The 288,358-nt window shown below is 42.9% G+C and overlaps 1 protein-coding gene across 1 annotated transcript; it reads left to right on the top strand.

Moving 5' to 3' along the window:
* The first annotated feature begins 62,453 nt into the window (after positions 1-62,453).
* cadm1b (cell adhesion molecule 1b) lies at positions 62,454-241,590 on the top strand. The gene is made up of 10 exons (XM_060943469.1): positions 62,454-62,562; positions 68,279-68,425; positions 80,495-80,647; positions 81,664-81,801; positions 87,091-87,249; positions 92,615-92,711; positions 93,494-93,666; positions 128,211-128,270; positions 238,110-238,235; positions 241,465-241,590. Exons 1-10 carry the CDS (start codon positions 62,454-62,456, stop codon positions 241,581-241,583), a joined length of 1,281 nt encoding a protein of 426 aa, XP_060799452.1. The 3' UTR covers positions 241,584-241,590.
* Positions 241,591-288,358: the final 46,768 nt, after the last annotated feature.

The raw sequence follows: 288,358 nt of genomic DNA, 5'->3' as shown, positions 1-288,358 counted from the left end.
TTTTGCTAACAATCTGTTAGCAAAACAGTCGTGACATAATCTCTGACATAATTTATCACAATACCCATTTTATACCATCATTATTGCCCAGCCATATTCATATTAAAGTTTTGTGAATCACCCAACTGTTCGAATGGGTTTAGCTGACACTTAAATGTTCTCTAAATCCCAGCCAAATGGAGAGAAATAATGTGATCTTCTCGTAATAATGTGAGTTATTTTATTTTAAAGGACCGTGACGGTAAAAGCAGTACTTTTGCGATTTAGAGGGATGTTTGCTGCCTCCAAAAGTTCTTTGAACAGTGTTATCATTTTTACACTGGCTTTGTATTATACGTAGACTGCAATGACAGGAAGCCTTCAAGAGTATGAGGAAGTCTGTAAACTCCCCAAATGTAAGCGTTATTTTTGTTTTTGTTTATATACAGTTATGTGCAAGTCTTAGGTGCATGGAAAGAAATGCTGTCGACCGAAAATGGCTTAAAAAAATAATGAAGTGAAATGTTTCAACGTTTAAAAAAAAAAAAAACTATAAGCAGCAGTGAGCCATAATCAATGAAACAAAGTCAATATTTGGTGAGAGACGACCCTTTGTTTAAAAAAGAAAAAAATAGTAGTCTGAGGTCCAGCGAGTGCAGTTTTATGCGGAAATGAGCTGTAGGTTTTACTGAGCATCTTACAGAACCAGCCCCAGTTCTTCTGGACACTTTGACCGTCACACTCGCGTCTTCATTTTACACCAAAACCCAGCAGCCTTCAGTATGGTTTCTTTTTTAATCTGAAAAGTGCTCTCTTATGTTATACGCTGCTCAGATACAAACTTTTTTTTTCTGTAACATTTAATTTTGTGCTGGAAAAAAAAATGAACGTTTGGACTCTAAAATGTTTTTGTACTGACTTGATAATGCGGAAGTCATAAAACAGAAATCTGTAACAAAGTTTGTATGAAAAAAGGGGGGTCAAGACTTTTGCACAGTACAGTGTGTGTATACAGTGGGGCAAAAAAGTATTTAGTCAGTCACCAATTGTGCAAGTTCTCCCACTTAAAAAGATGAGAGAGGCCTGTAATTTTCATCATAGGTACACTTCAACTATGAGAGACAGAATGGGGGGAAAGAATCCAGGAAATCACATTGTAGGATTTTTAAAGAATTTATTTGCAAATTATGGTGGAAAATAAGTATTTGGTCAATAACAAAAGTTCATCTCAATACTTTGTTATATATCCTTTGGTGGTCAAACGTTTTCTGTAAGTCTTCACAAGGTTTTCACACACTGTTGCTGGTATTTTGGCCCATTCCTCCATGCAGATCTCCTCTAGAGCAGTGATGTTTTGGGGCTGTCGCTGGGCAACACGGACTTTCAACTCCCTCCAAAGATTTTCTATGGGGTTGAGATCTGGAGACTGGCTAGGCCACTCCAGGACCTTGAAATGCTTCTTACGAAGCCACTCCTTCGTTGCCCGGGTGGTGTGTTTGGGATCATTGTCATGCTGAAAGACCCAGCCACGTTTCATCTTCAATGCCCTTGCTGATGGAAGGAGGTTTTCACTCAAAATCTCACGATACATGGCCCCATTCATTCTTTCCTTTACACGGATCAGTCGTCCTGGTCCCTTTGCAGAAAAACAGCCCCAAAGCATGATGTTTCCGCCCCCATGCTTCACAGTAGGTATGGTGTTCTTTGGATGCAACTCAGCATTCTTTCTCCTCCAAACACGACAAGTTGAGTTTTTACCAAAAAGTTCTATTTTGGTTTCATCTGACCATATGACATTCTCCCAATCCTCTTCTGGATCATCCAAATGCTCTCTAGCAAACTTCAGACGGGCCTGGACATGTACTGGCTTAAGCAGGGGGACACGTCTGGCACTGCAGGATTTGAGTCCCTGGCAGCATAGTCTGTTACTGATGGTAGCCTTTGTTACTTTGGTCCCAGCTCTCTGCAGGTCATTCACTAGGTCCCCCCGTGTGGTTCTGGGATTTTTGCTCACTGTTCTTGTGATCATTTTGACCCCACGGGGTGAGATCTTGCGTGGAGCCCCAGATCGAGGGAGATTATCAGTGGTCTTGTATGTCTTCCATTTTCTAATAATTGCTCCCACAGTTGATTTCTTCACACCAAGCTGCTTACCTATTGCAGATTCAGTCTTCCCAGCCTGGTGCAGGTCTACAATTTTGTTTCTGGTGTCCTTTGACAGCTCTTTGGTCTCGGCCATAGTGGAGTTTGGAGTGTGACTGTTTGAGGTTGTGGACAGGTGTCTTTTATACTGATAACGAGTTCAAACAGGTGCCATTAATACAGGTAATGAGTGGAGGACAGAGGAGCCTCTTAAAGAAGAAGTTACAGGTCTGTGAGAGCCAGAAATCTTGCTTGTTTGTTTGTAGGTGACCAAATACTTATTTTACCGAGGAATTTACCAATTAATTCATTAAAAATCCTACAATGTGATTTCCTGGATTCTTTCCCCCCATTCTGTCTCTCATAGTTGAAGTGTACCTATGATGAAAATTACAGGCCTCTCTCATCTTTTTAAGTGGGAGAACTTGCACAATTGGTGGCTGACTAAATACTTTTTTGCCCTACTGTACATATATATATTTATTTTCTATCCACATTCACTGGATATGAGCAATCGTGCACTTTGTTTGGCTACTTGACTACTAGGATATGAGCTCATACCGTGAGTAGAGAAAAACAAAATGGCAGATATATCACTTTTTGTTATCAAGTATTTAAAAGAAACAGAAATAGCTATATAATTTTTTTTTTTTTTGCGGTCCGGGTTCCATCAAATCCTGCGCTCTGATTGGCTGGCGAGCGGGTCCGTATCCTACGGTACGGACCCCGGTTACGGACCTCTGGCGACTCAATCATTCACAGCAACAACAAACATAGTAGGAATTTTTGTCAACATTTATTTTCGCATTTCTCAGGAGAATAGCATTAATTTTACAGCATGGATAGCGATAACGACAGTGTTCACAGCGAAAGCGAGTTTTACTACCCTGAGGAAGAAGAAATAAAAGAAAACATTTCAGGAGAAAGCTAAAAACCTCTAACTGTTGCTAATGCCGAGCAAAAACATGGCTGAATCCTGAATGACTCAATTTTGTATAAATAGGGGACTACATAGGCAGCAAAATGTATTTTTTTTTTCCCTGCCATGGAAGTGCACTTGTATACCGAGGAGGAAGCCATTTGCATTACAGCCGTGAATGAGGATTCAAAATGGCGGCTCGGCTCAGTTTTCCCTTTCGGGTGCTCTCGTTAGCACTCTGTTAGAGTTTGGTAAAGAAAAAAATAAATATATTATTTACCAGCTTAACGTCGGTCCGTATGGTGAAATACAGTACCGTGACCTCGGCCTTGAATACTGACCTCGACCCAGAGGGCCTCGCTCAGTACTATCAAGACCTCGATCACGGTATTTCACGATATGGACCTCCCAGCTGATAAATAACATGTATATCTTTTTTTTCCACCCCCCAATATCTCCTGTTCTACACTCCAGCCCAGTCAGTAGCGGTAATGCACCTTTAAGTTGGTTTGCCAACTGCAAAAAAAAAGAAGAAAAGAAAATGGCAGCGCGTGTTGCTGAACCAACCGAGGACAAAATAAAAATTCTACTCGAAAATGAAAACCCCAAAAATACAAAAAAGCAACAAAATATGGAATAAAAGTATTTGATGTGAAGAACATACAGTACATCTTTTTTTTCAAGAATTATTATTATCGCATTTTTCACAAATTGCTGCTGTCATTTCTCCGGTTTGTTTTCACTCTTAGCGGAAATGATTTTGTCAGACGTTTTGTATAAAGTTTTTATTTATCGAATTTGCAAAAAAATCAAAATAAAAATGCTCTGTTTCTCAAAATCCAGTGAATGTGGGGAGAATAAAACAATTATTCCACTGAATCTCGTCATACATGGATTATAGCCAACTCGGTGCTACGCGCCTCGTCGGCTATCAGCTCATGTACGACTCGATTTCGTGGAATAACTGTTATATTCAGTATATAAACCATTGGTTAAACCAATGGAGCAGAACTGAAGTGAAAAATGAGCTCGGACAGTTTGTCATTAGATTTGAAGGTGTCAGAAAGGGAGCGTGAATGTGGACCACATGGTTAAGTGTTGCTTTGTGCGATTTTGGCTAAACATAGGGCAATAACTATCCTCTCATTTATCTTCAAAAGGATTGGCATTTAATTATGTGATAGCAGATGAGCCGTCTGTATACAGAATTATAAAAGACTGCTCATTTACATCAATTTTAAGTCCTAGATAAATCGTACTCCGAATGCAGGTAACTATCCTTTGACTAATTTAGTCTATGATGAGATTTTATCAGTTTATTATCATCGGTTATATATCTCCTCTCATATCTTTGAGCGCTTCTGTGCACATTCAGGAACAATATGCGACTCAAGCTGTGATGTTCAATTTATGAACCAAATGCAAATTTACTCAGATAACTGGGCTTTTTGTTGCCATGGCAACCTGTCAGGTCGCGAGTTGGCGTGCTGTAGGTGGACCTGTTGATCTCAGGGTCCCACTGCTTTAATGTCAAGGATTACCATCTGTCTGAAGAAAAAAAAAATGCATTTCTTGTCTGTTTGGTTCTGAAGAACATATTAATTAATCTGGCTGTTTTATATATTTTGGTATCTAGCATTAAACATTAAGGACCGTTAGAAGAGCAACGGATAGACACGTCGGCCTTACGTGCTGCTTTGTGTTACAAATGTAAATATTGGCAGTCGTTACTCAGACATGGATTGTGTATGGTGGTTGCTGGCTTTGGTCTGGACATTGAAGTATGGAATGCCATTATGGAAGTGGACCCCTCTTGAAAATGAGGGAAAATGATGAATCTAGGTGCCACAGTCCATCCTCACGTCTGACCGTTCGTTTGGTGCATTGTACTCAGTTTACTCAACCCTGTTCTAGCAATTACCCAGAGAATCGTCGGGCAAGTGGAACCTCCTGGCAATTTTGCTCGAAGATGCTGAGATCCCGTTCGATCCAGTCACCGGTTGGCAGCTGTACCACTGCAATGTGTAGCCACAGCCAACTCTCGGTTTTTCTTCCTTCCCCTGGCAGCACCCTGCAGAGACGGTAATTGCACTGAGCATGCTGAGGAAAGACAGTCTCATTTTTAAAAGTGATGGACACAAGCTACTTATCAGCTGCATTGTCATTTGCCTCCCTAGATGCCACCATTTATGAGATTACAAATGGATACTTGGCATCAAGTGCTGTCATGCCATGTGAACCTCTAAGGACATGTGATTTTAGCTTGAGCTCGGCCATCACAGCGTTCGACTTGATCTGACGCAATGATTGCAGGAATCATAACAAGCAAAAGCAATTTCCCTGAGTTCAAACCATAATGTACAAAGAATAATAAAAGTGCTCACATCACTCACGAGAGCTGAGAAATGTTTTAATGCTGTGATATTTATTGCTATATCACTGTCAGATTGTCATTCCATTATTCATTTTTTTCTACAATATAAAAATGTGTCACAGCTATTTTGCCATTTTTGCAGCCTTGGTTATTGGTCATGTCAAGTGGGGTTTTGGTGTCTTTCCCCTTTATAGCTTGTATACATTGTTGGAATAAATGTTTTTTCTCCAGGACCATGGTGCAAAACCTAACAGTATGCAAGACTCCATCCATCCATCCATCCATCCATCCATCCATCCATCCATCATCTGTTGCTGGGTTTCACGTGACGTCACATCCGCCTCATTAGTTATTCAAAACTTTAGCTGGTGGTCTACCAAAGCTCAGTTGACAAAGCGTTTGTACGGAGAAGGTTCATTGGTCGCATGAAAAATGCCTTACGCTTGCGTTGTTTTAGGTTGCTCGAATTGATCAAACCGTGAAACTGATAAAAGTTTCTTCAGGGTTCGCCTTGAACGCACACAGGATTTCACAAAAAGACGTTGAGAAAGGTGGCTTTTGAACCTCTCGCTGAAATCGAAGGGAGTCGAGTCGAAGCATGCTCGAGTTTGCAGTGATCACTTGGTGAAAGGTTTGTATTTCCCTCTCAGCTATGGCCTTAGGGTTTTCCAAGGACTTTTCTTGCTGTGTGTCGTTATTTTACGGTACTCTTTTTAGTCACTAAGCACTAAAGTCCCCGGCTGTTTCTTTGTTTACTCTTCACAAAGTCCATATGCATGAAGGTCGCGACAAAATTCTTCCCCAGCCGTACAGTTACAATGCGCCGTGATCACTTCTCCGTCTTGTTTAACTAAGATCCAGGTCTTTAAAGGGGTTTCTGATGATCTTTGTGAATGATTTAGCTGAGAGATAAGAGCCAACACAAGTGAGAATCAAGCCAACTGTTGTTTGTTTACACTTCAACTTGCAGCACTTCGTTGTAAAGACGTGAACGAAAAACTTAAAAAAAAAAAAACCACACACACGGGCAAAAACAATACAAGATTCATTCGGCAGCGACTTGATCCCGAGGTCCTTTACCCAGCCACGTACAAAAAAGTTGTAAGCCTCCATACTCTTCCACGCTTTCATCTGTTTTGCGGTGTAGAAGGACGTCTGCAACACCAGATAGTTCGAGATGTTGGGGAACTCGACTGAAGGGTAGTTTTCGAGATCGTATGACAAATCCTTCTTTCCCAGACTGTCAGGGTCGATTCCATTGCACAGAGCAATCTTCTGAATAGATCTAAAGCCAGCAGTGGCTTCTAGATTCCAAGCATACTCTGATACGTTATCGCTAGTTGTTTGCAGCCGTTTAGATCACCAGCTATTTCACTTCCGGTAAAACCGCTAAGAAAAGTCACATGACTGAAACCCAGCAATAGCGCTTATCCATCAGGGTGGCGGGGGAAGCTGGAGCCAATCCCAGCTGGCATTGGGTGAGAGGTGCGGTACACCCTGGGCAGGTCGCCAATCTATCACAGGGCTAACACAGAGATTAGCAACCATTCACACTCACATTCAATTTAGAGTCGCCAGTTGACCTAATCTGCATGTCTTTAGACTGTGGAAGGAAACCGGAGCACCTGGAGGAAACCCACACAGGGAGAACATGTGAACTCCACACAGAGAGGCCCCCGTCGGCCGCGAAGTTTGAATCTCTTGCTGTGAAGTGACAGTGCTAACCACTGTACAAGACTGCAGAAAGTGCAAATACACGACAGTGGGAGATGAGCGCAGAACGATAAATACACAGAACATGGGCTTGTGATGGTCTTCAAATACTATTTGCCGAAATACGTACATGTTAAATGTACGGTATTTTTGCTTATAATATAGCATGTCTGGGGCGGCACGGTGGTGTAGTGGTTAGCGCTGTCGCCTCACAGCAAGAAGGTCCGGGTTCGAGCCCCGTGGCCGGCGAGAGCCTTTCTGTGCGGAGTTTGCATGTTCTCCCCGTGTCCGTGTGGGTTTCCTCCGGGTGCTCCGGTTTCCCCCACAGTCCAAAGACATGCAGGTTAGGTTAACTGGTGACTCTAAATTGACCGTAGGTGTGAATGTGAGTGTGAATGGTTGTCTGTGTCTATGTGTCAGTCCTGTGATGACCTGGCGACTTGTCCAGGGTGTACCCCGTCTTTCGCCCATAGTCAGCTGGGATAGGCTCCAGCTTGCCTGCGACCCTGTAGAACAGGATAAAGCGGCTAGAGATAATGAGATGAGATGAGTATCCAGTGTCCGTGGTAATGGGCTACATCACATCACATCATTGAGCAGTTTCTTATAATAGCATTCACGCTTTTTTTTTTGGGGGGGGGGGGGGGGGGTTTGTCGTTTTTTTTTTTTTAATTCCTTATTTAGAACCTACTCCTTACATGTACTATACCTTATAGAATCTCTCAATCACTTCATACTGGGAACCAATCCAATAGCCAGGCTCTCTTTGGAGCATTTGTTGTTTTTTGATGAACAGGTCCCTGCAGTGTGACTCACTCCACTGACAGAAATGTGATTTTCCGGCTCCTCCTGTGGACATATCGAGGCAGACAAATACGTGTAGCATCTCAAGTCAGAGGGACAGAGCTATTAGTTATGATGTGACTTCCTTCACTTAACAAACGCCAGAACACGCTTGATAAAACAGCCTGTCTGTCAGGGGTAGTCTACCGGCAGCGGGTTCAACTAAGTTAGCTATCAGAGAAGGAATTTTAGGGAGAGTGTGACACATCAAAAGAACGAAATAGAAAACTAAAGAGTGATTTTGCAAGAGAGGAAGAGAGACATGGAAGTAAAACAAGGGAGAGGAAGACAAACAGCAAGAAGCAAATATCCCCAGGTGATATCCAAGCCTCTTGCTTTATTCTCCTCTCTCAGTGCCCATCAGGGATGAATTGCTTCAGAACGCAACGTGCGCAACAAATCCTGAGTTTTTCTTCGCAGTAAACTTCAAAATGAGACCATCAGACTAAGATGCAGGGATGAGAGTTTTCCGCTTTTCAGCGGATTTCCGCTTTTTCTGAGTAAAAATCAACCTTTTTATATTATGCCAAATCCGTTGAGTTTTTTTTTTTTCATTTATTGAGGGGGGTTGGGGTATGTTCCTTCGTGATACTCAAGCGTAATTCATTCCTACGACGATGTTACATGTTTACATTTTCGCCATCTTTAGTCTCGCTAAGTCTCGCGGTAGAATACGTGTTATCTACAATGTAATTGGCCAAAACATCGCTGGCGAGAGCATGATAGCCAATCATAACAGTTCTTACAAGAGTGTGGGAGAGAACAAAAGCCAATCATAACAGTTCTTACAAAAGTACCTACATTGTTCTGTTTTATCGAAACTTGCACATGTTCATCGTCGCTGCGCTTCAAAAATACGTTTCTCTTTCGTATCGGCTTTTTTACTCAAAATGCCGAATACAATTGACAAGCGAGACAACGCGAAGGTACGTGAAATCATCTCATCTCATCTCATTATCTGTAGCCGCTTTATCCTGTTCTACAGGGTCGCAGGCAAGCTGGAGCCTATCCCAGCTGACTACGGGCGAAAGGCGGGGTACACCCTGGACAAGTCGCCAGGTCATCACAGGGCTGACACATAGACACAGACAACCATTCACACTCACATTCACACCTACGCTCAATTTAGAGTCACCAGTTAACCTAACCTGCATGTCTTTGGACTGTGGGGGAAACCGGAGCACCCGGAGGAAACCCACGCGGACACGGGGAGAACATGCAAACTCCGCACAGAAAGGCCCTCGCCGGCCACGGGGCTCGAACCCGGACCTTCTTGCTGTGAGGCGACAGCGCTAACCACTACACCACCGTGCCGCCTACGTGAAATCAATGCTGGTATAAAAAACAGAGAGAGGACTGACAAGCTCTTGTCTTTGGCCAAAAAGCTGAAGAAGTCGTCGAAATGATCAAATGAAAATGAGAAGTGACTGTGAACTATAAATAACTGTATAAAGTGTACATAGACATTATCCCATAAACTTAGCATTCGTTTGATTTAATACATTGAACATGTATATGATAGTAAATTTGAATTAATGCTGACAGTTTTGAAAACTTAACTATTTCAAAAGACTTTTTGAAGAAATCATATGCAACTAATGAGGACATGGGGAGAAAAGGTCAGTCACGCTAAAATTGTATTTAATATATGAACATTTTGATAATTAATAAAACTTAAGTTTAATGTGAATTTAGTTTGTCGTTTTTGTTGATCATGAATTATAACCATACCCTTGAATGTAGAATGTGATTTTATCTTGAATTCAAACAATACTCCTATTGATTTGAAACATATTTTCATGTAAATATATAAAAAAGACAACAGATATATATATTTTTTTATCTACTACAGCTCAGATTGCAGGACAAGTGGTTTGTAAGGCCTTATTTTTCAAAATTTTCCGGGGGGGCATCTTGAAGCCCCCCCCACCCCGTTGGCTTCGGGCGCCATCTTGTTTTCTGCTTTTTTGATGACCACCCACTCTCATCCCTGTAAGATGTCAACAGCAGTCCATGGCCAAGGAGGAAATCCAGAGATGAAGGCTGGGATGTATGCAGATTGAACAGACTCCAGTGGAGGCAACGGTGAAAAGTGCAGCGATCAGAACAATCGGACCGAGTTGAAAACAGGGTGAAGGGTTGGAGGTTAAACCTTAGAGAAATGCCTGAAATGTCGCATTTGATTTGCCAAGAATGGAGAGAAATGGTCCGAAATTGTGTGACGCTAAGGACCAAAAAAAGAAAAGTAGGGATTTGTGCTTTGGCCTGTTTAAAATGCAATTCACCCAGCAATGTGTTAATGGCTTGATAAAGATTGCACTAAGAGTGAGTTGTTAGTGTTGCCTCGCACAGTAAACCCCACTGACACGAGTCAGGAGTGTAAATGTGCATAAATTAGAGGTTCGAGTTAATAGGCATGCCCTCGGTCAAAGCTTCTGTATGTTATCCACAGTGCCACAACAGCACTTGATTTCTGTTCCTAACCCTATTATACTACATACAACAGAGGATTAGGGGATATACCGTACTGTTGAGTAGTCAGTCAACATGGTATGCTGTCAAAGAATTGCCTAAGCAGGGACAACGGACACAAACGGGGGGCAGGCTGCTGACATGCCAGATAATGATCAAAGCATTCACTTCCTGTCATTTGTGCGGAGACCCTGTCATCTGGCTTCTGATCTTTAAGCTGAGTGCTTTCCTGCGCCCATCCCATATTATGGCACTGAAAATCTCTTTTCTTTTATCCCAGGCTTGGTGTGCTTTGATCGGTCATCATGGTCATCAATCAGTCAATCAATCAAATTTTATTTATATAGCCCTTTACAATAACCAAAAGGTACCCAAAGTGCTTTACATCAAAGCCATAAAACAGAACACCAAAACACATAACACAGGTTTTGACTGCGGAAGGTGCCGCCGTGCTGCAGGTTACCAAAAGCCTTTCAGAAGTACATGAAATAAAACAGACGAAACGAAGCACTCCTCAAAAACAAGACTCCCCTAGTCAGGATTGTACGCCAATCTAAAAAAGTAGGTCTTCAACTTTGATTTAAAAAGGCCGGGATCAATAGTGGTGCGAATGTCGGGGGGGAGATTGTTCCACAGTCTGGGAGCAGCGACAGCAAAAGAACGATCACCCCACTGTTTATATCTCGACCTTGGAACTTCTAACAGAAGCTGACCCGAAGAACGCAGGGCCCTACCATGATCACGGATAGTTAAAATCTCAGACAAGTAAGAGGGAGCCAGGCCATTGATGGCATTAAAAACCAACAACAGAAGTTTAAAATCGATTCTAAAACAGACTGGAAGCCAATGGAGTGACGACAACACAGGAGTGATGTGTTCACGTCTAGACGTGCTTGTTAAAAATCGGGCCGCAGCGTTCTGTACAAGTTGAAGACGTAAAATTGAAGACTGGCTGAGGCCAACATACAGGGCGTTACAGTAGTCCAGTCTCGAACTGGTGAATGCATGGATTGCCTTCTCGAGATCCTGCCGACTGAGAAACGGCTTCGCTTTGGCCAAGAGATGGAGCTGAAACAAGCTCGTTCTAACAACAGAACTAATCTGTTTATCAAATTTAAGCCCACTGTCAAACGTTACCCCAAGATTTTGTACAAATGGTTTAAAAAAGGGGGCCAGAGTACCAAAATTTGTTGTAAAAACATTTGACGTGGGTGACGTGCCAGATAAGATACATTCTGTTTTGCTGTCGTTCAAATGCAAAAAGTTCTGTGCCAGCCACTGCTTTACATCAGTCTTACAATCCAGTAACTTAGTAATCGCCGTATTTTCATTGGGTCTCATGGGCAAATATATCTGCAAATCATCAGCATAAAAATGAAAAGACAGATTGTGCTGCATCAGATGCATTGCTGTACATGTCGTACATTAAGCTGCATATGTAACGGAGAACAGAAATCCATTTATTATACGTGCCTTATCAACACAGGAGTGTAATCAGTTGAAGACGTGAACAAAGACTGTGTCCGAAATCGCTCCCTACTCACTATATAGTGAGGACGCCGTTTTGTAGTGCTGTCCGAAACCTTAGTGAGGATTATTGACGACCTACGGTATATAGTGCACTCAAAGTATCCCACAATGCATCACGAAAAGTAGCGTACAACCGATGGTCACTAATCAAAGCAGTATATTCCATCATGCGTTGCGGTCGCGCTGAAAGAAATCAAATTAAAAGTCTCAAATTTGATTGAATAAAAGGCAGCGGCAAAGAAGAAAGAAAGGCCTTGATTTAAAAGAACTGAAAGATGCAGCTACTTTGTATTGATTAATGTGGGAAATGCGCTCAGTATAATATGGATTTATCACAAAAATACATGCACGCGTTTTATTATTTTGAAAACCCACCAGCCGACTGATCTGGCACGTTTTAATTGTGCGACAGTAATGACATAAATAATGGCGCGACGGACTAGTGTCCGAAAGCGGGTTTTTTTTTTTTTTTCATTTTACCAGTGAACTCACTATATAGTCTTCTTTATAGTAATTCCCTATATAGGGAGTAGGGAGTATTGAACGATTGAGCGATTTCGGACACAGGGAAAGTCTGATTCTTGATGGGGAAAATGGCGGACCCTGGTCTGGATGTAGACCCAGTATATGAGCAAACTGAACCAAGTAGTCGAACAAAATAGTAGAACTAATAAACTTACGGTACAGGTGGTGCAGTGGTTCGTGCTGTTGCCTCACAGTACGAAGGTTCTGGGTTCGAACCTTGCGGCTGACTGGGTAGTGTCCCTGGGTAGTGCCTGTGTGGGTTTCCTCCAATTTCCTTCCAAAGTTGAACTGACTACTCAAAATTGCCTGTGAATGGTTGTTCATCTCTGGAACGCACACCTGCCCAGTGTGTGCCCTGCCTCTGGCCCAGAGTGAGCTGAGATTGGCTCCTGTGACCCTTATGGATAGGTAATGGATGAACATATAGTTGATTTAAAAACAAAAGGTCATACCCATAGGTCAGCAACTCTAAACATGGAACAGTCCAACCAGGAGCACTGTAGCAGGTACTCTGTTGTGGATAATCACATGCATTTACCGTATGTACCCTAAGGCAACTCATTGGACCAGAGACTAGCTACATGGCTAGAGACATTACATTAAAAAGGTGAGACTTTTCTATGGACTGACTAGTGAGCTGATGACGTGACTTGTTGGAAAAAAAAAATCGAAACAGAATGTTCAAATGTTAAAAGTCGTATCTGTTTCAAGTCCATGGCTCAAGTCAAAAGTGGTAACGTGAAACGTTCAAAACGCAACAACTTCAAATTGTCTTATTTAGTCGTGTTAGTTTCCAATCTGGACTGTCATCATTTGTAGTTGAATAGCCATGTTGCAGGGTGACACGGTGGTGCTCATAGGCATCCATGAAGCTTATTCCCAGTAAACATTTAACAGTTATTCCATGAAATCGAGTCGTACATGAGCTGATAGCCGACGAGGCGCGTAGCACTGAGTTGTCTATAATCCATGTACGACGAGATTGAGTGGAATACGCGTTTTATTCTATCCACATTCACTGGATTTTGAGAAACGGAGCATTTTTATTTTTTGCAAATGCAATAAATAAACGGGCGGCACGGTGGTGTAGTGGTTAGCGCTGTTGCCTCACAGCAAGAAGGTCCTGGGTTCGAGCCCCGCGGCCGGCAAGGGCCTTTCTGTGCGGAGTTTGCATGTTCTCCCCGTGTCCGCGTGGGTTTCCTCCGGGTGCTCCGGTTTCCCCCACAGTCCAAAGACATGCAGGTTAGGTTAACTGGTGACTCTAAATTGAGCGTAGGTGTGAATGTGAGTGTGAATGGTTGTCTATGTCTATGTGTCAGCCCTGTGATGACCTGGCGACTTGTCCAGGGTGTACCCCGCCTTTCGCCCGTAGTCAGCTGGGATAGGCTCCAGCTTGCCTGCGACCCTGTAGAAGGATAAAGCGGCTAGAGATAATGAGATGAGATGAAATATGTATTCTTACCATGGGGCGGCATGGTGGTGTAGTGGTTAGCACTGTTGCCTCACAGCAATAAGGTCCAGGGTTCGAGCCCAGCGGCTGACGAGGGCCTTTCTGTATGGAGTTTGCGTGTTTTCCCCGTTTCCTCCGGGTGCTCCGGTTTCCCCTACAGTCCAAAGACATGCAGGTTAGGCTAATTGGTGACTCTAAATTGACTGTAGGTGTGAATGGTTGTGTCAGCCCTGTGATGACCTGGCGACTTGTCCAGGGTGTACCCTGCCTCTCGCCAATAGTCAGCTGGGATAGGCTCCAGCTTGCCTGCGACCCTGTAGAACAGGATAAAGCGGCTACAGATAACGAGATGAGATATTCTTACCATGAAATACTTTCATTCCATATTTTGTTGCTTTTTTTTGAGGTTTTGTTTTCAAGTCGAGTTTTTATTTCTTCCTCGGTTGGTTCAGCAATACGCTCCGCCATTTTGTTTTTCTCTACTCACTGTATATGAGCTTATATCCTCATAGTAGACTAGCCAATCAGAGTGCGTGATTGCTCATATCCAGTGAATGCGGATGGAATCTCATCTCATCTCATTATCTCTAGCCGCTTTATCCTGTTCTACAGGGTCGCAGGCAAGCTGGAGCCTATCCCAGCTGACTACGGGCGAAAGGCGGGGTACACCCTGGACAAGTCGCCAGGTCGTCACAGGGCTGACACATAGACACAGACAACCATTCACACTCACATTCACACCTACGCTCAATTTAGAGTCACCAGTTACCCTAACCTGCATGTCTTTGGACTGTGGGGGAAACCGGAGCACCCGGAGGAAACCCACGCGGACACGGGGAGAACATGCAAACTCCGCACAGAAAGGCCCTCGCCGGCCGCGGGGCTCGAACCCGGACCTTCTTGCTGTGAGGCGACAGCGCTAACCACTACACCACCGTGCCGCCCCGCGGATGGAATCATGACAGATATTTGTTGTAATGAGATTGTTCTGACAGTTTTCTAATATGGTGTACATTTGATCATGACGCCTCCCGTTGTGATATGTAGGAGTCGGATAATTGTAATAATGTGACAGGTAAACATGCCATGCAGTGTCTTGAACCAGGCACTTAACATGTAGCAATAACACCAACATGAACCCCTGCTGTATTTACATAGCAAATGGCATGATGATGAAAAGACAGAGGTGCTTATATTTCCTCTCATGCTAGATTTCGTTTTGATTTTCATCTTTGCATATCCTACCTAACATGTTAGGAGGTTGGGGTCAGCCAAAAAAAGAGAGAGTTAAGGGCCTTGGTCAAGGGCTCAACAGTCACAGCTTGGCAATGCTGGGGCTTGAACCCCCAACCTTCTGAGCTGTAACCCTTAACCATTGAACCACACATTTTGATGGCTGTTGGCATGGTGAAGACTGACAGTGGGCTGATAAGGACGAAGGCTATTTCTCGTCTTCAGATGACAAGACAAGCATGATACATGAGCACCCTAGCTTTGGTGTCTTTCAACTCATAGTTACAACACAGTGGATCACAAGATGAGATGTCATGACCCTCTATCTGCCAGCAAGCATAACGCTTTTCTTCAGGAAAGCACAATCAGAGAGGCATTGTGTTTCTGTGCCAGAGGTAGTAATGGAGTCAGAAGAGTCAGCGAGAAGAGAAGCTACAGTTCTATACATTTGTAAATGGAAGGAAAAACAAATGATATGGACCACACACATCCAATCAATCAGGACAAAAGGGTGTCTCTACTTGATTGTTAGCCACAGTCTCTGTCAATTTAGAAAGCTGCCTCGCTTGTACTAGTATTTCGGCATTCAAGATGAGGGCTGTATGTGGTTTGGGGAAGGAAGCAAAAGGGTGTGCATATTTTGAACCCATCCATTATCGATGGAGCCTATTCCAGGCCATCCTTAAAAAAAAAATTCGTTTCCTGTCCACCGGGTGGGCAAAAAAAAATTCAGTCTGGAGGGAGGGATTTTTTTTTTTTTAATTTATTTTTTTTTTAATATATGGATGGATAAGAAATCGCAATGCTGTGTTTGCTTTTTCTTTCAGTACTTTTTTATTACAAAAGCAGACACATTTAATAATATGACAGTTAAATCAACTGAAACTTGTACAAAAACTTTAAGTTAGCATTTTAAATGCTGACTGCAACATTTGCAAAACTTTTACAAAGGTACTTAAAATGTCCGACACACGGACTTTCTGTAGTTCTAAATCGAGCGTTAGGCCGAGTTCGGATGAAATTACACTATTAAAATGATCACTGAATGATTTGTTTTTCTGAATCTTTACTATTTTGTTGTTCGCTAGAATACCATTTTGCGATTTCACACTTAAGCAAATGTTTGAAAACTCCGGATCGCCTTCCTTCATGGTGGCTGCCATTTTTTTGTGCCGCACGGCGCATGCACAGAGCTGATTCGACAGGGCTTTCCACAAGCGCCGGCCACACAATTAAGTCCAGCCGGCTACTTTAATGACTATTTTTGTAGCCCACAGGCTCTAAATATAAATTTTCGATTTTAATAAAATAAAATGTTTATCTAACGGACTGACAATAATGTCAAACTGAACCGTTGATCAAGGGAGAGTAACTCATCCGCGCCCCGACATGTGGTGTGCGCGCGCACTCGGCGCATGCTCAGCTGCGTGAATGTGTCATGCACCAAAAATAAGAGATTTACAAGCCAGGAACGCCTCATGATGCAATACACAAGAAAAGAAAGAAGATTTACTGCCATTTTACTTTGTATTTGAGTAAAGTGAATACCGTATTTTCTGGACTATAAGCCGCTACTTTTTTCCTAGGTTTTGAACCATGCGGCTTATACAAAGGTGCGGCTATTCTGTGGATTTTTCTTCCACCGCTAGGGGCGCTCTAACCGGAAGTAGAATCAAAAATAAGATAGACGAAAAATCAATGCAAAGAAGAATTAGCAGATCTTTAGCAGATAGAACACGCACGACAAATTACTAACTGGTAATTATTTTCAAATCCAGCGAAGATGATTAAAGTGACTTGTGGTTTCAAACACAGGAGAAATGAAGGTAAATAAATACCGGTTATTTTCTCTTGGTTCTGTTCCGTTTTAATCAGCAAAGTTGCTGCCGTGTTAAAAGGCACTGTTCGGAAAGAATCTGTTCAGGTACATACATGTACATTTACAGTACAAAATCGTTCTGTACATGCAGTAAATATCTAATTTTTCAACATGGATATCTGCGGCTTATAGCCCGGTGCGGCTTGTATATCTTTTTTTTATTTTTTTTAAAAAATAGAGCGGATGCGGCTTATATACAGGTGCGCTCTATAGTCCAGAAAATACGGTAAATAAATGGTCTGTGGAAAATACATTTAATCCTGGGAACTGCGTGCACAGGAGTTTTTGTGTTTACTCCCCGCCCCCCCCAGCTGGCTACTTATTTGTCATGGCTGGCCAGTATGAGCCTTAGTGGAAAGCCCTGGGAATGCGGAAATGTCAAGTTCGATTTTAGATTTACCAGCCCGAAAAAAATGTTGAAAAACCGGCGTTTAAAAAAAATTTTCACCCGCACAAACGGCACTCACCCAGCCGGTGGACCGGAAACAGAACATTTTTTAATAATGGCCCCAGCTGACGATGGGCGAGATACACCCTGGACAAGTCACCAGATAATCGCAGGGCTGACACAGAGAGACAAACAACCATTCACAGTCCGTTTACAGCCGCCAATTAGCCTAACCTGCATGTCTTTGGAGAAACCAGAGAACATGCAAACTCCACACAGAAAGGCCCCCCATCGACCACTGGGCTTGAACCCAGAACCTTCTTGCTGTGAGGTGACAGTGCTAGCCACTACACCACTGTGCTGCCTGCAGATTATGAATTTTGTATTTAAATCCGCTAGCTTCAGGGGCGGTTCGAAGACTGAGGTTAATGTTCCAAGTTGGTGTTGTCTGTCTGTCCGTCTGTCTGTTTGATGTTGTGCAGTGAAATTGGGAATTTTGTCCCAATGGTGTCTGTTGTGTTTCTTTTCTCCGTTAGTACGTATGAGATCTGTAAGGCGAGTAGGGCAGTGTAATGCCTGTGCAGATCTGTGACTTCAGAAGGAACTACAGTTTCAGGACACAAGGTTCCCTCGCATTATACAACTCTATGTGGACCTCTCTACAGTCATCTGTTTCACTGTGTCCCCAACCATGACATTTCTGAACACTAAATACCTCTTCAGGGACAAAAAAACAAAAAAACAACTCTACCCTAGCTACCTGAAGGCTGTATTCGGAGTTGATTTGTAGACCGGCGAGGCACGCATTGGTATTCAGATGTAGCTGTAGCTAAAGAGACGTACATTACTCAGACAGTTGTGTGGGGGCTGACCTGCTTGAGATGAAGACGGTATTAAAATTTATTCAGGTTTAGAAGGTTGCCTTTGCATTATAAACTTGTAGACTTATCACTATTATATTCATGTGTGCAAAGGACTAAACAGGTCTTTTGCTTCCTGGATTTGACATTTTTATTGTTACAGAAACTAAACTTGTGGCATGAATATTTACATTATTGCCCCCAGTCCATACTGTTAGAAGTGGCATCAAGCCAGTAATGATATTTATGCTGGACACTAGCAGTTTCAGCTGAAGGATTTTATTAAAACAGCATTTTTCTTTTCTAATTATAGTCTCTTGGTATTTCATAGTTGAGATTTGTTCTATCAGATGTTATTTTATTATGTAGGTGAGCTCAGAAAAATCTATATCCAGAGACGCAAAAAGGATAAATTATGGGCATGTAACGATATATCATGTGCTGATAAATTGCGATACAAATTCATGACGATTCAAATCGATGAAATAAAAAACAAACACCGATTATTATCAGGCTGCATAATCTCTTAGTTTTTCTTAGCCGCGATTGTGTTGTTTAGACAGTAGTAACGTGCAATAGCGGGAATGCCCACGACTTCACCGTCAGTGGAGGTAACACAGCTCTAATGCTGTGAAAACATAATCAACAGCTATAAAATGGGAAAGATCTGTTCTGTCATTGACTGTACAAACAGATTTGACAAGAAAGCGGAGCTCTCTTTTTACAGACTCCTTTTACAGCAAAAGAAAACAGAAGCAAATGCGGATAATTGAAATAAATATTCATAAATGTTTATTAAGAAATGGTCTATTTGTTATTAATTTTTAAAAGGAATAATTTAGCTAATAGGTGATTATATCTAACTCCAACCTTTACAAATGTGGGTAAATAATTATTTCTGGTGATCAAAAAAAAAAAATTAAATAAAAGTTGTTGTTGTTCTTAATTTAACAGAATGAATAAGTTGATAAACAGCAGAAAATAAATGTTGCATTTTTTGGTAATACTTTTTCTCTAATTATTATTATTATTATTATTATTATTATTATTATTATTATTATACTCCCTGCTCCGAAGGAGGGGGGGTATACTGGTTTATTTACTTCTGTCCGTCCGTCTGTATTTCCGTCTGCCCGAAACACCTTTTTTCTCAACTGACTGTATTTACGAAACATATAGCGTGGATTTACAAAATTTTCCGTACACTTTTCTCAGCAACTACAAATCACAACTGCTTGATATTTGGTACTGAGTTTCAGCTTGGGGTTCTATACCATGTACAACGTTTCCAAGTCTGTGGCACATCGAATTTCCTGTTTACCGACTGAATGTATTTACGAAACATATAGCATGGATTTTGACGCTATTTCAAGAAGCAAAATGCTATTTCACAATGACAGTTTACCAGGATGCTATTTGAAATCCCTGGGGAGAGACACTGCTCTTTACTTACTTCCATCCATGATCTGTAGCTGCTTTATCCTGTCCTACAGGATCGCAGGCAAGCTGGAGCCTATCCCAGCTGACTACGGGTGAAAGGCGGGGTACACCCTGGACAAGTCGCCAGGTCATCACAGGGCTGACACATAGACACAGACAACCATTCACACTCACATTCACACCTACGGTCAATTTAGAGTCACCAGTTAACCTAACCTGCATGTCTTTGGACTGTGGGGGAAACCGGAGCACCCGGAGGAAACCCACGTGGACACGGGGAGAACATGCAAACTCCGCACAGAAAGGCCCTCGCCGGCCACGGGGCTCGAACCCGGACCTTCTTGCTGTGAGGCGACAGCGCTAACCACTACACCACCGTGCCGCCCAGGACAAATCATATAAAGTAATAAATAACACTACGCTACAAAGAGACAAATCTCACCAAATTCATTATGAATCTGTTACTCTGTTCCATAAGAAAATCTTAACCTGACTTCTAAAAGCCCCTCTGATATTTAAGATTTTCATGGAAAGTGGGAAACTATTCCATAACATGATACCAGTGTAGAAAAAAGTGCGTGTGGCTGCATTATGGACTCGGGGCACTTTACAAGCGTGGACGCTGGCCCTAGTGTTATGATTATGCTGTGTATAAACCATTGTTATATGAGAGCATAATATCTGGGAGCATACCCAGTGCAAATCTAATATTCAAGTTCTGAAAATAATCTGCTGATTGCAAATGTATTATTATCTATAATAAAACTAATATATTAATTATCAATATTGAAACTTTTATTTGTAATGTATTTGTCAAAGATAAAGATTCCTGGTATGTGAAGTCTTTGAGGTCATCCTTTTCAGAGCTGGCTGTGTGGCGATGAGGTGATGAAAGAGAATAAGATATAGACAGGTGAGAAACGGTGCGTAGGTAGTATGTTACCTGAAGGTCTCGGTTTAAAATTCAGTGAGTGAAGGCTGCCGTGTGTCAATTACTGCACTATCCCATCCTGTGGAAATGGACATTCACGCTCAGAGCCGCGGGGGATTGCAAATGACAGTCTATTTTTATATGCATCACTGTAGTCCCATACTGTGCAGCATCACAGGATCCGCTCATGATTGGACTTGATAGACCTTGAATCAGGAGAGAACAAAACTACGCTCAGTCTCTGTCTCTGGTTAGCCTTCAATGTCATAGAGAATGTTTGAAATGTATTTTGTTTCTGTTATGTAACATTATGTGCAGGAGTTGTTTAACAGCTTTAGGTGTGATTAAGGGGCGGCACGGTGGTGTAGTGGTTAGCGCTGTCGCCTCACAGCAAGAAGGTTCTGGATTCGAGCCCGGTAGCTGATGGGGGGCCTTTCTGTGCGGAGTTTGCATGTTCTCCCCGTGTCCGCGTGGGTTTCCTCTGGGTGCTCCGGTTTCCCCCACAGTCCAAAGACATGCAGGTTAGGTTAACTGGTGACTCTAATGCCGCTTTTCCACTACAAACGCAGCTGAGTCGGGCTGAGCCGTGCCGTGCTGAGTCGGGCTGAGCGGGGCTGTTGGAGTTGCATTTCGACTACAACCGCGCTGAACCGTGCTGGCTGGAAGTGGGTGGACACATTGGGTGGAGTTAGCGAAAGTGGGTGGACGTCAGGTGATGTCGTTAAGCAGCGCAAACAGTGACATCAGTGAGCTTTTAAGCGGTAGTCTCACGACCCGAATAGTAAACAATAAACATGGAGGACATGGAGTCATTAGTGTTGCTGGTCTTGGTGCTGTGGCTTGTTGTCACCGACAACGCGAACAGATACTGGCAAGAGCGTATAGATGAGGCGAGGCGCATAAGGCTTCAGAAATTCTCGTAATTCGTAATTCTTCTCCTTCTGGGTTTGCGGTGTTTACAGATCCCAGCGTGCTCGCGGGGCGTGTGTGGGCATGTGAGGACACTCCTCCTCACCAATCAGTGCACAGGGGAGTGTCTGCTCACGCCCCCAACCTCACTCGGCTCGGTTTGGCTCGCTTCAGCCCTACTCCAAAACCGTGCGAGTTTTAGGGGCTAAGCAGGGCTGAAGCGAGCCGAGTCGTGCTGTTTTTGGTAGTCGAAACGCGAGCCGTGTCGGGCTGAAGTGAGCTGAAGCGAGCTGAAGTGAGCTGAAAAAGGGTAGTGGAAAAGGGCCATAAATTGACCGTAGGTGTGAATGTGAGTGTGAATGGTTGTCTGTGTCTATGTGTCAGCCCTGTGATGACCTGGCGACTTGTCCAGGGTGTACCCCGCCTTTCACCCGTAGTCAGCTGGGATAGGCTCCAGCTTGCCCGCAACCCTGCACAGGATAAATGGTTATGGATGGATGGTCTGATTAGGAGCTTAGAGGTGCAACACAGTGTTACAAATATTTACTTATGTATCTATACAGTAATTCTGGATTTAATCCAGAAGATAATATGGTCTCAACCAAAACCCTAAAGCTATGGTTTTGCAAGCACTGCAGAGCTGCTGGGGAAAAATATTGTTGACAAATTATAAAATTAGCAGTTTATTCCACTCTTAAATTTTAACACTTTCATTAATTTAATCATAATAATAATCTCTCAACCAATTTTTCAGCAAATTTTCCATCTGATGTGATCTTTCATCAATGTCTTTCCCAAATCAAACAACTGTTGTTTATTGGCGAAAAAAGCCACCTCATATTATTTTATCACACTGTATTTACAGTACTTTAGTTTTGGGCTGCATGGTGGTGTAGTGGTTAGCGCTGTCGCTTCACAGCAAGAAGGTCCGGGTTCGAGCCCCGTGGCCGGCGAGGGCCTTTCTGTGCGGAGTTTGCATGTTCTCCCCGTGTCCGCATGGGTTTCCTCCGGGTGCTCCGGTTTCCCCCACAGTCCAAAGACATGCAGGTTAGGTTAACTGGTGGCTCTAAATTGAGCGTAGGTGTGAATGTGAGTGTGAATGGTTGTCTGTGTCTATGTGTCAGCCCTGTGATGACCTGGCGACTTGTCCAGGGTGTACCCCGCCTTTCACCTGTAGTCAGCTGGGATAGGCTCCAGCTTGCCTGCGACCCTGTAGAACAGGATAAAGCGGCTAGAGATAATGAGACTTTAGTTTTGCAGTTTGTTCAGTTCCAGAAAGATCAGAGAAGTTCATTGGACACAATATCAGAATGTGCTACAGCGCTGGGTTGCAGTACTGCTGCTAGTCAAAATGGCGTCCTTTAAGCAGCACTTCATTATAAAGGCTATAAGGAGGTTAGTAAAGTGGTGTTTAGGTCAGGCAACTGCCAACAGGCAAGAAAAGAAAAGTACCCCTCCTATTCATATTCATATTTGCACACACAGTTTTGCACTCAAGTTTCCATCAATGAAGAGTTTATAACATCAACGAAAATGACTTCATGTTAAAACTGTTAATGTTATAGTCAGGCTGTCTGTTGTTGCCCAAATGAGGATGGGTTCCCTTTTGAGTCTGGTTCCTCTCGAGGTTTCTTCCTCATGTCGTCTGAGGGAGTTTTTCCTCAAGACCGTCGCCACAGGCTTGCTCATTGGGGATAGATTAGGGATAAAATTAGCTTATGTTTAAAGTCATTCAAATTCTGTAAAGCTGCTTTGCGACAGTGTCTATTGTTAAAAGCGCTATACAAATAAACTTGACTTGACAAAAGTAAGAACCTCCTGCTGATGTGATGTTTCTTTTTCATTTGAAAAAGACTCTCATCTCAGCGAGATGCCCATGTGAATCTTTCTGGCAAGAAAAGCTTTCAAAAAAAAATGTGCGTCTTATTTATATTTGTATTTATAAATGGATATCTGGATTTGTATTATCTGTTAAATCCAAGACTGTATTCGTATTTAGTTACAGTCCTTCGGTTACATTTTTCAGTATGCTCAGTATCAGTAATACTCACAGTACAGTAAGACTCTGGTTATGAAGCATGATGTTCCTGAAATATAGCTGTAGTACATACAAGTCAGAGAGCAGACAAATCTAAACACTTCAAGGCAAATATTTCACAAAACCATCAAGAGTAGGCATGTAACGACTCACCCAATTCATGATTTGATTCCGTTCACAATATTGGATTCACAATTCAATTTTCCTCTGATATTTAAAAAAAAATATTACCAAAAAACCCCACAACATGTATTTTCCCATCCATCCATCCATCCATCCATCCATCCATTATCTGTTGCTGCTTATCCTGTTCTACAGGGTCGCGGGCAAGCTGGATCCTATCCCAGCTGACTATGGGTGAAAGGCGGGGTACACCCTGGACAAGTCGCCAGGTCATCACAGGGCTGACACAGAGACAAACAACCATTCACACTCTCATTCACACCTACGGTCAGTTTAGTCACCAATTACCCTAACCTGCATGTCTTTGGGGGAAACCCATGCAGAGAACATGCAAACTCCACACAGAAAGGAAAGGCCCCTGTTGGCCACTGGGCTCGAACCCAGAACCGTGTTGCTGTGAGGTGACCGCGCTAACCACCGTGCCACCATTCTTTTTATTAAAATTGAAAAAAGTTAATAACAAATATGCCTTTTCTTAATAAACATATATGAAAACGTATCCTACCTCAACGTTTCTTCTCTTTTCTTTAGCTTTTGGCAGTCTGTAAAAAAGAGAGCTCTGATTTCTTGTTAAATCTATTTGTACACAACAGCGCTTTCGCATTACGTCTGTTTTTGTGTGTTTTCGCAGCATTAGAGCTGCTCTACTTCCACCTACGGCGAATTCACGTGCATTCCCGCTATTGTACATCATTGCTCCCTCTACTATCTAACCAGTGCAATTCCAGCTAGGAAAAACTAAGCGATTACACAGTCTGATTACAATCGTGATTCATTTTTTATTTCATCGATTCGAATTGTCATGAATTTGTATCGAGATGTATCATTACACGCCTCATCTAGAGCATGTTAGATCTAAGTTAATAAACGAGATCATTCATCCAATTTTTTTTCCCCCAACATGAAATCAGCACTTCATTAATATCTATCAGAAGATACACATTAATGAAGTGCTGATTTCATGTTGGGGGAAAAAAATTGGATGAATGATCTCGTTTATTAACTTGGATCTAACATGCTCTAGATTAGGCGTGTAATGATACATCTCGATACAAATTCATGACGATTCGAATAGTGACCAGAAGGGAGATATTCTGTCATAACGTGCATACAAACCAGGTTCTAAAAGTGTGTATTTCAGTAACACTGTTATTGCTAAGCCATACTTCTCAGTCACTCGCAGGGATGTGGGGCCAGATGGAGGTTAAATAGGAGCTGCTGTGCACCAGGCTTCTTGCCAGTCAAACGTGATTGCTATGAGGTGCAAATTAACAACAAATTAAACAGGTAATTAAACAGTCAATCAAGATGACATATTCTACTATGGAGCCAGGTAAAGCAGTGCCGGGGGTGAAACCGTGAAAAATGGACCGTATGATAAGCGTACAAGCCAATATTAAATCACAGTATATGCTTTTCAAAGCTGGTGATTATTAAATGATGTGTAACATTGCAGCCAGCCTTCAGTGGTTTATCAGAACAGCATAGAAACACCGTTCCTAAGATATTCCTATGATTTGTCCTGTCATGTTTGACCTTTAAAATGAAGTCTACTGTTAAAAAGCTTGAATTATTGCAGTGATTGGCCTCGTGACATCTTCGGCACTGGTGTAGCAGAGAATGAATAATAATATAGTAACTCGGATCTCTTTACCATGTTGTACTGTTGAAAATTACAAGTACATTTTTATACTCCTGAACAATGAGAAGACGTAACAGGCTCATAACACATCGTGGGTGACTCCCATATTGGTGAGAACATGTCGTTGTTGTTTAGTGACTCTGTCAGTAGTTATTCAAATCACAGGCTTGTATTAATGTCTTCGTTCTAATATGTTAATCTTTTCTGCATGAACAGCTCATTCACAAGGACTTTATATAGCAGATGCTCCATATAACATAAGGCTAATAATAAACTGAGTTTAAAAAGTGTTATTTAACAGCAAAAAATGTACAACCCCGATTCCAAAAAAGTTGGGACAAAGTACAAATTGTAAATAAAAATGGAATGCAATAATTTACAAATCTCAAAAACTGATATTGTATTCACAATAGAACATAGACAACATATCAAATGTCGAAAGTGAGACATTTTGAAATTTCATGCCAAATATTGGCTCATTTGAAATTTCATGACAGCAACACATCTCAAAAAAGTTGGGACAGGGGCAATAAGAGTCTGGAAAAGTTAAAGGTACAAAAAAGGAACAGCTGGAGGACCAAATTGCAACTCATTAGGTCAATTGGCAATAGGTCATTAACATGACTGGGTATAAAAAGAGCATCTTGGAGTGGCAGCGGCTCTCAGAAGTAAAGATGGGAAGAGGATCACCAATCCCCCTAATTCTGCGCCGACAAATAGTGGAGCAATATCAGAAAGGAGTTCGACAGTGTAAAATTGCAAAGAGTTTGAACATATCATCATCTACAGTGCATAATATCATCAAAAGATTCAGAGAATCTGGAAGAATCTCTGTGCGTAAGGGTCAAGGCCGGAAAACCATACTGGGTGCCCGTGATCTTCGGGCCCTTAGACGGCACTGCATCACATACAGGCATGCGTCTGTATTGGAAATCACAAAATGGGCTCAGGAATATTTCCAGAGAACATTATCTGTGAACACAATTTACCGTGCCATCCGCCGTTGCCAGCTAAAACTCTATAGTTCAAAGAAAAAGCCATAACTAAACATGATCCAGAAGCGCAGACGTCTTCTCTGGGCCAAGGCTCATTTAAAATGGACTGTGGCAAAGTGGAAAACTGTTCTGTGGTCAGACGAATCAAAATTTGAAGTTCTTTATGGAAATCAGGGACGCCGTGTCATTCGGACTAAAGAGGAGAAGGACGACCCAAGTTGTTATCAGCGCTCGGTTCAGAAGCCTGCATCTCTGATGGTATGGGGTTGCATTAGTGCGTGTGGCATGGGCAGCTTACACATCTGGAAAGACACCATCAATGCTGAAAGGTATATCCAGGTTCTAGAGCAACATATGCTCCCATCCAGACGATGTCTCTTTCAGGGAAGACCTTGCATTTTCCAACATGACAATGCCAAACCACATACTGCATCAATTACAGCATCATGGCTGCGTAGAAGAAGGGTCCGGGTACTGAACTGGCCAGCCTGCAGTCCAGATCTTTCACCCATAGAAAACATTTGGCGCATCATAAAACGGAAGATACGACAAAAAAGACCTAAGACAGTTGAGCAACTAGAATCCTACATTAGACAAGAATGGGTTAACATTCCTATCCCTAAACTTGAGCAACTTGTCTCCTCAGTCCCCAGACGTTTACAGACTGTTGTAAAGAGAAAAGGGGATGTCTCACAGTGGTAAACATGGCCTTGTCCCAACTTTTTTGAGATGTGTTGTTGTCATGAAATTTAAAATCACCTAATTTTTCTCTTTAAATGATACATTTTCTCAGTTTAAACATTTTGATATGTCATCTATGTTCTATTCTGAATAAAATATGGAATTTTGAAACTTCCACATCATTGCATTCCATTTTTATTTACAATTTGTACTTTGTCCCAACTTTTTTGGAATCGGGGTTGTACAAATGCTGATGCTTCTCCAGCTGTCTTGAGGACAGAGGACCTCGTGCCTTCCAGGATTTCAGTAACATGGCATGCTGTGACGTCTACAACAGTATATTCGGGCCATTGTAGGTTAAAAAAATACAGAGCCGATGGAGGGGGCGATATCCTGAAGAAAAAACAACAACCCTCGCATGTTCACGAGAAGAAGAAAAAAAAACCCACAGATATTCTCCGAGACAAAAATCATATTGTTGTCTGCAGTGTGTTTTGGCAAATGGAGTTGAAAATCTCTTGGCGCTTTATTCTTTTACTGTACATTACATGATCGCGTAGGAAAAGCTGCATTTCGTATAACTCTCGGCTCAGAGCAAGGGCCAAGGAACAATTGATTAGCTTTTGATGCAAATCCGGATATTTATGCGCATCCAGGATTTTTATTTTTTTTTTTGTCTGTTCCCAGTGTAACTCAAAAAGTAGTGAACGGATTTTGATGAAATTTGTTGTACAGGTTTAGTATAATCCTACGATAGGTTCGAGTGATTTGATTTTGATAATACTGTCTGTGGTTCGGTGGAGGTATACACTCTACCTTGTGTCCTTCTAGTTCAGCCTTGCAAAATGAAGAAATGTGGTTGTTCTTCTTTTCCCCATAACCAGCAAGGGTTGTAATGGCACCACTGATGACAGTTTAACAGTCCATCATTGGTGTGTTTTGGGCACTGAAACTTGGTGGAGCCCATCCCTGTCCAAGCTTGATCAATTGGCAATTTAGAGTCACCAGTTAACCTAACTGCATGTCTTTGGACTGTGGGGGAAACCAGAGCACCCGGAGGAAACCCACACGGACACGGGGAGAACATGGAAACTCCGCACTGAAAGGCCCTCGCTGGCCATGAGGCCTGAACCCAGAACCTTCTTGCTGTGAGGCAACAGTGCTAACCACTGTCCACGTGATCTTCGCAAGACTTCGAAACGTGAAGTGTCAGCCAGGTGTCAGTACTGTGTACTGTGCTGCTAATGTGGTTCCTTGAAAAAAAGAAAAGCACTTTTTTTTTTCAGATTTTGTTTTGTGTATTTTTTTTCCTCCAATGGCCGTACGACACCATCATAGGTGTCATCTCATCTCATCTCATTATCTCTAGCTGCTTTATCCTTCTACAGGGTCGCAGGCAAGCTGGAGCCTATCCCAGCTGACTATGGGCGAAAGGCGGGGTACACCCTGGACAAGTCGCCAGGTCATCACAGGGCTGACACATAGACACAGACAACCATTCACACTCACATTCACACCTACGCTCAATTTAGAGTCACCAGTTAACCTAACCTGCATGTCTTTGGACTGTGGGGGAAACCGGAGCACCCGGAGGAAACCCACGCAGACACGGGGAGAACATGCAAACTCCACACAGAAAGGCCCTCGCCGGCCCCGGGGCTCGAACCCAGGACCTTCTTGCTGTGAGGCGACAGCGCTAACCACTACACCACCGTGCCGCCCATCATAGGTGTCTTTTTTTTTTTTTTTTTTAAAGATATTTTTGGGGCTTTTTTCACCTTTATTGGATAGGACAGTGTAGAGACAGGAAATGAGCAGGAGAGAGAGATGGGGAGGTAAGGTATTAGGCAGAGACCCGTCCACCCGTAAATTTGACGGGTGATTGCCGATTTCAACGGGCAAGTATACACACAGACGGATACTGAAACGGACGATAATGCCGAAAATTTTCGCACATGAATACTCCCACATGTCGTCCGATAAATCCAGTTATGTTCCGCCCACACACGGACTGGCCATCGGGAGTAGCGGGAGTTTTCCCGGTGGGCTGGTGGTTCAGCGTTTGCCGGCGGAGAAAAAAAAAAAAAAAACAGTTGTGCGCTGGCCTTTAATATGATAAGCAATGTTAACAGTTTCTTTAACAAACTGTTAACATTGCTTATTACAGTTGCGCACTGGCCTTTAATATGATAAGCAATGTTAACAGTTTGTTAAAGAAACTGTTAACATTGCTTATCATATTAAAGGCCAGCGCGCAACTGTTTTTTTTTTTCTCCGCTGGCCCACACTGAACCACCGGCCCACTGGGAAAACTCCCGCTACTCCCGATGGCCAGTCCGTGTGTGGTTCCGCCATCATTTACAAATCGTAAGAAACACAGTTTAATACGAAAAATACTGAAAACTTGAAATGAAAAATCAGAATATTTCATCGTTTCCGCCATTTTGGCCCGCACTGAATCTTGTAACATGCGGACTGAATAAATCGCGAATTCTGATTGGTCGAAAATTGCCAAACACCCTGCGTTGTAGTTTCCTCTTTCTTGGCGGGAGAACCACATTTTTTTTTGCTGACTCACTCTTCTGGATCAAGATGAATCCCAACAAACGCCCCAAATTGAATGTGACAAAAACTGATTCGTTTTTCCACAAAAAGACAGAAAAGGTATGTGTGATACATTGATTAACAAGGGGGGTTCATTGGGGTATGGTAAAATAGAATACTGTTGGTTTTTTTTTTTTATTAAATACTGTAACTAGATCAAAAGATTATATACAATTCATTGTTGTTTATTTTCTTTTCACTTTTGTTACCAAATCAAACACCATACATACATCTGATACATTCAGGAGTGAAACTGAAAAAAATACAAAGTAAAAATATGCAATATTTCTGATCAAAAATTACACGCCATTTCACCCTGAAAATGTCCTAGAATGCAGGAAATGAAGTCTAAATTTCAAAAATTTTCTGGGGGGGCATGCCCCCAGACCCCCCTAGAGGGACTTCGCGCCTGCAGCGCTCGTCTTTGCACCTGCGGCGCTTATCAGGATTATATAAAATATTATTTTTGACTGGTAAATTTCTTTTTCTGCCTAATACCCTATGGGGAGGGATCGGGAAATGACCTCGGGTCGGAATCAAACCCGGGTCCCCAGATTTATGGTATGGCGCCTTATCCACCTGAGCCACGACACCCCCAGGTGTCTTATTAATATCAAGAAAGAGAAAAAAAAAGTAATTTTTAAACTTTTTTTTAACTTTATTTATCGAGGGTGGCATAAAATATCACATGATAATATACATATGACCCTCAAACAAAATAAATGAGAAACAGAAAAAGAAAACTATACATAACTACAATTAAAATAAATAAAAACTCATGCAAATTACAAAAGTTGGTTGATACGAATGCTCTTTAGCATTCCTCTAAAAGTGCTAAGTGATGAACATTCCTTAAAAGTAGCTGGGAGACTGTTCCAGAGTTTTGCTGCGCTGAAAATTACTGATCTTTGTCCAAAGGCTTTTTTAACTTTAGGTAAAATTAAATTTTTGCTTGAGCTATTCCTTGTATTTCTACTGTGGACAGTTCTGAATTGAACAAATTTATCACTGATGTATGTTGGTAATAAACCATTGATAGCTTTGAAAACAATCTTCACTTGCTTTATTTCTTAATTAACGTGGTATTCAATTGCGTTTTCGGTTTTAGTAACCTTATATCGTGACTCGTATTGGCAACTAATTGCAATGAAACATTATACTCATCGGCCTATTCGGTTTTTAGCCATGTTGAATTGTTTGGTCCACGGCAGGCGTCGCTTATCCACGTGATCTTCGCAAGACTTCGAAACGTGAAGTGTCAGCCAGGTGTCAGTGCCGCCATTTTGAAAACTGTTTTCCAGACGAAATGTTGCACAAAAATGAGTTTAAATAGCAATTACTGCCTACTTTTTCCAAACTTTCCTGATTGCTATCAAAACAAACAAAGAATTTTCCCCAACACCCAGTTATTTTTGTTTAGTGGACCAAAAGCTACTGAATTTGAATCGCAGACTTCCAATTTTATGAGTTTTTTTTTTAAAATAGAACAATTAATGAATTTATCTCCATGCGGCCGTAAATTCTCCGCTATTTTTTTCCTGCTTCACCATGACCTAATACAAGATACTACATCATGCATCACGTGGTGGGCTTTCCCCGTTCGCACAAGGCATTGTGGGATACAAATTTGAAACAGGAGAGAAAAATGGAGGACGTGAGCGTGCGAGTGAAACGTGAAAGAGCGACTACAGTAACGGAAAGTGAGAAGAAAAGACGTTATGTTCTATACGAAGGAAAGGAAACGCAGGACCAAACTAATAAATATCAGCGGTCAGCGAGCACCTCGGTGTGATCAGCTGTTCGTTTAGCGACAGAATGATGGAACTGTCAGCGCACGCTCAAAGGTAAACCTGTGCATGCGCACACACACACGGACTTCCTCTGTCTGCTTGACTGCACGAAGCGAGCGATTTCATGCACATTATTTGCTTTAATCCCCTCAAATTAAATAACTTCCCAGCCACAGAATGGCCTGATATTTTGTGAGATATTACAGACATAAACATATATCACAATGACCACATTTCAGACGGAACTAAATTTCACCGATTTTATGAAATTGAAAGGCCGTCTAGCTTTAAGTTAATAAAAAGAATAAAGAAAGATATAATAGAATATGGCGGCACAGTGGTGTAGTGGTTAGTGCTGTTGCCTCACAGCAAGAAGGTCCGGGTTCGAGCCCCGTGGCCGGCGAGGGCCTTTCTGTGCGGAGTTTGCATGTTCTCCCCGTGTCCGCGTGGGTTTCCTCCGGGTGCTCCGGTTTCCCCCACAGTCCAAAGACATGCAGGTTAGGTTAACTGGTGACTCTAAATTGACCGTAGGTGTGAATGTGAGTGTGAATGGTTGTCTGTGTCTATGTGTCAGCCCTGTGATGACCTGGCGACTTGTCCAGGGTGTACCCCGCCTTTCACCCGTAGTCAGGCTGTGTGACCCTACACAGGATAAATGGTTACGGATAATGGATGGATGGAGAATAGAATACGGACAGAGCTAAATAAGGACAACTGTTCACAAAAGAGAGCAACAAACAACAAATCCACTAGCGATGTACATAAACTAGCGGTGTAGAGCCGTATACAGTGAAGTGAGGTAGCTGAACGTTAACAATAATAGTGAGGATCGGGGGAGGACAGGGCAATGGCAGTACAGAAAAAAGGACAAGAATATATAGATATACGGTATACGCTGTGTGCAGTGTTCCACATGAGTCCAGTTTAACACAGCGCTGCAGATTTTGCTGTGCAAGTGTTAATGCACTCGTACGGTACACTCAATGCTTCAATGCCACACAGACATCTGCTAAATATTTTATCTTAACCATTTTCCGTGCTGATGATTGTTTTTTGTTTTTTTTTTCTTTTTCGGATTTTGAATGGCTTTGATTTTGTCTGTAGTAGTGAATGACATTTTCCGGTAATGACTGTACAGTTTGCTCTACAACTAGTATAACACCTTCACAAGGTTTATTAATGGCTGTTTGCTTTCGTCTGTTGATAAAGGGCAGTTGACTGTGCCATGATCTCCCGCCACGCTCTTTAAACGCAGTGAGATCACACGGGAAATATGCCAAATGATGAACCGTCGCTCATCCTTTTATTACAGAATTAGGCAGCCTGTAATACATCACTGGCAGCGGATGCAGTCGCACAAAATATTCCTAACTCGCAATGATTTAGAATCCACACAGGAGCCACTGTACAAACATTTAATATTTATCTACATCCGGCTCTGAGCCTACGAATAACGCGTGAGCCAAAATGTAGCAAGAGCCTCGGCCTGTATTTAGGAAGAAAATGTCATTCCGTCTGTGAAGGAAAGCTTTTTATTTGCTCGGCATGCTCTTTAAACAGTTTGTCATTGAACCTAAGGAGATTTAAGATCCCACCATGAAAGCAGCATGTTCTTTTTTCTCATAATGATTTTGTCTTTGGAGGCGCCACTTTCTTTTTTTTTTCCTCCTCACATATCCTTTCATGATGGGCGTTTAAAGCCCTCGTTAAGAGTAGGCGCTGAAGTAGCGTGAATAGCAACCCAATGCAAGTGGGTTCAAATTCTTCACCCCTTTCCTCCTTCTGCATGGCAGCCCAAGAGGAATCGAGGGGTCTTCAGGAAGCCCTGCTGTGCTCTGAGGTTCTTTGTGCGTTCTAAATGTGTACGTTGTATAAGGAACACAATCAGGCATTTTTGAAACGCATCACCAAGCAGGAGAAAATGCACTTTAGCCGAGCACGCTTTGTGTGTATGAATGCTAAATGATCCAGTGTGCCATTGCATCCGTTATCATTTGTTTCCCACGTTTACTGTTTTTACGTTTAGGCTTTATACGTTTCCATCACTGAGCACATTTGCGCTCGGCCCTCACACCCACGACTGATTTATGGCTATGATTTGACTGAGAGGAGGCAAGTAGGAAATTGAAAAAATGGCCGCCGCAGATTGGAAACTCGGTGTTGATTATAAACTGCGAGGCAAAACAAAAAAGGTGCACGGTCCTGTTTTTTAGCGCGCACGAAAAGCGCAGCAGGTGTTTCTGACAGGTGTCTGATTGCGGCTCGCTAGCAGACATTAAAATAGCAAACAAATTGAGGCGGCGTTTGTGCGGCGCTCGTGAATGGAATTGTGGCTCACAGATGCTGTTATATGATCACTGAACGCTGCGAGTGAATAGCGCAGGTGCTGTGCAGACACTGATAGCAAGACGCAGTGCTTCGAGGTGGTTACGAAAATCCTGACGAGCCTGGAACTTATTGTCTGAATGATTTCCCATCGAGGTGAAATAAGGTTAATGTCTCATTTAGTAGTAATGCCCGTGCTCATTAAAAAGTGCTTTAGAACCAGCTTATTACTCTTGAAGTCGCATTAAAAACACATTTGCAATAAATAAACAGATTTTTGTAAAGCGTACGAGTGTAGAATTATTTTTTTTTTATTGTTGAACAGTACGAGTAGTATCTGTGATTTGGTTTATCAGGCCAGGGCAGAGTGATGGATAAGATCACAGACAGCACTGAGTGCAACTTCAGCATCCTGAGTGCCATTGACCCTGCTGAGAGGATGACATATCCTGTCAACTCTCTTCATCCTGATGTCCTCATTATCCTCCTCTTCCTTCTCCTGTCCTGCTGATGTGCTTCCTGAGACAGGAACCTGAGCCTTCTGATTCTGAATAAGAGTGAGAAATGTGTCATCACTCTTTCTTGAGCATGTAGCACTGCATTATGGACAGAAGTGGAAAGTATTTAAGTAGCAGTACTTGACCTAATCGTATTTTGTACTTTATCTGAGTATAATTAAGCAACATCGTGTGGAGTTATACTGAATATCGGGACAGCTGTGATTCGGTCGCAGACACGAGGCCACAGGGTGAGCGCTGGAGCTCATCACAGCTGTGTCGATATTGAGTAGAACCACATGATTATGAGTGCGATGTTGCTTTAATACGACGACTCCGGCCAAATGTTTAATACACAGCCTGGCCAAATGTTCTGTTTATTTTTGCTCCACTAGCGGAAATAGGTCCCAAAGAAGCCACACTCACTTTATAGCATGTCGGCTATCTCTCTAGCTAGTTCAAACTGATTTCTACGTTCCCGTTAAAGGTGCTTCTGGTACAGCTGGTGTCTCTTCTTCCATTTCATATTTAATCTGACAAGCTTTCAGAGTTCATCTCATCTCATTATCTCTAGCCGCTTTATCCTTCTACAGGGTCACAGGCAAGCTGGAGCCTATCCCAGCTGACTACGGGCGAAAGGCGGGGTACACCCTGGACAAGTCGCCAGGTCATCACAGGGCTGACACATAGACACAGACAACCATTCACACTCACATTCACACCTACGGTCAATTTAGAGTCACCAGTTAACCTAACCTGCATGTCTTTGGACTGTGGGGGAAACCGGAGCACCCGGAGGAAACCCATGCGGACACGGGGAGAACATGCAAACTCCGCACAGAAAGGCCGTCGCCGGCCACGGGGCTCGAACCCGGACCTTCTTGCTGTGACGCGACAGTGCTAACCACTACACCACCGTGCCGCCGCTTTCAGAGTTCATAAGCTAAAAATCGCATTCCTGAACAGTGTCACTGATGATAGCACTAACATTACGGCTGCAGGAACGGTTTCTAACTAGGACGTGGAATTTTACATGGTGAACACAGACAAGTGGATTTCGATGAAATATCAGCTCTCTTGAAACAGCACTCGATAAATTAAATGAGCAGACCAGAATTAACTGTTTTATCATTAATACACTGCATCCCCGCTATATACAGTAGCGAACTCCTTGGGGGACGTCCAAATAGTTTGTTATACTGAAAAGTTTGTAATGCTGAAATGGACCCACATTCTCTTGATCACAAATTTCTCCTTCCGAGTCACTATCGCAGTTCATTGACTGAATTAAAGGATCATGAACGGAGGTGATGAGTTCTTCATCTGAGGTTACCAGTGTATCGTTGTCAATGTCCATTCGCTGACTCGCTATGTTTAATAAATCTTCACCATTCAGTTCATTCCTGTGTTGAAAATCACCAATGATGTCATTCATGTCATGCTACGGGGTGGGCGGGGCAGGGGGTATAAAAACGCCACTGGTACGCTTTATCTAGGTGTTGAGTTGAGCAGAATCAGCAGTCATTTCATCCTTTTATCGATCCTTTGATCACCGCCCTTGATAATTGTTTGTGATCGATGCCTAAGCAAGGCCCGTTAAGCGTTTCTTTTATGGCGTTAACGTGAATTGGTAATTTGACTGCAGGCTTGATTACTTATTGTTTGTCTCTAGTGGGAAGAGGAATGCATGACTCAGTGTAAGCAGATGAATGACTGATATAATTGCAGGAAGAGTGTTTATTTGCAAACAGGCAGGCAAACAGTTCAAAAACATAAGACAAAGGCAGCGTCATGAAACGGGCAATGATCATGTGAGGCACAAACAAAATAGATGAAAGGCAGAGTCCAAATACACAAAACAAAGTCAAAATCAGAAAGGCAATACGCAGATATAAGGCTTGGTAATGTGAGACAGTAAGTACAGCACATATACTTCGCCAAGTCTGTGTTTAGAGAGTCTTTATAAGTGTGCGCTGTGATTGCACTCTAATCCGGAACAGGTGCATGGCAATTAGTCCTAATGGCACTGCGCACACACTCGGAGCTCTAACATGTGTGGACGTGACACAGTGATTTTTTTTTTTGAAGACTCTGCCTCCTTGTCACTAAAGGCAGGGGACATAACTTAGTTTGTTATATGCGAAAGTTCGTAGTAAGAGTTCGTTATAGCAGGGTTGCAGTGTACTAAGCTAATTTTCCTGGGAAAACTTGTTTAACTGATAGCCTGAAATGTTATATACATGAATGATAACAGCTATAAACAGCCTCTCCGTCTCTTTCTTGAAGGTAATAATAAATGAAGTTGTGATGCTGCCAAGAAACCGCAAAGTTCAAACTCCTCAATCCTGAAGAGTTTACCACAGGGGAAAACTTGCTGACTGTTACAGAGCTTTGGTTCCTTCCGTAAATATCTCTTTACAGAAAGCTTCGCCATATAAGTAATTACTAGATTTATGTATAAATCTATTATTTTTAGATTGAAACTGGTTTATACTTTACGCATGCATGCATGTGCAAAAGCAAGAGAAATATGGTATGAGTCGCGTGAGTGATATCGGTGACGTACGTCTGGAGGATGACCTGCGATTTCCACGAGCACATCCGAGCCAAAAGGTCCCTGTCCATCTTATTCCCAAGTCAAACTGTAAATTGATTTCCTGCACAGCCAAGTTAAACAGAATGACGAGCTCTGTTAAAAATTTCCGCCATCTTTGTGATTGTTGTCATGAACTGCATCTCCAAATGACAACTCTGACCTTAGGTTCAAAAGTGTTTATTAATCAAAAAAAAAAAGCAGAAGACTGGTATGCAAAACAGGTTTAAAGGCGATGTGAATGGTTTATAAAAACTCAAATATGAAGGATGCGATTTTAGACACAGTGCTCATTTTAGTCAGCAGTCACTGTTTAGTCACGATGTCACGTGGTGCTGTATTATCCCGACTATTTACGTGCATTTGCATTGCACCACATGGACATGTAGCATTAACGTCTGAGGATATGCAAAAACAACACTCCAAACAACCACAGGAAATGCGAGGCAGCAATATGGCGTATGCATGTTTGTGGTTTAAAACAAGTCTAAAACAGGCTTCAGATCGTGTAGCGCATGTATGTGCTGTGTAAGTATGTACGATAGAAACAATAGCATATTAGAACAAGCTCATTTTATCTCATCTCATCTCATTATCTGTAGCCGCTTTATCCTGTTCTACGGGGTTGCAGGCAAGCTGGAGCCTATCCCAGCTGACTACGGGTGAAAGGCGGGGTACACCCTGGACAAGTCGCCAGGTCATCACAGGGCTGACACATAGACACAGACAACCATTCACACTCACATTCACACCTACGGTCAATTTAGAGTCACCAGTTAACCTAACCTGCATGTCTTTGGACTGTGGGGGAAACCGGAGCACCCGGAGGAAACCCACGCGGACACGGGGAGAACATGCAAACTCCGCACAGAAAGGCCCTCGCCAGCCACGGGGCTCGAACCCAGGACCTTCTTGCTGTGAGGCGACAGCGCTAACCACTGCACCACCGTGCAGTGGTTATTTTTATATATATAAAAAAAGTTTGTATATGAGTAGGTGTGTCAAAAGTTTGGACATACCAACTCATTCATAGTTTTTTTTTTTTTCTGTATTTTGACTATTTTCTACATCGTAGCACAATACTGAAGACATCAAAACTGTGAAATAATCAGTGGCGGCTCAGTTTTAGATCTACACAGTGCTGTAGTCGAGTCACTAAACCTCAAGTCCGAGTCCAGTCTTGAGTCCTCAGTGTTCGAGTCCAAGTCATTAAAGAAAATTTCAAGTCGTGTGCACTGTTGATCTGAGTCGAGTCCGAGAACAAGACTCCACCTGCACTATTTGACGGTGGCTGTTGCTGCGTTTATGTGAAAGTGTCTCTGCTGCTGTGTTGGACTAACGTTACTGCTCGACTGCCCCATTTTAGTTAACAGGCTACAGATAAACAGCTTGTTCATCGCTCAGCAAGCCCCACCCACTATCAACAGGGCAGATAACATGAGACAGGGTCAACACTAGCTAGTTCATCGCTCAGCAAGCCCTGCCCACTATCAACAGAGCAATGAACATAGCGTGTCACTTCCTTCTCTGGGTGTGGTCTTGCCAAATGATGATTGAAGTTCGAGGTCGTCCCCGTCGTCTCCTCGATAGTTCTTCTACATATGGAACACACAGCAGTGCATTTTTTCCCACTGCACGAGAAGTCTGTATAAGCAGACAGGACAATCCTAGCGGCGTCTCTCCAGGCATTTTAGCGCCGTTAACGTTAGTTTGTTCCTAAACATGACGTATGAACAGGTGAATGTGCATTCTCTTGCACAAAATTAATGTAGATATAAATATCTTATGCCAAATTATTATGGCATGTTACAAAAAATAAAGAAAAAATCCGAGTCCTCGTCTCCAATTTACGAGTCCGAATGCAGTTAATGCACGAGTCCGAGTCATCAGTGCTCAAGTCCAAGTCAAGTCACAAGTCCTTAAACCTAGGACACGAGTCAGACTCGAGTACTGCAAACCTGGGTCTACGTAATAAAAAGTTTCAATTATTTGTCATGAGCCAATTACACTGGGGAACAGTTTGAAAAAAAAATTTCTGTTGAGTTAGATTTTTATGCTAATTAAAACTAAGATTGGCATGCTGATTCCAAAATTGCAGTCATTTTTTTTTTTCTAGCACGTCAAGTTTTTTCTCCGCAGCTTACCCTCCAGATAAGCAAAACTCCACTGTAGTAAGACTATTTGAAGGTTATGGAAGAACGTTATCAGGGTAGATGGGATGTACATACCGTATGATGGCTGACTATTGTTGGAGCATCAAACGCGATAGTCCTCAAGTTGAACACTCCAGAAAGAGCTATAAACGTAAATTTTTACCTCAACTACTTGCATGGGCGGCACGGTGATGCAGTGGTTAGCACGGTCGCCTCACAGCAAGAAGGTCCGGGTTCGAGCCCTGTGGCTGGCGAGGGCCTTTCTGTGTGGAGTTTGCATGTTCTCCCCGTGTCCGCGTGGGTTTCCTCCGGGTGCTCCGGTTTCCCCCACAGTCCAAAGACATGCAGTCAGGTTGACGTGGGGCGGCCTTGGGCTGAGGTACCGAACCCCTGACTGCTCCCCGGGTGCTCTGGTGTGGCTGCCCAATGCTCTGCGTGCATTCACTGCTTCAGATGGGTTAAATGCAGAGGATGAATTTCACTGTGCTTGAAGTGTGCATGTGACAAATAAAGGTTTCTTCTTCTTCTTGCACACAATTATAATTACAGCAGCCATATCCTTTGTAAAAACGTAAGTGTTAAATAAACATTGCAGTCATTGCCTGTTTCTTTCATATTTCATTGTATGTCAATATTTGTAAATTTTTATAAAACAAGCACATAGCTGTTAAGTACAGTATTTTTCATATTTTTTTAAGAAAACGGGGATCCTATAGTTCAAAAACTTGACGTGATAAAGAAAAACTGAGATCAGTTTTGGATTCCGCACCCAAAAATTAGTTAAAAACAAGCTGTCAGACCTAACTCAACAAAAATTGTGTTCCCCAGTGTTATTTGTTGATTTGTTGTTATTTACAGGATATGTGAATTGTGCCATGTTCTACTCCGACTAGTAAACTTAAGCGTACACGTGATCTTAAGTGTTCTTTGATTTTCTCCTGCCTCTTGAATGCCCTGTCAAAGTTGGCCAAATCTCCAAAACCCAGTTTTGACCCAATAACCCATTCCTGGGATGGTCTCATTAAGAGGCATGGCCAACAGGACATTCTCTTGGTCAAAGCCCTCCGAGTTAGTTTATTTTGCCATACCAAGACAGCTGAAATGAGCGATTGTGTCTCGCTAATTTTTGAATTAAATCGGTCTCGGGCATTGATCTGCCCTGTTGTTTAATTCTGAGCCTCTCTTTGTAAGGAAGCGCGTCAAATGTCTTCTCCAAAATCAGGTCGACAACATTAGCAATCTGTGGTTGGTAGAAGAGAGCAACTGGACTTGCTTGAAAAGTCTTGAAGACGTTTCGCCTCTCGTCCGAAAGGCATCCTCAGTTCTGTCTGACTAATAGGGAGTATCCAGTATTTATCCTCTCATGGATCATCATAGAATCCGAATCAGAATGCTGATGGCTGCATTGTAGGTGGCTGATAAAAGATGTCATAGACACCCACCTCTGTTCAGTGATGGTCGTTCCAGATTGACAAAAATGAACGATCCTCTCTGGCTAAGATGTCTGCCAGTTTTCTGGAAGTCCTCTCATACTCCCGCACCAGTCGAAGGGATCTCATCCCAAGGTGCGTAGAAACATATCTGTGAAGATACTCAGTCGTCCAGGTACATAGTAATCTGTACATAGTCAAATACTTGCAGCCACACCCACCCTTGATTTAAAGGGTGGGTGTGTCAGTTGATTGAATAAGCCAAATCAGGGTGCTGCTGCATGGCTGGAATGAAAACCTGCAGCCACACGGCCCTTTATGGATCAGTTTGAACACCCCTGCTCTAAGACTACAAGCGAAGCCGAGTTTCCTGTAAAATGTGACAAAAAAGTATGTCTGTTAAATATGTATTGACACGACTTAACTCTTATTCCAAATCGACATTTTGTGCTGGAAAATGGTCGGCTTTACGGTTAGTTCGTTCAGCAGTTATTTCTCGCTGGTCGTCATAATCCGATCATGTGATTTTTCCCCAGAGAAGCCTGTGGAAGCACGACCCACTGAAAACCCACTGATCCGCAGAGTCTCTGTAGTTTAATGCCACTACGGGATCGGCTTTGATCTTAGTGCAGTAAAGCTAGCCAGTTATTGGACGATATGCTTTTAAAACGTAATTTCCGGACGCCACCGGGGGTCTGTGGAGAGTCGGCAACAGTAAGGCGGGACTGGACGCTGAGCTTCTGTATGATGACTGGAGGAACTCTCAAATCTCTTTTGAATGTCATGTGACTGACAGCATTTTAAAATTAAACGTCGCATCGATCAGAGGGATTCAAGCTCAGTCCGTGTGGTGTGTTAGGAAGTGAAGTCATCAGACTAGCTGCTGCTCATTCTCGTTCTTTGTCCTACCAATATACAGTTCCTATTTATATACTGTAAATAAAACTGTAAACAGAGTTTGTGAGTTTGTTACTTGCTTTTGTTTCGGTTCAGTAAAGGCTGTTTATTTTATGGGGAAATCCAGCCAGCTAGCTGTTAGCAGCGTGAAATGGCAAACATTGCTAATGTTTCTGTGAAGATACTCAGTCATCCAGGTACATAGTAATCTGTGGTTGGTAGAAGAGAGCAACTGGACTTGCTTGAAAAGTCTTGAAGACGTTTCGCCTCTCGTCCGAAAGGCATCCTCAGTTCTGTCTGTCTAATAGGGAGTATTAGACAGACAAAAAGTCTTAAAGACTTTTCAAGCAAGTCCAGTTGCTCTCTTCTACCAACCACAGATTACTATGTACCTGGATGACTGAGTATCTTCACAGATATGTTTCTACGCACCTTGGGATGAGATCCCTTCGACTGGTGCGGGAGTATGAGAGGACTTCCAGAAAACTGGCAGACATCTTAGCCAGAGAGGATCGTTCATTTTTGTCAACCTGGAATGACCATCACTGAACAGAGGTGGGTGTCTATGACATCTTTTATCAGCCACCTACAATGCAGCCATCAGCATTCTGATTCGGATTCTATGATGATCCATGAGAGGATAAATACCTGATACTCCCTATTAGTCAGACAGAACTGAGGATGCCTTTCGGACAAGAGGCGAAACGTCTTCAAGACTTTTCAAGCAAGTCCAGTTGCTCTCTTCTACCAACCACAGATTACTATGTACCTGGACGACTGAGTATCTTCACAGAAACATTAGCAATGTTTGCCATTTCACGCTGCTAACAGCTAGCTGGCTGGATTTCCCCTTAAAATAAACAGCCTTTACTGAACCGAAACAAAAGCAAGTAACAAACTCACAAACTCTGTTTACAGTTTTATTTACAGTATATAAATAGGAACTGTATATTGGTAGGACAAAGAACGAGAATGAGCAGCAGCTAGTCTGATGACTTCACTTCCTAACACACCACACGGACTGAGCTTGAATCCCTCTGATCGATGCGACGTTTAATTTTAAAATGCTGTCAGTCACATGACATTCAAAAGAGATTTGAGAGTTCCTCCAGTCATCATACAGAAGCTCAGCGTCCAGTCCCGCCTTACTGTCGCCGACTCTCCACAGACCCCCGGTGGCGTCTGGAAATTACGTTTTAAAAGCATATTGTCCAATAACTGGCTAGCTTTACTGCACTAAGATCAAAGCCAATCCCGTAGTGGCATTAAACTACAGAGACTCTGCGGATCAGTGGGTTTTCAGTGGGTCGTGCTTCCACAGGCTTCTCTGGGGAAAAATCACATGATCGGATTATGACGACCAGCGAGAAATAACTGCTGAACGAACTAACCGTAAAGCCGACCATTTTCCAGCACAAAATGTCGATTTGGAATAAGAGTTAAGTCGTGTCAATACATATTTAACAGACATACTTTTTTGTCACATTTTACAGGAAACTCGGCTTCGCTTGTAGTCTTAGAGCAGGGGTGTTCAAACTGATCCATAAAGGGCCGTGTGGCTGCAGGTTTTCATTCCAGCCATGCAGCAGCACCCTGATTTGGCTTATTCAATCAACTGACACACCCACCCTTTAAATCAAGGGTGGGTGTGGCTGCAAGTATTTGACTATGTGAAGACAGTTCAGTTGATTGAATGAGCCAAGTCAGGTGTGCTGCTGCATGGCTGGAATGAAAACCTGCAGCCACACGGCCCTTTATGGATCAGTTTGGACACCCCTGGTTTAGAGCAATCACCTCGAAAAACAAAATGTTTCATATTTTAGAGCCTTCAAAGTAGCCACCATTTACCTCGATGACGCTTTCCACACTATTGTCATTATCTTAGGTGGGGTTTACATTAGACCGTATCAGCGGATCATCAGATTAACGTTTTTAAAACGATTAGTGTGCACACAGCAACACCAATACACGATTTGTGTGCACACAGCAACACCAATACACGGATACGCTCGGCTCCGCAGGCATCCTGCGCTCCAAATCACTCCGCCCTGAACAGCGAGTGCCCTCTGGAGGGTGCGCACTCCGGCCCTGCGCAGCTCACAGAGCGCGCGAGTGAAGTGCACGAGCAGTGATTCGGGACTGAGCCGCTGTGTGTGAGATCCCAGCGCATATCACTTACCACTTGCAAGTGGAAGGATGGCAAGCCTAAAGACAATCATAACTACACAATGGGCAGTATTTGCATCAGTATTTGCAGTATTTTCATACTTTTATACTCTTTAATGAAAGGTGATACAAGGCGGAAGTCTGCGCCGTTTTTCAGCAGTCGCGTCACATGACCAACGCCAGCGAATCAGGAAGGTGGATGTCACAGTGACGTTGTCCAATGACGACGCCAGCTAGAGCTCAGCACAGCGTATCCGCGTATTCTGAATGTTTACACAGCACCGGACGAGACATGATCTGGATTGAATACGTGGACCCTGGCGGATTCCCGTTTCCCGGCGTTTCCAGGCGTTTTTAATGTAAACGGACAGTGCATCCGCGAAGAGAACGAGACAGATACGGTCTAATGTAAACTTGGCCTTAACCAGCTTCATGAGGTCGTCACCTGGAATGCTTTTCAATTAACAGATGTGTCTCGTCAAAAGTCAATGAGTGCAATTTCTTGCCTCCTTAATGCGTTTGAGATCAAACAGTAAATAATAAAAATACAGTAACTAGCCCTATTCCATCCACACCTGTAGTAATCCATATTACATCAAGAACCGCTCAGCTAAGTAAAGAGAAACGACATCCATCATTACTTTAAGACATGAAGTGTCTTTTAATGAATAAAAATAAAGAAAAATCATTGAACTAGAAGGTGTGTCCAAATATATATTTGACTGGTATATGTAGCCATATTTAAAACAGTATTTCAGATTCATACCAGTGTGTTTGGACGCCACAAATAGTCACCTCTGCATAAGGACTGCCTTTTAGTCTCATTTGCTCTTTGCCCTGATCCTATCCTCACCTTCACTGTTATGACTTTTTGTGAAAACTGTGTCATGCATCTTCTTAAAGCTAGACGGCCTTTCGATTTCATAAAATCGGTCATATGTGATGTATGTTTATTTCTGTAATATCTCACAAAATATCAGGCCATTCTGTGGCTGGGAAGTTATTTAATTTGAGGGGATTAAAGCAAATAATGTGCATGAAATCGCTCGCTTCGCGCAGTCAAGCAGACAGAGGAAGTCCGTGTGTGTGCGCATGCGCAGGTTTCCCTTTGAGCGTGCACTGACAGTTCCATCATTCTGTCGCTAAACGAACAGCTGATCACACCGAGGTGCTCGCTGAGCGCCGATATTTATTAGTTTGGTCCTGCGTTTCCTTTCCTTCGTATAGAACATAACGTCTTTTCTTCTCGCTTTCTTTCCGTTACTGTAGTCGGTCTTTCACGTTTCATTCGCACACTCACGTCCTCCATTTTTCTCTCCTGTTTCAAATTTGTATCCCACAATGCCTTGTGCGAACGTGGAAAGCCCACCACGTGATGCATGACGTAGTATCTTGTATTGCATCATGGTGAAGCAGGAAAAAAATAGCGGAGAATTTCGGGCCACATGGAGATAATTGTGGAGATTAATTGTTCTATTTGAAAAAAAAAACCTAATAAAATTGGAAGTCTGTGATTCAAATTCAGTAGCTTTTGATCCACTAAACAAAAATAATTAGGTGTCGGGGAAAATTCTTTTTATGGTCTACACTTGAAAAATCTGAAAAGCGGTCTACCTTTAATAAATTGAGCAAAATGACGTGCAAGATCATGTTCCAACTTCTAAGAATATAGACTTCTAATTTTACTTTGACAAGTATATATTTTTTGAATTTTCACTTTTGAGTCAGATTTTGATGCAGTACTTTTGATACAATACTTTCCCTTGTATACTATATATACTATATTTCTATATAAGACTTCAGCCGAAGCCAAAGTCTCCCCCGTGCCAGAACCTGGTCTTCCCAGGCAGTCTCACGTCCCAGTACTAACTAGGCCCTTAAGGCATATTGGGCGGCACCGATCTCCGCTTCTATAGCCCTCGGCCTCTCGCCTATACATATAAGGTTACAGTGGGGGGACGGTCCTCTGGTAACCACAAGAGTTTGACTCCCCACTTGCATCTGTATTGCAGCATGCCTTGCCAGATGACAGTAGGTACCACTAAGAAAAGTCGCATGACTGAAACCCAGCAATCTCCGGGTCCTCTAGTTTCCTCCTTCCTTCCAAAAACATGGTGGGTTGAGTGTAGTAGATTGGCTCTATATGGGTTGACTGTAGTAGATTGGCTCCAGTGGCGGCTGGTAGTCTTTCAAACAGGGGAGGCTGGTCGGTTACGATATTTCCAGATTTTAAAAGAAAAAAGAAAAAACACATCAATTTTGCCCATACTCTTGCCCCTGATCTGGCTGATTGTTGGCAGGGTCACAAATTGTTTTTTGGCCCATTAGCCTACTGTCCAATATACATGATGGTGGTGTTGGGGGGGGGGGGTATATTTTTACATTTTATATTTTAAAATTGTGGCATGTTGTTTAAAAATTGATCATTATTGAAAGCAGCTCTTTGTCAGGAACCTCAGCAGTAACAGCAGAGCGTTCTGGAATAGGCACAAGCACTGACCTTGGGGAGCCAAACGTAGAGCTGGGTGCCACACATTTCATTCAATGACACTTTCCCTATATTTTACTTATTTTGACTGAGAAATGTTTTATTGACAATTTTGATAACCCTTCACTTTTAATCCAGGTCTGTAGTGTGAAATGTTCTCGGCTGTGTTTTTGTTTAAAAATGTTTTCCAAATTGTAGCTGTGTTTAATTCATATCCAGAGAAATATATATTCCAATATAATATACTCAGCATAAACATTTTAAATAGATTCTATATTTTTGGTCCATCCATGACATATTACTAAAGTAGCCTATTTACTGTTGTTGATGTGGGTCACTTGCTGTTAGCCAATTCACTTTCTCATACCAGGAGAGCTGAAAGGAACGAGTATTATTCCCTACCTTTTTCACCAAGTCAGTTTGAGGCGTTGGTCTACCCTGCTCTTTAATTTTAATTTTTTCCTCGAAAGGAAGACTGGCAAATGGCTTCGCCAAAATTAAATCAGCAATGCTTGGCATCCGTGCGCAGCTTTCTTGCTAGCTGACTAGCCCCCTCAAGTTCAAGTTCAGTCACTCAAACAAAATTTCTGGAACTAAGATAGCAAACTTGACAACACTATATTTACACTTTATTTACAATGAAAATATATACAAACTAAAAAAGCTGGTAGAAACCGTATGTAATGAATGAAATCGAAATGTAAGCTGATCTCTTACAGTACACCACACCACTTGCGAATCCGCATGGGACTGAACTGAAATTCTCCGCTGCCTGTCTATAGTTGAAACGAGCTGTCAATCAAAGAAAATATCCGGCCGCTTTCACCAGTCTCCTCGCGGAAAGCTTTGCCATGTCCCTCCCACTGTGAGGCTGGGAGTCCGTGGGCGGGCGTTTTCGCAGTATTTGTCCAATAATCGTCTTGCATTTTGATATTGAAAGTGCATAGCTCCCCAATGCCATTGAAGTGCACTGAGGCTGGGCTGCATCGCGCTGTCACGAGGGGGAAAAACTCACGCGCACATTAGGTGAACTGGGGAAAGTTATAACGGAATGATTTCGCACTGTAGTTGGGTTGAGCACATATATTTCTATGATTCTGGATCTGAAATAGCAATGTTATAAGGTCGGCTATAACATAAGCTTAGTGCAATTCATCCTACACAATGTTCGTCATTTTTAGAGGAGGCTGAGCCTCCCTCGTTGTCTTAGAGTAATCGACCGTGATTGGCTCTATGTGGGTTGAGTGTAGTAGATTGGCTCGATGTGGGTTGAGTGTAGTAGACTGGCTCTATGTGGGTTGACTGTAGTAGATTGGCTCTATGTGGGTTGACTGTAGTAGACTGGCTCTATGTGGGCTGAGTGTAGTAGATTGGCTCTATGTGGGTTGAGTGTAGTAGACTGGCTCTATGTGGGTTGAGTGTAGTAGATTGGCTCGATGTGGGTTGAGTGTAGTAGACTGGCTCGATGTGGGTTGAGTGTAGTAGACTGGCTCTATGTGGGTTGAGTGTAGTAGACTGGCTTTATGTGGGTTGACTGTAGTAGATTGGCTCGATGTGGGTTGACTGTAGTAGATTGGCTCGATGTGGGTTGACTGTAGTAGATTGGCTCGATGTGGGTTGAGTGTAGTAGATTGGCTCTATGTGGGTTGAGTGTAGTAGATTGGCTCTATGTGGGTTGACTGTAGTAGATTGGCTCGATGTGGGTTGAGTGTAGTAGATTGGCTCGATGTGGGTTGACTGTAGTAGATTGGCTCAATGTGGGTTGAGTGTAGTAGATTGGCTCGATGTGGGTTGAGTGTAGTAGATTGGCTCGATGTGGGTTGAGTGTAGTAGATTGGCTCGATGTGGGTTGAGCGTAGTAGATTGGCTCGATGTGGGTTGACTGTAGTAGATTGGCTCGATGTGGGTTGACTGTAGTAGATTGGCTCGATGTGGGTTGACTGTAGTAGATTGGCTCGATGTGGGTTGAGTGTAGTAGATTGGCTCTATGTGGGTTGACTGTAGTAGATTGGCTCTATGTGGGTTGAGTGTAGTAGATTGGCTCAATGTGGGTTGACTGTAGTAGATTGGCTCGATGTGGGTTGAGTGTAGTAGATTGGCTCGATGTGGGTTGACTGTAGTAGATTGGCTCGATGTGGGTTGACTGTAGTAGATTGGCTCGATGTGGGTTGACTGTAGTAGATTGGCTCGATGTGGGTTGACTGTAGTAGATTGGCTCGATGTGGGTTGACTGTAGTAGATTGGCTCGATGTGGGTTGAGCGTAGTAGATTGGCTCGATGTGGGTTGAGCGTAGTAGATTGGCTCGATGTGGGTTGAGCGTAGTAGATTGGCTCGATGTGGGTTGACTGTAGTAGATTGGCTCGATGTGGGTTGACTGTAGTAGATTGGCTCGATGTGGGTTGAGTGTAGTAGATTGGCTCGATGTGGGTTGAGTGTAGTAGATTGGCTCGATGTGGGTTGAGCGTAGTAGATTGGCTCGATGTGGGTTGACTGTAGTAGATTGGCTCGATGTGGGTTGACTGTAGTAGATTGGCTCGATGTGGGTTGACTGTAGTAGATTGGCTCGATGTGGGTTGACTGTAGTAGATTGGCTCGATGTGGGTTGAGTGTAGTAGATTGGCTCTATGTGGGTTGAGTGTAGTAGATTGGCTCTATGTGGGTTGACTGTATTAGATTGGCTCTATGTGGGTTGACTGTATTAGATTGGCTCTGTGCGAATGTGTAGCATCCAATTCAGGAAGTATTCTTACCTCCTAGCTCAGTGTTCCCAACATAGACTCCATATAAATGAATGAAACCTATAATCCATCTCTTTTTCCACTCCAATATCTGCCCATAACTCCTCATGACACTGTATTATTTTCATTGAGCGTATACAACTTCTGTATGCATAGACAATCGTCATCGGCTGGCTTCACTCTAACCCAGAAGGCAGCAGGGACGAACTCATCCTTCCCGCCCAATGACAGCATTGTCAATCACTGCTGTGAAATAATCCTCTGTCTGCGTAGGATTCATCCCCTCCTGTGAAGAGAAGATAACAGCGCACCTCCATCCACCTGAATGGCATCAAATGCTAAATCTGTCTATCTCAGTCACGTCAGGAGACTGACAGCAGTCTAATCACCGTCCCGCTGCTGTGTCATAACGAGCGCCAGCTCTATTGACCGAAGCGTGTATGGTGTTGTGGCTGAATATGTAGAGGTTGTGAGTTTTCTCATGGAGTCATTAGCTGCTGGTTCAAGCATGAACTCTGGTAATGACCCTCTCTCATGAAGGAATGTCACTTCACATTTGAAAATATGTCTTACTTCGCAGATGTGGTCCAAACACTCAGTATTTTGCTCTTACTGCATGTGGATGTGTGACACATAGACATTCAGCAGTTTTTTTGTTTGTTTGTGTTCATGTATATGTTGCTAATTGCTGTGTAGATTTTATGGTCAGTGACTAGAAACTACAGAAATTTTGGTTGAAAGAACAAATTGTTAGTTTTTTTTTTTTTTTGATAAATCACAGAAAATATTAAAACGCAACATAAAATGTTTTTCATTGAGTTTTCAACTCACAGCCATCATGTTATTTGAAAATTTAGTAACTGTGACCAAGGCGTTAAGCTCTAAGCTCCTCCCACTCTGCCCAAACACACTATATGTCAATTTGTGTCATGATGACATGCATCAGTTTGCTCTATAAAACTTATAAACCGCACTTGCTAGATACCAAATGATATATTTTAAAATATTTTCTCAAAGTCAGTTTTTTTTTGTTCTTTTTAAAATTTTCAGTGTCTTGCAAAAGTATTCATCCCCCTTGGTGTTTGTCCTGTTTTGTCGCATTACAAGCTGGAATTAAAATGGATTTTTGGAGGATTAGCACCATTTGATTTACACAACATGCCGACAACTTTAAAGGTGCAAATTGTTTTATCGTCACACAGACAATAATTAAGATAAAAAAAAACCAGAAATCTGGAGTGTGCATAGGTATTCACCCCCTTTCATGTGAAACCCCAAAATAAGAGCTGCTCCAACCACTTCACTTCATAAGTCACATAATTAGTTGATTAAGATCCACCTATGTGCAATCAGAGTGTCACATGACCTGTCACATGATGTCTGTATAAATCAACCTGTTCTGGAAGGACCCTGACTCTGCAACACTACAAAGCAAGCAACATGAAAACCAAGGAGCCTCCAAACAGGTCAGAGACAAAGTTGTGGAGAAGTATAGATCAGGGTTGGGTTATAAAAAATATCCCAAACTTTGCATATCCCAGGGAGCTCCATTAAATCCATTATAGCAAAATGGAAAGAATATGGCACCACTACAAACCTGACAAGAGAAGGCCCCGCCCACCAAAACTCACAGACTGGGCAAGGAGGGCATTAATCAGAGATGCAACAAAGGCACCAAAGATAACACTGGAGGAGCTGCAAAGATCCATAGCAGAGATGGGAGTATCTGTCCATAGGACCACTTTAAGCCGTACACTCCACAGAGTGGGGCTTAATGGAAAAGTGGCTAGAAAAAAAAGCCATTGCTTAAAGAAAAAATAAGAAAATACGTTTGGAGTTTGCCCAACAGCATGTGGCAGACTCCCCAAACACATGGAAGAAGACTCTCTGGTCAAATGAGACTAAAATTGATCTTTTTGGCCATCATGGGAAACGCCATGTGTGGCGCAAACCCAACACCCTGAGAACACCATTCCTACAGTGAAGCATGGTGGTGGCAGCATCATGCTGTGGGGATATTTTTCATCTGCAGGGACAGGAAAGCTGGTCAGGACTGAAGGAAAGATGGATGGCCCTAAATACAGGGCAATTCTGGAGGAAAACCTATTTGAGTCGGCCAGAGGTTTGAGACTGTGATGAAGATTCACGTTCCAACAGGACAATGCCTCTAAATATACTGCTAAAGCTACACTGGAGTGGTTTAAAGGGAAATATTTAAATGTCTTGGAATGGCCTAGTCAAAGCCCAGACCTCAGTCCAATTGAGAATCTGTGACATAACTTGAAGATTGCTGTACACCAACACAACCCATCTAACTTGAATGAGTTGGAGCAGTTTTACCTTGAGGAATGGGCAAAAATCCCAGTGGCTAGATGTGCTAAGCTAACAGAGACATACCCCAAGAGACTTACAGCTGTAATTGCAGCAAAAGGTGGCTCTACAAAGTATTGACTTTGGGGGGGTGAATACCTATGCACATTCCAAATTTCTGTTTTTTCATCTTAATTATTGTCACAATTAAAAAAAAAACACACAGTTTGCACCTTAAAGTGGTAGGCATGTTGTGTAAATCAAATGGTACTAACCTTCCAAAAATCCATTTTAATTCCAGCTTGTAATGCGACAAAACAGGACAAACACCAAGGGGGATGAATACTTTTGCAAGACACTGTAGGACCAAAAATTGAACTTTACATATTCATTCTTTTGTATAATTAGGAGGATATCACAGAGGAAATTATCAAAACTTAATAACTGCCAGATTATGTTCAATTTTTTTTCACTGAAAAATTACATTTTTCAAGTTAAAAATAAAACATTGTAGAACATTGTAGCATGTGGTAGTTTCTTAATGACATTTATGGCATTTGGCAGATGCCCTTAGTGCAAGACCAGAGTGACTATAAGGGGCGAAACGCATACAGACTGGAGATGAAAAGTGTTCACACAAGACAAACTCTTGACAAAGAAAAAGAAAACCTTCACTCAAGGGAGGAGCTGGCGGAGGTTGGCCACTAATCTCTGATTAGAAGGCACGGACATTCTTTTTTAATTAGAATTTCATGATGTAGAGAAGTACCAAGCATCGTCAGCATCGGCCTTGCAAGAGTCAGGATGATTTTAACCAGTAGATAGCGTTTTGAGCCATTTTCAACCCATAAAATTGCACTTAAAAAAGGCAATTTTGTCAACATTAACACCAGCATTGATGTGTTTCATTACAACACAGTCCTATCATTTATTTTACAGCTAAAAAAAAAAAAAAACACTCATCTAAGTCTGCAGTACCTCCTAAGTATGCAAATTTATTCATGTTTAATTAGGTGACTGCTTATTTGCATAAATAAATAATCATTTCGAAAAACTCCAAATTCAAAATGCAGTTGTAATCAGTTGCAATATACTCTTATTGTAAGACTTACTGTATTTTTTACTGTTTAAAAAATGACCCTATTTGCCTGTACTTTAACTCTGAAATGCAATGATGAGATGAATTCAAGTTTGATGTCTGTTAGTGTTGGAAAAAAAAAAATCCATGTTTTAACATGTATGTCATATCTTTTGTCCCTGTGCTTCCTCAGGAGCTACCCAGATAATAACAGGTATAATTTATTTACTTCTCTAATATTATAATCATTTTACTTACTGTAATTTCTGAGCGTTTGTATCGTGCAATGTTGGCTTATACAGTTGCATGTCCTCCAATGAAAACAGTGACTACCATACATATACTTGCTGTTTCTGACATGTATAGTATCTATTCAATAACCCTCCCTTTTAAGGTAGAAGAACATGTTTAAGATTTCTTGAAGACCATTGAGGAAAGTAGCTCAGTATTTCTCAAAGAGCTGATCTTCCTGGTGCAAAATAGCCAAAGGCAAGGAAAATGTAAACCAACAAATTTTGTGGTATGACTTGACCTAGCAACCCTGTGTGAAAATGTACAGTGGTGCTTGAAAGTTTGTGAACCCTTTGGAATTTTCTATATTTCTGCATAAATATGACCTAAAACATCATCAGATTTTCACACAAGTCTTAAAAGTAGATAAAGAGAACCCAGTTAAACAAATGAGACAAAAATATTATACTTGGTCATTTATTTATTGAGGAAAATGATCCAATATTACATACCTGTGAGTGGCAAAAGTATGTGAACCTTTGCTTTCAGTATCTGGTGTGACCCCCTTGTGCAGCAATAACTGCAACTAAACATTTCTGGTAACTGTTGATCAGTCCTGCACACCGGCTCGGAGGAATTTTAGCCCATTCCTCCGTCCAGAACAGCTTCAACTCTGGGATGTTGGTGGGTTTCCTCACATGAACTGCTCGCTTCAGGTCCTTCCACAACATTTCCATTGGATTAAGGTCAGGACTTTGACTTGGCCATTCCAAAACATTAACTTTATTCTTCTTTAACCATTCTTTGGTAGAACGACTTGTGTGCTTAGGGTCGTTGTCTTGCTGCATGACCCACTTTATCTTGAGATTCAGTTCATGGACAGATGTCCTGACATTTTCCTTTAGAATTTGCTGGTATAATTCAGAATTCATTGTTCCATCAATGATGGCAAGCCGTCCTGGCTCAGATGCAGCAAAACAGGCCCAAACCATGATACTACCACCACCATGTTTCACAGATGGGATAAGGTTCTTATGCTGGAATGCAGTGTTTTCCTTTTTCCAAACATAACGCTTCTCATTTAAACCAAAAAGTTCTATTTTGGTCTCATCCGTCCACAAAACATTTTTCAAATAGCCTTCTGGCTTGTCCACATGATCTTTAGCAAACTGCAGATGAGCATCAGTGTTCCTTTTGGAGAGCAGTGGCTTTCTCCTTGCAACCCTGCCATGCACACCATTGTTGTTCAGTGTTCTCCTGATGGTAGACTCATGAACATTAACATTAGCCAATGTGAGAGAGGCCTTCAGTTGCTTAGAAGTTACCCTGGGGTCCTTTGTGACCTCGCCAACTATTACACGCCTTGCTCTTGGAGTGACCTTTGTTGGTCGACCACTCCTGGGGAGGGTAACAATGGTCCTCCAATTGTACACAATCTGTCTGACTGTGTACTGGTGGAGTCCAAACTCTTTAGAGATGGTTTTGTAACCTTTTCCAGCCTGATGAGCATCAACAGCGCTTTTTCTGAGGTCCTCAGAAATCTCCTTTGTTCGTGCCATGAATCACTTCCACAAACATGTGTTGTGAAGATCAGACTTTGATAGATCCCTGTTCTTTAAATAAATCAGGGTGCCCACTCACACCCGATTGTCATCCCATTGATTTAAAACACCTGACTCTAATTTCACCTTCAAATTAACTGCTAATCCTAGAGGTTCACATACTTTTGCCACTCACAGATATGTAACATTGGATCATTTTCCTCAATAAATAAATGACCAAGTATAATATTTTTGTCTCATTTGTTTAACTGGGTTCTCTTTATCTACTTTTAGGACTTGTGTGAAAATCTGATGATGTTTTAGGTCATATTTATGCAGAAATATAGAAAATTCTAAAGGGTTCACAAACTTTCAAGCACCACTGTATTTCTATCAGAGATAGATGGAAGTATTTACTTTAGGGTTGACATCAATTGATGCGTAATAATTCCAAAATCCGAATCGAGCATTTCCTTCACAATAACCATGGTGTTGATACAAAAGATTACAGCGTCTTCCCACACATGCCCAGAGTGTTTTCTGCGCCTCACTAACCAGTTCAGTCAGAAGAAAAATCAACACGAGTACAAGTGTATTCACAGAGCACACATGAATCGGTCAATTTCAGTACCATTTCAATCAATTTAAGGTGGTGCAGCAACAAACAGAAGAGATTGGAAATCATTTTCAATCCTGATTAATTTTGACTGGCTGTCACTAGAAAGTTCTCAAACCTGGGCTTCATAAAATGCATTCCAGAGCTGAATGGATTCGCATCTTTGTGCTTCTTAGTGTTTATTTTTTTAAACCTTAAACATGAAGGACAACCTCACCTTCTTTGTACTCCTTCATGGAGGAAAATATATGCCCCATATTCCATCTGTTACTACAGCATTCTCATTTGCTTCATGTTTTTATGATGGCAGGCCGCCATGTTTGGGGTTGCAGGGTAAATAAATCTGAATGTTTGAGATAGAGGTACACTCTATGGCCAAAAGTTTGTGGACACCTGAGCATCACATCCATATGTGGTTCTATTGCAAACCGTCGCTACAAAGATAGAAGCACACAATTGTACTGATGTCTTTGGATGCTGTAGCATTACATTTCCCTTCACTGGCACTTAGGGGCCCAAATCAAGGTGTCCATTATGCCTCTGAAGAACTCGAGTGGCCTATAGAGAGCGTGCACGTGACGTCACGAGGTCACGTGATATTTGTTTATCTGCCATCTTGGACGGCATGGCCGCGCATAGAACTTAGACGAACCCGTTCTAATTATGAAGTGTGTGGGAGTAGATCTTTCGAGAATGGTTGGTTATATCTTGTTCAGCATTTGGTTGTACCAATAGACAGGGCCAAAAGGAGGGCCTGTCATTTTATAGATTCCCCGCAGACAAGGAGAGACGCTGTTTTTAGTCACTGCACACTTTATTGGACCATCGGGGTCTTTTCAAAATATTAGTTAGAACTTGCTGTATAATTGTAGTATACTGCACCACTTATCACCAAGTTGTGATCAAAAAAATATGGACATGTAATATTAATGTTCTTAATAAAATATGTATACAAATGCATAACTTGTTTATAAAGTTCTTCCTATCAGATTGTGTAAAGTACTGAAAAAGAATATGCATGTTATTTTAGGCACATAGAGGTCCAAGAAAATATTTTTTTAATTTGTTTGAATATAGAAGCTGGACATATCTGTGACCCCTATACATTTATATCTGATATTGAATAATAATTCTGCACAGATAAAGATAGCGGTGATTTGTGATATTTTTTTCAGACAAAAACATACATATTTACAACCCTGTCATTATCTGGAACTGAGTTTAGATTTCGAACATTCTTACGATAAAACGTCCTGCATAGTCTCTTTATGATAAACGTCTTAATGCCACTTACCCGTGAGGTTATCAAGTAGACATTCTTCTTCAGAACCTTCCAGAGGTATAGTTGGGATACCCATCCCGCAACAAAATATTTATAAGCTTCCAGGCTCTTGTAAGCTTTGAGGGCTTTGCCAGTGTAACACGATTCACGATTAACAAGAAAATTGTAAATGTCGTGGTAGGCCAGATCGGGCAAATCGCCGGCACCGCAGCTCTGAATTTCCCTGAACAAGGATTGTGGCAAGTTGTACGGATCTGCAGTCCCCAACCTGGAACACTTTTCCACGTAACGCTGCCTCACGTCACCTTCAAGATGCTGAACAAACTTAGACAAGTTATCGCGTGATGTAGATGGGGAATTTTCTTGGGGATTACTCCCTGGATCCATTACGCTCGCGCAAGGTAAACAATCCTGAAGCCGTCCAATATGGCGGAGTAAACACGGACGGGTCACGTGACTGCACATCCTCTATACAGAACCCTGATCTTAACCCCACTGGACACTGTTGGGACAAATTTGAACGATGACTTCACCTCTGACATCACTAACCTCATCTGAACTCACTAATGCTCTTGTGAATGAATGAATGATCACAAATCTACCCTCCAAAATCTAGTCTAAAGCCTTCCCAGAAAAGTGGATGATGTCATAGCAGCAAGGTTTTTTTTTTAGTTAATTATGGCCAGGTTCTTACACAAACTGATAATTACATCAGTTTTTCTCTGACTAATCAGACACAAGGCACACCACCACTCTTGCCAGAGCAGTTGGGGGCTAGGCACCTTGCTCAAGGGCACTTGAGCTAGTCCTGCTGGTTCAGGGAATCGAACCAGCGACCTTTTGGTCCCAAAGCGGTTTCTCTCACCATTTGGCCCTGGTTAAAAAATTATGGTAATAATAACAGCAAAGACTGGAAAAAATCTGGAATGGGATGTGAAACAAGCACATATGGCCACATAATTTTGGCTATACGTACACCCATCAGCCATAAAATTAAAACCACTGATAGGTGAAGTGAATAACACTTATTATCCACATTCACCGGATATGAGCAATTGGCTACTCTACTACTAGGCTATCAGCTCATATACCGTGAGGAGAGAAAAACAAAATGGCGGAGCGTGTTTGCTGAACCAACCAAGCTCTAATAATAAATAAAAGCTCTACTCGAAAACAAAACACTAAAAAATGCAAACAAAAAGCTCCAAAATATTGAATGAAAGTATTTGATGGTAAGAACGTATCTTTTTTTTTATTTTCAAGAATTATTATTATCGCAGGCGGCATGGTGGTGTAGTGGTTAGCGCTGTCGCCTCACAGCAAGAAGGTCCGGGTTCGAGCCCCGTGGCCGGCGAGGGCCTTTCTGTGTGGAGTTTGCATGTTCTCCCCGTGTCCGCGTGGGTTTCCTCCGGGTGCTCCGGTTTCCCCCACAGTCCAAAGACATGCAGGTTAGGGTAACTGGTGACTCTAAATTGACCGTAGGTGTGAATGTGAGTGTGAATGGTTGTCTGTGTCTATGTGTCAGCCCTGTGATGACCTGGCGACTTGTCCAGGGTGTACCCCGCCTTTCGCCCGTAGTCAGCTGGGATAGGCTCCAGCTTGCCTGCGACCCTGTAGAACAGGATAAAGCGGCTAGAGATAATGAGATGAGATGAGATTATTATCGCATTTTTCACAAACTGCTCCTGTCATTTCGCCGGTTTGTTTACATTCTAAGCGGAAGTGATTTTGTCTGACATTTGGTATAAAGTTTTTATGTATTGAATTTGCAAAAAATAAAACTAAAAATGCTCTGTTTCTCAAAATCCAGTGAACGTGGAGAGAAGAAAACAGTTATTCCACTCAATCTCGTCGCACATGGCTTATAGACCACTCGGTGCTACGCGCCTCGTCGGCTATCAGCTCATGTACGACTCGATTTCATGGAATAACTGTTAAATATCTTGTTACAGTGGCACCTGTCAAGGGTTGGGATATATTCTGCAGCAAGTGAACAATCAGCTCTCGAAGTTGATGTGTTGAAAGCAGGAAAAATGACAACAGCCCTTCCGGTACCAACATCCATGCCACGATTAGACTTTTTTTTTCTTCATTCTGATTTCTGACGTACACGTTAACTGAAGCTCTTGACCTGTACCTGTGTGGTTTTATGCTTTGCGCTGCGGCCATGTGATTTGGCTGATTAGATAACAGAATGGATGTGCAGGTGTTCCTAATAAAGTGAACAGTGAGTCTATATCTTCATGCAACAGATGAAGAAAAGACCTGTATCTTAAAGACACATCTTTTTTTTTCAAATAATAATTGAATCCCTATAGTAACGAACAAGCATTTTCATAAAAATGCTCATGTTTCAGCCATTTTCACATTCTCTTATGCATTATCTTAATGTATTCCTTTTCCTCGGAGAGGCTCTGATTAAGCAGGCAAAATTTAATCAGACCTTTTTAAAGCATGAAGTGATGACAGCACAACTGATTTGCATCCTGACCGCATATCTCAATTAGACTTTTACAGTGGCACACAGACTGTATTTAGTACTGTATATAATGTTATGTCCACGGTATTAACCGCACAATTAACATCTCCACTGATCCTGATTGTTTCAGATCCAGTGTGGTTTTTGTTCTCAGGTTGAATGTTAGAAGGCTTAAAGCTGTGGTTCATAGTGAGATGGAACAGAAGAGCAGGCTCTCCTTTGAGGATTGATGAAGGCGTTTGTGTGCCGCTCCTCCTCCCCCTTCCCTTCCTCAAGCACACACACACACACACCTACACCATTCCTCTGACCCTTACCTGATTCTCCTACCCGTTCTTCCATCAGAGGATAAATCCAGGCCGCTGCATTCTTTTTCAGCAGGACCTGCTAGTGACACTGCACTGAGTCGCCGCTTGAGCCTATTTAAAAAAATAAAAAATAAAAAAATGTCGCGCCTTGCTGTGAACACACAAGACAATGCATGTTCCCAGAGGAACGCTTCTTTTTTAAGCAGGTTAAATTATTACGCACTCTGTCCAGCCTCCACTATACACTCACCGGACACTTTAACAGGAACGTGTTCTTGACTCTAAGATCCCTGTTCTTGGCTGTGGGAGTGGAACCCAATGTGGTCTTCTGCTGTTGCATGCTGAGATGCTTTTCTGCTCACCACGGTTGTTATGAGTTGCTATATCCTTCCTGGCAGCTCGAACCAATCTGTCCATTTCCCTCTGACCTCTCTTATCAACAAGGCGTTTGTTTCCACCCACAGGACTCTCACTCAATGTTTTTCATACCGTTCTGTATAAACTCTAGAGACTGTTGTGTGTGAAAACCCCAGGAGATCAGCAGTTTCTGAAATACTTAAACCAGTCCATCTGGCTCAAACCAACTTTGAGATGTTCTGATGTTTGAACACTGTGAATATGAACTGAAGCTCTTGATTTGTGTCTGCGTGACTTTATGCATTGTGCTGATTTGATAACTGCATAAAACAGCCGGTGGATGGGTGTTCCTAACAAAGTGGCCAGTGGGTGTATAGCCAAATATTTGTGGACACCTGACCATCACATGCATATGTGGTTCTTCCCCAATCTGTCGCCACAAAGTTGGAAGCGCACAATTGTACAGGATGTCTTTACCGTATATGCTGTAGTGTTACAATTTCTCTTCACTTGAACTAAGAGGCCCAAACCTGCTTCAGCATGACAATGCCTCTGTACACAACGAGAGGTTCATGAAGACGTGATTTGCCAAGATGGATTAGAACAACTCGAGTGGCCTGCACAGAACCCTGACCTCATCCCCACTGAACATCTTTGGGATGAACTGGAACACCGATTGCACCCAAGACCTCCTCACCTTACATCGGTACCTGATATCACTAATGCTCTTGTGGTGGAATGAGCACAAATCCCCCCAGTCATGCTCCAAAATCTGGTGGAAAACCTTCTCAGAAGAGTAGAGGTTATTAAAACAGCAAACTGAGACTGAATCTGGAATGGAATGTTCAACAAGCACATTGGAGCGTTATGGTCAGATGTCCACACAATCGGAGGAAAGTGCTATCTGTCCACTTCCATATTCATGGAAGATACCCATGATTGGCTGGTGTTGCTGTGATTGATAGAGGAGAGAGACCGAGTATGCCAACCCTCTCTAAAAGCATGGCCAGTTTTGCTCTCTTGGGCTCCCGGCCACGGAATGCTTGAGGCAAACGCTCTTCTGTGGCGCCACTTGGGAGCCTGGGCGCTAGCTACTACTTTTAAGATTTGTATGGTTTCTGGGCTGCCAAAACATAGGACTGAGCAACAAACTGGAGCTTTTACTTGCCGGGGGGAGGTCATCCATCAGTAATACTGTGTCATAATATACAGGAAGAACAATGTCAGTCTTTGGTGCATTACCTGATATAGTCATTTGTTCTTCATTTTTGCTAGCACTAGTGAAATGTGACATTATGGTGAATTATGTTAGAATGATTGAGTGCTGATTAAGCAGGACTCCGCCGAGGGTCTGGATTTCTAAACGAGGGTCTCAAAGTTTCTTCCTCATGTCGTCCCAGGGAGTTTTTCCTTGCCACCATCACTTCAGGCTTGCTCAGTAGGGATCAGTGTATTAGTGGATGGATGGATGGATGGATGGATGGATGAATGGATTAGTTCATATGTTTAAAGTCTTTATTCTTCTGTAAAGCTGCTTTGCGGCTGTCTATTGTTAAAACCGCTATACAAATAAATTTACTTGACTTAAACATACATTCCTCACGCTCATAACTAGATACCCATTACCCTATTAGTTTCACTGTAGTGTCTCAATGATGCATAGTGGTCACAAAATAATAGTACACTGCAACCCTGCAGTGCACATGAACTCTTTTACTACACTCTCAGAAAACAAAGTACATCATTGTACATTCAGGGATACAACAGCTTGTAACTGGGGCAGTGCCCTCTAAGGTACTTAATTGTACCATTTATATATTGATTGGGAACATATATGTACCTTTTTGACCCTTGGGGTCCAATAATGAGCCCTTAGGGGTACATTAGTGTAGATTGTACCTTGGGGAGACAGAAATGGACTCCTGCTGTACCCCTATTTTTGACAGTGTATGAACTTTCTCATATAACGAACTAAGTTTGTGTCCCCCGCCTTTAGGGACAATGAGTCAGAGTGTCATGTCCATGTGCATTGGTGCTCAGTGCACGGAGCACACGCAGTGGCATTAGGACTAATTACCATGCACCTGTTCCGGATTAGAGTGCAATCACAGCGCACGCTTATAAAGACTCTCTAAACACACAGACTTGGCGAAGTACATGTGCTGTACCTAGTGTCTCACATTACCAAGCCTTATATCTGTGTATTGCCTTTCTGGTTTAGAGTTTTTGTGTATTTGGACTCTGCCTTTCATCTTTGCTTCTGCTATTTTGTTTGTGCCTCACATGTCCATTGCCCATTTCATGACCCTGCCTTTGTCTTACATTTTTGAACTGTTTGCCTGCCTGTTTGTAAATAAACACTCTTCCTGCAATTATATCAGTCATTCGCCTGCTTACATGATGCACCGAGTCATGCAGTCACCAGAGACAAACAATGAGTAATCAAGTCTGCAGTCAAATTACCAATACACGTTAACGCCATAAAAAAAAAAGCTTAACGAGCCTCGCTTAGGCATCGATCACGAACAATTATCGAGAACGGTGATCAAAGGATCGATAAAAGGATGAAATGACTTCTGATACTGCTAAACTTAACACCTAGTTAAAGCGTACCAGTGGCCTTTTTATACCCCCTGCCCCGCCCAGCCCTATGACATGACATAAAATGACATAATTGGTGATTTTCAACACATGAATGAATTGAATGGTGAAGCTTTATTAAACACTAGTAGTAATTCCCGTAAACCCGATTTTCTCCAAATGGCCTAGTGGAGAGTTAAGTGGACACGTGATGTATACATTTTCACTGTGTCCTGGCAAGATGACATAAATAGCTCCCCGCGTCTCCTCGGTGACGTAGACTCGGCTCTAGTGGAAGTCTTCGGTGTGGAGCGCCAATAGCGAGATCCCGTACAATCGAAACTCTCAGGCGAACCAGGGAGGGGATTCCCCACCGAGGCTGCGCGCAGTGTGTTAGCGCGAGCATGTAGCCTATGGGAAATGAATAGCGTGTTGGATTAGCACTCATCCCATGTTTTGGAAAATCGAAAATGTTGTCTTAGGCCCCTTTGGGGTGTCACCGATCCATGTGCAAAGTCTGGAGTATGTGTGTCCAGCCATGTCAACTTGCATAGGTGAAAAGACAGAGGGACAAAGAGACAGACAGCCTTCCTTTAGTAGTAGGTAGAGAGATAGGTAGCAAGTCAGTAAATGGACATTGACAATGATACACCGGTAACCTCAGTCACTTCCATAACAGACGAAGAAATAATTGCCTCCGTTCGTGATCCTTTAACTCAGCCAATGAACTGCGATAGTGACTCGGAAGGAGAAATTCGTTATATGGAGAATGTGCCTAAAATTTTGCATATAATGTGAGTGTTTGGTGTGACAAGTGGGTCCATTTCAGTATTATAAACTTTTCGGTATAACAAACTATTTGGATGTCCCCCGAGGAGTTCATTAAAGCGGGGTTGAACTGTATTAGGTTCAAGACCATCTTAGCCAAAAACGAGTCAAGACCAGAGCCAACGGAGGCCGAGCCAAGACCGGGTATGACAGTGGGGCAAGACCAAGACAAGACCAACACCACACATGGCCGAGTCTATGTCAAGACAAAACCAGATGCTCAGAGGTGTTAATTTCCAATCTCACATTAATTTTTTTTTTTCTTGAATTGACTTAATTACTGGGCGGCACGGTGGTGTAGTGGTTAGCGCTGTCGCCTCACAGCAAGAAGGTCCTGGGTTCGAGCCCCGGGGCCGGCAAGGGCCTTTCTGTGTGGAGTTTGCATGTTCTCCCCGTGTCCGCGTGGGTTTCCTCCGGGTGCTCCGGTTTCCCCCACAGTCCAAAGACATGCAGGTTAGGTTAACTGGTGACTCTAAATTGACCGTAGGTGTGAATGTGAGTGTGAATGGTTGTCTGTGTCTATGTGTCAGCCCTGTGATGACCTGGCGACTTGTCCAGGGTGTACCCCGCCTTTCGCCCGTAGTCAGCTGGGATAGGCTCCAGCTTGCCTGCGACCCTGTAGAAGGATGAAGCGGCTAGAGATAATGAGATGAGATGAGACTTAATTACTCACTCTACTTTGCTATACACTACCGTTCAAAAGTTTGGGGTCACCCAGACAATTTTGTGTTTTCCATGAAAAGTCACACTTTTATTTCCCACCATAAGTTGTAAAATGAATAGAAAATATAGTCGAGACATTTTTCTGGCCATTTTGAGCATTTAATCGACCCCACAAATGTGATGCTCCAGAAACTCAATCTGCTCAAAGGAAGGTCAGTTTTATAGCTTCTCTAAAGAGCTCAACTGTTTTCAGCTGTGCTAACATGATTGTACAAGGGTTTTCTAATCATCCATTAGCCTTCTGAGGCAATGAGCAAACACATTGTACCATTAGAACACTGGAGTGAGAGTTGCTGGAAATGGGCCTCTATACACCTATGGAGATATTGCACCAAAAACCAGACATTTGCAGCTAGAATAGTCATTTACCACATTAGCAATGTATAGAGGGGATTTCTGATTAGTTTAAAGTGATCTTCATTGAAAAGAACAGTGCTTTTCTTTCAAAAATAAGGACATTTCAAAGTGACCCCAAACTTTTGAACGGTAGTGTAAGTTTGCATAAACATGTAAGTACATAGCCACTTGAAATTTCTACATGCTATGCATTTTGTACTTTACATTTTGAGCCTCTGTAGGCTGAGAGCAAGACTAGGCCGAGCAAAATGTCAGGTCTCACGCATTAGACTGGTCTCAAGTATCACAACACTACTGAATAATATGCTTTACGGTTAATAGCTGAATAATAAACTGCGTTGCACACATGGTCGTGGATCGCTGTCTGCAAGTCGAGCTTAGAAATGTCTCTTAAAATGTCGAAATGTTGAGGATTATCCAAAGCCTAAAACACATCTCTCTTTATTTATCTAAATATCATAGCGCAGTCGTCTTGAGAACAAATGCCTTTCGTGGATTCAGTAATCCAGCATTTTTCGAGGAAAACAGAAGAGGAGAATTAAAGCATTTTATTGGATTTGTTCTCGAGAATATTCTTTTTCCCCCAGCGGACAATGAGCTAAAACCTTTTCCTAAGCCATTGACAGCCTTTCAAGCCAAGCCTGGAGGTTTCCTTTATCTATTTATGTTTTCTTTTTTCTTTTTTTCCCTCCGCAGCGCCAGTGTGGCAACCTGAAACCCAGAGCCACGGCAGTTTAACCTCAGGCACGGTCGCAGTTTGTGGCAGAGCAACATATCTCTTGTGTCTATGACACCCTGTACTCGCTGTGCTCACTAATGCCCATTCATAAAGAAAAGCAATATTATTTCCAACATTCCCACACGAGCAGGATATAATAGTGTTGTTTACTTGCTCTATATCCACTGGTGGTACAGTATGTTATACTGCGCCAAGGCTAGGTGATTTGTGAATCTGAGATTTTTTTTTTTTCACTGATATAATAGACCCCTTCGCATGTTTGTAAACAAACCGACCGTTGCCAGGATGCGCGCGCAGCCTGGACCCAGAAACAATGGCGCTGCCCATAGACCGGCATTATGAGCTGTCAGATTATGCCAAACAATTGTCGTTACAAGATCGAGAATGCTACATAAATAAGTTAACTCTAACAAGTGGACATCGCCTACCGGATCCGCATTTAATTAAAGAGTGGACGGACGATGTTAGTAAGTTCCCTGGTATACAATGGCCAGATATATACTCGTACCTTATTGACAAGACTTCAGTGTACACCCACGAAAAACTTCGTGCCTACAAGTCTTTAGACGCATATGATTATGTTATGTGCGGGCATGTACAACTTGATTAACAATGGGACATTCATATTCATTTTGTTTTAATCAAATTATGCCAGTGGTGTGATGGCAATGTGGCTTTAGCTACAACAGCAAATACCAACACTAAACAGCAATTTGCAGGAGGTAATGACATGAAAGGAATGATAGTGTAAAGAGTGCAGCTAAGAGAAATCAGAGCTGCGTAAAAAGCGAGAGGCAGAAAGCAGAAATGAAACTGAACGGGGCGGGAGCTAGGTTAGAGCAGTCAGCGTAAGTTGGCATTTAGAGTGAGGGCACACAATTTTACCTTTCCATCCTTGCTTTAAAATTGTGATTTTCGGCATACACAAATAACGACGGCACAAAATCTGGACTGCTTGAGTCAAGCGAGACCTCTCCTACAAACAAAATTGCATGCAAAGCTAAATTAACACGCTAACAATATTCATTACATTGTGTAACTATGACCCAGCTAATCAGACAAACGTTACCAAAGTATTTTTGCTACATCAATAAACGAAGACTAGAAAGAATAAAAAAGAAAGATTTAATAAATAGCCTGATCTTACCTGTGATGAAGTGGGCGCTGCAAACCCGCGCATTTTTGATAGTGCTTTCATCCCAGTCTACACGTTTGATGGCTTGTAGCCATAGACGTCGGCGATTTTTTGGAATGGGTGAGATCCTGCTGGAATTCTGTACATTTTAACCCCATCACTGCTACGATTCTGACACCCGACAACACAACAACTAGGCATTTCTGAGTCTTTTTTGGGTCCAGGCTGCGCACGCAATTTCCGCTTACGTATGAATGACGTTTACTGCGAAGGGGTCTATGGTTTTTGTACCTGGCAAAGTTGGAAAATTGAGACACTTGTTGTAATCTTTCTTAAATATGTAAGGGGTTTCGAAATGGCTCATTGCTCGATCGTGCAAATTTGCATGGCTTGTTTACTTCCCAGCTATGTTTAAAGCTTGCCATTCTTACTATGTGGGAGTTTGCGGTATTTCAAAGCATTGTCTGGTACGGTATTTTCTGGCTGTGGGGATGCCAGTCGAAACCGAGGTGATGTGCTTTTTCTAAACAGAAGAAGAAATTCAGTTGTGTGCATGAGCTGAAATGATTGAATGTGTTGCTGATTCTAATTAGCAACAGTTGTAAAAGGTTAGACTTGGTGTGTGGGAGAAGGTAGGCGGTTATCTTTATGCTTGTGTGTGTGTGTGTGTGTAGGCTTACATGGCAAGCAGATATTATGCCATCAAGAGTTTAGCGCTGATTGCCAGCCTCCATCACCATGTGTTTAGATGGAGAAGTCCGATAAAGTTCTGCCTTGAGCGGCAATTACCAGTGCTCTCCTCTCCCCGCTGTGATCTGCAGGCTCGTAGCTCAGCTGCTTCGTACTCACCAGTTAAACACACAGCCATGTAAAATCAATATGTCCAGAACACCAAGTTTTTAACATTTCCTGTGCAATTTCTAGCTTTTCCCCCAATGTAAATCCAACAACATTTGCCATGCTTGTTTTACAGCGTGTTTTAAAGCTAGACTGCCTTTCAGATTTTTCAAGTGTACCGTAGGTCATAAAAAGAATCTTCCCCGACACACAATTATTTTTGTTTAATGGACTGAAAGCTACTGAATTCGAATCACAGGCTTCCAATTTCATTATTTATTTATTTATTTTTAAATAGAGCAATTAATGAATTTCTGGCCACGTGGCCCTAAATTCTCTGCTATTTTTTCCTGCTTCACCATGACCCGATTCAAGATACTACGTCATGCGTCACGTGATGGGCTTTCCCTGTTTGCGCAAGGCATTGTGGGATACAGAGAGAAAAATGGAGAACGTGACTGTGTGAATGAAACGTGAAAGACCGACTACAGTAACGGAAAGAAAGTGAGAAGAAAAGACGTTATGTTATATATGAAGGAAAGGAAACGCAGGACCAAACTAATACTGTAAATATCGGCGGTCAGCGAGCACCTCGGTGTGATCAGCTGTTCGTTTAGCGACAGAATGATGGAACTGTCAGTGCACGCTCAAAGGTAAACCTGCGCATGCGCACACACACACGGACTTCCTCTGTCTGCTTGACTGCATGAAGTGAGCGATTTCATGCACATTTGCTTTAATCCCCTCAAATTAAATAACTTCCCAGCCACAGAATGGCCTGATATTTTGTGAGATATTACAGAAATAAACATATATCACAATGACCACATTTCAGAGGGAACTAAATTTCACCGATTTTATGAAATCGAAAGGCCGTCTAGCTTTAATATTATAACAGACCATGATTTTTATTCCTTCATCAAATTATAACAAAAGTCAGTGTGGCCACTTGACCATCCTTACAGCGTGTGCTTGTTTAAAGAAAGAACATTGAGGCTATTGTGAGGTTTCGATTTCTTCCGTTCCTGTAAGTGGAATCATTAGTATGGTAGTAAATCAAACTCTTTCGAACCTGTCCATCGGTCCATCTGTCAAATGGTCTTTCACATTTTTCTTACAAACTAACAGAAAATGAGGGCGGCACGGTGGTGTAGTGGTTAGCGCTGTCGCCTCACAGCAAGAAGGTCCTGGGTTCGAGCCCCGTGGCCGGCGAGGGCCTTTCTGTGTGGAGTTTGCATGTTCTCCCCGTGTCCGCGTGGGTTTCCTCCGGGTGCTCCGGTTTCCCCCACAGTCCAAAGACATGCAGGTTAGGTTAACTGGTGACTCTAAATTGACCGTAGGTGTGAATGTGAGTGTGAATGGTTGTCTGTGTCTATGTGTCAGCCCTGTGATGACCTGGCGACTTGTCCAGGGTGTACCCCGCCTTTCACCCGTAGTCAGCTGGGATAGGCTCCAGCTTGCCTGCGACCCTGTAGAACAGGATAAAGCGGCTACAGATAATGAGATGAGATGAGACTAACAGAAAATGAGGTCGCATTAATAATAATAATAATAATAAGGTGACATGGATATTTTTCTGTCCATTAGCAAGCTTGTTTGCGTTTCACTGTTGCCATTAATGTATTTGTAGCTGTGTAGCTTTTAGATGGGAGTCCTGGCAGCACAAATTGCTGACACATGCAGAACTTTGTTGGTGACTCTCTTTTTGTCATAATGGCACTAAATCAGGAACCGGTCTGCACGTCACGTTTTGTGCTCGAAGGCCATCAATCTCAAGTATAAAATTCAGTGTCACGTGTCTGAAAATAAAGTATGAACATTCAGAGATTTTTTTTTTTTTTATATTGTAAAAGTAGATAACAGTATGATTTTTTTCAAGGTATTGCGTCATTTTCTGCACTTAAAAATCCTTGCTAATGCATTTCACTTTTAATATTTGCTCTCGTTATGATCCAAGACATGATTTTTGCAAAGTGCTATGAGCGTTTAGGGAGTTTAAAACTGCAGAAATCCTAAAAAGCTGACTGTTGTATGAATGCCTTGTGTTCTTTTTTCCTCTGGTTGTACAGCACAGGGTCAGAACCTGGTGACGGCCAACGTGTCAGTGATCGAGGGTGAGACGGCCACCATCAGCTGCCAGGTGAAAAACAACGACGACTCGGTCATCCAGCTCCTCAACCCTAACAGACAGACCATTTACTTCCGAGACGTCAGACGTAAGAATCGCTTCCTACTTTCATTCACGCCAAGCGTGAATCTCTAGATGTAGGAACAGGATATGTGTGCGCGCGTGTGTGTGTGTATACACAGTACTGTGCAAAAGTCTCAGGCCCCCTATTTTTTTCCCTCATATAATCTTTGTTATAGATTTCTATTTTATGACTTCTACATTATTGAGTGGGCGGCACGGTGGTGTAGTGGTTAGCGCTGTCGCGTCACAGCAAGAAGGTCCGGGTTCGAGCCCCGGGGCTGGCGAGGGCCTTTCTGTGTGGAGTTTGCATGTTCTCCCCGTGTCCGCGTGGGTTTCCTCCGGGTGCTCCGGTTTCCCCCACAGTCCAAAGACATGCAGGTTAGGTTAACTGGTGACTCTAAATTGACCGTAGGTGTGAATGTGAGTGTGAATGGTTGTCTGTGTCTATTGCCGCTTTTCCACTACAAACGCGGCTGAGTCGGGCTGAGCCGTGCCGTGCTGAGTCGAGCTGAGTGGGGCTGTTGAAGTTGCATTTCGACTCCAACCGCGCTGAACCGTGCTGGCTGGAAGTGGGTGGACACATTGGGTGGAGTTAGAGAAAGTGGGTCGACGTCAGGTGATGTCGTTAAGCGGCGCAAACAGTGACATCAGTGATCTTTTAAGCGGTAGTCTCACGACCCGGATAGTAAACAATAAACATGGAGGACATGGAGTCGTTAGTGTTGCTGGTCTTGGTTCTGTTGCTTGTTGTCACCGACAACGCGGACAGATACTGGCAAGAGCGTATAGATGAGGCGAGGCGCATAAGGCTTCAGAAATTCTCGTAATTCGTAATTCTCCTTCTTCCGGGTTTATGGTGTTTACAGATCCCAGCGTGCTCGCGGGGCGTGTGGGCATGTGAGGACACTCCTCCTCACCAATCAGTGCACAGGGGAGTGTCTGCTCACGCCCCCAACCTCACTCGGCTCGGTTTGGCTCGCTTCAGCCCTACTCCAAAACCGTGCGAGTTTTAGGGGCTAAGCAGGGCTGAAGCGAGCTGAGTCGTGCTGTTCTTTGGTAGTCGAAACGCGAGCCGTGTCGGGCTGAAGTGAGCTGAAAAAGGGTAGTGGAAAAGGGCCATATGTGTCAGCCCTGTAATGACCTGGCGACTTGTCCAGGGTGTACCCCGCCTTTCGCCCGTAGTCAGCTGGGATAGGCTCCAGCTTGCCTGCGACCCTGTAGAACAGGATAAAGCGGCGAGAGATAATGAGATGAGATGAGCACTTTTCAGATTAAAAAGAAACCATACTGAAGGCTGCTGGGTTTTGGTGCAAAATGAAGAAGCGAGTGTGACGGTCAAAGCGTCCAGAAGAACTGCGGCTGGTTCTGTAAGATGCTCAGTAAAACCTACAGCTCATTTCCACATAAAACTGGACTCGCTGTACCTCAGACTAAAGCAAAGGGTCGTCTCTCACCAAATATTGCCTTTGTTTCATTTATTATGGCTCACTGATTACTGTTTATAGTATTTTTTTTAATGTTGAAACATTTCATTTCATTATTTTTAAGCCACTTTTGGTCGACAGCATTTCTTTCCATGTGCCTCAGACTTTTGCACGGTACTGTATACTGTACTATATATATCTTCTTATTGTTAAACCACTATTTCTGGTCTGTGGAGCGGTTATATTTTGTTTGGCATGCTCACAGCCTTGCACGGCTCATCCTTTGCTTTCTCTTTAAGCCGTCTCTGGTTTGAACATATCTTATTATTGGCAAGTGCAGCAAAGCATAGCGTTGTTGACAAGGTCCTTCTAACAACTGACTGACAGTGTGTAATTGTGTTGGCCTGATTAGAGCTCTCCGAATGGTCCATTTATATTCCAGCCTTGAGATTGTTTAGCTCTTCATTGATGTACTGCATGCAAAGCATATAATCATGGCTTCTCTGCTTAATAAGGGCCTTGATGAGCTGCTAAGTGACGGTCTGACCGGTAATCAGTGTCTACTTTAGTCCATAAGAGGGAACCTCCTGCAATTGTAATTCTTGCCGTTTGGAGAAAATGTTTTTGAAGCGCATTAAACAGCGAATGTTTCAAACGCTCTACCGTATATGAGCACAGGAAAGCTGGAATGTAATGCATATTATGTTGTCTTATGCGTGATGAGGCTCAGTTTGGCTTTGCTATGAAGAATATTGACACGCGATGCAAGCTCAGAACTCCTCATCGCCGAAATGTTCTCCAACTGACATGTTTGACAAGAACGAATACACACTATGTCGTATGTCCAAATGTTTGTGGACACATGACCATCATAACCATGTGATTCTTGAACATGCCATTCCAGATTTAGTTCCACTTTTGCTGTTATAATAACCTCCACTGTTCTGGGAAGGATTTCCATTCGATGTTGGAGCATGGCCGTGGAGATTTGGTCATTCAACTACTTGAGCATGCGTGAGGTCAGGCAGTGATGTCGGAGGAGGAGGAGGAGGTGGAGGAGGTCTGGTGCGGATTTGATATTCCAGTTCATTACAAACTGAAGTCCACTTGAGTTCTTTCATTCCAAGCATGCTTTGTGCACAGGGGCATTGTCATGCTGGAACAGATCAGTTCCAGTGAAGGGAAATTGTAATGCTACAGCAAAGAGACAGAAAGAGGCTTCTTATACTATTGTGTGCTTCCAGGTTTATGGCAACACTTTAGAGAAGGAGCACATGGGTGCGATGGTCAGGTGTCCACGTACTTTTGACTACATAGTGTATAATAATTTGTTGCCGCATGATGTTACAGCGCCTTGCATTAAAACTAATGGGTCATTTCAAGATTCATATTCATGGCCTACATTAAGTACCAATCAAAAGTTTGTACATCCCTACTCATCCATTACCACTTATCCTGTGCAGGGTCGCAGGCAAGCTGGAGCCTATCCCAGCTGACTATGGGCGAGAGGCGGGGTACACCCTGGACAAGTTGCCAGATCATCGCAGGGCTGCACATAGAGACACACAACCATTCACAGGCACACTCACACCTATGGTCAATTTAGAGCCACCAATTAACCTAACCTGCATGTCTTTGGGGGAAACCAGAGGAAACCCACGTGGACACGGGGAGAACATGCAAACTCCACACAGAAAGGCCCCCATCGGCCACTGGGCTCAAACCCAGAACCTTCTTGCTGTGAGGCGACAGTGCTAACCACTACACCACCGTGCCGCTACCCCTACTTATTCGTAGTTGTTTTTTTCTGTATTTTGACTATTTTCTACAATACTGAAGACATCAAAACTATTAAAAAACATCTGGAACGTTTATGGAATTAGGTGGTAAAAAAAAAAAAAAGTTTCATATTTTAGATTCTTCAAAGTAGCCAGCGTTTACCTCGATGGCGCTTTGATGACACTATTGTCATTATCTTAACCGGGTTCATGAGGTCGTTACTTGGAATGCTTTTCAGTTAACAGGTGTGTCTCGTCAAAAGTTAATTAGTGCAATTTCTTGCCTTCTTAATGTGCTTGAAATCATCAAACAGTAAATAATAAACATACAGTAACTAGCCCTATCCCATCCACACCTGTAGTAATCCATATTACATCAAGAAGCGCTCAACTAAGTAAAGAGAAACGACATCCATCATTACTTTAAGACATGGAGTGACTTTTAATGAATAAAAATAAAGAAGAAACATTGAATTAGAAGGCGTGTCCAAATATATTTTGACTGCTACTGTATATCCATTTCAGTTCCAGATTGCAACGCTATATGTGGCAAAGTTCAAGGGAGGAAATGTTTACACAAGGAACTGTTGCATTAATAATGATTAATTTCTGAGGTTTCTGAGCAACCAACTAATAAATTTATGATTTCTCCCAGCTGTACAGTATGACAAAAAAAATTGGGGTCATGTCACATTATGAGAAAATAGTGTAAAAGTTTCATAATGTTACTTAGGTTACATAACTTGTATATTATATTTTATTTATAGTCAGCTCCGTTATGTTCTACTGAAAGGGCGTCTTTTCAATGGTATGTAGTTCTTCATTACATTATAAATAAAACAAAATAAAAATGTTTTTATTTATTTTTCTGATATTAGGAATATTACCTTGCCTATTTTTTATTTAAATTATGCTTCATTCAGATAAATGAGTGTCGTGTATGTTTATAAATATTTATAAATTAAACCTGAGATTTTCCTTTAAATTATGTATTACCATATGCTATAAGCTTTCGGTTTGGCCGTTTGTGATCTCTTTCAACGAAGATGTAGAAGAGTGGTAGTTGTTCTCTGACACACTTTTGTTGAAGATGAAAGCAAGCTGTAGATTTTTTATAACGTCCTAGATTACTGTTCAGCTCGCTGCAACTTCCTTTACTCATGAAAGCAAAAAGAACAGCTCAAAAAAAAAAAAAAAAGGGTCAGGCCATGTTTTCATCTCGACTAGACAATTAACTTGTCTTAGTGAAAGATCATTTTCTTACGAGGTGTACTTTAGTGGAAATTATAGTTGACTTATTGCCACCTATTTGTTAATAAAGACATATATTGAGTGGAAATACAGTAAGTGTCCGGAGTACCTTGGTTTTTTATCCCCCGCTGGCCAAAAGGCCCAAAGGGGGATTATGTCGTAGTGATTTCCGTCCGTCCGTCTGTCCCGGGAAGGGTACTCACCTTCTGAAATCAACTCCTCTCTCAATTTTTGGAGGAATTTCATGAAACTTGGCAGGATTCTTTGTTATATGTCAGTAATACGCATATTGAAATTTCGTTCAATTCAGGCCATGTACACACGTAGCCGGGTATTTTTAAAACCGAACATTTCCCCCCCCTCTGTTTTATCCACACCACCTCGTCTTCGAAAAAAGTCCCTTCCACACATAACCGAACATCTGCGTTTTCAATCACATTCATAAGCATTCCAAACCTGTAGATATTTACCCAAATCCTACCCCCTAATCACATCAGCAGTAGTTGGGCTTCTAAAATTAAACATGTAAATAGCACCTGCACAATAATTAACGCTTTCAAGGCACTACTCCGATCCATTACTCTTTGTCCATGCTTAATCTGGCTTCTGCAGTAAACAAAGGTCGCACGTTTGACGTCAGGGCAGATTTGTTGTCATTTTTTTGGTGCAGATTGTGACGTTCTAAAATGCAAAACTCTGGTTATCTCTGTCTACACGAAAAGGCATACACGGAGTTTTCAAAAATCTTCACTTTGTCCGGAGTTTTTTTAAATATTCGTTTTTGATGTGTTTTCATGTGGATGACAGGCCAAAACGTAGAAAAATATCTTCGATTTAGCAGATACCCGGCTACGTGTGGACGGGGTCTCAGTCGCACTTTACGAGAGTTACAGCCCTTGGTTAACAAAATGATACTTTGACAATTTCATGAGGGTGTGTTTTCCTTCTGAAATCAACTCCTCTCACAGTTTTGGGAGGAATTTCACCAAACTTGGCAAAAGGCTTTGTTATATGTCATTCATACACATTTTGATATTTTGTTCAATTTGGCCGCATTTTACCAGAGTTCCAGCCCTTGATTAACAACCTTGTACTTTCACAATTTCATGAAGGTGTGTTTGCCTTCTGACATCAACTCCTCTCACAATTTTTTGGACGAATTTCTCGAAGCTTGGCAAAAGGTCTTGTTATATGACGGTAATACGCAGATTGCGATTTAATTTCGTTTGTGAAAATTTTCCCAGAGTTTTGACCCTTGATGAAATAACTTGTACTTTGACAATTTCATGAGGGTGTACGTTCTTCTGAAACCAACTCCTCTCACAGTTTGTGAAAGAATTTCACCAAACTTGGCAAAAGGCTTTATTATATGACAGTTATACACATACTGCAATTTCATTTAATTTGTGCAAACTTTATCAGAGTTATGCCCTCAATTATTAACAAACTTGTATTTTGGCAATTTCATCAAGGTGTGCTTGCTTTCTGAAATCAACTCCCCTCACAATTTTTATCCCCCGCTAGCCGAAAGGCCCGAAGGAGGATTATGTCATGGCGTTGTCCGTCCGTCCATCCATCCCGGGAAGGGTACTCGCCTTCTGAAATCAACTCCTCTCACAATTTTTGGAAAAATTTCATGAAACTTGACTGGATTCTTTGTTATATGTCGGTAATATGCATATTGCAATTTCATTCAGTTCAGTCACATTTTACCAGAGTTATGGCCGAGTTGCCAGCGGGGGATATTGTGGTCTCAGAACACTCTTATCTTGTTTAATATACAGTACTTCCAGTAAATATTTATTCAAATTTACACACGTAATATCTTTCGACTTTGTATTTATATTGTATTCACAAGTATCAACAAAGCTATGTTTAAAACCTCAATTGATATTGAAAACATATTCAGACACTACACATTAGCAATGTTTCTAAATTGCAGCAAAGTCATTGTTCACAATTACAGTTTCGAGACATCCGCAGGAAGGTTTTTGGAGCATTGCAAAACAAAGTAGTTGCTACAAGAAAAACAAAGCATATCCACACTGTACCACGAATCACATGACATCCCTGGATGGAACAACAAGTGCAGAGTAAAAAGACATTATGTGTATGAATATGGACAGCACGGTGGTGTAGTGGTTAGCACTGTCGCTTCACAGCAAGAAGGTTCTGGGTTTGAGCCCAGTGACCAACGAGGGCCATTCTGTGTGGAGTTTGCATGTTCTCCCCGTGTCCGTGTGGGTTTCCTCCGGGTGCTCTGGTTTCCCCCACAGTCCAAAGACATGCAGGTTAGGTTAAATACCCAGCCACTGGGGTTGTACAAGACTTAGTCCCGGTCCCAAGCCCAGATAGATTTGAAGGCCTGGTGGGAGATTAGCTTGCGCTAAACTGATTATTAACCTTCGGAAAATAAAGTCCAAGATGGATGTATGCACTGGAAGTGAATTAAATAACAAAACCAGAAATATCCAAATGCTTGTTTCGTGTCACTGCGGAGAGACAAAGAGAGCTGGAGGAAGGGGTCACTGACGGTCACATCTCACAAACACTTGACATTAAGATTGTCTTCATTGCTGTAAGGTATTATTCTGTCTCATGTTTCCTGGGCTGCTTGCTCAATGTTTCTGCAAAATATAGCTTACTGAACAATTCACAGGTTGAACCCACCACCAGCTGACAACCTCAGGTTAACAGAATGTTTCAGAACTTTTGGCTCACTGAACAATCAGTCTGTTGAGTTTTCTGAGAACAGTGCATGTTCATACAGTGCTGCAACAGTTTACACTGTAGAAATGTTAACACTAAAGGACAATTTGCAATCAGCATGTTTTGTCAAGAACTCAATCAGTTCCGGCTTTCCAATCATCGGAGGCGCATTAAATTCAAGCATGTGCTGTGCTTCCTGTATGTTACACTTCATTTCCATTTCTTTTTCACTTACACGTGAGTTAAGTGTAAACTCAATAAAAAAAAAAAAGATTAAAATCACTTTATTTAAACTCACAGTCTACAAAGACATCATGATAGTCATTTAATACCAACAAAAGGAAACCAGCTGTCTCACATTCATGTTTCTAGTTGAACAGTTTTGTAATTAGAGCTGGCCGATCACTATCGACAAAATGGGCTTAGGAATGAAGGCTCCAGAGCAAACATTTAGCGATCTGACCACTTCAATTTTTAATGAATTGATTGATTGATTGATTATTTAATTATTGGAGCTTTACGTACAATTCAGTGTACAATCCAGTCCATGTTTGAAGTACAGTGTCTTGCCAAAGTATTCATCCCCCTTGGTGTTTGTTCTGTTTTGTTGCATTACAAGCTGGAATTAAAATGGATTTTTGGGGGGTTAGAACCATTTGATTTATGCAAACAATACACAAACAATAATTAAGATGAAGAAACAGAAATCTGGAGTGTGCAGAGGTATTCACCCTCCAAAGTCAATACTTTGTAGAGCCACCTTTTGCTGCAATTACAGCTGCAAGTCTCTTGGGATATGTCTCTATTAGCTTAGCACATCTAGCCACTGGGATTTTTGCCCATTCCTCAAGGCAAAACTGCTCCAACTCCTTCAAGTTAGATGGGTTGTGTTGGTGTACAGCAATCTTCAAGTTATGCCACAGATTCTCAATTGGATTGAGGTCTGGGCTTTGATTAGGCCATTCCAAGACATTTAAATATTTCCCTTTAAACCACTCCTGTGTAGCTTTAGCAGTATGCTTAGGGTCATTATCCTGCTGGAACGTGAATCTTCATCCCAGTCTCAAACCTCTGGCTGACTCAAACAGGTTTTCCTCTAGAATTGCCCTGTATTTAGTGCCATCCATCTTTCCTGCAGTCCTGACCAGCTTTCCTGTCCCTGCAGATGAAAAATATCCCCACAGCATGATGCTGCCACCACCATGCTTCATTGTCGGAATGGTGTTCTCAGGGTGTTGGGTTTGCGTCACACACGACGTTTCCCATGATGGCCAAAAAGATCAATTTTGGTCTCATTTGACCAGAGAATCTTCTTCCATGTGTTTGGGGAGTCTGCCACATGCTGTTGGGCAAACTCCAAATGTGTGTTCTTATTTTTTTCTTTAAGCAATGACGTTTTACTGGCCATTCTTCCATAAAGCCCCATTCTGTGGAGTGTACGGCTTAAAGTGGTCCTATGGACAGATACTCCCATCTCCGCTGTGGATCTTTGCAGCTCCTTCAGTGTTATCTTTGGTGCCTTTGTTGCATCTCTGATTAATGTCCTCCTGTGAGTTTTGGTGAGCGGCCTTCTCTTGTCAGGTTTGTAGTGGTGCCATATTCTTTCCATTTTGCTATAATGGATTTAATGGTGCTCCCTGGGATATGCAAAGTCTGGGATATTTTTTTATAACCCAACCCTGATCTATACTTCTCCACAGCTTTGTCTCTGACCTGTTTGGAGGCTCCTTGGTTTTCATGTTGCTTGCTTAGTAGTGTTGCAGAGTCAGGGTCCTTCCAGAACAGGTTGATTTGTACAGACATCATGTGACAGATCATGTGACACTTTGATTGCACATAGGTGGAGCTTAATCAACTAATCATGTGACTTGTGAAGTGAATTGATTGGACCAGCTCTTATTTAGGGGTTTCATACGAAAGGGGGTGAATACCTATGCACACTCCAGATTTCTGTTTCTTCATCTTAATTATTGTCTGTGTGACAATTAAAAAAAAAAAAAATTGCGCCTTTATAGTTGTAGGCATGTTGTGTGAAGCAGATGGTGCTAAACGTCCAAAAATCCATTTTAATTCCGGCTTGTAATGCGACAAAACAGGACAAACAACAAGGGGGATGAATAGTTGTGCAAGACACTGTATGGGCAATTTAGAGTAGCCAGTTGATCTAATCCGCATGTCTTTGGACTGTGGGAGGAAACCGGAGCACCTGGAGGAAACCCACACAGACACAGGGAAGACATGCAAACTCCACGCAGAAAGGCCCCCCATCAGCTGCGAGGTTCAAACCTAATCACTGCACCACTGTGCCGCACCAGGCTTATTCCAGTCAATTATTCAACATTAAACAATTAATATTGCTCTCAAAAATGCAAATTCCTCTCCTCATAACTGATAATGAAACACAGGAGTTGCCAAAACAGATTAAAATCACAGTGTGGAAATGAGATGCGTCCAGTGTGGATTGACTCAAGTCTCGACGCCACGCTGTCTGATCTGAATCTGAACCGTACTGTTTGTGTTTTTCTAAGTGGAAATGCTGAGTGAGAAACAGTCTGATAAACAGGGCTGTAACTCCTACAGTGCACTTACACAGGTCCGGGAGCTGACGCTATTGTGTGGCTGTTTACTCAGAACTGTAGAAGTGGATAATTACACTATACTATCCAACAGTTAAATTACTCCATTTAACCACTTTAGCTCATTTCTTTTATCTTTTCCTCATGTAAATTGATCAGGGAGACGGGGTACGTGCCGACATTCCACTGGAAATAGGTTACGCCACCTCCTACGGTATTCACAGCACTTATGATGAGTAAAAAATTGATGAGAATCTCTCTCTCTCTCGTCATGGCATGCTCTTCTTTTCTCTCTCAGTTTTTGCTCCATCTCCATTTCCGTCTTTTGCTATCTTTATTGTTAGCCGGTGCCTCCAGATGCAGCCGGCTGTTGCTGGAAGTCCGAGTTCAGATGACGGTCCTGTGTGAGCTGTGTCGTGATTTGCCTGATTTGGAGTGTTGCATCTTTTTTTTTTTTTTTAATCGATCACCTCATTTGCCGACATTTTAAAATGTAGAAAACGTGGATGTGAAGTCCACTCTTTGCCTCAACATGTTTTGTTTTTCAAACTGGTTTAAGTATCAGTTCATAACAGTGAGATCGATCTGGTTTCGAAGTTGCTAATGGCTTGTCCAGTGACATCACGTTGCTTATTTGAAGTTATTCATTTTGAACAGTGCAGCAGCTACGGCATGGCAAAATAATCAGAAAGCATAACTTCGAACTTCAAGGGCAAAATTCCCACGGTTAGCTAAATGACCATCAAATGAGCGTACAAGGAACATTATAGTATTCTAAGGGAGTGTCTTTTGTGGCAGTGATGGTTGGTTATGGTCATGTGCCTCAGAAAAGCCACAAAGTGCACGGATTATGAGAAACATTCGAAGGTCTGATAAGACTAACTGTACTGTGAAATCGCATGATGTGAATATTTAGACTTTTTTTTTTTTTCAGTTCCTTTCTTGGAAGTTTTAGTTATGAATCAAACTACTAAGGCACTCGCCATCTCTCTCTCTCTCTCTCTCTCTCTCTCTCTCTCTCTCTCTCTCTCTGTTTCTCTTTAATCTTGACCTGTGACCCGAGTGACCCCAAACCATATCTACTGTATGTGCTTACCAGTGCTGTAGTCAAGTCACTAAACCCCGAGTCCAGTCTCGAGTCCCCGGTGTCCAAGTCCAAGTCATTAAAAAAATTTCGAGTCGAGTCCGAGAACAAGACTCCACCCGCACCATTTGACGGTGGCTGTTGCTGCCTTTATGTGAAAGCGTCTCTGCTACTGTGTTGGACTAACGTTCCTGCTCGACTGCCCCGTTTTAGTTAACAGGCTACAGATAAACAGCTTGTTCATCGCTCAGCAAGCCCCGCCCACTATCAACAGGGCAGATAACATGAGACAGGGTTAACACTAGCTAGTTCATCGCTCAGCAAGCCCCGCCCACTACCAACAGAGCAATGAACATAGTGTGCCACTTCCTTCTCTGGGTGTGGTCTTGCCAAACGACGATTGAAGTTCGAGGTCGTCCCCGTCGTCTCCTCGATAGTTCTTCTACATATGGAACACACAGCAGTGCATTTTTTCCCACTGCGCGAGAAGTCTGTATAAGCAAAGCGGACAATCCTAGCGGCGTCTCTCCAGGCATTTTAGCGCCGTTAACGTTAGTTTGTTCCTGAACATGACGTATGAACAGATGAATGTGCATTCTCTTGTATGCCAAATTATTCTGGCATGTTACAAAAAATAAAGAAAAATCAGAGTCCTCATCTCCAATTTACGAGTCCGAATGCAGTCAATGCACGAGTCCGAGTCCAAGTCAACGGTGCTCAAGTCCAAGTCAAGTCACAAGTCCTTAAAATTAGGGCACGAGTTGGACTCGAGTACTCCAAGCCTGGTGCTTACATTAGAAAATGTATTCAGTTGCCTGCTTTGGTTCTCATGTCCACTCATGTTTCTACACATCCAGTTTCTCCTGCATATATTGGATGAACACAGTGATCATTTCCTCAGTAGATAGGTCAGCGTTTCCATGCTGTGCCTGAGGAAGTAAAGGTAGAACGTGCCCTTATAAAATGTCTCATTCAGTTCTGGTCATAGCAAGAACAGTCCTTTCATCCCTCACCAGCTTCCCAGCATGCATCATCATTATTCCTCAGATGAAAACTTTTTTTTTTTTTGAACCATATACCCTTCACATCAATCGCTAGGTTTAAGAAGGAGATCTGAATGTTGAATTTGTGATCAGGATTCTCAATTAGAGATGTGACAATGAACTTCCATCCACGTTTTCCCTGAGCCTGTCACTTATTAAACTGAATGCTGAAACTTCCATGTTTCAGTTAAGGCTGTTTTTTTTTTTTGTTTTGTTTTCTCCCCCCCAGCTCTCAAGGACAGCCGTTTTCAGCTGGTTAACTTCTCTGACAACGAGCTGCGCGTGTCATTCTCCAACGTGACGCTTTTGGATGAGGGAAGATACGTGTGTCAGCTCTACACGGACCCCCCGCAGGAGGCCTACGCCGACATCACTGTCCTGGGTATGTCGGAGCGCCTTTGTGAATGCTAAAATCATGATTATTGATTTCCCTCATTGAGTCTTTCAGTCAATTGAACCCGTCTAATTGAATCCCGCCATAACACAATATCAACCAATTACCTTCATGCTGTTTCCAATAACAAGGGTGAAGAAAAGAGGAACAGATGTTGTGCTATTGATATTGAAGGTCTGCTTTTGGCAGCCATATTGACTGAATTTGTCTTCAGTTCTGAAAAGCCTCATCCAATGATTCAGGCTTTTTTTTTTTTTAATGAGCTTTTCACATTTAATAATACTGAATGACAGAGTTTTATTAGAGATCATATTTGGACTTCCTGGGGAGATGAATGCATGTGAGCACGCTCCAAAGTCACTTGGTTCATTTCCTAAAATTATGCAAGGCTGTACACATTCAAAGCTTGAATGCTAAACCACAGCACCGAACCTGATATTAAATAGAAAGCTTTGTAGAAATAAAAGCCTTATCAAGAGGGATCTCGCACTGGGTGTTTCACCAGGAACATGACTGCACGTGTCACTAGAACACAGCGTAAGAAACATGAAGGCCAACTATAGTGGCAGCCACATGAATAGACACAGTAGAAAAACACAAACGTGGTGCTGAAGCAAAGAGCAGCTTGACATATAACACACTGACGTTTTGTGTGTAAACACAGAGCAACCGCAAAGCTGGTAAACAGATACATCAGGGTCCAAAAGTAATTACAGCTGTGACAGATCCTCTGGTGTAAAAAAGCTTTAGAACTCGGATTTGCTCTCTGGCAGTAGATGATTTTATGGCAGAGCTCTTAAATTTAAGGTAAACACATCTGAGCACTTTATTTTAACACGACATCTTCCAGGTTTCAGTATTTCCATTGTGCTTCCGATAATGTATTTTTGTAACCTCTCAGATCTCAGAGAATGTTGTGCAGCAGACTTTAGATCCAGACAGAGATCTAGCCGCAAGGAACTCAAAGCCCATATCTAATCCTGCCGCTGTTTATGCTCCTCCAGTTCCACCAGGCAACCTAATCATCGAATCACGTGAGGATGTGGTGAGCGAAGGGAATGAGACGGAGATAACCTGCACGGCCATGGGTAGCAAGCCCGCCTCCAGCATCGTGTGGATGAAAGGAGATCAGATCCTACAAGGTCAGATTCTCACACCATCAATAGCACTTTTTTTTTTCCCCCGACGTGCTGATTCCAAGATCCGTAATCCGTCCTCACTGCGCACATTCTCGTTCCGCTAATCCCATGACGATTTGGAATTTCTTCTTAACAAGATTTCGACGAGGTGGCCACGCTCGCTTCAAAGTGCAGAAAAGAATAGTCTGAGACGTGTTTTTCAGTGGGTGTTTTTGGCTCAGCTTAAATAAGTGGCTTTGAACAAACTCCAGCTGTTCCTCTCCCACTCAGCCGGCGCTACCCGCCTATTAGCTGACACCGGTTGAGGTTGTGTGATAAAGAGAGTCTGCAGGCTGCGTAATCTGCTCATGAATGCCTGTGTCCATTAAGACATGGGGGGGGAGGAGTGGCAAGGAACTCGGAGACTACCTGGTGACAAGCAAATGCTTTCATGCTACCGCGCGCTTTGCTGAGCAAATAAATGAATCAGTCTGAGCCCCGAATTTAAGCAATGAGTCATACAGGATGAGTAAGTCGAGTCAAAGCTGGGAATGAAAGCTGGTTTAATCACTAGTGTTTGTCAGCCATCCAAAAAATTATATATATATATATATACACACACACACACAGTGGGGCAAAAAAGTATTTAGTCAGCCACCTATTGTGCAAGTTCTCCCACTTAAAAAGATGAGAGAGGCCTGTAATTTTCATCATAGGTGCACTTCAACTATGAGAGACAGAATGGGGGGAAAGAATCCAGGAAATTACATTGTAGGATTTTTAATGAATTAATTGGTAAATTCCTCGGGAAAATAAATATTTGGTCACCTACAGACAAGCAGGATTTATGGCTCTCACAGACCTGTAACAACTTCTTCTTTAAGAGGCTCCTCTGTCCTCCACTCATTACCTGTATTAATGGCACCTGTTTGAACTTGTTATCAGTATAAAAGACACCTGTCCACAACCTCAAACAGTCACACTCCAAACTCCACTATGGCCAAGACCAAAGAGCTGTCAAAGGACACCAGAAACAAAATTGTAGACCTGCACCAGGCTGGGAAGACTGAATCTGCAATAGGTAAGCAGCTTGGTGTGAAGAAATCAACTGTGGGAGCAATTATTAGAAAATGGAAGACATACAAGACCACTGATAATCTCCCTCGATCTGGGGCTCCATGCAAGATCTCACCCCGTGGGGTCAAAATGATCACAAGAACGGTGAGCAAAAATCCCAGAACCACACGGGGGGACCTAGTGAATGACCTGCAGAGAGCTGGGACCAAAGTAACAAAGGCTACCATCAGTAACAGACTACGCCGCCAGGGACTCAAATCCTGCAGTGCCAGACGTGTCCCCCTGCTTAAGCCAGTACATGTCCAGGCCCGTCTGAAGTTTGCTAGAGAGCATTTGGATGCTCCAGAAGAGGACTGGGAGAATGTCATATGGTCAGATGAAACCAAAATAGAACTTTTTAGTAAAAACTCAACTTGTCGTGTTTGGAGGAGAAAGAATGCTGAGTTGCATCCAAAGAACACCATACCTACTGTGAAGCATGGGGGTGGAAACATCATGCTTTGGGGCTGTTTTTCTGCAAAGGGACCAGGACGACTGATCCGTGTAAAGGAAAGAATGAATGGGGCCATGTGTCGTGAGATTTTGAGTGAAAACCTCCTTCCATCAGCAAGGGCATTGAAGATGAAATGTGGCTGGGTCTTTCAGCATGACAATGATCCCAAACACACTGCCCGGGCAATGAAGGAGTGGCTTCGTAAGAAGCATTTCAAGGTCCTGGAGTGGCCTAGCCAGTCTCCAGATCTCAACCCCATAGAAAATCTTTGGAGGGAGTTGAAAGTCCGTGTTGCCCAGCGACAGCCCCAAAACATCACTGCCCTAGAGGAGATCTGCATGGAGGAATGGGCCAAAATACCAGCAACAGTGTGTGAAAACCTTGTGAAGACTTACAGAAAACGTTTGACCTCTGTCATTGCCAACAATGGGTATATAACAAAGTACTGAGATGAACTTTTGTTATTGACCAAATACTTATTTTCCACCATTTGCAAATAAATTCTTTAAAAATCAGACAATGTGATTTTCTGGATTTTTTTTTTCTCATTCTGTCTCTCATAGTTGAAGTGTACCTATGATGAAAATTACAGGCCTCTCTCATCTTTTTAAGTGGGAGAACTTGCACAATTGGTGACTGACTAAATACTTTTTTGCCCCACTGTGTATATATATATAAACGAACAAAAAGCCGGTTTCCGATAGCAAATTTTCCATCCCACACAGGGATCTTCTTCGGGCACTGTATTTAAACATAATAAACAGCAGTACATTCACTGGATATGAGCAGTCGCATGCTTGGATTGGCTACCCTACTATTAGGATATCAGCTCATATACCATGAGTAGAGAAAAACAAAATGGCGGCGCGTGTTGCTGAACTAACCGAAGACAAGATAAAAACTACTCGAAACCAAAACCCCCCAAAAAACCCGCAACAAAATATGGAATAAAAGTATTTAATGGTAAGAACGTATCTTTTTTAAATTTTTCAATAATTATTATTATCATCATCATCACATTTTTCACAAATTGCTCTTGTCATTTCGCTGGTTTGTTTACATTCTAAGCAGAAATTTATATTTAAACATTTTGTATAAAGTTTTTAATTTATCGAATTTGCAAAAAATTAAAATAAAAAGGCCACTACTGCAGGCCATTCGGTCCCCGTATGACCGGAGCAGGAGTTTGGTTCGCATTGCCGGCAGTAAGTCGGACTCGTTCCCGGTGTATGTTGGACTCTGCCAGGGCTGTCCTTTGTCGCCGGTTCTGTTCATAACTTTTATGGACAGAATTTCTAGGCACAGCCAAGGGGTGGAGGGTGTCTGGTTTGGTGGCATCAGGATCATGTCTCTGCTTTTTGAGGATGATGTGGTCCTGTTGGCTTCATCAATCTGTGACTTACAGCATGCGCTGGGACAGTTTGCAGCCGAGTGCGAAGCGGCTGGGATGAGGATCAGCACCTCCAAGTCCGTGGCCATGGTGCTCAGCCGGAAACGGGTGGAGTGTCTACTCCAGGTCAGGGGGGAGTTGCTACCTAAAGTGGAGGAGTTTAAGTATCTTGGGGTTTTGTTCACGAGTGAGGGTAAGGGGGAGCGGGAGTTGGACAGAAGGATCGGGGCAGCGTCAGCAGTGATGCGGACACTAAACCAATCTGTTGTGGTAAATAGAGAGCTGAGCCAAAAGGCAAAGCTCTCAATTTACTGGTCCATCTACGTTCCCACTCTCACCTATGGTCATGAGCTATGGGTAGTGACCGAAAGAATGAGATCGCGGATACAAGCGGTAGAAATGAGTTTTCTCCGCAGGGTGGCTGGGCTCTCCCTTAGAGACAGGGCGAGAAGCTTGGTCATTCGGGAGAGACTCTGAGTAGAACCACTGCTCCTCCACATCGAAAGGAGTCAGTTGAGGTGGTTCGGGTACCTTGTTAGGATGCCCCCTGGACGCCTCCCAACGGAGGTTTTCTGTGCATGCCCCACTGGAAGGAGATCCCGGGGCAGACCCAGGACACGCTGGAGAGATTACATCTCTCGGCTGGCCTGGGAATGCCTCAGTATTCTCCTGGAAGAGCTGGTGGAGGTGGCCGGGGAGAGGGAAGTCTGGGCTGTTCTGCTTAGGCTGCTACCCCCGCGACCCGGATCCAGATAAGCGGTAGAAGATGGATGGATGGATGGATGGATGGATGGATGGATGGATGGAAGGATGGATGGAAAAATAAAAAGGCTTCCTTTCTCAAAATCCAGTGAATGTGGAGAGAATAAAAGTTATTTCGCTCAATCTTGTCGTACATGGATTATGTACGACTCGATTTTGTGGAATAACTGTGCTGTTAAATACCTCACTCAGATTTGCAATGTATTTCGGATGAAAAATGTGAGTTTTTCAACACGAGAAGATAAACTTCATATCTTTAAGTTAACATGTGATTTTCTTTTTATTATATCGACACATTCACAAACAAAATTTGTCAAAACACTTCATCAATTTCCTCACGAGTAACATATAGAGATTTATGTCCTGGTTTTGGTTCTCCGTGTCCCGGATGGAGCTCGTATGAAGAATACGAGCGGTGTATATCCCATCCATCCATCCATCCATCCATTATCTGTAGCCGCTTTATCCTGTCCTACAGGGTCGCAGGCAAGCTGGAGCCTATCCCAGCTGACTACGGGCGAAAGGCGGGGTACACCCTGGACAAGTCGCCAGGTCATCACAGGGCTGACACATAGACACAGACAACCATTCACACTCACATTCACACCTACGGTCAATTTAGAGTCACCAGTTAACCTAACCTGCATGTCTTTGGACTGTGGGGGAAACCGGAGCACCCGGAGGAAACCAACGCAGACACAGGGAGAACATGCAAACTCCACACGGAAAGGCCCTCGTCAGCCACTGGGTCATCTCACACCAAATACTGACTTTTTTTCATGCATTACTACTTACTGATTTTTCTGGAATTTTTTTTTTAATGTAGAAACATTTAATTTCATTATTTTTGAAGGCATTTTTGCTGGATAGCATGTGCCTACGACTTTTGCACAGTACTAATATATATATATATATATATATATATATATATATATAAAATCTCCATACATGTGCGTGTATATAGATAATTTTTCTCGAATCAGTTTGTTACACATTGCGTCTCCAGGAAAAGAGCGTTGTAGGTCAGTGCTGAGCTATAATTATTTCCCCACTTCATTAGTTCCAAGTAAACTATCATCATCAGCACGGCAATTAGTTCTGTGCCCTTGGAGCTTCCAGATTGTCTTAGAAAGAAGGCCGCGTCACGAGGTTGTGACTTGATGTGCTCCAACTATCCTGGAGGCTCTCCTCTGTTTGGCTTAATGACAACATTTTTTTTGCGTGTAGATGAATCGAAGTGCAATTTAGTCACTGTGAATTTCATCGAACAACAACTCGTTTTAAAAAAAAAAAAGTCTCAGCGAAAAGTACATATGTGGAGCGAGTTAAAGAAATCGTATGTGATAATATGATGTAGTGATGGCTTGGATGTCACAGTCAGTATCCCGAGCACGAGGGCAAGGAAATGTGGCTGCCACTTTAAATGAATGTAAGATTTGTCTGGAGGTGATGGATCATTTCTCAAAGGCCTTCATCTGGGACTGGGAGTTATTAGGATCCATTCAGAGAGACAGATAGAAAAAGAGAGAGGGAGAGGGTGAGGGAGAGCTCTCATTATGGCTGCCTTGTCACTCTTGTGTTTTGCTCCCAGGTGAGGAAACAGTGGAGGAGACGTACGACAGGATGTTCACAGTTACTAGCCGGCTCAGGCTCACCGTCTCCAAGGAGGACGATGGAGTGGCCGTCATCTGCATCATTGACCATCCAGCTGTGAAGGACTTCCAAGCCCAGAAATACCTGGAAGTTCAATGTGAGTCATTGCAACACATTGCATGCAACACAGCAGGTTGTGCGGTTTTGTTTTTAAGCACTTTTTATGATGTGCCGAATGCTAAACTCATGAGGAGATAATGAGTTCTTATGCTTACCATGTCACAGCGATGGCAGGATGATTATACTGCGGTATATACAGAATAAAGTCATTCTGTAGCAGGAGATAAATGGTGGCTTGTGCTTTATTTCATGTTTACCTTATTTATTACTGTCACTCACTTCTCTTTCTTAACTTCAATGTCTGACTCTTAGGCGAGGATCAGATTGAAAAAAAGAAGCGGCGGTGACGGAACATAACGCGACGCTCAGACCATAATACTACTTTGAATCGGTCAAAGTTGTATCCTGTTCTAGTCCCACAACACGGCTTACTTTTTTTTTTTTTTTCAGGATATTGTGATGTTCGTTAGAAGACATGTCGTAACTCTGGATGATTAGCTCACACGGCCGTAGGCTGACGAGCTATTGCCATCACGCAGCGTCCATCATCCATCCGTCCGTCTGTCCAGCCACAGTTCAGAAAAATTACTACTCCTCCCTGAGTTTTCACTGGATTTTGATTCTGATTGTTTGGAAAATTCATCCATCCATCACCTGTGCAGGGTCGTGGGCAAGCTGGAGCCTATCCCAGCTGACTACGGGTGAGAGGCGGGGTACACCCTGGACAAGTCGCCAGGTCATCACAGGGCTGACACATAGACACAGACAACCATTCACACTCACATTCACACCTACGGTCAATTTAGAGTCACCAGTTAACCTAACCTGCATGTCTTTGGACTGTGAGGGAAACCGGAGGAAACCCACGCGGACACCATGCAAACTCCGCACAGAAAGGCCCTCGTCAGCCGCTGGGCTCGAACCCAGAACCTTCTTGCTGTGAGGTGACGGTGCTAACCACTACACCACCGTGCCGCCCACTGCTTAGAAGATCGAAATGTTCTCATGAAGAGCAACTTTGCTAATTGTAAACGAACTCTGGTTTCTCATGGTATGGCTGTGTGAGCTACTGCATTGCTGATGCTCTGGTTTGAGATGGCGATAATGAATCTCTCCATCTTGTTCATTGCTGTAAACAGACTTCTAGTCATTTCAGAAGTCCCACCCCATAAGGTCCTTCCTGCTTTGATTGTTCAAAATGACTGAAGCGTTCCTAGGATACACTAAACTGACACTGAGTATCGTGTTCTGATCAATCAGGTTCAGCTTGAACCAACACTCTGGTCCTACGCCACTAGCGTAACGCTAGCGGTGTCAACCGTTCCATTACCGAACCATAGCAAACGATAGAAAATCTGCCGCTTCTTTTGGTACGACCGCTGGTCAGTGTGATCCCGCCTTAATGAGCAGGATTTTTAATTATTTGAGAAAATTCTCAAATAAAAAGTAATTTCCAAAAAGCTATACAAGATGTTTCATGGGTAGATGTACCGTACAACTGTCTTACCCAGGGGCGCCAATGGGGGGAAGTTAGGACGATTCTAAGGGCTCTGGATTGACAGAGGGCCCTCAGGGGACAATATTAATATTATTACCATGTGTAAGTTAATTTAATAAAAAATATCTTTAATAATTTTGTCTCTTAAAACGAGCAAATACAACAACCTTCTGGTTTGGCTTTCCATTTTCCGCAAAATTATTAGAATAGATATCGTCTTGCTTTTTCACCCTTCTCCCTATTCATGTGAGTCTTGTGTAGGCGGAGCCAGACCGTGACACCGCATTAGGTTTGTTGCTTTCCAATCCAGCACTAACATTAGCCGCGCACAGTAGAAGCACAACTGATGGTGAACCTCATTCTCATCTCATTATCTGTAGCCGCTTTATCCTGTTCTACAGGGTCGCAGGCAAGCTGGAGCCTATCCCAGCTGACTACGGGTGAAAGGCGGGGTACACCCTGGACAAGTCGCCAGGTCATCACAGGGCTGACACATAGACACAGACAACCATTCACACTCACATTCACACCTACGCTCAATTTAGAGTCACCAGTTAACCTAACCTGCATGTCTTTGGACTGTGGGGGAAACCGGAGCACCCGGAGGAAACCCACGTGGACACGGAGAGAACATGCAAACTCCACACAGAAAGGCCCTCGCCGGCCACGGGGCTCGAACCCGGACCTTCTTGCTGTGAGACGACAGCGCTAACCACTACACTGATGGTGAACCATCAAGGCAATATTATATTCTTTCATAGGGCCCAAAATTTCTAGCCGCGCCCCTGGTCTTACCACTTGCTGTCTCTTTACCTGACAGTCCTACGCAATACGTTGGAGTTTGTGCTGGTACAAAACCACAAATCAGTCCTTTTATAAGCGGACAGCACCTACAGCCTAAGGTATATTCAGGATGCATGTATTAGCTATAAATTAACATCCTGAATAATAAAATGTTACAGCAAACTGGGTAAAATCACCAAAGTGGTTCATTAATTAATGAATTAATTTTTTAAAAAAGGTTTGATACAAGGAACAAAAACTTTTTTTGTTATAAGTTATTAACCTGAACAGAGCTGTGGGATTTGCTTTAATTAAAACAGGCTTTGTCTTGTTATGCCTCAGTTTGATAAAGCTAGTCTCTAAATAGCACAGTAATTGAGGGTGATCAGTGCGTGTTATTGCGGACTGTGGAAAGTCCCGGAAAGGCTGACCTAACCTTTTGTAATCTTTGGCGAATATTAATTTATTCAGAAGGCTGACTGCACGAGCTGACCTTTGTGAAGAAAAGACAGGACAGGATCAGTCTGACTGTAAAAAGCTTGACATTTTGACAAACACAGATAAAACAGGAAGAAGATGAAAAACGCTTTTTACAGCACACTACCACTAAACAGACAGTGCGAATACAAATCGGTGCCCTCTGCTCGTGCATCTTTTACACAAGGGATAAAGAGGTGCTGCAGTGCCCAGGTCTAGCTTTTATGTAACAGGCGTATCTAAAGCACTATAACAGGTATGATCTGAATTTGCTGTTGAAGTAAATAAAACATTAAACGATACGCCAATCAGCCATAACATTATAAACACTGACAGGTGAAGAAGTGAACAACATTGATTATCTCATTACAGTGGTCAAGGGGTGGGATATTGAGGTTTTTCACCCACGTGACCAAGTCATGTGATGCTGCCATTTTGGACGTCACGGCTCGAATCAGTTTGAATGCGAGGAAGGCGACAAACGAAAAACATAAAAGAAAAAGGAGCGAGATGCAGAAAACACCTTCACTATCCAGCGACGTAGGGCATTTACAGGGCGAGCAGAGGGAGAGGGATTTGCAAAAATTGAGGTTAGCAGGCTTAGAGAACAACGTTTACCTGCTTCCACCAGGATTGTTCACTGACGTACGGAAGTACACGAAGCCCTCGTCTTTACCTGACTTCGGCCCACATGATCTGTATACCTATGTCGTTAAAAACCCATCGCCATACACAGGTATTGATCTGAAAGCGTATAAGAGTTTGGATGCCTACAAATATTTTGTGTCAGGCTGGGTAACATGCCTACATCAGCGGGTCGTCCCTGGAGCCGGTGGTCGCCATCTTATTACAGCTAAGGTTTGTTCACATTTTCATTTACTTTCGGTCCTCAGGATAAACAAAATGTTATTAAATGTCATTGAAATAACTTCTTAGTCTGTTGAGACATGGCCCGTTATAAATTTGCTGTTACCAGGCAATGACTAAGAACTGTATTATTAGGGTCGGTGTAGTTGTAGCAGTGTATTAGCAACTAGCTGTTAGCACTAGCTAATGTCAACATCATCATAGCTAGTATGTTACTGTAGCAATGTTTACGTTCAGTCATTTGGATGACTGTTAAAACCTTTCAGTCTCAAGTTTTTCCTTTACTGGATTTACTAGTTTACTGAGCTAGCGCGCTCGGGCAAGCTGGGAGTTAGTGCGCGCTAGCTCCCCAGCGGCCGGCGCGCGCTAGCTCAGTAAACTAGTAAATCCAGTAAAGGAAAAACTTGAGACTGAAAGGTTTTAACAGTCATCCAAATGACTGAACGTAAACATTGCTACAGTAACATACTAGCTACTGTTGTTGACATTAGCTAGCTTGACGTTCAAAATGGCGGACACTGGGGCGTCACGTGACCCTGTGACTTCAGGTGAAATACCTCAATATTAGGCAGCAAGAGAACAGTCAGTTCTTGAAGTTGATGTGTTGGAAGCAGGAAAAATGGGCAAGCGTAAGGATCTGAACAACTTCGACAAGGGCCAAATTGTGATGGTGCATCTGAGCATCTCCAAAATGGCACATCTTGTGAGGTGTTCCTGGTATGCAGTGGTTAGTACCGAACAAGTGGTCCAAGGAAGGACAACCAGTGAACCAGCAACGGTGGCCAAGGCTCACTGATTCCAATGGGGCATGAAGGTTAGCCCATATGGTCCAATCCCACAGAAGAGCTCCTGTAGCACAAACTGCTGAAAAAGTTAAACAGAAAGGTGTCAGTGTTGACTTTTTCAGCAGTTTGTACAACAGTAGCTCTTCTGTGGGATTGGACCATTTGAGCTAACCTTCATGCCCCATGCGAATCAACGAGCCTTCGACACCCATGACCCTGTCGCCAGTTCAACAGTTAGCAGCTGATCCTTTATGTCCTGTAAGCTGCAAGGTGGACCTCCATGGATCAGACTTGTTTGTCCAGTACATCCCACAGATGCTTGAGATCTGGAGCATTTGGAGGCCAAATCAACACCTTGAACTCTTTGTCGTGTTCCTCAAACCGTGCCTGAACACTATTTGCAGTGTGGCAGATTACATTATCCTGCTAAAAGATGCCACTGCTATTTGGGAATACCGTTGCCATTGTTGGTCTGCAACAATGTTTACAGATGTGTATCCACATGAATGCCAGGACCCAAGGTTTCCCAGCAGAACGTTACCCAGAACATCACACTGCCTCCACCGGCTTGCCTTCTTCCCTTAGTGCATCCTGTAATGATTTCTAATCAAACTGGTATTGCCCAGAAGAGGATAGATTCCCTTTTGACTCAATGTTCCTTTCTCATGTCTTCTCAGGGAGTTTTTCTTTGCCGCTGTCACCTCTGGCTTGCTCAATTTGGATCCATATCTATATCTGGGTTTCTGTAAAGCTGCTTGTGACAATGTCTGTTATTTAAAGCACTATATATTAATTTTATTTATTTTTTTTTTTACATGAATTGAATGCAGCTCTTTTGAGAGAACCTGAACATTGAAACACAGCTTCCAGCATGGGTAGTGTTGCCAGTGTGATTCGACGATCTCTGACAGTCCTGGAGTTTTAATGTTAAAATGTCAAATGTAGAGGTACTGTACTACATGAACCACCAACTTTTTTTTTTTTTCTTTCAGATAAACCAGAGGTGAAGATTGTTGTGGAGTTTCCAGAGGGCCTGACAAGAGAAGGAGAAAACCTCGAGCTGAGCTGCATGGCAAAAGGCAAACCTCAGTAAGTCCTAAAGCGAGCCTATCTTTCTGAATTCCCTGATATTTCAAATTACTGGGATTATTTCTGACAAGCAGCATTATATTCTTTTTTTCTTGTTCTTCTTCTTTTTATCCCCTGCCACAAAGTGATATAGGAATGGAGTCTGTCCATCCTTCCGTTCGTCCATTTCAATCTGGACAAGTTTTCTCAGAAGCTACATAAACTACATCGATGAAACTTGAGTATGCGTGCTCATACTACTGAAAAAAGCTGGGTAGCGTTTTATGAAGGTGTCATAGCACTTACGACATCATAAGTCAGTATTAAAGCAATGGGCTTATAAGGGCGTAAGTGTTAAGAGGTCTTCATAAAATGCTCGTGGCGGAGGATAGTGATGACCATTAACAGAAGGCTTCACGTGAAAACTGAGTTGATGGATTACAATGTTCCTCTGCTGGTCCTCAGGGAGAGCAGTCCTCCAAACTCCCAACACACCTTAACCAGGAGCACTGGTGCAGGTGTGAGAGAAAGGAAAAATAAAAAATGTGGAGTCCCCGAGAACCCAGTCAGAAAATGTCGAGCTAATACATCAAACACAGTTATACTGTAGATGTCCCCGTATAATGCTGTATCTCATTCAGATATTACTACGGTGTGATTGTTTTGATGTTCTTGTGTATGTATGTGTAACCTGAATGTGCACGTGTTCAGACGATAAAGTTGAACGAGCCCTTCTCGTTATCCTCTCTCAGCGGGGATGTTGACACAGAGATCTCCAAACTGCTATTGTGCTGTTTTCACAGGCCTCATCAAATTAACTGGTTCAAAGTAGATGATGATGTTCCCTCCCACGCCGTGATTACAGGCTCTGATCTACTCATCGAGAACCTCAACAAGTCCTATAACGGGACTTACCGCTGCGTGGCGTCCAACTTAGTGGGAGAAGCATACGATGACTACATCCTCTATGTCTATGGTATGTATATACGCTTCAGTCTGGATATGAAGCAAAGCACAATGATGTTTTCTTATTCTATATCACCAGTACTATGAGGTAGAAGTTTCCCTGCCAAGGAAGGTGCCAATTTCTGGAGCAAAAGCGAATTAAATTGTTGGGCATTTTATACAACCCCAAATCAGAAAAAGTTTGGATGGTATGGAAAATGCAAATAAAAAGCAAAGAAAGCAGCGATTTCTAAATTTACTATGACTTGTATTTCCATGCAGACAGAATGAACCCAAGATAGTTCATGTTTTGTCTGGTTAGCTTCTTTTCATTTGTTAATATACATCCATTCCTGCATTTCAGGCCTGCAACACACTCCAAAAAAAGTTGGGACGGGGCAATTTAGGGCTAGCAATGAGGTAAAACAATGAAATAATGATGTGATTTGAAGCAGGTGATGTCAACAGGTGATTGAAATCATGATTTGGGACAAAACCAGTATCCAGGAAAGGCCTAGACTCTGAGGAACAAAGATGGGCCAAGGAGCTCCAGTTTGTCAACAAATGTGTGAGAAAATATTGAAATGTTTAAGAACAATGTTCCTCAAAGAAAGATAGGAAGGGATTTGGATATTTCACCCTCTCCAGTGCATAATATCTTTAAACGATTCAAGGAATCTGGAGGAATTTCGGTGAGTAAAGGGCAAAGGGCTCAAGCCTAAGCTGAACACCTGTGATCTCTGATCCCTCAGACGGCACTGCATCAAGAACCGTCATTCATCTATAGCTGATAGAACCACATGGGCTTGGGGTAGTGCAGTGGAAACGTGTATTGTGGTCAGATGAATCAGTATTCCAGATCTTTTTTGTAAGAAATGGACGCCGTGTGCTCCAGACCAAAGAAGGAAAGGACCATCCGGACTGTTACCAGGAACAAGTCCAAAAGCCAGGGTGTGTATGGGGTTGTGTCAGTGCCCTTGGCAAAGGTAACTTACACTTCTGTGATGGCAGCATTAATGCGGAAAAGTACATTTAGATTTTGGAGCAACATATTCTGCCTTCAAGACGACATCTTTTCCAGGGATTTCAGCAAGACAATGCAAAACCACATTCTGCACATTACAAAGACACGGCTGCGGAAGAAGAGGGTGTGTCCGCTCTGTCCCTAATAGAGAAATTGTGGCAAATTTTGAAATGAAAAATATGACAATGACGACGCCGTACTGTTGCACATCTTGAGACCTGTTTGCAGGAAGAATGTGACAAAATAACACCTGAAACACTTCATCACTCGATGTCTTCAGTCATTAAACATCTTTTTAGGCCAAGTTTACATTAGACCGTATCTGTCTCGTTTTCTTTGCGGATGCACTGTCCGTTTACATTAAAACGCCGGGAAACGGGAATCCGCCAGGGTCCACGTATTCAATCCAGATCGTGTCTGGTCCGGTGCTGTGTAAACATTGAGAATACGTGGATACGCTGTGCTGAGCTCTAGCTGGCGTCGTCATTGGACAACGTCACTGTGACATCCACCTTCCTGATTCGCTGGCGTTAGTCATGTGACGCGACTGCTGAAAAACGGCGCGGACTTCCGCCTTGTATCACCTTTCATTAAAGAGTATAAAAGTATGAAAATACTGCAAATACTGATGCAAATACTGCCCATTGTGTAGTTATGATTGTCTTTAGGCTTGCCATCCTTCCACTTGCAAGTGGTAAGTGACTTGCGCACAGCGGCTCAGTCCCGAATCACTGCTCGTGCGCTTCACTCGCGCGCTCTGTGAGCTGCGCAGGGCCGGAGTGCGCACCCTCCAGAGGGCACTCGCTGTTCAGGGCGGAGTGATTTGGAGCGCAGCCGCTGAGGAGGAAGCGATGAGCCGCACTGACACATTTCAACTTACGTGCCGAATTAGTCATGTGATTAGCGTATCCGTGTATTGGCGTTGCTGTGTGCACGCGAATCGTGTATTGGCGTTGCTGTGTGCACGCTAATCGTTTTTAAAAACGTTAATCTGATGATCCGCTGATACGGTCTAATGTAAACCCCACCTAAGTGTTGTGAGAAGGAACGGCAACATCACAAAGTGGTAAATGCTTTACTCTTCCAACTTTTTATCCCCCGCTGGCCGAAAGTCCCGAAGGGGGATTATGTCGTTGCGATTTCCGTCCATCTGTCTGTCCCGGGAAGGGTGCTCACCTTCTGAAATCAACTCCTCTCACAATTTTTGGAGGAATTCCATGAAACTTGGCAGGATTCTTTGTTATATGTCGGTAATATGCATATTGCAATTTTGTTCAGTTCGCTCGCATTTTACCAGAGTTACAGCCCTTGATTTACAAAATGATACTTTGACAATTTCATGAATGTGTTTTCCTTCTGAAATCAACTCCTCTCACAATTTTTGCAGGAATTTCATGAAACTTGGCAAGAGGCGTTGTTATACGTCGGTAGTACGCACATTGTTATTTTGTTCAATTCAGTCGCATTTGACCAGAGTTACAGCCCTTGATTAACAACCTTGCACTCTGACAATTTCATGAAGGTGTGCTTGCCTTCTGACATCAACTCCTCTCAATTTTTGGAAGAATTTCACGAAACTTGACAGGATTCTTTGTTATATGTCGGTAATACGCATATTGAAATTTCGTTCAATTCAGTCGCATTTTACCAGAGTTATGGCAGAGTTGCCAGCGGGGGATATTGTGCTCTCAGAACACTCTTGTTTGAAATGTGTTGCAAGAATCAGAATTGAAATAAGTGTTTATTATTGAAAAAAAAAACACAATAAAATTAATGAGGTAAAACATGAAGTAATGTGCTGTTATATTGTTTTGAGTCCCAAAGATTATTTACAAATCATTGTTTTCAGTCCCAACGTTTTCTGATTTGGGGTTGTACATGCAGTGAGGGATTTTTTTTTTCCCCTTACAAAGCCAGAAAAAATATTTAATGTAGTCCCGGAAGCTACTTCCAATAGTGCAGAGCAATAAACTAACCTGTCCTGTGACATGTATTAGACATGAGATTTAATAAAGCCAAATGCATCGATATTAATATTAGTCGAATAATTGGATAAATATGAGATTGAAGGAAAACCACCCAGAAACACAATAAAAGTTTATAATGAAATATTTGTCATGTATTTCGTGATTCTTTGAATATTTTTTAGCTTGTTCTGAATTTCCATTAGCTGGTGTTTTGCTGCACTGACATCAATATAGCGTGACATTGAAAGTGCAGTTACAGTGGAGTTAGGAGAAAAAATGAGCAATGTTAAACATCGGGGTAATGATCAGATTTTGATCCTAAAAGCAAAAGAGCATTTTTTTCTCACTCATAATTTTGTCAGTGGTGTCACGTTGATGAAAAATCCATTGTAGAAGTTCACTGGAGGCTGCAAACATTGGACTGAACGTTCCTGGGTTCAGATGAGCTGAGATATCTTGAGATGTGTACAGCAGAGACTCGACTCGGCTAGTTAGCGATTTATCTGGTGAATATGACGCAATGTGCACAATGGCGCTGTCGCAGATATTAGCATGAACCTTTCTTTATTAGAAATGAAGACAGGGCTGAATACCACTGGCACCGTGATCAGCAGGTAGTCGACTATTAACCAAAGTGTTAAGTAAAGAGGTCAAGTCAGAATTTCACGACAGGATAAATTTCACTGGACACCATTAAAGCTCACATGTGGATTATAAAGATCAATATGCGCATCATTTTCCGTGGATTTTTATAATTTTGCAAGTGTATTCGCCAGGCTGATGTCTTCTAAAATAAACAAAATACGAAACAGATGTGTCTCATTGCACATTTTTACATCAGTTTTAAAAAAAACAAAACATTGAGAATATATACATCACAGACCTCAACGAGTTCTAACAAACACAAAACCCTCTTGTGATGTGAGAATCCCAGACTTCTGTGTTCCTCTGTGTGTCAGAGTTTCTCTTTCCTTTGCACAACAGAGACGTTTTCTCTAAAGTGAGTAACAAACAGGGAACGGTGTCATTGATCTCTCTCTCGACATCTTTTCTTTGCGTTCCATCATGGATACACTGTTGTTATCACAACATTTCTCGCTGTCCAGTTTTCCTATTAGAAGTTTGACCAAAGCGAAGTACGCTGTGGTGGAGATCTTTTAAATGGTTGTGTGATTTGTGGAGCTTTAGCTGCTCGCTTTGAGAAAACTATTTCTTTTAGGTGAGTGTGGTCACTCATAAGTGGTGCAACAGTGAATGGTGCATGTGATTCTCTGTGTGAGTCTACAGTGGTGCTTGAAAGTTTGTGAACCCTTTAGAATTTTATATATTTCTGCATAAATGTCATCAGATTTTCACACAAGTCCTAAAAGTAGATAAAGAGAACCCAGTTAAACAAATGAGACAAAAATATTATACTTGGTCATTTATTTATTGAGGAAAATGATCCAATATTACATATCTGTGAGTGGCAAAAGTATGTGAACCTCTAGGATTAGCAGTTAATTTGAAGGTGAAATTAGAGTCAGGTGTTTTCAATCAATGGGATGACAATCAGGTGTGAGTGGGCACCCTGTTTTATTTAAAGAACAGGGATCTATCAAAGTCTGATCTTCACAACACATGTTTGTGGAAGTGTATCATGGCACGAACAAAGGAGATTTCTGAGGACCTCAGAAAAAGCATTGTTGATGCTCATCAGGCTGGAAAAGGTTACAAAACCATCTCTAAAGAGTTTGGACTCCACCAATCCACAGTCAGACAGATTGTGTACAAATGGAGGAAATTCAAGACCATTGTTACCCTCCACCAGATGTCAGGACATCTGTCCATGAACTGAATCTCAAGAGAAGGTGGGTCATGCAGCCAGACAACAACCCTAAGCACACAATTCGTTCTACCAAAGAATGGTTAAAGAAGAGTAAAGTTAATGTTTTGGAATGGCCAAGTCAAAGTCCTGACCTTAATCCAATGGAAATGTTGTGGAAGGACCTGAAGTGAGCAGTTCATGTGAGGAAACCCACCAACATCCCAGAGTTGAAGCTGTTCTGTACGGAGGAATGGGCTAAAATTCCTCCAAGCCGGTGTGCAGGACTGATCAACAGTTACCGCAAACGTTTAATTGCAGTTATTGCTGCACAAGGGGGTCACACCAGATACTGAAAGCAAAGGTTCACATACTTTTGCCACTCACAGATGTGTAATATTGGATCATTTTCCTCACTAAATAAATGACCGAGTATAATATTTTTGTCTCATTTGTTTAACTGGGTTCTCTTTATCTACTTTTAGGACTTGTGTGAAAATCTGATGATGTTTTCGGCCATATTTATGCAGAAATATAGAAAATTCTAAAGGGTTCACAAACTTTCAAGCACCACTGTACATACTCGCCAACTCCTACAGAAATAAAAGCGATAGAGCAAGTTGAGCAGCACAGTTGTGCCCTTCTTGAACATCTTCAAGAATTTCAAGCAAGTTGAGTTGCCTTCTTTAGTACCTACAGGTTATGATGACCTGGATTACTGAGAACCTTCACAGACAGATAAAATGGTGCATTCTCCTGCACTCTGAGTGCCACATTTGAAGAAAATTGATCAAGAAATTGGACTGATATACTTCACATCATGCTGCTTCTCACCTTGCCTCGATGCCTTAATGGTGGACGATCTGATGACCAAGTTGCCTTGAACTTGTTGTCATAGTGAATCTTTTTTTTTTTCCTTCAGAGTTTTCATTGTTCACGATCACCAGAACATGTTTGGGTTTTACCCATACTGGCGCAATTTGTTGTAACATGAGCTCATTGCTGATTGGCTAGAACCATAACAAGAACCAACATAATGACAAAATAGAGCGATATGATTTAGATTCAACATCATTATCGCTCCGTTCCATTGGCTTTCGGATTCACTTACTATGACTGTTTGACACTATACTTGTGTCCTGTGTTCCGAAAACAGCTGAAGCGAGGTCAGAAAAGCAAATCCAACAATGTTCACTGATTATTTTGCAATGCGGTAGTTTTTAAGAACTAAAAGCGGTAGGCGGCATTCATCTGTCAAAAGCGGTAAACTATTGCGTGAATCGGTAGAGTTGGCAAGTATGCATCTATAGATAACATGAAGCTTATTTACTTCATGATCATGTTAGTTTATGATGTCAGGATGGGTTATGTTTGAGTCAGAGTTAGCATAGTTAACGAAAACTAAGACAAACTCAATAACAGTGCTTTTTGAGATCCGTATTTCACTTTTTATTTTATTGTGTAATATATGCAAATAATTGCCCAGTTAAAGGAAAAATACAGGTTGCTTTTAACTAAAAATGTTTTTCACTAATTTTTGGCCTCTCGCCCATAGTCAGCTGGGATAGGCTCCAGTTTGCCCGCAACCATGTACAGGGTAAGCAGTTACGGATGATGGATGGATTTTTTTTTATAAAAATAGCAGTGAAAAAAGAATTCTCATTCTCATCTCATTATCTGTAGCCGCTTTATCCTGTTCTACAGGGTCGCAGGCGAGCTGGAGCCTATCCCAGCTGACTACGGGCGAAAGGCGGGGTACACCCTGGACAAGTTGCCAGGTCATCACAGGGCTGACACAGAGACACAGAAAACCATTCACACTCACATTCACACCTACGGTCAATTTAGAGTCACCAGTTAACCTAACCTGCATGTCTTTGGACTGTGGGGGAAACCAGAGCACCCGGAGGAAACCCACGCGGACACGGGGAGAACATGCAAACTCCGCACAGAAAGGCCCTCGCCGGCCACGGGGCTCGAACCCGGACCTTCTTGCTGTGAGGCGACAGCGCTAACCACTACACCACCGTGCCGCCCAAAAATAATTCTGTTAACTGAAATAAAAAAAAAAACAAGATGCTTGCTGTACAATCCTATGAAAAACTAAAACTAAATAAAAACTAAGCTAAAGTTAGTCAGTTCCTGTAAAATGAACTAAAACTAAACTGAAATGAAAAACAAGCAGGTCTAAATAAGAATAAAAACTAATGCAAATTTCAAAACTATAATAACTCTGGTTCGAGATGTCAAGTTTTTAGCCACTGTACAAAAACATGCAGGTCAGTGTGTGTCAGTATGACGTGTCAGTCAGTATGATGACTTCATATCATGAATGGTTAAAATCCCTGTGGCCGAAATCGCTCCCTACTCACTATATAGGGCACTATATAGTGGGGACGCCATTTTGTAGTGCTGTCCGAAACCTTAGTGAGGATTATTGACATCCTATATAGTGCACTCAAAGTATCCCACAATGCATCACAAAAAGTAGCGTACAACCGATGGTCACTAACCAAGCCATCATGCATTGCTGTCGCGCTGAAATAAATCAAATTAAAAGTCTCAAATTTGATTGAATAAAAGGCAGCGGTGAAGAAGAAAGAAAGGATTCAGCCTTGATTTAAAAGAACTGAAAGATGCAGCTACTTTGTATTTATTTATGTGGGAAATGCGCTCAGTATAATATGGATTTATCACAAAAATACATGCACGTGTTTATTATTTTGAAAACCCACCAGCCGACTGATCTGGCACGGTTAAATTGTGTGACAGTAATGACGTAAATAACGGTGTGACGGACTAGTGTCCAAAAGCGTTTTTTCATTTTACCAATGAGCTCACTATATAGTCCTCTCAATAGTAATTCCCTATATAGTGAGTCGGGAGTAATGAACGAGTGAGTGATTTCAGACACAGGGAAAGTCTCCATGATCTGGTACCTAAAAGGTTTAATATCAGTTATGTGGACACTTTTTTTTTTCAATAAATATTAAAAATAGCTTTCTTTTTTTTTCTTCAAAATTTGCAAAGGCAAGCCTTGACATGACAAACCTGATAACATAAGACAGAGAACACACTCGAGTGTAAAACTACCGCATCCAGAAACAGTGCTGAACCAAACAACAGGAACAAATGTGTTTGAAAAAGCACTTCTTATGAGAAAAGAAGAAAGTGCTGGAAGAAAATTTGTGATGCCGTGACATTTTACCCGACCAGGAGTATAACTCATATTGAAACTTTGGGTTTTTATCTATTGGGTTATAAACCACTTCTAAAATAGCTGATGCTCATTGAGTTACTGAGTCGCAAATATTCTCTAACAGCAAAACAATGAAACATCAATAACTTCTTTTAGAAATGCGAAAAAAAAGTAAAACCAACCATTTTACATTAAATACGTAAACATATTTAAATACTGACTCGTCTGTCAATCATCTTTCCATTTATTGCATTTTAAGAGACTAAACATCTTCATAGAGGTGATTATTGAACGTTTTTAAATACTCTATGCATGCTTGAATGCTTTCACAGTACATAGAATTTACATTTTGAAATGGTTTCGAGATGCAGTTTATTAAAGCTAGACGGCCTTTCGATTTCATAAAGTCGGTGAAATTTAGTTCCGTCTGAAATGTGGTCATTGTGATATACCAGTACGTTTATTTCTGTAATATCTCACAAAATATCAGGCCATTCTGTGGCTGGGAAGTTATTTAATTTGAGGGGATTAAAGCAAATAATGTGCATGAAATCGCTCGCTTCATGCAGTCAAGCAGACAGAGGAAGTCCGTGTGTGTGCGCGCATGCGCAGGTTTCCCTTTGACCGTGCACTGACAGTTCCATCATTCTGTCGCTAAACGAACAGCTGATCACACCGAGGTGCTCGCCGAGCGCCGATATTTATTAGTTTGGTCCTGCGTTTCCTTTCCTTCATATATAACATAACGTCTTTTCTTCTCGCTTTCCATTACTGTAGTCAGTCTTTCAAGTTTCATTCGCACACTCGCGTCCTCCATTTTTCTCTCCTGTTTCAAATTTGTATCCCACAATGCCTTGCGCGAACGGGGAAAGCCCACCACATGATGCATGACGTAGTATCTTGTATTGGGTCATGGTGAAGCAGGAAAAAATAGCGGAGAATTTCGGGTCATGTGGCCTTAAATTCATTAATTGTTCTGTTTAAAAAATTGTACAATTGGAGAGTGAAAAAAGAAAAGGAACACCATGCGAAAGTTTGGGCACCCCAATACATTTGAGTTCTCAGGTAACTTTCACCAAGGTTCCAGACCTTAATTAGCTTATTGAGCTGTGGCTTGTTCAAATTCTTCGTTAGGAAAGGTCAGATGATGCAGATTTCAAAGCTGTATAAATTCTCTGACTCCTCAAACTTGTCCCTAAAATCAACAGCCATGGGCTCCTCTAAGCAACTCCCTCGCATTCTGAATAATAAAATAATTGATGCTCACAAAGCAGGAGAAGGCTACAAGAACGTAGCAAAGTGTTTTCAGGTAGCTCTTTCCTCAGATTGTAATGTTATTAAGAAATGGCAGTTAACAGAAACAGTGGAGATCAAGGTGAGGTCTGGAAGATGAAGAAAACTTTCTGAAAGAACTGCTCATTGGATTGCTAGAAAGGCAAATAAAAACCCCTGTTTGACTGCAAAAGACCTTCAGAAAGATTTAGCAGACCCTGGAGTGGTGGTGCACTGTTCTACTATGCAGCGACACCTGAACAAATATGGCCTTCATGGAAAAGTCATCAGAAGAAAACCTTTCTTGCATCCTAGCCACAAAATTCAGTGTCTGAAGTTTGTAAATGAACATCTACTGTAAATAAGCCTGATGCATTTTGGAAACAAGTCCTGTGGACTGATGAAATCAAAATAGAACTTTTTGGCCACAATGTGCAAAGGTATGTTTGGAGAAAAAAGGGTGCCAAATTCCAGGAAAAGAACACCTCTCCAACTCTGAAGCATGGGTGTGGATCGATCATGCTTTGGGGTTGTGTTGCAGCCAGTGGCACAGGGCACATTTCATTGATCGAGGGAAGCATGGATTCGAATAAATACCAGCAAATTCTGGAAGCAAACATCAGACCATCTGTAAAAAAGTTGAAGTTAAAAAGAGGATGGGTCCTACAATAAGACGATGATCCAAAACACGCCTCAAAATCTACAATGGAATACCTCAAGAGGCACAAGCTGAAGGTTTTGCCCTGGCCCTCACAGTCCCCTGACCTAAACATCATTGAAAATCTGTGGATAGATCTCAAAAGAGCAGTGCATGCAAGACAGCCCAAGAAACTTGTAGAACTGGAAGCCTTTTGCAAGGACGAATGTGTGAAAATCCCCCAGGGAAGAACTGAAAGATTATTTGCTGGCTACAAAAAGTGTTTACAAGCTGAGATAGTTGCCAAAGGGGGTGTTACGAGGTACTAACCATGCAGGGTGCCCAGACTTTTGCTTCAGGCCCTTTTCCTTTTTCAGTCATTTTGAAAATGTAAAAGATGAAAATAAAAAAATTGTTTTTGCTTAAAATATAAAGGGAATGAGTCATCTTTAACTTCATGCCTTTTGGAGATCATTTCATCTTCAACTTGCTTAACTGTTCACAGCAACAGCAATTTTGACCAGGGGTGCCCAAACTTTTGCATACCACTGTACATGCTTTGTGTTGGCCAGTCTTCATGATTATGTTCAGAGATCGTTAAGCTTAGAACCTTTACTGCCTGTAAGTAGTGTGAGAGCTTGTTTATTTGAGCAGTGCCTCTTGAACTCGTCCCAGTGAAGTAGTAGAAAACATGAATTAAACCGTGATCCGGTTTGTCTCTTGTTAAGTGAAGATCACATCACTTTGTGCGAGTTATTTTTGTCCAGAAAGTGTGACCAGCGTTTTTGTTAGTTTTCTTAAACACTTGAAAGCCTGTTTATTTCCTGTTTTAACAAGTGAGCAAGCTTTTCGAGATACAGTACCAGACAAAAGTTTGGACACCTTTGAATTCAGTGTCTCATCTCATTATCTCTAGCCGCTTTATCCTGTCCTACAGGGTCGCAGGCGAGCTGGAGCCTATCCCAGCTGACTACGGGCGAAAGGCGGGGTACACCCTGGACAAGTCGCCAGGTCATCACAGGGCTGACACATAGACACAGACAACCATTCACACTCACATTCACACCTACGGTCAATTTAGAGTCACCAGTTAACCTAACCTGCATGTCTTTGGACTGTGGGGGAAACCGGAGCACCCGGAGGAAACCCACGCGGACACGGGGAGAACATGCAAACTCCGCACAGAAAGGCCCTCGCCGGCCACGGGGCTCGAACCCGGACCTTCTTGCTGTGAGGCGACAGCGCTAACCACTACACCACCGTGCCGCCCCAAATTCAATGTGTTTTCTTTATTTTTATTTATTAAAATACACTTTCTTTCTTAACCCTTTGATGCAAAACACATGCACACCCCTTCTAATGCACAACATGGGTCAAAAATGGCCCGCATTCATTTTCCAGGTTATTTCATGCTGACTGAGTTTTTCTTTGCTCTATCTTTTGAAATCAATTTATTTTATGATTGAATATTCCAAGTATTCTTTAAATATCTTGTTTTTAATTACCACAAATCATTAATTTATTTTTTTCTTTCCTACTTTATGAACAAAAATACTTTTTATATTACTACACATGGGTCATCCAAGTGTGATTTAAAATTAAATGTCTTAATACTATAATAATAATTTGTTTCAAGTAATTACTTTAGCAGTGAATGGGGCCAGTTATTTATTTATTAACTATGTAGTTAGCTAAGCCAACTACAATAAAATTAGCTAACTAAAGTAGAATATGTCAACAGCTCGGTAGCTAATAGTAATTACTTGTAATCTACTCACTCTCAAGGTAACCTCAACTAATCAATTTTTTTCTAAGGTAATGTTAGAACAATTGAAAAACATTACTTCCATGTATTAGATGGGCAAAGGGTGCTGTGCTGAGCTGTGAAATGTCCGACACAAGCACAATTCACAGTTCCCACCAAACGCTGGAGTAAATGCATGCGGGTCGGTTCTGACCCATGTGTGTAAACTTGATGTAGAATTACAAAAGCTGTGCTTGTTCATAACTTAAGAAAGGAAAAATAAAAATGATGATGTGTGCTAAACAAAAACAAGATATTTACTGCATATTTAGAAAAGTAAATGACAAAATGAATCTATTTCAAAAGTAGATCATAGAAACACTCAGCCGTACATGAAATAACCTGGAAAATGAATGCAGGTCGTTTTTGACCCATGTTGTGCATTAGAAGGGTAGTGATACAAAAAGGGTTTTTATTCAAAAAGTAAGAAAGGAAAAAATAAAATAAGGATGTATGATGATCAAAAGCAAGTTAACTGAGGAATACCTTGAATACTGAATGATGGAATTAATTTATTGCAAAGATATAGAAGATAAAAACTCAGCCGTGTCACTTTTGACCCATGTTTTGCATCAAAGGGTTAAAGTAATGATGGATCTCATTTCTTTTTACTTAGTTGAGCGGTTCTTGATGTAATATAGATTACTACAGTTGTTGTGTTCAATAGGGCTATTTACTGTATTTTTATTATTTACTATTTGATCTCAAAGGCATTAAAGAAGAACTGAAGGCAATTTTTTTATTATCAAAATTATATTTATCTCATTTCATTAAATATCGGAATGCATTTTTGATCGCTATTTTGTCGCTGCTATAGCAAGTTATGAGTGTTTGAAATACGCTCTGTAATATATCAGTCCATATGTCAAAGCGATGGCCGTAAACGAGATTCGCTGAGACCTGTGCAAGACATCGTAAGACGGAAGTAAAACATACAGCGGAAATCAAAGTGATCGACATCTGCCAACGTTGTCAAAAGACGCGCGTGCACCCTCTTTCGAATGCTGACGTAATCAAGCCGGAAGTTTTGTTTGTTTTGATGGCAATCAGGAAAGTTTGAAAAAAGTAGGCAGTAATCGTCATTTAAACTCGTTTTTGTGCAATACTTCGTTTGGAAAACAGTTTTCAAAATCACTGACACCTGGTTGACACTTCACGCTTTGAAGTCTCGCACAAGTCTCATGAAGATCGTGCGGATAAGCGACGCCTGCCGTGGACCAAACGAACTAAATTCAACACGGCTAAAAACCGAATAGGCCGAAAAGTGTAATATTTAATTGCAATTAGTTGCCAATACGAGTCACGACATAAGGTTACTAAAACCAAAAGCGTAATCGAATAACATGCTAATTAAGAAATAAAGCAAGTTTAAAAATGACTTCAGTTCTCCTTTCAGAAGGAAGAAATTGCACTAATTAACTTTAGACGAGGCACACTTGTTAATTGAAAAGCATTCCAGGTGATGACCTCTTGAAGCCGGTTAAGATAATGACAGTAGTGTGATCAAAGCGTCATCGAGGTAAACACTGGATACTTTGAAGAATCTAATCTCATCTCATCTCATTATCTCTAGCCGCTTTATCCTGTTCTACAGGGTCGCAGGCAAGCTGGAGCCTATCCCAGCTGACTACGGGTGAAAGGCGGGGTACACCCTGGACAAGTCGCCAGGTCATCGCAGGGCTGACACACAGACAACCATTCACACTCACATTCACACCTACGGTCAATTTAGAGTCACCAGTTAACCTAACCTGCATGTCTTTGGACTGTGGGGGAAACCGGAGCACCCGGAGGAAACCCACGCGGACACGGGGAGAACATGCAAACTCCACACAGAAAGACCCTCGCCGGCCACGGGGCTCGAACTCGGACCTTCTTGCTGTGAGGCGACAGGGCTAACCACTACACCACCGTGCCGCCAGAATCTAAACTATCAAACATATTGTTTAACACGTTTATTTTATTTACCAGATAATTCCATACACGTTCCACATGTTATTTCATAGTTTTGATGTCTTCAGTATTGTTCTACAGTGTAGAAAATACACAATACAGAAAACCCTATGAATGAGTAGCGGTGTACAAACTTTTGACCGGTGCAGGATATTGATTGGATCATCCGAAACTGGGAATGTTATAGGACGAATAGCACACTGATGGGTGGCTCTTGGAATCATCCAGAGTATATTCCTGCCTCGAGCCCAGAGTTCCCAGTATGGGCTCAGGTCCAGGATAGAGCCGTTTCTGAAGATGGATGAAGGAATGTAATAAAAGTTCTATCAGATCCCTTTGAGATAAGGAAAGATAACAGTCAAATTACTGCTCAGATTTTTAATGTAATAGTGTTTGAAGCTCCACATTCTGGCTGAAGGCGTAATGAAATCAAGATGGATATCAAGCGAAATACTTGTTGCTCACAGGAGAATTTCCTCACCTAATTAGTGTGTACTGCACATCTTCTTTTGTTTGTGCATTTTTTTTTCATTGTGCAACGAGACTAGCAGGTGTCATTCAGGCAAAGTATTTCATTTGTTGATAAAGCTTATCAATCTACTCCAGCTAATTGCATGTTTACTTTTTAGTCCGTGTTAAGTCGTGATACTGGACCTGCACTGGTTCATCAGTTAGTGGACTGTGATTAGGAAAGTTCAGTGAAAAACAGGACAAGTTTACGTCTCTTAATGTCAAGATTATTATTTTTATTATTATTATTATTTTTATTATTATGATAGCATTTTACTTCACAGTTATTCGCCGAAGGTGAAGTGAATATTGGTCAATAATAATCGAGATGAAGTCGAGGTTATTGTTCACTGAGTCTGAGACGGATGATTATTTTTGTATAAATACACAGGTGATTATTTTGTAAAAATCATATGAAAAAAAATTTATTTCTTCAAAACTTCAAAAGCAGCGTGCAAATGTACTAACGGTGCGGCGCAGACTTGTATCACTTATCTACGCCGAGTCACATAAAATGCTTTGTTTTGAAATCGATAAACTAAATCACAATCCCACTTTACCGCTGAATAGTTTTAGACCAAACTTCGTAGCATCTTTAGTGCTTTTAGAAACAGTATTTTCTTTCATCATTTGTAATTCTTCCTCATTTACGGTGACAAAGCGATTAGCCGCCATTTTGCCGAGTCGCTCGAGGTGATTATCGAGAAATAGTCCACATTTCTCGACCAATCAGAACGCGCGATTTTCTGTAATCACCTCCGTATTTATTGCTGGGTTTCACGTGACGTCACATCCGCCTCATTAATTATTCAGAACTTTAGCTGGTGGTCTACCAAAGCTCAGTTGACAGACCATTTGTATGGAGAAGGTTCATTGGTCGCATGAAAAATGCCTTACGCTTGCGTTGTTTTAGGTTGTTCGAATCGATCAAACCGTGAAACTGATAAAAGTTTCTTCAGGGTTCGCCATGAACTAATAAAAAAGGGTGAACGAACACAGGATTTCACAAAAAGACCTCGAGAAAGGTGGCTTTTGAACCTCTCACTGAAATCGAAGGGAGTCGAGTCGAAGCATGCTCAAGTTTGCAGTGATCACTTGGTGAAAGGTTTGTATCCCTCTCAGCTATGGCCTTAGGGTTTTCCAAGGACTTTTCTTGCCATGTGTCGTTATTTTACGGTACTCTTTTTTTTAGTCACGAAGCACTAAAGTCCCCGGCTGTTTCTTTGTTTACTCCTCACAAAGTCCATATGCATGAAGGTCACAACAAAATTCTTCCCCAGACATACAGTTACAATGCGCCGTGATCACTTCTCCGTCTTGTTTAACTAAGATCCAGGTCTTTAAAGGGGTTTCTGATGATCTTTGTGAATGATTTAGCTGAGAGATAAGAGCCAACACAAGTGAGAATCAAGCCAACTGTTGTTTGTTTACACTTCAACTTGCAGCGCTTCGTTGTAAAGACGTGAAGGAAAAGCTTAAAAAAAACCCCACACACTTACACGGGCAAAAACAATACAGGATTCATTGGGCAGCGACTTGATCCCGAGGTCCTTTACCCAGCCACATACAAAAAAAGTTGTAAGCCTCCATACTCTTCCACACTTTCATCTGTTTTGCGGTGTAGAAGGACGTCTGCAACACTAGATAGTTTGAGATGTCGGGGAACTTGACTGAAGGGTAGTTTTCGAGATTATATGACAAATCCTTCTTTCCCAGACTGTCGGGGTCGATTCCATTGCACAGAGCAATCTTCTGAATAGATCTAAAGCCAGCAGTGGCTTCTAGATTCCGAGCGTATTCTGATAAGTTATCGCTAGTTGTTTGCAGCCGTTTAGATCACCAGCTATTTCACTTCTGGTAAAACTGTTAAGAAAAGTCACATGACTGAAACCCAGCGATACTAAAAACAATTTGTTTGATACTTGTTTAAGGAAAAGTAAGAACTATAATTTGGTGTGCTGGTCTGATTGGTCAAATAGAGCATGACGGACTGTTCACACATTCTAGATTGGCAGCTTGTTACTGATCACTTGAGGTCCAGGATTAAGAAAGGAAAGTCCCAGACTTGTCAAGTGAAGTGAAGTGGATTTTATCGCTCCATATAGCTTGTATACATTGGAATGATTTCTCCAGCACCATGGTGCAACATATAATAGTTTGTGTCAATTCACAACAGTGTGAGACCATAAATACACAGAACAGAGCAATAAATCCAACCCCGATTCCAAAAAAGTTGGGACAAAGTACAAATTGTAAATAAAAATGGAATGCAATAATTTACAAATCTCAAAAACTGATATTGTATTCACAATAGAACATAGACAAAATATCAAATGTCGGAAGTGAGACATTTTGAAATTTCATGCCAAATATTGGCTCATTTGAAATTTCATGACAGCAACACATCTCAAAAAAGTTGGGACAGGGGCAGTAAGAGGCTGGAAAAGTTAAAGGTACAAAAAAGGAACAGCTGGAGGACCAAATTGCAACTCATTAGGTCAATTGGCAATAGGTCATTAACATGACTGGGTATAAAAAGAGCATCTTGGAGTGGCAGCGGCTCTCAGAAGTAAAGATGGGAAGAGGATCACCAATCCCCCTAATTCTGCGCCGACAAATAGTGGAGCAATATCAGAAAGGAGTTCGACAGTGTAAAATTGCAAAGAGTTTGAACATATCATCATCTACAGGGCATAATATCATCAAAAGATTCAGAGAATCTGGAAGAATCTCTGTGCGTAAGGGTCAAGGCCGGAAAACCATACTGGGTGCCCGTGATCTTCGGGCCCTTAGACGGCACTGCATCACATACAGGCATGCTTCTGCATTGGAAATCACAAAATGGGCTCAGGAATATTTCCAGAGAACATTATCTGTGAACAGCCCTGTGATGACCTGGCGACTTGTCCAGGGTGTACCCCGCCTTTCACCCGTAGTCAGCTGGGATAGGCTCCAGCTTGCCTGCGACCCTGTAGAAGGATAAAGCGGCTAGAGATAATGAGATGAGATGAGATTATCTGTGAACACAATTCACCGTGCCATCCGCCGTTGCCAGCTAAAACTCTATAGTTCAAAGAAGAAGCCGTATCTAAACATGATCCAGAAACACAGACATCTTCTCCGGGCCAAGGCTCATTTAAAATGGACTGTGGCAAAGTGGAAAACTGTTCTGTGGTCAGACGAATCAAAATTTGAAGTTCTTTATGGAAATCAGGGACACCGTGTCATTCGGACTAAAGAGGAGAAGGACGACCCAAGTTGTTATCAGCGCTCAGTTCAGAAGCCTGCATCTCTGATGGTATGGGGTTGCATTAGTGCGTGTGGCATGGACAGCTTACACATCTGGAAAGACACCATCAATGCTGAAAGGTATATCCAGGTTCTAGAGCAACATATGCTCCCATCCAGACGACGTCTCTTTCAGGGAAGACCTTGCATTTTCCAACATGACAATGCCAAACCACATACTGCATCAATTACAGCATCATGGCTGCGTAGAAGAAGGGTCCGGGTACTGAACTGGCCAGCCTGCAGTCCAGATCTTTCACCCATAGAAAACATTTGGCGCATCATAAAACGGAAGATACGACAAAAAAGACCTAAGACAGTTGAGCAACTAGAATCCTACATTAGACAAGAATGGGTTAACATTCCTATCCCTAAACTTGAGCAACTTGTCTCCTCAGTCCCCAGACGTTTACAGACTGTTGTAAAGAGAAAAGGGGATGTCTCACAGTGGGAAACATGGCCTTGTCCCAACTTTTTTGAGATGTGTTGCTGTCATGAAATTTAAAATCCCCTAATTTTTCTCTTTAAATGATACATTTTCTCAGTTTAAACATTTGATATGTCATCTATGTTCTATTCTGAATAAAATATGGAATTTTGAAACTTCCACATCATTGCATTCCATTTTTATTTACGATTTGTACTTTGTCCCAACTTTTTTGGAATCGGGGTTGTACATTCCATAAAAGTGTCTGATGCAGCTTTGTAAAGTGCATTTGTGCCATATGTTGAGTCTAATTTTGAGTCATTTATATCAGGACCTACTTTTGTTTTTTACGTAGTAAAAACAAAAAGGAAGAGTTAGAAGTCTGTCCCCACAAAAAGGTCCTAGGAGTTCCACATCTGTCTGCTGTCTCTCAGCAGAACCCACTTTCAGAACCACAGATTTCAGAAAATTAGTCGCCATTGTGTCCAGATCAACATCGAGGGTTTACAACAATCATAGCGTTTACAGTTTTGCCCTCTTATTACAGTGATATGCATCATTCTCCGAGCTGTCAATTTCTGATTTCTCGGCTAAAGCAGTGGTCAACGATGGCGTATTGGGGCCATTGAGGAAAAAAAACAGAGTGAAAGTGGGAGTATCATTCTGAGAAAGAAAAAAAAAAACCTTGGAATTTCCAAGATTAAAGTCATACATTTACAGAAAAAAAAACCCCTCAAATATTCTCTGAGATTATAGTTCTAAATTTTCGAGAAAAAAAATGGAGAAATTCCAAGATTAAGAAGTCAAAAATTTATGAGGGAAAAAAACCCACAGAAATTCTGACATTAAAAAGTCTCAAATTCATGGGAAAAAAAAAAGTCCTTGGAAAAATAGTAAGTTTTTCGTGTCATGGAACCAGATCGCTTCAACTGTGCAAGGTTGAATTTTTTATTTTATTTATTTTCCTCGGTTGAGAGTACGCTGTGTGCATTCTGGCTGCCGCTTCTAACCAGAGCTTTTTATTTTATTTTATTTTCCTGTTTGTTTTTCTTTTTTGTGTTTGTGTAGTTTGATGTTTGTTTTTTGTTTGAGTGTTTCGTCCGCCGGTTGTGGTGTAGCTCCAGACCCAGTGTTGGGCATCGGTTCCCTCCAGGCCTTGGTGCGCTGTTGGTGATGCCTGTGCTCCTCGCTATGGACTGCAGTGAGCTTGCTGCTCTTTTAACATGGTGGTTATTCAGTGTTCTGTGCAGCGGTGCTTTTGTGCTTGGCACGGTGTTCCCAGTGATGTTGCCCGGCGGCGCGGCGGCTGTGCTGGCGGTGTGGGACTTGTGTTTCTGTGCCTTTCGGTGGGACTGTGGCTGCTACACCACTGGAATGACATCCTGACCTTAATTTGGTGGACTTTTTTTTTTCCTCCCCTCCCCCTTCCTTATAATTGTAAAGTGACCTTGGGTATGAGAGAGGCATTATATCAATTAAAATTCATCTCTTCTCATCTCATTATCATCTCTAGCCGCTTTATCCTTCTACAGGGTCGCAGGCAAGCTGGAGCCTATCCCAGCTGACTACGGGCGAAAGGCGGGGTACACCCTGGACAAGTCGCCAGGTCATCACAGGGCTGACACATAGACACAGACAACCATTCACACTCACATTCACACCTACGGTCAATTTAGAGTCACCAGTTAACCTAACCTGCATGTCTTTGGACTGTGGGGGAAACCGGAGCACCTGGAGGAAACCCACGCGGACATGGGGAGAACATGCAAACTCCGCACAGAAAGGCCCTCGCCGGCCACGGGGCTCGAACCCAGGACCTTCTTGCTGTGAGGCGACAGCGCTAACCACTACACCACCATGCTGCCCTCAATTAAAATTATTATTATTATTATTATTAGCAGCACCATCATGACAGCATAGATGCCACGGCTGATTCGAGAGTTATAGGAAATGCAGTATTTCCACCTCAATCACACAATATACCGTAAAAGAACAAAACACTAAGAGATTTTCTCTTTTCTCATAAATCTGTGACAGCTTAATCTTGTGTTTTTTTCCTTCGAATTTTTGTTATTTTCTCGCGAATTTATGAATTTACAATCTTGCGGAATATCCAAATCTTATATTTTTCTCGTAAATGTACTTTGATCTTGGAAATACTGAGGTTCTATTCTTAGAATACCACCCCTTGCTTCTTTTTAATTATCCCCCGCAACAAAGTGCGCTGGGGGATATAGGAACGGAGTCCATCCATCTGTCCATCCGTTTCAGTCTGGACAAGTTTTCTCAGAAACTACATAAACTACATCAATGAAACTTTGCGTGTTCATATTACTATTCATGATCTAAGTTGAGTTCGAAAATCTTTTAGGATTAATTATTATTTTCAGAGTTATGGCCCTTGATTTTCGTTATTGGACTTTGTAGAAGTGGACTCAATCTGAACAAGTTTTCTCAGAAACTACATACATAAGTGGTGGGGGATAGTGATGACCATGTCTTCTTGTTATTTCATCTCATCTCATTATCTCTAGCCGCTTTATCCTGTTCTACAGGGTCGCAGGCAAGCTGGAGCCTATCCCAGCTGACTACGGGCGAAAGGCGGGGTACACCCTGGACAAGTCGCCAGGTCATCACAGGACTGACACATAGACACAGACAACCATTCACACTCACATTCACACCTACGGTCAATTTAGAGTCACCAGTTAACCTAACCTGCATGTCTTTGGACTGTGGGGGAAACCGGAGCACCCGGAGGAAACCCACGCGGACACGGGGAGAACATGCAAACTCCGCACAGAAAGGCCCTCGCCGGCCACGGGGCTCGAACCCGGACCTTCTTGCTGTGAGGCGACAGCGCTAACCACTACACCACCGTGCCGCCCTTCTTGTTATTTATTTATTTAGTTATTTTTAACCTACAATGGCCCTAATACGGTCTTGTAGTGGTCAGACCAAATGCACGTAAAAGTTGTCGAGTGGAAAAGCCAGCTGAAGTAGAAAGGACGCTGGATATGAAATACACTCATTTGAAATGCACGAAGTGAACTTTGACATAATGATTCATGAGCATCGGTTTTGTGAGCCAGTATAAACAAGGTTCTCTTTGATTGGCAAAAAATGTATTATTAAATATTCTTCAAATATCCTCCATGTTTCCTTCCCGTCGCTCTGTCTCATCCACCGGCATCCAGTCAGCTCGGCATTTTGTAGAATTTTAAAAATTCTGTTTTTTTGTCTCTACTTGTGAAGATTTACTTTATTAGCAATGTTGAAACTCCTGCTAGCTGCTTCAAAATATCAACATGTCTGCCGTATTAAAAAGGCCCGGATTTGAATGTAGATGATTCATTCTGTGATGATAAATTCATCTTTAACCTGTTAGAGCAGGGAGACTCGGGACAAGCGTTCAGCTTTTGTAGATTGTGTGAAATCCTTTGCAGGTTGCGTCACATTCATATTGCATTAGACAGTGTTTAAATAAATATACAAATTATATTTATATTACCGCAACATTTGTTTGTCACATATACTGACCTTCGGGCTTCACTTTTTCTGTCATTTTTTTTGCGGGGAGACATGAGGCATTGAGGGGAGACATTATGAGACATTATGTTTGGAGACTTGGGACACAGTGAGGAGACATGGAACAAAAACCTGACGAGACAAAACAGTTCCGTTCTCAAGAAGGAATGAAATTAGTTTAATCCTCATGTAGCGACACGCCCACATTTTAATTTCATCTCATCTCATTATCTGTAGCTGCTTTATCCTGTTCTACAGGGTCGCAGGCAAGCTGGAGCCTATCCCAGCTGACTACGGGTGAAAGGCGGGGTACACCCTGGACAAGTCGCCAGGTCATCACAGGGCTGACACATAGACACAGACAACCATTCACACTCACATTCACACCTACGCTCAATTTAGAGTCACCAGTTAACCTAACCTGCATGTCTTTGGACTGTGGGGGAAACCGGAGCACCCGGAGGAAACCCACGCGGACACGGGGAGAACATGCAAACTCCACACAGAAAGGCCCTCGCCGGCCACGGGGCTCGAACCCAGGACCTTCTTGCTGTGAGGCAACAGCACTAACCACTACACCACCGTGCCACCCACATTTTAATTTTTTTATTTTATTTATATTTGTAAACCACAAGAAAGTACATGCAACATGAATTGTCCCAATCTGGCCATTTTGGAAAAAAAAAAAATCTTTAAATGTTTTCCCAAGAATTTAAGTTTAATAAATAATACTACACATGGTAACTCTAGGCTACATCCTTTAATTCTTAATAAATCCCCAATTCACCAGTGTACATTACACCAGAGAATGAAGGAGGAGGCGAAGTAGAAAATACAAGTTTTGGTTGATAAAATATTGACCTGCACAAACCTTACTGCAGTGTCCAGCTTCGTGTCTCCAAAGGAAGTCGGTTACTCTAAAGGGGCAGCATCTAACTTCTGATGTTATCTGAAACCTGATTAGTTGAAATTAATTTATGGGAATACAAACTGTCCCGAGTCTCCCCTGTCACAAGTCTCCCTGCTGTCCTGTCCAGCATGTGCATGCATTTTTTCCCCACAGAGTTCTCCGCCTTCGAGATGTTCTGCATTGAAAGTTTTATAAATGTACGTTTGAAGGCCAATTCCTGCAAAATGGTGGGAGGTACAATAAAAGTACAGCTGCACAGAAATCATAACACAAAATAAGACCTGCCGGAATTGAGAAAGCATGTTCTGCTACATCATTTATAGTAAATCAAAAATACTGAGATAAACATCAAGGTATATTTTTTATTATATATTTTCAGTTATGGAGCGGCACGGTGGTGTAGTGGTTAGCGCTGTCACCTCACAGCAAGAAGGTCCGGGTTCGAGCCCCGTGGCCGGCGAGGGCCTTTCTGTGCGGAGTTTGCATGTTCTCCCCGTGTCCGCGTGGGTTTCCTCCGGGTGCTCCGGTTTCCCCCACAGTCCAAAGACATGCAGGTTAGGTTAACTGGTGACTCTAAATTGAGCGTAGGTGTGAATGTGAGTGTGAATGGTTGTCTGTGTCTATGTGTCAGCCCTGTGATGACCTGGCGACTTGTCCAGGGTGTACCCCGCCTTTCGCCCGTAGTCAGCTGGGATAGGCTCCAGCTTGCCTGCGACCCTGTAGAACAGGATAAAGCAGCTACAGATAATGAGATGAGGTGAGATGAGATGTAAATATACCAGAAATTACATAATCTAGCTACGGTAGGAGAATAAGCCTGTTCCGTTTCAATGTTGAGCAATATAAGATTTATTCCTCAAAATTTGAATGAGAAATTCAAAGCTATCCGGATTCTATGAACGATTTCACAAGTTTTCGTCTTGTTGGACTGTGTTTCGAGCGTACTCTAACACCCACAACGCCTTTTCTTTTCCAGTCAATGGCATTTCTATCCCTAAAAAGATCTCATTATCTCTAGCCGCTTTATCCTGTTCTACAGGGTCGCAGGCAAGCTGGAGCCTATCCCAGCTGACTACGGGCGAAAGGCGGGGTACACCCTGGACAAGTCGCCAGGTCATCACAGGGCTGACACATAGACACAGACAACCATTCACACTCACATTCACACCTACGGTCAATTTAGAGTCACCAGTTAACCTAACCTGCATGTCTTTGGGGGAAACCGAGAACCCGGAGGAAACCCACGCGGACGCAGGGAGAACATGCACGGGGGAGCCACTGGGCTCGAACCGAGGACCTTCTTGCTGTGAGGCGACAGTCCTAACCACTACACCACTGTACCGCCCTCACCTAAAAGCAATTCAGGTCAAATTTCTTTCTGTTCCATGAGTGATTTGTGTGCAGATTTTACACTACCGTTCAAAAGTTTGGGGTCACTTTGAAATGTCCTTATTTTTGAAAGAAAAGCACTGTTCTTTTCAATGAAGATCACTTTAAACTAATCAGAAATCCACTCTATACATTGCTAATGTGGTAAATGACTATTCTAGCTGCAAATGTCTGGTTTTTGGTGCAATATCTCCATAGGTGTATAGAGGCCCATTTCCAGCAACTCTCACTCCAGTGTTCTAATGGTACAATGTGTTTGCTCATTGCCTCAGAAGGCTAATGGATGATTAGAAAACCCTTGTACAATCATGTTAGCACAGCTGAAAACAGTTGAGCTCTTTAGAGAAGCTATAAAACTGACCTTCCTTTGAGCAGATTGAGTTTCTGGAGCATCACATTTGTGGGGTCGATTAAATGCTCAAAATGGCCAGAAAAATGTCTCGACTATATTTTCTATTCATTTTACAACTTATGGTGGGAAATAAAAGTGTGACTTTTCATGGAAAACACAAAATTGTCTGGGTGACCCCAAACTTTTGAACGGTACTGTCCATCTTACTCCGATTACACACAGACCATCAGAGCTTTTCGTCTTTGAATTGTAGCGTCACTTCAGTCCTCCGTGCCTCCATGCTAAAAGACTCCTACTTGCTGTACGCCGTTACTGAGGTGTTGATTTTGTTGTGTTCAGTGAGGCATGAAGCACAGCAATATTTTTCGTGTAAGAAATCAGGTGCTGAAAAGGAAAAGAAAAATGTAGACCATCTGTTAACTTTGGAGTTGTGTCTCCCAGATTTCACTTCAGCACACTGAGGAAGGTTTAGCTGCATATTCTTACACCCTGACTGATTTGTACTCAGGATGGGCAGGAGGAAGTTTTTGACAACACATTGTGTAAGTTGCTTTGGATAAAGATGTCCGCCAAATGCTGGAAATGTAAATCAGATCAAAATGGTAAATAAGCCCACTGTAGAAATAACGTTATGGTAGAAGTAACGTCTCTAATGGCCCTTTTCCACTACCCTTTTTCAGCTCACTTCAGCCCGACATGGCTCGCGTTTCGACTACCTCAGAGCAGCACGACTCAGCTCGCTTCAGCCTTACTTAGCACCCAAAACTCGCACGGTTTTGGAGTGGGGCTGAAGCGAGCCAAAGCAAGCCGACTGAGGCTGGGGGCGTGAGCAGACACTCCCCTGTGCACTGATTGGTGAGGAGGAGTGTCCTCACACGCCCACACACGCCCCGCGAGCACGCTGGGATCTGTAAACACCGTAAACCCAGAAGAAGAAGAATTACGAATTACAAGAATTTCTGAAGCCTTATGCGCCTCGCCTCATCTATACGCTCTTGCCAGTATCTGTTGGCGTTGTCGGTGACAACAAGCCACAGCACCAAGACCAGCAACACTAACGACTCCATGTTTATTGTTTACTATCCAGGTCGTGAGACTACCGCTTAAAAGATCACTGATGTCACTGTTTGCTCCGCCTAACGACATCATGTGACATCCACCCACTTTCGCTAACTCCACCCAATGTGTCCACCCACTTCCAGCCAGCACGGTTCAGCGCGGTTGTAGTCGAAATGCAACTCCAACAGCCCCACTCAGCCCGACTCAGCCCAACTCAGCACGGCACGGCTCAGCCCAACTCAGCCGCGTTGGTAGTGGAAAGCGGCATTTAGGTTAGAGAAGCAGCTTTGAGACCAAAAGGTTGCTGGTTTGATTCCCTGGACCAGCAGGAATGACCGAAGTACCCTTGAGCAAGACACCAAACCCTGGGCTGCTGTGTCAGGGTCTCGTTGCTCTGGATAAGAGCGTCTGCTAAATACTTAGAATATAAAGTTATTCTCTGGATATTCCATAGAATTATACCTGCCACTGTGTTTTTTTTTTCTTTTTTTTCCAGCTGATTATTTTCATACAAGGAATGAGTAAGGAATAAAACACAACAGGGCATGCAGTTGTCAGAAATCATCAATAACAGGGTGGCAAAATACTGTTCAGTCAGTTGTTGTCCTGTAAAGTTTTTATTCCTCTAATCTACTGCAATAAATGGCATCTTAGCAAGTGAATATATCTGTACTATAGTCGAAGATATATCATATTTCCTATTAAAAGATTACCCTCAACAAAAATACAAGATTATTATCTAAGATGTTCATGTTTTAAACTTTCTTATTCTATGAATACGATAATTATGATTCTTTGTAGAAATAAATGCTAAAAAGGAGCGAAATTAACTACCATGAATAGAACAAGACTATTTCAAGCACAAAATGAGTGAAATATCTAAATAGGTTTAAGTATCTTATATCTGGTGTATTATAATCTTAATGATGATGAGGTTTTTTTTTTTTTTTACTATATCCAAGATATTTTCACTCAATGAGCCTTTTTTTTTTTTTTTTTTTTGCTTGCAGCGTACCACAAAAATTTGTCATTGATCTTTTTTTTTTCTTTTTTTTTAAATTAAAGAATATGTTGTACATTTAAACCTTTTACACTTACTGTTGTGGAACCTCTATGAGAACAGTTGACTCCGTCCTGAAGACTTTTAGGAAGTGTTGATGCTGGAGACCAAACTCCTTCCAAAAATGTGAAAGAATCATCTATTTACAGAAAGTTTCTTGCAAAATATCAACAGTTATTCTCTCCACATTGACTGGATATGAGCAATCGCGCGCTCTGATTGGCTACTCTACTACTAGGACATCAGCTCATATACCGTGAGTAGAGAAAAACAAAATGGCGGCGCGTGTTGCTGAACCAATCGATGACAAAATAAAAATTCCAAAACAAAACCCCAAAAATACAACAAAGCAACAAAATATGGAATAAAAGTATTTGATGGGAAGAACGTATCTTGTTATTTTTCAAGATTTATTTTGACATTTTTCACAAATTGCTGCTGTCATTTTGCCAGTTTGTTTACATTCTAAGCGGAAATGATTTTGTCAGACGTTTTGTGTAAAGTTTTTATTGATCGAATTTACAAAAAATAAAAATGTTCTGTTTCTAAAAATCCAGTCAATGTGGAGAGAATTAAACAGTTATTCCACTCAATCTCGGTGCTACATGTCTCGTCGACTATCAGCTCATGTACGACTCAATTTTGTGGAATAACTGTTAAATATACAGTGTGTTTTTCATTTGTGTGAAAATACCTGAATTAGCTGTTACTATAAAAACACTACAGACGTTTAGCAGACACTCTTCTCAGAGCACCATGCAACATACCCAGGGCAGCCTGAGGTGAGACGCCTTGCTGAAGGACACTTCATCTAGTCCTGCTGGTCCAGGGAGTCAAACTGGTGACCTTTCATGCCCAAAGCTGCTTCTCTAACCATTAGGCCATGGCTTCCCCATAAAAACAGTAACGCATTAGAAGAACAAGTGCATTAATATGAACTTGCTGTTTGCTTTGCAGTCTGTACTGTTGAAAATTAATCAACACCTTTTGACCAACCAGATATGAGAATTTAACAGTAGTCTAATTAACAGTTTAAAACTTTTTTTTTTTTTTTCCCCCTGGGGAAAAAAAAAAAGAAATTGCAACATGTAATAAGAGCGGTGAAGTTACAACTGCACTAATTATGACAGTGTTGATCCTAAATAATTACACAAAGCTCCTGCTATTATTGATAATAACGATTAAAATATAGTGGTGCAGCAATTAGATTCTTTTCTTTCACTAATTGAGAATGAACACAAACACTGTGTCTGAAATCGCTCCCTACTCACTATACAGTGGACTATATAGTGAGGTCGCCATTTTGTAGTGCTGTCCAAATGTATCTCATCTCATCTCATCATCTCTAGCCGCTTTATCCTGTTACAGGGTCGCAGGCAAGCTGGAGCCTATCCCAGCTGACTACGGGTGAAAGGCGGGGTACACCCTGGACAAGTCGCCAGGTCATCACAGGGCTGACACATAGACACAGACAACCATTCACACTCACATTCACACCTACGGTCAATTTAGAGTCACCAGTTAACCTAACCTGCATGTCTTTGGACTGTGGGGGAAACCGGAGCACCCGGAGGAAACCCACGCGGACACGGGGAGAACATGCAAACTCCACACAGAAAGGCCCTCGCCGGCCACGGGGCTCAAACCCGGACCTTCTTGCTGTGAGGCGACAGCGCTAACCGCTACACCACCGTGCCGTCCTGTCCGAACGTATAGTGAAGATTATTGACACCCTGTATAGTGCACTCAAAGTATCCCACAACGCATCACGAAAAGTAGTGTACAACTGATGGTCACTAACCAAGCAATATATACCATCATGCATTGCGGTTGCGCTGAAACAAATCAAATTAAAAGCCTCAAATTTGATTGAATAAAAGGCAGCGGTGAAGAAGAAAAAGTATTCAGCCTTGATTTAAAAGAACTGAAGGATGCAGCAGACACAAAGTACTTTGTATTTATTAATGTGGGAAATACGCTCAGTATAATATGGATTTATTATTTTGAAAACCCACCAGCCGACTGATCCGACACGTTTTAATTGTGCGACGGTAATGACGTAAATAACGGCACAGTGGAATAGTGTCTGAAAGCGTTCTCATTTTATCAATGAGCTCACTGTATAGTAATTCCCTGTATAGTGAGTAGGGAGCAGTGAACGAGTGAGTGATCTCGGACACAGGCCATGTTTCAGTGGCGGAGCCAGACTGAGACCATTGTTCACACGGGTGGCACATACCGGTACAGTTGTGCTTGAAAGTTTGTGAACCCTTTAGAATTTTCTGTATTTCTGCATAAATATGACCTAAAACATCATCAGATTTTCACACAAGTCCTGAAAGTAGATAAAGAGAACCCAGTTAAACAAATGAGACAAAAATATTATACTTGGTCATTTATTTATTGAGGAAAATGATCCAATATTACATATCTGTGAGTGGCAAAAGTATGTGAACCTTTGCTTTCGGTATCTGGTGTGACCCCCTTGTGCAGCAATAACTGCAACTAAACGTTTGCGGTAACTGTTGATCAGTCCTGCACACCGGCTTGGAGGAATTTTAGCCCATTCCTCTGTACAGAACAGCTTCAACTCTGGGATGTTGGTGGGTTTCCTCACATGAACTGCTCGCTTCAGGTCCTTCCACAACATTTCTATTGGATTAAGGTCAGGACTTTGACTTGGCCATTCCAAAACATTAACTTTATTCTTCTTTAACCATTATTTGGTAGAACGACTTGTGTGCTTAGGGTTGTTGTCTTGCTGCATGACCCACCTTCTCTTGAGATTCAGTTCATGGACAGATGTCCTGACATTTTCCTTTAGAATTCCCTGGTATAATTCAGAATTCATTGTTCCATCAATGATGGCAGGCAGTCCTGGCCCAGATGCAGCCAAACAGGCCAAAACTATGATACTACCACCACCATGTTTCACAGATGGGATAAGGTTCTTATGCTGGAATGCAGTGTTTTTCCTTTCTCCAAACATAACGCTTCTCATTTAACCCAAAAGTTCTATTTTGGTCTCATCCGTCCACAAAACATTTTTCCAATAACCTTCTGGCTTGTCCACGTGATCTTTAGCAAACTGCAAACGAGAAGCAATGTTATTTTTGGAGAGCAGTGGCTTTCTTCTTGCAACCCTGCCATGCACACCATTGTTGTTCAGTGTTCTCCTGATGGTGGACTCATGAACATTAACATTAGCCAATGTGAGAGAGGCCTTCAGTTGCTTAGAAGTTACCCTGGGGTCCTTTGTGACCTCGCCGACTATTACATGCTTTGTTCTTGGAGTGATCTTTGTTGGTCAACCACTCCTGGGGAGGGTAACAATGGTCTTGAATTTCCTCCATTTGTACACAATCTGTCTGACTGTGGATTGGTGGAGTCCAAACTCTTTAGAGATGGTTTTGTAACCTTTTCCAGCCTGATGAGCATCAACAACGCTTTTTCTGAGCTCCTCAGAAATCTCCTTTGTTTGTGCCGTGATACACTTCCACAAACATGTGTTGTGAAGATCAGACTTTGATAGATCCCTGTTCTTTAAATAAAACAGGGTGCCCACTCACACCTGATTGTCATCCCATTGATTGAAAACACCTGACTCTAGTTTCACCTTCAAATTAACTGCTAATCCTAGAGGTTCACATACTTTTGCCACTCACAGATATGTAATATTGGATCATTTTCTTCAATAAATAAATGACCAAGTATAATATTTTTGTCTCATTTGTTTAACTGGGTTCTCTTTATCTACTTTTAGGACTTGTGTGAAAATCTGATGATGTTTTAGGTCATATTTATGCAGAAATATAGAAAATTCTAAAGGGTTCACAAACTTTCAAGCACCACTTTAAACTGATATCTTCCTGTTATTTTTCTGTGTGGCAAGCTGCTGTAGGTCTAGTGGTGTTTCGTGTTTCTTGGTCACTCACTCATATATATATATATATATATATATATATATATATATATATATATGGCGGCACGGTGGTGTAGTGGTTAGCGCTGTCGCCTCACAGCAAGAAGGTCCTGGGTTCGAGCCCCGGGGCCGGCGAGGGCCTTTCTGTGCGGAGTTTGCATGTTCTCCCCGTGTCCGCGTGGGTTTCCTCCGGGTGCTCCGGTTTCCCCCACAGTCCAAAGACATGCAGGTTAGGTTAACTGGTGACTCTAAATTGAGCGTAGGTGTGAATGTGAGTGTGAATGGTTGTCTGTGTCTATGTGTCAGCCCTGTGATGACCTGGCGACTTGTCCAGGGTGTACCCCGCCTTTCGCCCGTAGTCAGCTGGGATAGGCTCCAGCTTGCCTGCGACCCTGTAGAAGGATAAAGCGGCTAGAGATAATGAATGAATGAGTATATATATATATATATATATATATATATATATATATATACACACACACACACGAGGGTAAGTCAAAAAGTTCTAAGATAAATTTATAAATTTTAAAAAATCTTTATTTATGAAAATAACAAAGCTATTTCTCTACATATCCTCCATTTAAGTCAAAACATTTCTGCAAGCGGTGTTTCCATTGGAGAATTCCTTCTTTGTAGAATTCTGGGGGACGTCTTTCACACCTTTTGAAATTATTAGAACTTTTTGACTTACCCTCATATATATAAAACAGAAGGTACTTATAGGTACTTATACTTGTGACCGTGGCACGTTCCAATTTTTTTTTAGAATTCTGTCCGTGATTCGGAAAGAGGGTGAGGAAACTCTGAGGCTTAGCACAGAGAGGAGACGAGGGGATCAGGACACTACGTCCAATGACCATTTCGTCCAATAGTTAAGACATTTTGTCCAAAGCCTTTTTCAGACGCACTATCAATTATTTTACATTCATCAATTATTTTACATCAGGTGTTTGTGAACAAAAGCCCCACGAGAGCGCTGCTCCGTGCCAAAAGATTTAACATGATCCAGCCGGCTTTAAAAATTAATAATCGGCCAACGGAGCTTGCAGCAAAGCCAAATTTGACATGCACCTCCCTCTAAGCCTCCCCCTTGGAAAGAGTATGGTCTCAGGTTGGTAGGACCGTGCCTCGGCCCGGGATTCGCAAACGAAGCCCCCGCGAGAACGCTGCTTGGCGCCTAAAGATTTAACATGATCTATACTGTGAAATGTGTTTTACTTTGGTCAAATTCCATTGAGAATTCCTCCTTTTTTTCAAACAAACAAATACCTGAAATACAACCCCGATTCCAAAAATGTTGGGACAAAGTACAAATTGTAAATAAAAATGGAATGCAATAATTTACAAATCTCAAAAACTGATATTGAATTCACAATAGAACATAGACAACATATCAAATGTCGAAAGTGAGACATTTTGAAATTTCATGCTAAATATTGGCTCATTTGAAATTTCATGACAGCAACACATCTCAAAAAAGTTGGGACAGGGGCAATAAGAGGCTGGAAAAGTTAAAGGTACAAAAAAGGAACAGCTGGAGGACCAAATTGCAACTCATTAGGTCAATTGGCAATAGGTCATTAACATGACTGGGTATAAAAAGAGCATCTTGGAGTGGCAGCGGCTCTCAGAAGTAAAGATGGGAAGAGGATCACCAATCCCCCTAATTCTGCACTGACAAATAGTGGAGCAATATCAGAAAGGAGTTCGACAGTGTAAAATTGCAAAGAGTTTGAACATATCATCATCTACAGTGCATAATATCATCAAAAGATTCAGAGAATCTGGAAGAATCTCTGTGCGTAAGGGTCAAGGCCGGAAAACCATACTGGGTGCCCGTGATCTTCGGGCCCTTAGATGGCACTGCATCACATACAGGCATGCTTCTGTATTGGAAATCACAAAATGGGCTCAGGAATATTTCCAGAGAACATTATCTGCGAACACAATTCACCGTGCCATCCGCCGTTGCCAGCTAAAACTCTATAGTTCAAAGAAGAAGCCGTATCTAAACATGATCCAGAAGCGCAGACGTCTTCTCTGGGCCAAGGCTCATTTAAAATGGACTGTGGCAAAGTGGAAAACTGTTCTGTGATCAGACGAATCAAAATTTGAAGTTCTTTATGGAAATCAGGGACGCCGTGTCATTCGGACTAAAGAGGAGAAGGACGACCCAAGTTGTTATCAGCGCTCAGTTCAGAAGCCTGCATCTCTGATGGTATGGGGTTGCATTAGTGCGTGTGGCATGGGCAGCTTACACATCTGGAAAGACACCATCAATGCTGAAAGGTATATCCAGGTTCTAGAGCAACATATGCTCCCATCCAGACGACGTCTCTTTCAGGGAAGACCTTGCATTTTCCAACATGACAATGCCAAACCACATACTGCATCAATTACAGCATCATGGCTGCGTAGAAGAAGGGTCCGGGTACTGAACTGGCCAGCCTGCAGTCCAGATCTTTCACCCATAGAAAACATTTGGCGCATCATAAAACGGAAGATACGACAAAAAAGACCTAAGACAGTTGAGCAACTAGAATCCTACATTAGACAAGAATGGGTTAACATTCCTATCCCTAAACTTGAGCAACTTGTCTCCTCAGTCCCCAGACGTTTACAGACTGTTGTAAAGAGAAAAGGGAATGTCTCACAGTGGTAAACATGGCCTTGTCCCAACTTTTTTGAGATGTGTTGCTGTCATGAAATTTAAAATCACCTAATTTTTCTCTTTAAATGATGCATTTTCTCAGTTTAAACATTTGATATGTCATTAATGTTCTATTCTGAATAAAATATGGAATTTTGAAACTTCCACATCATTGCATTCCGTTTTTATTTACAATTTGTACTTTGTCCCAACTTTTTTGGAATCGGGGTTGTGTAAAATAGATGGTGCGTATGAAAAAGGCTTTGGACGAAATGGTCATTGGATGAAATGACCTGTATTCATACTTGATGGTCGGTAGAAGTGTCTTATCTTCAGAAAAGCCTGACTTTTTAAATAATATGGGTCAAAACCACACATATCTATCTTCGCTTGATTGTTCAAATCATCGTAATACTGAGAAAAATCAGCATTGTTTACAGACACGCTTTCAGCAGCTGCCATCCGAGTTGCTTTGTAGATCCACCATCATGACTCGTATGGGAACAACGGCATACAGACATAGTTCCGCAAAAAAGTTGCCAACAAAGCGGCGTTGGGCGTGGCCAGAGGGGTGGCCAGAGATTAATTTAGGGTTGCCTTGGCCACCACTGGCCACCCCTTGGCTCCGCCCCGGCATGTTTACCATTTACATGTATTTGTGGAAATGTGAGCTAATGGTTAATCACGATTATTTCAAATAATATTTGACTTCATTGATTGTGTAATTATTACGTTACGTGTAATTCAACTGACATCAAGTCGATATCTTCTGTTACTGCACACAGAAGAGTAACAGAGAAAAGACAATTCATGGGTGAGATCAGGAAGTAAGTCACAAGCTGTCAGAATCCCGTTTGTGATGTCCGTATGATTTGAATTCCGCGTCCTCGTCTTCACAAGCCGCAGAAAATATTGCAATCCAAAATTGCATTCGTATATCAGCACTCATAATTTCGAACCACGAGTCAGCCGGCCTGCAAATTGCCTGTGGAAAATTCTTGTTTGCTTGACTATTATGCATGCCACATCCCATTCAGACCTTTGGCAGTGGCCATCTCTTCTGCATGCACAATTTCTACATGGAGGCGGTGACATTTCCAATTGTGCCATCAGACACACAGAATTCTCCACAATGTTTCTGGCGAGACCTGGCTTCAGGCTCCCGCGTCTACAGCCACTACGTCGCTCTTGATGTTTTATCATTAGAGAGGAAATGTTCAGATCCCTACTGAGATCCATTGATGGAGCACAGACAATAAAGTGCTCGAGACAGCCAGCCAATTTTGCCCACTGCGACTTTTTCCCAGCAAGGGGTCCATGTGTTGTCAGGGTTGATGTGCACATTCCAGGCTTGTACATCACCAGCACAAGGACTCAACTTGTCTGGAATCCAATCAGTGCATTATGTTGTGCGGGTTAGCAATAGTGTTACATTTAGTGAGCCGTTATCATAATGCAGTTTATCATACCAAGATCAGGTCTGCTGAAGATGTGGACTGGGTCGAGGAGCTTTTTTTTTTTTTTTACCTGCATAGTGTACAAACAGACTCTAATGGGCTGTCAAGCTGAATAAATAACTTAATGATGCAGAAGGCACTGATAACATGATTATATAATAATGTGTATATAGTATTAAACACACATTATATTTCAAATAATACTATTTTATGAGAATTCTGTCAGATTTCTCTGGTATTGCACTAACCTCCAGTCCTTTCAGAATGCCTTTTCATTCTTTTTCACTGTGTGTGTGTGTGTGTGTGTGTGTGTGTGTGTGTGTGTGTGTGTGTGTGTGTGTGTTCATTTTGTTTCCCATTTAGATGTTCTCGCCACAACCCCCCCACCCACTACTACCATCATCCACCCTGATGCTGCCCAAGGTACTGTATACCATCTTGGCTTCAGGGTTCTACCTCCATCTCAACTGTTTGCCTTGTTCTGTCTCTTTGTGCCTCCTGTAGCCTACATTTTGTGTGTGTGTGTGTGTGTGTGTGTGTGTGTGTGTGTGTGTGTGTGAGAGAGAAAGGAAAGAAAAATCCATTGATGCGGTGATAACTTGGTTATTCAGTACATTCAGGTTGTCAGCTGACTTCACTTTATTGCCCAGTAACGTTGCTGAGCGTCGACCTGACCACCTGAAGGAACCCCAGATCATAACACTGCCTCCAGAGGCTTGTACAGTGGACACTAGGCATGATGGGGTGCATCGCTTCATGTGTTTCCTTTCTTACCCTGACACACCCATCACTTAGGAATAAAGTAAATCTGGACTCATCAGATCACATGACCTGTGTCCTTTTTCCATCGCTCCAGAGTCCAATCTTTATTCTCCCTAGAAAATTGAATCCTTTTTTTTTTCTTCAATTTCCCTCACTGACCAGTGGTTCTCTTATGGCCACACAGCTGTTTAGTCCCAATCCTGTGAGTTCTCGTTGCATTGCGCATGTGGAAATGCTCTTACTTTGACTGTTAAACATAGCCATGAGTTTGATTGTCGATTGTTTACGATTCGACTTCACCAAGCATTTAAGTGATCTCTGATCCTGGTCAGTCATGATTTTATTTTTTTTCCGACCACATTTCTTCTGCAAAGTTGATGGTTCATCACTATCCTTCCAGGTTTTAATAACTTTTTAGGCCAATTCCAGTCATTTCAGCAATCTCCTTAGCTGTTTTCTTTGCTTGATGCAGGTCAATAATTTGACCTTCTGAAACAGACTAACATCTTTTCCACGACCATATGATACGCCTTCTGACATGGTTGTTAAAGAAACGAAAAGCTCATCACTGCATCAGTTAGGGTTAAAAGAACTGTCGCAAGCTGAAACATATTTATGACTGTGGTAATTATCCAATCAAAGTCTCCAAAGTATTTGCTTATTTAAATCCAAACAGTGACTGTTTTTTTTTTGGTCAGGCAGTGCATAAATTCCAGATATACAGTGGGGCTTGAAAGTTTTTGAACCTTTTAGAATTTTCTATATTTCTGCATAAATATGACCGAAAACATCATCAGATTTTCACACAAGTTCTAAAAGTAGATAAAGAGAACCCAGTTAAACAAATGAGACAAAAATATTATACTTGGTCATTTATTTATTGAGGAAAATGATCCAATATTACATATCTGTGAGTGGCAAAAGTATGTGAACCTTTGCTTTCAGTATCTGGTGTGACCCCCTTGTGCAGCAATAACTGCAACTAAACATTTGGGGTAACTGTTGATCAGTCCTGCACACCGGCTTGGAGGAATTTTAGCCCATTCCTCTGTACATAACAGCTTCAACTCTGGGATGTTGGTGGGTTTCCTCACATGAACTGCTCGCTTCAGGTCCTTCCAAAACATTTCAGTTGGATTAAGGTCAGGACTTTGACTTGGCCATTCCAAAACATTAACTTTATTCTTCTTTAACCATTCTTTGGTAGAACGACTTGTGTGCTTAGGGTCGCTGTCTTGCTGCATGACCCACCTTCTCTTGAGATTCAGCTCATGGACAGATGTCCTGACATTTTCCTTTAGAATTCGCTGGTATAATTCAGAATTCATTGTTCCATCAATGATGGCAGGCAGTCCTGGCCCAGATGCAGCAAAACAGGCCCAAACCATGATACTACCACCACCATGTTTCACAGATGGGATAAGGTTCTTATGCTAGAATGCAGTGTTTTCCTTTTTCCAAACATAACACTTCTCATTTAAACCAAAAAGTTCTATTTTGGTCTCATCCATCCACAAAACATTTTTCCAATAACCTTCTGGCTTGTCCATGTGATCTTTAGCAAACTGCAGATGAGCAGCAATGTTCTTTTTGGAGAGCAGTGGCTTTCTCCTTGCAACCCTGCCATGCACACCATTGTTGTTCAGTGTTCTCCTGATGGTGGACTCATGAACATTAACATTAGCCAATGTGAGAGAGGCCTTCAGTTGCTTAGAAGTTACCCTGGGGTCCTTTGTGACCTCATTATTACACACCTTGCTCTTGGAGTGATCTTTGTTGGTCGACCACTCCTGGTGGAGGGTAACAATGGTCTTGAATTTCCTCCATTTGTACACAATCTGTCTGACTGTGTACTGGTGGAGTCCAAACTCTTTAGAGATGGTTTTGTAACCTTTTCCAGCCTGATGAGCATCAACAATGCTTTTTCTGAGGTCCTCAGAAATCTCCTTTGTTCGTACCATGATACACTTCCACAAACATGTGCTGTGAAGATCAGACTTTGATAGATCCCTGTTCTTTAAATAAAACAGGGTGCCCACTCACACCTGATTGTCAACCCATTGATTGAAAACACCTGACTCTAATTTCACCTTCAAATTAGCTGCTAATCCTAGAGGTTCACATACTTTTGCCACTCACAGACATGTAATATTGGATCATTTTCCTCAATAAATAAATGACCAAGTATAATATTTTTGTCTCATTTGTTTAACTGGGTTCTCTTTATCTACTTTTAGGACTTGTGTGAAAATCTGATGATGTTTTAGGTCATATTTATGCAGAAATATAGAAAATTCTAAAGGGTTCACAAACTTTCAAGCACCACTGTAAATTTTATATTGACAAATGTATCCCTAATGAGAAAGCAAGATGCGACGGTGACAAAGAAAAAATCCCTGAGATGGTGTGAGAAAGAACCCTTGAGAGGAACCATACTCAAAAGGAAAGCCATCCTCATCTCGGCGACACAAAATAGTGCGATTTTCAACAATTTCTCATTCTCTAACTGTATACTTATATAGTCAAAAAGTGCAATTGTGTAATCAATTTTAATTGATGTGAACTGTTCATTGACAAGATCTCCAAACAGCAGTAGGGCATCAGAATGGATCGGGCGGGTCCGGAGAGCAGAAAGAGTCAGGATCACTGTTATCTCAGGAGGAGCATTATAATGCTACTTTATTTGTGCACTTAAGTCTGGAATAAAACATGACATGGTGTGATGACATAGGAAGAGACTCAATAACATGGTGGCATTTCCAGAATTGTTTTATTCCTCTTATACCTGAGCGACTTGCAAATGATTAAAATGTTTTCATTTAGTTACAGTTTGTAGTTACGTTTAAAGCGAGACGGCCTTTTGATTTCATAAAATCGGTGAAATTTAGTTCCCTCTGAAATGTGGTCATTGTGATATATGTTTATTTCTGTAATATCTCACAAAATATCAGGCCATTCTGTGGCTGGGAAGTTATTTAATTTGAGGGGATTAAAGCAAATGATGTGCATGAAATCGCTCGCTTCGTGCAGTCAAGCAGACAGAGGAAGTCCGTGTGTGTGCGCGTGCGCAGGTTTACCTTTGAGCGTGCACTGACAGTTCCATCATTCTGTTGCTAAATGAACAGCTGATCACACCGAGGTGCTCGCTGAGCGCCGATATTTATTAGTTTGGCCCTGCGTTTCCTTTCCTTCATATATAACATAACGTCTTTTCTTCTCGCTTTGCGTTACTGTAGTCGGTCTTTCACGTTTCATTCGCACGCTCACGTCCTCCATTTTTCTCTCCTGTTTCAAATTTGTATCCCACAATGCCTTGTGTGAACGGGGAAAGCCCACCACGTGATGCATGACGTAGTATCTTGAATTGGGTCATGGTGAAGCAGGAAAAAATAGCGGAGAATTTAAGGCCACGTAGCTCTAAATTCATTAATTGTTCTATTTTAAAAACCTAATAAAATTGGAAGTCTGTGATTCGAATTCAGTCGCTTTCAGTCCACTAAACAAAAATAATTGGGTGTTGAGGAAAATTGGTTTTATGACCTATGCTTGAAAAATCTGAAAGGTAGTCTACCTTTAATGTTGTGAAACGAGGATGTTCCTCTTATAACTTACAGCTATAAACAGTCATTTCCTCACCAGCTTCTTATTTTTTTCCTCTCTCTTGAAGTTGCTAAGAAAACAAAAAAAAACCAAAAACAGCTTGACATTTACAGAGAAACCAGAAAGTGCAAAGTTGTTACTATAGAAATGACAACTTATTAGAATGAGTGCATATTGCGAATATGAACCTGGGAGCTTCTAATCAATCACATTCAAGGATGTAACAGCTCTATGGTATAAATGCTGAGAAACAACAGCTAAGAAAATGTCAAATTGCACTTCAATTAATGGACATGCATTAAGCTACATCTTACATTTCCAGCTTCCACGAGAAAGCATGAAATCAACGTGTACTTTATTAGGAGCAAACCAGAAATACTCCTACAGTAATCCAGAGTGTAGGTCAAAGAACAGGCAGGCAGTTTCACACCGGGAATATCCATAATCACTCATGTAAACACAGGCACAGATCAAAACTGAGAACTCCAATTAGAAATGCACACACCAGGGAACAAGGAAACGTGAGAAACAAGGCTTGGGCTTAAGAAAATAGAGCATGGCAAGACTTCGCGTCAAGACAATGAAACACCTGCATTTAAACACAAAGTAATAGAGGAAGGAACTGAAAATGGGTCCAAATGATCATGACACAATAAGGAGACGAACCAGTGGCAAGACAGGTGGAGAAAAGACAAAAACACACTTCGCTATATGTAGTAATCAAACATGACAGGAAGTGAGTATATAAACACATAGACCTGTGCTGTTTGTGCTGGGAGTCTTGACATGCTCTGAGAGCCGTAGTGCACACTGAGAGGTTGAATGCATGACTCAGTGCTTCTTTAGTATATCCTGTTACTGGCCAAAATAAAGAAAGAATATGCAGAGTATGAAACAGTGTATCGTATTCCACCATTTAAGAAATTACCAACTAATGAAATGCTTTCGTGTGGACAAGCCTGAACGCTTCGCTGAATAGCGGATTCTGAAACCGTGACTGCACAGCCTGGAGGCTCGTGTCCATCAAGAGAGAACTCCTTATAGCTTAGGAGAATTCTGTGTCCACATTTGGTAGGGTTTTCTTTCCAGCTCCCATCTCAGTAGCATCCAAAAACAAGTATGGCTCAGCCATGACATGCCACTCTACTGAGTTCTGAATGCAGTCCCATCTTCAGATGAAACGATTTTAAAGTGATCTATTCAAGAAACAAGTGTTGCCAGGCAAAACAAACCTCCCCCCGGCAGCACTTATTTTATACCTATTGAGGTATTTCACCCATGTGACCAAGTCACGTGATGCCGCCATTTTGGACGGCGCGCTTAAGTCCTTCAGTGCAAGGCGGTATGAGATGGTGGAGACCTTTGCGCGTTTTAACAAGAAAGTAAGCTGTGATTCGTGTTAAATTGGATCTGTCTTTTATCACAAACACTGTACCCAGCCTTGGTATGGAGCCAAGGTTGTCGACAGAAGTCAACAGTTTGATGAAGGATGACCCCGGCAGTTTGAAACGGTACAAGGTAGGCTATGTTCACAACACTGTCTTGTTACTCGGGGGATCTGAGATCCCCTGAAACAGACATGAGATCCCTTGAAAACATGATTTGGGAAATGTTGGGGGGTCTCTAAAATATTGGCAAAATGATGTTTATTGACATAGCAATCGTGCGTAACGGGAAGCATTTGCATATCCGAAGTGTTGTGTTTACATGACAACGACTGCTGCTGCCAGGTTGGTTGTTGAGTAGCCTGACTGTTTTTTTTTTTTTCTTTTCTTGCGTGTGGTATCATTGTTGACGCGAGGTTGTTTTTTGAACATGCCAATGCGGACACGATTTCCCCTGATGAGTTATGACTTCAGACGCGATGCGTGTGTGGAGGTGTGGAGTCCGCGTGATATGTGCGTAAGAGAGGCTTCTCATGTGTTTGGAGATCCGCGCTCTTTTTATTTTCTTTCTTTCTTTCTTTCTTTTTATGTAATTTCCCTGTTTATTTCTGTCCCGTTTCTTTCTAGCCTCTGTTATTGCGTTTTATGTCTGATGTCACTTTATCTACTTGTTTTGTAATGACTTGATACTTTCAATATAAAAAAAAAAGATCCGCGCTCTGAGACAAGCGCAAGCACCCCCCCCCCCCCCCCCCCCCAAGGGAAAAAAAGGGACCCCCCGAAAATATCAGCATAGTTCGAACAGGGTAAACAGAGAAAACAGGAAAAATTAAATGATTTATTTTAGGGGGCTCATTCGTCTCTTCACAGCTGCAATCCATTTGGCCCTCTTGTCTGGGTCAGTAGGAAACCGGTAAAAGGAGCGTCCTGTACGCTGTCCCTGTCTGTTGTGGCAGCCCACAGCACAACAAGCAAACACCATAGTTATTTATAGAGCGCTTACTGACAAATTAATCGATTCTAGGTGTCTGTAACACGTTTTTTTTCAAGCTGGTTCTCCCTCTCTGTCTGCAGCGTTAGTATGTAGCTTGACGTTCAAGATGGCGGACACCAGGGCGTCACGTGACCCTGTGACGTCAGGTGAAATACCTCAATACAGTGCTCAGCGTAAATGAGTCCACCCCCTTTGGAAAGTAACATTTTAAACAATATCTCAGTGAAGACAAACAATTTCCAAAATGTTGAAAAGACAAAGTTTAATAGAACATCTGTTTAACTTATAACGTGAAAGTAAGGTTAATAATATAACTTAGATTACACATTTTTCAGTTTTACTCAAATTAGGGTGGTGCAAAAATGAGTACACCCCACAACAAAAACTACTACATCTAGTACTTTGTACGGCCTCCATGATTTTTAATGACAGCACCAAGTCTTCTAGGCATGGAATGAACAAGTTGGCGACATTTTGCAACATCAATCTTTTTCCATTCTTCAACAATGACTTCTTTTAGTGACTGGATGCTGGATGGAGAGTGATGCTCAACTTCTCTCTTCAGAATTCCCCATAGGTGTTCGATTGGGTTCAGATCAGGAGACATACTTGGCCACTGAATCACTTCTTCATAAATCCAACAGTGGCCTTAGATGTGTGTTTAGTCATGTTGGAAAAGTGCACGACAACCAAGGGCACGGAGTGATGGTAGCATCTTCTCTTTCAGTATAGAGCAATACGTCTGTGAATTCATGATGCCATCAATGAAATGCAGCTCCCCGACACCAGCAGCACTCATGCAGCCCCACATAAGGACACTGCCACCACCATGTTTCACTGTAGGCACCAGGCATTTTTCTTTGTATTCCTCACCTTTGCGATGCCATACAGTTTTGAAGCCATCAGTTCCAAAAACATTTATCTTGGTCTCATCACTCCAGAGTATAGAGTCCCAGTAGTCTTCATCTTTATCAGCATGGGCCCTGGCAAACTCTAGGCGGGCTTTTTTGTGCCTGGGCTTTAGGAGAGGCTTCTTTCGTGGACGGCATCCATGCATGCCATTCCTCTGCAGTGTACGCCGTATTGTGTCACGGGAAATAGTCACCCCAGTTTGGCTTTCTACTTCTTTAGATAACTGCAGTGAACTCGCATGCCGATTTTCTTCAACCCTTCTCATCAGAAGACGCTCCTGTCGAGGTGTTAACTTCCGTGGATGACCTGGACGTCTCTGTGAGATGGTTGCAGTTCCATCTTTCTTAAATTTTTGTACCACTTTTGCTACAGTATTCTGACTGATAAGTAAAGCTTTGCTGATCTTCTTGTAGCCTTCACCTTTGTGGTGTAAAGAAATTATTTTCTTTGGGGAATTCTAAAGAGACAAGTTGAGCATCACTCTCCATCCAGCATCCAGTCACTAAAAGAGGTCATTGTTGAAGAATGGAAAAAGATTGATGCTGCAAAATGTCGCCAACTTGTTCATTCCATGCCTAGAAGACTTGGTGCTGTCATTAAAAATCATGGAGGCCGTACAAAGTACTAGATGTAGTAGTTTTTGTTGTGGGGTGTACTCATTTTTGCACCACCCTAATTTGAGTAAAACTGAAAAATGTGTAATCTAAGTTATATTATTAACCTTACTTTCACGTTATAAGTTAAACAGGTGTTATATCAAACTTTGTCTTTTCAACATTTTGGAAATTGTTTGTGTTCATTGAGATATTGTTTAAAATGTTACTTTTCAAAGGGGGTGCACTCATTTACGCTGAGCACTGTACGTATGTTGATAACAGTCATATTTCTCAATCATCAGTTAGGTTGTAGTCCTATGAAAATCCATGACCTTGAGTTTGACATTTCAAAGTCATTCAAGGTCAAAAGTCATGGCGGCAACTGAAAGCCCATATGGGACTTCTTATATATTGATAATGATAAACATCTGGCTATCATGAACCATTTTAAAAGTTATAGCCATTTGAAAACCCATGACCTTGAGTTTGACCTCTCAAGGTCAAAGATCATGGTGCCAAATGAAAGCCCATATGGCACTTCCTATAAGTTGATAATGGTAAATGTCTATCTACAATCAACCGTTTTCAAGTTACAGCCCTCTGAAAATCTGTAACCTTGAGTTTGAGCTTTCAGGGTCACTCAAGGTCAAAGATCATGGTGTCAAATGAAAGGCCATATGGGAGTTCCTATATGCTCATAATAGTAAACATCTGGGGTGGCACGGTGGTGTAGTGGTTAGCGCTGTCACCTCACAGCAAGAAGGTCCGGGTTCGAGCCCCGTGGCCGGCGAGGGCCTTTCTGTGTGGAGTTTGTATGTTCTCCCCGTGTCTGTGTGGGTTTCCTCCGGGTGCTCCGGTTTCCCCCAAAGACATGCAGTTAGATTGACGTGGGGCGGCCTTGGGCTGAAGTGCCCTTGAGCGAGGTACCGAACCCCTGACTGCTCCCTGGGCGCTGTAGTGTGGCTGCCCACTGCTCTGGGTGTGTGTGTGTGTGTGTTCACTGCTTCAGATGGGTTAAATGCAGATGAATTTCACTGTGCTTGAAGTGTGCATGTGACGAATAAAAGTTTAGAATTAGAAAATTTATCTGTCTGTTGGCAATCGTTTTTGAGTTATAATGGAAAACATTATTTTGACCGATGACCTTCATCCCCCTGACTTTTAACCCCCACCCACTACAGAGACTGTCCAAGCTACCCTGTCATGCAGCAGAAAGCAGTTGGAAGCAGAATTGAAAGATGCACATTTTGGTTTTGGTTTGAAGTCAAAATGATGAATTTGAAGAAAGTTATCGCAAAAAAAATTATTTTGACCTTTCCGGTGACTTTGACCCGATTACCCCCAAAATTTAATCAGGTAATCTACGGATCATTGCCCACCTACCCTGAAAATTTGAAGTCAATCGGTGCAACCGTCTAGACGCTAGATTGTTAACAGACACACACACACAAACAAGCCAGACTGATTACAATACCTCACCCCGGTGACTCTGTCACGGGCGAGGTAAAAAAAAAAAAAGTTAAAGTATTTCCCAGAGGAGTATAACACAATGGCTAGAGAACTAGTTTCATGCAGGGAGAAGCCAAGCCAGGAAGCCTTTATTTGTCACACGTAAACTCAAGCACAGACTTCAGCACACAGTGAAATTTAACCCATTTGAAGCAGTGAACACACACAAGTGAGCAATGAGCACACACACATACCCAGAGCAGTGGGCAGCAATGCTACAGCGCCCAGGGAGTTAGGTGCCTTGCTCAAGGGTACTCAGGCCATAGCTGCCCCATGATAACCCAACCTGCATGTCTTTGAACTGTGGGCGAAACCGGAGCACCCACACAGGCACGGGGAGAACATGCAAACTCTACACAGAAAGACGTCCGTCAGCCGCTGGGCTCAAACCCAGAACCTTCTTGCTGTGAGGCGACACTGCTAACCACTACGTTCTCATGGTTAGAGAAGCAGCTTTGGGACCAAAAGGTCGCTGGTTCAATACCCTGGACAAGCAAGAATGACTGAAGTGCCCTTGAGCAAGGTACCTAACCCCTACCTACCGTACTCTGGGTATGTTGTATGTTGCTCTGGAGAAGAGTGTCTGCTAAATGCAGTGCAAAATACACTCACCGGCCACTTTATTAGGTACACCATGCTAGTAATGGGTTGGACCCCCTTTTGCCTTCAGAACTGCCTCAATTCTTCGTGGCATAGATTCAACAAGGTGCTGGAAGCATTCCTCAGAGAGTTTGGTCCATATTGACATGATGGCATCACACAGTTGGCGCAGATTTGTCGGCTGCACATCCATGATGCGAATCTCCCGTTCCACCACATCCCAAAGATGCTCTATTGGATTGAGATCTGGTGACTGTGGAGGCCATTTGAGTACAGTGAACTCATTGTCATGTTCAAGAAACCAGTCTGAGATGATTCCAGCTTTATGACATGGCGCATTATCCTGCTGAAAGTAGCCATCAGAAGTTGGGTACATTGTGGTCATAAAGGGATGGACATGGTCAGCAACAATACTCAGGTAGGCTGTGGCGTTGCAACGATGCTCAATTGGTACCAAGGGGCCCAAAGAGTGCCAAGAAAATATTCCCCACACCATTACACCACCACCACCAGCCTGAACCGTTGATACAAGGCAGGATGGATCCATGCTTTCATGTTGTTGACGCCAAATTCTGACCCTACCATTCGAATGTCGCAGCAGAAATCGAGACTCATCAGACCAGGCAACGTTTTTCCAATCTTCTATTGTCCAATTTCGATGAGCTTGTGCAAATTGTAGCCTCAGTTTCCTGTTCTTAGCTGAAAGGAGTGGCACCCGGCGTGGTCTTCTGCTGCTGTAGCCCATCTGCCTCAAAGTTCGACGTACTGTGCGTTCAGAGATGCTCTTCTGCCTACCTTGGTTGTAACGGGTGGTTATTTGAGTCACTGTTGCCTTTCTATCAGCTCGAACCAGTCTGGCCATTCTCCTCTGACCTCTGGCATCAACAAGGCATTTCCGCCCACAGAACTGCCGCTCACTGGATATTTTTTTCTTTTTTGGACCATTCTCTGTAAACCCTAGAGATGGTTGTGCGTGAAAATCCCAGTAGATCAGCAGTTTCTGAAATACTCAGACCAGCCCTTCTGGCACCAACAACCATGCCACGTTCAAAGTCACTCAAATCACCTTTCTTCCCCATACTGATGCTCGGTTTGAACTGCAGGAGATTGTCTTGACCATGTCTACATGCCTAAATGCACTGAGTTGCCGCCATGTGATTGGCTGATTAGAAATTAAGTGTTAACGAGCAGTTGGACAGGTGTACCTAATAAAGTGGCCGGTGAGTGTACATAAAGTGTGTTTTCTTTAAGAATTTCCTTACCTTCTAACTTCCTGTTTGTTTCACTGCTCTGATTACCTGGAAGCTCCCCACAGCAGCCACTAATGTATCATGTATAAGATTACTCTATACAGTCCACTCTGTGTGTGTGCGTGTGTGTGTAAAAGACAGAGATTTGAACAGATGCACATTTATGGCAGGCAGCAGAAGGTGAAAGATCGGGTCGGTTTAGTAAGATCGCCCTGCCGATAACCACAGCACTTGTCAGGTTATGTTTGTCGAATCCTTTTTGTGCTTCATGTTTGATCTCTCGCAGCGCAGATACATTTTGTAGACTGAACCATCGCCCAGCTTGGTGCCGTAGCTCAAAATGTTAATGGCTCAGATCATAACACAAATGAAATTACTTTGGGAATGTTTTCTTTCAGCTTTGTTAATTTTAGGCACTGAAATTTCAAATGCGTAATACAGAACAGATATTATCATCATGAGAAACCATGAACAAACCCAATATCTTGCTGTGGAAAGTGGATTGTGGGATTTTTAGGAAACAATAGCCAGCAGTATGTTTCCAGGACTGATTCACGTTTCTTCACATGCAGAAATCTGTTTATATTGAAAGCCAAGTAACTCATTGTTAGGTCCAGTGAACCTCGAACTAAAATGCATTTTTGATGAACTGGCAGAGAGCAATAAATGATAGGGAGCACTGCACTTAAAAAAAAAAAAAAGGGGGAAAAAGCCAGCAGTACCTTTCTAAAGTATTCGGTAGCTTTCAGTGGTGATATTTCCCAATGATTGCTATTTATAATGCAAAATAAATGGCTAAATGGAAGTGACGTTTTGAATTAAACACTCTCTCTTCTGTCTAGATTCAGTGAGTACAGGGAAAGACTGTGTATCGGCATTGATTAGCATTTAGCAGTACCGCCTTTCAAACAGAGTAATCCAGTCAGGCAGTGTGGAGTGATGAGCTCAGGATGTTGCAGAGCAATTTGAACCAGACACAAGGTTATCAGCTGTGAAGTTTCACATAGATCTCATATCAGCGGTGTTCAATACAGCATGAAGCTTTGCAAGTATCCCTCCAGGGCAGGTGGATCAGTCAGAATTGTTTGGTTCATAGAACAGTGTTGGGATGATAACAAAAGAAATACAGCAGTGAGAGGGTTTTATGGATGTTCTTCTGAACAATAAAGTGTAAAGTGAGATGGAGATTTATGATGAGCTTTAAAGAGTGAAGCATGGCTGATGGGAGTGGAACCTGACCTTGTCTTCTGCACGAATAGCCTGTCTGCCTTAAGATTTGGCATGCAGTGCATTTGAAGTTGCTTTTCTGCTCAGCACAGTTGCAAAGAGTGGCTGTTTGAGTTACTGTCAACTTGAGCCAATTGGCCTCTCTCTCTCTGCTGCTCACAAGATGTTTTTTTTTTTTTTTTTAATGTGTGAAAATCCCAGCTCCCCAACCATGGCACCAACAACCATGCTATGGTCAAAGTCAATGAGATCAAGTCAAGTTTATTTGTATAGCGCTTTTAACAACACACATTGGCGCAAAGCAGATTGACAGAATTAAAGACTTTAAACATTAACTAATTTTATTGCTAATTTATCATTAATGAGCAAGCCTGTGGCAACGGTGGCAAGGAAAAAAACTCCGAGACAACACGAGGAAGGAACATTGAGAGGAACCAGACTCAAAAGGGAACCCATCTTCATCTGGGTGATAACAGGTAGCGTGATTTATAAATATGGTAACTCTGTAGCAGTTCCTGATGTGGGTGGAGCACAGAAGCATGGCAGGCGAGAGTTGATGGTCACAGACAAACTCTTTATTTCACTTAATTTAGCTTTTCAGCTTTTACTCACTCACTCACTCACTCACTCACATGCGTTGTGGTCGGGAGGGAGCCTCTTTTCTCTGCTCTCCCCCTCCTTTCATGCTCCGTCCCTGTAACACACACACACACACATTAATTGACAGCAGGTGGAATGACTTAGCCACTTACCTTCCCCGACCCCACTCTCCATTCACAGACTGCTGCTTGGCCATGCCCCCGCTGCCACAAACTCATATCTAACACTCACTTCTATAAGGAAGCCATGGCCTTATGGTTGGGCCCAAAAAGTTGCTGGTTCAATTCCCTGGACCAGCAGGAATGTCTGAAGTGCTCTTGAGCAAGGTACCTAAACCCTCAACTGCTCCCCAGGCTGCTCTGGGTATGTTGTACGTTGCTATGGATAAGAGTGTCTGCTAAATACCTGTAATGTAATATAACAGTGGGTGGCACGGTGGTGTAGTGGTTAGCGCTGTCGCCTCACAGCAAGAAGGTCCGGGTTCGAGCCCCGGGGCCGGCGAGGGCCTTTCTGTGTGGAGTTTGCATGTTCTCCCCGTGTCCGCGTGGGTTTCCTCCGGGTGCTCCGGTTTCCGCCACAGTCCAAAGACATGCAGGTTAGGTTAACTGGTGACTCTAAATTGACCGTAGGTGTGAATGTGAGTGTGAATGGTTGTCTGTGTCTATGTGTCAGCCCTGTGATGACCTGGCGACTTGTCCAGGGTGTACCCCGCCTTTCGCCCGTAGTCAGCTGGGATAGGCTCCAGCTTGCCTGCGACCCTGTAGAACAGGATAAAGCGGCTAGAGATAATGAGATGAGATGAATATAACAGTTTCCTACGGAGCAGTGTTTCTCAACCACTGGGCCTGGACCATGAAGTGCCATCTAGTGGTATATGATTTTTTTTTCCAAGTTGAAGATAATTTTTACTCGTATTATGGGACAATTGCTGGGTTGCATCTGACGTCACATCCACCTCATTAAGCTACAGTCACACTACAGCTCGCGATGCTTTGCGATGGGTTATCGATGAAAATGAAAAGTTGTGGTCACACAGTAGGTGAACACTTGACTGTCACGCCTTTGCGCGCTTGAGTCTGGCGCAGCTCGAGTAACCGCGTGCACTCACGGAGCGCGTTGTGCATACACTTGGGACCCAGTCGTTATGGGAAACACCCGATACTGATTTGAGCGCAGTCAGCACGTGCAGATAAGGAAGCTGTTTTCACAGAGGCTTTGCGAAGTTTTATCATCACAGTCACGTTTGTTTCTAGCCATGTTTATAACACTGTTTAAACACTCTGCTTTCTGTTTTGCTTTTGTAAAAAAAAAAAATACTTGGAAGATGCTCTAGACACTTACAGTAATACATTTATATCTGAGGACTACAGTTAACTTGCTAACTTTAGGACTGCAGTTGTAATGAATAGTTTTGCACTCAAGTTTCCATCAATGAACAGTTTATAACTTCAACAAAACAGACTTCATGTTAAAACTATAATGAATTTCCTGGTTTCACAGTGATACTTTGTGACTCGAAAGGACACAGTTATAGAAGCAAGTTATTTCTAATCACATTGTCTGTTATCACCCAAATGAGGATGGGTTCCCTTTTGAGTCTGGTTCCTTCCTCTTGTCGTCTGAGGGAGTTTTTCCTCAACACCGTTGTCTCAGGCTTGCTCAATGGGGATAAATTCAGGATAAAATTAGCTCATGTTTAAAGTCTTTAATTCTCTATAAAGCTGCTTTGTGACAATGTCTGTTAAAAGCGCTATACAAATAAACTTGACTTATAAACACTCTTCCTGCGCTTAGATCCGTCTACCGCCGTCTATCTTGTAGTGTCCTGATCACTATATCTTTAACCCAGCCACATATAAAAAGTTGTACCCCTCCATGCTCTTCCAGGTTTTCATCTGTGTGTCCGTGTAGAACGATGTCTGCAGCACCAGGTAGTTTGAGATGTCGGGGAACTCAACGGGTGGATAATTTTCCAACTCAGAGGAAAAATCCTTCTTTGTTAGCGTGTAAGGATCTAATCCCATTGAGTGGTTTCTATATCCACTTCTTTTGAGTGTATTTCTTGGTTTTAATAACTTGCTTGTTTTCTCAACACAAACACGGAAATAAGTTCTTGTGTTAATGGACCAGATTCCACTTTTGGATCATTAATCCCTTTTGACTGAGAATGACCTGCATGCGTGGTTTGTCTTCTGGTACATCCATACAGTTTTAAATACAATACCTACAATTAAAAACAGTTTGTTTTTATTGCATTTATTTAATTCCTGGGTTGTCTTCTGTAACAGGGAGTGGTGTTGCATCCCGTTAATACACTTTACAATAGATTATTAGATTCTAATAGAATAGATGAGCCAAAATAATCGGGGGTCTTTTTTAATGGGCCCCAACTCGTTACAAGTATGAATCGGTGGGCCTCAAAGCAGAAACGGTTGAGAACCCCTGCTATAGAGTCACAAAGTATAACTGCATAACCAGGAAATTCATTATAGTTTTAACATGAAGTCTATTTTGTTGAAGTTCTCACCTGTTCATTGATCGAGTGCAAAACTGTTCCTGATAACCGCAGTCCTAAGGTTGTCATGTTAATTGTAGTCCTCAGCCATCATAGCAAAACTGTAAGTGTCCAGAGCCATCTTTCAAGTGCGACTGTCCACATGGGGCCATGCTCCACAGGAGCAATGTGATGAGACTCCAGCCAGAAGTAGGGCATCAGGATGGATCAGGCAAGTCCAAGGAGCAGAAGAGGTCAGAAGAGATCACTGGTGTCTCAGGATCGACATGTCACTCAACAGAAAGAGACAGACAGACGGAGATCACATTCTCCCATCCTGATGTTTGATGTGAACGTTAACTGGAGCTCTTGATCTGTATCTGTATGATTTCATGCATTGCACAGCTTTTGTACAGGTTTTCCTATTACCTGAGCAGTCAGTATATATGCCGTACCATACGTGGATGAACTCATATGGCCACTGGCAAACATTACCTTGTAAATAAGTCTTATGGCTTGGGCCGACAGAACAGCAAACCCATATTAGCAGAGGAATTACAGCTTATACACCCCAGACTTGGTGTAACCCCATCAGAACAGAAGAATGATGCTGAGTTGTGTCTTAAGTCCATGTTTTGACATCAACAATATTTTCCTCATATAGTGAGCTTCTCTCCAGATATGTTTTCAGGGCTTTTTTGGCAATATGTGCGGCTCAGGCTTGGCTGCCTTTAGGTAAAGCATGAGCAGGTAGCCTCATATATCTGTCTGATGAGGGACATTTATGCTGTTGTGTGTGAGGATGATGGAGCTGCCACTGGGCAAATGACACACAGAAGACAAGGTAGGTTATTATAAATGGTCTGTCCACGCTTAGCCATGCTTTCATTATTTTTTTTTTTCTAAATTGGTCGTCTCATTCTGAACATAGTGTTAACCTCAAGCATCACATCTCACACTGTGCACTTTCTATGAAAGTTCTGGAAGATTTTCTGTTTCAGTAAACTTCAAGTTACTTTCTGAAATTTCTGAGAAGCCAGTGGTGCCAGTTGGATTTAGCCCTTTCTTCATCTCAAGTAAGAGAGCGATGCAGCGGAGCTTTAGTCATTTGGTCTGTCTAGGTCTCTTACCTCCTCATCTGTATACTCAGCTTCCAAAACATCAACTTTCATGCCACCATCAATGTAACTAACTCGCTAAGTCGAGTCTCTGCCTCGCTGCGTCTTATACCTGCATTTCATTCTGAAACGTTGCGTCCATCATCTGTTGTCTCCGTGAATTCTACACCGGCGTTTTTCTCAATATGATGTTGCCAAAAATGTTGAGTAAGAAAAGTTGTTCTTGCTGTTTTGTTTTTTGGAGCAAACATCAAAACTTAAATGCCATTGCAACTGCTCTAACAATGTCCCTCTGTGGCGTTTTTTGTGCAGCAGATAACCGCTAACTTCTCACACATGTAACTATAAGGCAAGAATTATTAAATGCATCAAAAATAGTTCAGTCACAGCGTATTTAATGCATACTTGCTCAAGCTATCCATTGCAAATTGTACAATTTTGTGACTTTGCTTTAGTATCTCATGGCCATGTTAATCAAAATCATCCAATATGTTGGAACATTAAAAAAAAATGCACTCACTTCTGCTATCAAAGGATCACACTTTTATCAACCAGCAGCCAGTTTATTTGGCTGAAACCCCATATTGTTAAAAGTGCCATAGAATGGAAAACTGTCTTTATCTTGGCATAGTTGAAAAAGGAGAGCTTGGTACATGGAACTGCATTGTGGGAAATAAGGAATTTTAAGCAGACTGTCACCCGACAGACGAGTCTGAAATGTCTGTCAGTCCAAATTTCAGCCTGTCCGAATGACGGGCCAAAGGTCTGGAACAGTGTGGCCGGGGGTTGCGTTGAAGGGCTTTAGAAGCCTGGAGATGCTTCTCCGCTATTTCCAGGCACATTTTTGTGATCTTCAAAGGCCAAATTACACTAGACATTAGTTGCTTATTACACTACAAATTGAATATAATTTACAAGAAAATGTCAGAAGATTCAAGAAAAACCTGCTTAAAGTTCTACCCAAGAAAACAGTAGCACACACAGGTCAGATTCATGTCTAGAAAAAAGTATGAGGGGCCAAGGATGTTCCAGTTGGTTACAACTTAGTGGTCCTCATCTACAGGTACTGTAATAACACTCATGAAATATTATGTCAACAATGACTATTTTTTTATACTATGTTTATAATAAATCTATAAGAAATGTAGTAATTAACAACACAACTATTCTTACATAATAGAGTTAAAATTTTGAGTTCAAGATTCCAAGTAACTTTGTAACAAAAAGACTTTTAAAAATGACTCAAAACTAGACACGGGAATATCATTTGGCATTCAGACTAAAATCTGCTGCACTAGAACTTAGAAAATAGAAGAAAACACTGCGAAAGAGAAATCAATCGAAACCGAAAGAGTGAAAGTGATTATCATGCTGTTACCATGGGAACAGTCCTTTATGAATGCACAAGTGCGCACTCAGCGCTCCGACTGAGTAAGGAAACGAGTTTTATTTTTAATCTAATTTATGTAATTTAAAAACTATAATATTATTTGGCAGTGGGCACATAGGAAAGTGTAACGTGTAAAGTTTCTGTCAATATGTTTATCATGCTTGTATGATAAAAACTCGTGAAGATATTTATCTAAATCCATGACCTACTCATTCTAAACCTGCCGAGCTTCACCGGAGAAGCTCTCGACCCCAGAGGGTTAAAATACAATGGAAAAAACACTTTGTCAGGGTCCAAAACCTGTAGTAGTCTATTTTCTTTTAATGTTAGTGGTAAACCTACCCAGGTGATAACAGCGTCGCATGGTGTCGGGCCAGAATGCGCTCAGACTCTCTGATGAGAGGCGACTTGTCATTCATCGAGAGTGTCTGCGATCGGCATAATCACAGGCCGTGTTACGATATAATGTATTCACCCCATGTAACATTTGGAAGAAAATTAGAAGTAGATTAGATCCGTGTCTTTACAATTTTTCATGGGCCGTCCGGTTTGATGCTTTTGAAAAACAGACGGACAAATGAGAAAATTACCGGTCAGTGTCCACCAGTCGTGCCTTATTTCCCACACTGGAACTGACATAGCATTGTAGGTGTAATTAATGATTTTGTGTATTTAGGATTGGATAAGTGATCAATCTTTAATAATTACATGAAATCAGTCTCATTAAATTTGAAGGTTAATAATTAAAATGAATCAATCCTATTGAATCGTTTAATTTGACTCATTTGAATTGAATCATACCATAGAATCAGTCTCATTTGAATCGTTTGAAGTGAATCATTCAGTGAATCGAATCAGTGAATCATTTAGTGAATCATACCATTAATCCTGGTACTTAACAATAAATTACCAGACAGCTAAAATGGTATCTTCCAAATTATTATTGATCACTTACCATATTACATAAATCGTCTACACCTTTGAATTCTTCGGGAGATTGGGCAACTTCAAAATATCGAAACAGCAGATGAATACACACAGCTTTGATAATAAATGAATTTATTATACAAAGATCAAAAATGGATAATCAGTTGGAATATATACAGTGAGGTGTGTGTATATGAATGTGTGTGTGTGTGTGTGTGTGTGTGTGAAAGAGAGGGAGAGAGAGAGACACCTTGGGTCTCTCTTGAGAGGGTTGGCTCTTGTGGCTAACTCCACGTGTTTGTGGGGGAGGAGTTAAGTTTGGAATGTTGTCCGTGCAAGGAAGAGCCAGGGTGTGTGGAATGTTATCTGATGGGTTGGTATGTATATCAGGCCTGGTCAGGCCTGCTCGGCACGTGTTTTCTAAGTAACAAAAGAATTCCACACTCAGAACATTATCAAACCCCCTGAAATCTTAATAAGGTCAAAATGTGTGTTAAGGAGATTGAGGATATTAGTAAAAGAATGAGAGAGAGAGAGACATGCACAAACTTATGGATTAACCAATTTTAAATCAACAAACAAATGATAGAGAACCAAAATTCAGTGTATACACTTCATTTAACTTCAGATAACTTCACATTAAGTGAATAACTAATTCCTAAGACTTAAACTTTTGCCCAATGCCTGTTCTTACTGCAAAAGTCTCGTCTTCTGTAGAAAGCACAGTCTCTGTAGAAATGGCAGGCTGGGGAGGATGTGTGGAAGCGCTTCGGTGGAAGAGAGAGAGAGAGAGAGAGAGCGGTTGCTCTGAAGTTTTCTTTGCAGATCTTCGTAGCTCGTGAGAAGAAAGCTCTGATCAGACAGGGTTAGGACGGTCCAGCCACTCCCAACACCAATAAAACTGCCTATTTGGTTGCAGTCTAGTACGCACTGAAAGAATCACTGAAAGCCGGTTTATAACTCGCTTGAGTTAAAGCGCGCGCATTTCCGGAGTCCACCGTGATCAAGGGTGGACAGAAGGAGGAAAATGCTCTAAAACGTGTTTCTTGCTCGAAAGAGTCGTGGTTTCGGACGGTCCAATGGTGAGCGTCCCTCTATGGTCTGTTCTCCGCTGAGTTCAGACACCAGAGACAAAGAAAATGAAGTCTTCCAAGTCTCTTATGTGAAACCTGAAGAATGTGATGTACGTGATCCCACCCAGGCGTGACGTAGATCAACCCGGAAGTTGGCTGGGAGTTGTAGTTCTTAGGTGGTGTTTACATTAGACCATATCAGCGGATCATCAGATTAACGTTTTTAAAACGATTAGCGTGCACACAGCAACACCAATACACGATTTGCGTGCACACAGCAACGCCAATACACGGATACGCTCAGCTCCGCAGGCATCCTGCGCTCCAAATCACTCCGCCCTGAACAGCGAGTGCCCTCTGGAGGGTGCGCACTCCGGCCCTGCGCAGCTCACAGAGCGCGCGAGCGAAGCGCACGAGCAGTGATTCGGGACAAATAGCAGGAAGTGAAAGTCCGCGCTGTTTTTCAGCAGTCGCGTCACATGACCAACGTGGCATGACCAACGCCAGCGAATCAGGAAGGTGGATGTCACAGTGACGTTGTCCAATGACGATGTCAGCACATGGCATGACCAACGCCAGCGAATCAGGAAGGTGGATGTCACAGTGACGTTGTCCAATGACGACGTCAGCTAGAGCTCAGCACAGCGTATCCTCGTTTCTCAATGTTTACACAGCACCGGATCAGATACGTAATGGATTGAATACGTGGGCCCTGGCGGATTCAAGTTGTTCCGCCTGTGGAGTCGTTTCCCGGCATTTTAATGTGAACGGACAGTGCATCCGCGACGAAAACGAGACGGATATGGTCTAATGTAAACACCACCTTAGACATAAGATGGCGCATGGTACCTACAGCATGAAGCTCAAACACTGTTGTCTCGTCTTTCAAATGCAAATCCCACATATGCAAAAGCGGGCAGCACAACTGGCCAATTCCAAAATCCTGAAGTGTTTCCTAACAGTCCAGACTCATCAGTAATCATGGACTGAAAATTTGCATACACCAGCCCATGTTCAAGTTCAGAGGCTATTATTACCATGGGCCTGCACAGTGGTATTGTGAAGAACAAACCAATGACAATTTTCATTGCACAAATACAATGAGATTAAGTGTGATTGGTGCACCAGTCATTATTCATACAGATACAGAGCTTTGATCCAGATACCCCTGCTCTTACCGGAGTCCTTTGTTTGGTCTGCATGGTGCAACATCTGGTTCATTAGTTCCACAGCCTCATCAGGAACAAGCGCATGTCTGTAAAAATCAGCACACAGCAATCCATCAGAGATCTCCGTATGTTGCGCCATAACCTTACTTCATCCGTTTGCGAGGAAAACATTTACCAAAGGAGGTATCTGTGGAGCACTTTGTAGCCTGGCCTGCATCTTGGTGTGACGTCTTCGCTCTTGCGTTCTCTACACCGCTGCCTTCATCTCCTTCCAGCTGTTGTGATGACGCACATTGCTGGTGATGCTGGTTTGCTCTTTCATGATGCTATGGAAGTTGCAAAGTTGCTTAAAACTTGTTCACAACTTCACCTGATGTTAAGCAGTTCTTCACGGCAATATGAATGATTCTCACCAGCGACTTAACTCATAATCATGATAAGTAAATTCTGTGTAATTATTTATAAACACTATATGGGCATTTCACTCAGGACAGTTTCTCCAACCTTGGGCAAAATCGATAAAATATCAATCGGCTTCACTCAGCATACACAGAAGAGAGATGCAGTTCCAACTTCATCATCATAATCAGAATTCTATAAGTAGCCATGTTGTGTGATTTTATCCACTTTTTTTAGCATTTGAAGCCAGATCAATGGAATAGCCTGTGTTGTCATCTAAATCTACAATAGAAGATGCATCTTTGTGAGTCTCTTTATCTATTTATTCATCCACAAGACATCACTCAGAAGCTAAATAGTTTGGTTGCTGAGAGAGATATCCATTCTAACTTGCTATTTAGACATGTTGCTGTGAGTTATCACCAGGGTTGCCAGATATATTATATTATTATATCTGATATTATAATCATATATCAGAGGCTCCAACTCTCCCACCATGGACGGGAGATCTCCCGCTTTAAGGAACAACCTCCCGCTGACAACATAAAAATCTCCCACCCACCCTTACTACACATCTCATCTCATTATCTGTAGCCGCTTTATCCTGTTCTACAGGGTCGCAGGCAAGCTGGAGCCTATCCCAGCTGACTACGGGCGAAAGGCGGGGTACACCCTGGACAAGTCGCCAGGTCATCACAGGGCTGACACATAGACACAGACAACCATTCACACTCACATTCACACCTACGGTCAATTTAGAGTCACCAGTTAACCTAACCTGCATGTCTTTGGACTGTGGGGGAAACCGGAGCACCCGGAGGAAACCCACGCGGACACGGGGAGAACATGCAAACTCCACACAGAAAGGCCCTCGCCGGCCACGGGGCTCAAACCCGGACCTTCTTGCTGTGAGGCGACAGCGTTAACCACTACACCACCATGCCGCCCTGTGTATGTGTACATACACACATTATATATATATATATATATATATATATATATAAAAACTCACTTTCGCGCCTACAGCACTCAAACTTGTCTCCCTTCAAGCTACTCTCTCTTTGCAATTTCCCAAGTTGGAGTCTCTGAGATGTGTGAGTGTGTGTATATATATATATATATATATATATATATATATATATATATATATAAAACCTGCATGTCTTTGGAGGAAACCGGAGCACCTGGAGGAAACCCACACGGACATGGGGAGAACATGCAAACTCCGCACAGAAAGGCCCTCACCAGCCACGGGGCTCGAACCCGGGCCTTCTTGCCGTGAGGCGACAGCGCTAACCACTACACCACCGTGCTGCTCTGTGTGTTTATATACAGTTAGGTCCATATATGTTTGGACACTGACACAAATTGTTTTTTTACCTGTTTACTGAAACATAATAAGTTATAGTTATATAATGGACATAAAGTCCAGACTTTCAGCTTTCATTTGAGGGTATCCACATTTAAATTGGATGAAGGGTTTAGGAGTTTCAGCTCCTTAACATGTGCCACCCTGTTTTTAAAGGGACCAAAAGTAATTGGGCAATTGACTCAAAGGCTATTTCATGGGCAGGTGTGGGAAATTCCTTCATTTAGCCTCGGTCACAACCGGCCGTACGTGCTCCTACGGCAGGTCTAAGTGCAAAAAACGCAAGAAACTCACGGAGGGCGCGCGTGTGATGTGCTGATTTTCGAGCCGTAGACTGGCCGCAGACTGGCCGCAGAGGTTCTTTGTCATGTCAAACAAACTCTACGGGTGCGTACGTTTTTTTCAGGTTGCAAGACAAACTTATGGCCAACGTGCATCTTTCTCCACGAACAAAAAAAACGCAGTGATTTGGGAAATGCCAAAAATCGCACGGCCAAAAAATTGTACGTCCGGTTGTAACCTAGGCTTTATGTCATTCTCAATTAAGCAGATAAAAGGCCTGGAGTTGATTTGAGGTGTGGTGCTTGCATTTGGAAGATTTTGCTGTGAAGAAAGCATGCGGTCAAAGGAGCTCTCCATGCAGGTGAAACAAGCCATCCTTAAGCTGCGAAAACAGAAAAAACCCATCCGAGAAATTGCTACAATATTAGGAGTGGCAAAATCTACAGTTTGGTACATCCTGAGGAAGAAAGAAAGCACTGGTGAACTCATCAATGCAAAAAGACCTGGACGCCCACAGAAGACAACAGTGGTGGATGATCGCAGAATAATTTCCATGGTGAAGAGAAACCCCTTCACAACAGCCAACCAAGTGAACAGCACTCTCCAGGAGGTAGGCGTATCAATATCCAAATCTACCATAAAGAGAAGACTGCATGAAATACAGAGGGTTCACTGCACAGTGCGAGCCACTCATAAGCCTCAAGAATAAAAAGGCTAGATTGGACTTTGCTAAAAAAGCATCTAAAAAAGCCAGCACAGTTCTGGAAGAACATTCTTTGGACAGATGAAACCAAGATCAACCTCTACCAGAATGATGATGGAAAGAAAAAAGTATGGCGAAGGCGTGGTACAGCTCATGATCCAAAGCATACCACATCATCTGTAAAACACGGCGGAGGCAGTGTGATGGCTTGGGCATGCATGGCTGCCAGTGGCACTGGGTCACTAGTGTTTATTGATGATGTGACACAGGACAGAAGCAGCCGGATGAATTCTGAGGTATTCAGAGACATACTGTGTGCTCAAATCCAGCCAAATGCAGCCAAACTGATTCGCCGGCGTTTCATAATACAGATGGGCAATGACCCAAAACATAAAGCCAAAGCAACCCAGGAGTTTATTCAAGCAAAGAAGTGGAATATTCTTGAATGGCCAAGTCAGTCACCTGATCTCAACCCAATTGAGCATGCATTTCACTTGTTAAAGACTAAACTTCAGACAGAAAGGCCCACAAACAAACAGCAACTGAAAACCGCTGCCGTAAAGGCCTGGCAGAGCATTAAAAAGGAAGAAACACAGCGTCTGGTGATGTCCATGAGTTCAAGACTTCAGGCAGTCATTGCCAACAAAGGGTTTTCAACCAAGTATTAGAAATGAACATTTTATTTACAATTATTTCATTTGTCCAATTACTTTTGAGCCCCTGAAATGAAGGGATTGTGTTTAAAAAATGCTTTAGTTCCTCACATTTTTATGCAATCATTTTGTTCAACCCACTGAATTAAAGCTGAAAGTCTGAACTTCAACTGCATCTGAATTGTTTTGTTCAAAATTCATTGTGGTAATGTACAGAACCAAAATTAGAAAAATGTTGCCTCTGTCCAAATATTTATGGACCTAACTGTATGTACACACACATCATATACACACACACACATTATAAAACTCGCCTTCGCTCCTACAGCACTCAAACTTGTCTCCCTCCGAGCTACTCGCAGAGAGGGAGAATCTCTCTCTTTGCAATTTCCCAAGTTGGAGCCTCTGATATATCATTAAAGTTTGGGAAATTTCTAACAACATTTGGACTGCACAGATTTCCTTTGTGAGCGTTAGGATTGTTGGAAGTTGAAAACGTTCAGATTGCTCATCTCATCTCATTATCTCTAGCCGCTTTATCCTTCTACAGGGTCGCAGGCGAGCTGGAGCCTATCCCAGCTGACTACGGGCGAAAGGCGGGGTACACCCTCGACAAGTCGCCAGGTCATCACAGGGCTGACACATAGACACAGACAACCATTCACACTCACATTCACACCTACGGTCAATTTAGAGTCACCAGTTAACCTAACCTGCATGTCTTTGGACTGTGGGGGAAACCGGAGCACCCGGAGGAAACCCACGCGGACACGGGGAGAACATGCAAACTCCACACAGAAAGGCCCTCGCCGGCCACGGGGCTCAAACCCGGACCTTCTTGCTGTGAGGCGACAGCGCTAACCACTACACCACCATGCCGCCCACCGTTCAGATTGCTTTGTTTTACAAATCATATGATATTATACATATTATACATGTATGATTTTACAAATCATATTATGATATCATATTGATATTATAAATCAAATACTGAAAAATGGTTTTATTTTTAGAAAGCTGCCATAATATTCTGTATGAAGATCACATGGTCCAAAACGGGCCTTATTAACCAATGAGATAAAATGTTTTTTCTTAATAACTTTTCTAAATTTCAAGATATTTACATGGAAATTGGCAGGAACATAGATGGTTATATACTGAATACAAAGTTTGAAAAAATAGTAAAAAGCATTTATGCAAATGTGTATTTGATTAGTATTAATTATGCTAATTAGGTAAAATGTTAAATTGGTTCATTCTCTTCTTCAAAGTTTCAACAAATGGCTTTACTTGTGCAATATAAAGCTGATCTTAACTCTCATTTATACATCACAAAGCAGGAAAACTCAATGTAAATTATAAAATATGCATCAATAAGCACTGAATGTCATTCATATCTACCATTTTCTATCAAAATAAAAAAGTAATAAAAGATTATTTCTAATCCCCTCTTTGTGCTCTGTAGGCCTTTGTGTTTCTCAAAAGTAAGGTCTACTAGTGTTTATATGAAAGAATATAAATGATAATATTCACAGCTTTCAAGGTGACCCTCAAAAAAACTGTGTGATCCACATCCAATAAACAATTCACATTAACTGAACTGAAATTGACACTCGCATTTCTGACTCCTGTTTTTTTAAAATCGCATTCCGACCACTAAGATCTCAATATTTTTCATCAAAACAACTACAGTTATATTCTAAAATAGTTATTTATTTACATGAATCAGTCTAAGTTGAAAAAATAAGTAGGTAAAGCTATGAAAACTCACTTCAAAAGTCTCCCGTGATTCATAACATCAAAACTAGCAGACGGAAAATTTTGCTGAATCCCAACATCCCTATAAAAGTTATCTGACTGAGCTTCACGAGTAATCCAGTCAGAAACCGATCAGGAGAGAGAGAGAGCGAGCCTGACCGCCTTCCCGTGACTCAAAAAGAAAATCACCGGCAGTTTCCCGACGTCCTGCGAGCAGAGAGTGAACTCTGTTGTACCGACTTCAACCTGCCATTACTCCCAAAGTACTGAACAGATTTTAACCAGATACATTTCTTTGTTAAGCAGAGATTATACGCTTTTTAATGATAGTATTCATGATAGAAAATATTCAAGAGTTAAGCAATGACAGATTTGGAAACTTAGATGAGCGTCTGCATGGACAATTTTCACAGCACGGCCAGCGAGCGTCTGATACGCCTACATAAGGATTGTAAATGGATGTGTAAAACCTCACATTTGTGGGGGGTTTTGTCCCAAACAAAGTCACGTACCTTCTATTTAAACATCAGAGAACAATTTAAAATACTGAATATATTCACTCTCAGCACCTTTAAGAAAAATACCCGCTGTGATTTAAAAAACAACATACCTTCTCATATTACTTTGCCTTAAAATATTCATAATTAGATTGAGTTTATTTGAGTCTTAGTGTTTTCTTTTGTGTATTATTATTATTAAAGTCAGTCATGTCCTTTTTTATTCTCTCATTTTTATGCAACATAGTAGTGCAATTGACAGCAAAACAAATCACTGAATTATTGAATTCATAATCTGATCTTCATTTTATGTGGGTTTTTTTTCTGTTCTTCTTCTCCTGTTCTTTTTTTCCCCGTTTGCTGTTATAAAGGTAAATGCACGTTTTAAAGGGAATGATCTAGACGATGCTGAAAAATTCTTGCCACAACATCTCTGCAAAAGAAAAACCCTCAGAGGTGTGAAGTGCCTGAAAGTAATTATTTGGTCAACATTTAAAGGGTAAAAATAAATATGAATATCTTTCGAATGCAAGTTTTATTTATTTATGTATTTATTTAATTTATTTAATTTTTTTTTTTCCCATGGCCAGTTCACACCCTCCAGTTTGGTCTCCTGACAGCCACCAAGCAGTGAGAGCATAGTCAAATAATGCATTTCCTCCGAGACATGTGAAGCCAGCCAGCCATATCTGCAGCATTGGAGGAAAGCGCTATCCGCCCACTTCTGCATGTCACTGCACGTTTCTGTGATTGATAAGGGAGAAAGGGTATGCCATCCCTCCTTCTCTGGAAACATGGCCGGTTTTGCTCTCTTCTACTCCTTGCCAAGGATGGCTGTGGCATCATCAGGATTCAAACTTGTCATCTCCGGATGGCAGGATGAATGTTTTTCTGTTGCCAGTTCTGGAATACATAATATATGGAAGTGATGATGCTTGAGGCCTGTCCTGTGTGTAGCACAGATTCATGTGTTTATGCATGAGTTTTCACACAGCTAACTTTTTTTTTCTTTTAGGTTCATTTAATTACATGCAGCAAGAAAACACTAAAAGTATCAATTTCACTCTGATTCGTCTCAGCAACCAGACGAATAGGTGCATGAGCACCCTTAGTCCATTTTGTAATCTGCAGATTTTTAGCGTTTTAATGACGCGCGCTATGTAGGTATGCAGATGTCAGTTCGGGCCCGTGAAGAGCGATGATAGCCTGGTATTTTAGCTCAGCATGAGGTCTACTCTGTGAACTGAGGCCATGTGGTAAACAAGTCCCATGTGATGAGCGGACGTAGACATATGTTGTGTACTTGTGCATGGACTGTGCTTGTACCTGTTGGGAGCAGAGCTCATGACCATATTTTGTAGTGGGGAAGTTAATAACGTCCTCAAACAGAATACACAGTACTGTGTAAAAGTCTTAGGCCCCCATTTTTTTCATACAAACTTTGTTATAGATTTCTATTTTATGACTTCGGCATTATCGAGTCAGTATTTTAGACATTTTAGAGTCCAAACATTCGTTTTCCAGCACAAAATTAAATGTTACAGAAAAAAATGTTTGCATCTAAGCAGCGTATAACATAAACCACTTTTCAGATTAAAAAAGAAAACATAATGAAGGCTGCTGGGTTTTGGTGCAAAATGAAGAAGCGAGTGTGACGGTCAAAGTGTCCAGAAGAACTGCGGCTGGTTCTGTAAGATGCTCAGTAAAACCTACAGCTCATTTACGCATAAAACTGCACTCACTGGACCTCAGACTACTATTTTTTTCTTTTGTAAACCAAAGGGTCGTCTCTCACATACTGACTTTGTTTCATTTATTATGGCTCACTGATTACTGTTTATAGTATTTTTTTAATGTTGAAACATTTAATTTCATTATTTTTAAGCCATTTTTGGTCGACAGCATTTCTTTACATGTGCCTAAGACTTTTGCACAGTACTGTATGTGTACATACGTGTGTGTGTATGTATATATATATAGCCATAACTGACAGGTGAAGAAGTGAATAACATTGATTATCTCATTACAGTGGTACCTGTAAATGAGTGGGATATGTTATGCAGCAAGAGAACAGTCAGTTCTTGAGGTTGATGTGTTGGAAGCAGGAAAAATGGGCAAGTGTAAGGATCTGAGGAATCCTTACACATTGTGATGGCGAGATGACCAGGTCTGAGCATCTCCAAAATGGCACATCTTGTGAGGTGTTCCTGGTATGCAGTGGTTCGTACCAAACAAAAGTGGTCCAAGGAAGGACAACCTGTGAACTGGTGACAGGGTCATGGATGTCGAAGGCTCATTGATTCGCATGGGGTACGAAGGCTAGCTCATATGGTCCAATCCCACAGACAAGCTCCTGTAGCACAAACTGCTGCTAGACCATATGGACTAGCCTTCATGCCCCATGCAAATCAATGAGCCTTCGACACCCATGACCCTGTCGCCGGTTCACCAGTTGTCCTTCCTTGGACCAGCTTTGATTTTTGACCACTAGGTCAAATAACACTGGACCTAAATGGGGCAGTACGTGTGCTGTCCTGCGATTGTGCATCATCTAGAAAATCAGCTGTCAAATAGCAGCATTTTTAAAATCATTAGTGATTTCAAAGATCGAATTAGTATTTCAGTGGAATTTAAATGTATGGAGTTCTAAATGAGAACTATATTAATATTAATCTCATCTCATTATCTCTAGCCGCTTTATCCTTCTACAGGGTCGCAGGCAAGCTGGAGCCTATCCCAGCTGACTACGGGCGAAAGGCGGGGTACACCCTGGACAAGTCGCCAGGTCATCACAGGGCTGACACATAGACACAGACAACCATTCACACTCACATTCACACCTACGCTCAATTTAGAGTCACCAGTTAACCTAACCTGCATGTCTTTGGACTGTGGGGGAAACCGGAGCACCCAGAGGAAACCCACGCGGACACGGGGAGAACATGCAAACTCCACACAGAAAGGCCCTCGCCGGCCCCGGGGCTCGAACCCGGACCTTCTTGCTGTGAGGCGACAGCGCTAACTACTACACCACTGTGCCGCCCCTAATATTAACCTTGGTTGAACAAATGATACAGTGGTGCTTGAAAGTTTGTGAACCCTTTAGAATTTTCTATATTTCTGCATAAATATGACCTAAAACAACATCAGATTTTCACACAAGTCCTAAAAGTACCGTAGATAAAGAGAACCCAGTTAAACAAATGAGACAAAAATATTATACAACCCCGATTCCAAAAAAGTTGGGACAAAGTACAAATTGTAAATAAAAACGGAATGCAATGATGTGGAAGTTTCAAAATTCCATATTTTATTCAGAATAGAACATAGATGACATATCAAATGTTTAAACTGAGAAAATGTATAATTTAAAGAGAAAAATTAGGTGATTTTTAAATTTCATGACAACAACACCTCTCAAAAAAGTTGGGACAAGGCCATGTTTACCACTGTGAGACATCCCCTTTTCTCTTTACAACAGTCTGTAAACGTCTGGGGACTGAGGAGACAAGTTGCTCAAGTTTAGGGATAGGAATGTTAACCCATTCTTGTCTAATGTAGGATTCTAGTTGCTCAACTGTCTTAGGTCTTTTTTGTTGTATCTTCCGTTTTATGATGCGCCAAATGTTTTCTATGGGTGAAAGATCTGGACTGCAGGCTGGCCAGTTCAGTACCCGGACCCTTCTTCTACGCAGCCATGATGCTGTAATTGATGCAGTATGTGGTTTGGCATTGTCATGTTGGAAAATGCAAGGTCTTCCCTGAAAGAGACATCGTCTGGATGGGAGCATATGTTGCTCTAGAACCTGGATATACCTTTCAGCATTGATGATGTCTTTCCAGATGTGTAAGCTGCCCATGCCACACGCACTAATGCAACCCCATACCATCAGAGATGCAGGCTTCTGAACTGAGCGCTGATAACAACTTGGGTCATCCTTCTCCTCTTTAGTCCGAATGACACGGTGTCCCTGATTTCCATAAAGAACTTCACATTTTTATTTGTCTGACCACAGAACAGTTTTCTACTTTGCCACAGTCCATTTTAAATGAGCCTTGGCCCAGAGAAGACGTCTGCGCTTCTGGGTCAAGTTTAGATACGGCTTCTTCTTTGAACTATAGAGTTTTAGCTGGCAACGGCGGATGGCACGGTGAATTGTGTTCACAGATAATGTTCTCTGGAAATATTCCTGAGCCCATTTTGTGATTTCCAATACAGAAGCATGCCTGTATGTGATGCAGTGCCATCTAAGGGCCCGAAGATCACGGGCACCCAGTATGGTTTTCCAGCCTTGACCCTTACGCACAGAGATTCTTCCAGATTGTCTGAATCTTTTGATGATATTATGCACTGTAGATGATGATATGTTCAAACTCTTTGCAATTTTACACTGTCGAACTCCTTTCTGATATTGCTCCACTATTTGTCGGCGCAAAATTAGGGGGATTGGTGATCCTCTTCCCATCTTTACTTCTGAGAGCCGCTGCCACTCCAAGATGCTCTTTTTATACCCAGTCATGTTAATGACCTATTGCCAATTGACCTAATGAGTTGCAATTTGGTCCTCCAGCTGTTCCTTTTTTGTACCTTTAACTTTTCCAGCCTCTTATTGCCCCTGTCCCAACTTTTTTGAGATGTGTTGCTGTCATGAAATTTCAAATGAGCCAATATTTGGCATGAAATTTCAAAATGTCTCACTTTCGACATTTGATATGTTGTCTATGTTCTATTGTGAATACAATATCAGTTTTTGAGATTTGTAAATTATTGCATTCTGTTTTTATTTACAATTTGTACTTTGTCCCAACTTTTTTGGAATCGGGGTTGTATTTGGTCATTTATTTATTGAGGAAAATGATCCAATATTACATATCTGTGAGTGGCAAAAGTATGTGAACCTCTAGGATTAGCAGATAATTTGAAGGTGAAATTAGAGTCAGGTGTTTTCGATCAGTGGGATGACAGTCAGGTGTGAGTGGGCACCCTGTTTTATTTAAAGAACAGGAATCAATCAAAGTCTGATCTTCACAACACATGTTTGTGGAAGTGTATCATGGCATGAACAAAGGAGATTTCTGAGGATCTCAGAAAAAGCGTTGTTGATGCTTATCAGGCTGGAAAAGGTTACAAAACCATCTCTAAAGAGTTTGGACTCCACCAATCCACAGTCAGACAGATTGTGTACAAATGGAGGAAATTCAAGACCCTTGTTACCCTCCCCAAGAGTGGTCGACCAACAAAGATCACTCCAAGAGCAAGGCGTGTAATAATTGGCGAGGTTACAAAGGTAACCAAGGTAACTTCTAAGCAACTGAAGGCCTCTCTCACATTGGCCTTATCCCATCTGTGAAACATGGTGGTGGTAGTATCATGGTTTGGGCCTGTTTTGCTGCATCTGGGCCAGGACAGCTTGCCATCATTGATGGAACAATGAATTCTGAATTATACCAGCGAATTCTAAAGGAAAATGTCAGGACATCTGTCCATGAACTGAATCTCAAGAGAAGGTTGGTCATGCAGCAAGACAACGACCCTAAGCACACAAGTCGTTCTACCAAAGAATGGTTAAAGAAGAATAAAGTTTGTGTTTTGGAATGGCCAAGTCAAAGTCCTGACCTTAATCCAATCGAAATGTTGTGGAAGGACCTGAAGCGAGCAGTTCACCAACATCCCAGAGTTGAAGCTGTTCTGTATGGACGAATGGGCTAAAATTCCTCCAAGCCGGTGTGCAGGACTGATCAACAGTTACCGCAAACGTTTAGTTGCAGTTATTGCTTTAGGGGGTCACACCAGATACTGAAAGCAAAGGTTCACATACTTTTGCCACTCACAGATATGTAATATTGGATCATTTTCCTCAATAAATAAATGACCAAGTATAATATTTTTGTCTCATTTGTTTAACTGGGTTCTCTTTACTTTTAGGACTTGTGTGAAAATCTGATGATGTTTTCGGTCATATTTATGCAGAAATATAGAAAATTCTAAAGGGTTCACAAACTTTCAAGCACCACTGTATGCTATATATAGTGTATATGGTTATTCTTTGCCCTACTTGTCCATGTGGATGAGCATTTTCTGCTTGTTGGATCATATTTTTTTTGTAGGTGACATACTTTTAGCACGCTCTGCCTGTTCTCTGTTAAATGCCAGATCAAAAGGGCAGTGTTCAACCTTAATGGACTGGCTGGGTTATTCACTCAAATCTAAGTATGCACTTATAAGCTAAGAATAATTCATGCTGTTCAGCCTGCGGTTGACTCCAGCTGAATTGATCAACACTCATAAATTCTCTATTGACTGTCGTGCTTGGGTGAAACCTGCTCTCAACAGAGCAGTATTTTTTGGACAGCTCAGAAAATAAACAACAAAAAAAGACTTGTTTATACTGTATATTAAATCCATTTCAAAATACCACATTGTAGTGTGTATTGTTTGGATTCTGTGGCTGTCGTGGTTTCTTGGTGAAAGATTCAGGATGCGGTGTGACTCGAAGCTCATTGCAGGTGCTGACTGTTACTACTTCCACATTTCGGGGAAGAATAGGCACGTGCAAGATTTGTGCCATTCTTGGGCATGTTTTATGCTTTCACACTTCTCTTGGTACACTTCTCTCTCTCTCTCTCTCTCTCTCTCTCTCTCACACTTGATATGTGCTTTGTGTTTCATCCTCTCTGTGTAGCCTAGCAACAAGTAGCAGACAACAATTCATATCCCAAATATGATTTTCTATAGAGGAGGAGCAAATGCCACAGTGCTCAAAGGAAGCACACAGATTCACGTAAATACCAGTCAAACATCTCACACGCCACAGTATTTTTGGCACAGCACCAGAGCAAAAATTCCCTATTATTACAGGCTTCACACGTGAGCTTTTTGCCAAGAAGCACTGGTGCTCCTGACTTGAGAAAAAAAAAAACAGCATTTCAGAATTTCAGAAAGACTTACTTGTCATCAAACTTTAATTAGAAACAAATAAATAGCTGTCCTAATATACACATCATGTATTATTAATAATAAATCATGAATAGAAGCTGCATTTTATTATATTCTTTTTGTAAACATTTTCTAAAAGCAATAAGACACTCAGGAGTGTTTGGTACAGTGATTATATCAAGGCTGTGTGGGTTTTAGCCACTCTTCACAAAATGCCGAAGAATTAATTTAACCATGATAAAAATCACTATAACACACTGTGGCAGTTCGTGTAAATGGGTGGAGCACAGAAGGACGGCAGGACAGAACTGAGTTCACAAAAACTCTCTTTATTCAGCTTTCCAGCTGCACACACACACGCACACACATCAGCTGTCTGGTTGTGGAGAGAGTCCCTCTGCTCTCACTCTCTCTCCTTAAGAAGGGCGCGGTCACTGGGAAGACACACACAAACACATCAATTAACAACAGGTGTCGTGATTCTGCCACTTAACTTCCCCGACTCCGCCCTCCTGTCACAGACCGATGCTAGACCACGCCCCCGCTGCCACATACCCCCACCGCCCGACTCAGGCCGGGCAGCCGTCCAGCCTGCAGCCGACTCCCCCCCCCGACGGGAGAGGAAGTCCGCCACGACCATCTGCGCCCCCGGCCTGTGGATCACCTTGAAGTTAAAGGGTTGGAGTGCCAGATACCAACGGGTGATCCGCGCATTGGCATCCTTCATGCGGTGGAGCCACTGGAGGGGCGCATGGTCCGAACAGAGGGTGAAAGGGCGTCCCAGCAGGTAGTACCGGAGGGCGAGGACCGCCCACTTGATCGCCAGGCACTCCTTCTCGATGGTACTGTCGCGCCCCTCACACACCGACAGCTTGCGGCTAATGTACAAGACCGGGTGATCCTCCCCCTCCACCTGCTGGGACAAAACGGCCCCCAACCCTCTGTCCGACGCATCCGTCTGCAACATAAAGGGGAGAGAAAAGTCAGGGGAGTGTAAAAGTGGCCCCCCACACAGTGCAGCCTTAACCTTAGAAAAAGCCCGCTGGCATTGCTCCGTCCACTGGACCGGATCTGGTGCCCCCTTTTTAATCAGATCAGTCAGCGGGCTGGTGACGTCCGAATAATTAGGTATAAACCTACGATAATAGCCAGCCAGCCCCAGGAACTGTCTCACCCCCTTTTTGGTCTTGGGCCTCGGGCAGGCCGCAATCGCTGCAGTCTTGTTAATTTGGGGACGCACCTGCCCATTGCCCAAGTGGAAGCCCAGATACCGTACTTCCACCCGCCCAATCACACACTTCTTCGGGTTGGCCGTGAGACCCGCCCGCCTCAGCGACCTAAGGACGGCCCTCAGGTGTTGTAGGTGCCGCGGCCAGTCATTACTATAAATAATGATATCATCCAAGTACGCGGCCGCATAGGTGGCGTGGGGGCGGAGGACCCTGTCCATCAGCCGCTGAAACGTAGCAGGCGCCCCAAACAGCCCAAAAGGAAGTGTGATAAATTGGTGTAAGCCGAACGGTGTGGAAAAGGCCGTTTTTTCCCGGGATAATGGAGTCAAGGGGATCTGCCAATACTCCTTTGTTAAATCCAGTGTCGAGTAAAAACGAGCCGTGCCTAGCCGATCGAGCAACTCATCAATACGAGGCATTGGGTACGCATCGAATTTAGACACCGCGTTGACTTTTCTATCGTCCACACAGAACTGGACCGACCCGTCGGCCTTGGGTACCAAGACCACCGGGCTGCTCCAGTCACTGTGGGACTCCTCGACGATGCCCATTTCGAGCATGGCCTCGAGTTCTTCCCGAACCACCTTTTTCTTGTGTTCGGGTAACCTGTAAGGGCGGCTATGCACTACCACCCCCGGGGGCGTCTCAATGTGGTGCTCTATGAGGTTAGTGCGGCCGGGCAGGGGTGAGAACACGTCCGAAAACTCGGTCTGCAACTGGGCAACCTCCGCGAGTTGGGTCGGGGAGAGGTGGTCTCCACAGGGGACCGGAGAGGGACGTGATGCTAATGTTCCTTTTTGAACCTCCGGCCCCAGCTCCGCCTTCTCCGGAACCACCGACACCAACGCCACGGGGACCTCCTCGTTCCAGAGTTTGAGTAGGTTGAGGTGGTAAATCTGTAGCGCCCCACCCCTGTCCGTTCGCTTCACCTCATAGTCGACGTCCCCGACTCGCCTTGTGACCTCAAAGGGCCCTTGCCACTTGGCAACTAATTTAGAGCTCGATGTGGGCAACAGTACGAGTACTTTCTCTCCCGGTCCAAACTCTCTAAGGCGCGTACCCTTGTCGTACAGGCGGGTTTGCCGTTCTTGGGCCTGCCGCAAATTCTCCTGGGTTAGTTGTGTGAATGTGTGGAGTTTTGCACACAGGTCAATAACGTATTGAATTTCATTTTTGCTTGGTGAAGGTCCCTCCCCCCCAATTTTCTCGCAGCACGTCTAAAATGCCGCGCGGCTTACGCCCATATAATAATTCAAACGGGGAGAACCCCGTGGAGGCTTGGGGGACCTCTCGCACTGCAAAGAGCAAGGGTTCGAGCCATTTATCCCAGTTACGCGCGTCCTCACTTACAAATTTCTTAATTATGTTTTTAAGGGTGCGATTAAACCGTTCCACTAAGCCGTCCGTTTGTGGGTGATAAACGCTGGTGCGGATCGGCTTAATACCTAATAACCCATACAGTTCATTCAGTGTTCGTGACATAAACGAGGTGCCTTGATCAGTCAGAATCTCTTTCGGGATTCCAACTTGGGAGATGACGCGGAAGAGTGCCTCCGGAATACTGCGTGCTGAGATATTGCGAAGAGGCACTGCTTCCGGGTATCGCGTTGCATAGTCCACCAGAACTAATATAAAGCGGTACCCTCGTGTTGACCGATCTAATGGCCCGACAAGATCCATCCCAATTCTTTCGAACGGGGTCTCGATTAACGGTAGAGGGCGCAAAGGCGCTTTTGGAATGGCCGCTGGATTTACTAACTGGCATTCGCAGCATGCCGTACACCACCTACGGACATCGCCGCGAATCCCCGGCCAGTAGAATCGGGCCATTATTCGGGCTAGTGTTTTATCCTGCCCTAAGTGTCCAGCCATGGGATTAAAGTGAGCCGCCTGGAATACCAATTCCCGGCGGCTCTTCGGAATTAAAAGCTGCGTGACTCGCTCTTTAGTTTGAGTGTCCTGCGTCACTCGGTATAATCTATCCTTCATAATCGCGAAGTAGGGGAAGGACGGGGTGGTGTTCGGCTGGAGCGTTTGACCATCGATTACTCTCACTTGGTCAAAAGCATGCCGCAGAGTCTCGTCTCGCGATTGCTCTAAGGGGAAATCCGCGAGGGATTCCCCAAGAGAGAGAGGAGGAGCCGGCGGCTCCTCACTCTGGCGCGGAGATGACGTAGACGACTCTGTGACAGCTGCTCCCGCCAAAGCGACACCGGGACCTCCCCCTGTCAAATGGCAGGACCCACTCTTGACTAAGTGTGTCATTAAACCCCGAAATCCCGGCCAATCAGTCCCCAAAATTAGAGTGGGTAAGGCGAGGATTAACCGCCGCCTTCACTATAAATTTTTCCCCTCTGAAAATAATGTGGACCGACACTAAAGGGTAGTTGTGAACATCCCCCTGCACACATAACACCTTCACCAATTGTGCTCCCCCCAATGCCTCGTCTTGCACCAGGTTTTGGTGGATTGAGGTCTGATTACAGCCCGAATCCACCAACGCCTGATATGTAGCCCCTTGGATACTCACCGGTATGCGATACGCTCCAGCCCGATCGAGGGCGGCTCCTGGCGCGTTGGGGATCCGAACCATCGCGCCCACCTCCATTATCGAGCACTGCTGTTGGAGGTGGCCCAGTTCCCCGCAGCGCCAGCAAACCGGCCCGGGCTTCCTCTCTGCACTAGTGCTCTGGGGCTCACTCACCTGAGGGGGGGGGAGAGACGGACACAGAAGGGAGACACAGAAGGGCACCGCGGGTGCGGCGGGCCGGCTGAGGTGGCGCCGGCCCCCGTCTCCGCGGTGGGGGAATGGGGCGAGGAGAAGACACAGGAGGAGGGGAGAGAGAGAGAGAGAAGAGAAGAGGTCGTCTGCTGTCCTGCCATCGGGACAGCCGCCAGATGATCCTCCGCCAGCTCGATTGCCTGATCCAGCGACGCCGGGCGGTGGCACTGGACCCACTCTGCGGTTCCCGCTGGTAGACGTGCGACGAACTGTTCCAGTACCACCTGGTCGATGAGTCCCTCGGCGTCGCAGCTGTCGGCCCTCAGCCACTGCCAGCAGGCGTCCCGGAGTTGCTGGCCAAACGCGAACGGCCAGCCGACGTCCTCCAAGCGCAGAGCGCGGAAACGCTGATGATGTTGCTCCGGGGTGCGTCCCACCCGCTGGAGGACGGCCCGGCGAAGGTCCGCGTAGGCCAGCCGGCGGTCGGCGGGGAGCTGTAGCCAGCTGCGCCTCTCCCGTTAGCAGGGGGAGAAGGCACGCCGCGCGCTGTTCCACCGGCCACCCTGAGGTCTCTGCTACCTGCTCAAAGAGCGTGAAGAATGCCTCGGGGTCGTCCTGCGGGCCCATCTTCGTGAGGGTGAGGGGGGAAGGGCCCGCGGCGGTGGAGTTGGTGGACCCCGCCGACGCGAGGAGGTGCCGGAACGCCCGACGATCTTCCTGTTGCGCCAGCACCAGGGCCTCGAACCGTTGTTCTTGCTCCTTTTGGAGGGCGAGCAGCACCTGGTGCTGGTTCTGTTGGGCCGTGGCGAGGGCGTGGATCAGGTCGGCGAAGGTGGAGGACTCCATGGGGCTGTTGTCTTCTGTGCTCATTCCCGGGTTTCGGCACCACTGTGGCAGTTCGTGTAAATGGGTGGAGCACAGAAGGACGGCAGGACAGAACTGAGTTCACAAAAACTCTCTTTATTCAGCTTTCCAGCTGCACACACACACGCAGACACACGCACACACATCAACTGTCTGGTTGTGGAGAGAGTCCCTCTGCTCTCACTCTCTCTCCTTAAGAAGGGCGCGGTCACTGGGAAGACACACACAAACACATCAATTAACAACAGGTGTCGTGATTCTGCCACTTAACTTCCCCGACTCCACCCTCCTGTCACAGACCCATGCTAGACCACGCCCCCGCTGCCACACACACACACACACACACACGTGCGCACGCACTTAAAGGGGTACCAAATATAATATATACAGTTGCTGATGTGACAAAGTAACGTATTCTTAAGTATTCTATCAAATTTATATACTAGAAAACAACGAAATATCTTGGTAATTGTAAATATAATAGTCGGTACGCTAAACGGCACAAGAGTCGCCATTTTTAAAAGACCGTGACGTCAGCCCTACCCACTGCACTAGGAGAGAAGCGTGTAATCATGGCGTCGGGCGCATCGAGTGAAAGCGACAGCTCTGTCGAATCATACGAAGAGATCCCGCAAGACACACTGCCAGCAGGCTATGGCTTAGAAGGGTACCAGTTTGAACCTAGGAGAGGTACTCTCGACTCCGGTGATGAAATAAGAGAAGAAAGCTCGGATGACGGCGAGGATGAGACTGATGCTGACCATGGGCATGGCGAGTGTGGGGCAGAGCGTCTGCGTGCAGGTGACACGGCGTGGTGCTCGTGCGGAAAATGTAACGTGGAGTTGCTCACGAGTCCAGCAGAATTTATTTGCTGCAATGAGATAGGCGCCACCCGTGGACTTGCGAAATCGTCGCAAGAGGCAGAAACAGGTATTTCACACGTGCTATTCCCAACCTCAATGAGCCAACACAACTGGGCACATACATACGTCATGAGTGTTACGCAGAGAAAATGAACGTGCATTCTGATTGGATAAAATTAATATCATGGCGGGCTGTTCAAACTGCAGAAATAGTTTGCTCGAGCTACTTTCAAAACACTATAACTTTCCAACCTTAGAACAAAAAACTTTTGTAAGTCTTGAATAAGGTTCATCACTCACTACGTTTACATGCACATAGAGAGAATCGAATTTCTGCCGTTGCTCGACTGAAATCGAAGTTCAAAATGCCATGTATACACCTTAATTCGGCTGAAATTGAACCGAACTTGATTTCTCGGAATCGAGCTACACGACCTAGTTTATGCGATTTCTGCCAAGCTATTTTGCGCATGTATACCCTATCGAGCTAGTTGTCGAGCTACTTCCGGAAGTGACGAGTGACGAGACCACAAGCGGGAAACACAACAGCCTCGGTCGGCATGACAACGGCATGAATCTTTTCTTTTTGTGGCATTGTTTGCACTGTTAAAATTTAGCTCACTTACTGTATCACCAAATACATCTGTACAGCTGTTGCATAGCTGTGAATTGTGTACATAAACAAGTCATTGTATTTGTGTGTGTGTATATATGTCCAACATCTGAAGAATGTCAATAAAAACAAAACAACTGAACTTTTTGTGTGTTTATTAAGACATAAGTTAAATTGTAAGCAAAAAAAAATATTTTTTGTAAGCAAAAAATGGACTTTAGAAAAATATTATTGTGCAAAATAAGTTTTCTTACAAAACAGTGGTCTGCGCCGGACAGTTTGTAGCCATAGTCTGTTAGAGCAAGCCTAACAGCTTGAACACGGAACTGCTAGTGTTGCCAGATTGGGGGTTTTAAGTGCATTTTAGCGGATTTGAACATGTTTTGGGCTGGAAAACGTCAGCAGTATCTGGCAACACTATAAGCTCTTCTTCATGACGACAACCGGAAGTGTACCAACACGATGGGGCGTGTAGCGCCACGTGTGGCTCGGGTGCACAATGCACCTTGCACAATAGCCCGATTTCACTTGTGCATGTAGGATTGGATTTCTCTGGCACCCCTGCTGGGACCCTTTGCTCGATTACCAACAGCAGCTCGATTTGGACGTGCATGTAAACGTAGTCAATGTGTGTTTTATTGTTATATTTACTCTATATATTGCCCTCTGTTCCCCTTTAATAGAGTATTTCTTTCATCTAGCTTGAATAAAGCTGGTTAACCTGTTGTCTGTGAAGGTTCTCAGTCATCCAGGTCACAGTAAACCATAGGTGCTAAAGAAGGCAACTGGACTTGCTTGAAACCCTTGAAGACATTTCACCTCTCATCCGAAAGGCTTCTTTAGTTTTGTCTGACTAGTGAGGAGTTCCAGGTATTTATCCTCTAGTGGACCAAAAGCAACCCTAAGGAGAGTCGTTGAGGTCACATGGGCCATTGAGTCATCCTGTAGGTGTAGGTCACTGGGGACCAGGTGTGAACGGTGTTATCAGCCTAGAGGGTCATTAGGGTGATCTATGGGTCGTTGGCTCTCTCTGCCATCATGCGAGTCGTTGAAGTCAGCTGAGTCTTGGTGTGGATGTGTATTCAGTTTTCTGGGAAGTGTGCCAAGGACCGCATTGTAGGTGGCTGATAAGTGGTGTCTCAGACCACCTCGTCTGTTCAGTGATGGTCGCTCCAGGTTGATGAAGATGGCTTCTTTTACTCCTGTTTCAAATCACCGGTCTTCTCTGGCTAAAATATGTACATTGCCATCCTGAAACGAGTGTCCTTTGTTATTGAGTTGAAGATAGACTGCAGAGGTCTGGCCTGAGGAACTGTCATCCACATACCTGAACCATTGGCTGGGAGCGACTCCTGAAAAAGTGGTCAAAGCTTTATTTTCCACTTCCTCCATGTATAGATAGTTTTCACATGACGTCACAGAATCGGGGATTCCCTGGTGGTGGCCATCTTGGAGGGCAAGCTTACCGTACGGGTCACTGAGCACACATTGTAGCGCGCGAGTTACATTCATTTATATATTATTTACATTTATAGTTACATTACTACTATTTAAAACTAGCAATGGTGCACACTTGTTGTATTCATGGCTGTCGTAATAGGTCAGATGATGAAGTCAAGCGGAGCTTTTATGGAATTCCCACTGTACGGGAGCACTCAGCATACAAAGGAGAAATCTATGGCTTGCGAGAATCAACCGCAAGGATTATCAGCCTTCCAAACACAACAAAGTCTGCTCCGATCATTTTATAAGTGGTAAGTTGTTTAAATAAACAATCAATTGTGTTTAAGTTTGTTTTTGGAAACCAAAACATCATGTGAACAATCTCTGGAGAATGCCTAACTGGAACCGCTGAGTGTACGTTTACATTGTAATGTACACTTAATATCGTTCGTTTGTCACGTTTCTATTTGAAACTTGTCACTTCACTCACGCAAGGGTCATTTTTGAAAAACATTTTAGGTCTATTCTCTATGATTTGATTTGTGTTTGGGATGCAAACAGCGCGCCTTTTGGCGGATGCCGCCTGAATCGCGCAGATCCGGGTTTTTTTTTTTTAGGGGGGGCGTTGGAGTGTCTGATTATAATTTCAAAGTAACTTCTGTATTAAAATTACTAAATAAGCAAATCCGTTACAGTCCATGAAACAGGAAGTATAAGGATGAGAAAAAAACAGTTTAAATCGGGAAGCTGCGCACACTTGTGCAGCCTGAGCGGTGTGCAGGACTGCGCAAATGTGCGCAGCTTCCCGATTTAAACTGTTTTTTTCTCATCCTTATACTTCCTGTTTCATGGACTGTAACAGATTTGCTTATTTAGTAATTTTAATACAGAATTTACTTTGTAATTATAATCAGACACTCCAACGCACCCCCCCCACCCCCCCAAAAAAAAAAAATCAGATCTGCGCGATTCAGGCGGCATCCGCCAAAAGGCGCACTGTGAATATATAAAGTTGTATATATCAGACAGCCTTTAAAGTTTGATGAAGTCAGTTTCAGGCTTTGGAGCAGGCTTTGGCAGTTTCAGGCTTTGGCAGCCCTGCATAGTCACTTGAAAATGCATCTTTGTCCGCTTCGTAGGGGTCAATTCCCCCAATCAAGGCCAGTTTGGCTGCATACCGTTGTCGTGAGATGTCGTCTAATGTATCTATATACTTCTGTTTGCTTGATTTTGCCGACATTGATCTTTATTTTAGAAAACTGACTATATAACTTCATAAATTCGTCCGAGATAACGTAGCCAGTAGTGGCGATGGTCCGTTTTGTTTGCCCTCCAAGATGGCGGCTGGGGGGCGTTCCCTGGAATGCCGTGACGTCAGTGAAAACTATCTATAGATTGGCCACTATAGGGGACACTGGACTCTGCAGTCCATCTTCATCTCAATAAACAAAGGACACTCGTTTCAGGACTGCAATGTACACATTCTAGCCAGAGAAGACCAGTGGTTTGAAAGAGGAGTAAAAGAAGCCATCTTCGTCAACCTGGAACGACCATCACTGAACAGACGAGGTGGTCTGAGACACCACTTATCAGCCACCTACAATGCAGTCCTTGGCACACTTCCCAGAAAACTGAATACACATCCACACCAAGACTCAGCTGACTTCAGTGACTCGCATGATGGCAGAGTGAAACGTCCTCAAGAATTTCAAGCAAGTCCAGTTGCCTTTTTTAGCACCTCTGGTTAAGCTGTTGGTTTTGGCCAGCTGGTATTTTTTAGCTTCCTTCTCCTCTTTCTCTTGTCTGGCATCTTCACTTTTTCGTTCAATGTTGTGTTTAAATCTGAGGTGATTGTACAGTTTTCAACAACCCCAAATCAGGAAAAGTTGGGACGGTATGTTGAATTTGAAATCAAAACTCAAAACAGTGATTTGTAAATAACCTTTGACCCATATTGCACTCGAAACAATACAACATTGTTTCAAAACATTTGATGTTTTACCTCATGAATAGTATTGTTTTTTTTTTTTTTTTCCAGAATCAACACATTTCAATTTTGATTCTTGCAACACATTTCAACAAAAGTTGGGACGGTAAAGCATTTACCACTTTATAATGTTGCTATTCCTTCTCACAACACTTAAAAGATGTTTAATGACTGAAGACACCAAGTGATATGTTTCAGGTGTTATTTTGTCGCATTTTTCCTGTAAACAGGTCTTAAGATGTGCAACAGTACGGGGTCGCTGTCTTTATATTTCATTTCAAAATTTGACACACATTCTTTATCGGGGACAGAAGGGACACACCCTCTTCTTCCACAGCCATGCCTTTGTAATGTATGCAGAATGTGGTTTTGCATCGTCTTGCTGAAATCCCTGGAAAAGATGTCGTCTTGAAGCCAGAATATGTTGCTCCAAAATCTCAGTGTACTTTTCTGCATTAATGCTCCACCACAGAAAGATAAGTTACCTTTGCTAAGGGCACTGACACAACCCCATACCATGACAGACCCTGGCTTTTGGACTTGTTCCTGGTAACAGTCTGGATGGTCCTTTTCATCTTTGGTCTGGAGCACACGGCGTCCATTTCATACAAAAAAAGACCTGGAATACTGATTCATCTGACCACAGTACACGTTTCCACTGTGTGATGGTCCATCCCAGATGCCTCTGAGCCCAGAGAAGTTGACGGTGCTTCTGGACATGTTAACATAAGGCTTCCTTTTTGTACAGTAAAGTTTTAACTGGCATTTGTGGACGTAACTCTGTATTTTGGTGCTTGACATAGTTTTGACAAAGTAATCCCGAGCTCATGTGGTTCTATCAGCTATAGATGAATAACAGTTCTTGATGCAGTGCTGTCTGAGGGATCGGAGATCACAGGTGTTCAGCTTAGGCTTGAGCCCTTGCCTTTTGCTCACCTAAATTCCTCCAGATTCCTTGAATTGTTTAATGATATTATGCACCATAGAAGGTGAAATATCCAAATCCCTTCATATTTTTCTTTGAAGAACATTGTTTTTAAACATTTCAATAATTTTCTCATGCATTTGTTGACAAACTGGAGATCCTCGGCTCATTTTTGCTCCTCAAAGACCAGGCCTTTCCTGGATACTGATTTTGTACCAAATCATGATCGCAATCACCTGTTGACATCACGTGTTTCAGATCACATCATTATTTAGTTGTTTGACCTCATTGCTAGCCCTAAATTGCCCCCGTCCCAAGTTTTTATTTTTTTCCCCAAGCAAGCGATGTGTAACTTTTCTCATAAGTTTAAACCCCAATTAAAACTGCACTGGAGCTTGGAGTAGTGTGTTCTTTTACACCTGCTGTACAGTAGTTTGAGCTTTGCATTAATTATGACTTCTGAGAAGCAGAGAGCTGGAGTAGAGAGCAGTGTGCCATGGGAAGAGTTTTAATCAATATAAATGCAATGTATCCAGTCAGAGCTCTTGGCTATACGGCTCGAAATCTGAATGTCTGAATTCTACTTGTTTTGTTTTTTTTTTTTGGAGGAAAAGCAAACACTCATGCTGTCGAATCTTGTATTAAAACATACATCATGCTCCAATGAGTCTTTGCATTGAGGCCAGTAGTAGAATACAAAACACACTGGCTTTGAGTAAAAGTACTGCTTCAGTAATCATAACTCACGAATCACGAATATTACTCAAGCAATTTTTTTTTCATGTTTACAGTTGACACAATCTAAAATGTTTTATTTTCTATATTCTATTCTTATATCGACTAACCAAGTGAGCTATGCTGAAATGAACAATGCCTTCGTTATCAAGAGTATGTCAGGAAACGTAACGCTAACTGATTAGATAAAGTAACTTAGCTGAATCCTGCTAGGATTTTGGTAGCTTACTCGGCTCTTTAGCTTGCTTGCTAGCTCCTGGTAATTCGTACATGTTTCTAGGTCCAGAGTTAGCTATCTTACACATTACTACCTATAGGCTGTATCAGCACTCGTTGAGTCTCATGTCGAAGGCGACGCATGCGTACCCTGCAACATCTACATGTAGTGTTGAGTCCTCTCATGGGAAAGCAATCCTATCCTGGAATAGCAAACTTTGCTGCAAGTATTGCAGGCATATATAGCACTAGCATCTTGACAGGTGCTTGCACTGCCTTTCCTCCTGGCCCTTTTGTTATTAAGCTGCCTTGCCCTATTTGAGCATCGCTATCCCTAAATAGGGCTGCTCTGTCACCCATGCAGGATACGAATGCCGTATCTACCCCGGTCTGTGACAAGCGACCATCACACACGGGCCGCCTGAGTACGGGTTCATGGCTTGAGACTTCCAACAACATCCTCTGTCTGTTCCCCATCACCACAGGACTTTGTCATCACAAATGGTGTCGCAGGATGACCTGCACCTGAGTATTTTATTGTGGAAAAGGTGTGTGCAGTCCCAGTCCCACTCTCTCATCCAGTACGTGCCATATGCCACCTGGTGCAGTGACTGCCATGAGGAAGGCGACACACATACTGTAGCTGCAGGTTTTACTTCAGTGTGTCCTTCTCCTCAGTGGGTTGCCTTGCAAGGCTTATGAGCCCCACCTGCCCTGCATGATGGCCATTGGCTTGCCAGAAGCTCATCCGCCCTTCGACAGGTCTTGTTTTTCGTCCTGCTGGGAGTCATGCCACCCTCCTCACTAGAAGAGCTCTAGTGGGGGAGCAGGTTTAGGCGCCAACCACCCGGCCATGCGTCAGGTTGTACTGGGTTACAGTGTTACCAGCAGCAGGCTCTATGCCTGACCTGACAAAAGTATCACAAATGTCCACAAATATATCAGCACTTAGCTACTATATATTTAACCTCAACAGGCAATCGCTAACAAACATTGAAGTGACCTCTTAAGTTCTATCCTGACAGCTAATGGCGTTCATGTTTCTTGTTAAATGCTGAGCTGTGAAATCCCAATATCTCCATGGTATTTGGCTCACGTAATTTGCATATTATCACCATCATTCAGTTTCCTTTGACAAATTTTAAACTGAAGATAGGTGATGAATTGGGTCGGGGATGCAAATCTGTCTCCACTGTCTCAGACATTGCTACTGCTGACTCAGCATTTGGTGGCTGAAGTTTAGACTTTAAGACAAAGGAAAAGGTTTAATTTTGATGTAAATTGAATTATTTAAAATTTCACGTACTGTCTTGTAAATGGTATTGTGGGGATAAATGCATTATTATTATTATTATTATTATTATTATTATTATTGGTATAGTCGTTAGCACAGTCACCTCACAGCAAGAAGGTTCCGGGTTCGAACCCAGCGGCTGGCGAGGGCCTTTCTGTGTGGAGTTTGCATGTTCTCCCCGTGTCTGCATGGGTTTCCTCCGGGTGCTCCGGTTTCCCCCACAATCCAAAGACATGCAGTTAGGTTGACGTGGGGCGGCCTTGGGCTGAGGTGCCCTTGAGCAATGTACCGAACCCCTGACTGCTCCCCGGGAGCTCTGGTGTGGCTGCCCACTGCTCTGGGTGTGTGCGTGTGTTCACCGCTTCAGATGGGTTAAATGCAGAGGATGAATTTCACTGTGCTTGAAGTGTGCATGTGACAAATAAAGGTTTCTTCTTCTTTTTCTTCATTATTATCCATCTATCCATCCATCCATCCATCCATCCATCCATCCATCCATCCATCCATTATCTGTAGCCGCTTATCCTGTTCTACAGGGTTGCAGGTATTATTGTTATTATTATTATTATCATCATCATCATCATCATCATCAGGGATGAGACTGACTAAAATGAAAAACATATGAAACAAACATGAAGACTGTAGGCCTGTTCGAGAATGAAAGTCCCCCAGCCTGGGGGCCGCTGGGATCCAGGGGCATTGCCCTGGTGGGGGTTTTAAATTTCGTCACAAATTTACACTGATCTCATAAATGACTCTCATGGATGTGTAAAAATTGGAAAAATCTTGTGCTTGTATTATTATTATTATTATTATTATTATTATTATTATTATTATTATTAATTGCTCTATAACAGTGGTTTAAAATGTAATTGTGTATATTATTTTAAAAAGAAAATTAAGTAAAAGAAAAGTACTGCAAGTTAATTACACCCAGAAAATTACAGATCACTTTGCTATGTCATGATGTTTTAACTCATTTCCTAGAGCAAATAGCTTTTGGCAAGTTTAGTACCTCTAACTGTTGAGTTTAATTAAAAAGCAACATATTTTGACTTTGATTGAAAGCTCTGGCATTTGGTACAGATAATATTTTTTTTCCCCCAGAGATGATAATCATCCGAATGATACTGTTGAATATTCATCCCTCAATGAGGGAATTCACGAGTATGCTAATAATAACACTGATGAGTACGAGGCTCGTTTCACATGTGATGCAGTCTCTCAGTACAAACTGCTCTGTGCTTCATGCTTTCTCACTTTGTGTCAAAAAGAAGTGACATTTTTATTTGGCTGCATGAGTTGTGATCATATATTTTTTTAAAGTGATTCTTTGAAGTATGAGTTCACGTGTAGTGTTAGAAGGACATTTGAAAAGTCCACTCATGAAAAAAGCCACATGTGTCATTCATGTGACATTTCTATCAAGAATAGATGCAGTTTGTGTACAATTACTGACAGTGTGTCCATGCGTTGTTGCGTAAAACCTGCCACCTACCTTCTACCTTCCGTTCACAGGACACTTCCCAGGACCAGACGCAGGTGTTTGGGCGGTGGATCATTCTTAGCACTGCAGTGACACTGATATGTTGTAGGTGTTGTGTTATTACGAGTAAATCAGGCACAGCATTGTTGCTGGCATTATACATCGGCATTGTTTGTTTATTTATTTATTTATTTTTCCCAGCGATAAAATACAGAAGACGAAATAAAGTCCAATCTCGCATCAGAGACACTTTACCAGTGACATTTGCATGATAAATGCTGCGCGGCCCTGCAGAGTTATCTGTCTATAGTCTTGTTTTTACCTGCAAGTAATTAATGTGTATTAGCATCGAAATGTTTTCAAATGCTTTAGGTTTACTTTTAGACTCGGAACAATTTTAAAGGACCGATTGGGATGCTCAACTCACAGGGCTCATTTTTAAACTCATTTTCTATCCAGCTCTGAACATGTTTAGTGCCTCAGGTGAAGTAGGCGTATTAAAAATAAATATGAGAGTCTAGACAGCTTACATTTTAATGTTTATTATTTATTTATTTATTTATTTATTTTTTTAAGTTGAGTCAGTGCTGTCAAATAACACTGGATTTATTGGCTACTGATTAACAGATGGTGGATGGTATTGGGTTAACGCAATGAAAATGTGTTGTTCTGAGGCACACGGTGTCATGTATTGTGATTGCTCACAAAAATGGAGCATTTGTACATGTAGATTTTGGGACATGGCTTTAAACTTTAACCTTTAAACTTTGGCCTGCATTCATAGCTACTATAGCTTCGGCTAAATAGATGCCAGATGAAGGATGTTAATGATGTTGTGTGGTTAGTCGCAAAAATGATACCTGAAAACCTCACAAAGTTACTCAACAATTTGCTCATCTGCCCTCAAACCAGCCAACCAGTTGTGCTCCCTTGCCTCCAAGCTGTAGTATCGTCAAGCTCCAAACTCCAGACGACAGAATGAATGCTTTTCTATTGCATCACTATGGAGCTGTTTTCAATATTTGCTCATGTATCTCTTAACTAGCGGTTAGCGTGTCCATCTCTCGACCAGGAGCTCACAAGTTCTACTTGCGGTTGGGTCGTACCAAAAAACATTATCAAAGTTGTAGCTACTGCCGTCTCAGGGAGTCAAACTCTTGCGGTTACCAGAGGACCGGCCCCCTGCTGTAACCCTAGCTATGTAGTAGGTGAGAGGCCAAGGGCTATAGAAACAGAGCTTGGTGCCTGGTTAGTACTGGGGCAGGAGACTGCCTGGGAAGATTAAGTCCTGGTATGGGAGGGACTTTGATATCTTAACTGCCATCTATGCAGCGGTCCTAATTTTATCACGATGTTTTCAAGCAGAATTTTACCCCTGCCAGATATACTGTATGTCCTTAGCAACATGCATCTCAACATACAGTGGTGCTTGAAAGTTTGTGAACCTTTTAGAATTTTCTATATTTCTGCATAAATATGACCTCAAACATCATCAGATTTTCACACAAGTCCTAAAAATAGATAAAGAAAACCCAGTTAAACAAATGAGATAAAAGTATTATACTTGGTCATTTATTTATTGAGGAAAATGATCCAATATTACATATCTGTCAGTGGTAAAAGTATGTGAACCTTTGCTTTCAGTATCTGGTGTGACCCCCTTGTGCAGCAATAACTGCAACTAAATGTTTGCGGTAACTGTTGATCAGTCCTGCACACCGGCTTGGAGGAATTTTAGTCCATTCGTCCATACAGAACAGCTTCAACTCTGGGATGTTGGTGGGGAACTGCTCGCTTCAGGTCCTTCCACAACATTTCCATTGGATTAAGGTCAGGACTTTGAATATTTTTGTCTCATTTGTTTAACTGGGTTCTCTTTATCTACATTTAGGACTTGTGTGAAAATCTGATGATATTTTAGGTCATATTTATGCAGAAATATAGAAAATTCTAACGGATTCACAAACTTTCAAGCACCACTGTTCATATAAGGCAGTGAATATGGACCCTTTTCACGTGACGTCACGACAAACGCAGCCGCCATTTTGGACATGTACTACCAGTAGTTTGCCACAGCCAGCATTGAGGAACGACAGCAAAGAAAGTGTTTATTTTCAGCAAGACTTCCATCATGCCACTATATTGTTGTGCACCTGGATGTAGTAACCATCAACAAACAAGGCAAGGGTTATCATTTTATCGGATCCCGACGGAGAAGATGGATAGCGGCCATTAAAAAAAATTAACAGATTGGCAGCCCTCGGCATACCAGCGCTTGTGTAGTGACCACTTTGTTGGAGGTAAGACGAATAAAATTAGCCAGAAAAGGCATTACATTGCTGTTAACATTCTGTGGCGGCGAGTGTGTAACCAAATAGGCTAAAATAACCCATTGTAACCTCTGTTCTTCTGTAGTAGCTATTAGCTAACGACATTAGCTAGCGTTGTGTTCCTTTGCTGTTGGTAGACTGTAGGACAGATCAGAGGCAGTGTCCTACAAACAGCGCTTAATTTGAGGGGGAGCAAGCCGGAGCGCGCTCCGGAACCTCGGGCGTTGGCTCCGGCAGCTATTTACACTGGATCCGGTGATCCGACACCTCTTTTGACTATGTAACAAAAAAAAAATAATAATAATAATTAAATTAAAAAAATGCAAGTTTATTTAGTGTTAATGTCTGATTTTGATATCTGCCTTGTTGGTGATTTCTCTCATGAAACGACATCCACAAAATATCTGCAGATGAACTTAATTTGCAGTGTTATTACAAAACATGCCCAGAAGCGCAGCGCAGCGCCCCGCCCCCTTTTTTTCCGCACCAGAGCCGCTCATCCTCTGCGCTCCGGGACCTCCCACTTTACAAATTAAAGCACTGCCTACAAATAAGTGTTCAAAACAATAGGAGCATGTATTTGTCTCTTAAATCCAGGCCGTTCCCTGTAATCTGTCACACTGGGTTGGAGAAAGTAATGGCAAATAGCGAGTGCACAAGCCATAGAAGGTAAACTGTACACAGCGCCAGGGCAGTGTGATGGTATGTCTCCTTTTAGATTGTGTTAGCTTATCAATGAACACACTCGTCACTCAATGAGTTTCACGTCTTTACGACGGATACTTAAATGTGTGTTAGGTATTATTGTTGCAGTCTAAGCAGTCATTGTAGCAGCTAGATGAGTGAGAACCGAAAGGGTCTGTGCCATAAACCGTTATTTCTGTACGGCGTTGCTAATGTGTCGTTACTGTTGTTATTTCTCCCTCTGCTCGCCCTGTAAATGCCCTACGTCGCTGGATAGCGAAGGTATTTTCTGCATCTCGCTCCTTTTTCTTGTATGTTCTCCGTTTGTCGCCTTCCTCGCATTCAAACCAATTCGAGCCGAAGTCCGCTACATGTCCAAAATGGTGGTTGCGTTTACGAAGGTCATGTGACTGAAAAGGGTCTATACCCAGGGGAACTGAGGGAATGTCAGGGGCCACTTAAGACCAGAGGTGGACAGTAACAAAGTACATTTACTTGAATACTGTACTTAAGTACCCTTTTTGAGTATCTGCACTTTACTTGAGTATTTTTTTTGGCAACTTATGACTTTAAATTCACTATATTTGAAAGACAAATATCGTACTTTTTACTCCACTACATATCTAGCAAGGCCCTTGTTACTTGTTACTATGAAGCGGCTTTGAAAGTGGATGTTTTTTCTTTTCTAAAATGTGTTTGGTTTTTTCGCAGGTGACACTGAGACAGACTATCAGTAATCACAAGGGTCACGTCCATAGACTGTATAAAATCAAGTTCAATGATTTCTCCACAGCATTATTTGAACATGATCAGTTGATGGCAGAATGGAAGGAGGCGGTTCTTCTGGAGAATGCACCGCACCCACAGGTCTATAGCGAGAACCCATGTTTCAGTTTTCTGAAAGGAAAAAAAAAGTTTTGTTTTTAATGTTTGCTTTGTTTGCCAAAAACGAACCACATCATGGCCTACAAAAACTTGCCATCCAACCTGTGGAAACATATTAGGGTATGTAAACGTTTTATTCCAAGAGAAAGCTTGCAGTGATGTTGTCTGTTCTTTTAGAGCTAGCGATAACATTGCAATAGCTATGCCGTCTGGTTAGTCAAATGACTTTCTATAGATTTTCCCACCAAGTTGTCATAGCCTTGTCCACGGCTAACGATAACACATGGCTAGCTAACTTGGACACTGTTAGTTAGCATGTAAAAATGGAGTTCTGCTAACATGAATAACATTAACTTATCTGAAGTGCTTTTAGAAATGTTGTAGCATAATCTTGCCAAATAAACAGAATTTAGAAATCTTTCTTTTCTAGTAACTTTAGCAACTCAATATGATTTCGAGTTTGAAAAGATTTTGCTAGCATGTCAGGTGGAGCTTCGCTGACTAGCTATATTAATGTTAAACCACCATGATTCCACAGGCAGATTCATATGTGAATGAATGCATACACTTGCACACGTGAGACCTGTGAGATGGACAGTATTGTACTAGTCAGTCACAACAAATTGCTGGAATTTTTTTGTTTTGATGTCAGATGATGGTCTTGCACTTTTTTTTTTTTGTCTTGCTTAAAGCAGTGTTGCTGTTGGGCAGTTATTAAGCTCGAAGTGTGGACCTGGGTTTTAATCAGGTTGGATTGTCATTTTTATTTTCTGAGCAAGCTGCAGTTACAGCTATTTCACTGTCTTCCTGATTAACATACATGTGTGCACACGCTGCCAGAGCTGGGTCAGAACCCGACCATGCTGCTTTGTGGGGGTGGGGAGGAGTGTTAGAATTTAAAAAAAAAGAAAATAACAATGGCTCTTTTTCAGTTCAGTTGTGTTTCCTTTTGCAACATTCTACCAGGTGTTTATTCTACAGGTTCTACAAGCGAGTCAGTGAATCCAGCCGGTTGCTTCAGAGGCGTTACGTTTTGTAAATGCTGTGGCAATAATACAGTGATGCGTTGACAGAAAATGTACTTTTCATACTTAAGTATTTTTAAAAGAAAGTACTTCAGTCATTTAACTTCAGTAAAAAATTGACTGTACAACTTTCACTTGTTACTTGGAGTAACATTTGAACATTTATCGTAAAAATCTGTACTTTGACTTAAGTAATGAAGTTGGGTACTTTGTCCACCTCTGCTTAAGACAGAGCTGAATACTGAGATAACTATAAACAAAGACTGCAAGAGTTGCATGTCTATAATACAAAGTCAGTAACTGCAATCTGAGCTCCTGAGTCTAATAGACTGAGATAACGATACAATGATTGTGTGAACAAGTCCTATAATAAGTCTTAATTCCTAAGACTCAAGGGATTTCAAGCAGATTTTCTTCAGAGCCATTGAAAAATCAACATCTCTCACAGACCGATCCAGCCGCTGTCGTAAAAATCAACATCTCTCACAGACCGATCCAGCCGCTGTCGTAAAAATCAACATCTCTCACAGACCGATCCAGCCGCTGTCGTAAAAATCAAAGTGAGGCTCAGTCCCAAAATGGCAGGTGTACCATATACACACACAGGGTATAGTGAGTACAGGGATACCCTATTAATGAACACGAGCAGGAGCCAGACAGCTGACCCGTGTGTATACAGTACACACACAGCAAAATCCCCAGTGTTGAATTAACACCCAGAGTGTTTATATAGGTCCAACTGGACACAAATTAACTCTGAAAGTGTTAATTCAACACTGAGGAATTTGCTGTGCAGTAAGCCTGCTGCAGCGTCTTATCATTTTGGCTTGTGAACATGTGCGTTAACGATACCATCAACATAAAAGGATGGCGCACACCCACCCTTTACATGTAGTCCACGGTGCAGTCTGGGAATACAGTATGTTATTATGCCGATGCATGAAGTTCCGGTGCCCTGTTAAAATCCAACAGGACTCGCCCAGCTTGCTTTTCACTGCATTCGTATCACGAGCAAAAAAACCTAAGCTGGGACCTACTATTAAATATAAATTTATACCATAAACTCTTCAGCTCAATCCCACATAACTATTTATTTTGTTTATTTTTTAAACCCTTATTAATTAAATAAAAGACATCGAGCATATCTTGGTATCTGCAATAGTAATTTTTTTTTGTTTTGTGACAGGGGATGTGCCCCCCCCCCCCTTAAATCTGTGCCAGTTATGAGACTAAACTGGGTGCTTTGGGAATGGTTCAGTCTGATGTGTCCCAATGCGAAGCAAGTTACAGGTAGCATCCAAAAATTTATTTTATTTTTTTCCAATATGAGCATGTCCCAAAGAGCGTTATTCCTCTTGTACCATGCTAATTTGCCAATTATTACTATTTTTAATTATTATTAATTAAAGAGCACACATTGCACATTTTATCCATTTGTAGTTACATTTAACGTTTTGGAACAGCCATAAAACACACACACCGCTTTAAATAGTCATCCCCTCACCACATCCCATCATACGTCACCTTATCAACGTTAACAGCACATTTAAAATGCAGTTATTGTTCGATTTAGATTATGAAGCATCCGCCATACTATGCAAGTCCTGTCTATAGAAATGATAACATATTAGATGGAACTCATTAATGTAAGCCTGCGATTTAAATTAGAGCTGACAGTATTGTCCGAGCTGCTGCTGTAGACAATCAATCAACACTTTCTGACTAATCAGTATCCTGAGTTTTGCAGTGCTGTGCTATAAGAAGTAATTGACGTGTCATTGTAAATTAGACTTGTCATTTTTAAGTTTAAGCAACTAATATTCATGGACTGAGGATGAATTATAATGTGAACCATTTAGCAAGCATCCAGAGTGCTGACCGTTATTTGTCCGTACAGATTACCCATTAACTGTTTGTATAATTTAGTGTCATCATTGGTCTATTTACTATTCAGAGCAGTAATGTTTCTTTTTTAATTCTTATTCTTATTGTGTGGTAACAAAGCAAAGCTCAGCTGTGTGCGATTCCTGCAGTTGTTTACAGGTCAGAAGACTTGTAATTAATTCCCAAGTTACATTAGCCATGGCCAAGTGATTTCTGTCAGTGTTGCTAAATCAAGCTCATTCCAGCTTCATTATTTTGCAGTTTCATAGTTTTCACAGGTGATTAATTTCCACCGAATGCGCTTCTGCTGCCCGAGACAGCTTTGTGAGCTGCATATTCAGTTTTTTTTTTTTTTTTAATTCAGGACAGTCTGTGAGGACAGCAACTATGAGGCCTTGTTCAACCAGTGATTAATAAGTGTTGAGAGTGAATCTGACTATTGGTTACACATAATGTGAAGTCAACTCAAGACCCTAAAATCTAAATCGCATGCTAACGCCCTGTTTGCTCCCACTCTGGGGTTGGGACTTATAAAAGAACGTGTGTGGAAATGTGATTTTCACATATGTAAACAAAACACTCTGGGCAACATTCGTACAAATGATAGCAGCTATAAATACTGTATGAACAGTATTTACACAGCCTCCAGCAAATGTAAAAACAAATATCTATTTTTAACAGTTATTACACAAAATCGAGTCGTACATGAGCTGATAGTCAATGAGACACGCAGCACCAAGTCGGCTATGAGCCATGTATGACAAGATTGAGTGGAATAACTGTTTTATTCTCTCCACATTCACTGGATTTTGAGAAACAGGGCATTTTTATTGTTTTTTTGTTTGTTTGTTTTTTTGCAGATCCAATAAATAAACTTTGGACAAAACGTCTGACAAAATCATTTCCACTTAGATTGTAAACAAACGGGTGAAATGACAGTAGCAATTTGTGAAAAATGAGAAAATAATCATTCTTGAATTTTTTTAAAGTTACGTTCTTACCATCAAATGCTTTTATTCCATATTTTGTTGCTTTTTTTTTTATTTTTTGTGGTTTTGTTTTCGAGTAGAGTTTTTATTTCGTCCTCAGTTGGTTCAGCAGCACACTCCACCATTTTGTTGTTCTGCTTTTTTTGGGTTTTTTTGTCAGTTGGCAAACCAACTTAAAGGTGCATTACCGCCACCGACTGGGCTGGAGTGTAGAACAAGACATACATGGTGGTGTAGTGGTTAGCACTGTTGCTTCACAGCAAGAAGGTTCTTGGTTCGAGCCCAGTGAGTGACGAGAGCCTTTCTGTGTGGAGTTTGCATGTTCTCCCCATGTCTGCGTGGGTTTCCTGCGGGTGCTCTGGTTTCCCCCACAGTCCAAAGACATGCAGGTTAGGTTAACTGGTGACTCTAAATTGACCGTAGGTGTGAATGTGAGTGTGAATGGTTGTCTGTCTCTATGTGTCAGCCCTGTGATGATCTGGTGACTTGTCCAGGGTGTACCCTGCCTCTCGCCCATAGTCAGCTGGGATAGGCTCCAGCTTGCCTGCGACCCTGTAGAACAGGATAAGTGGCTACAGATAATAGATATACATACAATGTATGTATATACTCTCTTAGCTATTTCTGTTTCTTTTAAATACTTCATAACACACTGTGGAGTATACGGCTTAAAGTGGTCCTATGGACAGATACTCCCATCTCCACTGTGGATCTTTGCAGCTCCTTCAGTGTTCTCTTTGGTGTCTTTGGTGTCTGCATCTCTGATTAATGCCCTCCTTGCCCGGTCTGTGAGTTTTGGTGGGCGGCCTTCTCTTGTCAGGTTTGTAGTGGTGCCATATTCTTTCCATTTTGCTGTAATGGATTTTATGGTGCTCCCTGGGATATTCAAAGTCTGGGATATTTTTTATAACCCAACCCTGATCTATACTTCTCCACAACTTTGTCTCTGACCTGTTTGGAGGCTCCTTGGTTTTCATGTTGCTTGCTTAGTCGTGTTGCAGAGTCAGGGTCCTTCCAGAACAGGTTGATTTATACAGACATCTTGTGACAGATCATGTGACACTTTGATTGCACACAGGTGGATCTTAATCAACTAATTATGTGATTTATGAAGTGAATTGGTTGGATCAGCTCTTATTTAGGGGTTTCATATGAAAAGGGGTGAATACCTATGCACACTCCAGATTTGTTTTTTCATCTTAATTATTGTTTGTCACAATAAAACAACAAATTTCACTTTTAAAGTTGTAGACATGTTGTGTAAATCAAATGGTGCTAACCCTCCAAAAATCCATTTTAATTTCAGCTTGTAATGTGACAAAACAGGACAAACACCAAGGGGGATGAATACTTTTGCAAGACACTGTATGATCGGGTTCCCTGTGGTGGTACGTTTGTTATTTATACATCAAAAAAAAAATCCATCAAAAATCAGGGCACTGCATTATCATATTCTCTTAAGTATGGAGCTTTGCTCCATAAAAGAATAACATAAACAAAAGAAATTCTCTACCAAGCTAATGCAGAGATACGTGACTGTAACACTTCCTGATGTGGGTGGAGCACAGAAGCACGGCAGGCGAGAGTTGATGTTTATGCAAATACTTTTTATTCGGGCTTTTCAGCTTTCTTTCTTTCTTTCTTTCTTTCTTTCTTTCTTTCTTTCTTTCTCTTTCTTTCTTTCTTTCATCACTAACTAACTCACTCACTCACTCACTCACTCACTCACTCACACATGCATTGTGGTTGGGGAGAGAGCTCCCTTTCTCTGCTCTCTCTCTCCTTTTATGCTCCGTCCCTGTAACAGACATACACATTAATTGACAGCAGGTGAAATGACTTAGCCACTTACCTTCCCCGACCCTGCCCTCCATTCACAGACTGCTGCTTGGCCACGCCCCCGCTGCCACATACCCCCACCGCCCGACTCAGGCCGGGGAGCCATCTGGCCTGAAGCTGACTCCCCCTCCCCCGACAGGACAGGAAGTCCGCCACCACCATCTGCGCCCACGGCCCATGGATCACCTCGAACTTAAATGGCTGGAGGACGAGATACCAACAGGTGATCCGCGCATTGGCATCCTTCATGCGGTGGAGCCACTGGAGGGGCGCGTGGTCCGAACAGAGAGTGAAAGGATGCCCCAGCAGGTAGTATCGGTGGGCGAGGACCGCTCACTTGATGGCGAGACACTCCTTCTCAATTGTGCTGTACCTGCTTTCACACATCGAGAGTTTCTGGCTGATGTACAGCACGGGGCGCTCCTCGCCCTCCACCTCCTGGGACAAAACGGCCCCCAGCCCTGTGTCCGATGCATCAGTCTGCAAAATAAAGGGGAGAGAGAAGTCAGGGGAGTGTAAAAGTGGCCCCCCACACAGTGCAGCGTTTACCTCAAAGAAGGCCTGTTGGCACTGCTCCATCCACTGGACTGGATCTGGAGCCCCCTTTTTAGTGAGATCGGTTAGCGGGCTGGTGACATCCGAATAATTAGGTAGAAACCTATGATAATAGCCAGCCAGCCCCAAGAACCGTCTCACCTCCTTTTTGGTCTTGGGCCTCAGGCAGGCTGCAATTGATGTGGTCTTGTTAATTTGGGGACGCACCTGCCCATGGCCCAAGTGGAACCCCAGATACCATACTTCCACCCGCCCAATCGCACACACTTTTGGGTTAGCTGTGAGGCCCGCTCGTCTCAGCGACTTTAGAACAGCCCTCAGGTGTTCCAAGTGCTGCGGCCAATCATTACTGTAGATTACGATGTCATCTAGATGAGCGGCCGCGTAGGCAGCATGAGGGCAGAGGACCCTGTCCATAAGCCGCTGGAACGTAGCGGGCGTGCGCCCCAAACAACCCAAAAGGGAGCATGACAAATTGGTGTAAACCAAACGATGTGGAAAAGGCCATTTTCTCTCGGGATAGAGGAGTCAAGGGGATCTGCCAATATCCCTTTGTTAGATCCAGTGTCGAATAAAAGCGAGCAGCACCTAACCGATCAAGCAACTTTTCAATGCGAGACATTGGGTATGCATCAAATTTAGACACCGCATTGACATTTCTATAGTCCACACAGAACCGGACTGACCCGTCGGTCTTGGGAACCAGGACCACTGGGCTCCTCCAGTCACTGTGGGACTCCTCGACTATGCCCATTTCAAGCATGGCCTTGAGTTCGTCCCGAACCACCTTTTTCTTGTGTTTGGGCAATCGGTAAGTGCGGCTATGCACTACCACCCCTGGGGTCGTTTTGATGTGGTGTTCTATGAGGTGGGTACGACCAGGAAGGGGCGAGAACATGTCGGAAAATTCCTTCTGCAACTTGGCTACCTCTGTGATTTGGGCCAGTGAGAGGTGGTCTCCACAAGGGACCGGAGTGGTCCGAGATGTTATCTTTTTTTACCTCCGGCCCCAGCTCCGCCTTCTCTGGGACTACCGACGCCAATGCCACGGGGACCCCCTCATTCCAGCATTTTAAAAGGTTGAGGTGGTAGATTTGCAGTGCTCCACTCCTATCTGTTCGCTTCACCTCATAGTCGACATCCCCGACTCGCCGTGTGACCTCAAAGGGCCCTTGCCACTTGGCGACTAATTTAGAACTCGACGTGGGCAATAATACGAGCACTTTGTCTCCCGGCGTGAACTCTCTAAGGCGCGTGCCCCTGTTATATAGCTGGCTTTGACGTTCTTGTGCCTGCCGTAAATTCTCCTGGGTTAGGTGCGTGAGGGTGTGGAGTTTTGCGCGCAGGTCAGGAACGTACTGGATTTCATTTTTACTCTGTGAAGGTCCCTCCTCCCAATTTTCCCATAGCACATCCAGAATTCCACGCAGCTTACGCCCATATAATAATTCGAAGGGAGGAAACCCCATGGAGGCTTGCGGGACCTCTCGTACTGCGAACAACAGGGGCTCGAGCCACTTATCCCAATTACACGCATCTTCACTTATGAATTTACGGATTATGTTTTTGAGTCTCTGGTTAAATCGCTCTACTAAGCCATCAGTTTGTGGGTGATAGACACTGGTGCGGATAGACTTAATCCCCAGTAACCCATACAGTTTGCACAGTGTGTGTGACATAAACGAAGTGCCTTGGTCTGTCAGGATTTCTTTCGGAATCCCGACCCGGGAGATAAAGTGGAAGAGTGCTTCTGCAATACTGCGTGCTGAGATATTGCAGAGAGGCACTGCTTCCAGATATCACGTTGCATAGTCCACTAGAACTAAAATAAAGCGATATCCCCGTGCTGACCGATCTAATGGCCCAACGAGATCCATCCCAATTCGCTCAAACGGGGTCTTGATTAGAGGAAGAGGGCGCAAAGGCACTTTTGGAGTGGCCACGGGATTTACTAATTGGCATTCACGGTATGCCGCACACCACTGACGGACATCCCCGCGAATCCCTGGCCAATAGAACCGGGCCATTATTCGGGCTAGTGTTTTATCTTGCCCCAAGTGTCCAGCCATGGGATTAAAGTGAGCCGCATGGAACACAAGTTCCCTACGGCTCTTTGGGATCAACAACTAGGTTATTTGTTCCTTGGTTTGAGCGTCCTGCATCACTCGGTACAATCTGTCTTTAATAATGGAAAAATAGGGGAAGGTCTGTGCTGCACTTGGCTGAAGAATTTGACCATCGATTACTTTCACTTGGTCAAACGCATGCCGCAGAGTCTCATCTCGCGACTGCTCTAACCGGAAATCCCCAAGGGAAATCCCCGAGAGAGGGAGGAGGAGCAGGCTGCTCCTCACTCTGATGTGGTGTTGACGTAGACGGCTCTGCGACAGCTTCTCCAGTCAATGCCACACCGGGATCTTCCCATGACCTACCAGTGCAGGACCCACTGCGTGTTAAATATTCCATTAGGTTTTTAAATCCCGGCCAATCAGTACCCAAAATCAATGAGTGGGTGAGACGGGGACTAACCGCTGCCTTTATTCTATGCATTTGGCCCCGGAATAAAATTTGGACAGACACTAGAGAGTAATGGTGAACATCCCCGTGCACACACAACACTTTCACCGCTTGTGCTCCCCCCAATGCCTCACCTTGCACCAGGCGTTGGTGAATTGAGGTCTGATTACAACCAGAATCCACCAAAGCATGATATGTAGCCCCTTGAATACTCACCGGTATGCGATACGTTCCGGCCCGATCGGGGGCGGTTTCTGGTGCGTTGGGGATCCGGATTACAGCACCCACATCCCTTGCGGAGCTCTAACCTTGGAGATGCTCCGATTCCCTGCCGCGCCAGCACACCGGCCCAGGCTTTCCCTCTGGACTGCTGTTACGGGTGTCACTCACCTGAGGGGGAGACAACACAGACACAGGAGAGGGAGAGGGGAGGACACCACGGGTGCGACGGGCCGGCTGGGGAGGAGCCAGCCGCCATCTCCATGGCAGGGGAACGGGGTGAGGAGGGGGGCGAGAGACGGGGGAGAAAAGAGAGAGAGAGAGAAGAGAAGCGAAGCGAGGGGAGACGCCTCGTCTGCCTGCCGTCGGAGACGCCTCCAGATGGTCCTCCGCCAGCTCGATGGCTCGCTCCAGCAATGCCGGGTGATGACACTGGACCCATTCCTCCGTTCCTTCCGGAAGTTGAAAGACAAACTGCTCCAGTGCCACCAGATTGATGATCTCATCAGCGTTGCGGTTTTCCACCCTCAGCCACCGCCAGCAGGCGTCCCGGAGTTGCTGGCTGAATGCAAACGGCCGGCCGAACTCCTCCAATGCCAGTGTCCGGAAGCGCTGGCGATGTTGCTCCGGAGAGTGGCCGAGCCGCTGCAGGATGGCTTTCGTTAGGTCCGCATAGACCAGCCGGCTGTCAGCAGGGAGCTGCTGCACTGCGAGCTGCGCCTCGCCAGTCAGGAGCGGGAGAAGGCGTGCCGCGCGCTGCTCCAGCGGCCACCCCCACGCCTCGGCTGCTTGCTCAAAGAGAGCGAGGAACGCTTCTGGATCGTCCTGTGGTCCCATCTTCGTGAGGGTGGCGGCAGCGGTGGTCGACGCCCCTGCTGACGCAAGCCGGTGCCAGAACGCCTGGCGATCTTCCTGCTGGGCCAGCATCAAGGCTTCGAAGCGTTGCTCCTGCTCCTTTCGGAGGGTGATCAGTGCTTGATGCTGGTTCTGCTGGACGGTAGCGAGGGCAAGGATGAGCTCTTCGAATGGCGGGGACTCCATGGGGTGGTTCTCTTCTGTGCTCCCGGGCTTTGGCACTACTATAACACTTCCTGATGTGGGTGGAGCACAGAAGCACGGCAGGCAAGAGTTGATGTGTATGCAAATACTTTTTATTCTGACTTTTCAGCTAGCTTTCTTTCTTTCTTTCTTTCTTTCTTTCTTTCTTTCTTTCTTTCGTTCACTCACTCACACATGCATTGTGGTTGGGGAGAGAGCTCCTTTTCTCTGCTCTCTCTTTTTATGCTCCGTCCCTGTAACACACACACACACACACACACCCTAATTGACAGCAGGTGGAATGACTTAGCCACTTACCTTCCCCGACCCCGCCCTCCATTCACAGACTGCTGCTTGGCCACGCCCCCGCTGCCACAGTGACTTACCTTGGAAGTGGGAAGTTGGAACTCAGAACGATGCTATTTTTGACCTTCATGCATTCAAGCTACAAAGTGTGAAAAAAACATGCATGCGTCCTTGTTCATCTTTTATTAGCCCCAAGCTAGCTGGCTAACTGATCGATGAGTGATCTGTAATTTCCTCCTCAAAACTGTGTTGTCAGTGTTATAGATTTAACAAGCAAATGCATCTGTATGTTTATTGATCTCAAGCAAATACTTGTGTATACAATATATAATTCATTTAAAATGTTCATGCTGGGAGCAGCCATGTTGATTTGACATCACTTCCTGAACTCTGGGTTGAAATGACTGTCCTGAGTTCCGGAATAGAAATTCTGAGTTGAGGGGGTGTTTTCTTTGGGTTTTCCTCGTCCGAGATTAGAAATGACTCATTAGGACCTTCAGTAGAATGTAGCTTAAAGGTCTTTACCAGTGTTGTACTCGAGTCACTAAACCTCGAGTCCAAGTCCAGTCTCGAGTCCCCAGTGTTCAAGTCTGAGTCATTAAAGAAAATGTCGAGTTGAGTCCACTGTTGATCCAAGTTGAGTCCAACACAAGCCCCGCCCACTATCAACAGAGCAAATAACATGAAAGAGGGGTAACACTAGCTAGTTCATCAGTCAGCAAGCCCTGCCCACTATCAAAAAGAAATGAACATAGCATGTCACTTCCTTCTCTGGGTGGAGTCTTACTAAATGATGATTGAAGTTCGAGGTTGTCCCCATCATCTCCTCGATAGTTCTTCTACATATGGAACACATAGCAGTGCATTTTTCCTCACTGCACAAGAAGTCTGTATAAGCAAAGCGGATAATCGTAGGGGCTTCTCTCCAGGCATTTTAGCGCCATTAACATTAGCTTGTTCCTGAACATGATGTATGAACAGATGAATGTGCATTCTCTTGCACAAAATTAGGATAAAAATTAATGTAGATATAAATATCTTAGGGTGGCACGGTGGTGTAGTGGTTAGCGCTGTCGCCTCACAGCAAGAAGGTCCAGGTTCGAGCCCCGTGGCCGTTGAGGGCCTTTCTGTGTGGAGTCTGCATGTTGTCCTTGTGGGTTTCCTCCGGGTGCTCCGGTTTCCCCCACAGTCCAAAGACATGTAGGTTAGGTTAACTGGTGACTCTAAATTGACCGTAGGTGTGAATGTGAGTGTGAATGGTTGTCTATGTGTCAGCCCTGTGATGACCTGGCGACTTGCCCAGGGTGTACCCCGCCTTTCGCCCGTAGTCAGCTGGGATAGGCTCCAGCTTGCCTGCGACCCTGTAAAACAGGATAAAGTGGCTAGAGATAATGAGATGTTACAAAAAATAAAGAAAAAATCTGAGTCCTCGTCTCTAATTTACGAGTCCAAATGCAGTTAATGCACGAGTCTGAGTCCAAGTCCGAGTCATCAGTGCTCAAGTCCAAGTCAAGTCACGTCACATCACGAGTCCTTAAAATTAGGGCATGAGTCAGACTCAAGTCCGAGTCCTGGATTTGAGTACTACAAGCCTGGTCTTTACACATACAGCGTGGTTTGTCATTATGATTTTTTAATTTGAAAATATATTTTCTCAAACAACTATCCCATAAAGGAACACTTTCACATCAAAGGCAGATGTTTGTGTATGAAAAAGCACATCATTTTTTTCACAGCAAGTTCAATTTTTTTCTGATATTTTGTCTGCAAAAGGAACCAGTCAGGTTGTGCGCAGGTTGTGGAAACGTCATCAGTCTGCTGCAGGCTTGTTGGAGTTTCTCATTCAGTTTGTGTCTCAAAACGGTAACAAAAATGATAAAGGTAACGACTTTAAAGATAACGACTGGAAAATATAAGAGAGAGAGAGAGAGTAGCTCGGCAGTGAAAAGTGTGTGTGTCCAGTCCATGATAGCCTACTTTGTGATGTGAAGCTTGCTACCAGTCTCAGCAACTCCTGAACCAAGCAGTGAAACTCTCCATGTTCTCACCTACTTCTCAGGATAGAACCCCATATTTTCTTTCCCCCCCTTTTTTGTAAAAGAATAAGCACCAGCTTATCATCACTTGTCCACTCCATGGTCACGTGATCATTTTTGTGGAATGCTTGTGTAATCGTGTCGCGTGTAATGTGAATATTAATGCTGCGTTAAATTCATCAATACGCTTGAACTTTTTTGTACCTTTGCATTGTTTATTCGTGTCACGCTGTGTGTGTAGAGACCTTAAGTCTGAACCAAGGCTACATCTCAAGGTCAATCACACAGTTCCTTCAATGACATCACAAGCATACATATTGCACATCTGCTGTAAGGAAGGAAAAGGGCAGGGTGGCACACACATCTGACTCTGACCCTCGACCCAGAGCAAAACAAACAGAGAACAAGATTCAGTGTTCAGAGCATAACACAACAAAGTGAAAGCAAAATATTAATCAAACAGTAGACTCCCAATCCCAGCAGTATGAACCAAGGGTATGACTAAGGTGAGAGCTCGACAAAGTTAAGTTAAAGTCCTTCCTGCACCATGTGGCGCTGATCTCCGTTTCCGCAGCCCTCGGCCTCGGAAAGAGCATCTTCAAAATGAATTTAAAGCGAAGAAAGCATGCCCAAACACACAACACGCAGACTATCAAGTACAGGCCAGTAAGGTGTTGATATTACAGACAAACTCAGAGACTTGAGACTTGACTTGTGAACAGTTGTGGAAGTTAGATCCATTTCTGTTTAATACAAAATATTCTTGATATTTTCAACAAACCAGTCCATAATCCTGCCAAATATCAGTAAGATTTTAACACTTAACCACAACAGTGCATACCAGTGACAGGCTTTTCTCACCCGATTGAAAATATAATAATAAGATGAAGTATAATTTAAAGAAGTATTCTGCCACACACACATGGGTAGAGTTGTCTGTTCTACAGTGGTGCTTGAAAGTTTGTGAACCCTTTAGAATTTTCTATATTTTGCATAAATATGACCTAAAACATCAGATTTTCACACAAGTCCTAAAAGTAGATAAAGAGAACCCAGTTAAACAAATGAGACAAAGATATTATATTGGTCATTTATTTATTGAGGAAAATTATCCAATATCACATATCTGTGGGTGGCAAAAGTATGTGAACCTTTGCTTTCAGTATCTGGTGTGACCCCCTTGTGCAGCATTAAAGGTCTCCTTGCATCGTTTTTTCATTAATTGTGCGGTGGTCTCTAGTATGAATGAATGCCCTGTGAGCCGGTTTTGGTGAAAAAAATGCTGTGGTTCTCCTGTTTCAGGCTGTTCTAGTTTGGTGGAGGAGTGGGTGGCGGGAGAACGACAGGATTTCAGCTCTTACTCATTAATATTCATGACATGTAAACGTGTTACCTCTGATTGGCTAACAGCACTGCGACGCTACCTCCAGTGAGTGAGAACAAGTGGATGTGGGTGTCTTACTACGGCGAGAGAGAAGGAACAAACCGCGAAGGGAAAAATACCGCGCGCTGACGTCATTGAGGTGCGACGCGAGGAAATAAGAAAAATTCAACAAATGTTTGGGTTTTTACTGAACAAACAAATGAATAAAATGAACGAATGACTTAAAAAAAAAAAGAATGTGGGTGTCTTTGTAAAAACTGTTTTGATTGGCTATTATGGTCTCGACGTCAATATTTTGACCAATAATGTTGATAACACGAATTTTACATCACATTCAATGAGATTTAAACGAGACTAAAGATGGCGACTTACAAATAATGTGTAAACATCGTTGGAGTTAATAAAGTTTGAACAGCATGAAGGAACATACCCCAACCCCCCAAAATTAATAAAAAAAATTCTCAACGGATTTGGCATAATATAAAAATGTCGTTTTTTACTCAGAAAAGGTGGAAAACTCTCATCCCTGCCGAGCTTGTGACCATGCCATGCATGCTAACATGGAGAATATGAACATGCTATTTTGTAACAAAAAGTTCATGTTTTACTTACAGCTTGTGAGCTGGTGGTCGATCGTCTTGACGGCACAGATCCAGGGATTAAAAACAACCTCGAAGCAAAACCACTACTGAAGGCACCGAAGTTTGAAAAATCACTGTGGTTGAAATGATCAGAACACAGTACTAACGCTGCATTATACTTCGCTGGTGGTGTTCCAAAGATAAATTCCAACCATTTCTTCTTCACCTCTTCTATCTTGGGCAAGAAATGCAACGTTGATGTCTTACTGCCACAAATAACACAGGCACAAACTTGTTCAGACATGTTTTCAACTTACTGTTAGGTCCTCCTCGTTAGCTACTGACAAGATGGGCTCTGCTCAGTGTTGCCAGATACTGCTGACGTTTTCCAGCCCAAAATATGTTCAAATCCGCCAAAATGCACTTAAAACTGCCCAATCTGGCAACACTGGCTCTGCTATCTCTCCTCGCACTGAAATCCGAACTTCCTTCCCGTGGGCGGTCGCAAGCCAAGGTGGGCGAGGCCATGAATACTAATTTACGAAGTGACGTAAGATCGTATGGCTTTTTCAGATCCGCTCATTTTTCCGACTATTTTCTTTCATAAGCGAATACAGGGAATGGGAGTAGAATTACATTTTCACATGCAGCATGCATATGTAACTCGGAGTGAACTATGATATTTCAAAAAGAGCCAGTATTAAATGTTTTTGGTGGAAGGGCACCTTTAACTGCAATTAAACGTTTCCGGTAACTGTTGATCAGTCCTGCACACCGGCTTGGAGGAATTTTAGCCCATTCCTCCGTACAGAACAGCTTCAACTCTGGGATGTTGGTGGGTTTCCTCACATAAACTGCTCGCTTCAGGTCCTTCCACAACATTTTGATTGGATTAAGGTCAGGACTTTGACTTGGCCATTCCAAAACATTAACTTTATTCTTCTTTAACCATTCTTTGGTTGAACGACTTGTGTGCTTAGGGTCGTTGTCTTGCTGCATGACCCACCTTCTCTTGAGATTCAGTTCATGGACAGATGTCCCGATATTTTCCTTTAGCATTCCCTGGTATAATTCAGAATTCATTGTTCCATCAATGATGGCAAGCCGTCCTGGCCCAGATGCAGCAAAACAGGCCCAAACCATGATACTACCACCACCATGTTTCACAGATGGGATAAGGTTCTTATGCTGGAATGCAGTGTTTTCCTTTCTCCAAACAGTTCTATTTTGGTCTCATCTGTCCACAAAACTTTTTTCCAATAGCCTTCTCCACATGATCTTTAGCAAACTGCAGATGAGCAGCAATGTTCTTTTTGGAGAGCAGTGGCTTTCTCCTTGTAACCCTGCCATGCACACCACTGTTGTTCTGCTGATGGTGGACTCATGAACATTAACATGAGCCAGTGTGAGAGAGGCCTTCAGTTGTTTAGAAGTTACCCTGGGTTCCTTTGTGACCTCGCCGTCTATTACACGACTTGCTCTTGGAGTGATCTTTGTTGGTCGACCACTCCTGGGAAGGGTGACAATGGTCTTGAATTTCCTCCATTTGTACACAATCTGTCTGACTGTGGATTGGTGGAGTCCAAACTCTTTAGACATGGTTTTGTAACCTTTTCCAGCCTGATGAGCATCAACAACGCTTTTTCTGAGATCCTCAGAAATCTCCTTTGTCCGTGCCATGATACACTTCCACAAACATGTGTTGTGAAGATCAGACTTTGATAGATCCCTGTTCTTTAAATAAAACAGGGTGCCCACTCACACCTGATTGTCATCCCATTGATTGAAAACACCTGACTCTAATTTCACCTTCAAATTAACTGCTAATCCTAGAGGTTCACATACTTTTGCCACTCACAGATATGTAATATTGGATCATTTTCCTCAATAAATAAATGACCAAGTATAATATTTTTGTTTCATTTGTTTAACTGGGTTCTCTTTATCTACTTTTAGGACTTGTGTGAAAATCTGATGATGTTTTCGGTCATATTTATGCAGAAATATAGAAAATTCTAAAGGGTTCACAAACTTTCAAGCACAACTGTAAATCAGTGAATATTGATTTATTCATTAGCTTTATTTTTTTTAAACAATCCTATCTGTGGATATCAAAACTGACAGAAGCCAAACAGAGCATGAAAAATACAGAGAAAGGAAAATGCTCAAATCCAGGAAGAGTTCCTTAAAAACACTGAGGTGGCTGAGGAGCCCTTTTGGACCAACATGGTTCACACACCAAATTTTGAACTGTTCAGACCATTTCGACCAAAAATAAATTGATTCAGAACCTGAAACATTAGTTCCCAGCTGAAACCAAAATATATCAGGTTTTTCCATCGTGAACCATGACATCAGTGGATATGTCGTTAGTTTGGAGAGGAAGCTGAGTGCAGTAATGGAGAATGCAGTGGAAAATGATACATCTTCAGAAAAAATGGACCAAAAACATATATCTGCAGTTAGTTATGGCCAGGTTCTTGCCTGAACTGATAATCACATCATCAGTTTTTCTCTGGCTAATCAGACACAAGGTACACCTCCACTCTTGCCAGAGGAGTTGGGGGTTAGGCACCTTGCTCAAGGGTACTGAAGCCAGTTCTACTGGTTCAGGGAATCAAACCAGTGACCTTTTGGTCCCAAAGCTGTTTCTCTAACCATTTGGCCATGGCTTCATCTGCATTAACAGAACAAAAGCTCACAGGTAATCAAGGCACCCTTCCATCTTGATACTACTGTTTTACTCTCATTGTACATTGAGAAATGCCCTCCATTCATAATGATGTATCCTTGATTACAAAGGTTCTGTTCAAAACAGGTGGAAACGTGGGCTGGTTTGCTCTCTGGCACCAAGGTTCAAAGAATCCTGAATGGATCCGGTTCAAGAACCCGTTCTCTGTTGGTTGAAAAGGGGTACGAGTGAAAACAGTGAGTTCAAGTGAATGGGAGAGTCGTAAATTCAGTAAAGTAAAGGAGCGATTGGGATCAGGATGGAGCATGGTGGCCCCTGGAATCTTTATTTGGCAAACAGTTCAAGTTCACGTTCTTTATTTGTCATGTACAGAGTGTTATACAGTGTCCAACTCTTACAGTGAAATTCTTAATTGCACTTTTCTGAATGGTTCAAACGTTACATTACATAAGAATATAACATTACATGAGACATAAAATGCTCAGCATATTTATTGCAGGACAATACAGTGTAGAGGGAAAAAGTGGTGTGTTTGTATGCGATGTTTTATTTATCTACATAGTGACAAAACCCCATAAACCACACTGTCTCTTATATGATAAAATCCCACACTGTTGCACCCTGTGGTCTCGGAACTGCTTCTTTATAGATACAGTTATCTTCCATCACAGCGAAATAAAAAATGATCAGTCTGAAATGGAGCAACTGATAATGTTGGCTCTGCATCTCTTTATAGTGTGAAACCTCAGAGGAGGAAAGATGAACTTCACTATTTCAGTACGCTATGCTTTGTTGGTGAAGTTGAACCTTTGAGAGAAACTTTAAGACGAAATTAAATGATACAGGCAGAGAGGCGTGTCTTGCGGGTAGTGATGACTGCACTGGATCTGAAAATAGTCAAAACATTCAAAGCAGTGCTTTCCTCCATGTTCATTTTCCCTCCAGCTGTCGAACATGGCTTGTTCACGTAGGAAGATGCACCAAAGAGTATTGAGTGTGTAGCTGGACATGGATTTAAGGCTCAGTGGGTTAAAGGTTCTTTGGTGGAAATCAGAACACAGTGCAGCTACAGTGTCTTGCAAAAGTATTCATCCCCTTTGGTGTTTGTCCTGTTTTGTCACATTACAAGCTGGAATTAAAATTGATTTTTGGAGGGTTAGCACCATTTGATTTACACAACATGTCTACAACTTTAAAGGTGAAAAATACTGTTTTATTGTGACAAACAATTATTAAGATGAAAAAAAAAAAACAGAAATCTGGAGTGTGCATAGGTATTCACTCCCTTTCGTATGAAACCCCTAAATAAGAGCTGGTCCAACCAATTCACTTCATAAGTCACATAATTAGTTGATTAAGATCCACCTATGTGCAATCAAAGTGTCACATGATCTGTCACATGTCTGTATAAATCAACCTGTTCTGGAAGGACCCTGACTCTGCAACACCACTAAGCAAGCAACATGAAAACCAAGGAGCCTCCAAACAGGTCAGAGACGAAGTTGTGGAGAAGTATAGATCAGGGTTGGGTTATAAAAAAATATCCCAGACTTTGAATATTCCACAGAGCATCATTAAATCCATTATAGCAAAATGGAAAGAACATGGCACCACTACAAACCTGACAAGAAAAGGTCGCCCACCAAAACTCACAGACCGGGCAAGGAGGGCATTAATCAGAGATGCAATAAAGACACCAAAGATAACACTGAAGGCGCTGCAAAGATCCACAGCGGAGATGGGAGTATCTGTCCATAGGACCACTTTAAGCTGTACACTCCACAGAGTGGGGCTTTATGGAAGAGTGGCCAGAAAAAAGCCATTGCTGAAAAAAACATGTTTGGAGTTTGCCCAACAGCATGTGGGCAGACTCCCCAAACACATGGAAGAAGATTCTCTGGTCAGATGAGTCTAAAATTTATCTTTATGGCCATCATGGGAAACGTCATGTGTGGCGCAAATCCAACACTCTGAGAACATCATTCCTACAGTGAAGCATGGTGGTGGCAGCATCATGCTATGGGGATAGTTTTCATCTGCAGGGACAGGAAAGCTGGTCAGGACTGAAGGAAAGATGGATGACACTAATCATCCTGCTAAAGCTACACTGGACTGGTTTAAAGGAAAATATCTAAATGTCTTGGAATGGCCTAATCAAAGCCCAGACCTCAATCCAATTGAGAATCTGTGGCATAACTGGCCTAATGATTGCTGTACACCAACGCAACCCATCTAATTTGAAGGAGTTGGAGCAGTTTTACCTTGAGGAATGAGCAAAAGTCCCAGTGGCTAGATGTGCTAAGCTAATAGAGACATATCCCAAGAGACTTGCAGCTATAACTGCAGCAAAAGGTGGCTCTATAAAGTATTGATTTTTTTTTTTTTTTTGGTGTGTGTGTGTGTGTGTGGAGGGGGGATGCACACTGCAGCTTTCTGTTTTTTCATCTTATTATTTGTGTCACAATAAATTAAAAAAAATCACCTTTAAAGTGGTAGACATGTTGTGTAAATCAAATGGTGCTAACCCTCCAATAATCTATTTTAATTCCAGCTTGTAATGCGACAAAACAGAACAAACACAAAGGGGGATGAATACTTTTGCAAGACACTGTAGATGGGTGCTGAGGTGGTTTTTGGGTGAGGCAGGAACACTTTCAGAAAATAAAGTACATTATTTTCCCTTTAGGGCTACAGCAGCTTGTCACTGGGGCAGGACCCTCTAAGGTACTTATTTGTACCCTTTATATACTGCTTAGGAAAACATATAGTTAACTTGAGGTCCAATAATGAGTCCTTGGGAGTACATGGGCCTGGCTGTATGGGGAGCTGTGTGGGCTTGGCCCACCCAATCACTAGGCTGGCCCACCCACCTGGGGGGGGGGAGAGAAAAAGTCATATATAGTTTTTAAAAATACCATTTCCCCCACTGCGAGTTGGCCTAATGGTTAGTGTGTTCCTCTCTTGATCGGGCAATTTGTGAGTTCTACTCACGGTCAGGTCATACCAAAGACCATCATAAAAATGGTACCTACTACTGTCTGGCAAGGCATGCTACAATACAGATGCAAGTGGGGAAGTCAAACTCTTGTGGTCACCAGAGGACCAGCCCCCCACTGTAACCCTAGCTATATAGGCGAGAGGCTGAGGGCTACTGAAATGGAGATTGGCGTTGTATGCCTTAAAGAGTTGGTCAGTACTGGGACAGGAGACTGCCTGGGAAGACCACATTCTGGTGTGAGAGGGACTTTGACCCGCCCCCCCCCAAAAAAAAATCTTCCTGGCCCACCCTGTTAGTGAGAGCTGGATATGGCCCTGGGGGTACACTAGTGCAGATTGTACCTTGGGGGACAGAAATGGACTCCTACTGTAATCTTATTGCTGACAATGAAAGGTTCTGGTTAATTTAGTAGTTAAATGTTCTATGTCCAAGTGTCTTTCATCATTTAAATAATGTGGTTTTGTCCTTAAAGCAAGCAAGGGCATTAAAAGCAATTCATCCTTTGAAAAGCTCAAACATGGCAGTCCTTGTCAGCTTAAAAAATCAAAGACTAAAACTGTAGGAGGTTACACTGAAGGTTATCTGATTTACTCAAGGTTTATATGTGTAAAAATGTATTTAAAAAAATAAAATCGCACTGGTATCTGCTTAATCTACAGGATGCACTGTAGGAATAAGAAAAATAGCACATATTTTTGCCCTTTTTGTGTTTTCTTTAATAATTTTGCAATTTGACTTCTTTATTCTATCTGCAAAGTTGTTTTTCGATAAAGTGTTCAGTACCTGTTCACATATCAGATGCTAAGAGCACTTTAACAGGACATGGGACAGAGTTTTTTTCATATGCACCTAACCATGGGGGTGCACACATGGCCTGAAGTCAAGTCGAGTCAAGTCAACTTTATTGTCAAATATGCTATACATGCTTGATATACAGCACAGATGAAATTACAGTCCTCTCTGACCCACGGTGCAAACAGGCAATGCAATAAATAAAAAATAGAATAACTGAATACACAATACAAACAGTATAAACACTCTAGATAAGAACTGGACATAGACTAAACACTCATAAATAAAGATAGAATAATTGAAATAAACAATACAAACAGTATACAGTTAGGTCCATAAATATTTGGACAGAGACAACATTTTTCTAATTTTGGTTCTGTACATTACCACAATAAATTTTGAACAAAACAATTCAGATGCAGTTGAAGTTCAGACTTTCAGCTTTAATTCAGTGGGTTGAACAAAATGATTGCATAAAAATGTGAGGAACTAAAGCATTTTTTTTTAAACACAATCCCTTCATTTCAGGGGCTCAAAAGTAATTGGACAAATTAAATAATTGTAAATAAAATGCTCATTTCTAATACTTGGTTGAAAACCCTTTGTTGGCAATGACTGCCTGAAGTCTTGAACTCATGGACATCACCAGACGCTGTGTTTCCTCCTTTTTAATGCTCTGCCAGGCCTTTACTGCAGCGGTTTTCAGTTGCTGTTTGTTTGTGGGCCTTTCTGTCTGAAGTTTAGTGTTTAACAAGTGAAATGCATGCTCAATTGGGTTGAGATCAGGTGACTGACTTGGCCATTCAAGAATATTCCACTTCTTTGCTTTAATAAACTCCTGGGTTGCTTTGGCTTTATGTTTTGGGTCATTGTCCATCTGTATTATGAAACGCCGACCAATCAGTTTGGCTGCATTTGGCTGGATTTGAGCACAGAGTATGTCTCTGAATACCTCAGAATTCATCCGGCTGCTTCTGTCCTGTGTCACATCATCAATAAACACTAGTGATCCAGTGCCACTGGCAGCCATGCATGCCCAAGCCATCACACTGCCTCCGCCGTGTTTTACAGATGATGATATGCTTTGGATCATGAGCTGTACCACGCCTTTGCCATACTTTTTCTTTCCATCATTCTGGTAGAGGTTGATCTTGGTTTCATCTGTCCAAAGAATGTTCTTCCAGAACTGTGCTGGCTTTTTAAGATCTTTTTTAGCAAAGTCCAATCTAGCCTTTTTATTCTTGAGGCTTATGAGTGGCTTGCACCGTGCAGTGAACCCTCTGTATTTACTTTCATGCAGTCTTCTCTTTATGGTAGATTTGGATATTGATAGGCCTACTTCCTGGAGAGTATTGTTCACTTGGTTGGCTGTTGTGAAGGGGTTTCTCTTCACCATGGAAATTATTCTGCGATCATCCACCACTGTTGTCTTCTGTGGGTGTTCAAGTCTTTTTGCATTGATGAGTTCACCAGTTCTTTCTTTCTTTCTTTCTTTCTTTCTTTCTTTCTTTCTTTCTTTCTTTCTTTTTCTTTTTCAGGATGTACCAAACTGTAGATTTTTGCCACTCCTAATATTGTAGCAATTTCTCGGATGGGTTTTTTTCTGTTTTCGCAGCTTAAGGATGGCTTGTTTCACCTGCATGGAGAGCTCCTTTGACCGTATGTTTTCTTCACAGCAAAATCTTCCAAATGCAAGCACCGAACCTCAAATCAACTCCAGGCCTTTTATCTGCTTAATTGAGAATGACATAATGAAGGAATTGCCCACACCTGCCCATGAAATAGCCTTTGAGTCAATTGTCCAATTACTTTTGGTCCCTTTAAAAACAGGGTGGCACATGTTAAGGAGCTGAAACTCCTAAACCCTTCATCCAATTTTAATGTGGATACCCTCAAATGAAAGCTGAAAGTCTGGACTTTATGTCCATGTCCATTATATAACTATAACTTGAATATGTTTCAGTAAACAGGTAAAAAAACAAAATTTATGTCAGTGTCCAAATATATATGGACCTAACTGTAAATACTCGAGATAAGAACTGGACATGGACTAAACACTCATAAATAAAAAAAAAAGAATAATTGAAGTAAACAACACAAACAGTATTAACACTCGATAAGAACTAGACATAGACTAAAGCAATCCTGATGGCTTTGCGGGTGAGGCGGGAGTTATAGATATCCATAAGAGAAAGAAGAGAGACACCAGTGATCCTCTCAGCTGCTCTCACGATGCGCTGCAGAGTCTTGCAGCAGGACATGGTGCAGGCGCCGTACCACACGGTGATGCAGCTGGTCAGGATGTTCTCGATGGTGCCTCTGTAGAATGTGTGCATGATGGGGGCCGGGACTCTTGCTCTCCTCAGTTTGCGGAGGAAGTACGGACGCTGTTGGGCTTTTTGGCCAGTGATGCGGTGTTGTTGCTCCAGGACAGGTCTTCAGAGATGTGCACATCCAGAAACTTGGTGCTGCTCACCCTCTCCACTGCAGCACCGTCGATAGATAGTGGAGCATGCTGGGTGTGCGCTCTCCTGAAGTCCACAACAATCTCCTTCGTCTTCTCCATGTTCAGGCGGAGATTGTTGTCCTTGCACCACATGGCCAAGCGGCTCACCTCACGCCTGTAGATTGTCTCATCGCCATTGTTGATGAGACCCACCACAGTCGTGTTATCGACAAACTTAATGAAGAGATTTGAGCTGGATGTTGGTGTGCAGTCGTGGGTCAGCAGAGTGAAGAGGAGGGGGCTCAGCACACATCCTTGGGGGGCCCCCGTGTTCAATGTGATGATGCTGGAGGAGTTGCTGCTGACCCGTACAGCCTGTGGTCTCCCCGTCAGGAAGTCCAGCAGCCAGTTGCACAGGGAGGTGTTGAGTCCCACCCAGCTGGTCCAGTTTATGGATGAGCTGCTGAGGAATGATTGTGTTGAATGCTGAGCTGAAGTCTATGAACAGCATTCTGACATACGAGTCTTTTGTCTCCAGGTGGGTGAGGGCTGAGTGGAGGGCAATGGAGATGGTGTCATCGGTCGAACGGTTGGACTGATATGCAAACTGGAAAGGGTCCAGGGTTGGGGGGAGGGCAGACTTGATATGCCGCATGACTAGCCGCTCGAAGCACTTCATGAGGATGGGAGTGAGTGTGACAGGGCGGTAGTCATTGAAGCAGGAGGGAGACGGCTTCTTCGGGACCGGGATGATGGTGGTGGCTTTGAGGCACGTGGGGACAACAGCCTGGCTCAATGAGATGTTGAAGATGTCTGTAAAGACATCTGTGAGCACCTCGGCACAGTCTCTCAGGACACGACCAGGAATGTTATCAGGACCCGGGGCTTTCCGTACATTTGTCGTCCTGAGAGCTCTCCTCATGCTGTCTGGGGACAGTGTCAACACCTGGTCGCCGGGAGGTGGTGGGGTCTTCTGTGCCATGGTACTGTTGTCTGCCTCAAAGCGAGTGAAAAAATTGTTCAACTGATTCAGCAGAGACGTGGAGTAGTCACAGGTCAGTGGCGAGGGCTTGTAATCTGTGATGGTCTGAATCCCCCACCACAGGTTCCTGGTGTCTCTGGTTAGAGAAGCAGCCTTGGGTCCAGAGGGTTGCTGGTTCGAGTCCTCGTCTTCTTCCGCTTTATCCGGGACCGGTCGCGGAGGCAGCAGTCTAAGCAGGGAAGCCCAAACTTCCCTTTCCCCAGACACCTCGGCCAGCTCCTCGGGAAGAACACCGAGGCGTTCCCAGGCCAGCCGAGAGACATAGTCCCTCCAGCGTGTCCTGGGTCTTCCCCGGGGCCTCCTCCCGGGGGGACATGCCTGGAACACCTCCCCAGGGAGGCGTCCAGGAGGCATCCGAAAAAGATGCCCGAGCCACCTCAGCTGATTCCTCTCAATGTGGAGCAGCAGCGGCTCTACTCCGAGCTCCTCCCGAGTGACTGTGCTTCTCACCCTATCTCTAAGGGAGCGCCCAGCCACCCTGCGAAGGAAACTCATTTCGGCCGCTTGTATCCGCGATCTTGTTCTTTCGGTCATTACCCAAAGCTCATGACCATAGGTGAGAGTCGGAACGTAGATCGACCGGTAAATTGAGAGCTTCGCCTTTTGGCTCAGCTCCTTCTTCACCACAACGGACCGATAAAGCGACCGCATCACTGCGGAGGCTGCACCGATCCGCCTGTCGATCTCGCGCTCCATCCTTCCCTCACTCGTGAACAAGATCCCGAGATACTTAAACTCCTCCACTTGAGGCAGAACTTCTCCACCAACCTGGAGAGGGCAAGCCACCCTTTTCCGGTCGAGAACCATGGCCTCGGACTTGGAGGTGCTGATTCTCATCCCAGCCGCTTCACACTCGACTGCAAACCGCCCCAGTGCATGCTGAAGGTCCTGGTTTGAAGAAGCCAACAGGACAACATCATCCGCAAAAAGCAGAGATGAAATCCTGTGGTTCCCAAACAGGATTCCTTCTGGCCCCTGGCTGCGCCTAGAAATTCTGTCCATAAAAATTATGAACAGAACCGGTGACAAAGGGCAGCCCTGCCGGAGTCCAACATGCACTGGGAACAGGTCTGACTTACTGCCGGCAATGCGAACCAGACTCCTGCTCCGTTCGTACAGGGACCGGACAGCCCTTAGCAAAGAGCCCCGAACCCCATACTCCCGAAGCACCCCCCACAGAATACTACGGGGGACACGGTCGAATGCCTTCTCCAGATCCACAAAGCACATGTGGACTGGTTGGGCAAACTCCCATGAACCCTCGAGCACCCTATGAAGGGTATAGAGCTGGTCCAGTGTTCCGCGACCAGGACGAAAACCGCATTGTTCCTCCTGGATCCGAGGTTCGACTATTGGTCGAATTCTCCTCTCCAGTACCCTGGAGTAAACCTTCCCTGGGAGGCTGAGAAGTGTGATTCCCCTATAATTGGGGCACACTCTCCGGTCCCCTTTCTTAAAAAGAGGGACCACCACCCCAGTCTGCCACTCCAGAGGCACTGTCCCTGACCGCCACGCGATGTTGCAGAGGCGTGTCAACCAAGACAGCCCCACAACATCCAGAGACTTGAGATACTCAGGGCGGATCTCATCCACCCCCGGTGCCTTGCCACCGAGGAGCTTGCAAACCACCTCAGTGACTTCGGCTTGGGTAATGGACGAGTCCACCTCTGAGTCATCAGCCTCAGTCTCCTCAGTGGAAGACATGACGGTGGGATTGAGGAGATCCTCAAAGTATTCCTTCCACCGCCCGACAATGTCCCCAGTCGAGGTCAACAGCTCCCCACCCGCACTGTAAACAGTGTTGGCAGAGTACTGCTTCCCCCTCCTGAGGCGCCGGACGGTTTGCCAGAATTTCTTCGAGGCCGACCGATAGTCCTTCTCCATGGCCTCCCCGAACTCCTCCCAGTTCCGAGTTTTTGCCTCCGCAACTGCCCGAGCTGCAGCACGCCTGGCCTGCCGATACCCGTCAGCTGCCTCGGGAGTCCTGGAGGTTAACATGGCCCGATAGGACTCCTTCTTCAGCTTGACGGCATCCCTTACTTCTGGTGTCCACCACCGGGTTCGGGGATTGCCGCCACGACAGGCACCGGAGACCTTGCGGCCACAGCTCCGAACAGCTGCGTCCACAATGGAGGTAGAGAACATGGTCCACTCAGACTCAATGTCCCCCGCCTCCCTCGGAAGCTGGGAAAAGCTCTCCCGGAGGTGGGAGTTAAAGACCTCCCCGACAGAGTGCTCGGCCAGACGTTCCCAGCAGACCCTCACCATATGTTTGGGCCTGCCAGGTCTGTCCAGCTTCCTCCTCCGCCAGCGGATCCAACTCACCACCAGGTGGTGATCAGTTGACAGCTCAGCCCCTCTCTTCACCCGAGTGTCCAAGACATAGGGCCGGAGATCAGATGAAACGACTACAAAGTCTATCATTGACCTCCGACCTAAGGTGTCCTGGTGCCACGTGCACTTATGGACACCCCTATGCTCGAACATGGTGTTCGTTATGGACAAACCGTGACTAGCACAGAAGTCCAATAACAAAACACCACTCGGGTTCAGATCGGGGAGGCCGTTCCTCCCAACCACGCCCCTCCAGGTGTCACTGTCATCTCCCACATGAGCACTGAAGTCCCCCAGTAACACAATGGAGTCCCCAGTCTGAGCACTCCTCAGTACCTCTCCCAGGGACTCCAAGAAGGCCGGATACTCTATACTGCTATTTGGGCCATAGGCACAAACAACAGCAAGAGCCCTCTCCCCAATCCGAAGGCGCAGCGAGGCGACCCTCTCGTTCACTGGGGTAAACTCCAACACATGGCGGCTGAGCTGGGGAGCTATAAGCAAGCCCACACCAGCCCGCCGCCGCTCACCACGGGCGACTCCAGAGAAGTGGAGAGTCCAGCCCCTCTCGAGGAGCTGGGTTCCAGAGCCCAAGCTGTGCGTGGAGGTGAGCCCGACTATCTCTAGCCGGTACCTCTCAACCTCCCGCACAAGCTCAGGCTCTTTCCCCCCCAGCGAAGTGACATTCCATGTCCCAACAGCCAGCCGCTGTGTCCGGGGATCAGGTCGTCGAGGCCCCTGCCTTCGACTGCCACCCAATCCACATTGCACCAGTCCCCTACTGCTACCTCTGTGGGTGGTGAACCCACAGGAGGTCGGGCCCACGTCACCTCTTCGGGCTGAGCCCGGCCGGGCCCCATGGGCAAAGGCCCGGCCACCAAGCGCTCGCATACGAGCCCCAACCCCGGGCCTGGCTCCAGGGTGGGGCCCCGGCTGCGTCATCCCGGGCGACGTCACGGTCCTCGGATTTTTCTCCATAGGGGTTTTGGTGAACTGCTCTTAGTCTGGCCTGTCACCTAGGACCTGTCTGCCTTGGGAAACCCTGACAGGGGCATAATGCCCCCGACAACATAGCTCCTAGGATCATTCAAGCACACAAACCCCTCCACCACAATAAGGTGGCAGTTCAAGGAGGGGTGGTTCGAGTCCTGCGACTGAAAAATGTGAAGGGAGTTGAGTGGATGAACAGCACTTTCCGGTCCCTCTGTATCATGGCTGAAGTGCCCTTGAGCACTAACCCCTGACTGGTCCCTGTATGTTGTAGCATAGCTGCCCACTGCTCTGTGTGTGCGCTCATTGCTTCAGATCGGTTAAATGCAGAGGAGGAATTTCACTGTGCTTATGTACATGTGACAAATAAAGGCTTCTTCTTCATATATATATATATATATATAATGATTAGAAGAAGCCTTTATTTGTCACATGTACATAAGCACAGTGAAATTCCTCCTCTGCATTTAACCGATCTGAAGTCAAATTTATCTAGCATTTCCTATTATGATATAATTATTAAACCTGCTTCTAGCCCTTTACTCATTCCAAGCCTATATTACTGGCAGGTGACTTTGCTGCTTCTTTTTTTTTTTTTATAAATACATACAAATAAGAAAAATAATCTGCCTTTTTTTAATTTTTTTTGAAGTTTGAAATGAGTAGAAATGTCAAGAAATAGCTTAGTAGGCTTATATGTGGTTTATTGTAATGCTGTGATAAGGAATTACATTTAAAGGGCATATCACGGGTAAATTCAGGAGCAAGATCACTGTAATTCTCCTATTTTATATTAAACTTTGGTCAAATATCTGTAACATTCTGCATTCTCTGCAATTTTTTTACCTTGTGCAATGCCAGAAAAATTCAGTTGAAATCAAGCCATTTAAGGCGAATTCGTCCACCTCTGAAAAAACTTTGCATTTGGATTTCCCAGGAAACATTGATTTTCGTGACGTCGCGTGCGGGATGCCTCCTTCTGAATCCTACATCAGCACTGGTTTGTTTATGAGAAAACGACCTGGTGGTTTTCTGCAAATTTCTTCAACGTTATCACGTAATTATTAAAATGGTTAACAGATGTATCGTAGGAGGGTGTAGCAACACCAATTTTGATGGGATTAGTACTTCTCGTTTTCCAAAAGACCGGACAATGAGAGAGAAATGGGAGCGCTTGGTCTACACAGGCTGTGCACTGAAACCGTGCAAAGCTCGTGCAGCCTGCTGGTGCTTCCGCAGATAACGTCACAGTTCTGGTTCCAGACTCCCTTGGGATTTTTCCAGATGCGTTTTGTTATTTTTTCTGCTGTAGACAGACGGCCTTGTGCAAAATTACCCTTCTGGATGAGTGTGTAAAGGGACATTCTTTCATATTAAAAAAAAAAACACGAAATTGGTCCAGAATATGCCCTTTAACTATCTTCAAGATATTTCCACCCAAAAACACACTCGCATCTCTGCTTTTACTCTTTAGCCATTATACCTTTAATTGGCATTATACTTTCAGTTTTTGTTTTGAAAGTATCGCCCTTGACCCTGTTTGCGAATCCAACTCAAGAACAAATAGCCTATGTCCAAACCACTTGGCATGTGACATCATGTGCACAGTTATTCTTGTCAAAATATCCCCAACAAACCCAATAACTGCATTTGTCATTTCATCAGATTTTACACGCCTTTATTTAGTGCTTTTTATGTAGGTTCTTAGTAAATATCAGGATTTGAATTGGATAAACTGAGAGTTCCTTGTGTTTATATCGCTATTCCTCCTGCCTCTTACAGTAAAGCTCAGTGCTTTTTGTCAGCTGAGCGTGTGAATATATGTTAATGAATTGTAACTCACAGTTGCGTGTAGATTAGAATAATCAGACGGAAGCTTGTGTTAGTAAACCTTAATGCAGAGCACAGCTGGGATCATCTACCTTCTTTAATGGTTCTACTCTAAATTATGCAAAAAGTCACCTGTCAGGACAAACTGATGCCACACAGCTTGATCTTGGTGTTTGCTTTTATAGCACTCACATCACTGGATTACATCTAAACGCTAAAGCTTGGCATCTCATCAGTTCTTAGACTGATTATTGAATTAAGGTGGTGAAGCAGTTCATGTGCATTAACACTGTCTAACAGCACAGCGCTGTTAAATTCTCGATTCTGATTGGTCCGAAGGTGTCGATTCACTTCTATAACAGGAGCTCTGACGCTAGTCAAAGCTGCAAGGGTTATATTGATGCACTTGTTTTAGTACATTATTATTTCTATAATAATAACTTACACCGATCAGCTACAACTTTAAAACCACTGACAGGTGAGGAAGTGAATAACATTGATTATCTCATTACAGTGGCACCTGTCAAGAGGTGGGATATATTAGGCAGTAAGAGAACGGTCAGTTCTTGAAGTTGATGTGTTGGAAGCAGGAAAAATGGGCAAGTGTAAGGATCGGAGTGACCAGGGTGCGATTTGTCAAAAAAACAGAAGGGGGGATGTTTTGTTTTTTTTTTTTAATCATGAAACGTCACAAAATTAAGGTAACAATAGGCTAACAGCTCAATAACATCCGATGATATCAAATGAAGAACACTAAATGAAAACGAACACTAAACCAGAGATAGTAAATTCATCTTCCTATCTCTCTGACTAAATACACGAACACTAACACACAACAAAGTTCGCATTGCTTGTCGCGTTGCCGTGATGTTTCTCTCCCTCCGGATTAAATGGACAGTGACTCGAAAATTACTAAAATACATGAATACTAAATGAACAGTTTGCTCTGATGGCGCAGTTCATGTGGCCTTTTCTGCTTTCCCGTCGGTGCGCTATCCGCCGCGTTTCGCCCTTCTTTAATCCACATTTCTGCGAATTTCTCAGCAGGGAAGGAACGCACGTCTGGCCCATTGACAGCGAGGAAAAGAAGGCTGTCAGTGTGGATACATTCATTCTGTTGCGCTCATCAGTAAGGATGTGATTCATGGCGCTAAATCCACGTTCACACTCTGGATATTGTTATTATCTACAATGTAGATATTTGCTGGGGACATTCGTGAACATCAAAGCTGCCACTTCGGGTCATTTTGAAAGTGAGTGCAATGTAGACCATAGAAAACTGTGTCACAACATGCCTGTCATGTCAACTTTTTTTTTTTTGGTTTGTTTGTTTTATTGACGGGGTTGTCCCCGAGGATTTTTTTTTCAGCAGAGATAAAAACCAGAGGGGGGGATGATCCCCACCATCCCCCCAGCAAATCGCACCCAGGGAGTGACTTTGACAAGGGCCAAATTGTGATGGCAAGATGACTAGGTCTGAGCATCTCTAAAATGGTACATCTTGTGGGGTGTTCCCACTATGCAGTGGTTAGTACCGAACAAAAGTGGTCCAAGGAAGGACAACCGTTGAACCAGCGACAGGGTCATGGGTATTGAAGGCTCACTGATTCACATGGGGCACGAAGGCTAGCTCATATGGTCCAATCCCACAGAAGAGCTCCTGTAGCACAAACTGCTGAAAAAGTTAATGCTGACACCTTTCTGTTTTAGCCAGCATTAACTTTTTCAGCAGTTTGTGCTACAGGAGCTCTTCTATAGGATTGGAGCATATGGTCTATCCTTCGTGCCCCATGCAAATCAATGAGCCTTCGACACCCATGACCCTGTCACGGGTTCACCGGTTGTCCTTCCTTGGACCCGGTCAGACCCAGTCATCAAGCTGTTGTCACAGTCCGGTCCAGTCCATCCATGCCTTAGATTGTGGGACTTCCATGCCAGATCCAGGACAGGAATTCAGTCCTGCCTTGCTGAAGGCCAGTTTCCTGAAGCGGCACTCCCACACCTGCTACCACTCCTCTCCCATCAGCCAGGGCTTTTTTAAGAACTGTTTGGAGCTGCTCCATTTGCCAGACTGTCTCTTGTAGACTTTCCTCGCCTCGTTACAGCCCTTTGGTATTGTGTCTTCTTGATTCCCCCTGCCTGAATTTTTCCTTGTTTTTCTGTCCAGTTTTTTGCCCCTGTTTTTGCCTGCCTGTTCTTTTGGATTGTGTCTTTTGCTACCTCTGCCTGGGTGTCCCTTGTCCCTGTGGTCTTCAGTTTTTGTGAAGATTTTTCTGTCCTGTTTTTGTCCCTGGTCTTGTCTACCTGCTCTTCTGTGTTTTTAACCTCCTGGCCTGTTTTTTGACGACTGATTTTTGCCTGCGGTGGTGTAGTGGTTAGCGCTGTCGCCTCACAGCAAGAAGGTCCTGGGTTCAAGCCCCGGGGCCGGCGAGGGCCTTTCTGTGCGGAGTTTGCATGTTCTCCCTGTGTCCGCGTGGGTTTCCTCCGGGTGCTCCGGTTTCCCCCACAGTCCAAAGACATGCAGGTTAGGTTAACTGGTGACTCTAAATTGACCGTAGGTGTGAATGTGAGTGTGAATGGTTGTCTGTGTCTATGTGTCAGCCCTGTGATGACCTGGCGACTTGTCCAGGGTGTACCCCGCCTTTCGCCCGTAGTCAGCTGGGATAGGCTCCAGCTTGCCTGCGACCCTGTAGAAGGATAAAGCGGCTAGAGATAATGAGATGAGATGAGATTTTTGCCTGAACCCTATTGTACCTTTTGCCTTACTGCCATCTACTTCATTAAAGAAGTTTTCTCTTTACACTGCCTGTTTTGATTCTGCTCTTGGGTCCTCACTTCACCTCAGCTCGCCATTCGTGACAGCTATCACAATTTGGCCCTTGTCAAAGTCACTCAGATCCTTACACTTGCCCATTTTTCCTGTTTCCAACACATCAGCTTCAAGAACTGACTGTTCTCTTACTGCCTAATATATCCCACCTCTTTACAGGTACCACTGTAATGAGGTAATTAACAGTTATGCCACAAAATCAAGTCGTACATGAGCTGATAGCCTACGAGACGCGTCGCACCGAGTTGTCTATCAGCCATGTACAACGAGATTGAGTGAGTGGAATAACGGTTTTATTCTCTCCACATTCACTGGATTTTGAGAAGCAGAGCATTTTTATTTTTTACAAAGTTTGATGAACTTTCTACAAAATGTCAGACAAAACCATTTCCGCTTAGAATGTAAACAAACCGGCAAAATGGCAGGAGCAATTTGTGAAAAATGCGATAATAATTCTTGAAAAATCAAAAAGAGATGTTTTTACCATCAAATACTTTTATTCCATGTTTTTTGCTTTTTTGTTTTTTGTATTTTTTGGGGTTTTGTTTTCGAGTAGAGTTTTTATTTTGTCCTCGGTTGGTTCAGCAACACGCGCCGCCATTTTGTTTTTCTCTCCTCGCGGTATATGAGCTGATCTCCTAGTAGTAGAGTAGCCAATCCGAGCGCACGATTGCTCATATCCAGTGAATGTGGATAGAATAATCAGCGTTATTCGTTTCACCTTGCAGTGGTTTGAATGTTATGGCTGATTGTGTACACGGGGAATTTTATGGCATATGGCAAAGTGTGCAATCATTGATGCTTTTCAGAAGGTAAAGAGATGTCAATTAACGTTTTTGGAAGGAGTATCTTGTATAGGGTGACCAGATTTCCCTAGTCTGAAACCGGGACACTTTTGCTCGCGACCATGCTCGTGCATGCACACCTTTTTTTTTTTTTACGTAAACGTGACACTCAGAGAGGTGCTCTTATCATTTTGTTGAAGCTCACATTTATCAACATCTCACATGAAATAAAACAAACAGGCATTTTGTTATCTAGTAGCATAGTGGTATACAGATCAGTTAAATTATGGTCAGACAACAGATTTTGTAATGGCTGAGAATAGGCCAGGCTATGGGCGGCACGGTGGTGTAGTGGTTAGCGCTGTCGCCTCACAGCAAGAAGGTCCTGGGTTTGAGCCCCGTGGCCGGCGAGGGCCTTTCTGTGTGGAGTTTGCATGTTCTCTCCGTGTCCGCGTGGGTTTCCTCCGGGTGCTCCGGTTTCCCCCACAGTCCAAAGACATGCAGGTTAGGTTAACTGGTGACTCTAAATTGACCGTAGGTGTGAATGTGAGTGTGAATGGTTGTCTGTGTCTATGTGTCAGCCCTGTGATGACCTGGCGACTTGTCCAGGGTGTACCCCGCCTTTCGCCCGTAGTCAGCTGGGATAGGCTCCAGCTTGCCTGCGACCCTGTAGAAGGATAAAGCGGCTAGAGATAATGAGATGAGAATAGGCCAGGCTATGTCCATAGGCCAAATTTAAACTGATTTATTTCACCTGTTTGTGAGAACACCAAGAAGAATGCATATGCACATGTAGGCTATATCTCTAAAATTGTATGCACTATAGCATGAACTTAAAAAGTAGATATGTGACCTCAACATAGCCTAGGTCAGAATCAACCTTACTAACCATTCCCCACAACTGAATGAATAAAGCAAGATGTGTACAAAAGTGAACACTTTAATGGAAGCTGCAACAAGTTGTTCAACACAGCAATATGGCCAAACTGTCAGAATGGTATGTTAAACAGAAACAAAAAAGAGACAAGTGATTTGAGAATATATACTACGGAAGCCGAGAGAGGCCCTTCTTATAATCCTTTTTTTTTATTCACCTTGTTATCCCGAGATAACGACATGATTAATTCAGGATCTCGAGAAAACAGCACAACTAATTCGAGATCTCGAGAAAACAAAACCGTTATTTCGAGATCTCGAGAAAACAAAACAATTATTTCATGATCTCGAGTAAACAGCTGAGAAATGGTTCATTCAGGTGCGCCAAGAGACTTGTGATACTGACTTTGGGGCTATTTCTCATTCTGTATAGACACAACTTTGGTCATTAGAATGTCTGGAATAATCGATCACCTAATAAGGCAGTATTCTGATCAGGGGTTGACACAGGGAGAGATTGCATTAAGTCTTTTAATAAGGGATAATTTCAAAATTAGTCCGCGGCACCTCCGCAGAAGACTGGCCCGGCTTCGTCTCTACCGACAGAGATACAGTGATCCAGCTGAGATCATGAAATAACGGTTTTGTTTTCTCAAGATCTCGGAATAATGGTTTTGTTTTCTCAAGATCTCGAATTAGTTGTGTTGTTTTCTCGAGATCCTGAATTAATTATGTTGTTATCCCGGGATAACAAGGTGAATAAAAAAAGATTATATGAAGGGCCTCTCGCGGCTTCCGTAAATATACACTCAAACAAAACAGCAGTAAAGGAGGAGAGGGGCGACAGCCCGAGGAAAGCCCCCACAGGAGCGCACAGTTTGCAACATAGGCTACCCAACTCAGCACAAGAACAAAGCACTTACAGTGTGTGCAGTAGGCTTCTTGCGCATTGTTCTGCACGTCTCGGAGGAAGGGGTAGGTGCCCTGTAAATCTTTGGAAAAGGTACATTTTCTTTTCGGCATAATTGCTGCGGCATTACTGCTGCTAGCTGCGAGACAAAGAACATTCGCGTCAGTTAATGTTTATTTTATTGTTGCATGGCAACCCGTTCTGTTGTCTGGAATAATGTGGCTAAATAAACACCCATGCCACAGGGCCAGGGGGCAGTAACCAGGAAAGTTTGCGATTCATGTCAATTCATCAAAATAGTAAATGCAGACATTTCTCCGCTAATGATTCCCACGCTGCTCAGTCTCAAACGTCGCGAGTGGCGAAAACTGGGACATATCCGTGTCCCGACAGACTTTTGTCGGGATTCGGGATACACAACCCCAAATCGGGACTGTCCCGGTAAAACTGGGACGTCTGGTCACCCTAATCTTGTAAGAATCAGACATAGTTTTCCAACATGGGGAAAGTCTTTGCAGTTTATTGGTAACCTGCCAGGCTGTATTTTTTTGTCTTATAAACTTAAAGAGCATGAAAGGGAAGAAATGTTTTATAGATGATCCAAAACAGTAAACGTAACTATAAACATATAAAAAGTATGATTCTGCTTCACATCAAGCCACCCCATCACTGAATAGTTTCCTGTAACTGCACATTTGATTGTTTTATTTCCTACTCACGATGTAATTTATGGATACTGAAGCACTATAATATTATTGGCTCAGGCAGAAAACATTCTGTAAAGAATAATTCGCAAAAGAATAATCAATTCAGAGACAGCAGGCAAGAGCTCTTTCAGGAAAGTCTGTTCGAAAGGCATCGCATGTTTTGTTTTGGTTTTTTTTTTCAGTTTTGTTTTTTCTTATCAGTCCAGAACTTTATTCTTTATTATTTTACTGATTCTTGGTTGTACAGTATGTTTGGCTTCGCTACTTTCAAGATGACTCAGGAAAGCGGTGTGTGACTCAGGAAAACTTGACCTGTTTTTCATTCATTATCTATGTTTCTTATCCATTGTGGGTTGCGGGCGACCTGGAGCCAATCCCAGCTGACGTTGAGACGAGAGGTGGAGTTAGTGTTGCCACACGTCCAGGTTTTTCCGGGATTGTCCCGGTTTTTTTGTGGAAAATGGAAAATGTCCAGGAAAATGGAATAACCTTCCCGGGACACGTTTTGTCCCGGTTTTTTACTTCCTCACATTATCCCCCATTGAAATAAACACAAATCATTAATGTTTCTCGCAGCCACTTAACATATTAATAGTTTTCACGTAAGCGGGCATATTGTAGGCAGCTACTTGTGTGGCCTCACCGAATGTTTGCGCACGCAGCCAGTCGCCGTTGCTAGGTGATCGTGGTCAATACAACGGCGGCCGTGCGAAATCAAAGATACTGGAATACCGTAATACCAAACAATAGGTGAGAGTTCCCTTGGTCGGTGCGCGAGTAGGCTGGCTGTCTACTTCCTATGTTCTGATTCTGATAAAGGCTGGTTCTAAAGCCTGGGCCAATTTCATCAATAAATGAATCATTAAATAAATCATTAAATATATCAAAAAAGAATGCCTGCACACTGGCGTGAGAAATGAATAAATCAGTTGTCCCAATAACATAGCACCTCTCTCTTGTGATTAAAACAAAGGATTAGGGCTATTTGGTATGATACGGTAGTCTAACTTTTAAAGTTCAGTTCTCCAGAGAAAAGGCTAAAACAACAACGAAGCAGACTGAGAGAAATTATATTGATTATATTTGTATTATTTTGATTTGGAAACGGAATGGGAGGAGAGACAGACGATGAGGGAGTCGGACAGAATGAAGTAGAAGATCCGGTACCTGTCAAAAAGAAAAAAAGACATGTGACATTCAACATTGTTCAAAACCTGCACTGATAAAGAAGGGAGAGGGGCAAAAAAGATTATCCCTATAAAAATAACTGTTTACTCTGTTAACCCCTACTATTGTTATGAAGAGACAAATGTCAAAACTTGTTTATGGAGTCAAATGTATTTTCTTTTATTTTTGTATGCAATTAAAACTTGGCCTAAAGCTTCAAAGTAAGATGCATGCTCTTCAGGGGGCTGTTAGCCTACTATTAAATATTTGTTAAAAAAATATTGGCGTCCAAATAAGATCATTCCTATATGAAATTATTTTTTGTAATAATATTTGTGGTAGTGCCCATTAAGGGTTAAGAAGACAAAATGAATTTTAACTAAACGCCTAACTGCACCAGTTGAACTGTTTTATTTTTAAACGTGAACATTCACATAAGGCATAAGGCATCGTAGATGTGCGTGTCCGCAGCCCTCAACCCCCGCGCTCGTACGTGCGCGCAGGCGCGGCCGCCGACCGATGTGTCCCGGTTTTTTACAACTCAGATGTGGCAACCCTAGGTGGAGTACATCCTGGACAGGTCACCAGGCTATCACAGGGCTAACACAGAGAGACAGACAGCCTTTCACATTCACACCGATGGGTAATTTAGAGCAGCCAGTTGGCCGAATCCACATCTTTAATCTTTGGAGTGTGGGAGGAAACTGAAGGAAAACCACGCAGGCACGAGGAGAACACGCAAATTCCACACAGAACAGCCCCACTCGACCACCGGATGCTATGAGGTGACAGTGCTAACCACTGTACCACCGTGCCATCCTAGACCCAATTTATTATCTCATCTGGCCATAAGAACGATGAGCTGCTGCCGTGGCGTTGCGTCCGTCATCCGTCCGTCATCCACAATTCAGTGAAATCGTATCTCTTCCGTCAGTTCTACACGGATTTCCATTCCGATTGTTTTGTTTGAAAGAACTCATCACTCCGCACAAAACTTGGTTGTTGTTTCGTCAAATGTTTTGCTAATTAGTTCGTAATTAGGCCAAATTAACAAATTTTCCAGGCCTCTCACTGGAATTGTATCTCTTGTCTGATTTCTCATCCGATTTCAGTTCTGATCGATGTTCAGGGTCGATCTTCCCTTGAGGAACAAAACTTGGCTATTTGTTTATTCAGTTTCTTGTTGTAAACTATTTACAACTTTGTTTATTTTCAGTTAAATTGTGTCTCCTCCCTCAATTCTCAATGGATTTCAGTTCTGATTTGTTTTGTTTGAAAGAACTAGTCATTCTACACAAAACTTGGTCATTGTATTGTCAAATTTTTGCTAACGAACTTCTAAATAGGTCACCTTAACAAATTTTGGGACTTCTTGTTAGAATTGTATCTCCTCTCTAATTTCTCACCCGATTTCAGTTCTGATCGATGTTTTGGGTCGATCTTCCCTCGGCGGACAAAACTTGGTCATTTGTTTGTTGATCATCTTGTTGAAAACAATTTGTTTACAGCTTTGTTTACTTTCAGTTAAATCCTGTCCTCTCTATTTTCAATGGATTTCAGTTTTGTTCGTTTTATTTGAAAGAACTAGACCTTCTGCACAAAACTTGGTCATTGTATTGTCAATTTTTTGCTAACAAATTAGTCATTAGGTCAACTTAATGTATTTTCTTCTTCTCCTCTCTTATTTATCATCCAAATTCAGTTCTGACTGATGTTTTGGGTCGATCTTCCCTTGAGGAATGAAATTTTAGTCCTTTGTTGATTTTCTGTTGTAAGCAATTAGTCATGGAGGTTGGTCCTGTCTCACGTTGTCACATTTCAGTTCTGTTTGATGTTTTGGTCGTCATGGTTGTTTTGATGCCAGGCTGGATGAGCTCCTACATGTCCTTGACGTTCTGGTTTAATGTTTGAATCACATGGTTTGAACCACATGGTCTCCCATTTGGGTTTCTCCAGGGTTCCTCCCACCTCCTAAAAAAGGTGCATGAAGGTGGATTGGGTGCTACAAAATGCCCTGAGGTGTGAATAGGGGTGTGTGTGTCCTACAATGGATTGGCATTTCTTTCAGGGTGTATTACTGACCTTACTGAGAAAAATGAATGAATGATGGAAGAATCATTAATTACTGTATGTTGCATCCTTAATGTCAGGATCAGACTGCACAAATTCAGCCAGATACTGACAAATTTCAAAGATTCAAAGATTCTTTATTGTCAATTCACTGTATATCCAGGACATATAGTAGAATCGAAATGCCGTTTCTCTCTCACCTTACTTGTAAAAAACAGATAAAGATTTTACACACACACACGCCAAAAAAACCAATATATATAAATATTAATAAATATAGATAATATAGATAAAAAATTAAGAAAACAATGTATATAAATATAGATAATGTAGATAAAAAATACACTCTAAAATCAAACAATGTACAAAATAGCAGTAGTGCAATACAGTAGAATAACGGAGACGGTGCTGGAAGAGCAGCTTATGAGGTGTATATGACAGTAGTGCAAATGAGCAATAGCAGCAGATACAGCAGTAATGCTAATGTTTGTCGTGTGATGTGCAAATGGATGAGGTAGTTTTCTTGTGTGAATGAATGTGTTACAGACCAGGGGTAGGGGGTAGGTATTGGACAGAGTTCAACAGCCTGGTGGATGAAGCTGTTTAGCAGTCTTGTGGAGCGGGCCCTGAGGCTCTGGTACCTTTTCCCTGAGTGCAGGAGGCTGAAGAGTGAGTGTGAAGGGTGGGAGGTGTCACCAGCGATGCTGATGGCTCTGCAGGTGAGACGGGAGTGATAAATGTCCATAAGGGAGGGCTGAAGGGTACCGATGATCTTGCTGGCTGTGTTCACTATGCGTTGCAGAGTCTTCCGGCAGGAGGCACTGCAGCCTCCGTACCACGCGGTGATGCAGCCAGTGAGGACACTCTCAATGGTGCCCCTGTAGAATGAGCACATGATGGGGGGTGGGACTTGTGCATTCCTCAGTTTGCAGAGGAAGTAGAGGTGAGTTTGAGCCTTCTTGGCCAGCGATGCGATGTTGTTGGACCAGGAGAGGTCCTCAGCAATGTTCACCCCTAGGAATTTGGTGCTGCTCACCCTGTCCACTGCAGCACCATCGATGGTCAGAGGGGGATGCTGTGAGGGACCTCTCCTGAAGTCGACTACAATCTCTTTGGTCTTCTCCACGTTCAGGAAGAGATTGTTGTCTTTACTCCACTCGACCAGTTGGCTCACCTCATTTCTGTAGTTGGCTTCATCGTTGTTAGTGATGAGGCCCACCACAGTCGTGTCATCCGCAAACTTGATGATGTGGTTGGTGCTGTAGATTGGTGCACAGTCATGGGTCAGCAGGGTGAAGAGCAGCGGGCTGAGCACACACCCTTGTGGGGCCCCTGTGCTCAGCATGATGGTCCTGGAGGGGTTACTGCCGACCCGCACGTTCTGTGACTTCCCTGTAAGAAAGTCCAGCACCCAGTTACAAAGAGATGTGTTGAGTCCCAAATGTCCAAGTTTTTGTATTAGCTGCTGGGGAATGATTGTGTTGAATGCCGAACTGTAATCCAAGAACAGCATTTGCTGTTCGGTGTTCTTTGAGTCCAGGTGAGTGAGGGCTGGGTGGAGAGCAGCGGAGATAGCATCCTCTATGGACCTGTTTGACCTATATGCAAACTGGAACGGGTCATGAGAGGGAGGGAGAATGGACTTGATGTTCTGCATGACCAATCGCTCAAAGCACTTCATGATGATGGAAGTCAGTGCTACGGGCCAATAGTCGTTATAGTTAGATGGGAGGGGGTTCTTTGGCACTGGTATTATGGTTGTAGCTTTGAAACATGTGGGGACAACAGCTTGGTTCAGGGAGATGTTAAAGATGTCAGCGAGGACATCCCTGAGCTCCATGGCACAGTCTTTCAGAACACGAACAGGTATGTTGTCTGGTCCAGCTGCCTTATGTGGGTTGATCCTGGAGAGGGTCTTCTCCACGTTGGCTGGATCCAGACATATGGCCTGTTCATCCGGGGGAGGAGTGGTCTTCTGTGCTGGTGTGGTGTTTTGTGTTTCAAAGCGTCCAAAGAAGTCATTTAGGCAGTTTAGCAATGTGATGTCACTCTCACAGGTCCGTGGTGGGGGTTTATAGTTTGTGAGGGTTTGAATACCACGCCAGAGAGACTGTGCATCTCTGGAGTTGCTGAAGTGTCCAGATATTTTATTGCTGTACTGGCGTTTTGCCTCCCTGATGCCACAAGACAGGTTGGCTCTGACTGTTGTTAGGCCTGCGGTGTCACCGGCCCTAAAGGCTGCGTCTCGAGCCCGTGGGAGCCTGTGAACCTCGCCTGTCAGCCAAGGCTTCTGGTTAGCACGAACAGTGATGGTTTTGTAGTGAGTGACATCATCAGTGCATTTAGTGATGTATAATGTGACGGCCTCAGTGCATTCCTCTAATACCCTGTCCACACTAGGGATTTTGTACCAATACGATACTACTTTCGTACCGCAACACCTGTCCACACTAGCAACTATACCGGTACTGTAGCGGTATAACTGTATCGGTACGAAACCCACAAATGTATGGGTTTGTAACCGGTACAGTATCGGTACTGTAGCGCTTCGCTGTAGTGTGGACAGATGAAGCGGTTCTGTATCGATACAAATATAATGCGCATGCGCAAAGTCACACACCTCAATCAATGTCTTCGCTGAATAAAATAGTGAAGAACGGAGATTCGTTTGTTTCTTTCTCAACTGCCTCGCGCATTTTATACGATTCGACTGAATAAATGACCACCAGAAATACAGACTGTACACTGACAACAAAAAGCACACACACGTTGTTTCATCCGCCATATTCTCGGAAGGAAGTTACTCGGTAACCATGGAAACATTTCATGCACGCGCATTTCAACTACCGTGAAAGAAAACTGCAAACATTTCTCGCTAGTGTGGACAGATGCACTAAACTGTACCGGTATACTTTGTATTGATACAGTTATACCACTATCGTACTGGTATATATGTGAACACAGCATACAGTAAGTCTATGTGGTCATTGTAAGTGGCTGCTTCTTTGAAAATGTCCCAGTATGTAGTGCTAAAACAGTCTTTCAGAGCATAGGAGGCCCCCTCTGGCCACACACTACCTCCTTTTGTGTTGGTCTGATGGCTCTCACTCTGGGTCTGTGGAGCACTTGCATGTGACGTCACAGCCGATCCAGATTGTGACAGACGCCATCTTGTCGGTCAAACGCCATATTTCCGCCTTCTACTTCTACTTCTGCTTTTACTTCTACCTTTTCTTCTGGAAAACCCTACTATATACAATTCTACTACAACGGCTGCGGCTACAAGCTCTCCCTACCTGTGCACGTTTTTTATGTTTTTTGTGTGTATTTTTGCGTGTTGTTCGTCTGTACTGGACTTCAATATCCACTACAACCGTATGGACTTACTGGACATTGGTTTCCAGCAGAAAATGATGGTTTGTAGCGATTTCCATCGCATGCACAACATTCCGGACGAGGAAAAAAAAAAACATTCCGGACGAGATAGCGAGACCAGCGGGGTCTCCGTGGATTGTTATCGGAGGCAAAGCGAAGGAGGCGGCGCCGGGAGCAAAAGCAAGGCTGCAGAGCCGGCCTGTTGACTAAGCTCAGAAAACAGCCACTCAAATCTCCACTGCTAAGCCTCTACCTCTCCAACGCCAGATCCATGGTAAACAACACGGACGATTTGGAATTACAGCTGGAATTACCTTATTCTATTCTATAAATCGGCTGGTCAGTGCTATACTCAATACTTAAGTGACTTACCCGTCCAATGAGGATTCTTGTTTACAAGATGCCACATCTGAGTCGCTGACAAATCCTGAATTTCTGTAAAGATAACTGTCCAGAGATTTATAAGCACGCAGTGCTTCACCACTGAACAGCGAGTGAAAGTTAATGAGGTAATTATACACATCTGGGTATTCCGCTGGCAGTTCAAAATCCGGTCATGAAAACTTCGTCCGGTAAGCCATAAGGGTCACTAATCTGTAGATCATTTATTTTAGACATATATCTAGGTATCTGTTCATTAGAAAAATGAGCCGTGTAGTCCGTCGGTTGAAATTGATCCATTCTGTGCATGAGTGCAGCAGTATTCAGTGGTGTTTTTTACCGACAAGATGGCGGCTGTGTACTTTCGGGTCACGTGACTGCAAGATCTCTATATGCAGGTCTCAGCATGATGGTAATGTGATCCGAGAGACCCAGGTGGGGGAGGGGGGAGGCCTTGTAAGCTCCTTTGTTGCCCCTTTTCCACCAAAGCAGTTCCAGGGCTGGTTCGGGGCCAGTGCTTAGTTTGGAACCGGGTTTTCTGTTTCCACTGACAAAGAACTGGCTCTGGGGCCAGAAAAACCGGTTCCAGGCTAGCACCAACTCTCTGCTGGGCCAGAGGAAAGAACCGCTTACGTCAGCGGGGGGGGGGCGGAGTTGTTAAGACCAACAACAATAACAAGACCGCAAAAGATCGCCATTTTTAAGCGACGAGAAGCAGCAGCTGTACAAACACGAAGTCATCCATTATTATTATTATTGTTGTTGCTGTTGCTGCTTCTTCCATGTTGTTTTTGCTTTGATATTCGCGCCAAGGTTTATGCAAACGTAGCGACGTAATGACATATACAGCGACGTAACTGACGTATACAGCGACGTAATGACGTGTCTCCTCTTAGCACCGCGAGGTATGGAAAAGCAAACTGGTTCTCAGCTGGCTCGCGAGTTGAACGAGTTGTGCACCAGCACTGGCTCCGAACCAGCCCTGGAACTGATTTGGTGGAAAAGGGGTATGTGAGTTGTGTACGCCAAGTCCAGCAAGTTGTCACCTCTTGTTGGAAAGTCCACATGCTGATGTAATTTGGACGGTAAAACCTTTAAATCTGTGTGATTGAAGTCACCTGCTGTGATGAGGAATCCATCTGGATGTGCTGTCTGTTGTTCACTGATGGCCTGGTAGAGTTCACTGAGTGCCTCGCTCCTAACGTTGGTGTTAGCGGTGGGAGGGATGTAAACAGCATCATGCTCGAATATGAAGTTAGGGAACAACGAATGGGCTTTGTAGTGTGAAATAATCAGAGAAAAGTGATGTGATGACACCCCGATGAAAAGTCTAGCATGTCAGAATGTTTTGTATTTTCTCACCTAGTTTTATAACTCCTACAACGTGTTCCTTGACGTTCCTTCTGTAGCCATAATTGACAGTTTGTTGACCCTCCTCCCCAATAACACAAAAGGACATGAATGATGATTGGTCAGGGTCAAACGTGTAGTGTTGCCGATCTCTTGACCGACACATGGCAAGAATTTATGGCACTATGATTGTCTAGTCTGACATGGTGAACATTGTGAAAGATAAATATATCATGATGTCTGATCCCAGCATAAAACTAAGTTATTGGACAAACACAGAAATAATACCATAACTCACAATAAGGATAATTATTACCGGCAAGCAGATTTTGTCAAATATGTTCATTTTCACACATTCACGGCTGCGTGATATTTTTATGCAAATAAAGCATCTGCATTAACAAAAGGTTGCAGTAAGTGTTAACATTATAGACTTAGTGTTATAATAATATTAATTATATAAGTATAGTACTGTGCAGAAGTCTTAGGCACATGTAAATAAATGCTGTAGATAAAAAAATGGCTTAAAAATAATGAAATGAAATGTTTCAACATTAAAAACAATACTACAAACAGTAATCAGTGAGCCATAATAAATTAAGCAAAGTCAGTATTTGGTGTGAGACGACCCTTTGCTTGAAAAAAAAATAGTAGTCTGAGGTCCATTGAGTGCGGTTTTATGCGGAAATGAGCTGTAGGTTTTACTGAGCATCTTACAGAACCAGCCACAGTTCTTCTGGACACTTATGCTACGGTACGTTCACACTGCAAGGCTTAATGCTCAATTCCGATTTTTTTGTGAAATCCGATTTTTGTGAGGTCGTTCACATTAGCAAATATATGCGACTTGTATGTGATCCTCAGTATGAACGAAAAGCGACCTAAAAGTGTTCCGCATGCGCATTGCAGGATACGACGACGTCACACGCAGTGAGCATGGCCAGTGTTTACGGAAGTAACCTAAAGTTTCCTGTGTATGACAGTAGCCAGCATGGAGTACCTGGCGATGATGCAGTTGTTGTTGCGACGGAGCCAGAACATGCACAATAGCCTGATGTTAAGGAGGAGGTTGAGAAGGAAGAGGGCAAGGGTTTTGGCTCAGGCGTTCTGCGGGGTAGTGACTGCAACCTCCGTTCAAAGGAACATCAAAGCCATGTTGTTGTAACTTTTTTTGAGAGACCCGCCGCCTACTTCAGCGCAGAATAGTGACGTTTGTGGCTTGTTGATGACGTGTAAGTCGGATGAATGCGACCTGGCGGTTCAGACTGAAGTCGCATATGAAAAGATCGGATAGGAATTGGAATTAGGACCACATATCCAAGTCGGATTTGAAAAAATCGGATCTGTGTCGTTCATATTGTCAATAAAAGATCGGATACAGGTCACATATGGGCGAAAAAATCGGATTTGAGTCACTTCAGCCTGCAGTGTGAACATAGTGTTTGATTGTCACACTCGCTTCTTCATTTTGCACCAAAACCCAGTAGCCTTCATTATGTTTTCTTTTTTAATCTGAAAAGTGCTGTCTCTTAATTTTGTGCTGGAAAACGAACATTTGGACTCTAAAATATTTTTGTATTGATTCGATAATGTAGAAGTCATAAAATAGAAATCTATAACAAAGTTTGTATGAAAAAAAGGGTGCCTCAGACTTTTGCACAGTACTGTATGTTCAGACCTCCAGTTAAGGCGCGAGACCCAAATAGCAGAAACAGATTATTCCTGAACTGAAACATGTTTTTCATTTGCATATATCTCAGTCGTAAAGTTACTGAAATCCCTCAAAACTGAAAACAGATAAAACTACATTTAAAAATTATATTCTGACTGTGGTCATGGACATTTTGACATGTTAGTTCGTAATGGTGTCTGATTACATACTGAATTAATTTGGCTTCTTTCCATTTTGTGACCATGCGATCCACGTATGACATTCACTGCGTGAAGAAGTCACACTTGGTTAGCAATGTTTTCGACGTCTTAAATCAGACTGAGTGTTTTCACCACTATGTTTGTTAAACTGGCTCCTTACCCAGTGTGATCTTTGTAGGCAAATAGCCAAGACAAGATAATAACGCTGTCAGGCCTCAGAGACAGCAGCAGTTCCAAGAAATGTTTTATTTTCAACAAAAGACAGGCAAACAAATCCAAAACTTGAGCTTATTGCAAAGTCAAAAACCAGTGAAAGAAGAGGTGATCACTTATCAGAGTTATCAGGGCAAAAACCAGAATTAAAAAAAAAAAATACAAAACCAGATGAAGAGCTTGATAACTCGCACAGGAAACAAGGCATGGTACAGCAGGCTATAAACAACACTGAGCAATCAATAAGTCACATCACGTGTGTGAGACCATATTTATGGGGCATGTGAGTGATTGTGGGTGCTTTACCGCAAGTTGGTCTAGTGGTTAGCGTGTCCGCCTCTCGATCGGGAGTTCTACTCGTGGTCGGGTCATACCAAAGACCGTCATAAAAATTGTACCTACTGCTGTCTGGCAAGGCACGCTCCAATACAGATATGAGTGGGGAGTCAAACTCTCGTGGTTACCAGAGGACCAGCCGCCCACTGTAACTCTAGCTATGTAATAGGCGAGAGGCTGAGAGCTACAGAAACGGAGATCGGCGCCACCTAATGCGCCATACGGTGTGGCAAGGACTTTAGACTTAGTATTTCTCAAAGTCAGGGATGTTTCCATGGTAGGATGGGCCCTTCCACACAGGGTCCTTCAGAGGCTCCAGAGGTAAGACTCTTTCCTAGCATTCGGAGAACACATAGGATTGTGGGTGCTTTAAGAACATTGAGGGTACACACATTTATCCTTGAGAATTCTCTGAACCAAGAATCGAAGGATCCTAGACATCAGAACAATCGGCATGTAACGATATATCATGTGCCGATAAATCCCGATACAAATTTATGATGAGTCAAACCCATGAACTGAAAAAAAGAACCATGATTATTATTAGGCTGTGTACTCTCTTCGTTTTTCCGAGCTGAAATTGGGTTGTTTAGATAGCAATGGGAATAATGTACAAAAGTGGGAATGCATGCGACTTCACCCTAGGCGGAAGTAATACAGCTCTAATGCTATGAAAACACACAAAAAACTAATTTAACATGTGAAAGAGCTGTTGTGTGATTGACTGCACAAATAGATTTAGCAAGAAATCAGAGCTTTGCTGAAAGCTAAAGAAAAGAGAAGCAAATGGAGGGAATATAAATGTTCATAACAGTTAATTAAGAAAAGGTGTATTTGTTGTTAACGTTTTCATTTTTAATGAATGGAATATTTTAGTGAATAGCATATTATATTTTACTCCAACCTACAATTGTGAGTAAACAATTACTGTTAAGAAAATTAACCTTTTTTTTTTAATTTAACAAAATTGAATATTTAAGTTGATAAAGAATAGGGAAATAAATGTTGCAATTTTTTACTAATAAAATTTTCTTCATTTAATTTTTCTTCAAGAATATTGTGGGGAAATGGAATCGCGAACCCAATATCGTGACTCGAATCAAATTGTGAATTGGGTGAGTCGTTTCATGCCTATGGAACAGTCCTTTGGCAGGATTCAATGACATGGCGTGAGTCTTGAACCACGGCCTTTAAGGATCCTTCCTTGATGTTGAGAATCACCCATGAGTGAAATGAGTAGTCAGGAGACCTTGAATGTGATGGTAAATGTGTGGAATAATATATCTGTAGGCTGCAGTGCTACTTGGGAAATCGAGTGTGACGCCGATCCTTGGGTTGAAGTGAAAATGTAAATACATTGCTTTGGTAAAGTGGTTTATTCAAGTGTTAACACGGCACGGTGGTGTAGTGGTTAGCACTGTCGCCTCACAGCAAGAAGGTTCTGGGTTTGAGCCCAGCAGCCGACGGGGGCCTTTCTGTGTGGAGTTTGCATGTTCTCCCCGTGTGGGTTTCCTCCGGGTGCTCCAGTTTCCCTCACAGTCCAAAGACATGTGGTTAGGTTAATATGGGGCGGCCTTGGGCTGAAGTGCCCTTGAGCGAGGCACCGAACCCCCAAGTGCTCCCCGGGTGCTGTAGCATAGCTGCCCACTGCTCTGGATATGTGTGTGTGTTCATTGCTCACATGCGTGTGTGCATATGTGTGTTCACTGCTTCAAATGGATTAAATGGCTAGATGGAATGAATTTCGCTGTGCTTGAGTGTGCATGTGACAGATAAAGCCTTCTTCTTCTAATGCATGTTATATATTTTTTTTTTCAAAACCTGATTTATTTATTTATTTGTTTGCTTGTTTTTTGCTGTATGCAGCATTCAGCCACAGCGGCATCTGATGGGTTTTCCCAGACCACCACACAATTTATATGTCGTCTCTGACTCTAATAGCATGAAAAAACAGACATTTCTGGACATGCACATTTCCCCAAAACTAACCGAGCAAAGTACATTATCTCTGCGCATGCATCAGGGTAAGAACCTGATATGCCAGGCATTTATTTATTGGGAGCATCTTGATTGACTCTTTTTTACTGAAGGGGCATAACTTGTGTAATACATTTCCCAGTGATCGTTGCTCTCCTCAATTCCTATTTGAAACAGTGGGCTGTCACTAGTCATACAGCATCTACTTAATCCAGAGCCACTCGTTTGTTTATTTTGTATTAATTTTTAAAGCAAACAAGGCCAAACGATTCTCATTTTTCCGTCATTCACTCCAGGCCTGCCCTTGCCCTGAGGGCACTGCACTGGTTGCAAGGAGAGCAGATGGGCATTGAGCTCTGTGCTGGTCATTTCCAGTCTGTCCTCAGCTACTGTAATGACAGAGGCTACACTTTAATTAGCGTCCAGCAGCGATGCAGAATGGGAGCAATAAAGCATGATTTGTTGGCCTTCAGAGTATTGCCTACCTTGGGTTTTAACCAGATGCAAATCTCCAGATGTTTCATTTCCCTATAAATTATGTGTTGTTTAAATGCTTAGTAAACATTGAACTGAGTCATCGATCGATCGCCACGACGGCCACAGTACATGAAGCCCGGTAGCCCTTTATCACACATCAAAGTAAGCAGATCCTGCGGAGTTTTCTGATTGTCTCTCCCTTGAGGCAAAGCCCAAGAATATCAGCGAGAGGAAAAACCAAAGAATCTAAACTAATCTCAAACACTATCCCATATAACTCCACTTGATCTATTATGTATGTACTTTATTTTCTTCTCAGTGACATTTCATTAAAGCCTACTTACACCGAAGCGTTTGATCTAAGCACACCTTTTTTAAACGGCGCAGCCAAATTCCCCATTCACTCGGCTGAAATGTCTGCGCCCTCAGACAGCTAATTTATCTGGGGATGTCAGGCAGAAGCAGTAAAGGTAGAGAGAGAAGAGTTCAGCCTGGGAAGAGTTAGTGCTCCTGAACAGAATGCATCGTGACAGTGCTCTCATCTCTATTCCTGATCTCATGCTAATTAACACCACGATCTGGCTTCCAGAAGCACGAGGACCATGTGACGCTTGTATGCTCCTGGTAGCACATGACATAATGCAGGGCTTGCATGTGTGCATCATGCCAAACAGAAACCTGGATGTCTTCCTCTATCTGTTTACTCCACAAATAGGTGTGTGAAGACCGTACCAAATGATATACACATTGAGCATAAGCATAATGCATATACGGGTTTGTTTTTTAACTTCTAAACCAGAAGCAGTGTTTCTGATGTCTCTGGGGTCTGGCCATAGTGCTTTATATTCCCCATGAAAAGCTACTGATCTAAACTAAGCTGTACACATTTCAAAAGCATAATGCAAGTACTTTTTGTACTTAGGATATTGTAAATGCACATAATTTACAGACCATGATTTATGCTGATGACACACAGCTGTACTTGGTCACACAGAGCTCTGAAAGATCTACCAGCATCGAAGCTCTTGAATACTGTGCTAGCGACATTGTTCAATGGATGAAGTGCAATAAGCTGCTGTGCAATACAACAAAAACAGAGGTTCTGCATTTTCAGTCACGGTATCTTGCAGTTGATGCCATTCAGTATGTCACCGTTGGTGAATCTGTGAAGGAACCAATATCTGAAGCGTGTGATCTTGGGGTCATCTTTGATCACCATCTTAAGATGTCTTCCCAGGTCAGTAATATATGTAAATCCGCTTCACATTCTCTCAGACGTATTGGTCAGATTAGAAAATATCTTGATACTGCCGCTACGGAAAAGCTTGTACATGCATTCATAACATCCAAGTTGGACTATTGCAACAGTTTGTTGTATGGTCTCCCCGACAACTTGTCGAAATTGCAGCGCATCCAAAATGCAGCTGCAAGGATGGTCACATTGAAGAAGAAATACGACCACATCACACCTGTCTTACGCTCACTTCATTGGCTGACAGTGAAGAAGAGAATAATATTCAAGATCAAGTTGATGACCTTCAAAGTACTCAATGGATTGGCGCCATCATATCTCAGTGATCTACTGGTGGTGAAGAAGCCACTACGGTCACTACGCTCTAACAGTAATAACATCATTGTTCTTTCTATGCCACGTTACAGAACCGATACTTATGGAAAGCGTGCGTTCGCTTCATGTGCACCGAGATTGTGGAATCAACTTCCAAAGGCTGACATTAATGACTTTAAAAAAGGACTTAAGACTTATCTTTTTGATTTACATATCTCATCCTTTTAGTTTTGATTTTTGAACTTTAAAGTCTTGATTTTTTTCTCTCTTTGATAATGTTTTTATGAAAATGAGTTTTCATGGACATTAGATATTTAATTATTTGTTATTGTTATTTTACATACGGGGGTGGCACGGTGGTGTAGTGGTTAGCGCTGTCGCCTCACAGCAAGAAGGTCCGGGTTCGAGCCCCGGGGCCGGCGAGGGCCTTTCTGTGCGGAGTTTGCATGTTCTCCCCGTGTCCGCGTGGGTTTCCTCCGGGTGCTCCGGTTTCCCCCACAGTCCAAAGACATGCAGGTTAGGTTAACTGGTGACTCTAAATTGACCGTAGGTGTGAATGTGAGTGTGAATGGTTGTCTGTGTCTATGTGTCAGCCCTGTGATGACCTGGCGACTTGTCCAGGGTGTACCCCGCCTTTCGCCCGTAGTCAGCTGGGATAGGCTCCAGCTTGCCTGCGACCCTGTAGAAGGATAAAGCGGCTAGAGATAATGAGATGAGATTTTACATACGGTATATTATTGTAAGGGGGCAGCACGGTGGTGTAGTGGTTAGTGCTGTCGCCTCACAGCAAGAAGGTCCGGGTTCGAGCCCCATGGCCGGCGAGGGCCTTTCTGTGCGGAGTTTGCATGTTCTCCCCGTGTCCGCGTGGGTTTCCTCCAGGTGCTCCGGTTTCCCCCACAGTCCAAAGACATGCAGGTTAGGTTAACTGGTGACTCTAAATTGACCGAAGGTGTGAATGTGAGTGTGAATGGTTGTCTGTGTCTATGTGTCAGCCCTGTGATGACCTGGCGACTTGTCCAGGGTGTACCCCGCCTTTCGCCCGTAGTCAGCTGGGATAGGCTCCAGCTTGCCTGCGACCCTGTAGAACAGGATAAAGCGGCTAGAGATAATGAGATGAGATATTATTGTAACGGCATTGAGATTCTTATGGAATGCACATAGAAATAAATTATTATTATACGTTTTATACCCCCTGCTCCGAAAGGGTGTGTGTACTGGTTTACCTCTGTCCATCCGTCCATATTTCCATCTGTCCGAAACACCCTTTTTCTCAGCAACCACAAATCATAGCCACTTGGTACCAGACTTCTGCTTGGGGTTCTATACCGTGTGTACCGTTTTCAGGTCTGTCGCACATCGACTTCCTGTTTACCGACTGAATATATTTACGAAACCTATAGCGTGAATTTACAAAATTTTCGTAACACTTTTCTCAGCAACTACAAATCACAACTGCTTGATATTTGGTACCGAGCTTCAGCTTGGGGTTCTATACCGTGCTTACTGTTTTCAGGTCTGTCCCACATCGACTTCCTGTTTACCGACTGAATGTATTTACGAAACATATAGGGTGGATTTTGACGCTATTTCAAGAAGCAAAATACTATTTCAGAATGACAGTTTACCAGGATGCTATTTGAAATCCCTGGGGAGAGACACGGCTCTTGTTTCAGGGTTATTTGTTGAAGTCAACATTCATAATAAGAGTCCTATTCCTTCGATTGCTTGCATTGTGATATAAGCGAGAGCGGAGGAATACGTAAGTGAGCAGTAGCTCACAGTTGATCTTGTTGTGAATAGCTACCAAAGAAGAATGATACATAAAAGTGTAAAAAATTGACACATTTTTCATATTGGCATAACCAAGGTCTCAACTGAGTCTTACTTTAGTCTTGTCTTTACTGTACTTAAGCCAGTATGCTTTGAAGTTTGCATGTGGTAGTAAAATACAGGCTCTTGGATGTAAATTGTAACATAACGCAGGAAAAATATGTGAATGTATAAAGGCGGATGATAAATTTGCCCTGCTGTACCTTGTAAGCCAATATTTTTTATTATGTACAGTATTACATTCTCACTGGACACTTTTATAAGAACACCTGTACAGCTGCTCATTCGTGCAATTATCCAGTCTGCCAATCATGTGGCAGCAGCTCAGTGCATCGAGTCATGCAGATACTGGTCAAGAGCTTCAGTTAATGTTCACATCAAACATCATAATGGGGAAAATGTGATCTCAGTGACTTTGCCTGTGGCATGGCTGTTGGTGTGAGATGTTTCAGAAAGTGCTGATCGCAACAGTCTACAGTTTACACAGGATGGTGCCAAAAACAAAGAAAAAAAAATCAGGCTGTCAAAATTAACGCAGGTTATGTGTGTCCTTATGACTCATCCGAAGATGTACCAGCTTTTCAATGTATCAAATTGTAGTGGTGGTGTAGTGGTTAGCACTGTCGCCTCACAGCAAGAAGGTTCTGGGTTCAAGCCCAGTGGCCGACGAGGGCCTTTCTGTGTGGAGTTTGCATGTTCTTCCCGTGTGTCCGGGTGCTCCGGTTTCCCCCACAGTCCAAAGACATGCAGGTTAGGTGTGAATATGAGTGTGAATGGTTGTGTGTCTCTATGTGCAGCCTTGTGATGATCTGGTGACTTGTCCAGGGTGTACCCCGCCTCTCACCCATAGTCAGCTGGGATAGGCCTCAGCTTCCCTGCGACCCTGCACAGGATAAGCGGCTACAGATAATGGATGGAGATTGTAGTAGGAGTAGTTCTATAGACGTCTCTGAATCAGTAAACGATGGAGAAAGGCATCTTGAATGGGATGTTTTAGAGCTTTGGCAGATGGCTCGCTCCACAAAACCAAGGTTGTGTGTTGCTCCTGTCAGGCTGAGTTTAGTTATCACCAGAGTACCATCAGTCTACGATATCGCATGCAAGCTAAGCACATATCTTACAGCCAAAACAGTGCTAGTAATATGTGACAGACCACACTCGACAGTGTTTGGCAGAAAGCAGTGGACTCGTCAACCTCCAGCAAATTAACGGTAGCAGTTGCTAAGTGGATAGCTACAGCATGCAGACCGATTTACATAGTAGAGGATGAAGGTCTGCGCAACGTAATATGGATAGCTTCTAACGGCCCAACTTACGAGTTGCCCTCGAGAGCCACAGCTGTCACTAGGATACAGGAGCTGTTTGAAACGGAGAGGGCGAAACTGGCTAAGGGGTTGGAGCTCACAGAGACGATCGTGCTGACTCGTGACTACTGGACATCGTTAGGGAATCACAGCTACCTCAGGGTTACAGCCCATTATATCGATAAAGACTGGACACTGCATTCACATGCTTTGACTGTCATGAAAACAGAGGAGAGACACCATGCTGAGGCCCGCGCAGAACATTTTATGGATGTGGCTAAGCAAACATGACTGAATAAACTCCCTCACAATTTAAGTTTTTTTTTTTCTCCTTCTTCCAATTACCTGAACTGGATCAGCAGATTTGTACAACACATATTCTGCACTTAAAAACCTTTCATCGGGGTAAAATTTCAAGAGATTAAAGAATGAATTACATTTGCGATTAATTGTGATTAAGTACACAAAGCCATGTGACTCATCATGATTAGATTTTTTTAATCGTTTGACTGCCCTTAAAAAAAAAGAAAAAAAGAAAAAGTGAGAGGCGATTCTGATGGTGGTTGATGAGAGAGATCAGAGGAGAATGACCAGTCTGGTTTGAGCTGACAGGAAAGCTACAGTAGCTCAAATAACCAGTTTGAACAACCATGGTGAGCAGAAAAGCATCTCAGAATGCACAGCACATGATGCACTGTATATTGTGTGTATCAGTGTTGTAGTCGAGTCACTAAACCTCGAGTCCGAGTCCAGTCTCGAGTCCCCAGTGTTCAAGTCCGAGTCCATCCATCATCTGTAGCTGCTTATCCTGTTCTACAGGGTCATGGGCAAGCTGGAGCCTATCCCAGCTGACTACGGGCGAAAGGCGGGGTACACCCTGGACAAGTCGCCAGGTCATCGCAGGGCTGACACAGAGACACAGACAACCATTCACACTCACATTCACACCTACGGTCAATTTAGAGTCACCAGTTAACCTAACCTGCATGTCTTTGGACTGTGGGGGAAACCGGAGCACCCGGAGGAAACCCACGCGGACACGGGGAGAACATGCAAACTCCGCACAGAAAGGCCCTCGCCGGCCACGGGGCTCAAACCCACAACCTTCTTGCTGTGAGGCAACAGTGCTAACCACTACACCACCGTGCTGCCCCTCAAGTCCGAGTCATTAAAAAAAATTTCGAGTCGAGTCCACTATTGATCCGAGTCAAGTCTGAGAACAAGACTCCAACTGCACCATGTGACGGTGTCTGTTTTAACACCATTAACATTAGTTTGTTCCTGAACATGCCGTATGAACAGGTGAATGTGCTTCTCTTTGTCAGGGAGTGTGAAGTATTCTGTCAGAGATGGTTGGGAGACGGATGTAAGTGCAGAAGGTGTGTTTATTACTACAAGTGAAGACAGTAAACAGTCCAGAATGGCAGGCAAAATCGTAAAACAGTGAAACGGGTAACAGGTCGCGCGAGGAACAATCAGGCTATCAAAGACGGGAAACAAGGAAATAAGGCTCGGTAATGTGTCAGCAACGCAACTCAATACTTCGCAAAGTAGGTGTGTTTTCACAGTTTTTTATTGCCGTGCTGATTGCACCTTAATCCTGTACAGGTGTAAGTTGTTTACAGCGCACACATGAGAGTCCACTTGGTGCACGTGCTGTCTGGAATGCACCCAAGAGTCTATCTGATGTATGCGTCAAGGCGTGCAGGTGTGACACTCTTGCAGAAAATTAGTACAAAAATTAATGTAGATAAAAATATTTTATGCCAAATTATATAAATGTGTGTGTGTATATATATATATATATATATATATATATATATATATATATATCATCTCATTATCTCTAGCCGCTTTATCCTTCTACAGGGTCGCAGGCAAGCTGGAGCCTATCCCAGCTGACTACAGGCGAAAGGCGGGGTACACCCTGGACAAGTCGCCAGGTCATCACAGGGCCGACACATAGACACAGACAACCATTCACACTCACGGTCAATTTAGAGTCACCAGTTAACCTAACCTGCATGTCTTTGGACTGTGGGGAAACCGGAGCACCCGGAGGAAACCCACGCGGACACGGGGAGAACATGCAAACTCCACACAGAAAGGCCCTCGCTGGCCACGGGGCTCGAACCCGGACCTTCTTGCTGTGAGGCGACAGCGCTAACCACTACACCACCGTGCCGCCCATACATATATATATATATATATATATATATATGTAATGTATTTGTCTCTATGCTCTTACAAGAAGAAAATAGAAGGAAATTAAAACGTTAGCATACCAATAAAAATTATGAAAAAAGTAAATATATGTATTTAAAAGCAGTTGCAGTCAATAACTCAAAGCACAACAAACTGAAAATGTCGCGCCCTAGGTCTCCGAATACAACTGCCTCAAACACCTTAAAACTTTAAACTTATAACATAATGATATAACCTATAAATAAAGAAAAAAAGAGAGAAAAAATCTGAGTCCTCGTCTCCAATTTACGAGTCCGAATGCAGTTAATGCACGAGTCCGAGTCATCAGTGCTCAAGTCGAGTCACGAGTCCTTAAAATTAGGGCGCTAGTCAGACTCGAGTACTACAAGCCTGGTGTGTATTTATTTATATCACTTACTTACTTACTCAATAACATTGTACGTACTTATTAAATACATTTATTTATTCAATATAATTGTCATTCTTTAAAAAGTAATCAAGATTCATTCATTATCTCTAGCTGCTTTATCCTTCTACAGGGTCGCAGGCAAGCTGGAGCCTATCCCAGCTGACTACGGGCGAAAGGCGGGGTACACCCTGGACAAGTCGCCAGGTCATCACAGGGCTGACACATAGACACAGACAACCATTCACACTCACATTCACACCTACGGTCAATTTAGAGTCACCAGTTAACCTAACCTGCATGTCTTTGGACTGTGGGGGAAACCGGAGCACCCGGAGGAAACCCACGCGGACACGGGGAGAACATGCAAACTCCACACAGAAAGGCCCTCGCCGGCCCCGGGGCTCGAACCCAGGACCTTCTTGCTGTGAGGCGACAGCGCTAACCACTACACCACCGTGCCGCCTAATCAAGATTCATTTCTGTTTTAATTCAAATGAGGAGCAACGATCAGAGACTCTCTTGTGGATGAAATTAGACTCTCAAACTTTTTCGCATGAAAGATAAAACTAACTATGTGAGAAACGAAACATGCAATTTTGCTACAAAAATTCACCAGTAAATGTCCCTTTTTAAATGCATGAAAACAGCAGTTGTATTGCTGAAATTTTATTTTATTTTTTTAAATCAGCCACAGAATATAAGTGGTGCCGTTTTTGTTTTGATCAGTGTCCCCGTACACACCCCTGATGCACTTACAGACTGATTGTCAAATCCTCTCCCTTCTATTAAGTTCAGTTGCTTGGATACCAGTTGCTATTTTTTACGAAGTCGAGGACTCGTGTTTCTGCATGTTTAAGCCAAGTGCACAATGAGTTCCACAAAAAAAGAGAAAGAAAGTGATGAAATTTTAAAACATTTGTTTGATTTGAATAGTAAAAAAGGGTTAAAGAACTGCTTTTGGTTTGGGTTTGGCACTGCAGCAACAAGTGAGCTCGACTTAAGTAGCAAGAATATGAAAAGACTGTGAATGGTAGAATATCTTCAAGGAAAATGGGTTCACTGACATCATTCTGGTTTTGTTACAAAAAAAATGAAGTCCATCAAATTTCAGCAGCCAGGCGGACAGAAGGGATTAGTCAGAGAAGCAAGCAAGAGACCATGATGGACAGGGCAGTGGTGGTCAACGGTACAAGCCTCAAGACCACCAAGATGCCACTGTTGGGCCCTTGAGCAAGGCCCTGTGTCATATCTGACCCTGTGCTCTAACCCCAGCTTCCAACAAGCTGAAGAAAAGGATTTCACTGTGCTGTAATGTATATGTGATAAAATAAAGGCTTCTTCTTCTTCATGGGTCAGTGTGAGAATGTACATCGCTGTTGTCGTGGATGCTGATGTGTCCGAACATAAAGTATGTTTCAGATTGTCACCAGGGAAAGAACATGTGAACTCTTGTCACTTGAATGAAAGCCTTTTCTTTCTAACATGTGATGTTAATTCTGTTTCAGGAATGCAGCATCGAGTTTTTAAGCTTGTATGCAAAATAATTCAAATCTGTGATAACCCATGCATGAGCAAAACAAGCACCTCAGAGCACAGCACAGCTGTCCACATTTGGTTTTATTCATTTTTCTTATTTCGCAGATTCGAGAGCAGATGCAGCGGCACAGAAAATCGACCACGCTGTCATCGGCGGGGTCGTCGCTGTGGTTGTATTCGCCATGCTCTGTCTGCTCATCGTCTTGGGACGCTACTTTGCCAGACATAAAGGTACATCATGCACACATACAGTTTATTGTGCAAAGTCTGGACTTGTGTTTCCATAAATAAATAAGTTAATTAATTATATCTATAGTCACTGGATATGAGCAATCGTGTGCTCTGATTGGCTACTCTACTACTAGGACATCAGCTCATATACTATAAGTAGAGAAAAACAAAATGGCGGAGCATGTTGCTGAACCAACCGAGGACGAAATAAAAACTCTATTTGAAAACAGAACCCCCCAAAATACAAAAAAGCAACAAAATATGGAAGGAATGTTTTTGATTGTAAGGACGTATCAGTTTTATTATTTTTCAAGAATTATTATTATGGGTGGCACGGTGGCGTAGTGGTTAGCGCTGTCGCCTCACAGCAAGAAGGTCCGGGTTCGAGCCCCGTGGCCGGCGAGGGCCTTTCTGTGCGGAGTTTGCATGTTCTCCCCGTGTCCGCGTGCGTTTCCTCCGGGTGCTCCGGTTTCCCCCACAGTCCAAAGACATGCAGGTTAGGTTAACTGGTGACTCTAAATTGACCGTAGGTGTGAGTGTGAATGGTTGTCTGTGTCTATGTGTCAGCCCTGTGATGGCCTGGCGACTTGTCCAGGGTGTACCCTGCCTTTCGCCCGTAGTCAGCTGGGATAGGCTCCAGCTTGCCTGCGACCCTGTAGAAGGATAAAGCGGCTACAGATAATGAGATGAGATGAATTATTATTATCGCATTTTTCACAAATTGCTCCTGTCGTTTTGCCGGTTTGTTTACATTCTAAGCGGAAATGATTTTGTTGAACGTTTTGTACAAAGTTTTTATTTATCAAATTTGCAAAAAACAAAAATAAAAATGCCCTGTTTCTCAAAAATCCAGTGAATGTGGAGAGAATAAAACAGTTATTCCACTCATTCTTGTCGTATGTGGCTTATAGACCACTCGGTGCTGTGTGTCGTGTCAGCTATCAGCTCATGTATGACTCGATTTTATGGAATAATGGTTTATATATATATATATATATATACACAACCCCGATTCCAAAAAAGTTGGGACAAAGTGCAAATTGTAAATAAAAACGGAATGCAATGATGTGGAAGTTTCAAAATTCCATATTTTATTCAGAATAGAACATAGATGGCATATCAAATGTTTAAACTGAGAAAATGTATCATTTAAAGAGAAAAAATAGGTGATTTTAAATTTCATGACAATAACACATCTCAAAAAAGTTGGAACAAGGCCATGTTTACCACTGTGAGACATCCCCTTTTCTCTTTACAACAGTCTGTAAACGTCTGGGGACTGAGGAGACAAGTTGCTCAAGTTTAGGGATAGGAATGTTAACCCATTCTTGTCTAATGTAGGATTCTAGTTGCTCAACTGTCTGAGGTCTTTTTTGTCATATCTTCCGTTTTATGATGCGCCAAATGTTTTCTATGGGTGAAAGATCTGGACTGCAGGCTGGCCAGTTCAGTACCCGGACCCTTCTTCTACGCAGCCATGATGCTGTAATTGATGCAGTATGTGGTTTGGCATTGTCATGTTGGAAAATGCAAGGTCTTCCCTGAAAGAGACGTCGTCTGGATGGGAGCATATGTTGCTCTAGAACCTGGATATACCTTTCAACATTGATGGTGTCTTTCCAGATGTGTAAGCTGCCCATGCCACACACACTAATGCAACCCCATACCATCAGAGATGCAGGCTTCTGAACTGAGCGCTGATGATAACTTGGGTCGTCCTTCTCCTCTTTAGTCCGAATGACACGGCGTCCCTGATTTCCATAAAGAACTTCAATTTTTGATTCGTCTGACCACAGAACAGTTTTCCACTTTGCCACAATCCATTTTAAATGAGCCTTGGCCCAGAGAAGACATCTGTGCTTCTGGATCATGTTTAGATACGGCTTCTTCTTTGAACTATAGAGATTTAGCTGGCAACGGCGGATGGCACGGTGAATTGTGTTCACAGATAATGTTCTCTGGAAATATTCCTGAGCCCATTTTGTGATTTCCAATACAGAAGCATGCCTGTATGTGATGCAGTGCCGTCTAAGGGCCCGAAGATCACGGACACCCAGTATGGTTTTCCGGCCTTGACCCTTACGCACAGAGATCCTTCCAGATTCTCTGAATCTTTTGATGATATTATGCACTGTAGATGATGATATGTTCAAACTCTTTGCAATTTTACACTGTCGAACTCCTTTCTGGTATTGCTCCACTATTTGTCGGCGCAGAATTAGGGGGATTGGTGATCCTCTTCCCGTCTTTACTTCTGAGAGCCGCTGCCACTCCAAGATGCTCTTTTTATACCCAGTCATGTTAATGACCTATTGCCAATTGACCTAATGAGTTGCAGTTTGGTCCTCCAGCTGTTCCTTTTTTGTACCTTTAACTTTTCCAGCCTCTTATTGCCCCTGTCCCAACTTTTTTGAGATGTGTTGCTGTCATGAAATTTCAAATGAGCCAATATTTAGCATGAAATTTCAAAACGTCTTACTTTCGACATTTGATATGTTGTCTATGTTCTATTGTGAATACAATATCAGTTTTTGAGATTTGTAAATTACTGCATTCCGCTTTTATTTACAATTTGTACTTTGTCCCAACTTTTTTGGAATAGGGGTTGTATGTGTGTATGTATATATATATATATATATATATATATATATATATATATATATATATATATATGCACACACGCACACTACTGTGCAAAAGTCCTCATATATCTGGAGGTCTGAACATACAGTACTGTGTAAAAGTTTTAGGCCCCCTATTTTTTTTCATCCAAACTTTGTTACAGTTTTCTGTTTTATGACGTCTACATTATCGAGTCAGTACAAAAACATTTTAGAGTCCAAACATTCGTTTTCCAGCACAAAATTAAAAGTTACAGAAAAAAAAATTGTTTTCTTAAAAAACAAAACATTAGTGTTCAGAAGAACTGGGGCTGGTTCTGTAAGATGCTCAGTAAAACCTACAGCTCATTTCCTTATAAAACTGCACTGACTGGACCTCAGACTACTATTTTTTTTTTTTTTCAAGCAAAGGGTCATCTCACACCAAATATTGACTTGGTTTCATTTATTATGGCTCACTGATTACTGTTTATAGTATTGTTTTAAATGTTTTAATATTTCATATTATTATTTTTAAGCCATTTTCGGTCTACAGCATTTCTTTACATGTGCCTAAGGCTTTTGCACAGAATTGTATATCAAACCCCTTTCATACATGTCTACCACAGGTACCTACTTTACTCATGAAGCCAAAGGGGCAGACGACGCAGCAGACGCCGACACAGCCATCATCAACGCAGAGGGAGGGCAAACCAACACGGATGACAAGAAGGAATATTATATCTAACTCTGACTCTGTTAGCGTCTCTCTCTGCTGGATGAGAAGTGAGGGTCCTGTTGGGTGTAGAAGGAAAGGGGAGGGAGGGAGGGGGGGTGAGGGTTGTGGGGGTTTATGGTTATCAGACTGGAATTAGACAAGTGATTTAACGAAGAGGAGAGGAAAGAGGAGCAACGCTGCCATCGAGACTGAAGAGATGTAGGATGGAGGAGCTCAAAAGGAGAGCTCACGTTCTCCAAACAAGCTTCACTATCCGACACCTCCCAACACCTCCCGCCGGTGCCAGTTTTGTTCAGTTTTTTCAACATTCGTGGAAAAAAGAAAAAAAATATATATATATATATATTTGTGCCTTGTTCTATTTATTTCAAAAGCATCTACTTCTTGTTCCTGCACCCACGACTTGCTGGCGTACTGATGGCTCTCTTAGCAGGCCCAATCAGACCACGCTTCTCTGACGCCCGCACACCAAACACACACTCCAGCACTCACGCTGTTCCACCAGCCAAGCTGAACAAACGCCATTCGCGCTAATACAAATGACAACATTCAGCCTCACAAGAACTGTCTACGTTCTTTTAATGTGTCGGTTCCGAGTGATGTCGGTTCAGACCCCCAACGCCCCTCTCCCCACCAACACTAACACTGATCCCCACTACCAATCCCCCCCCCCCCCCACACACACACATATATAACGTTTTAAGGTGGGTGACGTTGTTGTGACAAACCTGAGTTGAAATCTGTTGCAGCTTTTTTTTTTTTGTGGTCTTGCATTATTTAATAGCTCTTCTGTATGTGCAAATATCCTGCTTGTGCTAGTATTCGTTCATTTATGCCATGTCGTTAAAAACCCACCGAGTGGTTTATAATGGTAATTGGAACCGTGCATTAAAAATGAATGCCAAAGCAAATAATGAACGGATACGCTCATATCAAACAAAAGACATACAGAGGTGCCAGCATTGACAAAAAAACAGGATTTGATCACAAAATCTTCATTGTTGGTGTAAAAGATGGCAGAGGGTTTTTTTTTTTTTTAGAAGTGTACCAAGCAACAGTAAGGAAAAGGCTTTACATGGGCCAACAGAAAGGTGTTCACACTTTTCTCCAAAGACCTTGAGTTCTGATCCTGACGATGCCACAGACATCCGTGGCCGGGAATCCATGAGAGCAAAACTGTCCATGTTCTCTGGGTAGGAGGGACAACATACTCTCTCTCCAATGTCAATCACAGTGACACTAGCCAATCATGTGCACCTCTGAGCTCATGTATGTGGAAGAGGGCAGATTGCGCTTTTGTCTGAGTGTGTTATGCAGCATGAGCAGCAGTTCGAAAAGACACAATTGGCTGGCTTCATGTGTCTTGGACTTGGAGGAAGCACCTGTTAGCCTTCACCCTTCCCAGTTGGTCACTGTCATATGATAGGGAGAGCTGTGTGTATAAGAATTGACCAGGACAAAACTAGGGAGAAAATACAGTCCAGTGTGACCTACATAATAATAAGCAGCTCCTTCACTTTTTTCCGACTTAAGAGCCCACCGTGTTGACTTCTGTTGGCTGAGGCTTGTGTATTCACAGGACAAAGTTCACACAGATAAAGTCAGCGCAAGGAGAAAGTTATGTCATGCATTTACTTAATGTCAAACTCTACTTTCACGTCTCGCGTCCTTTCCCCTTCAGTGAATTGACCTTTCTATCAACAGCCAGTGACTTTTATTCTCGTTTGGTCTGGCCGCTGCTTCTGATAAAACAGAAAAGCATCATTTTCAGGTGGCTCCCATATCACCAGAGCAAGAGGTCAGAAATCATAAATGTTACAGCGACACCACACATGGTGGCACCTCTGGACATGCTTCAGACTACAAAGCAGCTTGATATGATCCCTCACATGTTGGCATCAGGTCTCAGTGCTGGAAACTGGTTACTGCTAGTCTGTCGGATAATATGTGCCCCCAATAAACAAATATAGAGTAACACGGGACCTTGTAAATTCAGATGCAGTCTGTACGTTCTGACCCATTTGATGTGTGTGTGGGGGGGGGGGGGGGGGGGGCTCCTGTCACCTTTATATGTTTGAAAATCTACTCTTTATCATTAACATTTGATCCTCATTTTTTTGTATTCATGTGGGGGCCTTATACAGTGATGCTTGAAAGTTTGTGAACCCTTTAGAATTTTCTATATTTCTGCATAAATATGACCTAAAACAGCATCAGATTTTCACACAAGTCCTAAAAGTAGATAAAGAGAACCCAGTTAAACAAATGAGACAAACATATTGTACTTGGTCATTTATTTATTGAGGAAAATGATCCAATATTACATATCTGTGAGTGGCAAAAGTATGTGACCCTTTGCTTTCAGTATCTGGTGTGACCCCCTTGTGCAGCAATAACTGCAACTAAACATTTCTGGTAACTGTTGATCAGTCCTGCACACCAGCCTGGAGGAATTTTAGCCCGTTCCTCCGTACAGAACAGCTTCAACTCTGGGATGTTGGTGGGTTTCCTCACATGAACTGCTCACTTCAGGTCCTTCCACAACATTTCGATTGGATTAAGGTCAGGACTTTGACTTGGCCATTCCAAAACATTAACTTTATTCTTCTTTAACCATTCTTTGGTAGAATGACTTGTGTGCTTAGGGTCGTTGTCTTGCTGCATGGCTCGCTTTCTCTTGAGATTCAGTTCATGGACAAATGTCCTGACATTTTCCTTTAGAATTCGCTGGTATAATTCAGAATTCATTGTTCCATCAATAATGGCAAGCTGTCCTGGCCCAGATGCAGCAAAACAGGCCCGAACCATGATACTACCACCACCATGTTTCACAGATGGGATAAGGTTCTTATGCTGGAATGCCGTGTTTTCCTTTTTCCAAACATAACGCTTCTCATTTAAACCAAAAAGTTCTATTTTGGTCTCATCTGTCCACAAAACACTTTTCCAATAACCTTTTGGCTTGTCCATGTGATCTTTAGCAAACTGCAGATGAGCAGCAATGTTCTTTTTGGAGAACAGTGGCTTTCTCCTTGCAACCCTGCCATGCACACCATTGTTGTTCAGTGTTCTCCTGATGGTGGACTCATGAACATTAACATTAGCCAATGTGTGAGAGGCCTTCAGTTGCTTAAAAGTTACCCTGGGGTCCTTTGTGACCTCACCGACTATTACATGCCTTGCTCTTGGAATGATCTTTGTTGGTCGACCACTCCTGGGGAGGGTAACAATGGTCTTGAATTTCCTCCATTTGTACACAATCTGTCTGACTGTGTACTGGTGGAGTCCAAACTCTTTAGAGATGGTTTTGTAACCTTTTCCAGCCTAATGAGCATCAACAATGCTTTTTCTGAGGTCCTCAGAAATCTCCTTTGTTCGTGCCATGATACACTTCCACAAACGTGTTGTGAAGATCAGACTTTGATAGATCCCTGTTCTTTAAATAAAACAGGGTGCCCACTCACACCTGACTGTCATCCCATTGATTGAAAACACCTGACTCTAATTTCACCTTCAAATTAACTGTTAATCCTAGAGGTTCACATACTTTTGCCACTCACAGATATGTAATATTGGATCATTTTCCTCAATAAATAAATGAGCAAGTAGAATATTTTTGTCTCATTTGTTTAACTGGGTTCTCTTTATCTACTTTTAGGACTTGTGTGAGAATCTGATGATGTTTTAAGTCATATTTCTGCAGAAATATAGAAAATTCTAAAGGGTTCACAAACTTTCAAGTACCACTGTATATTTTTATCCTTTTTTTTCTTCATGGTATTGTCTATGGTCCAGGATAGAATGAGTGAGTAGTATAGAATATATAAAGTAACATAGAGCAGTATCAGAGATGTTGGCGTATATTATACACATTGGTATTCTCATGGCTGCGCATTATTTTATTGGTTATAGAGTTATTATGGGATGTAGAAAATGTTACTGCATTTTGTTTTTGTATTTTTTTAAATGGCTGAGTTTATTTAACAGGATTTTAAAACTGGAAATTATTGTTGCAGTTTAGAAATGGTAATATATTATGATATATTAATGTCCGTTTCTCAGAGTTTGCCGTTGTCAATCTTTGGCTTTGATTACTGATCTTGCTTTGTTTGTTTGTTTGTTTGTTTGTTTGTTTGTTTGTTTGTACAGTGATTTTTGGGTTTATTTGTATGTACAATGCTTTTTAATGTCAGTTGGCTTGCCTGCATTGCTGAGGGGCTGGAAATATATGTTAAAGAATGTTTCAGACATGTCACGGGGCGGACAATCACAGGACAAGCAGATTTAGTATCCAGTAGATTCAACCAGAAAAAGAACAAAAAAAACAACAACCAACCCTTCAAAGTCATTTTTCTGGAAAAAGAAAAAAGTTTTCATTTGGTACGTTTGTTGAAACTTAGTGTGCTTATGGTGGTGTGATGCACCTTGTTACTTCAGCGAATGCTACTCGTTCCAAATCCCACCACTTGCTGCACTACACATGTTGACCGATACGATGATTTTTACAGCCCAGGTTAATGAGCATGCACAGTTAATTGGAGAAACAGGAACCTACAGTTATGTGGAAACAAAAACAATTCTAGAGCAAAGCTGTCACATACAGTCACTCTCCTGCTCTTAGTCACATTACAACCATTACAGCCACATTATGGTTAAATATATTAAAAAAAACCTCACTAGGCAGACCATCGCACCACCACACCTGACCACCACACCTGACCACACACCACCACACCTGACCAGCACTCCTGACCACACCAGACCACCACACCTGATCATACACCACATATCACCACACCTGACCACACCACACCTGACCACCACACACCACCAAACATGACCACACCACACCTGACCACCACACCACCACACCTGACCACCACACACTACCACACCTGACCACACCACACTTGACCACACACCACCACACCTGACCACCACCCCTGACCACACCAGACCACCACACCTGATCATACACCACATATCACCACACCTGACCACACCACACCTGACCACCACACCTGATCACACACCACATATCACCACACCTGACCACCACACACCACCAAACATGACCACACCACACCTGACCACCACACCACCACACCTGACCACCACACTACCACACCTGACCACACCACACTTGACCACACACCACCACACCAGACCACCACACCTGACCACACCATACCTGAGTACCACACACTTGACCACACACCACCACACCTGACCAGCATTCCTGACCACACACCACCACACCTGACCAGCACTCCTGACCACACACCACCACACCTGACTACCACACACTTGACCACACACCACACCTGACCACACACCACCACACCTGACCACCACCCTTGACCACACCACCACCACACCAGACCACCACACACCTGACCATACACCTCCACACCACACATCACCACACCTGACCACACCACACCTTACCACACCACACATCACCACACCTGACCACCACACCTGACCACCACACACCACTAGATCTGACCACACCACACCTGACCACCACACACCACCACACCATGCCTGACCACCACACCTGACCAGCACTCCTAACCACACACCACCACACCTAACCACCACCCTTGACCACACCACCACCACGCCAGACCACCACACACCTGACCATACACCTCCACACCACACATCACCACACCTGAACACAGCACACCACCACACCTGACCACGGCACACCTCATCACCACACACTTGACGACACCACACCTGACCACCACCACAACACGCCTGACCACACACCACCAAATCTGACCAGCACTCCTGACCACACACCACTGCACCAGACCACACCACACCTGACCACACACCACCACACCTGACCAGCATTCCTGACCACACACCACCACACCTGACCACCACCCTTGACCACACCACCACCACACCAGACCACCACACACCTGACCATACACCTCCACACCACACATCACCACACCTGACCACACCACCACCACACCAGACCACCACACACCTGACCATACACCTCCACACCACACATCACCACACCTGACCACAGCACACCTCATCACCACACACTTGACCACACCACACCTGACCACCACACACCACTAGATCTGACCACACCACACCTGACCACCACACACCACCACACCACGCCTGACCACCACACCTGACCACACGCCACCACACCTGACCAGCACTCCTGACCACAAGCCCACCACACCACACCTGTCCACACACCACCACACCAGACCTGACCACACCACACCTAATCACACCACCACACCTGACCACACCACCACATCACACCTCACCACTACACCTGACCACACTATACCACCACACTTGACCACACCTGACCACACACCACCACACCTGAGCATACCACATCACATCACCACCCTGACCACACCACCCTACCACCACACCTGCCAGCTGAAAATTATTGACTTTTTGTTGAAGGTATAAACACAATGTACTGCATGATCATATACTTGTTTGTTTCCTTTAGTTCATATTAATCTAGCTCACAATAAGCTATTATGAAAGCTACCACCTTTTATATTTTATGTTAACTATGGCTTTTGTTTAGGTATTATTTAAGCTACTACTTTTGTTTTACTGTATGTTAGCTATCAGTTTCGTTTATGTTAGCTCTCACATTTGTTTGTTAGCTATTACTTTTGCTTGTTTTGTTAGCAAGCATCTTTGTTTTTAGCTCCCACTTTTGTTTGTTAGCTATCATGTTTTTTTATGTCAGCTGCCACATTTGTTTGTTAGCTACCACTTTTTGTGTTATCTATCACTTTGTTTTCTTAGTTACCATGTTTGTTCATGTTTTATATTAGCTATTATGTTTGTTTTATGTTAGCTACCACTTTTATTTGTAACTACCATTTTTGTTTATTTGTTAGCTACCACATGTATTTGTTAGCTACTAGGTTTATTTGGGTGGTTTTTTTAATCTACCACTTTTGTTTACATTTTATGTTAGCTGCGACTTTTTTCAGCTACCACTTTTGTTTGTTAACTCCCACTTTTGTTTGTTAGCTACTACATTTGTTTATGTTGGCCATCACTGTATATGTTTTATGTTAATTGCCACTTTTTTATCCTAGTCAATTAGATTTCAAGGCAAGCAAACCATACAGCACATAAGAGCTTTTATTTTAGCTAATAGTGGGTTAGCCAATAAATGTATCATTTGTTTTCTCCCATTTTATCATCCAACACTGAGGAACATGTCGCAGTGAAGCCCATCAGTGTCTGCAGGTCTACATTATAGGCCCTGATATAAAGGGCACTGATATAAAGGAGCTCTCAGTGCATCATGCGTTTTATTGTTATATATCTCATGCTTTGTAAATGAACAGAATCTGAGAAATGTGAGAAATTAAAGATATAGCTGTGCTTAAAGGTACGCCACACATGTAAATGGTAGAAGATAAAGCATTATAAAACCAAACAGTAGGTAATAGGTTCCTGGTGTAATTGTATGTCATTTTGTAAAATTAATTCTTCTGTCTCAGGTCTGTGTGCAAATTCAGTTTATTGCATCTCAGGTAGAGTGCAAGATTTAGGCCCCACAGCACATCAGCGCATATAATTTATAAACAGATTTACTCCCAGAGAATCACGGATCACTCCCGAGTTAAATTTTTTCCACATTAAAACCCAACACGCAGTGCACTGTTTTAAATGTGGATATTACTTTGTATAGATGGATCATCACAATAGCAGGCTTGTGAAAACGTGATCTAAAAGTGCAGTTTGAGGTTATAATTCAGCATTTTAGATCACTTACTATATCACCCAGTGCAAGTTGTTCATTGTTCAGATCAATTTTTATGTCCAAATTTTGTCATATCTCTGTAGTTTGTGTTTGGTGTAATGGGAGATATCTACATGTTTCCATCTCCAGTTTGTATTTGATCATAAAAGTACATTTTTAAACAAATGGAGCAGTACTTGTCTTAATAAAAAATAGATATATTCATGTTGAGACAGTATTTGAGCTCTTTCTTACACCATCCTTGAAGTCATTCTTTGATTCATTACATGTGTTCTTTATGATAATAATGCTTTGATTAAAAAAAGAAAAGAAATCTCAATTCAGTTTCATGTTTATTAGCTCTTAACAATTGACATTGTCGCCAAGCAGATTTACAGAAATCCTGATGTAGAGTTTGAGCCCTAATGAACAAATCAACAAAGAGGAGAAAGAAAACTCCCTGAAAAGTCTTGAGAGGAACAGAGTCACAGAGAGTAAAAGTAAGCAGTACGAAGTGTGTTGAAAGGATGTTCAGTGTGAGTGTGTTGTAAATAAGGGTACTGGGATGACCACATGATTACAGCAGATAATCTGATCTGATCTGGTCTACAGGGAGCAGTGAATATACACTCACTGGCCACTTGAATAGGAACGATTCTAAGATCCCTGTTCTTGGCTGTGGGACTGGAACCCAATGTGGTCTACTGCTGTTGCATGCTGAGATGCTTTTCTGCTCACCACAGTTGTAAACAGGGCTTTGAACCAGAATTTTTTTCCTATTGGTTCGTTCCGAACAGAAACGGAATTTTAACGTTTCCGGTTTTGGGTTCCACCATTAAATAGACGTTCCCGAACCGGTTAGAACAAAAAAATTTCGTTCCCGGAACGGTTAATTACGTTCCCTGTCAGCTGTTTAACAAATGGCTATAAAATTATGTCTCTGTCTCATCCAGCTTAAGCCAAATGTAGGCTAATTCTATTACAACCTTCATTAAATAAGACAAGAAATAATTCAAAACAATTATTATTTCAAATGTTGGCGATTTGGATTCTCAGTATGTCTTCCCATCTACACAAACAGAAAAAGTGCCAAAAATGAAAGATAGTTCGTTTAGTGTGTTACCAAAGGCTAGTCAGGCCCTATAGAGGGCTACCGCATGACGTCACCGCGCTGCGAGATTTTGTTAGGCGCCATATTGGAAGACCAAGTACACATCTATGCAAGTACATACATACATAAAACAAACTACACCTGAAATGTAGCCAGGGCCGGTTCTGCCCTAATCTGGACCCGGGTGCAACATCGCGCAACCCCCCCCCAAAAAAACACCAGTCTAAATCAGGACAACCATCACATAACTATAACTATAAACATTTTATATCAACTATTTTAACTAAATGGGCTATAATAAATAAGCCTGCAGGCAGCCACGGCGGGCTGCCTCAGAAAAGTAACCATTCAATGACACAACTGAAAGCCTGCAGCCACGGCGGGCTGCCTTAAAAAGTAACCATTTGTCCTACCTTAAAACTCGTTTTGCATTTTCTGCCTCCTTTTTTGTATTTTCAACCCTCCGTTTATTTTCTTTCCTTTTCTGAAAACCCGATTAGTGTCCAGACATTTTGTTCTGCTACCAACGAACTAACTCGTCAGGTCTCGTCTCTCGAGCCCGCGATGATTCCCGTGGGAAGGGCAACAACTGATACATTTTTACAAACAGCCAATAGGGAGGTTGCATCGTTCAGGCTCTTCTTTGCTCAGACACTCAGTAATGCACTTATTATCACATGGAGACGTGATAGCAGTCCACCTTCCCGCGCTCTCCATTCAATCAGTGAACGTCACACAGGAAGTGAACCCCAGCGGGTCATAGAAACTTGCGCAGGAGAAGAATGACTTTTTTATTTGTAGGCTACGGAAACTTTGAGGAACGAAATAAAAACCGGTATTAACCGGTTACCATTATATTTAATAAGCATTTCTGTTCCGGAACATAAAAAATAAAGTTTCTGGTTTCGTTTCTGTTCCATGTGAAATAGAAAAAGTTCCCGGTTTTCGTTTTCGTTCCTTGAACTGGTTCAAAGCCCTGGTTGTAAAGAGTGATTATATGAGTTACTATATCCTTCCTAGCAGCTCAAACCAATCTGGCCGTTTCCCTCTGACCTCTCTTATCAACAAGTCAAGTCAACTTTATTGTCAAATATGCTATACCGTACATGCTCAACATACAGCACAGATAAAATTTCAGTCCTCTCTTGATTTGTATCTGTGAGATTTGATGCATTGTGCTGCTGTCAAGGGATCGGCTGATTAGAGAACTGCATCAAACAGCAAGTGTGTGGGTGTTCCTAATAAAGTGGCCAGTGAGTGTAACTTGTTTTTCCTAACTGTAATTCCTTTAAGTGCAAAGTTCTGACACTTCTCATGCCTTACATCTGTAAAGAGGTGATTAGCTCTAAATTTGAAAGATGCTATTAGCAGCACTTGTGGAAGCGATGTTATTGCCGAAACCTTCATCTCATCTATGACACTTGTCTTTGGTGTGCAGTTTATAATCACTTTAATTCTAAGGTTTTTCATCATCTTTGGAAGCTAAGCTTTGAAACTACAGCAAATTATTTATCAAAAACCAGGAATCTAATTGAGGAAAACTATGATTACACATCACAGTAAATTAAATAATGTCGTTTAATCAGCTCACTGAAAATTGTATGAAATCCAACTGATGGAAGCAACTGTTGAATTTCATAACCTAAAAAAAAAGGTCGACATGAAGAAAGAAGTCATTCATGCTGTCACCATAGTCATTTGCAAACATTTCGTAAAATTTGCCCCCTGTGCAATCTTTTGATTTTGAGTGAGTTAATAGCTGATATTGATAGTGAAGAGTGATTTATATGAGTTAGTATATCCTTCCTAGCAGCTCGAACCAATCTGGCCATTTTCCTCTGATCTCTCATCAATAATATGTTAAATATGTTTCAGGTTTGACTCAGTGAAGTTAGACAGTCTTTCCATATCAGTGTTTATATGACAGCATTGTTGAATTCTCCATTCTGTTCAGTCATAAGGTATTGATTCATTTTCAGCAGTTCTGACACTAGTTCAGGCTAAAAGGCAAGAAAGACATGTACTGGATACACCAATCAGACATGGCATGAAAACAAGTCAAGTCATGTGTATTTGTATAGCACTTTTAACAACAGACATTGTTGCAAAGCAGCTTTACAGAGAATTAAAGGCTTTAAATATGAGCTAATTTTATCCCTAATTTATCCCCAATGTGCAAGCCTATGGTGACGGTGTCAAGGAAAAACTCCCTCAGATGGCACGAGGAAGAAACCTCGAGAGGAACCAGACTCAAAAGGGAACCCATCCTCATCTAAGTGATAACTGATAGTATGATTTATAAATACAGTGTCTTGCAAAAGTATTCATCCCCCTTGGTGTTTGTCTTGCAAGTCTCTTGGGGTATGTCTTGATTAGCTTAGCACATCTAGCCACTGGGATTTTTGTCCATTCCTCAAGGCAAAACTGCTCTAACTCCTTCAAGTTAGATGGGTTGTGTTGGTGTACAGCAATCTTCAAGTTATGCCACAGATTCTCAATTGGATTGAGATCTGGGCTTTGATTAGGCCATTCCAAGACATTTAAATATTTCCCTTTAAACCACTCCAGTGTAGCTTTAGCAGCATGTTTAGAACCATTGTCCTGCTGGAAAACCTTCATCCCAGTCTCAAACCTCCGGCCGACTCAAACAGGTTTTCCTCCAGAATTGCCCTGTATTTAGTGCCATCCATCTTCCCTTCAGTCCTGACCAGCTTTCCTGCCCCTGCTGATGAAAAATATCCCCACAGCATGATGCTGCCACCACCATGCTTCACTGTAGGAATGGTGTTCTCAGGGTGTTGGGTTTGGGCCACACATGGCGTTTCCCATGATGGCCAAAAAGATCAATTTTAGTCTCCTTTGACCAGAGAATCTTCTTCCATGTGTTTGGGGAGTCTGCCATATGCTGTTGTGCAAACTCCAAATTTTTCTTAAGCAATTACTTTTTTTCTGGCCACTCTTCCATAAAGCCCCGCTCTGTGGAGTGTATGGCTTAAAGTGGTCCTATGAACAGATATTCCCATCTCAGCTGTGGATCTTTGCAGTGCCTTCAGTGTTATCTTTGGTGTCTTTGTTGCATCTCTGATTAATGCCCTCCTTGCCCGGTCTGTGAGTTTTGGTGGGCGGCCTTCTCTTGTCAGGTTTGTAGTGGTGCCGTAATATTTCCATTTTGCTATAATGGATTTAATGGTGCTTCCTGGGATGTTCAAAGTTTGGGATTTTTTTTTATAACCCAACCCTGATCTATATTTCTCCACAACTTTGTCTCTGACCTGTTTGGAGGCTCCTTGGTTTTCATGTTGCTTGCTTAGTCGTGTTGCAGAGTCAGGGTCCTTCCAGAACAGGTTGATTTATACAGACATCATGTGACAGATCATGTGACACTTTGATTGCACACAGGTGGATCTTAATTGACTAATTATGTGACTTATGAAGTGAATTGGTTAGACCAGCTCTTATTTAGGGGTTTAATACAAAAGGAGATGAATACCTATGCACACTCCAGATTTCTGTTTTTTCATCTTAATTATTGTTTGTGGCACAATAAAACAACAATTTTCACCTTTAAAGTGGTAGGCATGTTGTGTAAATCAAATACTGCTAATCCTCCAAAAATCCATTTTAATTCCAGCTTGTAATACGGCAAAACAGGACAAACACCAAAGGGGATGAATAGTTTTGCAAGACACTGTAACTCACTTCTATAAATGTGCCCTATAGAGTCACAAAGTATCACTGTGAAAACAGGAAATTCATTATAGTTTTAACATGAAGTCTGTTTTGTTGAAGTTCTAAACTGTTCATTGATGGAAACTTGAGTGCAAAACTGTTCATGACAACCACAGTCCTAAAGTTAGCAAGTTGTCTGTAGTCCTCAGGCATAAATGTATTACTGTAAGTGTCCAGAGCATCTTCCAAGTACGACTTTTGACTGTCCATATGGGGCTGTCCTCCACAGGAGCAATGTGATGAGACTCCAGCCAGATGTAGGGCATCAGGATGGATCAGGCGAGTCTGAGGAGCAGAAGAAGTCAGCATCACTGGTGTCTCAGGATCGACATGTAACTCAACAGAGAAAGACAGACAAAGGGAAGAAACAAGGGGGGAGAGAGAAAATACAGGTTGTTAGGTATATCCAATGTCACCTAATAAGTAAGAACAAGATACATTTTGCATTGAGTGCAAGCAGGGACCCGGGCAAAACTAATTAATAAATATATAATAAAAACAACCTGGTTAATATTATGTAGGTCCCACTGGTGCTGGCAAAACAGTTCTGACCCTGTCAATGCATGGACTCCACAAGACCTCTGAAGGTGTGCTGTGGTTTCTGGAATCAAGACCAGCAGCAGATCCTTTATGTCCTGTATGCTGTGAGGTGGGCCTCCGTGGATTGAACTTGTTTGTCCAGCATGTCCCACAGATGCTCGATTGGATCAAGATCTGGGGAATTTGAAAGCCAAGTAAACACCTTGAAGTCTTTGTTATGTTCCTCAAACTATCCTGAAAGAGGCATTAGGGAATACCATTGCCATGAAGAACTGTACTTGGTCTCCAACAATGTTTAAGGAGGTGGTACGTGTTAAAGTAATGTCCACATGAATGCCAGGATGCATCCAAGGTTTCCCAGCAGAACATTACCCAGAGCATCACACTGCCTCCACTGGCTTGTCTTCTTCTCACAGTGCATCCAGGTACCATATTTTCCCTAGGTAAGTGATGCACACACGCCTGGCCATCCACATGATGTAAAAGAAAGCATGGTTTATCAGACCAAGCCACCTTCTTCTATTGGTCCACTGTGTATACTGACACCTTTCTATCATAGTCAAGTCAAGTTTATTTGTATAGCGCTTTTAACAATAAACATTGTCGCAAAGCGGCTTTACAGAATTTTAACGACTTAAAACATGAGCTAATTTTATCCCTAATCTATCCCCAATGAGCAAGCCTATGGTGACGGTGGCAAGGAAAAACTCCCTCAGACGACATGAGGAAGAAACCTCGAGAGGAACCAGACTCAAAAGGGAACCCATCCTCATTTGGGCAACAACAGACAGCATGACTATAATATTAACAGTTTTAACATGAGGACAGTTTTGTTGATGTTATAGCTCTTCATTGATGGAAACTTGAGTGCAAAACTGTTCATGATAACTGCAGTCCTAAAGTTAGCAAGACAACTGTAGTCCTCAGCCATAAAAACATTACTGTAAGAGTCCAGAGCATCCTCCAGGTATAACCCTCAACTATCCTCATGAGGCTGTCCTTCACAGGAGCAATGCGATAAAACTCCGACCAGACACAGGGCACCAGGATGGACCAAGCAGGCCCGAGGGGCAGAAGAGGCCAGCATCTCAATCCCAGGACCAACATGTAACTCAGAGGGACAGATTGGGGGGGGGAGGGGAGAGAAAGAAAACACATGTTAGGTATGCCCTAAAAATGACAAGTATTAAGTCTGTGTGGTAGGCTCACAGAGACGAGAGTCTTGACATCAGGCATAGCACACAACAATGGCATGTTAACATGGTAAAAAATATATCATGACCTGCTCTGGCTGGATGCTTGATTGGGTGATGGGAGCACACTCCTCAGCAATGATGAGATGCAGATGGGACCCTTAGGGCTGGCCAAGACAATTCAGTTACATTTCACCGGGTCTGGGACATGCGACAGAAGTCTGACGGCCGATTCCCTGCAGGCTACGAAAGCCAGTCGAGGTCTCCACCCTCTCCACCAAAAGATTTCCTGTTGACTCCATGTAACTCAGAGGGACAGATTTGGGGTGGGGGGGGGGGAAGAAAACACAGGTTGTTAGGTATGCCCAATGTCACCTGAATAAGTAGGAGCAGTATACATATTGCACCGAGTACAAGCAGGGACTCCGGCAACTAACTATGACAGCATAACTAAAAGGAGAGAGCCAGAAGGTAACACAGGCATGAGGGAACCCCGGGACATAAAGCAGCCAGCCACTACACCGTCAACAAACTCGAGTGAGCAAGCGAGTGGGGACTGACAGCATCCATACATCCCAGTTTACCAAAACACTCTATGTCTGAGGACCCTCGAGATCTACACCTTTACCTCATAAACACCATTAACAAAAGGCTTGACTAAACAGATATGTTTTCAGCCTAGACTTAAATGCTGAGACTGAGTCTGATTCCCGAACATTACTTGGAAGGCTGTTCCATAACTGTGGGGCTTTGTAAGAAAAGGCTCTGCCCCCTGATGTAGCATAGCCTCATAGCCAGCATTAACTTCTTCAGCTAGAGTAGCTCTTCTATGGGATTGGACCAGACAGGCTAGCCTTCACTCCCCATGAGCATCAACAAGCATTAGTGTACTGGTTGTCCTTCCTTGGACCACTTTTGGTAGGGACAGTACTAACCACCCCATAAGACCTGTTGTTTTGGAGATGCTCTGATTCAGTCATCTAGCCATCACAGTTTGGCCCTTGCCAGAGTTGCTCAGATCCTTATGCTTGCCCATTTCAATAATTAGTGTTCTTCACGTCACCTGTCAGTGTTTTTAATATTATGGCTGATTGGTGTATTAATGCACTTGTTGTTTCTATAGTACAGAAAGGATAGTTTTGAATCTAAAACCTGATCCACATTCAAAGCTTTTGTAAAATCCTTCACACACACACACACCTGTGACCACATCACAATAATTCCATTTTGCATTTTTGTACCAGGTTTTAAACTCATAAAATGATTACGCTTATGCCGTGCTTAGGATCCAAATATGCTGTGTGGAGGAAGAATTGTTTATAGGGAGGATTATTAATAAATGTTATATATTTAACACTGAATTTTATCGCATTGTTTTTGTTGCCATAAAAACTATAAGCCACTTGAGGACATTTGTTACAGTGAATCACTGAAACACTCTTCTGTGCTTTATTGCTTTAATAACAATGCACTCATGGGGGACACTCCACATCCAATAATAATAATAATAATAATAATAATAAGTCCTTACTGTGCCAGGATTTGGTCTTCCCAGGCAGTCTCCTATCCAAGTACTAACCAGGCCCTCAAGGCACACTGAGAGGCGCCAATCTCCATTTCGATAGCCCTCAGCCTCTCACCTATTGACTACTTTCATGTTACCCATAATGCTTTGCACCTTGAGGGAGGTAACCAAAATATAAACAAACTAAAGCAACACGGCATCGCACACTGACAGTAATCTTTCGAAGTTAAATCTCCATAAAATCTTCAAAGAAGTGTCAAAGCTAACTAAACCAAAGCTTAAATAAATTTGCAAAGCCTTTTCTGTGGACTTTGAGAAATTGATAAAATTTAATTAATTGGTAAATTAATTGATTTAATTTAATTAATTGGTAAAAGAGTGCGTGTAAATAGCATATCGAATGCTTTGAACATCTTTATTTCGGATGACAATGACTCAGCAGCCTTCTTCATCTGTCAACACGGGTGTTCCAACAATTACTGACCTGCAGAAGTTAAAAGATTGGCAGAAGAGCTGAGAAAGATCGACACTGATCATAGAAGAATCCACAGTGAAATGGTTTTTGCTGGGTGCTGGTTACGACGAGAAAACTGGAAGAAAATACAAAACGCTTTGTACACGGGAACACAAACAAGGAATTCACTCAGTCGAGTCAGTACTGTAAACACAGCAGAACTGTCACTTTTATTTTTTAAATTGAAGTTGATTTTGATTTCCTTCACTCTGATTTTCCTTGAGCTCATATGCTACCAGATTACGACAGTCTTTGGGCTGTTAGAGGAAGCTGTTCGGACTACAGGGTCAAATACTACATTTGATCTCCCTACATAAACACTAAAAGGGGAAGGACATGTAAGCTTACTGACACTGCATCGTTTGCACTTTGTTTTGGGAGTTGATCCTTCAAAAGTTGTCCTTTTCAGTTCTTTGACTTGTCCTTGTTTTTTGGTTTTCGCACTTTTTATGACTAAACACAAAGACAGAGAGGATGTAGACTTCATGACTTGGATCATCAGACTTTCCTCCACCATTGAAGTGTGTAGAACACAGTCGCGTATTCCCTGTCGGTGTAAAATTTTGACGGTGAATTCTGTTTAACCACGCTTTCGACACTTAGCTTCTTTAGGTATTCTATAAAACTTTAAAGCAGGAAAAGTCATTTTTCCCCCATGTGAATTTGAAGAAATGGCTGAAGTTATCTGACTTAGTAAAAAAATAGCGCCTGGTTACCCCCCAAGGCGCAAGGCATTATGGGTAATGTGAAAGTAGTCAATTACATAACTAGGGTTACAGTGGAGGGATGGTCATCTGGTAACCCCGAGAGTTTGACTTCCTACTGACATCTGTGTTGCAGTGTGCCTCACCAGATGTCAGTAGGTACCATTTTTATGATGGTCTTTGGTATGCCCCAACCATGAGTAAAACTCGCAATCTCCTGGTCGAGAGGCGGACTTGCAGTCGGTAAGACGAATAACATTTAAGAAAGGAATCTCCGACATCAGTGCTTTATAACGGTGAGTTTTCCTCCATGGGAAAGTCCTCATGACAGAGGAGTTTGCACTTCCTGTAACTGGAAGAGCAAGCATTTGTAGCTGCTATACCAAGAGTGTTAACAAGAGCTAACTTTTGGAGACATTTGGTAACATGAAATATACACAGACTCTCATCCATTATATAAAAATGCAAAATGTGTCCATCCATCCATTACCTGTAGCCGCTTATCCTGTTCTACAGGGTCACAGGCAAGCTGGAGCCTATCCCAGCTGACTATGGGTGAGAGGCGGGGTACACCCTGGACAAGTCGCCAGGTCATCGCAGGGCTGACACATAGACACAGACAACCATTCACACTCACATTCACACCTACGCTCAATTTAGAGCCACCAATTAGCCTAACCTGCATGTCTTTGGACTGTGGGGGAAACCGGAGCACCCGGAGGAAACCCACGCAGACACGGGGAGAACATGCAAACTCCGCACAGAAAGGCCCTCGCCAGCCGCTGGGCTCAAACCCAGAACCTTCTTGCTGTGAGGCAACAGTGCTAACCACTACACCACCATGCTGCCTGCAAAATTATGTCCTTTTTCATGAATTAAAAATGTGGCTAATCAGTATTTAATTTCTGTCGTACTTCAAGACATGTTATTATAGGACAGTAATCGACTGTGTGGTGACGGTTATTATTGTTCGACAAGAGCAAGCCCTGTCATGTTTTATTATATGAATTCACAGCCTCATTTGGTAAGGTTTTCAGCACAGCAGGGTGAGAAACCAGCATTTGGTGCTTTCTTTTATATTCCGTCAGGTCCAAAAACAAGCACTCAGGAATAAACATGAATAAAAATTCCACAACCCAGCCGGAATTTAAAGCGTGAAGATTCCACTCAATGGCTACTTTAATAGGAACTTGTTCTTGATTCTAAGATCCCTGTTCTTGGCTGTGGGAGTGGAACCCAGTGTGTTCTTCTACTGTTGCATGCTGAGATGCTTTTCTGCTCACCATGGTTGCAAAGAGTTGCTATGAGTTACTATATCCTTCCTGGCAAAAAAAAGCTCAAACCAATCTGTCCATTTTCCTCTGACCTCTCTTATCAACAAGGCATTTGTTTCCATCCACAGAACTATCACTCAATGTTTTTTGTTTTCTGCACCATTCTGTGAAACTTTAGAGACTGTTGTGTGTGAAAACCCCAGGAAGGAGATCAGCAGTTTCTGAAATACTCAAACCAGTCCATCTGGCTCAAACCAACACCCATGCCATAGTGAAAGAAAGTCACACTTTGCGATCACAATTTTTCCCGTTCTGATGTTTGAACACTGTGAACATTAACTGAACTCTTGATTTGTATCTGAATGATTTTTGTGTCTACTGCCTCATATAGAGGAGCTATAGCCACTTTCTTATCATGCTGTAAGAATATAAGATTGTAACAATCGCACACTGCACATGCGCGTACATGTGTTCCGATTAAAATGGCCAGTGAGTGTATACAATTCGGTTCACCATTCGAAATAAATGGACTAGACTAAAGAAATAGCTTTCAGACTTGTTTATGCATATTACAGAGGGAAAATGCATTCCTATTTTAAAATATACTCCAGGTCGTCCCCCTTTCCTCATCTCCTTCAGCCATGTGTGATGTAGATGTGACACACTTCTGAGTTGTTACAGGAAGTTGTCAAAAAGAGTATTGAGACCACTGAGCTCTAGCACCGGGCCATTTCCGGAAATAAGAGTTTGGGTCATGGCAACAGCGTGTGTATGTCAGCCTCAGATCGGAGGTTTCAGTTTCAAAAACTGTAAGAGGTAAGAGTCGAATAATATAAAGTATGGACACTTGGTATATTTTACTTCTGTGATTTTTAAATTGTTTATTTTTGGATTACGCTTCATTTTTGTGGCTACTGCCTCCCAGTGTAAATATATATGCTATATTTACTGTATGGACATTGGATCAGAAAACAATTTTATTTATAAGCAGTAGCCACAGGTACCCTTATGGCCCTTTTCCACTACCCTTTTTCAGCTCACTTCAGCTCACTTCAGCCCGACACGGCTCACGTTTCGACTACCTTAGAGCAGCACGACTCAGCTCGCTTCAGCCCTGCTTAGCACCCAAAACTCGCAGGGTTTTGGAGTGGGGCTGAAGCGAGCCAAACCGAGCCGAGTGAGGTTGGGGGCGTGAGGAGACACTCCCCTGTGCACTGATTGGTGAGGAGGAGTGTCCTCACATGCCCACACACGCCCCGCGAGCACGCTGGGATCTGTAAACACCGTAAACCCGGAAGAAGAATTATGAATTACGAGAATTTCTGAAGCCTTATGCGCCTCGCCTCATCTATACGCTCTTGCCAGTATCTGTTGGCGTTGTCGGTGACAACAAGCCACAGCACCAAGACCAGCAACACTAACGACTCCATGTCCTCCATGTTTATTGTTTACTATCCAGGTCGTGAGACTACCGCTTAAAAGATCACTGATGTCACTGTTTGCGCCGCCTAACGACATCACGTGACGTCCACCCACTTTCGCTAACTCCACCCAGTGTGTCCACCCACTTCCAGCCAGCACGGTTCAGCGTGGTTGTAGTCGAAATGCAACTCCAACAGCCCCACTCAGCTCGACTCAGCCCAACTCAGCACGGCACGGCTCAGCCCAACTCAGCCGCGTTGGTAGTGGAAAAGCGGCAATAGGGTACCTATTTTATACATTAGGGATTGGCTGATTAGATAACTGTGTAAAACTGCAGGTCGATGGGTGTCCCTAATAAAGTGGCCAGTGAGTGTGAGTGTATTCGGCTCAGTTTACAGTATAAAAAAAAGAGGCTGATTTAAAGCCTGCATCTTGCTAGAAAAGATAGGATTAGAGATGTTCTCTCGATCCACATTCACACCTAGAGCAAGTAGCACTGATGTATCTTAATCTGTCGTTTGTGTGTGTGTGTGAACTTAATGTTTCTCATAGCTGATCATGCTGTCAGAAGGAAAGTGTCTCCGCATGCTGTACTGTTGAGTCATCAGGCAAGAGGAAGAACAGGAGACGGTAATTTGATGACCAGGACTGGGTTTGTGTATGTGCGCCCACTGAATGGCAACCTCGAATGCTTGACAGGCACTGGTACATAATGCGAGAAATATCTTGGGCGCACACAAGCAATCGGGCAAGGTAATTTCACCAGCTGTACTTCACATTTCAAGTCAAAAGCACTCAGCACATCCATGACAAATGATCAACGTGACATTCTATCCTGTAAGGAATAATCATCACATCATTTTGGATGCCATTTTCTCTTTCTGGTTATGTGTTGTGGTTATGTTCCTCGAGCATGAACATTGCATTCATCCTTTGTTTGTTTAACAGCGAACACATTTACAGCCTCTGTGGCTCAGTCTCCAAACAATGCACTACACAAACACCACTTCCTAAAATAACCTCATATCAAACACTGGCTCGTAAATCTCACCATTTAGCACATGTTTGCTTCAGCGCAATCGACGCAGAACGTACTCATATTCATCCTTTATCTCTCCTTACGTGTTATTTAGCATTGTTAATAGCTAATTAGTTCCGAAATGAACTTGAGTACAATCACTAGCCAAATCATTCTCCTGCATTGTTCTCAACCTAAACCTTTTTCTTCTTCTTCTTCTCTGTGTATGCCATATCTTTATTGGACTTTAATTATCTGGTTGCTTGATGAGGTTAGGTGATATCTGATATCCTCTCCATGGAGACGGAGCTCTACCAATTAAGTTCTATTAAAACTGATTTTCATGACTCATATTATGCCGTTGATTATCAGTTCTCAATCTGCCATTTATTCCAAGTACAGAATGCTCAGCAGCTTTCTCTAGGGAAAAAAAAAATCACCCTTAAAGGTGCACTGCCAGCATTTTCATATTACACATAATGTGGATTTTTTTTTTCATTTTGGTTGGATGAGGAGAAATGTATCTATCATAGGACTGTGTTTACATCCATCCTGTTACCTATATAATAATAATTCTGGCAGAATTGTGTTAAATACGTTCATTCTTTCATTTTCTATGCCAGTTATCCGTTGGGTTTATGGTTATTTAGCACAAAAGTCTTTTCGCACAACTCTAATGGCCCTTTTCCACTACCCTTTTTCAGCTCACTTCAGCTCGCTTCAGCTCACTTCAGCCCGACACGGCTCGCGTTTCGACTACCTCAAAACAGCACGACTCAGCTCGCTTCGGCCCTGCTTAGCACCCAAAACTCGCAGGGTTTTGGAGTGGGGCTGAAGCGAGCCAAACCGAGCTGAGTGAGGCTGGGGGCGTGAGCAGACACTCCCCTGTGCACTGATTGGTGAGGAGGAGTGTCCTCACATGCCCACACATGCCCCGCGAGCACGCTGGGATCTGTAAACACCGTCAACCCGGAAGAAGAAGAATTACGAGAATTTCTGAAGCCTTATGCGCCTTGCCTCATCTATACGCTCTTGCCAGTATCTGTTGGCGTTGTCGGTGACAACAAGCCACAGCACCAAGACCAGCAACACTAACGACTCCATGTCCTCCATGTTTATTGTTTACTATCCGGGTCGTGACACTACCGCTTAAAAGATCACTGATGTCACTGTTTGCGCCGCTTAACGACATCACGTGACGTCCACCCACTTTCGCTAACTCCACCCAATGTGTCCACCCACTTTCAGCCAGCACGGTTCAGCGCGGTTGTAGTCGAAATGCAACTCCAACAGCCCCGCTCAGCTCGACTCAGCACGGCTCAGCCCGACTCAGCCGCGTTTGTAGTGGAAAAGCAGCATAAGTTCTTTAGCACAAGATCCAAGAACACTTAATCTTTATCTCTGTGTAATCTATTAGTGATAGAATGAGCTGTAGTTATGTGACCCTCTGTTTTTATACTTATCGAACGGATCACAGCTTTCTTTTAGAAACTCTTATTGGCTACTTAATTGAGTGCTCAATTTAAAGGGAACAATAGGATTACAGAAGTGAAAATTTCGCCATTTAATCCCACTGTTATTACAACAACAGTTTTAGATCGCTCAGTTTGGGGATGCCATTAAAAACCAGTCTCTGAAAATGTCGGTAAATGTCATGAAAATTGTGTAAAAATAGGTAACGGCAGGAAGAAAGGAAATAAAGAAGATGAAAAGAGAACACTGATGGAGAAAAGGAAATGAACTTTTCCAAGATTTGCATGTACAGTTGTGGTCAGAAGTTTACATACAGTGACATGAATGTCATGGCAATATTTGGGCTTTCAGTCATTTCTTTGAACTGTTCTTTTTCTGTGACAGAATGATTGTACAGCACACAGCTTTAATTACAAAATAAAAAATTAAAACTAGAATTTGGTGCACAAGTTTTAATTTTCTTTGGGTTTTCTGAAATCAACATAGGGTCAAAAATATACATACAGCACACCTAATATTTGGGTAAAATGTCTCTTCACAAGATTCACCTTGACCAAACATTTTTATTTACCATGAACAAGCTTCTGGCAGAATTCTGGTTGGATATTTCATGACTCTGCATGGTAGAATTGGTAGAATTCAATTAATTTTTTTTTTCTTGGCATGGACTCGACTTATAAGCACGGTCCATACAGTGGTGCTTGAAAGTTTGTGAACCCTTTAGAATTTTCTATATTTCTGCATAAATATGACCTAAAACATCATCGGATTTTCACACAAGTCCTAAAGGTAGATAAAGAGAACGCAGTTAAACAAATGAGACAAAAATATTATACTTGGTCATTTATTTGTTGAGGAAAATGATCCAATATTACATATCTGTGAGTGGCAAAAGTATGTGAACCTCTAGGATGAGCAGTTAATTTGAAGGTGAAATTAGAGTCAGGTGTTTTCAATCAATGGGATGACAATCAGGTGTGAGTGAGCACCCTGTTTTATTTAAATAACAAGGATCTATCAAAGTCTGATCTTCACAACACATGTTTGTGGAAGTGTATCATGGCACGAACAAAGGAGATTTCTGAGGACCTCAGAAAAAGTGTTACTGATGCTCATCAGGCTGGAAAACATTACAAAACCATCTCTCAAGAGTTTGGACTCCACCAATCCACAGACAGACAGACTGTGTACAAATGGAGGAAACTCAAGACCATTGTTACCCTCCCCAGGAGTGGGCGACCAACAAAGATCACTCCAAGAGCAAGGCGTGTAATAGTCGGCGAGGTCACAAAGGACCCCAGGGTAACTTCTAAGCAACTGAAGGCCTCTCTCACATTGGCTAATGTTAATGTTCATGAGTCCACCATCAGGAAAACACTGAACAACAATGGTGTGCATGGCAGGGCTGCAAGGAGAAAGCCACTGCTCTCCAAAAAGAACATTGCTGCTTGTCTACAGTCTGCTAAAGATCATGTGGACAAGCCAGAAGGTTATTGGACAAATGTTTTGTGGACGGATGAGACCAAAATCGAACTTTTTGGTTTAAATGAGAAGCATTATGTTTGGAGAAAGGAAAACACTGCATTCCAGCATAAGAACCTTATCCCATCTGTGAAACATGGTGGTGGTAGTATCATGGTTTGGGCCTGTTTTGCTGCATCTGGGCCAGGATGGCTTGCCATCATTGATGGAACAATGAATTCTGGATTATACCAGCAAATTCTAAAGGAAAATGTCAGGACATCTGTCCATGAACTGAATCTCAAGAGAAGGTGGGTCATGCAGCAAGACAACGGCCCTAAGCACACAAGTCGTTCTACCAAAGAATGGTTAAAGAAGAAGAAAGTTAATGTTTTGGAATGGCCAAGTCAAAGTCCTGACCTTAATCCAATCGAAATGTTGTGGAAGGACCTGAAGTGAGTAGTTCATGTGAGGAAACCCACCAACATCCCAGAGTTGAAGCTGTTCTGTATGGAGGAATGGGCTAAAATTCCTCCAAGCCGGTGTACAGGACTGATCAACAGTTACCGGAAACGTTTAGTTGCAGTTATCGCTGCACAAGGGGGTCACACCAGATACTGAAAGCAAAGGTTCACAAACTTTTGCCACTCACAGATATGTAATATTGGATCATTTTCTTCAATAAATAAATGACCAAGTATAATATTTTTGTCTCATTTGTTTAACTGGGTTCTCTTTCTCTACTTTTAGGACTTGTATGAAAATCTGATGATGTTTTAGGTCATATTTATGCAGAAATATAGAAAATTCTAAAGGGTTCACAAACTTTCAAGCACCACTGTATATTTCCAATAGGGTTGAAGTCAGGACTTGTTTTAAGCTTAATGTTAGCCTGCTTTATCCTCCACAACCAGCTCTGATGCGTGTTTGGGTTCATTGTCCTGTTGTAACTCCCAAGTCCCAAGTCGTGTTCAAGTTTCTGATGGTTTATGCTGAATAATTCTGAGTTAGTCCTCCTTCTTCATTATTCCATCCACTTTGTGCAATGAACCAGTTCCACTGGCAGCAAAACAGCCCCAGAGCATGATGATCCTACCACCACCACCAGGTGGTACAGTGTCCCTCTGTACATGGTGGTCATTATTGCCAAACAACTCAATCTTTGTCTCATCTGACCATACAGCTATCCTCCAGAAGGCTTTTTCTTTGTCTGTGTGGTCAGCTTCAAACTCTAGTTAAGCTTGAAGGTGTAAATTTTGGAGCAGGGGGTTATTTCTTGGATAGCAGCTTCTTAGTCCATGGTGATCTGAACTGTAGACAGTGATCCATCAGCTTCCAGTTCATGGCAGGGCTGTGCCATGGTGGCTCCCAGGTTGCTCCTGACCATCCAAACCAATTTCCTTTCAGCTGAGGGTGACAGTTTGGGTTTTCTTGAAGCAAAGTGGCTTGGCAAAGTGACTACACCTCACAATAACTTGGATACAATTGTTTGAACTGATCTTGGAATTTGCAGTTGTTTAGAAATGGCTCCAAGAGACATTCCGGAGTTGTGTATGTCTGCGATCCTCTTTCTCAGATCTGCACTGAGCTCCTTGGACTTCCCCATTGTATTGTGTGTTGGTCAATCCAATGAGTGCTGTAAACATCCATCCATCCATCCATCCATCCATCCATCCATCCATCCATCTTCTACCACTTATCCGGATCCGGGTCACAGGGGTAGCAGTGTAAGCAGAGCAGCCCAGACTTCCCTCTCCCTGGCCACCTCCACCAGCTCTTCCGGGGGAATACCAAGGCGTTCCCAGGCCAGCCGAGAGATGTAATCTCTCCAGTGTGTCCTGGGTCTGCCCTGGGGTCTCCTCCTGGTGGGGCATGCCCAGAAAACCTCCCTTGGGAGGCATCCAGGGGGCATCCTAACAAGGTACCCAAACCACCTCAACTGACTCCTTTCAATGTGGAGGAGCAGCGGTTCTACTCTGAGTCTCTCCTGAATGACCAAGCTTCTCACCCTGTCTCTAAGGGAGAGCCCAGCCACCCTGTGGAGAAAACTCATTTCTACCGCTTGTATCCGTGATCACATTCTTTCGGTTACTACCCATAGCTTGTGACCATAGGTGAGAGTGGGAACATAGATGGACCAGTAAATTGAGAGCTTTGCCTTTTGGCTTAGCTCTCTCTTTACCACAACAGACCGGTTTAGCGTCTGCACCCGATCCTTCTGTCCAACTCCCGCTTCCCCTTACCCTCACTCATGAACAAAACCCAAGGATACTTAAACTCCTCCACTTTAGGTAGCAACTCCCCCCTTACCTGGAGTAGGCACTCCACCTGTTTCCGGCTGAGCACCATGGCCACGGAATTGGAGGTGCTGATCCTCATCCCAGCCACTTCACACTCAGCTGCAAACCATCCCAGCACATGCTGTAAGTCACAGATGGATGAAGCCAACAGGACCACATCATCGATAAAAAGCAGAGACGTGACCCTGATGCCACCAAACCAGACACCCTCTGCCCCTTGGCTGCGCCTAGAAATTCTGTCCATAAAAGTTATGAACAGAACCGGTGACAAAGGACAGCCTTGGCGGAGTCCAACATGCACCAGGAACAAGTCCAACTTACTGCCAGCAATGCGAACCAAACTCCTGCATACAGGGACCGAATGGCCTGCAGTAGTGGGCCCTGAACCCCATACTCCTGAAGCAGCCCCCACAGGGCACCACTAGGGACACGGTCGTAAGCCTTCTCCAGGTCCACAAAACACATGTAGATCGATTGGGCAACCTCCCATGCACCCTTGCAAGGGTAAAGAGCTGGTCCAGTGTTCAACGACCAGGATGAAAACTGCATTGTTCCTCCTGAATCTGAGGTTCGACTATCGACCAGACTCTCCTCTCCAGCACCCCAGCATAGGCTTTCCCAGGGATGCTGAGAAGTGTGATCCCCCTCTAGTTGAAACACACTCTCTGGTCCCTCTTTTTAAAAAGGGGGACCACCACCCCAGTTTGCCAATCCAGAGGCACTGTCCCTGACCTCCATGCAATGTTGAAGAGGCGTGTCAGCCAAGACAGCCCAACAACATCCAGTGCCTTCAGGAACTCAGGATGAATCTCATCCACCCCCGGAGCCCGACCACCGAGGAACTTTTTAACCACCTCGGCAACCTCAGCCCCTGTGATAGGCGAGTCCTCCCAAGCACCCTCAGACTCTGCATCCTCCTCAGACAACATGAAGGTGGGATTGAGGAGATCCTCAAAGTATTCCTTCCACCATTGGATGATGTCCCCAGTTGAGGTCAACAACACTCCATCCTCGCTGTAAACAGTAGGGACAAAGCACTGTTTTCCTTTCGTGAGCCGCCAGATGGTTTGCCAGAATCTCTTCGAGGCTGACTGAAAGTCACTTTCCATGGCCTCTCTGAACTCCTCCCACACCCGAGTTTTTGCTTCAGTGACTGCCAGAGCCGCATTCCGCTTGGCCCATTGGTATTTGTCAGCTGCCTCTGGAGACCCACAGGCTAACCAAGCCCGATAGGATTCCTTCTTCAGCTTGACGGCTCCCCTCACCACAGGTGTCCACCAGTGGGTTCAGGGATTACTGCCATGACAGGCACCAACAACCTTGCAGCCACAGCTCTGCAAGGCTGCCTCAGCAATGAAAGTGCAGAACATGGTCCACTCAGACTCAATATCCTCATCCTCCCCCAATATGCAGTTGAAGCTCTGCTGGATGTGACAGTTGAAGATCCGACGGATGGGAGCCTCTGCCAGATGTTCCCAGCATACCCTCACTACTCATTTGGGCCTGCCCGGTCTGTCCGGCCTCCTCCCTGATCTGATCCAGCTCGCCACCAGGTAGTGATGAGTTGAGAGCTCTGCTCCTCTCTTCACTCGAGTGTTCAAGACATATGGTCGTAGATCAGATGAAACAACTACAAAGTCAATCATCAATCTGCGGCCTAGGGTGTCCTCGTGTCACGTGCACTTATGGACACCCTTATGCTTGAACATGGTGTTTGTTATGGCCAAACTGTGCATGGCACAAAAGTCCAACAACTGAACCCCACTCGGGTTCAGATCAGGCAGGCCATTCCTCCCAATCACACCCCTCCAGGTCTCACTGTCATTGCCCACGTGAGCATTGAAGTCCCCCAGTAAAACAATGGAGTCCCCTCGTGGTGCACTGTCTAGCACCCCACTCAAGGACCCAAGAAGGCCGGGTACTCCGAACTACCATTTGGTGCATAAGCACAAATGATAGTCAGAGACCGTTCCCCGACCTGAAGGCACAGGGAAACGACCCTCTCATTCACTGGGGAGAACTCCAATGTTAGCGCACCAAACTGGGGGGCTACCAATAGCCCCACCCCTGCCCGGCGCCACTCACCCTTGGCAACTTCAGCATAGAAGAGAGTCCAACCCCTCTCCAGGAAATTGGTTCCAGAGCCCAAGCTATGCATTGAGATGAGCCCAACTGAGGTGGAATGTCCCAAAAGCCAGTTTTGTCAGCCGGGGATCAGTATGCCAGGGCCTCCACCTTTGGCTGCCACCCGATGAAGGCACAGAGGAGCTACCAGCTGTAGTCAATTATGATCACTAACAGGAAGTTAAGAGACCTCAGCCTTGGCAAGATAAGAGACATTTTGGAAGTTTCAGCACCTCTGAATTAATAATCTAAGCGAGCGTATGTACATTTTTTGACCCTGTACAGTATGTATAATTTTGACCCTGTCTTGATTTCAGAAAACCCAAAGAAAATTAAAACTTGTGCACAAAGTTCTAGTGTTTTTTTAATTAAAGATATATGCTGTACAATCATTCTGCCACAGAAAAAGAACAGTTCAAAGAAATTACTGAAAGCCCAAATATTGCCATGACATTCATATCCAAGATGACATTCATGTCGCTGTATGTAAACATCTAACCACAACTGTACATGCCAATAAGTTGAGAAAAATGATTTTCATTTGTGAAGGTGAAATTTATCATGAGAAAAAAGTCTCATTACAAGTAATAGACGAGACAGGTAATTAAAACTGTTAATTTTGGCATACGAAACTGATTGAGATTGAGGACCATTTTGCCTACAACGACCAATGGAGACTATGGCAGGGGATCCAGCACATCACCAATTACAAAAACAGCAATCACAGGACTGTTGAGGTGAATACCGCATTAGCAGAGGAGCTTAACTGCTTCTTTGCCCACTTTGAAGTAAGAACGGCAGAGGCAGCAGACATTACAACCACTCCCACCTACAACAGCCACATGCTCAGTGTACAGGAGCACAAAGTGAGGCGCGTGCTCAGGGCTGTCAACCCCAGGAAGGGTTTCAGGACCTGATGGAGTGACAGGAAGAGTACTGAGAGAATGCGCAGACCAGCTCTCAGCAGTCTTCACAAACATCTTCAACCTGTCCCTGTCCAAGGCCACCATCGCAACCTGCATAAATTCAGCAATGATAATCCCAGTACTGAAGAAACCAGTCATCAGTGGCCTCAATGACTACCGCCCAGTTGCACTCATCATGAAGTGCTTTGAGAAGCTGGTCCAGCAGCACATCAAATCCAACCTCCCAGCCACCTTCGACCCACACCATTTCGCCTACAGATCAAACAGGTCTACTGAGGATGCAATAACCACTGCCTTACACACTGCACTTTGCCACCTTGAGCAACAGGATAGCTACATGAGGATGCTCTTCATAGACTACAGCTCTGCATTCAATACAGTCATCCCAGACAGACTGATTCCCAAACTGTCTGACCTAGAACTCTCTCAAACCATCTGCCACTGCCTCAAGGACTTCCTCACCAACCACTCCCAGATGGTAAGACTAGGCCCCCACACCTCATCCACCCTCATACTCAGCACTGGAGCCCCGCAGAGCTGTGTGCTGAGCCCCCTCCTCTATGCTCTCTACACCCACAACTGCACTCCCAAACCACCCTACCAACACCATCATCAAGTTCGTGGACAACACAACTGTGGTTGGACTTATTTCAAGAAATGACAAGACAGCCTACAGGGATGACATCCAAAAACTGACAAGGTGGTGTGAAGAAAACAACCTAGCCCTGAACCCTTCAAAAACAAATGAACTCATAATAGACTTCTGAAAAAACAACAAGGACTACACTCCATTGCTAATCAGCAGGGTCAGAGTGGAAAGAGTGCTCACTTTCAAGTTCCTGGGCACAGACATTGCAGAGGACCTCACCTGGACCACAAACTCCACAGCGGCAGTGAAAAAGGCACAGCAGTGACTGTACTTCCTGAGGATCCTCAAGAAGAACAACCTCCATGAGCAGCTGCTAGTGACCTACCGTAGCTCAAGTGAGAGTGTGCTGACATACTGCATCACTACGTGGTACACCAGCAGCTCTGTGGCAGACAAGAAAGCCCTTCAAAGAGTCTTAAAGGAACAGTCCACCGTACTTCCATAATGAAATATGTTCTTCTCTGAATTGAGACGAGCTGATCCGTACCTCTCCGAGCTTTGTGCGACCTCCCAGTCAGTCAGACGTGCTGTTACTCCTGTTAGCAATGTAGCTAGGCTCAGCATGGCCAATGGTATTTTTTGGGGCTGTAGTTAGATGCGACCAAACTCTTCCACATTTTTCCTGTTTACATAGGTTTATATGACCAGTGACATGAAACAAAGTTCAGTTACACAAATTGAAACGTGGCGATTTTCTATGCTATGGAAAGTCTGCACTATAATTACAGGCGTACTAACACCTTCTGCGCGATTCGACAGCGCATTGATACCTTCACTCCTGAGTGAAGGTATCAATGGGCTGTCGAAGTGCGCAGAAGGTGTTAGTACGCTTGTCATTATAGTGCAGACTTTCCATAGCATAGAAAATCGCCACGTTTCAATTTGTGTAACTGAACTTTGTTTCATGTCATTGGTCATATAAACCTATGTAAACAGGAAAAATGTGGAAGAGTTTGGTCGCATCTAACTACAGCCCCAAAAGATACCATTGGCCATGCTGAGCCTAGTTACATTGCTAACAGGAGTAACAGCGCGTCTGACTGACTGGGAGGTCGCACAAAGCTCGGAGAGGTACGGATCAGCTCGTCTCAATTCAAAGAAGAACATATTTCATTATGGAAGTACGGTGGACTGTTCCTTTAAACTCTACACAGAAGATCACTGACTGCCCACTGCCCTCTCTAGAGCAACTCTACACCACCTGTTGCCTCAGCAGAGCCACCAACATCCTAAAGGACCCTTCCCACCCTGGACACCAGCTTCTTGAACCACTGCCCTCTGGTAGATGGTTCAGGTCCATTGCATCACGGACAAATAGACTAAAGAACAGCTTTTACCCGAGTGTCATACGTGAACTGAACAAAGCCAGTCACCTACACAGATGCCAGCAGTACGGACAGAAACAGGACTGAACGGTAACACAAACTGTCTACACCTCTACATGCCTATCTCTTATCTAAATAGTGTGTTTTTACAGCCACATGCACCTTATTCTCTCGATCACCTATATTTATTTATTTATATTGCTCCTGTTCAGCTGCACTCTGTCAACATGGGCAAATGTGCAATTATCATGCCTAATTGTGCAATACATCCACTTATTACTGTGCAATAATCCGCTGTATCATGGGTCACAATCTAGATACATAGAAACTTTTTTAAATTTTTTTAATTGACTTATCTATCTTGTATACAGTAGATTTGTTTATCTTTTTACTTGAATGTTTATCTTGTACAGAGCTGACTCTTTTTCCTTTCTTTCCCCTTAATACTGTTTGTATGAATACACCGACTGGATTGCGTGCTTCAATTTCACTGTACTGTATGGTGGAGTGACAATAAAGGAATCTTGAATCTTGATGTTTTGACGTTGCAGCAACACATGTTTCTTGCACATGTGTTGACCATGGCTATACGGTAGATGCATTTCCACACTTAACATACACAGCAGCAGAAATTCTGACTTCCAGTCCCTAAGCAATCATAATAAACCCCTTCCTATATCAAGATGAGTATTTTTTTCAATAATTGTGACCATAATCCAGAGTTGTGCTAAAGAACGTAGAGTTGTGCTAAAAGACTTTAGAACTTCTGCTAAATAACCAGATACCATTCGTTGCAGGTGAGTTGGAACCAGTCCCAGCTGGCATCAGGTGAGAGGCGGGGTACACCTTGGACCAATCGCCAGTCTATCACAGGGCTAACACAGAGAGACCAACAGCCATTCACACTCACATTCACATCTAATGGGCAATTTAGAGTAGCCAATTGGCCTCATCGACATACAGTGGGGCAAAAAAGTATTTAGTCAGTCACCAATTGTGCAAGTTCTCCCACTTAAAAAGATGAGAGAGGCCTGTAATTTTTATCATAGGTATACCTCAACTATGAGAGACAAAATGAGAAAAAAAAATCCAGAAAATCACATTGTCTGATTTTTAAAGAATTTATTTGCAAATTATGGTGGAAAATAAGTATTTGGTCAATAACAAAAGTTCATCTCAATACTTTGTTATATACCCTTTGTTGGCAGTGACAGAGGTCAAACATTTTCTGTATGTCTTCACAAGGTTTTCACACACTGTTGCTGGTATTTTTGGCCCATTCCTCCATGCAGATCTCCTCTAGAGCAGTGATGTTTGGGGGCTGTCGCTGGGCAACACGGACTTTCAACTCCCTCCAAAGATTTTCTATGGGGTTGAGATCTGGAGACTGGCTAGGCCACTCCAGGACCTTGAAATGCTTCTTACAAAGCCACTCCTTCATTGCCCGGGCGGTGTGTTTGGGATCATTGTCATGCTGAAAGACCCAGCCACGTTTCATCTTCAATGCCCTTGCTGATGGAAGGAGGTTTTCACTCAAAATCTCACGATACATGGCCCCATTCATTCTTTCCTTTACACGGATCAGTCGTCCTGGTCCCTTTGCAGAAAAACAGCCCCAAAGCACGATGTTTCCACCCCCATGCTTCACAGTAGGTATGGTGTTCTTTGGATGCAACTCAGCATTCTTTCTCCTCCAAACATGACAAGCTGAGTTTTTACCAAAAAGTTCTATTTTGGTTTCATCTGACCATATGATATTCTCCCAGTCCTCTTCTGGATCATCCAAATGCTCTCTAGCAAACTTCAGACGGGCCTGGACATGTACTGGCTTAAGCAGGGGGACACGTCTGGCACTGCAGGATTTGAGTCCCTGGCGGCGTAGTCTGTTACTGATGGTAGCCTTTGTTACTTTGGTCCCAGCTCTCTGCAGGTCATTCACTAGGTCCCCCCATGTGGTTCTGAGATTTTTGCTCACTGTTCTTGTGATCATTTTGACCCCACGGGGTGAGATCTTTCATGGAGCCCCAGATCAAGGGAGATTATCAGTGGTCTTGTATGTCTTCCATTTTCTAATAATTGCTCCCACAGTTGATTTCTTCACACCAAGCTGCTTACCTATTGCAGATTCAGTCTTCCCAGCCTGGTGCAGGTCTACAGTTTTGTTTCTGGTGTCCTTTGACAGCTCTTTGGTCTTGGCCATAGTGGAGTTTGGAGTGTGACTGTTTGAGGTTGTGGACAGGTGTCTTTTATACTGATAACGAGTTCAAACAGGTGCCATTAATACAGGTAACGAGTGGAGGACAGAGGAGCCTCTTAAAGAAGTTGTTACAGGTCTGTGAGAGCCAGAAATCTTGCTTGTTTGTAGGTGAGCAAATACTTATTTTACCGAGGAATTTACCAATTAATTCATTAAAAATCCTACAATGTGATTTCCTGGATTCTTTCCCCCATTCTGTCTCTCATAGTTGAAGTGTACCTATGATGAAAATTACAGGCCTCTCTCATCTTTTTAAGTGGGAGAACTTGCACAATTGGTGGCTGACTAAATACTTTTTTGCCCCACTGTATCTTTGGACTGTGGGAGGAAACCAGAGAACCTGGAGGAAACCCACACAGGCACATGGAGAACACACAAACTCTACACAGATTGATCCTAGTCAGCTGCAAGGTTAAAACCCAGAACCTTCTTGCTGTGAGGCGACCACCATGCTGCCTGTATTAAAGACACAATACAAATATTGTTTGTTGTAAGGGGGAAAAATAACCTGTTAAAAGCTGCCATGTCAACAAAGGAAATAAAAACCTTGAGATGCATTTGCAATATCATTAACAGAAGTAGGCGTATGAGACGCTCGCTGGCCGTGCTGTGAAAATTGCACCTGCAGATGCTCATCTGAGTTTCCAAATCTGTCATTGATTAATTTTTGAATATTTTCTATCGTGAATATGATCATTAAAAAGCTTATAATATCTGCTTTCCAAATAAATTTATCTGGGTAAGATCTGTTCAGTACTTTGGGAGTAACAGCAGGTTGAATTTGGCACAACAGAGTTCACTCTCTGTTCGCGGGACATCGGGAAACTGCCGGTGCTTTTTGAGTCACAGGAAAGCAGTCAGTCTCTCTCTCTCTCTCTCTCTCTCTCTCTTCTGATTGGTTTCCAACTGGATTACTTGTGAATATCAATCAGATAACTTTTATAGGGACGTTCTCTCGCTCTCACTGTTTCTGATAAAGAATTCAGCAAAAATTTCCGTCTGCTAGTTTTGATGTTATGATTCACGGGAGAGTCTGAATTAAGTTTTCATAGCTTTACCTACTTATATTTTCCAGTCAAACCGATTCATGTAAATTAATAACTATTTTAGAATATAACTGTAGTTGTTTTGATGAAAAATATTGAGATCTTTGTGGACGGAATGATATTTTAAAAAACCGGAAGTCAGAAACGCGAGTGTCAATTTCAGTTCAGTTAATGTGAATTGTTTATTGGATGTGGATCACACAGTTTTTTTGAGGTTCGCCTTGAAAGCTGTGAATATTATCATTTATATTCTTTCATATCAACACTAGTAGGCCCGACTTTTGAGAAATACAAAGGCCTACAGAGCATAAAGAGGGGATTAGAAATAATCTTTTCTTACTTTTTTACTGAGCGTACCAATTTAATCTCATCTCATTATCTCTAGCCGCTTTATCCTACCGATTTAATGGTTTTACCAAATTAGCATAATTAATACTAAGTAAATGCTTATTTGCATAATTGTGTTTTAGTCATTTTTCAAACTTTGTATTCAGTATACAACCATCTATGTTCCTGCCAATTTCCATGTAAATATCTTGAAAAATAGAAAAGTTATGAAGAAAAAAACATTTGATCTCATTGGTTAATGAGCCTCATTTTGGACCATGTGATCCTCATACAGAATATTACAGCAGTTTAATAAAAATTAAGCCGTTTCTTCAATCTTTGTTTTGTAATATCTCAAGAATGGATAAATATATTTTAATTCTGTAAAAGTATGTTGTTCTGCATTCAATTCTGAATTCAGTGAGAGCAGTTTCAAGCAATTTGGATTGAATTTGAATTTTCACCTGATACGCCTAACAGAAGCAACATCGATTTCAAATAAGCTGTAGTAGTTTTGGCACCCTGGGAATTCAGCTCTGACTTGCATTACTACAAGATCACTAAGACCAAGCACATTTGCCAGACTGCACTCTTTCTACAGACACTTTGCTTCACATGACAGACTCTGGAAATGGTACATTTTTTTTCTTCTTAAGTCCTTGAAATGATATCTGAGACAGAGCTGCAGTCAACTTCTCTGTGGCCACTGCAGTTTCAGATTGCCCCTTTATAGCTGAGTGCACAATGATTTTAGCTTTGACTATCTCATTTCTTACACACAGTCTCCTTGCGAGGACACTGGAGAGACAGTAAAACAGAACGCTTTAGCCCTGAATGTCTCCCTGAAATTGATGGCTGCAGTAACTCGGAGGCTCCAGTCGTTTGGATACGGGCCACACTGGGAGGGGCCTAACACACTAATGCTCAAGGAATACAGGCAGATCTATCCCAGCCTGGATCAAACACAATACTGAGAACCACTACATCTCTTTTAGGCTTTAAAAAAAAAAAACAGACCAAGATTGCATTAGTCTTCTGTTACAGCAAAGTGAAAAGTCTCAGTGATTAGAGATGTGCTAGCTTGCAAGTATTGAGTTGTGTTTAGTGTTGCAGCAATGTGCTGACATGAGATATCTCTCATTTCTGCATATTATAGCAGCAGGGAACCCATCAGGCTGACAAAGACACAGCTGTCTGTCATTGGTGCACCAAATGGGTGCAGAACTTCACTACCCATCAGCCCCTGCATGCCCCATGTCTCACCAGTCATCCTCGCTGTTGTCTTGTTATTCCTTCTTAGCACCACTATTTAAATTGTCATTTTTCAGTGTCACAGGATCACTGTAGTTGTTGTCTGTGTGTGTGCCACAGTATCGCTTATAGTCTGTAGGTTCTGTTCCTCATGTCCCCAGTTCATGTTTTTTTGCTTGCTTGTTTGCTCTTAATAATGTGTCTGCACTTGTATCCGCCTTTGCCTCCCATTCATTACACTTTCTGTAAGTGCAACTTGTAGTGTGAAGTGGTTGTGCAACTGCACCATCACAACATCTGTGTTATTATTAGTTTACTATTAAACCTTTTAACTCCCTGAGAAAATGGAATGAATCAGAGGTGCAATTTTTAATGAAACACTAACAAATAAAGCTACATCAGTGAAGAGAACAAAACTTGAAAAATGACAACAAGGGACTGGCAGGGCAAGGCAAGGTTAGTATAGACTCGGAAACATGAACAGAAATATACTAATGGTAACACATATACAACAATATAACAAGCACTTGTTGCTCCGCAACAAGGGAGACAAATGTCCGGCCGTCTACGTCTCGGTCTGAGCAGGTCACCGTGGTGGTGTAGTGGTTAGCGCTGTTGCCTCACAGCAAGAAGGTCCGGGTTCGAGCCCTGTGGCCAGCGAGGGCCTTTCTGTGTGGAGTTTGCATGTTGTCCTTGTGGGTTTCCTCCAGGTGCTCCGGTTTCCCCCACAGTCCAAATACATGCAGGTTAGGTTAACTGGTGACTCTAAATTGACTGTGAGTGTGAATGGTTGTCTGTGTCTATGTGTCAGCCCTGTGATGACCTGGTGACTTGTCCAGGGTGTACCCCGCCTTTCGCCCGTAGTCAGCTGGGATAGGCTCCAGCTTGCCTGCGACCCTGTAGAACAGGATAAAGCGGCTAGAGATAATGAGATGATAACTAGCTAAAAGAATATAGTTTTTCTTTTCCCCAAAATCTCCTGTTCCACACTCCAGCCCAGTCGGTGGCAGTAATGCATTTTTAAGTTGGGTTGCCAACCGCCATAAGAAGAAGAAAATGGCGGAATGTGTTGCTGAACTAACCAAGGAAGAAATAAAAACTCTACTCGAAAACAAAACTCCCCAAAATACAAAAAAAAGCAAAAAAAAATATAGAATGAAAGTATTTCATGGTAAGAACACAATTTTTTTCAAGAATTATTCTTATCGCATTTTTCACAAATTGCTCCTGTCTTTTCACTGGTTTGTTTACATTCTAAACAGAAATTATTTTGTCAGATATTTTGTGTAAAGTTTTTATTTATCGAATTTGCTAAAAATAAAAATGCTCTGTTTCTCAAAATCCAGTGAATGTGGAGAGAATAAATCAGTTATTCCACTCAATCTTGTCACGCATGGTTTATAGACAACTCGGTGCTACGTGTCTTGTCAGCTATCAGCTCCTGTACAACTTGATTTCGTGGAATAACTGTTAGTCAACTTTTTCAAAGCTAACCTGAAAACTTTCCCCTTTACCTCACACTACTCTTTCTAGTGTGTTTTTTTTTTTTGGTAACTCCTGTGTAAAGCGTCCTTGGGTTTGTGAAAGGCGCTATACAAAGTGAATTTTTTATTATTATTATTATTATATTTCATCTTTTATAATATTAAGGTAGCTTGTTCAGCTACCTTACAGCTTGCCTTGGATATCATCTTGCTGCAAAATCTGCGTCATCTGTGATATTTTCTAAGGAAGTTATTTGGTTCAATTTCCCAAAATATAAATGAATTAGGAATTCAAGCCGCAGAGAACCATAACAGGATCAAGTAGTTAATGAAAGACAAATGAATGCACTAAATGAGTCACCCAACTCTGAGCGAGCAACCTGATGCATCCAATACACTCCCCATGTGAATAAAGGTCTTTTTTTTTCTTTTTTGTTCCATGAGCTTTAGAGAGTATCTGTCCACTCACTCCCACATGAAGGCATGAAGGTAAAAGCTGCTCAGTACTGCACATTTTTCATTGGGTCCCACAGGATCCTGGTCCTGATGTGTGTGTCTAGAGGCTACCTCGAGAATGGAGCAAATCTATCTAATCTAAAACATTCCACTTCTTTCTCCCTCTCAGTAATTGCAGTAGCAGCTGTTTGGTAGCACATTATGTAGATACTGTGGATTAAACGATAAGTAGACATAATTACTCACGGAGTATTGACAGACTTGGAGAATCAACATTTTATCAGTACACAGACACCTACTCTGTGGGTATTTTGAGCACTCAGTTTTGGCCTGCCCAATGAAAAGGATGAGCTGCACTAAATCAGCCAAAAAGACAAAGTAATACGCAACTAGAATGACCAGCAGGTTATTATATTTTTGGCCTTCTTGAATCAAGTCCATGATATGTACAGTCTAAAGTGAGTAAAAACAATATATACTTTACAGTTTGGTGCTTAACATAAATTCTCTTTTTGTATTCAGGGTATGAGTCGTGCTATTGAGGTTATCTGTATGAATTCGACTGGCTATTTCACTGAGAGTAAAGCTGAAAATCAGCATTGCTCCTCTTCCTTAATCAAATCATCAGCATGCAGAAGCAAGAGCCAGAGCTACCATTTCAAATGGGTAATCAAAGACGAAGGAGGTGAAAAATGTGTGCTGGGAGAAAGAGGGAAAGAAAGTGTGTGTGTGTGTGTGTGTGTGTGTGTGTGTGTGTGTGTGTGTGTGTGCATGCATGTGTTTGTTTTTATATACTACTGAGGACCAAATATCCCCACAAGGATAGTAAAATCTAGACAATTTTGACCTTGTGAGGTCATTCGGATGGTCCGCACAAGGAAATTGCTGTTTTTTTTTTTTTTTTAACAAAAACTGGGGGGGAAAAGAGCCAAAAAGTTTCCTTTTCATTACTGAAGTTAGGGTTAGGTTGAGGTGCAGGCACAGTCTTAATTAACTGCAATAATAATTATGTCAATGGAAGTCCTCACAAGGACAGTGAGACAAATGTGTGTGTGTGTGTGTGTGTGTGTGTGTGTGTGCAGCGCATGCGCGCAATAAAAATGGCAACCAAAGAAGTGGCCATGATAGTGTCCTTAACTACCACTCAGATAGATAGATAGATAGATAGATAGATAGATAGATAGATAGTAAACAAATGTGTAATGTTGCAATGAGTTAACCATAATTAACTAATTACGCCATAATTGACTCATTAGGATGTTAAGCAGGTCTTGAATTGTCATTTCAAACAACAATGCCAGAGTATTATAAATTCTCAGACTCTTCACACCTTGTGCTAACACTCAACAACCGTGGGCTCCTTTAAGCAGCTGACTGAGGATCTGAAAATGAAGTTAATCAATGCTTACAAAGTGGAAGAAGACTATAAAAAGATATCAAAGTGCCTCCAGCTCACAATTTCCACTGTCCAAAATATCATTAAGAAATGGCAATTGGGGGAAATATGGAAATCAAGGCAAAAATTGAAAGCCCAAGAAAACACTCAGAACTGCCAGTATGCAAACCAGAAAGGAAAAACAAAGCCCACATGACACTCATAACCTGCAGGAAGGTTTGACTGGCACAGGAATGGGGGTGCAGTGGTGTTCTGTGAAGCACTGCTTGTACAAATATGATCTGCATGGAGGAGTCATCAGATAGAAACCTTAGCAATGATTTTATGACAAAATGAGTGTCTGATCTATGCAATACAATATCTGGATGAAAAGAGCACCTTGGCAACAGTTAAGCATGGGGGTAGGTATTAGGCTTTGGGGGTTGTATGGTAGCCAGTGGCACAAGGAACATTGCACAGACAGAAGGAAGAATGGATCCCAGTAAATATCAGGGTGTTCTGAAAGCAAATGTGATAGTAAGTCCATCATATATAAAGGAACTATGGGGAAGCCATGGCCTAAAGGTTAGAGAAGGGCACAAAAGGTAGCTGGTTCAATTCCTTGGACCAGCAGGGGAAAAAATGTGTGTGGGTGGAGTGAATGAACAGCCTTTTTCCCTCCCTCTACATCCATGGCCGAAGTGCTCTTGAGCAAGGCATCAAACCCCCAACTGCTCCCTGGGCGCTCCACTGCTCTGGGTATGTATGGGTTCACTGCTTCAGGTGGTTTAAATGCAGGGAAAGAATTTCACTGAGTTCTCATGTACATGCGATGAATAAAGGTTAAAAATTCCACTTAATGTTTGCAAGAAATTATCTATTCATTATCTGTAACCATCCATCCATTATCTGTAACTGCTTGTCCTGTGCAGGGTCATGGGCAAGCTGGAGCCTACAATATCCCAGCTGACTATGGGCGAGAGGCGGGGTACACCCTGGACAAGTCGCCAGATCATCGCAGGGCTGACACATAGAGTGTCAACCATTCACGTTCACATTCACACCTATGGTCAATTTAGGCCAAGTTTACATTAGACCGTATCTGTCTCGTTTTCTTCGCGGATGCACTGTCCGTTTACATTAAAACACCTGGAAACGCCGGGAAACGGGAATCCGCCAGGGTCCACGTATTCAATCCAGATCGTGTCTGGTCCGGTGCTGTGTAAACATTGAGAATACGCGGATACGCTGTGCTGAGCTCTAGCTGGCGTCGTCATTGGACAACGTCACTGTGACAACCACCTTCCTGATTCGCTGGCGTTGGTCATGTGACGCGACTGCTGAAAAACGGCGCGGACTTCCGCCTTGTATCACCTTTCATTAAAGAGTATAAAAGTATGAAAATACTGCAAATACTGATGCAAATACTGCCCATTGTGTAGTTATGATTGTCTTTAGGCTTGCCATCCTTCCACTTGCAAGTGGTAAGTGACGCGCATGCCCGATACGCACTAGGATCACACACACAGCGGCTCAGTCCCGAATCACTGCTTGTGCACTTCACTCGCGCACTCTGTGAGCTGCGCAGGGCCGGAGTGCGCACCCTCCAGAGGGCACTCGCTGTTCAGGGCGGAGTGATTTGGAGCGCAGGATGCCTGCGGAGCCGAGCGTATCCGTGTTTTGGCGTTGCTGTGTGCACGCGAATCGTGTATTGGCGTTGCTGTGTGCACACTAATCGTTTTAAAAACGTTAATCTGATGATCCGCTGATACGGTCTAATGTAAACCCCACCTTAGAGCCACCAATTATCCTAACCTGCATGTCTTTGGACTGTGGGGGAAACCGGAGCACCCAGAGGAAACCCACACAGACACGGGGAGAACATGCAAACTCCACACAGAAATTTTATTTTTTTGAAATAGTTTGTTGCGTTTACTTTTTCACTTAAAAATATGGCATTTTTATGTAATCAGGAGTGCCTAAACTTTTTCATATAATTGTTCAAGGGCGGCACGGTGGTGTAGTGGTTAGCGCTGTCGCCTCACAGCAAGAAGGTCCTGGGTTTGAGCCCCGGGTCCGGCGAGGGCCTTTCTGTGTGGAGTTTGCATGTTCTCCCCGTGTCCGCGTGGGTTTCCTCCGGGTGCTCCGGTTTCCCCCACAGTCCAAAGACATGCAGGTTAGGTTAACTGGTGACTCTAAATTGACCGTAGGTGTGAATGTGTGAATGGTTGTCTGTGTCTATGTGTCAGCCCTGTGATGACCTGGCGACTTGTCCAGGGTGTACCCCGCCTTTCGCCCATAGTCAGCTGGGATAGGCTCCAGCTTGCCTGCGACCCTGTAGAAGGATAAAGCGGCTAGAGATAATGAGATGAGATGAGATAATTGTTCAAGTGCAACTATGAATAAAAAATAATAATAAGTATGACATGAAATTTCATGTCATGCTTCTTATCTCATTATCTCTAGCCGCTTTATCCTGTTCTACAGGGTCGCAGGCAAGCTGGAGCCTATCCCAGCTGACTACGGGCGAAAGGCGGGGTACACCCTGGACAAGTCGCCAGGTCATCACAGGGCTGACACATAGACACAGACAACCATTCACACTCACGGTCAATTTAGAGTCACCAGTTAACCTAACCTGCATGTCTTAGGACTATGGAGGAAACCCCATGCAGGCAACATAAAAACTCCACACAGAAAGGCCCTCGCCGGCCACGGGGCTTGAACCCGGATCTTCTTACTGTGAGGCGACAGCGCTAACCACTACACCACCATGCCGCCCTCATATCATGCTTATTATTATTATTTTTTTGTTCATAGTTTTCTGACAAACTAGTAGGATCAACATGCAGATGAGAAAATGAGAAAAAAACCCAACCGAACAAAAGCTCCTTATCAGCTTACACACACACACACACACACACACACACACACACACAAAAAAAAAAAAATGTGTTGAATGATTTAAACTTAATGTTCCTCACAGTAGTGTGATGCACCTCAATGGTGTAACTGTAACACATGTTTCCAAATCCCACTGCCTGCTGCACTACACACATCGGCTGAGCCACGATCTGGTTGATGGTACAAAGTTATGCTGAAACACTGACAAATCTGAGTGAAATATAGTACAGAACGTAGTGATCATATAACTGTAATGCTAGCACAATACACAGTCACTTTGTGGTTTTAAACATGTCAGGATGCTAACCAAACTTTTTAGCAAGGACAGAACACTACATCTTACAACCAATGCCCTGCTGACTTTTTGTTGAAAACACAAACATGATGTACTGCATCATCATACATATGAAGGTACTAGCTAACTAGCTCACCATATGTTCTTTTATTTTTTTCACTGTCCGGTTTCCATCGAATCGTGCACTCTGATTGGCTCGCGAGCGGTCCGGAATCCTACGATACGGACCCCAGTTATGGACCTTTGGCGACTCGCTCATTCACAACAACAACAAACATAGTAGCAATTTTTGGCAACATTTATTTTTGCATTTCTCAGTATAATAGCATTAATTTTACAGCATGGATAGCGATAACGACAGTGTTCACAGTGAAAGCGAGTTTTACTACACTGATGAAGACAAATAAAAGAAAACATTTCAGGAGAAAGCTGAAAACCTGTAACTGTTGCTAATGCTGAGCAAAAACATGGCTGAATCCTGAATGACTCAAGAGGACTACAAAGACAGAAAAATGTAGGGTTTTTTCCTGCCATGGAAGTGCATTTGTATACCGAGGAGGAAGCTATTTGCATTACAGTCGTGAATGAGGATTCAAAATGCTGGCTTGCCTTGGCTTTGTTTCCCTTTCGGGCGCTCTCATTTTCTGTTAGAATTTGGTAAAGAAAAAAATATATATATTATTTACCAGCTTAAGGTTGGTCCGTATCGTGAAATACCGTGACCTCGGCCTTAAATATTGACCTCGGCCCAGAGGCCTCGGTCAGTATTTTCAAGACCTCGATCACGGTATTTCACGATACGGACCTCCCAGCTGGTAAATTATATGATATGGACACAAGTGTTTGACTGAGAAATACACCACTCATATTTTTCATATGAGCTACATCCAGGAAATGGAGAACCAAAACCGTGAGATAAATCTCTATATGTCACTTGTGAGGAAATCAAGGAAATGTTTTGATATATTTGGGTACTTTTTGCTTGTGAATGTGTCTATAATCAGAATCAAGTTGAATGCCAAGTCTGTTCTCACATACAAGGAATTTGCTTTGGTGATTGGTGGTTGAACAGTTAAGATAGACAAATTTAGCAAAGACAAAATGTAGCTACAGTAGTGCTTGAAAGTTTGTGAACCCTTTAGAATTTTCAATATTTCTGCATAAATATGACCTAAAACATCATCAGATTTTCACACAAGTCCTAAAAGTAGATAAAGAGAACCCAGTTAAACAAATGAGACAAAAATATTATACTTGGTCATTTATTTATTGAGCCGGCGAGGGCCTTTCTGTGTGGAGTTTGCATGTTCTCCCCGTGTCCGCGTGGGTTTCCTCCGGGTGCTCCGGTTTCCCCCACAGTCCAAAGACATGCAGGTTAGGTTAACTGGTGACTCTAAATTGACTGTAGGTGTGAATGTGAGTGTGAATAGTTGTCTGTGTCTATGTGTCAGCCCTGTGATGACCTGGCGACTTGTCCAGGGTGTACCCCGCCTTTCGCCCGTAGTCAGCTGGGATAGGCTCCAGCTTACCTGCGACCCTGTAGAACAGGATAAAGCGGCTAGAGATAATGAGATGAGATGAGAGATTACATATCTGTGAGTGGCAAAAGTATGTGAACCTTTGCTTTCAGTATCTGGTGTGACCCCCTTGTGGAGAAATAACTGCAACTAAACGTTTGCGGTAACTGTTGATCAGTCCTGCACACCGGCTTGGAGGAATTTTAGCCCATTCCTCCCTACAGAACAGCTTCAACTCTGGGATGTTGGTGGGTTTCCTCACATGAACTGCTCGCTTCAGGTCCTTCCACAACATTTCCATTGGATTAAGGTCAGGACTTTGACTTGGCCATTCCAAAACATTAACTTTATTCTTCTTTAACCATTCTTTGGTAGAACGACTTGTGTGCTTAGGATCATTGTCTTGCTGCATGACCCACCTTCTCTTGAGATTCAGTTCACGGACAGATGTCCTGACATTTTCCTTTAGAATTCGCTGGTATAATTCAGAATTCATTGTTCCATCGATGACGGCAAGCTGTCCTGGCCCAGATGCAGCAAAACAGGCCCAAACCATGATACTACCACCACGATGTTTCACAGATGGGATAAGGTTCTTATGCTGGAATGCAGTGTTTTCCTTTCTCCAAGCAAAACACTTCTTATTTAAACCAAAAAGTTCTATTTTGGTCTCATCTGTCCACAAAACATTTTTCCAATAACCTTCTGGCTTGTCCACGTGATCTTTAGCAAACTGCAGATGAGCAGCAATGTTCTTTTTGGAGAGCAGTGGCTTTCTCCTTGCAACCCTGCCATGTACACCATTGTTGTTCAGTGTTCTCCTGATGGTGGACTCATGAACATTAACATTAGCCAAATATGAGAGAGGCCTTCAGTTGCTTAGAAGTTACCCTGGGTTCCTTTGTGACCTCGCCGACTATTACACACCTTGCTCTTGGAGTCATATTTGTTGGTTGACCACTCCTGGGGAGGGTAACAATGGCCTTGAATTTCCTCCATTTGTACACCTTCTGTCTGACTGTGGATTGGTGGAGTCCAAACTCTTTAGAGATGGTTTCGTAACCTTTTCCAGCCTGATGAGCATCAACAACACTTTTTCTGAGGTCCTCAGAAATCTCCTTTGTTCATGCCATGATACACTGCCACAAACATGTGTTGTGAAGATCATACTTTGATAGATCCCTGTTCTTTAAATAAAACAGGGTGCCCACTCACACCTGATTGTCATCCCATTGATTGAAAACACCGGACTCTCATTTCACCTTCAAATTAACTGCTAATCCTAGAGGTTCACATACTTTTGCCACTCACAGATATGTAATATTGGATAATTATCCTCAATAAATACATGACCAAGTATAATATTTTTATCTCATTTGTTTAACTGGGTTCTCTTTATCTACTTTTAGGACTTGTGTGAAAATCTGATGATGTTTTAGGTCATATTTATGCAGAAATATAGAAAATTCTAAAGGGTTAACAAAGTTTCAAGCACCACTGTAAAAGTGCACCATCCTTGTCTTTGGTAGATCGAACTTCTTCAACTGTCACAGGAAGTACATCCTCTGCTGTGTTTTCTTGGTGAGAGAGCAAGTATACGTCTTCCATTTGGGGTCCTGGGTGATTATAGTGCCCAGGAAGTGGAAATACTCCACAGTCGTCACTGGGTAGTCAAATAAGGTGATGGGGAGGGTGTGGCAAAGCTTCTTCTGAAGTCTACAGTCATCTCCTCTGTCTTGAAAGCATTGAGCTCCAAGTTGTTCTGCCTGCACCAGGACACCAGATGGTCAATCCCCCACCTGTAGGCAGACTCATCCACATCAGACATGAGTCCAAGTCCAATGAGGGTGGTGCCATGTGCAAACTTTTGGAGCTTGATGTACTGATGACTTGAGGTGCAGCTGTTGGTGTACATAGAGAAGAGTAGAGGAGAAAGGATGAAGCCTTGGGGGTATCCAGTGCTGATGGTTCAGGAGTCAGAGACATGTTTCCCCAGCTTCCCCAGTGGGATTTTTGTTTCTATATAATAAAAAAGATCATCACACGTTGGCTTGAAGATATGAAGTTTATCTTCTTGTGTTGAAAAACTCTCATTTTTCATATGAAATGCATTGTGGATCTGAGTGACACATTTAAATAATATCATTTGGCTTTTTTCATGATACTGTATCTCAGCTATATTCCATTCAGCTAGCATCATACTGAATGAGTCGAAGATGAGTAACTGAATGGAATATATCTGATAGACCACAAGAAAGCCATTATTATTATTATTATTTCATTATTATTATTATCTCATCTCATTATCTCTAGCCGCTTTATCCTTCTATAGGGTCGCAGGCAAGCTGGAGCCTATCCCAGCTGACTACGGGCGAAAGGCGGGGTACACCCTGGACAAGTCGCCAGGTCATCACAGGGCTGACACATAGACACAGACAACCATTCACACTCACACCTACGGTCAATTTAGAGTCACCAGTTAACCTAACCTGCATGTCTTTGGACTGTGGGGGAAACCGGAGCACCCGGAGGAAACCCACACGGACACGGGGAGAACATGCAAACTCCGCACAGAAAGGCCCTCGCCGGCCCCAGGGCTCGAACCCAGGACCTTCTTGCTGTGAGGCGACAGCGCTAACCACTACACCACCGTGCTGCCATTATTATTATTATTATTATTATACATACACATTTGATGGAACAATTATAGATTTTACAAAAAGTTAAGAACAGGGGGGTAACTTACCAATACTGAATGCTGATTCTGATATACAAGCTATATACAGGTAGACAGTTCAATTTTAAAGTTACTTTTG

The sequence above is a fragment of the Neoarius graeffei genome, chromosome 17 (assembly GCF_027579695.1).
Source record: "Neoarius graeffei isolate fNeoGra1 chromosome 17, fNeoGra1.pri, whole genome shotgun sequence".
NCBI classification, from domain to species: Eukaryota; Metazoa; Chordata; class Actinopteri; order Siluriformes; family Ariidae; genus Neoarius; species Neoarius graeffei.
Note: the sequence above shows the minus strand (reverse complement) of the source record. Positions and strands in the feature narration are given on the sequence as shown.

Excerpts from the sequence above, each read along its gene's own strand:
- cadm1b (XM_060943469.1), top strand. The coding sequence starts at position 62,454 with ATGTCCCCCGAGGAGTTCATTAAAGCGGGGTTGAACTGTATTAGGTTC. Across the intron at positions 87,250-92,614 it reads GAAATACCTGGAAGTTCAAT|ATAAACCAGAGGTGAAGATT; the intron begins GTGAGTCATTGC and ends TTTTTCTTTCAG. Across the intron at positions 128,271-238,109 it reads CCACCCTGATGCTGCCCAAG|ATTCGAGAGCAGATGCAGCG; the intron begins GTACTGTATACC and ends CTTATTTCGCAG.